Source organism: Micromys minutus, assembly GCF_963924665.1.
Source record: "Micromys minutus genome assembly, chromosome: 1".
In the NCBI taxonomy this organism is placed as follows: Eukaryota; Metazoa; Chordata; class Mammalia; order Rodentia; family Muridae; genus Micromys; species Micromys minutus.
In genome coordinates, this window is record NC_137969.1 from 158,447,295 (window position 1) to 158,735,652 (window position 288,358).

At 42.1% G+C, this 288,358-nt stretch overlaps 11 protein-coding genes and 1 pseudogene across 25 annotated transcripts in view; 6 read left to right on the forward strand and 6 right to left on the reverse strand.

The window, feature by feature from the left end:
• Window positions 1-1,645: 1,645 nt before the first annotated feature.
• ITSN2 (intersectin 2) lies at window positions 1,646-117,108 on the forward strand. 7 transcript variants are annotated; one of them, XM_080920296.1, is made up of 41 exons: window positions 1,646-3,299; window positions 24,076-24,143; window positions 26,727-26,789; window positions 32,762-32,854; window positions 34,367-34,430; window positions 35,616-35,779; window positions 37,288-37,494; window positions 37,609-37,705; window positions 38,337-38,476; window positions 39,692-39,755; window positions 40,246-40,383; window positions 43,529-43,614; window positions 44,601-44,863; window positions 45,582-45,731; window positions 46,514-46,654; window positions 47,824-47,911; window positions 50,510-50,649; window positions 51,817-51,897; window positions 60,351-60,487; window positions 63,260-63,396; window positions 64,287-64,384; window positions 67,507-67,682; window positions 67,951-68,095; window positions 70,058-70,263; window positions 71,565-71,629; window positions 73,114-73,280; window positions 75,529-75,574; window positions 75,661-75,782; window positions 80,907-81,003; window positions 81,383-81,574; window positions 104,076-104,197; window positions 105,562-105,668; window positions 106,438-106,621; window positions 109,674-109,772; window positions 110,413-110,580; window positions 110,947-111,162; window positions 111,639-111,760; window positions 112,247-112,329; window positions 115,076-115,159; window positions 115,610-115,783; window positions 116,184-117,108. In XM_080920296.1, the coding sequence occupies exons 3-41, from the start codon at window positions 26,759-26,761 to the stop codon at window positions 116,339-116,341; spliced, it is 5,052 nt and encodes a 1,683-aa protein (XP_080776422.1). In that variant the 5' UTR covers window positions 1,646-3,299; window positions 24,076-24,143; window positions 26,727-26,758; the 3' UTR covers window positions 116,342-117,108. The 7 variants fall into 7 exon arrangements, 6 of the variants coding, with proteins under 6 accessions (XP_080776422.1, XP_080776421.1, XP_080776423.1 ...); XR_013975111.1 differs by lacking the exons at window positions 24,076-24,143; window positions 116,184-117,108 and adding an exon at window positions 113,462-113,492 and having other exon boundaries at window positions 1,646-3,600; window positions 115,610-115,629; XM_080920295.1 differs by lacking the exon at window positions 24,076-24,143 and having other exon boundaries at window positions 1,646-3,600.
• On the forward strand, window positions 14,653-15,747 carry LOC308422882 (pleckstrin homology domain-containing family A member 1-like; annotated as a pseudogene). The gene has a single exon. The product of its transcript is annotated as a pleckstrin homology domain-containing family A member 1-like (transcript).
• Window positions 117,109-118,569: 1,461 nt separating the features above from the next.
• On the reverse strand, window positions 118,570-129,408 carry FAM228A (family with sequence similarity 228 member A; the record flags this gene model as incomplete). Its single annotated transcript, XM_080911629.1, has 7 exons — window positions 118,570-118,725; window positions 119,755-119,896; window positions 123,274-123,448; window positions 123,569-123,656; window positions 124,865-125,053; window positions 126,499-126,567; window positions 129,316-129,408. The coding sequence occupies 7 exons, from the start codon at window positions 129,406-129,408 to the stop codon at window positions 118,570-118,572; spliced, it is 912 nt and encodes a 303-aa protein (XP_080767755.1).
• A 1,803-nt stretch (window positions 129,409-131,211) lies between these two features.
• FAM228B (family with sequence similarity 228 member B) lies at window positions 131,212-156,978 on the reverse strand. Of its 7 annotated transcripts, none has more exons than XM_080933450.1 (11): window positions 156,907-156,978; window positions 156,145-156,268; window positions 154,311-154,437; window positions 151,766-151,834; window positions 150,828-151,019; window positions 150,095-150,175; window positions 143,097-143,184; window positions 142,854-143,010; window positions 140,371-140,481; window positions 137,180-137,265; window positions 131,212-131,384 (listed from the first exon to the last, which is right to left on the reverse strand). In XM_080933450.1, exons 2-11 carry the CDS (start codon window positions 156,222-156,224, stop codon window positions 131,374-131,376), a joined length of 1,002 nt encoding a protein of 333 aa, XP_080789576.1. In that variant the 5' UTR covers window positions 156,225-156,268; window positions 156,907-156,978; the 3' UTR covers window positions 131,212-131,373. The 7 variants fall into 7 exon arrangements, with proteins under 7 accessions (XP_080789576.1, XP_080789578.1, XP_080789582.1 ...); XM_080933452.1 differs by lacking the exon at window positions 156,907-156,978 and adding an exon at window positions 156,651-156,773; XM_080933456.1 differs by lacking the exon at window positions 150,828-151,019.
• Window positions 156,979-157,854: 876 nt separating this feature from the next.
• PFN4 (profilin family member 4) lies at window positions 157,855-167,430 on the forward strand (the record flags this gene model as incomplete). The annotated part of the gene is made up of 4 exons (XM_080925611.1): window positions 157,855-157,971; window positions 164,034-164,171; window positions 165,022-165,127; window positions 167,402-167,430. 4 exons carry the CDS (start codon window positions 157,855-157,857, stop codon window positions 167,428-167,430), a joined length of 390 nt encoding a protein of 129 aa, XP_080781737.1.
• An 8,392-nt stretch (window positions 167,431-175,822) lies between these two features.
• Window positions 175,823-177,611, reverse strand: LOC308423763 (mRNA-capping enzyme-like; the record flags this gene model as incomplete). Its single annotated transcript, XM_080920527.1, is given in 4 exon segments — window positions 175,823-176,135; window positions 176,137-176,201; window positions 176,205-176,435; window positions 176,439-177,611. Coding segments are annotated over 4 exon segments (1,782 nt in total).
• A 5,218-nt stretch (window positions 177,612-182,829) lies between these two features.
• On the forward strand, window positions 182,830-189,860 carry SF3B6 (splicing factor 3b subunit 6). Its single transcript, XM_080938341.1, has 4 exons — window positions 182,830-183,068; window positions 185,469-185,587; window positions 189,359-189,497; window positions 189,623-189,860. Exons 1-4 carry the CDS (start codon window positions 183,039-183,041, stop codon window positions 189,710-189,712), a joined length of 378 nt encoding a protein of 125 aa, XP_080794467.1. The 5' UTR covers window positions 182,830-183,038; the 3' UTR covers window positions 189,713-189,860.
• Window positions 189,861-194,620: 4,760 nt separating this feature from the next.
• FKBP1B (FKBP prolyl isomerase 1B) lies at window positions 194,621-202,750 on the reverse strand (the record flags this gene model as incomplete). Its single annotated transcript, XM_080919692.1, has 4 exons — window positions 194,621-194,749; window positions 195,717-195,829; window positions 199,141-199,188; window positions 202,714-202,750. The coding sequence occupies 4 exons, from the start codon at window positions 202,748-202,750 to the stop codon at window positions 194,621-194,623; spliced, it is 327 nt and encodes a 108-aa protein (XP_080775818.1).
• A 1,753-nt stretch (window positions 202,751-204,503) lies between these two features.
• Window positions 204,504-220,315, forward strand: WDCP (WD repeat and coiled coil containing). Its single transcript, XM_080920675.1, has 4 exons — window positions 204,504-204,606; window positions 212,412-214,242; window positions 217,810-217,924; window positions 219,959-220,315. Exons 2-4 carry the CDS (start codon window positions 212,431-212,433, stop codon window positions 220,177-220,179), a joined length of 2,148 nt encoding a protein of 715 aa, XP_080776801.1. The 5' UTR covers window positions 204,504-204,606; window positions 212,412-212,430; the 3' UTR covers window positions 220,180-220,315.
• Window positions 220,316-227,387: 7,072 nt separating this feature from the next.
• Window positions 227,388-237,847, reverse strand: MFSD2B (MFSD2 lysolipid transporter B, sphingolipid; the record flags this gene model as incomplete). Its single annotated transcript, XM_080911639.1, has 13 exons — window positions 227,388-227,613; window positions 227,919-228,062; window positions 228,328-228,437; window positions 228,624-228,704; window positions 228,966-229,049; window positions 229,989-230,110; window positions 230,217-230,307; window positions 232,187-232,317; window positions 232,403-232,481; window positions 232,814-232,937; window positions 233,664-233,788; window positions 234,706-234,831; window positions 237,782-237,847. 13 exons carry the CDS (start codon window positions 237,845-237,847, stop codon window positions 227,388-227,390), a joined length of 1,509 nt encoding a protein of 502 aa, XP_080767765.1.
• A 1,796-nt stretch (window positions 237,848-239,643) lies between these two features.
• Window positions 239,644-262,928, reverse strand: UBXN2A (UBX domain protein 2A). 2 transcript variants are annotated; one of them, XM_080934066.1, is made up of 7 exons: window positions 262,759-262,928; window positions 258,151-258,204; window positions 252,069-252,210; window positions 249,243-249,349; window positions 247,501-247,638; window positions 245,715-245,873; window positions 239,644-243,227 (listed from the first exon to the last, which is right to left on the reverse strand). In XM_080934066.1, exons 2-7 carry the CDS (start codon window positions 258,189-258,191, stop codon window positions 243,038-243,040), a joined length of 777 nt encoding a protein of 258 aa, XP_080790192.1. In that variant the 5' UTR covers window positions 258,192-258,204; window positions 262,759-262,928; the 3' UTR covers window positions 239,644-243,037. The 2 variants fall into 2 exon arrangements, with proteins under 2 accessions (XP_080790192.1, XP_080790191.1); XM_080934065.1 differs by having other exon boundaries at window positions 258,151-258,201; window positions 262,759-262,871.
• Window positions 262,929-275,772: 12,844 nt separating this feature from the next.
• Window positions 275,773-288,358, forward strand: part of ATAD2B (ATPase family AAA domain containing 2B) — a 115,859-nt gene continuing 103,273 nt past the window's right edge. Inside the window, exon 1 of the mRNA XM_080927180.1 lies at window positions 275,773-276,243. Within this exon, the coding sequence (XP_080783306.1) occupies window positions 276,037-276,243 (207 nt within the window). The 5' untranslated portion in view covers window positions 275,773-276,036. The remainder of the gene's footprint in view (window positions 276,244-288,358) is intronic.

A 288,358-nucleotide genomic window follows, 5' to 3' on the forward strand; every position in this document is an offset into this window, starting at 1 on the left:
CATGGTGCATGTTAGAGGTGGAAATCACAGGACAACTTGTGGGTTTTGATTTTCTCCTTCCATCCTTGGGACACAGAGAACAAACCCAAGTAATTCAGTGTGGTAGCAGGTGCTTTTATCCAGAGCTGCCGTAATTGTTTTAACTCAGTATTTTATGTCCACAGATTACATAGTTAAAAACAAACATGAAAGCAAATAACATCTAAATTTTCATATGAAATGTAAAATTCTGTGCCAAATAGACTTGCACTATAGCTTTAAACCCAAATAAAGTTATTTAAAGGGAATTATAAATGGAAACTCTAGTCCTTAGGAAAGAATGACATATACCAGAAGTAACAAGTATCTGGGTAAATCAGTATGGTTTCTCTTGGTCATAGCCTCTTCCTTTCCTTATAAATTATTCATTTAAAACTAAGGTTATACTTGCTCTTGCCTTCTTGCTCCCGCTTTGTCCTCTTGTCCCTTCCCCTACCCTCTCTCCACGTGCTCATTGGCCAGCCTCTACTTCTCTACTCCTCTGCTCTCTCTCTCCCCCTTTCTCTGTCTCTACTACCCTCTCAACTCCCCTCCCCATGCCCTAAATAAAATTCTATTCTATAAAACAAAACAAAAAGCTAAGGTTATATATAGCACTTCCATAGGCAGTCTATTAATGGTAAAGGCCTTATATAAAAGACAAGCTCCAGGTTCACACAAGCTTCCTACATGATATTTATCTCATGGTATGGCTGAAATCTGGACATTTTCATTCTCTCTATTCTAGCATGTTCTTACGATGATAATCTTTTGAAGATAGGCTGGGTATGTTTTTGGATGAAGAATGGGATCTTTGGAGACTACAAAAGGGGAAATTGAGAGAAAACAGGATCTATGGCTGGGGAGAGCATGAAAAAAAAGGCTTATGATTGGGTTCCTCGTGGTAAAACCTTTTTTCTAGCAATAGCCTAAGAACCTATTCTAGATTTGTCAGAAGGAGAGAAATGTGATGTGTATAATCTACTTCCCGGCTTCCTAAGCTTTCACTCTACACCAATTACTAATCTTTTAGGGAATCGACAAGAACGTCTCCGATTTAGGTAGGGCTTGTTGTTTCATCTCCAGTACACACTAGAGATGGACAGATGACAGTCAGATTTGGGAAATTCTGAGGGAATTCACAGAGTTTTAAGACCAGCCCATGAGTGGAGGAATGAACTGAGAGGGCAGATGCATCACCTACCTGAATCATAAATTCCTGAAGACTGAGGATGATGAGAGTTCTGGGTGGAGAGGACTGAGTGACTGACTATTTCAGGTGCTGAAGTTCTTGGTAGTGCCCTGAGTTTGGCTAAAGAAGACACAAGGAGAGAAGAAGGACATTGAAAAAAAAAGACTTTTTAAATTTTCTTTTCTTTTTTTTTTTTTTTTTTGCATATGAGTGAAACTATCTAAAGGAACAAGAACATTTCTTGGGTTGCTTATGTGTTTGCCTGCCTCCCGGATTCCATTCTTTAGCTTGTTGACCAGAAAGAACTGCTGTTAGCCAGGCCTGCCCAGGAGTCTGAGAACCCTTCATCTCCTTTCTTCTCTCATCACTTACCCAGTAAATACTAAAAGTCTAGATCTCACTGTCTCGCTGTCCCTACCCCACCCCAAAAAAGAAAAAAAACAAACAAAACAAAAAAAAAAAAACAAGAGTTGTTGATTTAGTGTTTGGGATTCTGCAGGCAAACACTCAGAACTCCAATTTCTGATAGCATTGTAGTTTCTTCAAGGGTGGCCTTTCAATGTACCCTCCACTCCCAGTCTTCTCCTCCCAAGGATCTAGCAACTTCTTCAACAGAAAGAAGAGGTGAATGTTAACAGGTCCAGAACATCAAAATGCAAGCAGCACTTCTCAGTGACAGGAGGGAAGTGGAGATTAACAATCTGCCTGTGAGGAATAAAACTCAGTTTGCTCGATAGACCCTGTAGGACTGTGAGAGAGGGAGTCTTGTGTTCAGATCCTTGGATACACGCATGGGAAGGGACCATTGGGATGAAATTGGTGCTCAAGAGTTGCTTTCTTAATCAGAGTGCCTTGTTTGTAGGCAGAGATTACTATTAACTGGTCTCCAGGAAGTAAGGGACCTCCTAGACTGATACCAAGGAGCCAGGTGTCTCTGTGTCACCAAAGCCCAGGACCTGTCTATCAGGTCTTGGTCAAGTCCTAGTCGAAGAGTTAAGAAAACACTGTGAGAGCAAGAAAAGCCTGTTGGTCACCATCAATGTTTGCTAAATTCTTCCTAAGACTTGGTTGTCCAGTTCAGTTGGGCCTGGGCATTTCACCCATCTCTTCCACGTCAGACTTGCTATCTTCATCTACCCCAACAGGTACGAAATGAAGCCTGGGGTCATTTGATCTGCATAGATCTCTTACATTTCAACAGAAATCATAGGGATACTGATGTTTGGAAAACACCTACTTATTTATGGGATTTTGGACACAATTTATATAACCTAGATTGACCTCAAATTCATAACCTTTCTCATCAGTCAGACAGATGTGACTTTTTCTCTTGAGTGTAGGGATTACAGACATGCACCAGTTTAGCTTATGCAGCTCAGTACAGCCCCTTCCATGGAAATCTTGAATCTCAGACTCCTATTCTGCTCATTAGGAATTATCATTTCCTCACCCAAATCTAAAGAAAGCCTTTTTGTCGACTGGGTGCTTTTGCCTCTAGCCTTAGATAAAGAATGGTGATTTGAGTGAGGAGACCACAAAACGGAAGTTCTGAGTATGAGTTTCTTCTATTAGATGAATAAGAATGTTTAGCTTCTGCAAGTGGAAAAGACTCAGGCAGTCTTCCTGTGATGAGCTTGCTCTTCTGTGTGATGGTGAATGGATGGCTGACTCTTGGGTGTGGTAAAATCCTTTAAGGAGATTCCTTGAGAAGTGTCTGCAGCAAAGGTGGAGGCAACTCCTTTGCACCTCTAACGTCCCCATTCCTTCTCAGGAAATGCTTGCTTACACGTTAACGAAGAGACCTTCAGTGAATAAGAAGGTTCCAGAGTGGTGGGGGGGTGTAGTCCAACAGGGATGTCCTGGACGTCTCTTGGCCCTTTCCAAAACCTTAGGGTCCAGTGGCAGGAAATGTCCCACCCAGTCTCCGCAAGTCACCGCGAAGAGGAGGAGCCAGGTGGGTCTTGGCAACTCCTGGAAGGGCTGTCAGCGGCGGAGCTTCGGGACCTCACGGGAGGAGAAGCAGTCCGGCCCACGCCTTCCACGGCTCCCGGGGTGAGGAGGAGCGCCACGCAGGGTCACGCTCCCCACGGTGAGGAGTCGGGCCCCGCAGCTAGGCGGGAGGGCCGTCACTGCCCGCCCGTCGCTCGCCTCCCCGCCCCCCGGCTTCCTGCGGAGGCCGCGGCCGCCATGTTGTTGTGGGGCTGAGGCGGCGCCGGCAGAGAGCCCAGCGGCCGTGACAGGCTGCGCAACAGGTTCGCGGCGGCCGGCCTGACGACTGACCCGGCGGAGGCGGCCGCGGCACAGCAGGGTCTTCCCGGAGCCTGGCCGCACCCGCGCGCCGGGGCCGAGGAGCGCGCGGGGTCAGCGCCGTGACGTGCGCGAGGCGCCAGGTGGGTGAAGCCGCCCGTCTGCGCGGGGCAGGTGCGGCCGCCGCCGCCCCCGGGGTTCCACGGGCCGGGCCGAGGGGGCCGCGCGCCGCACTCCGCTGGGTACGGCCCTCGGGAGCGCGTGCGGCCCCCGCTCTGGGCTCCGGCCGAGGACGGCCGCGCCGGGCGGAAACCTGCGGCCCCGGGTTCCTGCGTCCGCCGTGGGGCCGGCGGGCCGCTCCTCTCAGAGGCCGGGAAGCCGGGGTCCCTCGCCGCGGCCTCGTTTGGCAGGTGACGGCCTCCGCCTATCGCTGGTGGCGACCCGGTCACCGGCTTTCCTTAGGGGCTTCTGGGCTGGGTGCGCGTTGCCTTGGGGACCCATTTTATTTTGGCTTAGTTGATTTTTCTCCCCCCCCCACCTTCTGGTCGGGGTTGCTGCAGAGTGTCAGGTGAGCCGCATCCCGGTGCGTCAAAATAGTGTCACGAGAGGACAGTGGGCGGATGCTTGGCGTCCACTGCTCACGTTATAACAGCTGAAGTTGAGAAATGTTAAACGCTGACTTCTGCATTATACACTTCCAGGGTATATAGGAAGCACGGCGAGAAGGAATCTCTGTAGCCAGAGTAAAGTTCATTGCTTTTTTTTTTTTTTAAGGGAGAAGAGGCACCTACGAGTGCATAGTGAATGGGTAAACTGAGGCTGCAAGTTTCATTCTGCGGAAAGACACTGTTTGCATGTATTGATCATGTGTTATTCAGTGATTGCCCATGGCAAATACGTTCATTTGAAACTTGGATTCATAATGAAACAGGAACGTTTTGGATAGAGCCAGTTACTTTATGATAGGAATTCAAGTTAACGCAGAAATTACTGCTTTACTACATGCTTTTTGTCTGTTTCAGGGTGTTTATTGCTTACTCAGGGGAGGCAAGGTGTCACTTGGAATTTTGTGTTGTTAGCTTAATTTAGGTAGTACAGACGAGGCCAAGCTAGCTGCTTAAGCCTCTGAGAAATTGCTAACTTCCCTTCAAGGTTTGCTATGTTGTTTGCTAAAACCTAAAAGCAATCTAGAAACATCATTTTACACAAATAGAGCCTCTTACACACACATCCTTCGCCCAAACGTAAAGAAGTTTTCAAGATTTTCTTTATCTTGGTCATTTTATCCTATAGTTATTGTATCTCTTACTACAAAGTGGACATTTTCTTATATAATCTTAGAATTTTTAGAGGTGTGTGTGTGTGTGTGTGTGTGTGTGTGTGTGTGTGTGTGTGTGAAGGAGTAAACCAATCATTTTATATATTCTCAGCATGCTGTCTGCCACCAGGGGCATGCAGTCTCAAGATACATAGTTTTGATTCACCCTTAATATGGGGTTTCACAGAGTCCCAACCTTCTGATTAGAATGATAGATAGATAGATAGATAGATAGATAGATAGATAGATAGATAGATAGTGCATCATCCACTAAACTTCCTTTAATATTACAGCATATCCCATGGTGGTCATTTAATTATATTAGAGTCTATTCTCAGTGTTTTATATACTTCTTTAAAGCACATGAAGGCCTTGTAAGTAATGTCCTCCCGTCAGATAGATAAATAAAATGTTAGTGTTTAACTGACTGGATGTTGTTTCAGTTTAGAATCCTTTTAACTACAGCGCCTAAGGTTTTTCTGCAGTTTCATAGACCTAAAGCTGAGCATGCATCTAAAATGTATTTATACTTGGCTCTTTTTTTGTTAAGTTTGTACCATCTTACAGTGGTTGCACAGGGGCAAACCCTCTGGGTAAAGTGTGCATGTAGGTGTTCTTGAGAAAGAGGAACTGAATGGCGCTTAAAGGATATGAGGTATGAGGCACAGAGGAAATGGGGGAGGAAGGGAGGAAACGGCAGAAATAGGACAGTGAATAGACCGAGAAATAATGTATTTTCATAACTCTAAGAGTATAACATATTTCATTTGCAGTGTTTCATTTGAGTGTTTCATTTCAGTTAAAGGGCAATTTCACAACCATATCAAGACACTGAATAACTTTGTTATTTACTGTGCAGCTCTGTAACCGTGATTATGGCAGACAGTCAGGGGTCTACCACCAGATGGGAGACATTTAATTTGTTGTATTTAACCACCTCTTTATGTTTTATGGATTCTTTTCATTGTCAACGTATATTCATTTGAGGAAAGGTCTGGTTTAATAAAAATTGCATAAATATTTCCAGCTTTGTTGGATAAAAGTATAGTCTCCCTAGTTAGACCTCCCACCTTAACTCCAAATAGTTGTATTAAGAAAATTTCTTTAATTCTCTAATTTCTGCTTCTTCTTCCTCTGTAAAAGGGGGATAGTAATAGTACCCATTTCATATGTTGTATATCATATAAAGTGCTTAGTGACTGCGCTTAGCATCAGTGCCCCGTAAATGTTACCTGTTGTCATTCCAGCCAGCTTGCTTTCATGAGAAGCTAATTAGTCTGTCCTTCCCTCTGAGTCTCTCTCTCTCCCTCTCTCTATTTCTGGTTTGTAATTTATTCTAATGACTATAGAAAATAGCCTTTTCTTTTGGCACTCAGTTTTTAATCAGCATCAAAATGAGCCACATGAGAAGGCTAAAAAATTGCAAGGTCTGACCTTCAGTTCAAACTGAGAGTCTTCCTTTAGTTCTCTTCATTTCTGGTACTTTGGATCATCAGTTCAGGGCCTTTGGGTTCAGATGGTTAAATTCTTTGCAGTGTGAAGTAGACTTAACTTGGAAGAGGCTGGCGTTGAGAGAGAACAGAGACAAGTGAGAGATCCAAATAGACAAGGCTTTGTACTGGTCATCAGGGCAGGAGCAGGCATGGGTTACTTTGCCATTTTCTTCCCGCTGTTCTCTGTCCTCCTTTCTCTCCATCTAATATGTTTGTGCATTTGTCAAATGACTGCTTTAATATAAGAAATTAATATTAATGAATCTCATAATTTATGTAGCATTTGGTGGCATTGCTTTTTAGTATTCATGAAGTAATCCTTAGGGATTATAAGTGATTACTTCAAAGATTAGTGACAATTTTCCATTATTTACTTTTCTTGTTGCTGACAAAATATTTGATGAGAAGCGTCTTGAGGAAGGTTGTGGCACATGGTTTGAGGGTATAGTCCATCACTGCAGGAGAGTGAGACGGGTGGTCAGTCACGGTGCATCTGTAGTCAGGAGGCAGATGGATGCCGTGCTCTCCTGGCTGTTTGCACTGCGTGCAGTCCATGGACTAGCAGTCCACACTAAGGGTGGATCTTCCCACTAAGGGTAACCTAATCTAGATAACCCTGCATAGCTGTGTCCACAGACTTACCTCCTAGGCTGTTAGAGATTTTGTCAACTTAACCTTCAGTATTAACACTGTATTTGCCAAGAATGGTCTGAGTCACTTAGGAATACAAAGTAGTATTACTTGAGCGGGGAGGTGGGAGGAAGTGGGGGGGGGGACCATCGTCATAGAAGCAGGGGAAGGGGGAATGAGAGTAGGAGAGGGAGGAACCAGGAAAGAGGATAGCATTTGAAATGTAAATACATAAATGTCAAAATTTTAAAAATAAAAAAAAGAGCACATTCACCGTCACAAAAAGATCTGAAAACCCAAGTGATAGAGAAAAATTTTCACATTTTAGGTTTTCCATTGCTAGTTTTTTAGTAAAATGCCTATACATAGTTTTTGTCTTACTGTGGAGACAACCTGCCTGTACTGGAGTTTTCCTTGCCCTCCTCTCTTCATCCCAGTGATTCTGACTTACAGGGTTGCACAGGTTCAGAGAACGGCGTAGTGTGGATGATTGAGGTGTAAGAACATCTGGAGTAGATTTGGGTAACCTGAAGTTTCTGATAGCTCCCAGACCTGGGCTTTCTGGTTTGTGTGGCATGTGAGGGAGGACCTGATCTGCAGCACTCTCAGCTCCTCACTGCTGAAACTCCTCTTCATCTGTCTCCTTATTCCATAGCCCATTCCTTTCTTTGTTCCCAGCCTCTGGTTTCTGTCTTTGAAAGTTGAGGACAGAAGTTACTCATAATTCATAGGATAGAGTTCATTCTTTCATTTCATAAATATTGCATGATTTCTGCAAGAAATGTCTAATATATTACTTACATAACCAGTGAATAAAATATACAACCCTGCCTTGCCATAGTGGCTCTTAAATTCAGGGAAAGAGAATAAAGACAATAAATATCTTGAATTTAGAAATTGTCAAGTACTATGGAAAAACTAAGACAGAAAATGTGTGTCTGAGGTGTATGTATGTGTGTGGAGAAATCAGAAGAAGTAACATTGCTATCTTCAAAATTATCAAGAAACTCCAGACCCCCTCAAATCCATAGTGTACATTTACAAGTAAATTCATAATAGCCTTAGTGTAAGTAAGTTATTCATATTTTAGGATACCATGTTTAAGGTGGTTTTATGATTGTTGTTATTGTTATTATTGTTGTTGTCTATTTGGTTTGTAACTAGCAGACTCTTTATTTCTTATTACGGAAATGAGTAAAAACCTTCCCTGACATAGTGTATGCTTAAAGCAGAGATTTTCCAAATTGTTTAGAATGGGTACTTAATTTGATTTTTCCTGAAAGTACTGTTTCCTAAAAGTATTGTTTGGTTTAAAATTTTATTGACTTTTTATATGTACTATTTTTATTATGATGAATAATAAATGTTCTGTGAAGAAAATTGGGACACTCTAGGGAAATACAAAGACCATGGGACTTTCTTGATGTAGCCTTTGCTCATGTTTTGGTAGCTCTCCTAGACTTTTGTCTTTACAGATAATGCACCTGTTATATTGTTATAATTTAATGCTTTCTTTTTCTGCTATGCTACACCGAGCATGTTAGGCAAGTGCTTTTCCATTGAACTACATGGTCAGTTCCTGTTCCGTAATTTTTCTTCTTAGCTTACTGATATTTATCAAAACATGACTCTATTTTTACTATGTGGTTATTCACAGTACACTATCGGTAAATAGTGTGTCCCGACTACTGAATATTAGTAATATTGAACATTTGTAGAGCAGTAGTTGTGTCTTAGTTATTTTGAGGACACTTTACATAAATTTATTTAGTCGTTAGCATCTCTATCAGAACTTCATAGTTGAGGAATTTGAGCAAGTATAATAATTTCCTCAGAGTCATACAACCAGTGAGAGACCTAGGGTGTGAGTTTGACGTTGATCTTCAGCTTATAATCAGCATCTTATATCGCTTCTGTAGATTAAGGTAGTGTATAGTCTTTCTTTATGTGATGCTGTAGCTTGCATCGCTGTAGCTGTGTTTGTGTTCATGATGATGAGCATTTCCCCAAGATAAATTCCAAGTAGTAGACATTGGATCAAAAGGTATGGAAACTCTTTTTTTTAAAGATTATATTAAAGGCAGGTTTATTGGGAAGCTTCTCTCTGGTGGGCAAGTTCACTGGCCCCAAGGACCAAGGCCAGGGAAGTTGCCTGGGGAAGGGGGGGGGGAGAAAGAGAGAAAGGGGTTTGCACACAGAGGGGAGGAGAAGAGCATATGGGCACTTCTTTTTTTTTTTTTTAGTATAGAATAGAGCTTATTCAGGGCATGAGGAGGGGAGTTAAGAAGGTCTTGGGGCAGAGACAGAGAAGAGAGGAGAGAGGATTAGAGAAGTAGAGGCTGGACATGAGCATGTGGAGAGAGAGGGAGGAAGGGAATGGGGAGAGGAGGGACAAGTGGGGGGGACAAGGGCGAGAGACCAGTGGGCACTTCTTAATGCCCATGTAAACATATCAGATTACCTTACAGGGAAATTCATTGGTATCAATGTCTGAATGAAATGTCTTATTTCCTGACATGCTTGAAAGCACTGCCTTTTAAACATATGCTAACTTACTAAAACTACTTTTTCTATCTCTGAGTGTTATTATCAGATTATTCTTTTTCTGTTTTTCTTGAAAGATGCTCACTTGTTTCTTTCCTATTTCATTAGCATGCGCACTTTGTTTTGCTTTGTTGTTGTTTTCTTTTTGTTGTTGTTCTTTTGTTCCTTCCTTTCCCTTCTGCTCTTTTTCCCCCTAATGTCTTTTAAGAGTCTTATATATGACAGACTAGCCTTAAATGTACTATGTATATGTTGCCTAGGATAACAGAGGTGATGAGACTTCTGACCCACCTGCCTCCACCTCCTGAGCACCAGGATTACAGACGAATGCACTGCCACTGCTTCATGGGGTGTTAGGGCACAAGCCTGATGCTCTGTGTACATTAGCAGCCCTCTCGGTTCATAAGAACTCTTTGTATGTTAAGAATAGTATATCTTCCACGTAGTTATATATTTTTCTACGTTTGCTTTTTAGCTTTGTTTATGGATTTAAGAAAAATTATAATGATGATAAATAGTATTTCTTTAGCACTTCTCAAGTACATGTTTGTTGTATATGCTAAATGTTGTCCATTCAGTAACATTTAATTTTATTTAATTTATTTAATTTTACATCCTTCCCTAGAAGGTAGTGCTGTTATTAGCTCCTTAAACTTTTTTTTTTTTTTTTTTTTTTGAGGCAGATTCTCATGCGTAGCTCTGCTGGCCTGAAACCTGCCTACCAAGTGCTAGGTTTAGAGGCGTGTACCTTGACATCATCTTTTAAAGTCTAGATTTTTCCTCTGTGCCTTTGCTAATTTCTGCTCTCAGTCCTAAAATTTACCCTGTACCTAGTAACCTGCTCTCTGAAACCTATTGTTTAGTACTGGTTACTCAATTTAGAAGTCATTTCCCCTGGGATTGCTCATCTAATAGCGTTCTAGTTTCTCACTCAAAGCGAGGTATTCATCTGCTTTTCATTCCCACAGCACTTATATGGGATTCTAAGTTTTGGTGCATTTTTCTGTTTCATTCCCTTTTCTTATACACTTAATGACTGGGCAAAAACACTAACTTGAATTAAAGGTGCTGATGGTGACTGATGGTGTCAAGAAGTGAAAGACACACACTTACATGCTTCCTCTCCCTTCCAGTCAAAGGCAGGTGGATCTCTGAAATTTCAAGGTCAGCAGGGCTACACAGCGCTACCCCCCCTATAAGGCAATGTCAAAGGGGTTAATAACAGTACTACCTTCTCGGGATGCTGTAAAAAAAAAAAAAAAAAACCCTCCAAGTATAGGAAGTAGGAACCTGAAATTTGTCTGAAAGCTAGTGGGGAAAACAGCAGAAGTCCAGTGACTAAACCAAAGGGAAAACACAGTGCTGGTTGCCCATTATGTGTGCCATGAGCTGCTGAGAATGGTTTTGAGTATTGTGAACCTTGTTTCTGGGAGGGAGAGCTTAATGAGTATGGACCTGTTTGCTCCAGTAGTATTTGTGGGTAAGGTTTTTTTAGTTTTGTGGGGATTTTTGTTGCTTGTTTTTATTTTGTTCTGTTTGTTTTAGAAAGGGTCTTATTGTGTTGCTCAGGTTTTCAAACTCCTGGCTACAAGTGAGTCCCCCAGCCCCACCTCTTCTGGCACCTTCGTAGTAGGAGTGATCATGGGCACACACTGCTCCAGCCAACTGACCCAGCATACTTTTTTATATTGAGTCTTATAGAACAGGCGTTGATTTGTCTTCTGACTTGGACCTTTACTAACAGTGAAGAACTTGGAGAGTCCTGACATCACCTTTCTAAGACTCTGAAGGGAGTCTGGAGAACTCACAGCCTTTGTCAGAAGTCCCAGAGAAACCCCAGTGCTCTTGCCTCTGTAGCCTCCCTCCAGTCTGTTTTCAGTAGTGCTTTCGCATAGACCTCAGCTCTTTCTCACCAGCCCTGATGATGCTTCTGATTTATGCTTTGCTATCTGGGCTGAAAGACATTCTACTCTTAACTTACTAGCTTAGTTTTGAGATATACCAATGGCTGGCCTTGAACGAGGGTAAGAACTGTTATCTATGGTAACAGTATAGCTTATATCATTTGCTAGAAATACTTTTCCAAGTTTTTAAACTAATTAAATTTAACTTTACTTCTCAGTAGGTAGCTTAATTTTTTTTTGTTTGGTTTTCATTTTTGTACTTTTGAGAAAGGCCAAGAAAGAACTTGCCGTATAGATCAGGCTAACTTTGAATTTTCCAGAATCCTCCTTCCCCTGTCTCTCAAATACTTGGATTGCAGGCCTACACCACATCACCTGGCCGATATTTTTTATCTTTATGAAAGTAGTACATGCCAATTGCTGAAATCTAGTAAGTTAAAAATATATTTCAAGTCCATCTCCCAGCTATACTCGTTTTTAGAGTTAGTTCCATGAGCGTGTGTGCATGCCTGTATGTGTGCCCAGCAGCTGAAATTGAGAACACAGATTTTGTTGTTTAGGATTTAGGCTGTTAGCTTTGTAAGTGTAACCGTGTCATTAAGCCCTCATTTTCTTTTCTTTAATTCCAGCACCCGGGAAGCAGAGGCCGGCAGATCTTTATAGGTTCAAAGCCAGCCTGGTCTACACAGCAAGTTCTAGGACAGACAGTCAAAGCTAAGTAGGAAAACTTGTATCACCTCTCCACCCCAAGACAGGGTTTCTCTGTGTATAACCTTGGTTATCCTGGAACTCTGTAGACCAGGCTGTTCTTGAACTCACAGAGATCTATCTGCTTCTGCCTCTGCCTCTGCCTCCCTAGTGCTGGGATTAAAAGTGTTTACCACCATCACCTGGCTAAAAGATATTTTATATAGTATTTTATGCTTAGGGCTATATAGATGATGAGGTAATATGTAGTTAATATCACAGTTCGTGTCAGTCTTATCTTTGGATAAGTTTATTGAGGATCTGCTGCTCTGAATGAGAGAGCAGACTGGAGCAATTGCATATTCTCTTTTACGAAATAATTATAATTTAATTAAAATTTTTGTTTTGAGTATTTACAAGTGGCTTATGAAACTGTTTAGAGAATTCTCCTTTAAAATGTCATTACACGAGTCAAAACAAGCCTTAAAAGTTGATTTATCTTGGGTTAGCCTCAAGGTTGGTGAATATATGTGAGCCTGAAACTCCTAGTATGTTGAAATGATGGCATCAGTGATAATAAGGTAACCATGGTAACATGTTAAAACATGTAGTATAGGGTTTGGCATCTTCATCATATTTCTTTTATTTATTTATTTATTTATTTTTTATTTTTTTAGTCAGTACTTGATTTTTTTCAAGGGCTTGACAGTATGCATTGAAAACCTAATAGTTACAATAAGCGTAGAGTACATGCAAAACAAAACGCAACATGGAAATAGTCAAAGTCTTCTTGTTTTGTAAATATATGTATATTTTTTTGTTTTCTTTATTTTTTGGACTTCATACAGTCTGTGAGTTGTTTCTGGGGGAGTGCAAGCCTCTGGGGTTAGCATCCCACTATCAGTGACTGCATATTATGTCTGTTCTTTTGTGACTGGGTTATCTCACTCAGGATGATATTCTCTAGATGCAGCCATTTTCTTAAGAATTTGGTTAAGTCATTGTTTCTGGTGGCTGAGTAGTATTCCATTGTGTATATGTACCACAATTTTTGTATCCATTCATCTTCTGAAGGACATCTGGGTTCCTTCCAGCTTCTGGCTATTATAAATAGAGCCGCTATGAACATTGTGGTGCATATATCTTTGTTGTGTATTAAAGTGTCTCTGGGGTCATCATATTTCTAAAATTAATTTTTAGTTGAAATACAAAGTAATGAGTTTCATCATACGATCTTCATGCATGTCATTATATAGTTTGTCTTTGTTTCGGCCCACTGTCCTGTCCTGTGCCCCTCCCTCTAGCTGATTCCCTTTCTTCCTCAGGTTGGTTCCCTCTGCTCCTCTATTGCCCATGTTCCTTCACCTGCTTCCAGAAGTGAGTTTTTGCCCAATGTTAAGGTACCACATGTAGTAGTAAATTATTTAAAATCCTGGCCCCAGGTTTCTACCCCACCTTTCGTTATTGAGTTCCTGGATAAAAGATACACACAGCCTTTATATTTTCAGTAAGTCTTAATCAGCAAGATAATCCTCCACAGACATGCTCAGAGGCTGATGTCTCAGATGATTCTAGACTGTGTCAAGCTACCACTTATCTAACTTGCTGGGGAAGAAAGAAGGAAAAGGATCTCATTTTGTTCCTTTTAATGTCCAAATAGTCTTTTTTATATGTGTAGACTACATTTGCTTATCCTTTTTTGATCAACATTTGGGTTATTTGTACCTTCTTAGCTACTGTGACTAGAGGTACTATAAGAAGTTATGTACAGGTTTTTGTGTGGACATGTTTGTTTCGTTTCTTTTAAGCTCATCCTTAGAGTTGAATTGCTGATCTGTATGACAACCTTTTAAGGAGCTTCCATATTGTTTTCTCCCCTCCCCTCATCTTTTATTTTCTGAGCTGAGGACTGAACCCAGGGCCTTGCGTTTACTAGGCAAGCAAGCGCTCTACCACTGAGCTAAATCCCCAGCCCCTCCACATAGTTTTCTAAAGCAGTGAAAATGTATTCCCACAAGCAGCATATGAAGGTTCTACTTTAGCAGAGTATATTTTGTACTACTGGTGAGGCACTACGCAGAATCATAATGAAAATAATTACTGAAAATTATTGGGTTATATATTGGTCTCCATTATGGTCCAAGATACCAAGTCATGAGCCTTTTCCTGATGGATATTCAACTAAATATGCAATTCATCTTGATAGTTCTCAGGGCTACTGTTCTTCCACCTCCTCCCAAATATCTTTGGTATTTGTGCATTACTATTTATTAAGAATTTAACTTACCAAGGATTATTGAAACTTAGAGTTTATAAACTAAAATTATTTAGGTCTTACTGAAGACTAGTTTCTTAAAAGAATATCATCTGTACAATGTTTGCCAGCATTGAAAACTTTGTATTACATATGCCCACATGTGGATAGACACTGCATCATTGGCATTGTCTTGAGTTGGTTGTTTTCCCACTACCCTTAGACTAATATAATTATAAAATAATATGAGTGTGCGGGCGTGTCGTCATGGGCACCACTCCCGGCAGCTGGGTGCCTGAAGGAGCCCGGACCACAGTGGTGTGGATGCTCTGGGCAGAGGCCAAGTATAATGTTCAAGCCCAGAAATGCCTTATGTGGATTGACAATCACATCTGTGGTTTTCTAGACATTGAAGAAAATGAGAACAGTGGGAAATTTCTTTGACAGTATTTCATCCTGGATACCAGAGAAGTCAGCTTTGTATGATACGTGGATAATCCACAGAACCTGCCTTCTGGATCATCATGAGTTGGAGCCATTAAACGTAAAGTTAACTACATTTCAAAGATCAGCGAAGCAGTTAAGTTAAGGCCAAAGGTAGAGTTCTGTTTTGTTATGAATGCCGGAATGAGAAAATACTTTCTACAAGCTAATGACCAACGGGACTTAGTGGAGTGGGTAAATGTCTTGAACAAAGCTGTAAAAATTACAGTACCAAAGCAGTCAGACTCACAACCAGCCTCTGAGAACCTGAGTTGACTGTGGCAAGAAGCAAGTGTCTTACAGAACTGATTGTTGGTGGTACCCATCATCACTCCAACGCAGAAAGAAGTAAATGAATGTGGTGAGAGTGTTTACAGGAACTATTTGAAATGGTCACAAAGCCATCTTCCTTCTTTTGCTCCTAAGCCACCTCTAGACAGTGCAGTTATCAAAAGTATTGTGTGAAACTAGGAGCAGTGATGAAAAACTGGAAGAGAAAGATATTTTCAATTGGATGAAAACACAATAGGCTACTTCAAATCTGAATTGGAAAAGGAGCCTCTGCGGGTAATACCACTTAAAGAAGTTCATAAAGTCCAGGAGGCAAGCAAAGTGACATAATGATGAAGGACAGCCTGCTTGAATTATAATGATGTCTCAGACTCTTTATGTGCACGCTGATATTCCTGAAGAGTTGCACAGTTGGATTAAAGCAGTCTCTGGCACTATCGTAGCACAGCGGGGAGTGGGCAGATTATCATCTTCTGAGCATGCCAGCTGTCCTTCAGAATCCAAATACACTGTCTATCCTGCCAGGGCAGCAGCAGCCACCTCACATTCCACAGCCTCTCTCAGCCACTCTCTGGTCCCAAGCTAAACCATGGAGAAGTGAGGATTTTATGAATCTCTTGCCAAGGTCAAGTCAGGGAACTTCAAGGTCCAGACTGTCTCTCCAAGAGAACCAGCTTCCAAAGTGACTGAACATGCTCTGCTCAGACCTCAGAGTAAAAACGGCCCTCAGGGAGAAGATGGTGAGCCAGTGGACTTAGATGACGCCAGCCTGCCCGTCGCGATGTGTGAGCATGCAGGCTGCCTGCACCACTCGCCCTCAGTGTCCTTCCATGAGGCTTCTCTCCAAAGATGATAGAGGGTGAATGTTTTCAGTGCATATGCTATACTGCCTCGAGGGTGGTCTGAAAGCTGCCAAACCTAGAATCTAGGGAGTGACCAAGTCATCCTAAGTTCTTTCTTTAAGAAAGGAAGAAAAAAAGCTGTGTCCATATTGACTTTCTGAAGTTTTACATGTTTGGGTTATAAAAACGCGTGTGTGATTTTCTTTCTCTTAGTGACATTGAAATGTTAAATAACAATTTAAAACATTAAAATTTCTTATTATTTTGACCATTTAAACATGCTAATATGACTCCCTATGAAATATTCAATGTTTACACATTCTTATCAGCTAACATTATCAAGTGGGACATTCCCAGACAAATCCTAAATTCACGATGTCTGTGGTGTTGCAGAATTTATACCACAATGTGGACTATTTAGAAATTCTAACCATTAATGATATTCTGGCTGTCCAGGTGAGTGGAAAATTTTGCATAGAAGATTTTACTATTGGTGCAGGTGGGAGTTGAGCAGGGCCAGCAGAAGGGAGAGTTTGGAGGTTAGCTATAGCTAAGATTTTTTTTTTCTTTTCTGGGGAGGGTACTTTTTAAATTTTTATTTTGGTGACTGGATTTCACTGTGTTGCCATGGCTGTCATGGAACAAACTTTGTAGACCAGGCTGCACTTGTGTCAATCCTTCTGCTTCTGTTGCCTCCCAAATTATAGGGCTGTGTCACCAATTTACAGCTTGAAACACTTGTTTTTCAAAAGTCAGTATTTTATTTCAGTAAAAATTATTTGGTTATAAATTTTGGGAAGATCTGATTTTTTTTATCAAAGTTTTGTAAATAGATCTTATTTCTGAATTTGGATCAGCACAGACCTGAGTTCATGCTATGTCAAACGGTCCTTAGTCATGAACTTATTGTGGCCTCTACGTTGTCATCATTACTAACCTATCAAGTGCCTGTGTCTCCTCATCTCACTTAGGATTGTACCCCAGAGTTCTACATGATTGGCTTTAAATGCCCGAATAAATTAATTTTAGTAGCGTAGTTTGATATGCTAAATAGGATAGCATTTTATAACAGATGCCAGAATGTTGGTGTTCAACAGCCTGTATAATATTTATATCTTGAAAATGAGTTTTGAGTATGCATTGAACTGTGGGGATATCATTACTAGAAGCTCCTCTCCGAAGAACCCAGTCTCTGGTGTTGAGTGATAGACTGGTTTGAGTAAGTACTGTTTTATGGCAGCATCTTAAGTGTTTGCTTTCCCCAGGCTGCTGCTCTGTGGTATTTCCAGTCTTGGACTTGTGTTTTAGAATCCTGGGTATTAGTGTTTTGCCTTTTTTTGTTTTAAGACTACTTGCTGGAGGATGAAAGATTTGCTACAGTGGTGTAGGTTAAGATGTTCTACTTAGTTGCCCAGCACAAGAAAGTACAGCTCACCTTTTCTATTCATAGTCTAATATGTTAGAGTTCTGTGTAGTTTTCTCTTGTGCTCTTGCATTAGAAAGCCATAGAATAACAAAGTCACTATATAGTTACTGCCTTCTGCTGCCATATTCATTATCCAGTCTCTCAGAAGTTCCTTTCTCATGGACATACCTAGGGACCCTTGTACAGACTCTTGGCAGGATTGATAAGTCTGGCACTGTTTTCTCTGGCACTGCCTCCACAATGCACATTCATTTTATCATATTTTGGCATTGGTAGTTAGGTAATATTTCATGGTGGTAAATATTAGCTCTATTTTTGGACTTTTTATATAGAGTTACACTTATTTAAAAACATAGGAATATGTTCTAGTGATTATCAGGATCTCCTAATATTTATCTCAATTCTTTTGTAAGCTTATGGAAATTATTTAATTATTTTAAAGGATATTTTTTGAAAATATATCATAGCTGATGTGTCAACAGTTACTTTAAATACTATATTATTTGCTACATTAAAAAAGAAAAAATTAATATGTACTGGAATATGAAAAGGTCTTATACACTTTATACTGATTATATACTGAAGTTAGTGTCTAGATGAGTTAAAATATTAACACCAACTTTGATATATCTTTTAAGAAAAGAATAGTAAAAGGAAAAGACGTTTAAATTTTTCTCATAGACTGACACAGATGGATATATGAATGATACACAGTTATAGCATGGTGGAACAGGCCTATAATCTCAGCTCTCAGGGGAAGATCATGAACCAAAATAACCCCTTTCTTAAGTTGCCCTTGTTGGGGTATTTTAGCACCACCACAGTAAAATAAACTGTGACAAAGGTCTTCAGGTTATCGCATTGTCTGCTTAATAATGTTTCATGTTTTAGATTAGGTGCACCTTATGTTTTGCACATAATAGTACCTTCCTCTGTGTCTACCTTAGTTTTTGAGACAGGGTCTCCCATTGAACCTGAAGAATGTCATTTCAGAGACCCGAGATGCATTCCTTCTCTCCAACCCTGCCCCAGCAGTGGGTTACAGGCTACGTGTGTGGATGCTGGGTGTCGAACTTCATGTTATGCTTGTGCAGCAAGCACTTCACCACTGATTTTTCTCCTCAGCCCAGTGCAGCACGCTCTTGTCATACATTTGTTAGGTGAGAAAGTTTAGTTAAGAGACAAGAGTTTAGAGATTCTAAATATCTATTAAAATTACAATGTTCATACACTCTAAATCACTTCCCATGTGTACTCTTTATCTTTGGAAAAGTCATATGTGTACACATTTATATTTAGTGCACACATTTAGAATGTTTATTGTTGGGCTGGAGAGCTGACTCAGCAGTTAAGAGTGCATCCTGCTCTTCCAGAGGTCCTTGTTTTATTTTCTAGCACCCATGTCAGGCAGCTTACAATCACTGTAATTCCAGCTTTACAGGGATCTGATGCCTCTGACCTCTAAGGGTATCTACATCACGTGCACATACCCACATACGGGCACAGACACATACAGGTAATTAAAAATAAAACTTTAAAAAAAGCATTTTAGAAATGTCTGTTATAGTGTTGTGATGATAAAAAGTTGGTAGCATGAAAAAATAGGTTGCAAAGCAATGAAGTATGAAAGTATGATCCTTTAAGCACCCCTCCCCTCTGCCCCCTTTTTAAGGGCTTGAGATATAGTCAAGTCAAATTATACAAGCTAGTCTTGAACTCACTTTGTGTTCCAGACTATCTTTGAATTCTTACACTCCTGCTTCATCTTCCACAGTAGCTAGGATTATAGTTGTGGGCCACTAGGCCTAACTTGCTTGCTTGCTTGCTTACTTGCTTTTTAATTTTTATTTTAAAACTATTTGAAATTAAAAAAATATTTTTTGGTAAAACTAGTTTCCTAGTATATACACAAGAAAATATATAGAAAAATATAGTCAAACCTATTAGTGGTTTTATCTTGATAATAAACTTTCATTTTTAAATCTCTGTGTGAGATATGTGGTTTTTAAACTTCTTTAAAAATAGTGTTTGTTTACATTTGTATCGCTAGGTCTTTGCGTTCCTCATGTTACTATCAAGTGTGAATCATTTATTTCCCCAGACTATAGGAATCATCAGTATTGCTTTTCTTTCTTTATATTATCTTCCCCATGTTCATTTATTTAACAAATGTCTGACAGTGTAGGTCCAAGGTTGATGTGAATGTATACATGTTTGCCTGATTCTTGTAACTTATTTGTGTGGGACCTTCCCTTTTTCTATCTCAGAGAAGACGTTTGCACTTCGACCCTAGAGAGGCCAAGTAATTAGTCTTCAGCTCTCCCCTTTGAAGAGAGGGACAGAATAAAAGAGTGGCAGAGTCTGTTTTTTCTCTGATCCCATTTTCCTGCCTGTGAATTTCCAGTCTTGTGAATATCTGTATTTATCCTGTTGCCATATCTGAACTTTGTTCCCAGAGCCAGAAACGTCTGTCCCCTGGTGTAACTTTATGCCCAGGAGCTAATTTCATTCTCACAGATAATGTTTCTTTCCAATCCCTTTGAAGGTTTTTTTTTTCTAGAAAAATTGTTTTATTTCCCTGTCTAGAAAAATACAGTAATCTTCTTTCCCTTTCTTAAAGACTCATACCTCTCCTCCCACCAGTCCATCTTCCTTTAGCAACCTAGTTCTTTTGATTGATGTTTTGTTTTTTTAGCTAGGATCTCTTTTGTCCTCAAACCCACAGAGGTGCTCCTGCCTCTGCCTCCTGAATGGTGGGATTAAAAGACATGCACCACTATGTCCAGCAAGTGTGTATTTCTCGGGTTACAGACATTACTTCCCCTTACTGCATAATCCATATCACTTTGATTTTTGAGCTGTGCTTGCATTGCAGCTGAACTTGACAGGTTGCTAAGATTAATAGATTAGCCTTTATTTGTGTATCATTTGACAATAGTAACTCCTCCTTGGTACTTTTTTCTCTTTGCTTTTGAAACTCACTATGAGACTCACTATGTAGACCTGGCTGGCCCTGAAACTACTGTGTAGGCCAGGCTGGTTCCTAATTCACAGTGATCCATCTCTGCCTTCTGAATGCTGGAATTAAAGGCATTTGTCAGCATGCCTGTATTCTTTTGTTTCTGATACATTATTTTCATGACAGGATTGCAACTATACCTAGTCTCCAACAGAGTCCCAGAGCTCCTTCTATTTCTTGGTTACTCTAACCAATATGTCTTTTAAAGATGTCAAATTAGCTATGTTCACAATTGAAGTTTGTTGTTTTGTCTCCCAGCTTCACATCTCGATTTTCCTAGAGCTTCTATCCTGGCTAAAATTGCTGCTCCAGGTGGTATCTTACACACTTAAACACACTTAGAGGCTAAATATAAAGCAGTGGTTCTCAGCTGCTGGGCTGCAACCCCTTTGGCAAACCTTTGTCTCCAAAAATATATTATGATTCATAACAGCAGCAAAATTACAGTTGTGAAGTATGGGGTCACCACAACATGAGCTGCATTGAAGGGTTGTAGCATTAGGAAGGCTGAGACCCATGCTCTAAAGGGTTATGAGTTCCAGTTCAACCAGAGTTACATATCAAAACATTGTCTCTAAAACCAAAACCACCTGGGCAGGCAAGTTGGCTTAGTAGATGAAGGAACCTATCTTTCAATTCTGACAGCCTGAGTTTGTTCCCCTGGACCCACATCGTGGAAGAAAGCATTGATTCCACTTGTCTGCATTGTGTATGCACCCGTGTCAGCACACAAACACTTGTGCACAAGCTAAATGACAATGTAATAGCAAATTTAAAATATGCCTCCAGGAACTGGACTATCATACTTTTTAATGCCAGGCCTTTAGTCAAATTTATTTAAACTAGTTAACTATTATGATCCAAAGTAAAGCTGAAAAATCTAACCTTTCTTCTGTACTCAAAATCTAGTAAGAAATAAACTTTTATCTCCAAAAGTATACTTAAAAGGGAAAAAAATCTCCAATAAGTTATAGCAGGCCCATGTTGCAGGAAATGATATGGTTGATATCCATATTTCTAAAGCCTGAAAAATTTCAAGGAGCCTGCTCTCCTTTCCTAATGGATCTCTTCTATATATTAAATCTTTAAAAATTCTATTTTATTATCACTGTGCATACATATGATGTTTGCATGTGTATGGGTGTGTATGCATGTGTGCCAGATGACAGAGTTTGAAAGTTGATTCTCTCTCATGATGCATTCTGAGGATTCTACATGGCAGCTTACATGGCAAATGCTTTCACATGCTAAGCCCCTTCTCCAGTCTATCAAGGTGACATTGCCTCCTCTGCTTCCCTTCGCTTCTTTGAGTTGTTGTTACTGTTCCTGTGTTTCTATGTAAGCCATTGTATTTATTTATCAAATTAACTTGTTCAGCAGATATTTAAAAGTATTTTCTATGAGACATTTGGTTTAAGAACTAGGAATACCTAACTAAGTAAAAATGAACTGTACCCAGATCAAACAAGGGTAATGTGAAATTGAAGTGCAGTATGAGAAAGATTATTGTGGTTGAGCAGTATTATAGACATACGTAAGAGATCATATCTAATGCCGGGGAGGATGGGGTTCTTTTAAAGAAGAGATACCATTTGAATTGGGAATTCAAGGATGAGAAACCTCATGGTGACTGTGACAGACAACACTTCTTTGTGAAAACAGGCAGAGAAAAAAGTGTCCCAGTAGAAAGGTTTCTGTACACCATCAAGGAGAAGTGCTAAGTAAAGTAGGCTGGAGTGGATTTCTGAAAGTGCATCTCATCTAAGAGCTTCAGACTGACTGTAAGTACTTGGGGAGTTTAAGCAGGAGTGGCACACTAGTGAGGTTAAAGGGAGGAAATGAAATCTGTGTGAAAACATTTTAGGGGAGGAAAACTATTCTAGAAGGTTTTGCTAATGTACATGATGACTTGCTACCGACACAGTCTCAAGTGATGATCCTGGATATCTGTTGAATTGTTAAAGTTGCCAGTGATGTGAAATAGAACTGTGCATAGAGGTGTGTGGTTTCTAGATTCATTCTTGCTTATGAGCTTGTGGGCTTATACAACTTTTTAAAATTTACCTATCTTGAAAAGTTTACCTTTGGACTAAATTGCTATAATTTTTCTATAATTGTGTGCTTCTCAACAAACAAAATCCTCAGTCTTTACTGCACTACTTTTAATTTTAAATGCCTATAATTTTTTTCTGGGTCTTAAAGGCCCATTTATAGAAGAGTCTCTGACTATAGGTCTGGCAGTTCTTTTTTCTCTCTTTGGGATCATATACTCCCATCCCAAATTCATATTTGGGGATGTCTCCAGATTACATTTAGAATAAATTCAACCAAGTGAGTCTTTGCCTTTTACCTGTTATCTACCAAGTAGGGTTTTTTTCAAAGGTAGTTTGCCAGTTCTCCACGGGAATAATTAATAGTTCATATCATGACTGCAAACTGCCTGTCCTTGCACATTATCCTCTTCACACATAGAACATGGTGTTTGTAGGACACCCACAAACCCTGTGACAGAGGAGGTGCTGGTTAGTTACCCTTCTCTTAAGAGTTTTATGTCAGGAGGCCATAAACAGCCAGTACCCCTAACTTATTTGATGCAGCCTTGGGTGTTGTGCAGCTGGGTAGACTTTTATTCTTCACTAAAATGTATGAACATTAAGTTTGCCCACTGCTAGTATGAACATATGACCTTTTCATCATTGTTATATTCACTTAGGAGAAGAAAAGGTCCATAAAGGCAAAGAGAGAAAGAAGTTCACAGGCTTTAGAATGAGAGAGGTTTGGAATCTCCTCATTGTTCCATGACACCAATTTTGGGCAATTTAAGCTCTTCTTCATTGTGAGGCCAGATGAGTGTGATATCTGCCTCGTCAGGGTTTTGCTGGAGTATATTGCAGGGTAGCTAGATGTCTATGTGCAGAACTGACATATTGGATTCTTAATATTGATTGAGTGTGAGACACGGTAGGTGACTAATAGAAGTGTATCGAATTAATACAAAACATTAAGCAAATGTTAGCAATTATTTAAAAATGTAAAACAGACTTGTGTGATCTGTTAAATTTTTCAAAATTTCAATTTTAATTATTTCTTATGCAACACTGGGAATTGAGCCAAGGCTTGGTGCATTCTCAGCAAGCACTTCATCTCTGAGCTCCATCTCCAGCCCCAATTATTAGTATTTCTCTCTAAGTCTGCTAGTAAACTAGGAAAATATAAGCATGGTGCTATTAATGATTTTTAAGTGGGACAGAAAGGTACTGTAACTAAAACAGATGTAGTGGAAAGCTTTACAAGCCTATTCATTCTAACAAATTATGTTACATAACCAGATGCCACCAGAATTAACCAGATGCTATTTATATGTATCAATACTGCAATATGGTGCTTGCATGCATGAATAGGTAAATTCTATGTAGAAGGTGGAAAAGATTCTGTATACTGGTACTTTCAGCTTACCCCAGGAGGCTTGCCCTCTGTACTGGCTGGTTTTGTGTCAACTTGACACAAGCTGGAGTTATCACAGAGAAAGGAACCTCCTTTGAGGAAAGGCCTCCCTGAGATCCAGCTGTAAGGCATTTTCTCAACTAGTGATCAAGGGGGGAGGGCCCAGCCCTTTGTGGGTGGAGCCATCCATGGGCTGGTAGACCTGGGTTCTATAAGAAAGCAAGATGAGCAAGCCAGGGGAAGCACGCCACTAAGTGACATTCCTCCATGGCCTCTACATTAGCTCCTGTTTCCTGACCTGCTTGAGTTCCAGTCCTGACTTCCTTTGGTGATGAACAGCAGTGTGGAAGTGTAAGCTGAATAAACCCTTTCCTCTTCAACTTGTTTCTTGGTCATGATGATTTGTGCAGGAATAGAAGCCCTGACTAAGAAAGACACCCTCCCTGTTCATTGTATTATTTGGTTATTTTCTAATAGTTTATAACTGTGATAATTGAGTATCTACCACATGGCATTTTGTTAACTTTAGAATATATGATACCCAGTCAAAAGTTGTAGACAGATGGTTTGTAAGTTAGACCTTAACTGATTAAAGGCTTTCTGTCTATGGAATTCTGTTCTCCATTGCCCTTTCTGTTATCTCAGTCATCCCTGACACTGTGTTTATTGCTTTAGAGGTTACATAGTATGCTATATATATAATGATTTAGGTGTGTGTGTGTGTGTGTGTGTGTGTGTGTGTGTGTGTGTGTGTGTGTGTGTGCGCGTGCGCACTACTTTGGATAAGCTTTCTCCCGTGTTTAAAAAGTGTCCATTCTAGGTAACTAGGTATGTAGGTAAGTAGATAGGCTACTTCCAGGCATATGTTTTATTTTTCTTTTATATTGCTATGATCATTTACATGGAGGAAGTAAAATGTGTTTGTAGAGCTGTTCCGTGTCTAAGGAAATGATTGTTGTAAGTAGTTGTGTTAACTTTTTTATCTGGTTCTACTACCATTTTTCCACCTAACACTTACAATTCTGGGAGCCGTTTTTTATTTTCTTTTATTGCATAGTCACTCATTCCAAGAGAATCAGTGAGTTCTGCTTCTTTTGAACCCTTTGCTCTTTCTCTAGGTCAGCTCATCTCTTCCAAATGCCTCTATTCTAGAGCTGGGGCCAGGTTTTGTTTGCAGTTTGCCCTGCTTTGTCTCGTTGCTTTTGTCTTTTCTTCATAATTGGCTATCTAAAATGAAAAGTATGTTCCTCTCTCTAAAACTTTAAGACACCTGTTTGCTGCAGTTAAATTCAAGATTTTTAGACTTATAAATAATTCTTACTCATCTTGTAAGGCTCAACACCATACCTTCTATAGGAGCTCCAGTCATCCTACCAGAGTCTGGGCATTAATTTCTTGTCACCTCCAGTTTATCTTTTAAAGAAAGGAATGAAGAACACCAGCATGTTGATAGTAAACTTTTCCCTTCCCAGAAAGAACAAAAGCACCAGAGGTATCAGGTTTATAGCCTGCTAAGCTTATTATCAGCTAAGAAAGAGCATGCATTTTGACAGAGGGTAGTATTATAGAGTTACATTACCACTGCACCGTAAGCCTTTGTGGAGGTTCACCCATTCTACTGGCTATCTTGCCTTTTCTTTTTTTGTAGACGGATGCTTTTTGCTATTAACCAGTGGTCCATTTGCTTATTACAAGATTTGGCTAACATGTAATAGATGAATTAATTAGCTCAGTAGGAAAAAAGCACCTCTCATTCTCCTGTAAATAAATTACTTAGATTTATGTACCATTTTTTGTTACTGAAAATCACTAAATAAATATGAAATGTAAATATTTATCTAAATTGTTAGAGGACTGGATCCTTGGTACCATAGGATGCTAGCATGCTGAATTCATGATGGTACCTTGTAAGAATACTTTTTGTTTTTTTTCTGGTGCTAGCTCAGGAGAACCTTTCCTGACTGCTTTGTTTAAAACCACCCATCCAAATATTTTTCTGAGACTCCTAAAACTATTAATAATTAAATGATAGAGTAGGTACTGAGTGGTCTTTTTAACTTCCTGACTAATCCTATCTTTAAGACTCTTGGAGCAGATTTTGAATTTTGCATTTATATACAGTTAAATAATGCATGGGGGTTCAAAATGAACTTCACTTTCTCTGGATGTTTACAAAAAAGCACTCATTTACTGAATACAGGCTATATTTCAGTGTATTATGTTTCATAATACTTAAAAAATGATTGGAAGTATTGTAGACAAGGAATCTAAGACATGAAAAAAGTGAAATAATTTTCTGTAGTCACAGTTAGGAATAGAGCCAGGCATATTTGCTATCTACAAAGACCCTTCTCTTACTAGTGCACTTACTTAAATAAGCATGCATTTTAATAATTATACTGTTTTTGATAACTGCTTTTAAACTCTGTGTGTCTATGTGCTTTGCTATATACTCCGATCTTTTAAGACTATTTTTTAAACCTATTGAGCTTAATTAAAAGATGGTATTTCATTTGTTTTGGATATATTTCTTGCTGGGGATTAAAAATGGTATGGATTTTCATATTTTTATATACTTGCTTTATGCAGCCGATTTCTTTAAATCAATTCTTGCTTAGTCATAACAGCTTTCTCTCTTCTGAATTTATTTCTACAGAAATGTTGGTTAATGCCAAGGGTTTCTTCATTCTGCATTTGCTATTACATATACTGTTTCTCTTAAATAGCCTTGTACTAAAGGCAGCACTGTGTCCAACAGAATCCCCTCCTCAGCCCCAACTACGAAGTCTGCTTGCTCAGCAGCAACAGGAGCTCTGTGCTGTTTTTCTTTGTTGCATGCGTATGCTGAAGGGTATACAAGTCCTACAGCTTAGTGCATGTACTATACCTGATCTGCCTGTGCTGTGTTCATGGTACCATGTTATCATGTTGCAGATGGCTGAGAGCTGCATGAAGAATTCAGGACCATGATGGCTCAGTTTCCCACAGCTATGAATGGTAAGTAACTTTGTGCATGGTAGGATGGGCTTTTGCTGTGGTGGTAAACCCATTATTGCTTGAAATATTTGTGTAAATAAATTTGACGTTTTAAATGTAAAACTTCGAAGAATTCTGATGGAAAACACAGCATCTTCAAGTATTACATGACTCATCTTACTAATACTATGTAGTGAATTCCATATTTTTGTTGAAGTATTTTTGGTAGTGTCTGGCAGATGTGCTTCCCACTAAACAGGTGAGAATAACTTAAGTATATTCTGCTCGACGCCTGAAACTGAAGGAGAAACAGTTGAGTGAATAAGGGTGGTTTTAGTTGCACAGATGATTTCAAGGTGAGGCCAACAAGATTCTTTTAGTAATATAAATGTAGGATGAAATTTCTCTTTATGAATATTTATATTATTTAATGTTTATAATGTCTAATTACTTAACCTGGGTTTGATCTCAGGGAACCATATGGTAGAAGGAGAGAACTTGTGACTCCTACAAGTTGTCTTCTGGCTTGTGCTCCTCCTAGTAAATAAATAAATGTAATTTAAGACTTTGTAAGATTAAAATGAATATTGTTTTCATTATGGAAATTGTGTATAATTATAGAGATTTATGCTACAGACCCTTAAATTAAATATTATTTTCCCTTAATAAATGATATACAAGTTTAATATAAGACAGCAATGCTCTATCCAGATTTGAGGATTCCTGTGCCTCATGAAAAGGTTTTCATTAAACTCAAGTTCCTTACAAACTTTAACAAGCATATTAATGAGGTTTACAAATCAAAAAAACAAACAAGTAGTATGATCTCATTCTTTCATTCCATAAATGCTTATGTCTATTATGTATTATTTATTAAAAATGATTTGAAACAGACAAATGTTTAGTGACAAATATGCTTATGTGAATGAGGAACAAATTATTAATTAGAAAGTGGTTTGTAGGCATGAAGATAGCCTATTAAAATAGTTAAGTAACTCGTATGTATTGAATTTATGTCCAATCCAGCATTTAAAATGTTATTGAAAGTCACATCCATGTATAATATAAAACTTCAAAAGCAGTTTCTGCACCTCTAGTAAATCATTTGCCACAGTTGATGCTTGAGACTTACCTGTAGCACACCTGGACACAGTAGTTTTTGTTAATGCCCTGACCTTTCATCTGATTTTGCCATGTAGATTTCATCATTCTGAGGCCAACTACAGACTTTGTAGGTTACTTTGGTTTTCAGTGTGATAGCTGTCTAACATAGCCAGATCTCTTTCAGTTTTAACTTAAACTAATAAAAATTATGTAAATCATACTGAATTACAAATTTCATGTGCTTAAAACCACATGTAGCTGAGGCTGCCTTATTGGACAGTGCAGATAAAGAACTATTATATCTTGTCATACGGTTCTAGTAAACAAGATTTTTTTACTTGTCTTTGGTGCTTCACTTCCTTTTCTTGTTCCCTTCCTTCCTTCCTTCCTCCCTCCCTCCCTCCCTCCCTCCCTCCCTCCCTCCCTCAAGACTAGAATGGTTGTCAGTGCCTCATGTTTTTTGCAACTATAGCTCTGCTCCCAATCTTCTGGACTACAGAACTATCCTTCCCAAAGCCTTCTTAATCGCACTGCTTCGCATATTCTGCTTTTCAGAAACTGAATACATTTGCAAAGTGAGAGAACATGACAGGCCTTCAAGTGCTAGGCAAGGTGTTATTTCAGATACATGTTGCTACTGGTTGATATTGCAGTGTGATATACCTTGTTTCCGCCTCAGAATTATGGAGTGCTGAAGACTGAGGAAGAGTTCTGGAACTCACCATAGTGTCTTAATCTGTAATCTGTAAAGAGAGGGAGTGATACAGAATTAAAAGAAAAACCAAACCAAACAAACAAAAACCGGTGGCTTTAAGAATAACACCTCACTCCCATTTTCTTTTCTTTTCTTTTCTTTTCTTTTCTTTTCTTTTCTTTCTTTCTTTCTTTTTTCTTTTTTTATATTTTTAGAGCTTTAGGGCTCAACAATATTTCAACCATATGGTTAAGAAACTGCTGGGCTAGATGTTGGGTGTGTACTGTCAGATACAGCATTGCACTGTACTTGAAAAACCCAGGTTTTTATAAGTGAACTTCCCACAACTTAGGCTACAGGTCTGTTTAGAACAGTATAACTATTATATTTTAGAGATTTAAATTAGTGCTAGATCAGTACACATTATTCATCTTAAATGTTATTTGTTTAAATCTGTTTTAAATATTTTAAATTGGAGACAAATATCAATATAGACTTTCCAATATTTTATTTTATTTTATATAAATATAGCATGTTTGGATTATTTACATTTAGAATTATGATATTGATGTGATATCTGTGTTCTTTATGTATATTTATATATTTATAGATATGTATGTATAGCTACACATGTGAAAACAAGGGTGATAGATATTTCTTACTAGTTGATTCTCTGTAACTGAGAATTTTCCTTATTCACTGGTTCTGTGAATGTGCTTAACAGAGCCAGTAGCAAGAAGAGAATGAGGAACAGTGGTTCTTTTGAAAATCCATCCTCACTTTAGTGATGAGTTAGGGGGAAATGTGTAGTGAGAAATTTGGTTTCTTTAAAAATCACAGAAACAGGAATGTACATTAACTTTAATCTCAGGAGTGGGGACCCAGGTCTGCTTTGGATTGTCCGAAGCAGCCGACTATGATTTGCCTTGTGCTCTAATAGGATTGTGAATTTTGCCAGGTGCAGATAGTTTCTGCGATTGTGTGATGTTTGGAATTCTTAGAGAGTATATAAATGCTAGGGCCCTAGAGGACTGTTAGAGTGTTGGTTGGTTGTTGTTGTTTGTTAAGTAGTCATGTGCAAGGAAGAAATTAGATATTCTCACAGCAAAGATCAAACTTGCCACAGGAACTGATGTCCCTAATAACAAGAAGCAGTCTAACAATGTTACCCCCTTTCCTACTCTTGACTTTATTCAAGGATCTCTTTCCTCTCTATCTTCCTTCTTTCCTACCTAGTTTTAGGAGGTTGAAAGGGTAGAAGAAAAGTGGTGAAAGAAAGAAGAGGTAGGAAAAGACAGTTCCAGAATCGGGTAGAATTTGATTATCAGACAATGAAGAGGTCATTATATTTTCATGGAAATACTGGACACCAACTCCCCATAAAGCTTATAAAACCAGACTAAGATAGGCAGGTTTTCTCCCATTCAGGTGCAGAATACGAAACTGCTCTTTTGAAAACTTCTTTTAGTGCTACATTGTAAGTAAGAAAGCTAGATTTGTATCAACTATTTAAAAATTGGCTTTGACTCATATATTTCTGAATTTTTTTATTTTGAAGTTATCTCATTTTCAGAAAATTCTTGGTACATTTATTAAATTTTAAAGTGGTCCTTTGTTTTGAAAGTTATTTGACCATATTTAAGTTATTTTGTGTCCCAACTAACTTAATTAGCATTTCTATTTACACATAATGTTAATGATAATGAGGGTCTGTTTGCGATTTTCTAGGTGGTGCAGTCTTCAATGATGAGACTGTGAATGCCTTTCAAGGGCTCATGGATTCATTTCTGTTTCCCTTGCTTGCTTCTTGAATGAGTGAATATGCAGGGGTCATGATCACATGGAGAATCAAATATTAACAGGCTGGGCAAGTTTGCTACACCGAAGACAAGTATCCAGGAAGAGTTTGGACAGATAGCTATGTATAAAAGAACACATAGCCAGGCATGATGCGCACCCCTTTAATCTCAGCAGAGACGTGCAAATCTCTACTGAGTTTGACACTGTGTGGTTTATATAGGGAGTTCCAGGTCAACCAGGGTTACACAGTGAGACCATGTTTTGTCCATTTTAATTTTTAATTATGTTCTTAGGTTAGCATATAAAAGTGAGTTTTAAATGGAATTTTCACGCATGTGTGCCATTATTGTTTGTTTTGTCATTCTCAAGCCATCATTTTAGTGTGGGCATACTGTTTATTCCCTATGGTCTCCGAGGAACCCTTTGAGTTAGGTGCATTCCTAGGCTACAGAGTTGGCATCTACAGTGAAGAGAGCTTGAACATCTTGTCCAAATATGCTGGAGACGATATAGTTCAGGGAGTTCAGGCTACCCCAGTTCTAACCTCAGTTCCCATGTGGTCAAAGTTTGTTTTGTTTTTTCTCATTCCAAGGACCAAACCCATGGCTTTGTGCTTGCTAAGCCACACACTACCGCTGAGCTAATCCTCAACTGCCCAAATTCTAATCTCAGCTCTGCTACTTACTGTATTATCTTAAGCCAGTTGCTTTTCCACCATTGCTTTTAGTTTCCTTCTCCATGGTAGTCCCCTAATTTATCATGTGGCCCTGGGGTTAATGATTCTGTACATACATACCTGACATCATTGGGCTCACAGCTGTTTTCATCCCTGTTGTCATTTTTCATCTTTTCATCAACATTTCCCCTAAGTCACAGATCTTTAATGGAATTTTCAAATGAGTATATTATTATATTTTGTTTTTAGTCATTCCTCTCCACACACTGGTCTCCACTGTGGTTTATTTCTCTAATTTAATAGGTGAAAGGTGATGCTAGTATTGTTTTATTGCAGGTATACTTGCATGGAAAATCTGCTCAGTCTCTCTGATAATAAGCTGATAAGACAAGGAAAGTTCTACTGCACACGTGTTTATATCAGAAGTATATCGTTTAGCTATTTTAGAGCCTTAGTTCTTAGGCATATTTGTTTCTGTATTTCTAACTCTTAACACTTTTTATAGGTTTTTTTAAAAAATCAGTCACTTGAAATAAGGAAAGTGTGTTATCAAATCAGCTTTAACATCTAAAATTAGAGTAGTCCTTTTCTTTTCAGTGGTAAATGTTTCTGGAAATTTGATTTTATAATGTGATTTTTTTACTCAATGTGGACAGCAGATTTAATAAGTTTATGTGTCTAAATATATATGGTTTCGTGTTGAGAGATGCTGAGTAAACCATAGGAAGAGTAGCCAGAGTGAGGTACAGGTGATGATTTCCCAGAGTGATTTATAAAGTGATTTTAACATCTACTCATCTGTTGAACCATTTTTAAATGTTTGTTCTTTCCTGGATACTCAACTGGCTCCTGGAATAGAAAGGGCCTTATTAATCCCCAGTGATGAAGGAAAAAGAAAAATGACTCTTTACAGCAAATTCAGACTAGTTATTCCCTGCTACTTTTTGTATTCACATGGTACCTTAGCTGGCAGTAGCCTCTTTAGTTCTCTTAGAGCATCTTGCATATCTTTTTTGTGTGCGAGAAGTACTCTTTTTTTTTTTTTTTTTTTTTTTTTTTAAGATTTATTTATTTTATGCCTGTGAGTGCATTGTAGCTGTTTTCAGACACACCAGAAGAGGGCATCAGATCCCATTACAGATGGTTATGAGCTACCACGTGGTTGCTGGGATTTGAACTTAGGACCTCTGGAAGAGCAGTCAGTGCTCTTAACCGCTGAGCCATCTCTCCAGCCCAGAGAAGTGCTCTTATACCACCTTGGCACATGGCAAGATGCTGAAGCTTCCAGCCTCTGCTTAGGTCTTAATCTTTCCTAATATCTCAGTTGTGATGTTTCAGACTTAGATTTTGACAACTTTTGCCATACTTCTGCTGAGGGTTCTTCACAGTTAACACAGTAAATGATGGTACTTTCTAGGTATTTCTTTGAGAATAATACGCTAACATTTTTTTATTGCCAGTATTTACCTCATCCTTGTGAATGATACAAAGTTATTATTAATAGATGTTAACTGCGTGGGTGACTGAAAAGCTTTAGGTTTCTGTATATAGTTGATAAAATTCTACTTTTTATGGCATTCAGACATTAAATAGTCTCATCAAATGAATGCTTAAGATTCATGTTTGCATGTTAAATTTTTGTGTTCTTGTGGATGACACACTGTTTTGAGCAGGCTCATGTACATCCTATAATATCTTGGCCTTTCACATGTGTTTTAGGAGGGCCAAATATGTGGGCTATTACATCTGAGGAACGTACTAAGCATGATAAACAGTTTGATAACCTCAAGCCTTCAGGAGGTTACATAACAGGTTTGTATTTAATCTTTATTCTATTATTTATTGTAAATTATGTTCTCGTTTATATATTTTATAGTTAATTTTAATAGCTGCTGTCAAAATTGTATTAAGTGATAAAATTTATATCTATCAAAACTCTAGAATTTAAAAATACTTAATCGTCTTAGTTTGTTGATTCATTTTGGCATATGTGGCATGTGGGGTTTTTTTTTCTTGAATTCTAAATGGTGGTCAGGAATCTGTTTTATTACATATTAATACTATTTCAGGTTTTTAAATTTCTTATCCCAGATATTTTCTCAGAGATTCTTCCCCCCAAAGAAACTTTAAAATATTTTATTATTTAGGATTTGTTCATTGTTTTGAGAGAGGGTCTTGATGTTTAACTCAGACTGGCCTTTAACTTGTTACATCCCCCTGCCTCAGCTTCTTCTGAGTGCTTAGATTACAGGCATGTGGCATATTAAAGTCTGTTTCTATAATGACATGTATCCTTTGAGCCCGTGTTATTTATTATTAATATTGGTGCTAAATATTGGTGTTAACAATTTGCTTTGTAGAAAGACTATGAGAACAAAAAAAGTGATTGGTTTGGGTGTATCTTTCCTTTCTTTTTCAAGAAATGAAACTTTCCATTTTTGTGCCTCTGCATCTTAATACTTTTATGTATAATAGTTGTCACAGAAATGACACCTATACTATTTGTCAGCTTTGTAGTGTGTATGACTGTGTTTCACCTTCACAGCACCTCTGTGAGGCAGACATGCTCATCTGTATTCACACAGGGTATAGCCTAGACTGAGATTTGATGTGGGATTTGCCTACGGCTATCATGATAACTACTGATACCTTTCAGGCTGACTTCAGAATCCTTGGCATGCCTACTGTACCATACCTGCTGTCAGAGCTTGACTACTCTCCCGACGAGCTAATAATAGTTATCATCCATGGCTACTAGAAGATCTGAGGTTCTGAATCAGGGCTTTACCACTAGTAGCACATCTGGTGGTGTGGGCATGGCCATGTTTCTGTTGGTTTCCCTTGTTCCCGGAGTCTGAGCAGGATGGCAACAGTGTCAGAGAGATACTGGGAGTGCTGCAGGAGAACACTGGGCTTGGAAAAGCCATCATTCTGTAACCAGTGGGAGACTTCAGTCTTCAGGATTTCCCATTTACAAACCCCATTCTGAAAACCCCAGCAGAGAAGAATTGGGTTTTGTGTTCTTGTTCAGCAAGCATACATACAAGTATGAGGAAACCCATGCAGACGTTTCTTTGGCCCTTGGTAGTTATAGAACTTGCTTAGGGTGAAGAATCAAGGATGAATAACACACTTCACTGATTTATAGGATGTTAGTGGTGACATATTTCTCTAGATAAATAACTTCATATGTACATTGATAACTTTACTGATTAGAGTTAAGTCAGCATCATGTGTCAACTGTTTCTATTTGTAAGTATTGGAATAATTTTTTTTTCTAATTTTACTAATGTACCATTTGGCTTTTGTGTTTATTACTTTCAGGTGATCAAGCCCGTACTTTTTTCTTACAGTCAGGTCTGCCAGCCCCAGTTTTAGCTGAAATATGGTAAAACTCTTTTATAAATGCACTTAAATTTCTGATGGTTTGTTGTTGTTTTTTAAATTGTATGGTGCTAAAAGCAAATTATTTTCATTTGTACTCTGCTGTTAAATAAAAAAAAAATTAGCTTTTTGAGAAATAAATTATACTTAATAAATAGTTGAAAATAATTCAAAGTGTTCTATAGGAAAAAGTTCTAATTTAATTAGAATTCAAGACAGAATGTAAGAGTTAACATTGAAAACTATTTCTGTATAACTTGACAAAAATCTCAAATTCCTTTCTGACATTTTGTTGTAGTTTTATTGATTTTCATTATCTGTAAACCCCAAAGTGCCATCTCTTTCCTTCCTCTTACTTAAGAAGTATTTTAGAGGGGTAGCAGAGATACTCAGTGGCTAAACACAGGTCTTGCAGAGGACCTGGGTTCAGTTCCCAGCACCCACATGGCAGCTTATAACCATCTATAATATAATTCTAGTTCCAGCGTATCTGGCACCATCTTCTGACCTCCGTGGGTATCAAGCACACATGTGCATATAATACATGTAGAAACTCATAAAGAAGTGATAAACCTCTTTAAGTGTTCTAGAGCATTTGGGGTTGTGTTTTTAAAATGTATTTGCAATGTATAAGAACTTCTATCCCTTTCTTTTTCCTATAGAACATTTGTGTGCTTGGCAGAATGCTAGTAGCAAACATATTTTCAATTATTTGAACAAGTGAATCAAGTAAATTTATAAATTATGTACCTATATAAAATATACATACTACATACCCTTAGATGTTCTAAAACTCATTCTGTAGGTCAGGCTGGCCTTAAATTTGGAACATTCCTTTTCTCTCTGCCTCCATAATGTCTGGGATTTTTAGAGGTTTGCTATCGTCCCTGACTAATGATTACAGTGTTCTTGAAAGATCAGTTTTTATCTTCATTGTTGGAAATCCTCTCAGAACTATCTAGATTCTGTATAGTCTAAGAACGTTCTGTTAGATATTCTCTCTGGCTAGTGTTTTCCACTGTGCAAGTTTTCTGTTACACACACACATACACACACACACACATACACACACACACACATCCACATGTGCATGCTTTGTCATTGTTTTCTTTTTCTCAACCTCAGCAGTAGTTTATATTTCTTCATTACCACCCCACATACCGATCTACTCACCTCATTCTCCTTTTAGGGCCTTATCAGATCTGAACAAGGATGGGAAGATGGACCAGCAAGAGTTCTCTATAGCTATGAAACTAATCAAATTAAAGCTGCAGGGTCAACAGCTGCCTGTAGTTCTCCCTCCTATCATGAAACAACCCCCCATGTTCTCTCCACTAATCTCTGCTCGTTTTGGTATGTATTTATTAATTTAGCAGCCCTAGGTTAAGAGGATGGATTTTTTGGGGATCAGGAAAGGATTTATTAGCACAAAATGACAATCTCTAGACTTCCAGGTTAAGTCTCATGCCTTTAAGAGAAGAGATCTAAAATGTACTATTATAGCTAAGTGTCTGGTCGTGCCTGAATCACAGCCCTAGTCGTGAAATGAATTATCTGCCTCTTGAGGTACAACTGACTCTAAACAGGGTTCCTTATCAGTCTCTTCTATCTCTCATGGATGGAGCAAACAGGATGCTAATTACTAGAAGATACAGAAGGGAGGTGCCGTGGGTGGGGGTCAAGGACAAATTGTCAGTTGTTACAAAATTACGGTTAGGAGAAATTAATTCAGGTTCTGTTGTATGGTAGGGTGACTGTGGTTAACAATTTTTTCATTGTATATTCCAAAGCAACTAGGAGAGAATATTTTAAATGTTTTTAGCATAGAGAAATGGATAAATACTTGAGATAACAGATGTGTTAAATATCCTTGTTTAGTTATCATACATGTATACATGTATCAGAACACTATACTGTAACTCTTAAAGAGGTGAGTGTTAATATTAAATACATAAGACAAGGGTATTTACTAAATAAATTTAAACACACCTAAAGGGATTTAATCTGCATGGTAATTTAAAATCATAGATGAGTAAGAATTTCTTTAATTTGAAGGTTAATTAGCCTGCTAAATTGAGGCCTAAAAATTTTACACATTGTCCTAACTAATTTACATACTCAGCAGAGATTACCAGTTACTATGTTTTTCATATAATTTTGATTAGCCAGTTTCTTATTAATTATATGTGAAAAGCAGTAGTTTTGAATGGAACACTCCGTAAGATGTCTGTGTGTTGAGAAATGCAATTGTTTAGACCAGATGTTAGGTTTTAAAACACCTTATCCTTCCGCTGTTGTACTCGGCTGTAGAGATGAACACCAAATCACCTGGTGGCCATAGTCTTATGTTGTAATTAGTGTTCTGCAGCTAAGAATATAAAAGTTATCACTAATTTTAAAGAGTTTTGAATTTGTAGATGTATAACTTGGAAAGAAAGTGAAATAAGTGGTGTATTTGCCAATAACACATCTACATACGCAAGTCCACCACAATGTCTACTAGTTAGAGTGTTTGTTTGATGTCCAGTGACATAGCAGCTCTGGATCTGTTTTCCTTACTCAGAAAGCCATATGGCCAGCTAAGACATTTTATCTTTGAGATATTGTGTGTAGTTGGCAAAGATTGCTTAGTGTTAGTGGGCATAAAAGAAGGAAGGGTCTGTTTATAGTTCATACATGACAGACAATATTCTAGCATTTATGTTATCTTCAGATTCAGAGCTGCTTTATGGAATATTTTAAGGGTAATTTACCATGGTAATTCTGCAAAACAAGGGTGCTTTTTGTGCTGTAACTTATTTTTTGGGATATATTTTATAGTTGAAAATGCCATTGGAAGATGTGTTCTCTTTTATCTTTAGGGATGGGAAGCATGCCCAATCTGTCCATTCATCAGCCATTGCCTCCAGTTGCACCTATAACAACACCCTTGTCTTCTGCTACTTCAGGGACCAGTATTCCTCCCCTAATGATGCCTGCTCCCCTAGTGCCTTCTGTTAGTACATCTTCATTACCAAATGGAACTGCCAGTCTCATTCAGCCTTTATCCATTCCTTATTCTTCTTCAAGTAAGTGTCTAATAAGTCAGAGATGTGAAGAAGAAACTGTTAGGTTGGTTATTCAGAGATTCCCTTCTTTGTGGAATCGCCTAGTACAGCTCTTTTCCCTTTTATCTTTCCCAGCATTGCCTCATGCATCATCTTACAGTCTGATGATGGGAGGATTTGGTGGTGCTAGTATCCAGAAGGCCCAGTCTCTGATTGATTTAGGATCTAGTAGGTATGAATACTTAACACACAGCTTTGTCTGTTTTCAGTGTGGATTTTTTTGTTAATAAGCCCTGGGATTATCTAGGTTGTTCTTTGTAATGGACAAGTATAAATATTTAACACAAGCATTCTTTGTTGTTGTTGTTGTTGGAAGAGTTTCTTTGTATAGCCCTGGCTGTCCTAGAACTTGCTCTGTAGACTAGGCTGGCTTTGCCTCTGCCTCCCCAAATGCTGGGATTATAGGTATGCACCACCACATCTTGATAAAGTGGTATTTTTAAATTTTACAGAACACAGAAGTACCATTTATTACCTACCATAGAAATTATCATGGTTTAAAAGAGTTAACTTTCCCTTAGAAAAATATTGTATTGTAGCTTAAATAACCATTGATTTTTGTGACTCTTAACATCACTGAACCGAAGTTTGACAGAATAAAAAATGTAGACAATGTTTGGAAGATATGAAATGCCATTTATAAATGCCCTAGCCAGCAGAATGCCTGAAATTGTAGGGTCTTAATAGATAGAATTGTAGGTGTCTGTTGCCATTGTATTGTATATTGATTTTTAATGTCTTTGTCTTATAAAATTTCATTGTATTTTATTTAGTAACAACATTTTAAATACATTTCATTATAGCTCAACTTCCTCAACTGCTTCCCTCTCAGGGAACTCGCCTAAGACTGGGACCTCAGAGTGGGCAGTTCCTCAGCCTTCAAGATTAAAGTATCGGCAAAAGTTTAATAGTCTAGACAAAAGCATGAGTGGATACCTCTCAGGTAACTGGCATGCAGTGATTATGAGAGACCACTAGTCCTTTATGTAAACGTCTTTTGAAAAACTGTTACATGAATTTGTACTTTGTGTCTTAGCTAAAGTTCTAACATTGAAGGCATTACACACATAAGAATATTGTAAGTATATAATTATTGAAAGATAGATTCGACTTGATTGCTTTCTTCAAATTCTTATGCCAAGTTAAGTGCAAGGGGAATTCACCCCACTTTTCAGAAAAGCATCTCTCAAAAAGATTAGACTTCATCTTGTAAGCTTTGAAGCAAATGAAATCCCAAACCACAGGTGTGATAGTGGTAGGTAGCAATTAGCCTTGGCTCTCTGAGAGAAAACACTTTTTCTCTCCTTGCCTTTTTCATGGCTTATTCTTTATATTTTAACTTGCATGTTTGTAGAACATTTCAGCTCAGTTTAGAATATGATATAAACTTACAGAGGATGATAAACTGTTATACGGCTATATACAAGATAGATACTTGTAATAGGCAAGTATGTTCCACCTCCTAACTTTCACATTCCCACAGCAAATAATCCTCACATAGGGCAAAGTGATGATGGATAAAAGAAAAGGGGTCAGTAAAGACTTGGTGATTTCTGTCTGGAGTCATGCTACGGACAGTGATGCAAGCGACAGAGAAAAAAGAGCAATTTGGAGTGAAAATTGGAGAGGAGGACATGGTAGAGACAGGATTTTTATATAAAACATATATATATATATATATAACATATATGTAGGTGTTTGGTTGGATATGGGTTTGGGCTGCAGATATAGGGCATCAGGCTTTAGATGCTTGTTATAAACAGAGAGAGGAGTGTGCTCAGGAGTCCTGGGAGGAACGGCAGCCTCTGTAGATCGTGTAGGAACAAAGACGTGAGGACAAAGGAACAATTGAAGAACTTGAGGGAAAGGGGAGCGTAGGAGGTCACTGCGGAGAGCCTTTCCTCTCCACACTTGGCCTGAGGCTTGCCCTTGCTCTCAGGGCTGTGGTGCTTTCCTGCTGGAAGAATATTCAGGAACACCCCCTTCTCAGTAGCTCTAGGCGCTGTACTCTGGAACAGAACTGTGCTTGATTACTGTGGAATGCCCGCTACTTGGCCCCAGTACAAACATTTTGATGGTAAATATGCCGAGGAAGCAGCAGCAGCATCTGCATGACTTAACAGACTAAAGTCATTTCTTTGTATGCTCTCTCAATCAGGTTTTCAAGCTAGAAATGCCCTTCTTCAATCAAATCTTTCTCAAACTCAGCTAGCCACTATTTGGTGAGTGTGCCCATCAGTGATTTCAAATTATGCATACTCTATTATAAGAAACCTTTCTGGAAGATTGTTTCTGAAAGAACAGACATAAGATCATTGTTTCTGTAAAAGTTTGTTACTCGGGAATGTTCTGTAAAAGTAGGCGTTTGGAAGTTACATTCACTAGGGAAGTGTATATTCTTGAGACCTTAACCTTGATTTTTCTAAGCAACAGTGTTGCTTTCTTTCCTTTATTGACTATGTTGCAATCCAGAGGTTATCTCATTTTAATATAGTGAATTGAACATGAAATGTGATAAACAACATTCCCAGAATGGGCATTTGCTATGATGACTCACTGTCTTTCTTTGGGGCTATGAAAATTAAGGGTAAAAATTGACTTTTTTTGGTATATCTTTACTCTAGAATTTATCCTGTCATGACTCATGAAAATAAAAGTCAGTAAAAGCTCTGAGTGGACTTTGTAACTTGTGAATGTTCACACTGCCTGTAGGACTCTGGCTGACATTGATGGTGATGGACAGTTGAAAGCTGAAGAGTTTATTCTGGCGATGCACCTCACAGACATGGCCAAAGCTGGACAGCCACTGCCACTGACATTGCCTCCTGAGCTGGTCCCTCCGTCTTTCAGGTGGGTGTCTGCAGAGCCAGGTTTGCATCATTAGGTGTCATTTTTACCTCTTTGGAGCCTGTGCTTCAGTTTAGAGAGTTACAAATTTGCTATGTCCTGTGTCTTCGTGCTTAATGAGTCATTCTGTAGATAACAGAAGGGGTGTTTTCAACATGCTATAAAAGAGAGAAAAGTTTAACTGAAAAGATTAGGAAAACTTGCTCATAAACAGCAGTTAGCTGAATCTGGATCTCTCTGATTAACATTCAAGTACTTGTCACAAACACTATAAAATACCTTGGGGTGACCCTAATCAAGCAAGTGAAGGATGTGTATGACAAGAACTTCAAGACTCTGAAGAAGGAAATTGAAGAAGACCTCAGAAGATGGAAAGATCTCCCATGCTCATGGATTGGAAGGATCAACATTGTAAAAATGGCCATCTTGCCAAAAGCAATATAAAGATTCAATGCAATCCCCATCAAAATTCCAACTCAATTCTTCATAGAGTTAAAAAGAGCAATTTGCAAATTCATTGGGAATAACAAAAAACCCAGAATAGCAAAAACCATTCTCAACAATAAAAAAACTTCTGGGGGAATCATCATCCCTGACCTCAAGCTATATTACAGATCAATTGTGATAAAAACTGCCTGGTATTGGTACAGAGATAGGCAGGTAGATCAATGGAACAGAATTGAAGACCCAGAAATGAATCCACACATCTATGGTCACTTGATCTTTGACAAAGGAGCTAAAAACATTCAATAAAAAAAGGACGGCCTCTTCAGCAAATGGTGTTGGTTCAACTGGCACTCAGCATGCAGAAGAATGCAAATCGATTCTTTCTTATCTCCTTGTACAAAGCTCAAGTGCAAGTGAATCAAAGACCTCCACATAAAATCAGGTACACTGAAACTATTAGAAGAAAAAGTGGGGAAGAGCTTAGAACACATAGGACCAGGGGAAATTTTCCTGAACAGAATACCAATGGCTTATGCTCTAAGAGCAAGAATCAACAAATGGGACCTCATGAAATTGCAAAGCTTCTGTAAGGCTAAGGAGACTGTCAAGAAGACAAAATAGCAGCCAACAAATTGGGAAAGGATCTTTACCAATCCTACATCTGATAGAGGGCTAATATCCAATATAATACAAAGAACTTAAGAAGCCTGATTCTAGAGAATCAAATAATCCTATTAAAAAATGGGGTACAGAGGTAAACAAAGAATTCTCAACAGAGGAATATCGAATGGCTGAGAAGCACCTAAAGAAATGCTCAACATCCCTGGTCATCAGGGAAATGCAAATCAAAACAACCCTGAGATTTCACCTCACACCCGTCGTAATGGCTAAGATCAAAAGCTCAGGTGACAGCAGATGCTGGTGAGGATGTGGAAAAAGAGGAATACTCCTCTACTTTTGGTGGGGTTGTAAGCTTGTACAACCACTCTGGAAATCAGTCTGATGGTTCCTCAGAAAATTGGGCATAGTACTACCTGAAAACCCAGCTATTCCACTCCTGGGCATATACCCAAAAGTTGATTCAACATATAACAAAGACACATGCTCCTCCATGTTTATAGCATCCTTATTTATAATAGCCAGAAGCTGGGAAGAACCCAAATGTCCTTCAGCAGAGGAATGGATACAGAAAGTGTGGTACATTTATACAATGGAGTACTACTCAGCTATTAGAAATGATGACTTCATGAAATTCATAGGCAAATGGATGGAACTAGAGACTATCGTCCTTAGTGAGGTAACCCAGTCACAAACAAACACACATGGTATGCACTCACCAATAAGTACATACTAGCCCCAGAAAGCTCTGAATACCCAAGAAACAATTCACAGACATTATGAAGTTCGAAAAAAAGGAGGCCAAAATGGGGATGCCTTAGTCCGTCTTAGAAGGGAGAACAAAACACTCACAGGAGGAAATGCAAGGTCAAATAGAGGAACAGGGATTGAAGAAAATTCATTCAGAAGTCGCCTCACCTGGGAATCTATCGTATATGCAGCCACCAAATCCAAGCACTATAGCTAATGCCGAGAAGTACTTACTGACAGGAACATATGCCTCCTCAGGGACTATGTTAGAGTCATACAGATACGGCTGAGCATGCTTGCAGCTAAGTATCAGACTTAACTCGGGGACCCCAATGAGGTTGTTAAAGAAAGGACTGAAGGAGCTGAAAGGGTTGCAACCTCATGGGAAGAACAACATTACCAACCAACCACACCCTTCACAACTCTCATGGACTAAAACACCAACCTTTGTGCACACATTGAGATACCTATTGATCCAGTTGCATGTGTATCTGAAGCTCTCAGTGTCTGGCATCAATGTGAGAAGAAGCTTTTGGTCCAGGGAGGGAACATTTTCCCAATGTAGGGGAATGTCAAAGCAATGGGGTGGAGAGGGTGATTAGGAGGGAGTACACCTTTGTGAAGGAAAACAGAGGGGGAGGGGGGATGGGAATGGGATGGGGGAAAGGGATAACATCTCAAATGTAAATACAGAGTATCTAGTTAAAAAAATGAAAAAAATGTAAAAAAAAACATTTTAGTATACTAGATATTATCTGATATGACACACTAATAATATGACATATTATTATAAATAAAAATGATTCGTGGCTGGGATGCTGCTCAGTGGAAAAGGTTACACATGAAGTGCATGTTTGCATTCTAGGTTTGTTTTCCAGTACCATGAGTGAATGAGTAAATGATTTTTAAAAATAAATTATTTACTTATACATGTATTGATTGTGCATGTGTGTATGTGCGGGCACCTGTGTCCTCATAGTCACAGGTACACCAGTGGAGGTCAAAGGCTGAGTCTCAGGAGGCAGTATTCTCTTGTGGGATCTGGAGTTGAACTCAGGTTGTCAGCTCTGCATATGAGTATCTACCATCTCATTAGACCTTAATAGTAAATATTATTTGTGTAAATATATTTAGGATATTATCTGAATACACATTCATATGTTTAAAAAAAATCCAAGTACTTTGTACATTGTGACTAAAGGTCATGCTGTGGTGTAAATACCCTTAATACTATATTTTAAATATGAACTTACTTTAATTGTTGGTAATCTGTACTTTTTAGTCTGAAAATTCTTAGACTTTGTGATGGCTCTTTATTTTTTGTTCTTCTTAGAGGGGGAAAGCAAATTGATTCCATTAATGGAACTCTGCCTTCATATCAGAAAACACAAGAAGAGGAACCTCAGAAGAAATTGCCAGGTGTTAATTTTACACTTTTAATTAATTTATTTTAAAATCAAAATCATAATTATTTTAAATTCTCCTCCTCCGTCAATCCTGCCTCCTGCCTCCTCTTCTGCTCCTCCAGCCTCTTTCCCCGCCTATCTCTTCACTGTCCAATCATGTGTCACGTAATATAAACCTACATTGAAGTACAAATATTTAGAGTATTTATAGACTTAAAAATGATAAGCTACCAGAATATACTGAATGGGTGAGATTTGTGTTCGTCTCCAAGTGTGTATACGTGTGTGTGCATGTGTGTGTGTGTGTGTGTGTGTGTGTGTGTGTGTGTGTGTGTGTTACTGGGGATAGAACCAATGGACTTAGGTAACATCACCAGCTCATTGGGATGTTTTAAATTACTTATATATTTTAATGAAGAATAAGACTGAAAAAGATAAAGAGGGAAGCATGTGTATATTTGAAAAATTAGTATTTCGTCCACTTAAGGGAGATTCAGATCAAGCTTTGTAATGAAATCTTTAGCTTTGAAAAGAGTTTTAAATGTTCATTGAAAGAATGAAGACATGATTATTTTAAATTATTTAGAAGTTAGTGAAAAGACGGGGGTTATGGTTCAATAGTAGAATGTTTAGCCAGTACTGATTTTGATCTCCAGCACTGTAAACCAAGCCAAACAACCACCTTCTTCAAAAAGTTAGTGACATATGGTAGAAGAAACACAAGCTTGGGTATTTGAAGCAAGCACTGAGAAAAAGTAAACAAGCATTTTTATTGGCTTGCATAGCCAGTGTTTGAATAGAATCAGTGTAGAAAATTGTGGGTTTTTTAAATGACATTTTTTACAGGAAAGTGAATACTTTTTTTACATTTGAGTTAGAAGTATCCATAGAGAGCAAGAACAGCAGACCTCTTAAGTGACTTCTAAGCAGAGTATATTGAACTAGATGAGAGGCACTGGAGGCTTCAGATAAAGCATAGTCTCTCTCTCTCCTTTTTAGTTACTTTTGAGGACAAACGGAAAGCCAACTATGAGCGAGGAAACATGGAGCTGGAGAAGCGACGCCAAGTGTTGATGGAGCAGCAGCAGAGGGAGGCTGAGCGCAAAGCGCAGAAAGAAAAGGAGGAGTGGGAGCGGAAACAGAGAGAACTCCAAGAGCAAGAATGGAAGAAGCAGCTGGAGTTGGAGAAACGCTTAGAGAAACAGAGAGAACTGGAGCGCCAGCGGGAGGAAGAGAGGAGGAAAGAGATAGAAAGACGAGAGGTAAGTTTCTCAGTGAGCGTGTTGCCGTGCTTTTCCATCTGAACCATGTCACTATTCCTTTCCTGAACCGAGCTGCCTCTCTTTCCCTGGATGAAGAGGATCTCTGTGTGTAAGAGCAGTAGGGGCTTCGTGGCAGAGTTGTGGAAACCTAGAGCATGTGCAAGTGCGGCCCAGTCAGAGGAGGCCTGATCACGCAGCTGAGCCGAGCTGCATTTACTTGGACATGAGGCTGACAAGGTCACTGGGTGAAGGCAAGCTTAGAATTCAGAACCAAAGTGTGAAGAATTGAAGGGCCAGAATCACGGTGAATCAAGAAGTCAGCCTAGTATTATACAGGGTCCAAAACCACTGTCTTTAAGGGCTAGGAATGAAATTCAGTAAATTACAGTGTTCTGAAAAATTGTAAATGAAATTGTTTCTCCTCTGATACCAAAATAATGGTATAATTATTCTTTCTGATTTTTTATACTTATGAAGCCTTCCTTTGACTTTTTAAAAGAAAATAAAAGAAGAATGACTGTAACAAAGATATGGTTCTTTGAAGTAATTGCAAACTGATGAATAAAAGCTACCTCGTGCTGTCCTAGGGTTCATTGGGAAACTACGTTGTCTACCTGCTCTTGGGCACTGTGGCCACTTACTCATAAATGCTGTCATCCCACGAGGTTTTGAATAATGCAGAATTTTATAAATTGAAACATTAATTTGTTATCTTTAGGCAGCAAAACAGGAACTTGAAAGACAACGGCGTTTAGAGTGGGAAAGAATCCGTCGACAGGAGCTTCTCAATCAGAAGAATAGAGAACAAGAGGAGATTGCCAGGCTGAAGTCTAAAAAGAAAAGTCTCCACCTTGAACTGGAGGCAGTGGTATGGAGAGTTGTGAACCTGATCTGAATGGGGCTGGCGCTTCCTGTCCAGGGTGTGCTTCAATCAAAAGGGTTTGAATAAACAGGAAACACACAACCAAGCCGCTTACCCAGATGTTTTCAGTTTGAAACATTAATTTTAAACTAATATAGTCACTCTATTTAACTGATTCTTACACATCACACGTTAGAGGGTCAAGTTCTTTGAACTGCAAAATGAGAAGATAAACAGTCTAGACCCTCTTAAGCCTCACCTTGCTAGAATGGCCGAATTCTGCATGGTGGGTGCTTGCCTATGTACTAGAACCAAATGTAGATTTTGTGCAGTGGAAGCCTAATTTTTTTTGATTGTCTTGAATTGCATTGAAATTATATTTAAAAATAAAGCATCATAATAACTTTAGTCAGAAAGATGCTGTTTCTAGGCTTTAAATAAATTATTAATCATGTTACAGTGCTACAATAGGTCTAAAACCTTTAGCTTCTGTGCGTTAAAAGGGTGTCTCAGAACCATCATTTTGATAGTATATTTTTTTCTTAAAAATGGGAGAAGGTGGACTGAACAGGTGAATGCCACACCTGGAAAGCTGAGGTCAGTCTTGAGGACTCATAGTGCAAGGAGAAGACTGACTCCCACAGGTTTTTCTTTGACCTTCTCAGTGACTTTGAATTATAAATGTAAAATGAAACTTAACTAAATAAAAATACTTTTCTCCTGACGGGGACCTGTCCTATAAGTGTTAGTACCCCTTTACTGTATATATGTATATGATCTTCCTTTAGAATGGAAAACATCAGCAGATCTCAGGCAGACTACAAGATGTCCGAATCAGAAAGCAAACACAAAAGACTGAGCTAGAAGTTTTGGATAAACAGTGTGACTTGGAAATTATGGAAATCAAACAACTTCAACAAGAACTTCAGGTGGGTCTTTTGCTGCTGAATGGCATCAGCAGTTCTTCTGAAAGATGCTGTGGTTATGGAATCACGATCCCCTGAGTTTCTGGAAGATCTATGATAGGAAAGATTAGAAAGTCCATAGGCCTCTAAAACCTGGGCTAGGTGGGAACTTGGTTCTGCATGCACCTGCACCACTTTGAACTTAATGAAAATGACTTTACTTACTGTTTTGGTCCATTGCAGATGAAGGCACTAATACTGTCTGATAGGTTTACTCCACCACAGAAAGTGTCTCTTCTATATGTTCTCACATACCAAGTGAGCAAGACAGGAACTAATCTGTATAGTGAGGGAAAGTTCTCACGGCGTAATCACGGCATCGGGAGTCATGTATCAGTGCTGGAAGTGTGGCAGGACACACAGATTCTTGCCGTATCTTATATTGCAGTAATGAGTTTGCTGTGGTGAGAGAACATGCATGTTTCTCTCAGAGACCTGGTACTTATTTACTGTAAAGTCTGGGTCAGGTATTGCTCTTCCAAATGAAGGACATTAGGAGTATTGTCCACCTGGAGAGTTGTCTCACATCACTCCTTTTACTACAAAGATGGACATCAGTTTTCCTCTTAACACAGCAAAGCCATTTTTATATGGTTTGAAATGCTTCCCTATTCTCCTGAGAGTTCTGTCCTTCTTTGATGTGCACACATTTGTGATGGAGTGCTGTGGCTTGTTTACACATGCTTTCTACTACAGAGATGCCCTTCTCCTTCTCTGCCAGCTGTCACCAGTACAGTATAGAAAGTTTAGGTCTTTAGACACTCATTACAAAGGCATTCTTGATTATCTTTAAATTTCATTTACTTATTTATTATATTCAGACACACCAGAAGAGGGCATCGGATCTCATTACAGATGGTTGTGTGGTTGCTGGAATTTGAACTCAGGACCTCTGGAAAAGCAGTCAGTGCTCTTAACCACTGAGCAGTCTCTTCAGCCCTATCTTTACATTTTAGCCAGTCACTCTTCAGTATTTGATTATACATTTTCTTTTTGTATCCTATATAATTCTATACTACAACCATGTAGTGTTTCTATTCTGTGTAAAAGAGATTAAATCATGTTTTAACGTTTTCAAAAAAATTCTTGGAAATTACATTGGTTTTAATCAGAGTCTAACTTTCTTTTTAAAGGAATATCAAAATAAGCTTATTTGTCTGGTACCTGAGAAGCAACTATTAAATGAAAGAATTAAAAACATGCAGCTCAGTAACACACCTGGTAAGACTCTGTGTTTTTTTTTTTTTTTTTATTTCTTTCCTAAATCATTTTAAATATATTATTGTTTTATAAAATGGCATTATTCTATTAAAACAGTATTTTCCCATACTTGCAATTTTTTAAATGATGTGAAAAATATTATAAATTATACTAGTTGTGTATCTCATAGCTGTGACCAGATAGATACCTGACAAGAAGTAATTTTAAAAAGGGCAGATTTATTATTAATTCACAGTCTAGACGGAGATACTAATCAGTGGGAAGCATGACCTCATGTATTAAGAGTGTGGGAAAAGAGGGACAACCACATGCAGAAGAGTGAAGTTGATCCCTGTCTTATCCCCAACCTGAAAGCTAGCTGAAATGAATTCAAGACGGAAGCTTGGGCATAGTAATGCTTGTCATAGCTCTTGGTAGACTGAGACAAGAGGATTGTTAGGAATTTGAGGTCAGTCTGTTTAGCAAATTCTGTGTCAGCCTAGGCTAAAGAATAACAAACACCCTTTCTCAAAATCAACAACAACAAAGATTAAAACCTAAAAGTAAGGTATAAGTTTTCAAACTCTCCCAAAAGAGAACAGACAAAAGTACCATGGCATCTTTTGCAAGCATTTAAATAAAATATTCATTTTAATAAAATGAATTCCTTGAGAATTTTATACAATGTATTTGGCTCATATTTTTCCCATCTCACCTCCAACTCATGTCCTCTTGCTTGTTTTAGCAGGCTTTTTAAAGTTGTATGTTTGGGTGTTCTATCTGATTATATGTCTGGGCACTACATGTGTGCAATGCCTGAGGTGGTCAGAAGAGGGTGTTGGATATGCTACAATTGGGGTTTACAATACATACAACTGTGAGCCACCATGGGGGTGCTAGGAATTAAACCCCAGATGTCTGGAAGAGCAGCCAGAACTCTTAACCACTGAGCCATCTCTTCAGCCCCACTAACAGTTTTTTAAAACTCAGAAAATATATAGAAATAGAAATAGTAAATTGTCATAGAAGTAAGACAAAAAACAAATCATTTTATATCAAACTAAAAGGTTTCTGCACAACTAAGATGAAATGTGATCCACAGACTGAGAGAAAAACTCTGTGAACCATATAGCTGTTAGGGGTTTAATATCCAAAATATATAGGGAATATACCTCTCCCTCCACAAATCTCCAAAACAAACAGGAAAACCCCACATAGTCCAATTTAAAAATGAGCAGAAGACTTAAATTGACATTTCCCCCTATAGGGATAGAATCACTAGTGTTTGAAAGGTGATCACTATTGCTAATCACTGAATTAGCCCTCATACCAGTTAGGATAGGTTATCAGAAAGGTAAAGTACATGTTTGAGAGTAAAGGAAAATCTGGCACACCGTTGGTGGGAGAGTACATCAGGATAGATATTATAGAAAATAGTAAGGCATATCCTTACATAATGAAAAATTGCGCTATCATACAACCCACATCTGAGTGTGGATCTGAAAGAAATAAACCACTGTTTCAAAGGCAGGGGCACTTCCATGTCTATTGTAACATCGGCACAATAGGGTGGAGACAGGTGTGCATAGGAAAGCAGGTAGAGAAAATGAAAGTGTGAGCAGCAAGCTGAGCTCCAGGAAACAGAGTAGGATGCTGCTTACCATAGAAAGGGTTGGTTACTTTTAAATGGAGCAGGCATAGTGTAGTTTACTATGGAAATGGAACTAGATTTGCATGTCCTAATTGATAAAATAGAATATTAAATTTTAAAATAGCTTAAGACTGGGTTTGTGGCTCTGTGCTCACCTTGAATGTTGGTGTGAAGCCCTGTTTCGATCTATATCACCAAAATTTAAATAATAAATATATGAATGTTACATAATGCTGTAGATACTATGAGTCTATTAAGTAAAAATTGAATAAACATATACATATCTTAAGTGTGTATTTATTAATTCATTCATTAATTTATTATAGATACTTAAAACGGGAAGTTGGGGTTTCAGATCCAGAAGGACTTAGCTTTTTACACCATATGATTAATTTTACTCAAATTCTCCACTTGATTTCTATAGCCTAAAAATACAAAATTTTAGGTTATGAATTTAGGTAGAAATTTTACTATTTCATTTTAATAGAAAACACTTTTTATACCTAGTTTCTCTATCCTCTATCCTTGTATAATTTTTTTAAAAAAATCATGTATAGTGAAACTATGTCTTTTTACCTCTTAAAATGTGTTATTAAATAATCTTGTTATTAATGCTTGCTGTTGAGTAGTTCTCTGTTCTTGAGGTCATCATAAGTAAGTATGAAGGTACTTTAAGAGCACGTCCTGCTCACTGAGCACTTGCTGTGAGTCACACTTAATGAGGTAGATGGTAGCATGCTCCTTGTGTTTGGTCAAACACCTTTTCTGATGTGGAGTTTTTCAAGTCCTGATCTTTCAGTACAGAACCAATATTTATATCCATTTCCTTTGAGGACCTTTATAAGGTATTATTTGGGAATAAAAATTGTCTCCGTATTGTATACTATTTGTATCTCTTTAGTTACATCATTTTGACCAGACAGGAAATGACATGAAATGTGAACTGACTTGCTATTTTTATACTTCAGATTCAGGGATCAGTTTGCTTCATAAAAAGTCATTAGAAAAGGAAGAATTATGCCAAAGACTTAAAGAACAATTAGATGCTCTTGAAAAAGAAACTGCATCTAAGCTCTCAGAAATGGATTCATTTAACAATCAACTGAAGGTATTTATCTCCTATTATCTCCATGCTTTGTGGCTGCGTCTTGCTAAAAGAACCGCTGTTGACACAGGTGTTGCACTTTATAATTGCTTATTCCAATTACTAGAGTCATAGTATTGTTTTTGATGTCCTCTGAAGTTTAGTGAACATTGTGTCATGAGATGAAATGGTTTCCCCAGAGTCTCCAGGGTCTGATGACTATATGCTCTCTTTATTGGCATCTGTGCATCTCCAAAGCAGCCATCATTGCCAGCACTTGAGAAGTAATGTTACACCACTCTAAAGTAGAGAACAGACTGGCCATGGTGGTGCACACCTGCAGATCCCAGAAGCTGGGAGGCTGGCACAAAAGGATCAGAACTCAAGGCCATTACTCAGCAACCTAGAGAGTTTAAGACCAGCCTGGGCCACTTGAGAGCCTATCTCAAAATGGGGAGGAGGGGGAAAGATGGAAATTTCCAAATTGCTCTGATGGTAGGTCTTCTAACACACTAAATTCTTTTTTGTTTATTTGTTTGTCTCTTTGCTCTAATATAAATAACTTTTAAGAAGTAATACAGTGTTTAGTAAGATCTGAAGTGAATCTAAGACCATAAATTTCATCTGAAAAGTACAGTTCATGATTCATTGATTTACTGTTTGCCACCGCGGCAGAGCAGATGCCTTAGCGTACTGCATGTTTTCTTACGGGACAATGGTAATTGGATACTGAAGCCATATGAATGGAGATAATAAAATGTTAGCTGGATATTGAAGCTATGAATGGAGGTAATAAAAGATAAAACTAGACTAATGGAACTTTATTCACATTGGGAGTAGTCTCAGTTCATTCTTTGCTAACTACTCATAAAGTTATCAGAGCATACAGTTTTCTATAGTAATTCTTTAAAAAGCTAATTTTTTCATGTTTTTTTTATCTTGCTGATTTACTAGAGTAACATTAGCAACAACAATGGAATAAACAGTATGATAAAAAAACATCATGGTGGCTTTAGTTAAAAACAGAAAATTGAGGTGACTAATGCTGATAATGTACTTTACACAAAGATATATTCTTTAGAAAAATCAAAAAGTGATCATTTGTCAAACAAGCCCGTCCAGTTATCTTCCTTAGATTCTTTTTAAATCTGTACATAGTTTAATTGGCCTTTTGTCTGCCTTATCTTACAGTGTGGGAATATGGATGACTCTGTTCTTCAGTGCCTTTTGTCTCTGCTAAGCTGTCTCAACAACCTCTTCCTCTTACTTAAGGTTATTTTCTAATATCTAGCTTCCTTTTTTTTTAAAGTTACTTTACTGTTTTGTTTTTTTAAACTGGACTATTCTTTGCCTTTATCTGATTATCTTTGTTTGGAATAACGTATACAATAAAACCTCTTTTTCCTTCTGTTTGCTCTAATATGCTTCTGCTGTCTAAATGCCTGTTTGAGTCTAATGCCAGAAATTAGGAAGACTGTCCACAGGTCCTCATTCATGAGGAACCCAGCTGCTTCCCTCACATTAACCCTGTGGACTGGGTTACCTATGGGGTGATTTGGTAGATCACCATATCCCTTAAGTTTCTACTTCCTTCAGTCTAGGGTAGGGTCATGTCTTGTGTGCACCAGGCTGTGTCCTAATGCAAATGTAAGGGAAAAAATGTAAAGAATCAGTAGTAGTATAATATCATTGCCTGCCAAATCTTGTATTCTGACATAATTACACTTGAGATAAAAATTAATACATGTAATCATATGTTTTGCAAAACACAGACTATTCAAAATAGTCAATGAAGTCCTCCTTTAGTGTAGTTTAAAGACAGGTGATTTATATGAAATACTTGCCTACCCAACTACTCATTGATAAAATGAATGCAATAGGCAGTTCCTTATATATCCCACAGTAACTACAGACCCACTTTTTTGAAAGGTAAGTCAGACTGCAAAAGGAAATAGCAGCAGGGTCCCAAATATTAGAACATGACTGACAAGGTTATCTGGTCTTAGACGTTTGCTACAGATCATATGGAGACTAAAGTGTGAGTTCTTCATTATAAATGTGTCCAGTGTGGATCTGTGGACTGTACTCATCCTACAATATTCTGATTCTTCCCGTTAGCATTGATTCTCTACAGGCCAGCAGAAGACTCTGTCCTGCTTTACTTTCTTCCTTCTGCTTCCTGCCTTCTAGTTTTTCACTGCTTATTGATACTTTGACCAGAGGCAATGTAGGACACTAACGGGTGTGAAATCTGTTAGTCAGTGGCTAGGAAACTTGACTGTGCTTACAGAAAGCAGGAAAAGAAGCCTTTTAGTCATTGCTGTAAGGTGATACAGAGGGATCACTTAGCACAATGGTGAAAACTTCCATTGACTCCTGCAGCAGGGTCCTCTGAGGACCACTGTCTCAGTTGCAGTGGGTCAGCAGTGGGTGGGAATGAAGACAGTTACTGCTTCTTAGGCACCCTGACAAGAATAGAAGGCAGGAGGCTGAGAGATGTTAAATGAAGGGACAAAGAACACCAAAGGATGTGAAAGGAAGGATGGGGGCTGATTATACTAGGTATGAGACTTATAGATCACAGCCCTTGCTTACATGTTCACCATGCAAAGGGCCTATGTAAAAAAGCCAGATGTGGCACACACACCTGTAATCCCTAGGCTAGGGGCACTAGAAGGTAAGGGACCTTATCTCAAATAAAGTGGATACTATGTCAACCATGTGCCAGGGTACAGGAGAGCCCCATGCCTAGGAGTAGTCAGCCAACATAGGCTGGACTCCATAGGGTTGTTTGTTTTCTTTCTTTTTAAAAGAGAAAGAGGATATGAACTTGGGTGGGTAGAGAGTTAGGGGATGAGTTGGGGGAGGAGGATGAATATGATCACAATACATTGTATGAAATTTTCAAAGAATAAATTAAAAACATTATTGAAAATAAGGTGGAGGACATCTGAGAACTCTGGTCTACACATACAAACACATGTGAACACACACACAAAAGAAGAAAAATTAAGTGAATGAAAAAAAGAAAAGAAAAGAAAGAAATCTGGAGCATAGATAAAAGAATTCCTTTAAAAAGAATTTTCCACAGGTTGGAGGATAGGTCAGTGGGAGGGCTAATCCTAGTTGGGGTGTTTAGGAAAAAGAATGTGTGGGGGAATTAGGAAATTGAGAGGGGGGCCTAAAGTAGGTGGATAATACAAGCATGAGAGAAGAAAGCAATGTGTTGAGCAGTGTTAAATGTCTATTTTATTCCAGGTCATGAGTTTAAATTGAAGACTACATGCCTAATTCTATGATTTTCCTTTACTAATTTACAGCTGCTTAGATACAAGCACAGACATGGCAAGTGAGATTGGTTCAGCTTCATAGAGGTTTAGAATTTGAGCAGACATTGGCTAAGATGGAAGGGAAGGGGGTTACAGATTGTAACATGAGAATTATGACAAAGATAAACTCTGAAATAGTAACTGAGTATAAAAGGATCCTAGAGAAAGTGGTGCTGACTAAGAAAGGGAATGCTAAAGCCAACGGAGTGGGGGGTCTCAGTGAAGCTGAGAAACCCTTGAAATGGCAAAAGCTCAGAAGCCAAGAACTTAGTATGAAGAAAAGGGTATTTGCCTAGTGGTTGTTCTGTTTTTTATGTTAATAGAACTCAAAGCATATTAATAAGAATGTCCCATTAAGAAGCACTTAAAAATTCTGACCTCAGAATTAGGTTTTGATTGGATCATCAACATAGAGGTTAAAGACAGTAAATGAAACTCAGTGTCTGGTGATGAGTAAGTAGGTGATGATGAAATAGCAGGCACACAGGCACAGGCAGGTGCAAAGTTTTCTCAGCCCATGTGCTATACAAATACCTTTGCTGTTCTTATCAAAGTGTTGCACAAAATCCTTAAAATATCTAGTGTGATTTAAGAAAAAAAAAAAAAAAAAAAAAAAAAAAACAAAAAACCAACAACAACCTAACCTACCACTATTGACTCTGAGTAGTAACCAAGGAAGTGCTTTTCTACAGAAGGAAAACTGAATCTGCCAACACCAGAATTGTTAGTGGTACCCTCCTGCTGGGTAGGGGTAATATGTGTGTCAGGTATACATCTTCTCTCCAAGATGAGGTACAGTAGCAGGAAATGTGTACTTGAAGAACTGCTTTGAGGCATGGTTTAGTAACTTTGGTTTCTGAAGCAAAGCATCTTACCCATGTTTATGCTGTGGACTTCTGTCTAGACCTCATCTCACATCTTAAATGAGGGACTAGCAGTGTAACCCAGTGTTAAGGCACTTGCCTAGCATGCACTTAGCCCTAGGTCCAATCCCTAGCACTACCATATATATTAAAATATAGAAGTTTAAGTATATGTGATTCTATAATTATGAATTAAATAAGATCTAATGACAGATATACTGTTTTTAAGTTAAGGTACCAAGTAATCTGTAACTACAAGAAGATCTTCGGTTTCTATTTTTGAAAATGTCATAAATATGAGTAATATGATGATTTATTGCTTACATTTGAAATTAATGAAAATGCTGGATTTCAGATAGAAGTTAGTGAAAATAAAAATTAATCTTGGTCCTAGTCCATTCATGACTTCTGAATTCTCCTAAAAAGAATTTTAAAACCTTAGAAGCACATTGGCCCTTGGATTAAAAGCTGTTGCGCTATAGTGAAGGCTTTGGTGTGCTCATTTTCTTGTCTGCTTTTTTCTGTCAGTTACAGAGATTGAGATGAGGATTCCCCACTTTGCTTATGCATTTGTCTCTTAATTTTGCTTTCTTACAGATTTTGAGGCTATGCTGCTAGTGTGAGTAGATTGTAAATTGTCGTTTACTGGTGGATAGGCTCATCTGTCACAATAGCTCCTCTAGAGATGCTTCTTGCCTTAAGGACTAGTTTTTCTGCCTATAGTACCACTATAATCCCAGCATTGGGAGACTAAGGCAGGAAGTCTGCACGTTCTAGGCCACCTTGAGCTACAAGTGACTCAAGGTGAGTCCAATTTGGGCTACATAGTAAGAACCTGTACAATAAAACCCAAAAACAATCAAACAAAACAAACAAAAAAGTGGAATAGGAGACCTGGGAGATAACTCGCTTGGCAAAGTGCTGGATGTATGGGTATTTAACTATGAAAACCTGAGTTTAATCCCAATTTATCAATGGGAAAGTCTTCACATGGTGGTATGCTTATAAGCCCAGTGTAGGAAGTAATAGATACCACATAGAAGGGGAGGCAGAGACAGTGTTATCCCCAGGGCTTTCTGGCTAGCCAGCCTATCCTAATTGAGCCCAATGTCCTAGTGAGAGGTCCCGTCTCAAAAACAAGATAGAGAGCCCCGAGGAAAGCCACTCAAGGTTGACTTCTGGCCTACAAGCATGTGTTAATATAGATGCACAGAAGCATGCACACCACACCCCCACCCCACCCACCCCACACACAATTCTTTCAAAGATAATGTTTCCTGATAAGTTTCCTGCCTTTCTTTTGCCTTTTTGGCATGGAATACCCTTTTCTACCTTATTTATACACTGTTATATATTTCATTTATATTCTATCTTTTATGTAACATAGCTATAGTTTATCATTTCAGTTTTATATTTAATTGGAGTAGTCTGTTTAATAAAGTTACTGACAAATTTGGACTATAAAATATTTTTTCTGTTATTTTGACTCATCTATTTTATATTTTTCTTACCTTGCTCTTTTTAGTACATTATTTGTTTACAGTTTCCTGCACATATATAATATGTTTTGAGCATATTCCCTATGCCTATCTGCCTATCTGTTTACAGTTTCATGAACATATATGATATACTTTGAGCATAGGCCACCACCATTGTCCCTCTTGTACTTCCTAAAAAGTCTCCTTGCATTTTTAAAAAGCCTACTTCATTTAATTAGGATTCTTCCCGAGCATGGGTGGGGAGTTATTTATTTAAACTATGGCAGTTTAACAACGGTTACACCCATCTCTTCCTTAGCAACTGTCTGTAGTTTCCTCTGGGAGGGAGAGGAACTGAGAAGTTTTTGTGTTAACTCTACCTCTTTCTTCTCCGCGACCTAGTTTTACCTTCCTTTATTTTTCTAGTAGTGAATATCCTGGAGACTACAGTCTGCACCCCTGATTTATTTAGGATCAATATTAATCTGCTGGCTTGTATGTGCGTGTACCATGTGCATGCCCAGTGCCTACAAATACCAGAAGAGAATACCAGATTCTCTGAAAGTGGAGTTGTAGGTGGTTGTGAGCTGCTGAGTGGGGGTGCTGGGAATCCAATTCAAAGCTTCTGAAACAGCAGCCTTAAGTTCTGAGCCATCTCTAGCCTGTTTTCTTAGTTTATTGACTTCTAATATACATATTTTTTTGTTAAATATCAGCCAAGCTTTTTATATAAAAAAATTGACAGAAATAACTTGGATATTCATTTATGATTTGAGATACAAGGTCACCTTCTTTCCATAAGTGATTTCCTTTTGCTTTTGGCAAACAGAGTGGAACAAATCATCTTAATTCAATTACTGACTGAGCTGATTGAAAGCAGGACTGATATACTTCTGTGGTGGTTTGAATGAGAATGCCCTCGTAGGTTTATATGTTTAAATGTTTGGACATTGGTTGGTAGAACTGCCTTGATCAGGAGGTGTGGCTGTGCTGGAGGAGGTCTGTCTCTAGGAGTGGATGTTGAGATTTCAGAAGCCTAGACCAGTAGCTAGCTCATTCTTCCCACCACCCCTCACTCACCTGTGCTCTTGCCTCTCCCTCTCCTCCTTTTCTCCCTTGCTCTCTCACTCCCTCCCTACCTCTTTCTTTGCCTTCACACTTGTAGATCAGATAGATGTATATTCTCAGCTACTGCTCCAGAATATGTCTGCTTGCCTAATCCATGTTCCATACCATGATGGGAACAGAATGTAGCTCTCTGGAACCCAGAGCCCCATACTTACTCCCAAATCCTGAGAGGTCCATGATAGACAATCAAAATATGCAACTCTAGCATGAGGTTTTTTTTGGCTGCACCACTTTGAGCTCCCAACGAATCCCAGGTTTGTACACCCGCCAGAAAGTATCTTGGATCCAAAAATGGAAAACACACGTGCCAATTAGTCTTAAAATGTCTTAGCTAATTCAATGACTGGGCGTTCCTAAACCTTCCCTTGCTACCCCAGGCCCGAAAACTGCCATTACTGTGTGGCCTTCCTCTTCTTCTAGAGTCCTTTTGATTCTCCCTGTGTTCTACCTGGGAAACTCTCAGTGTCTCACCCTGTGCTCACTCATTGACCACTGGCATCTTTATTGATAGATCAAAAACCAATTAGGAACAGGACCCTCAACCTCTGGACATGCAGATTCAAAGCATTCGGACTAATGGACCTTACAGAATTCCGGCTTGTTTACCCCAGCCCTTCCCAGAGGTGGATGCCCTGCTCAGCTACTTAGACACTGCTTTCTGTCAGCTTCTCAGATGGGTGGAACGAGGAAGCACTGGGTGTTGAGTACCTGTCACCTTTCTCTGATTTACTCTTTCCAGAATCTTACCATCTCTGGTGCCTTGACAGTGTCCCAGTACCTGTAAATGAGTTTCTTTTATATCTTATTCAACTTCCTAGTTCTTGACAAAACTTGAAACTATAAGAATTACTCACCCTGTGCTGGGAGAGGTTCCAGTTATTAGACTTTTTGTCCTAAGTTAGCCATTGGAAGAAGGCCCATTTCAAGGACTCAAGGCTTAAAACCTTGGAAAGTTATTGTAGCTCAATCTTAAAGGATAAGTTGGAGGATAATGTTACACAGCTTAAGATCATACATTAATTTGGTTGTTATTTATATTCCCTCAAAGTGTAGAAGTCTCTTAAGTCCTGGCTTCCACCACTAATAGCTAATACTTATTGAGAATCTAAGCATGAAGCCTGCAGCACTATAAGCACTTACCTGGATTAGTTACTTTTACCTGAACAGCAGCAGCTCTGTGAGACACATTCTGATTGGGAAACTAGATCTTTGATGACATAATTCAAGTATAATTGACAGACCTGACTCAGACTTGTGTGAACTTCTCCTAGAGGCGTGCTTCTCCATGTAACTGCCACACTCTTGTTTTTCAGTAGATTTTTAGAGACAGAAATAACAAATAAAATTATGGAATCTAAGAGCTGTGTAAGACTTAACCCGATCACAGCATTTTTGTAAGTCCCAGACACTTGGACAGCTTCAGTCACCACACTACCCTTAGGCCAGGTACACAGCACAGTTGCTTTACCTCTGGCTTAATTTGGTTCTGGAAATATACAGGTTTTCCTGGTTTTGGTTTAGAGTTTTGTCACTAGGAGGATGAGGGGATACCATACATTAAAAAAAAATTAAAATTAACTAAAATATATTCAGATATTGTCTACCTCTCTCATTTACCATTAAATTTCTCTTGATTATTTTAGAGTGTTCCCTCCATTCTTTTCTCCCCCCCCCCCAGTTTTGGTTTGTTGATTGATTATTGTTTTCTCTTTCCTTCAGCCTCTTTCTTTCTTTCTTTCTTTCTTTTTCTTTTCTTTCCTTCTTTCCTTCCTTCCTCCCTCCCTCCCTCCCTCCCTCTCTCCCTCTCTCCCTCCTTCTCTCTCTCTCCTTCCTTCCTTCCTTCCTTCCATCTTTCTTTCTTTCTTTCTTTCTTTCTTTCTTTCTTTCTTTCTTTCTTTCTTTCTTTCTTCTTTCTTTCTTTCAAGTATTCTGTAGATTCAAAATAGTTGCTATTGAAAGATAGCCAAGATGTGTGAGTGGGAGGCTAGCTTCTGGGAAAGGCTGTTCCTACCACACTGAGCAATGGAATTGGAGACCAGGTTCCTGGGTCCTCAGCTCTACCTCACTGTCTAGTCTTTACCTCTGTGTTTTATGTTGACCTCATTTCTGTCAGTCCTGTCCTTTCTGGGTAGTAAGGGAGTCAGATTTAGTTTATCTCAGTTTAATGAGCCAGAAAGTTCTCTTTATAATAACTAATCAAGGAGTCTGTATCCCAGAAAAAAATTCTGACCCAACTTGGATCATATTCATGTCCTTTTGAGCAGTCATTCTGAGCAGGGAAATGAGTGCTGTGGTCTTTTAGACCAAGTGTAGTGGCTGCTTCTGAATGGAAATACAAGAAACACTAAGACTTGCCAAAACCACATGTCAAAAAGTCATTGTGTAGACTTGTGATCCTAGCACTGAGAAGGTAGAGACAGACTTAGCCAACCAGCCCAAAGTACTAGGCAAGTTTCAGGCCAATGGGAGGTTCTGTCTCAAAAAACAAGGAGTTTGGTGCCTGAGAAATGACACCCAAGTTTGACCTTGACTTCTGGCCTACACCATACACACACACATGCACACACACTTCACACACCTACACATATACACTTAACAAAATTTTTCTTTAAATGTTATTACAAACAAATATTTTATATTTTAATGAATTGTATCTTCTATCAAAAGTAATACTTCAAACAATTGGTTTATTAAATATTTTATGATCTTTATATATGAACTGATGCAGAAATAGATATTTGTCTTAGTAGATGCATGAAGTACTTACTGTATTTAAAACTTTGATAGCATGTGAAGAGGTTTTTTAAACTTCTAAATCTATTAAATTTAATTATACTTGTCTTAGTAATTTGTTTTTAATGCAAATGCTATATTATTAAATATGACTAAAATATGTAGGTATTGACTTATTTGTATTTTATCCTTAGGAACTCAGAGAAAGCTATAATACACAGCAATTAGCCCTTGAACAACTTCATAAAATCAAACGTGACAAATTGAAGGAAATCGAAAGAAAAAGATTAGAGCAAATTCAAAAAAAGAAACTAGAAGATGAGGCTGCAAGGTAATTAATATCACCCTGTATTGTAGTATACTACTATTAGATGGATGTGTCATGAGTGTATTGTATATTACTATTAAAGCTCTGCTGAGCAGTGGTGATGTGCACCTTTAATCCCAGCACTCAGGGGCAGAAATAGGCAGATTACTGTGAGTTCCAGCACAGCCTGGTCTACTGAATGAGTTCCAGGACAGCCAAGGCTACACAGAGAAACCCTGTCTCAAACAAAACAAAATAAAATTTTAGCTTTTGTTGCACATTGCTTTTGTTTATGAAAATTTAAATGGAATAAAGTATTTTTAAATACTACTCAGATTCCAATTTTATAAATTCAATTATCCTTTTAGACATTAAGTTGCATTAACCAATTATATGGTCTACTAATGAAAGATAAGGACGTGGGAGTCAGTCCTGGATTACGATTCTTAGTCTTCCCTTTACTATTTGAGGGACCCTAGCAGACAGATCATTTATCTTTCTAAAGCCCAGTTTCTCTATTTGAAAATCAGAGAGAATACTGTTTACCTCATAGATAATTGTAGGCTTTAAATAAATAATGTAGCTAGAATCACATACATCTTGCACACTGCACATAATGAGCCCTCATTAGTTCTCTGTCTCTCCAGTAAATCTGTCTGTTCCCTGGAAGAGCATTAAAAAAAAAAAAAAGCCATGAACTAATATCTTGGTGCTGCTAACATAATCAGTCATCTCTACTTAGAGCAGAGGGGTGGGTGGGGACATCTGAAGCACAGCCCTTTCCTTTAGCAGCTGTGAGGAGCTTTTGTCTTTTGTCTGTAGAATCCTTTGTTTCTCCAGGGCCAGAGATTAGTGTGATTGGTAAACAAATATTAGTGAGCCAGTAGTTCTCTTCCTTGGTAAGAAGCAGAATAGTAATATCTGTGGAAGATGTAACAGACACCAGGGAGCCTCTGTTCTTTAGTGGCCTAAAATGACCAGTGGCAACACATGTGGAGTGACAGCTTTTACGTGATGTGGATCTACTCTGGATTCTTCCTCATGGGTCCTCATTTATGTAGTCATGGCCAGTTACAGAGCATTCCTGTCATTCCAGGTACACTCTATCCATGGCCTCCTAGCCAGAGATATTAGAATATACTGAAGGCAGGGGCTCCGTCAGTAAAGGCTTGCATTGCAAGTATGATGACCTAAGTTTGAGCCCCATAATCCAGGTAAAAATGTGCTGGCACATAGTTCCAAATCACTGGCCAGCCAGTCTAGCATAATTGGTGAATTCCAAGCCAATGAAAGACGCTTGCCTAAAGAAGGTGGACAGGGTTTTTAAGGATGACACCTAAAGTAGTGTTCTGGCTCCTACCTGCACACATACAGGCATGAGCACACACACGCCTGCATGAGCACCTGTATACATAAATACAATGCACATGTATGGCCATGAGAGCACACATACACACAGAGAAGCATGAACACACATATATATCATTTTTAAAAGAATAATGTAGAAACAAAGAGTGAAATTCTTCACTTGACACTTCCCTTGTGCCATTTTCCATTGCACAAAGAATCAATGCAGTGGTCGTGCAGTCATGATAAGGACTTTCTGTGGATACAAATAATATAGACCTTATCAGTCCAGAGCTTCATGTTCTGTAGCTTGACTTCTTGGCCATTTGCCCAGGTGTGTTCCTTTTCTTCTTCTAAGCTATTGGTAAGTTCGGTCTTAATATTTTAGATGAGGCATCGCCTGCTTTTGGACTAGTTTTTACTCACTAGCTTGCCTAAGATTACTCAAGAATCTAATTAATTTCTTGAGTTTATGATACTATAATAATCAAGTCAAGGCCACCAGCTCATCCCTTGCTTTGTATTCACACTATCCTATCTAATCCCCCTCTAGGGCATTAACTCACAGCTGTGGATAGGAGAACAGGCTTCTAGAAAGATAGCCTACTTTTTATATTATCACCTCAAAAAAGTGTTTACATCCACTTAGCCAACAGCACTCTTCCTCCTCCTCTAGGCAGGTTTCTATAACATGACAGCTGAGCAGTAGAATTAATGTGTATTACAGTTCTCACGCACATTCATATGACCTCATTAAGAGAAAGTTGCCACTTCTACATTTAGTGCTTCCCTTAAGCCTACACTCTAGCAGAGTAGCAGAGACTGCTGGGTACATTCCTGGGATTGCACAGCACTTAAACCCCATCACAATGAGAGCCTTGGTTTATTTTTGAGGTCTCTAGTCCTTAATTGCTGAAGAAATTTAGAAATTCTGGGTAATTAAAAAAGTGGAAGCCTCCTAATTGCTTTAAACTTTGTAGTTCTGGTTTGTTATTCTGATATGTAGATTTCACTCAGAGTTGTGCAGAGCTTCTTGAGGAAGTATGCTTTGGTAGGATAGAGGCTGAAAGATGAGTCCCCGGATCCATCTGGCCATAGTCTCTGCTACTCTGATGAAACTGAGGCTTAGGGAATCAAAGCCAGAGGCAGGGCTTGTGAGGAGTCCAGATAGGAAGAAGCCTCACACTTGCTCTGTGCATCCCTTCCTGCTTTATCTTGGGCTCAGAGGGAACCTGAAGTCGACAGTGTTCCCATTTGTACACTCCAGCACACCTCAGTCTGAGTCTCTCTTTGGCTAACTGGTTTCCCCTTCCCCAGCCCTCAAGCATTTCCTTGATGGTTCTCCAGCCAGTGGGGACCAGATCTTCCAGTATACCTGTCAGTTGTTTTGGTTTTGGTGTCCCACATATTAGGATATTATGTAAACTCTTCATTTCTCTCATTTAAAAGGAAAGCAAAGCAAGGAAAAGAAAACTTGTGGAGAGAAAGTATTAGAAAAGAAGAAGAGGAAAAACAAAAGCGACTCCAGGAAGAAAAATCACAGGACAAAACCCAAGAAGAGGAACGAAAAGCCGAGGCAAAGCAAAGTAAGGATGAAGGTAGACCTGCTAAGAGCAAACAAAACAAAAACAATGAATTGAAAGATGCTCACCTTTAAGTTAGTAAAACCTTTTACATTGAATGTGTGAAAAGTGTATACACATGTGGGAACTGAGGGTAGGAACTGCAACACAACACAGCAGACAGGGTGCCTTTGTTGACTCAAATAAAAGACAGCCTACAGTTTTCAGAATAAATGCAATCTTAAATATTTACTTTGCTTACCAGTGTAGCTGAGCTACTTATTTGACTGAAACAGTAATAGAATTTTAAGTCTTTTTTTCACATGAACTTTTCTTAGAAAGTATAATTCCTCATACAGTCTTGAGTCCATTCTAACAAACTTCATCAGTACATCTGCTTTTAGTAAGTAAACCCTTTGGATAGTGATGCAGTTTGCTCATGTTTTTTAACAAGATAGTTTTAAATGTATCAAGTCCGGTATGTTTGTGAGTCTACAGATGTTCTTCGCCCAGTCCTGTTACTCTCTAGTCTCTTGTGACTTCCCTTGTGACATTCTTTGTCATAGTCTCACCTCCACGGATGTGACCACGTCTTTCCCCTGCTTAGATGCCTTGCACTGTACACAGCTTGGCCTGCTGACTTTCACCCTCCCTTGGATCCATGCACACGCCTCAGTCTGTGAGCCCTCACTTGTCAGCTGCCTCCCATGTCACTGCCGAAGAACATTCGTCTTTGCTTTATATTAACTCTAAGTAGTCATGCTACCTGGATGCTTACCAGTCTAACTCAAGCAGAACTGTGCTATCCTGTTTGATGCCCACTTCTGTTTTCTATTTTAATAGCTCTTTATTGAGTCATAATAAAAATGTATATAATCTAAAATAACAAATTATGGGAATTATCTTTTCTTCAGGTGAGACAGCTGTCACTTTGGTAAATTATAGAGCATTGTACCCCTTTGAAGCAAGAAACCACGATGAGATGAGTTTTAATTCTGGGGATATAATTCAGGTAAGAAATGAAAGCCTTTCTGCTCATGAAAAAGCTAATCACAAAACATTGTGTTAATGTTTTCTATATTGTTAACTTTGATTTTTATATATTTCTAAACACATTTTTAAACATTATCTCACTTAGCCCTTGCAGCATCTCTCAGAGATATGGAGATGTACAGGGCAGTAATTACTGCATAATATTACCAAAAAGAAAACTTGGACTCAGTCAGTTTCTAACTGTCAGCATTGCGGTGACAGTGCAGTGAAGTGTGTCTTTTCTTCTGCGTCTACTGTTCTTCCCACCCTGCACAGCAGCTCTCCATATCAGAAAACATGCACTGCCTGTGATGTTTAATAAAGGAACCGTAGAATTCTGAAGAGCTATTATTTCCTAGCAGCTATTAAAAATGTTCTGTAATCTTGACTGAATTTAGGCCATTTCTTCTTGGAACAAACAGTCTGTGCTGTATTCTTATAACCTATGTGAGACTAATGAAAAAGGAAATATATAGAGAATCAATTACACAATTTTATGATATAAAATGCAAACTAATTTATAGTAACATAAAAGACCAGTGTTTCCCAGAAGGTATGGTGAGGGGCAAGAAAGAGAACTTAGAATGAAGCAGGAGGAGACTGTGGGTCGTGGGTGCCTTATTAGCCTATCAAAGGCATATAAATACAACAGAACATTATATTATCACTATGAAGTATTTGTTAATTACATCTCAAAAAGCAGTTTTTAAGAACTGGAGGAAAGGAATCAGTAGAGTTGGGCAGAGTGCAGAGTGTAAAGGATGGGAATGAATTAAAATCCAGTGAACGATACATGTGCGTGACAATGCAGTGACAAAACCCACTGCTTTGTATGTGAACTTCAAAGATGAATTTGAAAATTCTAATGGTGATGCAGGAGTTGGGGGAGAGTGCCATCTTAAAAGCAGGGGAGGAGGAAATGGGATAGAGGACTCGCAGAGGGGAAACCGGGAAGGGGGGATAACATTTAAAATGTAAATAAATAAAAAATAAAATATCCAATTTAAAAAAGAAAATGGAGATGAAATACAGTTGGCAAGTTTATTTATTCATTGAAATAAGCAGATGTGTGATGTACAAGACAGAGTAAATAAAAACTTAGGGACAACTAAAGAGATACATGTGATACAGAAATGCTGATCATGCCAGTATCAGAAGGAGTGCATAGACATAAACAATACAGCACGATCGTGTTGGTTACAACAGTTTCTCTTTATGGGAGATCAGTGCTTGGGTTGGAGCAGCTTGACCAAATCTGAGTGTGAGTAAAGATTGTAACAATATATGTTATACAGAGAAAGGTGCTATTACTTACTGAAGATGGAATTTTTAAAAAGAACTGTTTTTAGGGTGAAGTCACCAATTTCACCATAGATATAAATTAGAGATAAGAACAGATTTTTCTTTATAAGAGCTTCAGTTTTTGATGGTAAGAATAATAGCAATCAAAGAAGGAAGCTCCTGACCCTCCAAGCCCAAGCCAAAGTGAACACCTTGAAAACCAAGAAGACTGTGCCAAAAGGAGTCCACAGCTACAAGCAGAAGATGCTCACATCACCCATCTTCTAGTGCCCCAAGATGCTGTGGCTCTGGAGGCAACCCAAATACCTTCAAAAGAGTATACACAGGAGAAACAAGCTTGACCACTATGCAGTCATCAAATCCCCCAACAACCAGTCAGCCATGAAGAAGACAGAAGACAATAGCACACTTGTGTCTATTTATGTCAGGGTCAGCAAGCACCTGATTAAGCAAGCTGTAAAGAAACTCCATGGCATTGATGTGACCAAAGCCAATACCCCGATAAGGCCTGACTGAGTGCAGGAGGCACATTTTCAGCTGGTACCTGATTATGGTGCTGTGGATAACAAAATTGGAATCATCTAACCTGAGTTTAACTGGCTAATTCTAAATATACACTTTTCCCCACCATTACAAAAGAAGAAATGAATAGCAATCTGAGCGCTTAGGCCTAGGACCAGGGAGATGGGCTCAATCTTAGACTCGAGATGGGTGTTCCCAGATGATGTCTAGGTGAAGATATTGTGCAAGGAGTTGGAAGTTTAAGATTGTCTCTTTGAGAAAGTAGTTCATCCTGAGATTAGAGCTTCAGGATTCAGTATCCTGTAAGAGCACTGACCACATTCTAGGAGCAGGTGGGCCTGTTCAAAAGTGTATAGTACAAGGCAAGGTAACCAACCATGAACTTTGAGGTGCCGTCACTGCTGAAGGCAGAAACCAGGAAGGGCCGTAAACAAGGTGAAGTTGGAGGCTATTATACTATAGGAAAAAGAAAAGTATTTAAGGGGAAAAAAAGAAATTGTTTTTTTACCACTTAGAAAATAGTACCCAGAGGTTTTCCAGTTCAGCTAAGCACCACAAAAGTGACTAATGGTAGGATATTAAAAGTTTACAAGAAAGAAAATATAATCTCAAAATACTGTATAAGTAAGATATGAGGGGTTTATAAAGCTGTAACATTGATGTTAATTATACTTGAATAAAAATTATATAACAATATGGATAGAGTAAGAAAGTATGATGAAAGAGAGGTGAATCTTTATTTTTTGTAATCAAAAGCTAATAAACATTTTTTAAGGACTGAAATAAATCCAAGAAGTAAAAGTATAAATAATATTTGAATCTAGGCATAGTGGCTCAGAACTATAATTGTCATAAGCAGATTGTCACAATACACACACATATACATACACACACACACACACACACACACACACACACACACACTCACACACACATATATGGAGTAAGGAACTAATTTTTTGGTTGTAAACTGTATATAATGCTACTTTCCCCCTCCTTGGTTGTAAACTGTATATAATGCCTCTCTGCCCCTCTGTTCCTCTGCCTCCTGAGTGTTGAGATTAAAGGCACACACCACCATGCCTGGCCACATGTATTACCTTTAATAAAATTTTTAAAGATAATCTGTTCCTAATGAGAAATAGAAACCCAATAATTTGTAAGAAATGCCTTTTTATTTCAAATGGAACTAATTCTGAATCTGAGAATGCTGTGCAATAATCTACCCTTTTGTAGATGTATGAATTCTAAGCCCTGAACTCTTTGTCTTCTTCTTAGGTTGACGAGAAGACTGCAGGAGAGCCTGGCTGGCTTTATGGTGGTTTTCAGGGAAAGTTTGGCTGGTTCCCGTGCAACTATGTAGAAAAGCTGATGTCCAGTGAAAAAGCTCCGTCTCCTAAGAAGGCCTTACTTCCTCCTTCAGTGTCTCTTTCTGCTACCTCAACTTCTTCCCAGTGAGTTGGGAGCTGGCAGTGGGTGAATGTAGCTTGTGTGTAAATGTGAACCTGTAACTGGGTCATCCTGATTCTTGATCATAGTTTTATCTGGGCTGGCACTTTCAACATTTCAGTACTAGAACTGAGTGAATGAACGTATACTGCACAAGTGTCTCATCTACAAATCCTATTTAAACAGCATATAATAGACATGTGGGTAAGCTGGTAGTACTTTATTAGTTTCTGGATAACTAAGTATACTTACGTTAAAGTTTTACACCTGTAGGCAACTTTGTTCAAATCAACCAGCACCAGTGACTGATTATCAAAATGTATCCTTCTCAAACCTTACCGTTAACACCACGTGGCAGCAGAAGTCAGCTTTTACCCGCACTGTGTCCCCTGGATCTGTGTCCCCTATTCATGGACAGGTAAGTTGTCTGTACTTTCGTGTGCTCTATTGTTTGCTTTGCTCTAGATTCCGTACGGAGGCATCCATCTTTCCCCTGCTGTGCAGAGCATGGAGCTGGTCCACAAAATACACAGCATAGCAACAAAAGCAAGAGAGACCTTGTGCCAAACAAGATGGAAAGGCAAGGAGGCAAGGACTGACTACCAGAGTTGTCTTCTGAGAGCTCCACACTCATGCTGTGGCATGTAATCACACACACACACACACACACACACACACACACACACACACACACGCTGACTCTAGCTAGGAATGGTGGTGCACACCTTTCATCCCAGCACTCAGGAGGCAGAGGAAGGTGGATCTCTGAGTTTGAGGCCAGCCTGGTCTACAGAGTAAGATACAGGACAGCCAGGGCTACACAGAGAACCCCTGTTTCAAAAAGTAAACTAACCAAGGAACCAACAAACAAGCAAAAGACGAGCAAAGCAAACTCTAGCAGTAATGTGAAGGGAGAATGGCAGAAAACAGACCGGGCAGGGATAGTACTGTTGTAGCCAAGTAACAAGTGGTACTGGTGAGCCAGCCAGAGGAATGAAAATATATGGGAAGGAAACTGGATTTAGAAAAATATTAAGAATTGGCATAAAATAATCTGTTGAATGTGGATAGTAAAAGGGAAATTGAAGTTACAGTAGTTCTTTAGGAACCGATGGCTCAACAGTTTGGAGCAGTGTGCAGTCCTGACAACTGGGAATCAGATGAAGCACTCGTAGGACAAGCTGAGTTTCCTACAAACGCCTGGAACTCCAGGCCCCTGGGCTTGGCACACCGTCCAGCCTTTGCCTGTTCATAGGCACATAGACAAAAGACAGACTCTTTTCAAAGTAGTTTTTCAGAGACCAGAGAGATGGGTCAGCAACTAAGAGCATGGATTGCTGCTTCCAGAGGAACTGCATTCTGTTCCTAGCACCCATGTCTGGTGGCTCACAACTACACACAAACACACACACACACACACACACACACACACACAAGTATGTTAAAATATTTTTAAAACAATAACTTACGTTATTAGCATGAACAACTGAAAGAACAGTAATATAACTCATTCCCAGGTAGATAGCACAGGAAGAAGGTTTAGGGTTTTAGAAATTATTACATTCAGGGACACTAAGACAACCCAATGGGAACAACATATTGATGTTCACATCTTGAATGCAGAAGATAAAGTTACCCTGAAATTATAGATTTTAAAACCCACAGGCATAAATTAGATTATTCAGGAAAGTTATACTAGAAACATGAAGAAATAGGCTTGACAGAAGGTGAGCTCAACTTAGAGCTTCAGAAACTAAAGGACTTTACTTATGTTTCCACTGGTCAGTGAAGGAGTAATATGGTTGTGAGGTTCTTTGGCTTGATATTATTGTCAATAACCTCATCTGGAAGATGTTCCTTAGAATGACAGGACAGCACCTAAGTCACAGGTTAAGGGGTGACATCAGAAAGCAAGTTGATGGCTCTCTGGGATGTAGAAGAAAGTGGCGAAGGATAAGTGTGGGGAGACATGCTGGGGAAGAGCAGGGCTGGGCCACCGCTGGAGGGAGTGAGATCAGTGCAGTGTGAGTCCACAGTGGACCTGTGAAGGGATGAGAGTCGTGGTTGGTGTTAAGAGGAAACAGCAAGGGAGATACTGAGTGTGATCATCCTCCTGGGGTAACCCACAATGGGTGGAAGTCATTGGGGTGGAGGAGAGGAAATAATCGCAGTGACAATCCATCTCATTTGATGGGTTCATGAACACTTCCCTGAGCATGCCTAACCAGTGTGGGTGATGAAGTGGCCTGGAACTCATGTGGCTGTGTGTCATTTTAAGTTCACAGATTGGCCATGTTGATGTTCTCTCTGCTATATACTAGAAATTAGAAATCATGATCTCCGTGATCTGTTTTTAAGTTTTAGTGGCTTTGTATCCTAGGGGCAGGCTGTAGAAAACCTGAAAGCTCAGGCCCTTTGTTCCTGGACGGCAAAGAAAGAGAACCACCTGAACTTCTCAAAGCATGATGTCATTACTGTCCTGGAGCAGCAGGAAAACTGGTGGTTTGGGGAGGTGCACGGAGGAAGAGGATGGTTCCCTAAGTCTTACGTCAAGATCCTTCCTGGGAGTGAAGCGAAGCGAGGAGAGTAAGCACAGCTATGTACTTATGGGAGTTGGATGTTGGTATCCTCATCACCTATGCCAGAGGGTGATTCCTGTTGTGAAAAAATTGCTTCATGTTTGTATCTGTTTTAGATCTTTCATTCTGCATCATTTGTGATCTTTTCAAAATACTCAGTTCTTAGATCTTTGTTTTCTTTTTACCACAAGACCAGTGAGAGTCCTTACATACTCCAAGCATGTCTCCATTGTTCTCTGAACCCTTTCTATATGTGATAGGTTTTTCACTGAGGTCTTGCCCTTTCAGATTGGAGTGAGTATTCCCATGCCTGGGCCTCTGGGGCTCTTTAAATATAACTTCCCTATTGTTCATAGCACTTCTTTATAGTTAACTGACTTTTTTGACCATATTCCCTATTAAGTCATAAGCCCCATGAAACTATACTCTGTCTTCTTCAATCCATTTTTCCATGGTAACTGCTGTCATCTTAAGGAAGCATGAATGAACAGGTGAATGAAATGTAAATACACAAAGTCAAAAATCTAGTAAGACCAAAATCTTAAGCCAGCAAGAGTGCCAGGTTGCCAGCTGGCTGTACCACAGGAAGTCCATCCCACTGCCGGCTGTGGGTGATCGCGCCCACTGTTTACATGGAGGGGCCTGAAACAGCGCAGTCCAATATGAGGACCCCAGTCTTGGAAATCAAGAAACTCACGTTCTAGTCCCACTGTCCTCACCAGCATATTTCATATTCAGATTTCTCATTAAATGAAAAATTAAGCTAAACTATATGACCCTTTAGTGCTGCATGGCCACTTACTAGTATTTAGTTCAGATGCAGAAGTTAACTTCTCAGATTGACCTGGAATTTGGCAAGATGAAGTAGTAAAAGTCACAATACATACTTGGCATTTTCACACTACAACATTTATAGCAATTATTTTATTATTCAGATAGCATATTACAAAGAAAGATTAAGCAAACTATTTGCCTATTAGGAGGTTTTTAGGAAAAGGATTATTTTTATATTTTAAGATGTAGTTAAACTAATCAAATAACATTCATATACATACATATATATATATAGTTGTACGTGTGTATAACCTATAAGCCAAGCCAGTTTCCATATGTGCTTTGAAATGTGGTATTTATAATTAGACAGTTCTTAATCTCGGAAAATTTTGTATCTAAGTTTATATCTAGTGTGTGCATAGAAACAGAGTACTTGATGCTGGTAACCTCCTGTAGTCCTCAGCTCACCTTCATGGAGCTTTTGTTCTTATGCGTATGTATGTATGTGTCTTATTTCTCTGTTTGATTTGCTAGGCCAGAAGCTTTGTATGCAGCTGTAAATAAGAAACCTACCTCTATAGCCTATCCAGTTGGAGAAGGTAAGTTTCTGGCAGTTTGCTTTAAAATAGGAGTTTATTTGAACATTTGATGTTCTAATTTTTTTATGTTTTTTGAGATTATGAAAAAAAGCCTGCCCCTCTTTACTTCAGAGAATACATGACTGAAAACCCTCGGCATATTTAGAGTGGTACTACAGAAATAAAGCACGGGCTGGGATGATGGCTCAGTGGTTAAGAGCACTTACTGATCTTGCAGAAGACCAGAGTTCCATTCCCAGCACTCATTAGACTACGCATATCTGCCTGTACCTACAGTTCTGGTGCCTTTTCTGGCCTATTCAAACACCCCACACAATTTGCATACACATTTCGATTCCTTACACACACACACACACACACATACACACACACACACACACACACAAATAATAAAAGTAATCAGGTGTGATGGTGCATGCCTTTAATCCCAGCACTGACAAAATATGAGGAAGGGCTTCTCACAGAAAAGATAATGTGCCAAGACCTGAGAGGAAATGAGGTCACAGAGAGGCTAGTGCCATGTCTGCACTGTTCGCCAAGTGTGAGGAGAAGAGTAGGAAGGCAGGAAGGAGAGCTTGGAGAGGCTTTATTCACTGGTATTTACTTAGACCCGTAATTATGTTAAGTCAGCTGGGCACAGGGACTCCAGGAATGGGAATCACTGGGTTTCAGAGTATGTTCTGCTCTCTCTACTTACTATAAAATATCAAATTCTGTGTTGACAAATATTTATAAAAATAGAACAAAAACAAAATAAAAAGACTTCAAAAAAATCAGTTGCTCTTTCTTCAAAGTAGTAGTAACCACAGGAATAAGAATCAAAGAGAATCTAAAACTGGAAAACTGTCACATGAGGTCCTTCAGTAACAAAGACTCATTTAGCATCTGCTTGGAGCCAAGCACTATGCTAGGAACCAGGGCCTTTTGCCAAAACATGATGTTTCTGTAACTGTACAAAACAAAGAACAAAGAATTAAGCACACTGGGGTGTCTTACATCAAAGGTTTAAAAGATTGTTTTGACTCCATTTTAAGTGTCATTCCATTATTTTTAGAGATTCTTTATGTCTGTAGTTTAGGATAATTATTTTGTTACCAAAAAAAAAAATGGTTGATAAAGCAAGCACACATTTAATCTCAGCACTGGGGAAGCAGAGAGTTCTAGGCCAGCCAAAGCTAGCTGCATAGTGAAACTTTTATCTCAAGCAAAAGTAAAAGATTGGCTATTGCTACTCTGGTTGCCACTGAGTCCTCTGTCCCTGCAGCCTAAGCAATAATCTTTCCTTTCTTTCACAAAATAACAGCAGTTGAAAAAAAATGTGAAGCCCTTGGTAAACGTTGTTAGCTTTCACCTAGACAGTTGTTAACTAATGACTTCTATTACATTTTCTACCTGGAGACCATGTTTAAAGTTCTGTAAGTGACAAGGTCTTTTACATCTGTGGTCTTACAGTCTGAACCATTTGCTTTCCTTGTTGCCTGCAGAGTACATTGCACTTTATTCATACTCAAGTGTAGAGCCTGGAGATCTGACTTTCACTGAAGGTGAAGAAATACTGGTGACCCAGAAAGATGGAGAGTGGTGGACAGGAAGTATTGGAGAGAGAACTGGCATCTTCCCATCCAACTATGTCAAACCAAAAGATCAAGAGGTAATGGGTTTTGCATTAAAGCAAAAGCATTGTTATTACCAATAAAGATACATGGTAATACAGAAATCTATGTTTTTAAAGGAAACAGTCCCAGTTAGAAGACAAGGGGCACAGGATTCCATAGACTGGTAAATCCTGTCAGCTGTTTTCCTTGAAGTGACAAGCATGCTTAGTTCATTTTCGAGAAAATGTTTACTAAACCCAAGTCTAAATATTTGTCTGTCAGTTCTTTAAAGTAAAAATGTCCTATAAAGGCATTTAATCATGGAAATTCTTTTCCTTAGGCAACTGTCTATGGTATATAATAGAAATGTTACAAGTACATTGCTGTTTCATCAGATGGATTAAAGAGAAAAGTACGTTCAGTTGAATGTAGTGGTACAGGCCTATAATCCTAGCACTTAGGAAACAAGAGGCAGAAAGATCAAGGTCTTCCTTGGCTACAGTAAGTTCAGGCTAGCCTGGGCTTCGTGAGACCCCGTCTCAACTGAAAAACAGATGTATAATCAAAGTTAAGAGTTGGGGTTAGAAAGATGGTTCAGTGGTTAAGAGCACTTGCTACTTTTAACAGAGGACCCAGGTTCAGTTCTCAGCACCCATATGGTAATTTACAATCACCTCTAACTGCAGTTCCAGGGGATCTGACAGCCTCTTTTGACCTCTGTTGGCACCATGCACTTGATGGCACATACATGCAGGCAAAACCCTCATCCACATAAAGTAAAACTATAAAATGTTAAGAGTTTCTGTCCAAGGACATTCTCAAGTGGAGCTAGCTTTGTTTACAGTGAGTGCCAAATTATAATGTGCTTTGATGCTGCTAAGTCATTGGCACTTTCCCCACCATTGTGACTGTCCACACAGTGAAAAGACAATGTTTTTATTCCACAGACTCCTGAGTTCTCCGAGGCCTGAGGGACCTGTGAACCTATGGTGTGGTAGAACCAGGCAGTTGGGCTTAAACCTTCCTCTGCCACTTAGAGGCTAGATGACCTTGAACAGTTGTTTTGCTTGTTAGGGCCTCAGATTCATTCTCTGTAAAATAGTGACAGCCGTGATTATGTAGCAAGGTTATTTTAAAACCAAATAGCTGAGTGTCTATAACCATGTATAACAAACCTGTTCCATATACTCACAAATGTTAGTTTTGACTTCAGACCATCACTGTAGCTGTATTTACTAATACAAAAGAAAACCCTCTTAATTCCTCCCTTTATTTTTATTCAAACTCCTAAAAATAATAAATATAGCCAGTTCAATTTATTTTTTGTTATTCTACAGTACTGGGGATTGAACCCAGGGCCTCACAGATAGCAGGCTCTCAATCATTGAGTTACGTTCTGTCTATAGTCTATCCTTTAAAGTCAAACAGAGTCATAGTTGTTACCCATGATATGAATTTCTTCTTAAATCAAAATCAGTCTTTTTATGGAACAAATTATAATTATAAATAGATAAACATTGTCTCCTATTCAGCAACGTGTACAGATGAAACAAGTTCTCTTTAGAAAACAAGAACAAAATTTATATATGCCTTCATATATCCTCAACATACATGTTTTTCTATACTTGGCATTAATGCTAACCCCATTCATAAATTGAGTAGCCTGTAAGCTAGCAAGTTAGTCATCAGAGAGGAGGGAACCTCAACTGAGAACATGCCCCAGTCAGATCAGCCTGTGGCAAGTTGGCCATTTCTTGATTAATGATTATTGGGAGGGCAGCCCATTGTGGGAGGTGTCATGCCTGAGCCAGGTAGCTCTGGTGTAGGAAAGCAGGTTGAGAAACAAGCCAGTAAGCAGCACCCTCATGGCCTCTGCACGTGCCTCCCATGCTTGAATTTCTGCCCTGACTCCCCTAAGTGATGGACTCTTATCTAGAAGTGCAAGAAGAAGCAAACCCTTTCCTCCCCAAGTTGCTTTTGATCACAGTGTTGTATCATAGCACAGCAACCAAACTAAGATACTCCCAACGGCCATGTTTAACATCAGGAAAGTCAAAGCAAAGTGTGAGCACAAGCCAACTTCAGCTATTTGCATATAAAATACTGTATTAGCAGACCAAATTTCTTTGCCACCTCTGGATTCTTCAGTTATTTGATTAATACCAAATTCATTGACATTCTGGTCTTCATTTAAAGAAACAAGAAATCCGAGCATTAGAAATCATTAATTCCTGATAAACCTGAACTATCATTTCTGGTCTGCCTAAAATGACTTAAAAAACAACCTATTTTTTTTCCTTGTAGAATTTTGGGAATGCTAGCAAATCTGGAGCATCAAATAAAAAACCAGGTAAGTATAACAGCACCCTTGAAATCTGATGAGCATTTGCTCTGTTGTAATCTTGGATTTACAGTTTTCTATTTTCTTCTTTTCAGAGATTGCTCAAGTCACTTCAGCATATGCTGCTTCAGGGACCGAGCAGCTCAGTCTTGCACCAGGACAGTTAATATTGATCTTAAAGAAAAACACAAGTGGGTGGTGGCAAGGAGAGCTACAGGTACTGTTTTTTTGTCGTCTCCCCCCCAACTACATAAAATTTCAGGCTTGTAAAAAAGGTAAAGAGTCAGAAGAAAAGAAAAAAAACACCCCAGTTGTGATCATATTTGGAGGTGATCGGTCAACACTTAAATATTTTGTATTTCCTTCAATCTTCTGATGCTTTTAACATAGTTTTATTGACCTATAAACATTTATAAGTTTATCACTTACTAGGCCACAGGTAATTTTCTTTTTTTTTCTTTTTTTTTCAATTTTATTGGATATTCTCTGTATTTACATTTCAAATGTTATACCCTTCCTTCCCCTTCCCTTCCTTCCTCCCCCTCAACTTGCTTCCATGAAGGTGCTCTCTCTCCCAATCACTCTCTCCACCTCAGTGCCTTGGCTGGTTGGTTATGTTGTTCTTCTCATGAGGGTGCAAACCCTTCAGCTCTTTCAGTCCTTCTCTAGCTCTTTCATTGGGGTTCCTGTGTTCAGTCTAATATTTAGCTGCAAGCATCCTCATCTGTATCTATATGACTCTGGGAGAGCCTCTGAGGAGACAACCATGTCTGGTTCCTGCCAGTAAACACTTTTTGGCTTTAGCAATAGTGCGTGGGATTAGAGGCTGCATATGGGGTGGTTCACCAGGTGAGGCAGCCTCTGTAGGTCTTTCCTTCCATCCCTGCTCCTCTATTTGACCATGCATTTCCTGCCCTGTTATGTTCTCCCTTCTAAGAAGGACTGAGGCATCCACATTCTGGTCTTCCTTCTTTTTGAGCTTCATAAGTTCTGTGGATTTCTTGGGTATTCTGGGCTTTTATTTTTGGGGGGAGGGGAGGGTTGTATCCACTTATAAGTGAGTACATACTATAAGTATTCTATTGTGATTGGGTTACCTCACTTAGGATGATAGCTTCAAGTTCCAACCATTTGCCTAGGAATTTTATGAACTCATTTTTAATAGCTGAGTAGTAAGTACTTCATTGTGTATATACACCACAATTTCTGTATCCATTCCTCTGTTGAGAGACATCTGGGTTCTTCTCTGCTTCTAGCTATTATAAATAAGGCTGCTATGAGCATTGTTGAGGATGTGTCCTTGTTGAAGCTACTTTTGGGTATATGCCCAGGAGTGGTATAGCTGGGTCCTTGGGTAGCACTATGTTCAATTTTCTAAGGAACCTCCAGACTAATTTCCAGAGTGGTTGTACCAGTTTACAATCCCACCAACAGTGGAGGAGTGTTCCTCTTTCTTCACATCCTTGCCAGCATCTGCTGTCACTTGAGTTTTTGATCTTAGCCATTCTGACTGGTATGAGGTAGAATCTTAGGGTGGTTTTGATTTGCATTTCTCTGATAACTAGGGATGTTGAACATTTCTTTAGGTGCTTCTCAGCCTTTTGATATTCCACCATTGAGAAGTCTCTGTGTAGCTCTGTACCCCATTTTTTAATAGGATTATTTGATTCTCTAGAGTCTAACTTCTTGAGTTCTTTGTATATATTGGATACTAGCCCTCTATCAGATGTACGATTGGTAAAGATTTTTTTCCCAATTTGTTGGTTGCCATTTTGTCCTTGGCCTTTGCCAAGCTTTGCAATTTCATGAGGTCCCATTTGTCAATTCTTGATCTTAGAGCATAAGCCATTGGTGTTCTGTTCAGGATTTCCCTCTGTGCCTATGTGTTTTAAGGTCTTCCCCACTTTCTGTTCTGTTAGTTTCAATGTACGTGGTTTTATGTGGAGGTCTTTGATCTACTTGGACTTGAGCTTTGTACAAGGAGATAAGAAGGGATCAATTTGCATTCTTCTGCATGCTGACTGCCAGTTGAACCAACACCATTTGTTGAAGAGGCTGTTCTTTTTCCATTGAATGGTTTTAGCTCCTTTGTCAAAGATCAAGTGACCATGGGTGTGTGGGTTCATTTCTGGGTCTTTGATTCTATTCCATTGGTCTACCTTCCTATCTCTGTACCAATACCAGGCAGTTTTTATCACAATTGATCTATAATACAGCTTGAGGTCAAGATGGTGATTCCCCCAGAAGTGTTTTTATTGTTGAGAATGGTTTTTGCTATTCTGGGTTTTTAATTATTCCACATGAATTTGCAAATTGCTCTTTCTAATTCTATGAAGAATTGAGTTGAAATTTTGATGGGGATTGCATTGATCTGTAGATTGCTTTTGGCAAGATGGCCATTTTTATAATGTTTATCCTTTCAGTCCACGAGCTTGGGAGATCTTTCCATCTTTTGAGGTCTTCTTCAATTTCCTTCTTCAGAGACCTGAAGTTTTTGTCATACAGATCCTTCACTTGCTTGGTTAGGGTCACCAAAAGTCATCAAAAAGACAAGGAAGGACACTTTTTACTCATCAAAGGAAAAATCAAGATGAACTCTCAATCCTGAACACCTATGCTCCAAATACAAGAGTACCCACATTCATAAAAGAAACTCTACTAAAGCTCAGAGCGTATATTACACCACATACAATAATAGTGGGAGACTTCAACACCCCACTCTCATCAATAGACAGATCATGGATGCAGAAACTGAACAGAGTCACAGTGAAACTAACAGAAGTTATGAACCAAATAGATTTAACAGACATCTATAGAATATTTCATCCTAAAACAAAAGAACAGACCTTCTTCTCAACACTTCATGGCACTTTCTCCAAAATTGACCATATAGTCGGCCAAAGGACAGGCCTCAACAGATACAAGAAGATCAAAATAGTCCCATGCATTCTGTCAGATCACCATGGACTAAGACTGGTTTTCAGTAATAACAACAACAAAAGCTCACATACACATGGAAGCTAAACAGTGCTCTACTTAGTAATAGCTTGGTCAAGGAAGAAATAAAGAAAGAAATAGAAGACTTTTTAGAATTTAACAAAAATGAAGGCACAACATACCCAAAGTTATGGGATACAATGAAAGCAATGCTAAGGGGAAAACTCATAGCGCTGAGCACCTCCAAAAAGAAACTGGAGGGAGCATGCACTAATAACTTGACAGCACAACTGAAAGCTCTAGAACCAAAAAAGAAGCAGATACACCCAACAGGAGTAGATGGAAGGAAATACTCAAACTCAGAGCTGAAATCAACCAAATAGAGACAAAAAGAACTATACAAAGAATCAACAAAACCAGGAGCTGGTTCTTTGAGAAAATCAACAAGATTGATAAACCCTTAGCCAGACTAACAACCAGAGGGCACAGAGTGAGTATCCAAATTGACAAAATCAGAAATGAAAGGGGAGACATAACAACAGAAACTGAGAAAATTCAAGAAATCATCAGATCCTACTACAAAAGCCTATACTCAACAAAACTAGAAAATCTACAGGAAATGGACAATTTTATAGACAGATACCAGATACCAAAGTTAAATCAGGATCAGATAAACCATCTAAACAGCCCCATAACACCTAAAGAAATAGAAGCAGTCATCAAAACCTCCCAACCAAAAAAAGCTCAGGACCTGATGGGTTTAATGCAGAATTCTATCAGACCTTCATAGAAGACCTAATACCAATACTTTTCAAACTATTCCACAAAATAGAAACAGAGGGAGTATTACCCAACTCATTCTTTGAAGCCACAGTTACGCTCATACATAAACCACACAACGCCCCTACAAAGAAAGAGATCTTTAGACCAATTTCCCTCATGAACATTGATGAAAAAATACTCAATAAAATTCTTGCAAACCAAATTCAAGACCACAACAAAGTAGGCTTCATCCCAGGGATGCAAGGATGGTTCGATATATGTAAGTCCATCAATATCATCCACTATATAAACAAACTCAAAGAAAAAAAATCACATGATTATCTTTCTAGATGCTAAGAAAGCATTTGACAAAATTCAACACCCCTCATGTTAAAAGTCTTGGAAAGAGCAAGTATTCAAGGCACATACTCAAACATAGTAAAAGCAATATACAGCAAACCGGTAGCCAACATCAAACTAAATGGTGAGAAACTTGAAGCAATCCCACTAAAATCAGGGACTAGACAAGGCTGTCCACTCTCTCCCTACCTATTCAATATAGAACTTGAAGTACTAGACAGAGCAATAAGACAACAAAAAGAGGTCAAAGGGATAGAAATTGGAAAGGAAGAAGTCAAAATATCACTATTTGCAGATGATATGATAGTATACTTAAGTGACCCCAAAAAGTTCACCAGGGAACTTTCACAGGTCATTTTCTTAAAGGAAAAAGAATAATGTCATCTCTGCCTGGGATACTCAGCTTGCCATAGCCCGCCCCACCCCCAAGGTCTCAGGCTTTGGAAACAGCGTCTTAAAGGAAACAGTAGACTTAAATCTTTTTCTTGAAGGTGTACCAGATAGTTGCCATGTGTATGTGAGAGAAGAAAGAAAAAGCTTTCTTCTCTCATATAGAATATGTCTTTCGTCATTTAAATGTATGTTAGGGTTGAAAGATGATGACAGAAATAATAGCTGTATTTTTATATGTTTGCATGTGGTGGAAATGCATTTAGTTCTGGTATTATCATCTTAGAAATCCTAAAGAACAGGTGTACAGATTGGATCTGCTCAGTTTCCACCTTCCGGTTTACTTTCAACTAATGGCATGGGAACATGGTCTTCCTGAAATGCTCTTATGACCTCCTGATGACTGGCCAGGCTCCAGGGTGAAGTCTGGTTGAGCCTTACTCTTAAGAGGACTTGAGCTTGCGAGGAGCACCCGAAATGGAACTCTTGGTTCCTTCCCCAGCAGCATTACTTCTTCCTAGCAAGAATTTATGACAACACAGTTACTGCCACCTGGAGGAGCTGTGGGAGCCCTGATGTCTGGAGTTGTTAATGGGGGCTTTTTTTCACGTAGATATGGTTAATTGTTCATATGGTGAAGCCACTCCAGCCCTGTCACCAGAGTGAGCTGATATGGCGTGACATAGCACCAACAATAAGTCACATTGTTGGGTCTGGCAAGGTCTCAACCTTGCAGGTGTACTAAGACTCTTGCCAGTAATGCTGTACCAAGGATTTAGATTTTATCTAAGGAGCCAAGGGCAAAGCCAAGTATATGCTGTCATTGGAAAACCTAGGTGTTTAAGTTGTAATTTATGGTTATATTTAATTGTTTCTTTTGCTAATTTTATAGGCCAGAGGGAAGAAACGACAGAAGGGATGGTTTCCTGCCAGCCATGTAAAGCTGCTGGGTCCAAGTAGTGAGAGAACCACGCCTGCTTTTCACGCTGGTATGAAAGTGGCTTACCTTGTGTTTTGTCTTAGTAAACTGTGTTAAAGCACAGAATGTCTTAGATTAGCTGGCCCTTTGGAAGGCCTTGGAAAAGTTGCCTTTCCTTCCCTCCGCTTCAGAGTGGTGTACTACTGGAAATGTCTTCCTGCAGAGTTCTGTTATCCCTTGAAATATTAAAGTGAAGTGCTTCACTTGGGTTTTTATCCAGAATTGCTTAGGTTGGGGGGCGTGTTTTGTTTTGTGGAAGAAGATTGGAGGAGAGAGAATGTAAAGAAAACATTTAGCCTACTTTTAGAATTTAATAATAATTTAAGTTTCATGCCAGGGTTGATCCTTGTAGGAATACTTAATTTATTACTTTGCTGTTCTTTTGCTAGTTTGTCAAGTGATCGCTATGTATGACTATATAGCGAATAACGAAGATGAGCTCAATTTCTCCAAAGGACAGTTTATTAATGTCATGAACAAGGATGATCCCGACTGGTGGCAAGGAGAGATCAATGGGGTGACGGGGCTCTTTCCTTCAAACTATGTTAAGATGACAACAGACTCAGACCCAAGTCAACAGTGTGAGTAACATCCAATCACTTACCTCTCATCTGAACTGAAACCTTTAATACTCTCTATTACTTGCATTTCTATTCTGGGTCAGATCTTAAACTCGTCATTCACAGTAAATGCAAGAAATATTTTAAATAAGAAAAATCAAAAGATAAGAGTTTACAAGCTCAAAAGTTGTACTGCTTTATCATGAATGTTTTCTGCTAGATTTAGACGTTAGTGTTAGTTTTTATCTTTATGAAAACGTGATTCTTGTGTGGGTTCTTCGGTGTGATGGCTTCTGAACTGCAGCTTCCCTTCATCCCCAGCACTGCCTTACACTAGTCAGCATTCTCTATCAGCTAATGAGAAGTAGCTGACACTGTAAGTTCCCTGTACTGCAGGGTCTCCTTTTAGCATATGCAGGCCACTAGCTGTGGAGTCTCATTGGTTTGCTCTGTGTTTACATATCATCCAGTTTGGTAAAATTAAATAACCCATTCTAAATGTGTCTAAAACTCCTACTAGGTGATTACTTAGAGACTATCTCATGCTGAAAACATTTGTGAATCAAGATCACTTTCACAGTTGTACCTGATAAATACGAGAGGGAGGGAGGGAGGTGGGAGGGAGGGAGGGAGGAAAAGGGAAAGAATCTACTCATGTATAAAAGGCTCCTAGAAAAGTAACACAACTGGAGGAACAGCTTTTTAAAAAGATGCGTTGGTCTTACGTAGCTCAGGGTGGCCTTACATAGCCCAGGGTGGCCTTACACTGGTTGTAGGCCTAAGAATGACCTTGAATTCCTGATCCTCCTGGTTCCAGTTTTTTATTCTGAATACCAAGATTATAGGCCTGCACTACCATGCTCAAGTAAATTCTCTATGTCTCTCTGTCTCCTTCCTCTTCCTCCCCCTTCTCTTCTTCTTCCTCATCTTCATCTTTGTCCTCTTCTCCTCTTCCCTTCAGGTAGTAGAGGGGGATTGAAACTAGGGTCTCATGCATTGTATGCAGTACTCTACAACTGAGCCATGCTCCCAATATTTTGTCCTTAAGAAAAGCAGAATTTGAAGGTTTTTTTTTTTTTTTTTTTTTTTTTTTTTTTTTTTTTTTTTTTTTTTTTTGGTACACAAATTATACAGAAAGCATGAGTTAATTAGCCAAAGACACACAGCAAATTAACTTTTGGCAGGCCAGGCATGGTGCACCCCTAGATTCCTAGCATTCAGGGGGATCATAAGCTGGAGCCTAGTTTAATCTAAAACTAGCCATTGTAGTTAGTGGCCGCTGTGTTAGTACAGCTGTATGGTTTCACACCCTCACGGAGATAAGATGAGGAAATTACAGTGTTTGTACAAACAAGAGGAGGGAAATCTTTCATTTATTGTCCTATACAATTTTAAAGAAATGAAGTTCTCATTTGCTTCAGTGAAGACATTTATTTATTTCATAAATATTCTGTAAGTATCTACCACATACTTACAGGCATTAGAATCTAAATATTATGAGGCATACCCTATTCTAAAGTAGCTTTGGACTTCAATTGGAAATAGTAAATACTTATACAAATGGAACAATCCCTAAACCTATGTGGGAAAGAAGTTATGGTTTTGCAGAAGCCTTCTCAGAGTGCATTTCACTGAGACCAAGAGGAGGAGTTACAGTGTGCTAGAAAGGTAAAAGGGGATGAAGGAGGTCTTAGTTATTTTCTTGATCCTTCTGCCTAGTTAGAGATGAGGAAATAGAACAGTCAAGGGGCTGGGTCTGGTTCCAGTGGTCTCAGGTGCTCTTGGTGAGACAATTATTCTCTATAGCTCATGCCTCGGTTGGGGCTAAGGAAGACTGGGTTTAATGGTCTGAGTATATCTAGAAATGATAGTACTTTCCTAAATGAATGAGAAAGGTTCAACCTGGAATAAAAGAGTTCTTGGACAGTTTCCAAAGAGATCCTCTGAAAAGTTTGTCTCTCACAAAACAACTGTTTAAATCCCATAGGAGACAGCAGAGTCCTGCTTACTCAAAACAGCTATTTTCAGCAACTGGAGAGCCATAATTGCTTTTCAGCAATGACCAGAGTTCATTGTATCAGTAGCTGTGAAGTGCACTAAACTTAAGTTTACAGAAGCCTACGTCTTCCTAGGGTATGCTCTAGAAAATGTTGTATGCTGATAGTCAGGAATTCATTTGAGAACATATTTAGCTACTCAGATATTTAGAAGTGAATCATTTATTAATAATAGTCTGTGTTTGAAGCATTGGTGCTAGTTAAATTATAGATTACCATTTGTGTTTCTCCAGCCCTTATAAACACTATTTTCATTTTAATATATAATTGGGACTTTTAAGGTTGAGAATTTTAGTGGTTCAATGTATTTGGTTGAAGTTGCATGTGACTATTAGTCACATTTTTTTCTCACCCACCTAATTTATGTTCATTTTATTCCTCATTTTTCTTTTTTTAGGACCCAATGTTGTCTTCCAGTTGTGAAAGCACCCCAGAGACCCACTATCCAAGTTTGACTCTAGCGTGGAGGCAGGGCAGGCAGCCCTGATCAAATATCTCCTACACAATTCACTTACTTCGTTTGAATGTTAGAGCCACTTGTGATCATTTCTATGTGTTTCTAATTTACAGTTAAAATTTATTTGTAACAATTTCAAGGATAGTGGGTCTTTGTGTGGCTTTCCCTGCTGTTCTCTCTGGCATCCTCTAGCAGTTTTCTTCTTTTTTTTAATTTGGCACTTGTAGGTCATTAGCATGCATATTCAGTTTGCCCTGACATAGTGGGAGTACAAACACACAAAGACCCACTATTTGCACAAACTGTTCTCTCTGGTTTGGAATGGTCTGCCATGCTTTTCCAATGCTCTTGCAAATTGTATATTCATTGCAGAATTCAGATGATGTTTGCTTATGTTCTGCTATTATATTTGATCTAATCCTAATCACGAGGATCCTTAATTGGCTCCGTCTGTGATTTACCCTTAAATAAGCACTGTCTGTTACTTTCTAAAATGCCGCTATGAGTACCAGTAGTTAGGTTTGTTTGAAGGCCAAGAACTGGAAATAGGCTTTTCTATATTTTCTCTGTAATCCACCGAGCAGGAGCAATAATGTTGGGGACCTTGCCTTGTCTCACAGAAAAGGAAAGCGGTATGCTCTGACCAGCGAATGCCGAGTAAATGTTTAGTCTGTCTCAGCTGCCCAAGAATGAGCACAGGCCTAGGGCAGTTTTTGATTGGTCTTAGGTACTCTAGGCTACAGATTTTGTAAGCTGCTCTAGGCTCTGGTGCACAGTGCTTTACTGATGACATAAGCATGCACTGTTTTCAAGAGTGGATAGTGTCCATCACTGACTGTGAGGTGAGAAACCGTCCCTATCTTGGAGCACTTATATCAACAATATATTCTAAAGTAGAATTTATGTTATCTCTGTAGTCAGGTGACTACTTACCCTAGTATACAAAGTAACATTTGTTGGCATTCATAATGCATTAGTAAAATCCATAAGGAAACCTTAAAGAGTTTGTAGCAAACCTGAAGCAGATATGTAGGCTTTAGCCAAGGACCCACAGTACAAGAAGAGCACATGAGAACTGGCATTGCTCTGTGCCCAGGAGGCTTCTTTGAGATTAGAATATTGATGTTTCTATCTACACTTTCCTGAGTATTCGCCTCCCACATTGGCTACTTTGGCATAGAATTTTACTTCTTCCTTTGAGTGGAAAGCACCCTAAACGTAATAGACATTATTATAAATTAATATGCATGATAGCACTTAGCTGATACGAGTTTTAATACAGTATTAAACCATATTTGAAAATCAATGAGCAGTTTATGCAATTTAAAATGTTTACAAATTGCCGTGCAATCTACTGTTTGTGAAATGTCAGATAAGTGTGTGTACAATCAGAGTTTTATTCCTCACAGAGTCCTTTGAGAAAGCAAAACATGCTTTTATACCTCTCATTTTAATTTAAAGGCATATTTTGTGCAATATTTATTTTAATGTGCCTATATATAATGAATGAATTACTATAATCATACATTGCCTAAATTGTGACTTGAGGAAAAAAACCAACAGTTTAGTTACAATTTTATAAAACCTAAGTATCTGTACTGGAAATGTTCACATTGTTGAGGTATTAGGAGATGTGTGTGTGCTCCTGGCCTGGGGATTTCTGTTAAGAGTTCTTAGACCACCTTCATTTTAGCATTTGCCATCATGACGGTATTTTATATAACATTCATAGGAAAGCAATAATTTCAATTTACAGAAGGATAAGAGAATTGCCTGCAGTCCCTAAGAGACAGTGCAGAGATTGATTCCAAACTGACTTCCACAGTGTATAGATTACCTGATCTTTTTTTGTTTTTTGTCTCGTCGACATTCTGCCTTTACATCCTTAAAGTCCATGTGTGGACAGTTGCTTTATATGCTGAGGTCAGAAACCCAGCACCATTAAATAATTATATTGTTTCCTAAAGCACATTTTTCTTTATAATTTTTACTTGGGGCATCTCTATTATACTCATAAGTTATTCCAAAAGACAAATCACTTTACTTCTTCATCATAAAAAGTAGATTACTAGCCAAATGTGATGGTGCACACCTTTAATCCCAGCACTCAGGAGGCAGAGGCAGGCAGATCTCTATGAGTTCCAGGCCAGCCTGGTCTACAATGTGAGTCCAGGTAGCCAGGGCTCTGTTACACAGAGAAAACCTGTCTCAACACAACAACAACAAAAGTAGATTATTGGAACTGGCATTCAGGTTGAGCTCAACATGTACAATCAATCTGAAAATATGCCCAACAGGTACCTGTGGAGTTAGTCACACACTAGCCCAACAATCAAAGAAAAGGTCACTATAGCAAGTAAACTCAGTGTGTTAACTGAATGCTATTTGTGTAGGTGTCCATCATATATCTCATAGAAAGCTGTAAGAAAGGAAATTGACTGACATGTAATCATGTTGATTGTTCTAATGAGTACATTGCAGTCTGTTGAAATACTTCATGTATCTGCCAGCCATGCATTTGCTCTCTTTCTGATTTAAAAGAAGGCAGCTTTCTGCTGCTTACAAGTTTATTGGAGACATAACTTAAAAATTAGAGCACAGTGGATCTACTTGAACTTGTAGGAAACCCAGTTTAAGAGCACACTGTGCGGCACGTAAAGTGTGTGCTTGAACTTGATGGCTGTTCCAGCAGGGAAGAAATGGCTACAACCACAGCTGGCATTTTAGAAATTTAGAAACTAAAAATTAACCTTATTGATTATATGGTTTCTCTGATTCTTTGGATTATTTTGAAATAATGCAATACTTAAAACAGTAACTGTTTTAAAATACAATATGATACTAGAGTTCAAAGAAAGAGATTAGGGCGGGGAGGAAAGGTAGAGAAAGAAATGCCAAGTCCAGTCCAAAGCTTTATTTGCCAAGTTTTCTTAGAATGAAATTACCAAATTATGAGTTGTTGTAAATAAGTAGCAGGATACTGAGACCCGTGCCGACGGCATTGTTAGATGCTGCTGTGATGCTGCTGTGATGTAATAAACTATCAATTGTTGCAAAGTGATGTATTTGCCTTAAAGTTTTATTTTGTGTGTCTTGAAAACTATAGTATTAAAGGTATTGAGATTGTGCAAATGCTGGGCACGCTTGGCATGAAATAGTGTTTTTATTTTTACACAATTGTAATATAACTATGCAAGTGTGTTTATTAAAAGAACACAAACTCCATTACTTGTATTGTGTATTTCTTTTGAAGCATCCTTTTAAAACTTACTTTATTTAGATAATAAGTGTGATTAAATGTCTTTCGGACTTTGCTTTTTCTCTTAATGTAATCCCAGGGTACAGACCAGTAGTCAAGATTTATATTATTTGAGATAATTATATATATCTCAAAAACAAAAAAGATTTTTATTTTGCTATTGCTATGCTATTGCATAGAGAAGATTACTATAATCAAAGATAATAGGATTGTTTTATTTGCAGTTTTTTCCACAATTGTTTTTAAATATTGAAAGAAACTTAGAAGACATTTCAGTACAAAATAAGAGACTAATAGAAGAACCTGCAGCAGTCCTTCATATATGGGACTATAGGTTGATGTCAAGGCGACACATGATTGGACAGTAGAGAGTGGAGCAGGGACAACGTTTTTGTAAGGCAGGAAAGAGGTGGAAGAGAGGAGATTCAAGATGGAAGACGAAGATGAAGCATCTCTGTCCGCGCAGCTCTGTGTAGCCTCAGGTAGATAAGATTATTTCTAAGGGTTTCTGTGGGTCAGTTTGTTTTATCTAGGTAGGTGGTTTACATCTTTGTCAAATGGCTGTAAGCTTATTATGTGGATGAATTGTGGATTGAGACTTTAACATATAAATCTGATTGATAAATCATTGATTATTGAGTCATGATTTTACCGGGGTGTGGGGAGTGTGAGCTCAGTTTTCGACTAGCAGAGAAGCAGCCAGGGCGAAACGTTCCAGCGCAGTGGCCTGCGGCTCTACATGGGAACCAGTAGCCAAAGTTCCAGACTAAAAGAGAGACAGCTGGGAGAGGGTGGTAGGGGGACCACATACATGGTAGAGGAAGAGCCCGGGCTCCCTGCTAGAGCAGCTCCCTAGTGGGCCAGACCGGTAGCCGGAGATCCTATTTTATTTTTACCACAACATGGGACCTTGGAGTTGAGCCTTTACAATCAAGTAAGTGGTTTTATAAATTAGCAAAAATAAAAATACAATCCAAATGTAACCTAGCATAAACACCATCTTTCCCACATTCTTTCTCTGCAAAGTAATCCAGCTAATATGTGGTGAGGATTTGTTTGCATGAGGACAAGCAGAATACTATCTGCAGTAATATTTAGATACCTCAGTGAGAGTGAGGATACCCAAGCAAGGCATTGCCATGAAATGGGCGCAGAGCACATAATATAAGTCCAAGAACTGTGGCAGATTTGTTTTCCTGCTCATCAGGGAGAGCAAAGGAGGACCCTAGTTGCACCCTAGATTGGTGAGGCAGAGAAGACTTGCTGGATGTGAGGAGTAGCTGACAGGCCATGAGATAAGTAGGAGTCATCCTGACTCAGTGCAGACTGAATATTCTACACACACCAGAGTGCGGGGGCATGGGGGGCAGGAGGCGGGATAAGTGTTCAGTATTGTGAGGGAGGGACTGGAGCCGCAGGGAAGTGTGGGCAAGGTTCTCTAGCTTGGCTCTGCTGGATGACCTGGAAGCTCTAAATTACTACTGAATCCTACCAGCACGTTCGGAAGGTTAGCCCGAGCCTGAGGATGTTTTCCACGTTTCCCATGTGATTCTGGCCTGGTGTGCATCAGAGGTGAAGAGAGTGAGTCAAAGATCTGAGGGAAATTAGCATACATTAGGCACTGATGAAATGCCCAGGGAAAGTAGCAGGGTCAGATTTCCAAATTTTATCTTGAATGGCAGGGTGGGATATTAGCGTACCTGTGCCATGTACGGAGCCAGAGGTGGGGGAAGAAGGTGAGTTTGTTTTTGTTTGTTTGTTTGATACCCACCAGCTGGAAATGGGCACCACTGCTCTTGGGTAGTTGAGGCTCCTTGGGGAAAGGATCAGACCTCTGAGACCCTCAGCTAGGGTTAAGAAATAGGAGGACTGGGATAACAGGCAGCAGGATTTGTTAGAGTAGAGAGTACTGTGGAGGAACCATTTAGAAAACAAGAAGATCCTGCCTGTTAGAAATAGGACCCCTTGGATCCATGAACAAAATAACCCATGTCATTTTTACAGATGGGAACATTAAAAAGGTCTAACGTCCCAATAGGGGACAAGTTTGCTTAGTGAGCTGGCTTCTGGGTTTATGCTATGAGCCTCATATGGTTCTGTGCTAATGCTACTGCCGTCTTTATAATCATGAGGTCTGGCAGTGCACATTACTCATACCAGTGAGAAGAAACACAGAGAAGAGGCTAGGGTGAAATAGAACAGCAAGAGCCTGTAGTGGTCGCATTCAGAAGGAGAAAGCTGCCCATAATCACTCTCACCGAGTAACAGTGATTCAGCCCCTTAACATACATCTCAGTGGGTTTGTATCTACGGTTATGTGGCCATTGCTATAATCAATTATAAGATCTTTTTATTGCCTGAAAAGAACTTTATCACTCTCTTATCTCCTTGTAACCACATCCACACACAGAACATACTAACCCACTTTATGTCTTTATGTTTGTCTGTTCTGGACATTCCTCTAAGATGTGTGGGAGTTTGAGATTTGCTAATTTCTCATAACATATATGTTGTAGGATATATCGATGCATTATTCCATTTTATAGGTAGGTTAAAATTTTATTGTTTGACGATGCCATGTTTTAAGCTCCTTTGGAAAACACCAAAACACGTGGTTTCCAGATCTCACAGTACGTTCTTTTGTAACAGCCACACTGTTCCACACTGCATTGATCCCACTAGCAGTGAAGGAGTCCCTGTTGCTTCGGTCTATTCAGCATTTGCTGTTGTGTTGTGGTCTCTGGCCAAGCTAATGTGTGGGCTGGTATTTTGTTTTAATATCCATTTCCCTGAAGATAGGTTGTATACAGAATCCTTGCTGAGTAGCCCTGGCTGGCCTTAAATTCAGAGATTCACTTGCCTCTGCTTCCTGAGTGCCCGGATGAAGGGTGAGCATCACCCAGTGATTTTTGTGCGTTCACTTGCTACCTGCACATCTTCTTTGGTGAGGTGTTGGGGTCTATGACCTGTTCTTAAATCAGATATTATTTATTTATTGTTGGGTAACAATCCCATGTCAGATGTATGGCTTGTAACTATTTTTTCACAGTCTGTGACTTGTCTCTTTTTTCTCTTGACCCTGCCTTTCATAAGACAAAATTGTTAATTTTAGTGAAGTCCAGCTTGTAAATGTGGATTATGCCTTTGTGTCATAAGTTATTACTTGGCCTAAAGCCACATAGATTTTTTTTCTCATATCTTCTGTGAGTTCTACATGTTGTGGCTCACATTTGGGACTTGAGTATGGTGCATTTTCAGTTAATTTTAATGAGGTCTAGCTAGAGCAGCAGTTCTCAACCTGTGGGCCTCCATCCCTTTGTAGGCTGAATGAGCTTTCCACAGGGATGTCTGTCAGATGTCCTGCATATCAGACATTTACATGAAGACTCATAACAGTAGCAAAGTTAAAGTTATGAAGTAGCAACAAAAATAACTGTACGGTTGGGTGTCGGCACAGCATGAGGAATTGTATTGGAGGGGGCATCATTAGGACCATTGGCCTAGAGCCCTACATGTGTAGCATTCACACATCCCAGAGCCGTCTACTGAGATTCTCTCTCTTATTGCCTGTGCTCCTATATCAAAGATCAGTTGGATGTTGTCTGAGTCCATTTCTGTGTTGCCTTGGGTCTCATGGCCAGCCCATCTGTGTATCTCTTGCTCAGACCGCACTGTCTTGGTTCCTGCAGTCCAGTACTGGGTCTTTTTTCTTTTTTCATATTGTGGTAGCCATTTTGGGTCTTTTGCCTCTCCATATAAACTTCAGAATTAATTCTGAATTTTTTTTCTTTGTCTTGAACAAGAACAAGAAATTATGACATGTTCTTATGAGAGACTTCAATTCACACTGTTGTCAGAAGCAACAGTCAGTCATTCAGTGTCTCAGAGCAAGTAAAGAAGCAGAACGTCCCTGGGAGGCCACACCTTGCCTGTCACTGAGGATGAAAGCCATGTCACACATTTGGCATCAGGAAGCACTAGCTCATTGCACAACACATAGTAAGTTCTAGAGATAATAGCCAACATGTGAACATTTTCTGTGCAGCACACAGTGAGCCAGACATTTGGGGCTGACACATTGGAGCCACAGTCCATCCTGACTCTGAAGTTCACGTTCCTAGCCACCTGCTTTTCCTGCAAACCAGAAAAGTAGAATCAGCAGCAGTGAGGTGAGGTGATGGACGTCAGCTTCGGGCAAATCCAGGTTAGCCCTGGAAGAGCCCTGGAAGAGCCTGCTGCTGCATCTGATTGCTGCCTTCCGTCATCACTGCGGAACCAGAGTCAGGAGGTGGTAGATCATAGCTGGGTCCTGAACTCACAGTGTAGGGTGCTCTCCAGTTATGAAGTCACTGGAAATGTGAACTGTATGAATATCCCATGGGGGTGCTGAGAGGCAGGTAGGCTATTTAGTGACGCCAAGGAGGAAGAGATTTATGAAGTCCTTCTGCCCCCTGACAGCACTGTTTGATTGAGTCCTGATGCTATGTGCTGCAGCGAGTATCTGTAAGGTTCGAATTGTGTGATGGGTAGAGGGTATAAAGGAACAGGTATCTCAGTAAGACACAAGAAGTTAAAGGAAGGAGAAGGTCATGTCAGTTTTGTTTGCAGTACCTGGGGATGGTTGACATTCTGGATATTATTCTAATTCATTCTTCATCCAAAAATCAGCTCAGGGTCAACCAAATCAGGTGTGTAGTCTACACCCGGCATCCAGTGAGTGTGGCGTGGGCCCCAATGCATGCTGTCCTTCCTTCCAATGTAAGGAGCCTGGTCGCTCTGAAGCTCGGCCACAGGAACAGATCCATCTGCCCAGGAGGCTTCAGAGAATGCCATAGTGTCAGCAAGGAAGGAATGCCCCCCTTGATTCATCCCTTGCATGCAGTCCAAATTCTGAAGAGCAAGTCAGCTAAGTCTGGATGAAGCAGGCGGGGTAGGAAGCACAGGGATCCTAGCCTGAAGTAACTGCCAAGGAGTGTGCATGGCAGTCGGTGCCCTGAAACTTATGGGGGTGCACACGTGTGAGGACCCAGTTCAGATCCCCTAGCCCCACAAAAGCCCTGGAATCCAGGTACTCCGGAGGCAGACACACAGACTCCCCCAGAGCCATCTGGCTAACTAGACTAAAGTCTGCAGGCCCCAGGTTCAGCAAAGACCCCCACCCACCTCAGTAAATCGAGTGAAGAGTAATCAAAGATCACATCAGTCTCTGGTCTCCACATATGCATACAAAGAAGAGTTCTCGGTTGATCTTTATGATCTATGCACACAAAGAACTCTTGTGATCTTCCATAGCAGATTAGGAAGTAAAAATAAATCCTGTAAAAGTATCCACAGGGTTGCTTTGGGGACATTCTAGAATACTACTATTATGTGGTAGCTTTCTAATGTTCTAAAATATTTCAGTACAGTTGCATCTAAATAAGCAATCTAAGGCTTGATGTACAGTTTGGTAGACATCAAAAAGATACCGGGGCCCAAGTGGATGGAGCACAGGGCATATGAATGTAACCCCAGTGCTTGAGAGGGATGCTCAGAGTTGAAGGTCAGTCTGAACATCACAACAAACCTATGTCTAAAAAAAGAACTGTTAAATATGTTTTGAAAGATTTGGGGTATATAGCTCAGCAGCAGAGCAGTTGCCCAGCATACGTGAAGGTGCAGGTTTGATCCCCAGTAACACCAGCAAATAAAAGTTCGTTAAAGAATTATTCAAATTTTAGACATATATTTCCCCATCACTTTATGATTAAAAATACTACTTGATACATTGTTTGTCCTTAATAAAATATTTACCAAGAAATTAAAAATATTTTGTTTTATAAAATAGCAGGTTTCTGGAGCCCTTATAAGACTTGGTTATGTATTAAGACAGCCTGCAGAGAGTTGCCCAGTTTAGTCTTCTGGATTTATTGTTGGATGCTATCTCGTCACAGAGCTTTCACACAGTGCAGCCAACAGCCAGTATGTAATACTCAGGGTGTCTATGAGGGCAAAGCACAGAGAACCGCATTGTTCTGTGACCTTGCTCTCCTTAGAATGGGCCAGGCCTTTCTGGTACTTATGACCTAATCTGAGCAAACAGCCAGCACAGTACCCTTTGTCCTTCAGCTTTTGGGATCTTCCCAGAGCTTTCTCTCTCCTGAGCATCTCTCTTTTGATTCTTGTTTGCTCAGGGATTTATAACAGTGGCTCATGTCCATCAAAGTGGGACAGTTTTCATTAACTATGACTCATAATGTGTTTCCACGGCGAGGGGCTTGTAGTTCCACTCACTCCAACTGTCTGTCCAGGAACTTTGATCTGACATTTCCCCTCTGTCCATTCTTCTTGCCCATTGGTACCTGCAAGGAGTTTTTCGTTGCTCTTTTGTGATCAGTGTTGTACGTCAGGGTCCATCTGATCATATTTTATCAGTCCTTGAAGAAAACCTACTAGGGTATCAGGCACTGTAAATACAGCAGATTATAAAACATACAATAATATAGCCTTCTGCCAGCAGAGGGTGGAAACTGAACAAATGACATTAAGCAAGAGTGCTGCATCTCAGGATGCTCCAAAATGTCTCCAGGTTGGTCATGTGGGGAGCAAAGACTTGAAGGGCGTGGAGGATATCTGGAGAAAGGACCATTCTAGGAGGAAGAGGCAGCATACCCTTGGACCTACCATAGGAGTGTGTGTGTGATGCTCAGAGAACAGGGTGGTGGCCAGTGTCCTGGAACAAAGGGAACAAGGGAGGGGGACAAGAATGGGTCAAGGAGATGGAGCAGTAGCTGAGATTCTTTGGGGCTGTTTTATAATAACTCTGGCTTTTGTATGCAGCAAGAGAACTCCTTTAAACGGTTTTAAGGAGAGATGGTATAATGTGTTTTAACAGGGCTGCTCTGCTCAGTTAAAGTGAGGAAGGGAACCAGAAAGAAGCAAGAGGGTCCACTAGGAACCTGCTCAGAGATCCAAGTAGAGGACAGATGGTAGAGGCTTGGATCCCGATGGGAATGATGGTGTGCTGCACTAGTCAGATTATGGATGTGAGTGAATCGAATATGAAGAGTAAGATCCAAAAATCTTAGCATGAGCTGGGGAGAAATGGAACTAGCACTGAGTTAGAAGGTGAGGCCTGCGGAGCCAGTTAGGTAAAGATAGGAAGGAGGCGGCTTTCAGTGCCCCACTGATGAGGGAGATCCTGCATAGGCAAGAGACCATACTTTCACACAGAGAGCATAAATGTGGGAGTGTCCAACACATCCTTAAGTAGGTCACAGAGTCAACAGAGAAGAGACCCAAGGCCTGACACAGAGGACACTCCAAGGGAGACCTGGAAAGGCTGGGCAAGGATTTAGGACTCTTTGGGGAGAGTTGCTGGCCCAGAGGAACGAGGGGCGAGGGCATGGCTTGGAGTAGGCGTCTTGCCTGGGTGGATCCCCAGGTGGATCTCCAGAAAGGGAATGATCACAGGAGTCAGTGATGGGTCAGGTAAAATGAGTGTCTGCTACTAAGGGAATGACCCACGGAACAGCAGGAAGCTACCTTTCTCTGTTCTCCATTTTAACATTGTTTATTCACTTTACATCTTGATTCTGTTCTCCTCCCCTTCTCTGAAAGAGAGGAGGATCCCCTGTTCCCTGAATGTCCCCCCACCCTGGCACATCAAGTCTTTGCAGATCTAGATGCTTCTTTTCCCACTGAGGCCTGACTGAGTTAGGAAAACAAATTCCACAAACAGGCAACAGCTTTTGGGATAGCCCCTGCTCTAGGTGTTCAGGACCCACATGAAGACCAAGATGAGCATCTTCTACGTATGTGTTAGAAGACCTAGATCCAGCCTATTTATGCTCTTTGGTTGGTGGTTCAGTCGCTGAGAGCTCCCAAAGTTTCAGGTTAGTTGACTCTGTTGGTCTTCTTGTGGAGTTCCTATCTCTTGGGGCCCAACATTCTTCCCCCAGCTCTTCCTTAAAAGTCCACAAGCTCCATCCACTGTTTGGCTATGAGCATCTCTATCAGTCTGAGTCAGCTGCTGGGTGGAGCCTCTCAGAGGACAGCCGAGCTAGACTCCTGTCTGCAAGCATGACAGTGTCATTAGTAGTGTCAGGGGATTGCTTGCCATTCCTTCAGTCTCTGCTCCACCCTCCCATCCCTTCATTTCTTGTACGAAGGATACATTTTGGGTCAAAAGTTTTATGGGTAGATTAGTGTCCCTATAGCTCCACTGGGGTTCTTGCGTGGCCTCTTCTCCACTGCTGAGTAGTGTCTCTGTGTCTCTCTGTCTGTCTGTCTCTGTCTTTCTGTCTGTCTGTCTGTCTCTCATTTATTTATTTATTTACTATGTATACAGTGTTCTGTCTGCATGTAGGCCTGCACAGCAGAAAAGGCACCAGATCCTATAATACATGGTTGTGAGCCACCATGCGCTTGCTGGGATTTGAACTCAGGAAGAGCAGCCAGTGCTCTTCACCTCTGAGCCATCATCTCTCTAGTCCAGGAAGCTGTCTTTAAGCAAGAAACATTTGGGGCCAGTAAGGTAGCTCTGCCAGTAAAGGTACAGCATAATCCTGACATGAATCCAAAGTAAAGAGAAAAGCCAAATCTACAAAGTTGTCTTCTATCCTGCACACATGCACCACGGCACATATGTCCACACACAAACATCATGCATATACATAACACAATTACAGTAAAAACATTTGAAGGGCTGGTGTGGTGGTTTGTGTTTGGCCCAGGGAGTGGCACTCTTAGAAGGTGTGGCCCTGTTGGAAGTTGTCACTATAGGCCTGGGCTTTAAGACCCTCATCCTAGCTACCTGAAAGTCAGTCTTCTCCCAGCAGCCTTCAGATTGAGATGTAGAACTCTCAGCTCCTCCTGCACCATGCCTGCTTGGATGCTGCCTGTTCCCACCTTGATGATAATGGACTGAAACTCTGAATTTATAAGCCAGCCCAAATTAAATGTTGTCCTTATAATAGTCGCCTTGGTCAAGGTGTCTGCTCACAGCAGTAAAACCCTGACTAAGACAGCTGGTGAGATGCCTCAGTGACAAAGCACTTGCCACACAAGCTTAACAAGCTGAATTTCATCCCTGGAGCCTACATAAAGGTAGAAGGAGAGAACAGCCTCTCCAGAGTTGTCCTCTGCCCACAGACATGCCGTGGTGCACACGCCCTACACAGAATGATAAATCAAAGGTTTGCACTTATTGTGTAGCTGTGGAGGAATGTGTGCATGTGGATGTAGATACCTGTGGACACCAGAGGAGAGTATTAGGTCCCCTGAGGTTACAGGCAGCTGAGAGCAGCTTGAAGTGGGTACTGGGAACCCAGCTCAGGTCCTTTGCAAGTGCCCGTGGTCCCTGAGCCATCTCCACCCTCTTAACTAATTTTTTTTAAAAAACAGCTGAAAGTAGTGCTAAATTTATACATTTCCTGATATGTTTGGTAAACATTTTCCCATAGTGATATTTGTTGAAATGTGTATTTTCTTATATATGTTCATATGTCAAGCTTATTAACTGCTCATTTGATAATTTTCATTGGAAAGTATCAGGTTCACTACTGATTATAGTTGTCTGTTTCTTTTTTTCTTTTTTTCTCAAAGAGGCATATTTATTTTCAGAAACATAACAGCTCTTTATACTATACTTCGAAGCTTTTCTGTTGCTTTCAATAAGCTCAGTACTGTCTCTTCCCAGTGACTGCTGCAACATCTCATGCACATCCTTTGGCATTTGCTTTATTTTATTCTATTTTATTGATTTATTTGATTGATTCTAGTTTTTCAGTTTTCAGGATATAGTTTTCCATTTTCACACTAGACTCAAATTCACTATGTATCCCAGGCTGGCCTCCAGTTCAGCTCAGTGTCCCTGCCCTAGTCTTTTGAATGCGGGTTACAGTCACGAGCTGCCACACCCAGCTTGGTGGTGATGACTCTTTAGACGTCTGTGATGTGGTCCATAAGAGATAACTTGCTGTCTCAATTCTATCTGCCGATCCTTCCACTTTCCCTGCCTCAACCCGTGCAGTGTGTGCTGATCGTGTCTCTCTGTGCCCCGTGCAGTGTGTGCTGATCGTGTCTGTCTGTCTGTCTGTGCCCCGTGCAGTGTGTGCTGATCGTGTCTGTCTGTCTGTCTGTGCCCCGTGCAGTGTGTGCTGATCGTGTCTGTCTGTGCCCCATGCAGTGTGTGCTGATTGTGTCTGTCTGTGCCCCGTGCAGTGTGTGCTGGTTTTGACATAAGTTTATGTTTTCTGTTTTTCTTTCTGAGCTACTTTCTAAACACTTTCTTTACATCTCACATGGAATAATTCTTAGATGTGTTTAATTTAATATTTTGTCCATTAATGTGATTTCCATGACAACATCTACTATTGCCTTTACTTTCTTTTTAAATGTATGTGTTTTTGTGTTGTGTGTGTGTTAATGTGTGCATACATGTGGGTATACATGTACCTCAGTGTGGAGCCAGAGTTCAGAGGTCTTCTAGTGCTCTCTACCTTGTTTCATTGTGTGTGGTGTCTGTGTGCTGGTGTGAACTAGCTCCTCTTCAGTGGAACTTGGCTTCCTAGTGATGACATTGATCCTCCTACCAGGTTATACACTTTCTTTGGCTGAGCACCCTCCCCCCAAGTTATCACCAGACAGGGGCCAATTTTTGTGTTAAATCCTCAGTTTCATAATTCTTAAAAATCCAAATTTTGATAATGCTTAATCCCAATGTTCCCATTCTTTCCCCAGCAGGGACAAAGAGGTTTCTTAGCCCCTCTTCTGGCAGAAAAAAATGATACCCTGTCACCTGCAGTCCCCTGCCAGACCCAGGCAGAAGCCAGCTACAGGGGGAGCATAGAAAAAGCAGCCTACAGGTTCTGCCTCTGAACAACCCAGATCAAAGCCAGGGGTGTCTCTGTAAGACTCTTCGGTAAAGTTGCCCCCCCACATTGCTCTCTTAAACAGCTTCCCCCTCTCTCCTCGAGCGTTGGTGTGCACGTCTCTCTGACTCACCACTCTGTCACACAATTGGATGTCACTTTCCCACATGGTGCTTCCTTCTACAAACTAACTTTACCTTCATTGTTTGTGATTAAAGGTGTGTGCTAAGGGTGTGTCCATATTCCAGCCAGATGATTAACAGTGTGTTCTAAGGCTGAGCCACGGCACAACTAGAAACAGCTATTTTTCAGCAAATAACACAATCTCAGGGCTCACGGTGTGATCGAATATGCTGTAACAAGGGCTAGTTTATGTGACATATTAAAATCCAGACTCGGGGACCAACAGTGTAGCTTCACGGCAGAACACACGCTATTACCACCCACAGCCACCACAGTAACAAAGAGCCACAGAAAAGCAAGTCTGGTGTCGGGGACCAAGGATGGGAAAGGTTTGTTTTCCCCACTGTTGTACCTCAAGCATCACCACAAAGGATTCTCTACGTGGGAACCAGTCTGTGAAGGAGGAAGGGAGGGCAGCAGTCAGCAGAGCTGTGGGAAGAGTGTGTACTGTGTTGAAGAACTGAGCCTAGTGCCGGGGGTTGGGGTATGGGTTGGGGAGATGGGCAAAGCAGTCAGTGCAGAGTGGGAAGCAGGCTGAAGCTGCACCGTGGAAACCCTGGAGACCTTCATTCTGAAATCAGTGGAAGCCATTTAACATTGTTTGAGAAAACGAACATAAATAATACAGGGCTGGCTAAAACTGTTGAACAGAAATGGGTAGTTAGAGAAGTTCCATGTGAAATTTTTAAATGCTAGGTGTCACATTTTTAAATAAAAGAATACATCCAGTATATCCAAAATATCATTCCAGTATACAATAAGTTTGGTTGGTCAGTTGGCTGGATGTTTGGCTAGGTTATTTTTAAAAGTCTTAACTGTGTAGCCCAGGCTGTCCTCTAACTCCAGATCCTCCTGCCTCAGTCTTCCGAATGTTGGAATCACAGTTTAAATTCTACCAGCATCTGGCCAATATTGATAGAATAATTTACACTTCATATTTAAATATGTCTCCAGCCCAGTGTGTGGTTTACAACTGCAGCAAGTCTTTATTGGCCAGGTTACACTGGAAGGGCCAGTCACATGCCTCTTCGATGAGAGCAGGGACTCAGCTGTGGAGGATGAGGAAGTGTGTATGTCACTGCACGAAAACCCAGTCCTCAGTCCACCCAAAGACCTGTCTTCTTTCCCTCTCCCATCCTTTATAGAAGGCAGGGCAGGGCTTCTCAGAGTCAGACAGGCTGATGCGCACTGAGCCGTGAAGAGCGAGAATAAAGCTACCCCGCAGTGGCCGGATTCCTGTGACCTTACAGGACAGGAATGCCGTATCCTATTTTGGCATTTGCTGGTTTGGGAGAAACAGAGCTTGGCAGCAGGCAGAGGGAGACACTCAGAAGGAGGCACCAGGAGGAGGAACAGGAACATCGCAAAGGCTGAGAAGGGACACGTCAGGACACTGAAGGGGCGACACTTCCAAGGTATCAGTGCAGGGGCAAGTAGAGGAAGCTCTGAGCCCAGCAACACTGGGGTCCCCCTCACCCTCCTGAGAGTGGTGTCAGCAGAGTGCTGTGGAGTCACAAGTGTAGGCCTTCTTGACACAAAAGAGAGATGGGGGTGGGAACGGGGCTGGAGGATTCAAGCTGCTGTGCTTGTCTTGACTAATAAATAGGAAGGACATCTATCTCTGCTTATGGACTAAAAATGACGCCGTGAAACTGAATACAGGGAAGAGAAGACCAGTTAAGGGTGCTGGCTGTGGAAAGAAACAAGAGTCTAAGGTCCTGACCAGGAAGGAAATGAGGGGTGAAGGGCAGGAGGTCAAAGGGCACTGCCTTATTTCCCTCTGACCTCGTAGGTAAGAACACCTGAAGTGAAGGCTTGAAACCTGAACTAAGTTTAGAAACGGAAGAGCCAATGGAATGAAATGCAGAGAGTCAGTGTGACACAGTGACAGGTTGACCCCACACTCATCCTGATGAAGCAGGTGTCACGTACATCTCAGCTGTACACGTGACTACTTGAGGCTCTAAGCTGTCCTTCCCTTTAGGCCGGTGGAGCATCGCATGGGAGTTCATTGAGAATGTAATGTGAGCACAGTGGTGTAGTAGTGAGTGAGTTACTCCACTCTGGCTCTCAGAGGGTCCCACATGCACTGCACCCACCCGAGAGCTCTCTGGATTGTCTAATGAAAGACACACAGATGCAAACACACACACACACACACACCAGCTAATTTTTATATGCCTAGACTAGCTCAGTGGCTGAGCACTTCTAAACCTCCCTGAGCTAATATACACTCCCCTCTGGTATTCTTGAATTAATATTTGCTAAATCCATATTTCATCTCTACTACCCCTGACCCATTTGGGGAAATGGCCCTTGGGGCCACTTCCCTGGAACCTTATGTGGTCTCAGACCTTTAAGTCTGTTCTCCTTTCTCTCCTGTCATGGGTTCCTTCCTCTTCCTCTTCTTTCCCCAATCCCTTGCCGCCATCTCCCTGCCTAGCCATTGGCTATACAGCAATTCTTTACTACCAGTCAAAGTGAGCTGGGGGCAGGGACCCTCAGGACTGGAAGCGCAGCTTTTGGGAGCTGAAATGAGACAAAGCCTTAGAACCAATTCCGAACACAGTCGTGTGCAACCCTGCACTTTACCAAACGTGTCCAGGTTCGGGATGTGGCTCGGTGGAACCACTTTTCTAGTGGGTACATTCTGCATCTGAGACCTAGCACCACAAACTCATACAGACTCATTTTAATAACTCTATATTCACTTAATGACATTAAAACAACCATGAGTACATTTCATGGTAAACATGAATAAATATAAAGAAAACTATTGGTGAGGTGGCTCAGCTGGTCAAGATGCCTACCACCAAACCAAGCCTGAACTCAGTCCCCACCACCCCATGGCAGAAAGAAGAACCAACTTCTGAAAGCTGTCCTCTGACCTCCCTCCATGTTCTTGCCACGGCACATGCACACACACAATAAAGAAGTGTACAATGTGATTAAAATTGCTTAAGGCTGGAGGTGGCAGTACCTGCCTTCAATCCGAGCATGCTAGAGGCAGAGGCAGAAGGATCTCTGTGGGTTCAAGGTGAGCATGATTCAGAGCAAACAGGACAACCAGAGGAACTATACACAGAGAAACCCTGTGTCAGAAATAAAACAAGGAAAGAAAGAAAGATTTTAAAGAAAAGTACTAAGCAGTAATAGAGATGGTTGGCAGACATTTCAAAAATCCCAAACAAGGGACATGAACGACCGAGGTTATAAAACCCTGGGCGAGGAGCCGGAGGCTTGTTAAGAACACTGGCTCTTCCAGAACACTCACAGCCAGCCGTAACCCAGCTCTAGGGGATCCGATGCCCTCTTCTGGTTTTGTGAGTTCCAGGCACTTACCTGGTGCACAGGCACATGCAGGCAAATGTGTGTTTACCTGTACACATAAAATGAGATTCCCTTTTTAAAGAGGTGCTGTCGCCTCAGCAAAGGTTCGGATTCCTTCCGGCAGTCACGTGGCCGTGGCTCTCTCGATGCTGTGCACTCGATGTCTGCCCCGGGTCTGCTGAGTAGTGCTGTGAGCTCTGGCGGCTAGCGCCCATGTCACCTGCTAAATTCAGAATTTTTTAATAGACCTCATCCATGCTTGCAGAAGTAGAAAAACTCTCCTCACTAAACTGCATGTTAGCCCAAATTTGTACAAAACACACACACACACACACACACGGAGTTGTTTTTATTAAGACAGTGACTGTGTAGCTATTGCTATTCTGAAACTCACTATGACGATCAGGCTGACCTCAAACTCAGAGATCTGGCTGCCTTTGCCTCCTAAACACTGGGGTTAAAAGCATGTGCCACTATACCCAGCCTGCAAATACCTGTGCTTTGTTTTGTTTTGTTTTGTTTTGTTAATTCATAAGAGGGTAAGAACATGGCTCAGCGGTAGAATGCTAGCCGAAAATACACAGGGTCTTGAGTATTGCATCTGGTCCTGTTGTGTTTGCCTCTTGCACACTTGGGCAGTCCTGTGAGGAGCTCTGCATCCTCCCTACTGTCTTCCTGAGACCTGTGTTAGGGACAGCTCCCTGCTACCTCAGGTGTAGTGACCATCCACGATTCATCGTCTTCTTCTAGCTTAGCTTTAAAAAAAAAAAAAAGCAAACAAACAAAAAATGTATTTGTGTGTGTGTGTGTGTGTGTGTGTGTGTGTGTGTGTGTGTGTGTGTGTAGGTCAGAAGACAACTTGTGGGAGTCAGTTTTCTCCTCTGCATCCAAGAGATCAAACTCTGGGGAACTGAGCTCGTCAGCCAGCTCCTTTACCTGCTGAGTTATCTCACTGGCCCCAGCTTTTTTTTTTCTTCCCCTATAATTTTTTATAATTTTACTTGTGTTATTAGTTTACAAATTATTTTTTGTTATGGCTGGAAATAATCTGCCTGCGGCCTCATGAGGTAGCTTCCTTGATACCATCTAGTGGGAAGTTTTTTAGACCAGTTCAGCTTAGTAGCATTTATTTGAGCAAAGAAGCACAAACTAAAAGTAATTTCTGACTAGTATTAACAGAACAACTGAGAATGTAGCCTCGATGTTATCCAAACCCAGAATGATGGCTACAGAAAACAGCTTCAGCTGTCACTGGGCACAGAGTGGTGATCAGGCTGGACAGATGGCTCAGTGGTTAAGACTGTGTATTCGTACACCAGACCTGAGTTTGAATCCCGGCATTCATAGCTAACTGTGACTCAAATTCCAGGGCCCTAATAATACCTTATAATACCTCACTGGGTACGTACACATAAATCATTAAAACGTTAAAATAAAACATTAAAATCGTAAGTTAATTGACCACAGGGCCTCCTGAAAACAGCCGGAACGCAGTTAGTGTGATTGAGTTCTACACGGGTTTGAACTGTTAACTGCCCCATCCAATCACACAGCCTCCTGCAAATCTGGGTTGGCAGTACCTGCTTGCTTCTGCTTTTGCATGAGGAGGGGCTTCCCAGGGTAGCTCCCAGGATGGCATTCCCAGGCAAACCTTCGGCTGTGATATCAGGCTGATGGGCCTGTAATCGGATACACAGAAGACGGCAACTTCCATCCTGCTGGGAGCTGCCTGTGCCTCCTCTGGCCGTGTCCGGGTCCTGTGGTGTGTCCGGCCCCACAGGCCTTCCTTCAGTGGGCTTGTTGGCAATTGCTGGGTCCTGGTAACTTTAGATTTTCTATCCTCAGAACTTTCCTTGAAAACTTGGAGACATGTTCTCAGATCTTTTTATTATTGTCGTCTTCTTGGTCCTTTATATCATAACTAAATAGATATAAAGCTAAAGCCTTTCACAGTACTTAGCAGCCCTGTGTGTACAGTAGACCGTATTTCTTGTGTAAATGTCAGGCCTAAATTGATAATGACCCAGCTCATGATCTGTAGTTTAAAAAATATTAGTCTCAAATACTGATTTAATCAATCATTTCAGTAATTTTCAAAAGCTGTGAGATGCTGAAACTCTGGTCTCTGTGAGGCTGTTTCTAGAATCTTTAATTCTTTCCTGTTGCTCAGAAAACAGGGGCCTGCTGTACCCTCGGAGATGTGCTGGATTCACCTCTAGGAGCACCGAGCACAGAGCTCCTGACAGCCCAAGTGTCCCAACAGCTCCACACTCTTGGAAATGTCTTTTCAGAGCAGCATTTGTCAAGCCCGCATACCCACTGAGAAATGTCCACTTGCTCTGAGGTGACTAAAGTTTTAAGATCTGCGACTGTCTTTCTGCAGGGTGTGCCGACCTCCAAGCCCTGGACACAATGCAGCCCATGGAGAGAAAGCGGCAGGGCTACATTCACGAGCTGATTCAGACCGAGGAGCGGTACATGGATGATCTGCAGCTGGTCACTGAGGTGAGCGCTGTTGCTGACTGTCTCCTAGAGGAAGTGGAGGACAGCCATCTCTGCCCCTCCCACTTGGAAGCAGTGTGAGCCATCTTGTTTTGTTTTGCAATGCTGGGTATGAAACCCAGGGCTCTCACAAGCCACACACTTGTTTTACCATTGATCTGTATGTCTGGGCACTACTTCCATGTGACTCATGGACACTTTTGTAACCTAAAAGCTGCCTCTGGTAAGGCAGAAAACTAAAGATTCCTGGTGAAGGCATGGGCTCTTCCCCAGCTGAGCCCAGTCAGTGTAGGGAGGGAAAGAGGACCTGGGAATGTCCACCTCAAGGTTTGACAAGGGCATAGGGAGGGTGTGAAAGCCTCTAAATGGGCTTGATTCCAGTTCTTCCTAACTCTATTTACTGCCATTTGGAAACCTGGCGCTTCCATTGGCTTTGATACCTCTAGCTAATGTTAATGTCAACTTAGGAAACCAAACAAGAGAAAATTGTAAAAGTTTCCCAAATTGTGTGTTTACTGTCTGTACCTGTCCATGTGGCCAGTGGCATCTCAGCTAATTCCTCAGGAGGAACACTTTACAGTGGCTTGTGTCTGAAGGCACAACGACTCTGTGGGTCTACACTCCTGTTCCTGTGACCTTGGTAGCAGATGGAGCAGGGGCTGCATCTGTCTGCATCTGGCCTGCGAGGCCTGCCCACATCCACTTCCTCACTCCTCTGCTGGGAGTGCCCATCCTCACACCCGTGTGCTCCTATATACTCTGCCGGTTGGTTTGGTTTTGTAACTAAAGATGGCCTTGAACAGCTGATCGCCCTGTTTCTGTCTCCAAGCACTGGGTTTACAGGTATGTGCCATCATACCTAGTTGGTGTGGTGCTAGAGACTAACTGCAGACTTCATGTCTGCAAGGTGGGCATGCTACCAACTGAGTTAAATCCCTCACCCTGTCTCTCTGTTCATCTTCATCCCCAAACCTAGCCTGGCCCTGGTCAGCCTTTGAATGAGCATTGAATGGATCAGATGCATTTATCTGACCCTCCTGTACGGGACAGATGACCTAGAAGAAAAGCCATAATCCCACAACCGCCTAGGAATGTCAGCGCCGCTGCCAGTCAGCTCAAGGGAGCTGTGAAAGCCGTGGAGTCTCAGGCACTCACCAGAGTATGAGCAGAAGTGGGGTGCTTGCCTACTCCAGCTAGGCACCTCAGGAATGAAGCCCGTTCTGTCCCCCTCACCCATAGTGTAAGGGGCAAAGATCTGTCAGGAGCTCGGGTGAAAGCACTAAAGACTCGACCAACTTTTCTCTCTGCTTCCCTCACTGGGCCTGTGTACCCACACTTGTTAAGTTAGATCTATGTTTTGAACTTAGGTTTTCCAGAAACGAATGGCTGAGTCGGGCTTCCTCACTGAAGCAGAAATGGCCTTGATCTTTGTGAACTGGAAGGAGCTCATCATGTCCAACACAAAGCTGTTGAAGTGAGTTGTGGGCATCACTTGACATGGACACATGAGCACGTGACTGTCCCTTCAGGGCTGCTCGGCAAGAGAACTTTCAACTTCCTTCTGCTTCCTTAGGCTTTGATTTCCAGTAGCATTTGGTGAAATTCCCTGTGTACAGACTATCTAGGAAAGAAAGAAATATAATGCAGAACTACCTTGATTCATCCAGAAAAGCTGTGTATGATCTCCAGGCAGGGAGAGCAGGCTGCTCAGCAGGAGGGGTGACAGCGGGGAAGGGCTGCAGCCACAGCCAGATGACCGCACAGAGCTCATTTGCAGTTCCTGTCCTAGAAGCTTTCTGTCCTTACAGGAACAGACCGGCTGGCCACATCCCTGTCCTGCCATGAAAGCCTCAGTCCTCCAGTCCACCCCTGGTCACTAGGGCTCCCAGCCCTCTTTGAAATTTCTTTCTCTGATTCAAACGAGGAAAAATAAATTGAATCTTTCAAAAAGAGCTTTGTCAAGAAACTGAGGTGAATCAAATACTCTCGTAAAGGCCTAGAAGGCACCCAAATACGTAGACTTTATTCCCTTTTTTTTCTTTGCTAGTGTTTCCCCCAGATTGGCTCAGCCAGTAGAGCTTTTGGCCATGCCTCTGCCCGCTCCAACCAGCCATTCATCCCCAGTGCCCAAGCTTCCTGGGTCACGCACTGGATGCCGTTGCTAGTGCTCTCTGTAGCTTTCACCCTGTAATTGCCAAGGACAGGCATTTGTGGAGAACTGAGTGACCGTCAGTTACTTGCAGGGCCTTGCGGGTTCGGAAGAAGACAGGAGGTGAAAAGATGCCAGTTCAGATGATCGGGGACATCCTAGCAGCAGAGCTGTCCCACATGCAGGCCTACATCCGGTTCTGCAGCTGTCAGCTGAATGGAGCAGCCCTGCTGCAGCAGAAGACAGACGAGGACACCGACTTCAAGGAGTCTTTAAAGGTAAGCAGAGCCTCTGACGTTTGGGTGTGGTTTGGATGTCTGTGCTGCGGACGGAACTCAGTGCTGACAGGTACAGCTGAGTTTCCTTTTGTCTTCCCAAAGGAACGTCTCTAAGGCCACTTCTCTTTTTAAAATTATTTATGTGTATGTGTGTTTGCCTGTGCCTGCATGTATGTCCGTGAGCCACATGAGTGCTGGGAACCAAATGCAGGTCCTCTGCGAGAGCGCCCAGTGCTCCTCCCATAACCATCTAGCCCTTTCCAGCTGCACTGTAATGCCACTTCTTAAGTTTGCAAATTATATTTATTTAATGATCTCCATTACTCCAGAAAGAAAACAAAAAGAGCTTAGTTAAATGCATTCAATACAGCAGAGTAAAACTTTGTGATTGAAGGAAATGAAAATTCGGGGGAAAAGATAACTGGGTGTTCTTTGGTTACACCACATCAGTGCACCATGAGAGCGGGGAGAAAAAACACCAGCGGGCTCAAGAACAGCAAAATCTTATTATTCCCACCACATAAGCATAGTCACTGATCCATCAGGGCCACTAGACAGACTCGAGAGCCTTGTTTCTTCCTGCCTCCCTGAGCAGGGGCTGAAGCAGGGTTTAAAGTATAAAACCGGCCAGCAGCTGGGCCGGGCTCCAGTTCCAGTTTTTACCATTCCAGACTCTGGGATCCGGGCTCTTCCCAGTGTGCTGTCATTGTCAGCTGGCATGGAAAACCAATCAAATTTGTTTGGTTTTTTTTTTCTTTTCTTTTCTTTTTTTTTTTTTTTTTTAATTAAACAACTTTATTTTAAAAAACAAAGTTAAATGTACAGATTTTAAAAGCATTTTTGCATAAAACTATATGAATGTTTTTGTCGGTATTTGATTTTTTAAAGGTTCCACAGTGTGCATTGAAATCTTACTCATTAAATAAGCATAAAGCACGTGTAAAACAAAACATAACATGGAAATAGTCAAAGTTTTCTTGGTGTGTAAAGATTGAACATAATGATTTTTAAATACCAAGAATTGCCACAAGGTGATCGTCTTAGCTCTTCAATTATTAATGATTTAAGGTCTAGGTGTACCCCACTCTGAAAGGGTGCTATACACTTAATTTTTTTTCTAAGAAGGACTGAGGCTTCCATATTTTGGCCTTTCTTTTTTTGAGCTTCATATGGTCTGAGAGTTGTTTCTTGGGTATTCAGAGTTTTCTAGGGCTTAGTATCCAATTATCAGTGACTGCATACTATGTCTGTTCTTTTGTGACTGGGTTACCTCACTCAGGATGATATTCTCTAGATCCATCATCCATTTTCTTAGGAATTTCGTAAAGTCATTGTTTCTAATAGCTGAGTAGTACTCCATTGTGTAAATGTACCACACTTTCTGTATCCATTCCTCTGCTGAAGGACATTTGGGTTCTTTCCAGCTTCTGGCTATTATAAATAAGGCTGCTATGAACATTGTGGAGCATGTGTCCTTGTTATATGTTGGAGCATCTTTGGGGTATATGCCCAGAAGTGGAATAACTAGGTCTTCAGGTAGGAATATGTCCAGTTATCTGAGGAACCACCAGACTGATTTCCAGAGTGGTTGTACCAGCTTACAGCCCCACCAACAGTGGAGGAGTGTTCCTCTTTCTCTGCATCCTCGCCAGCATCTGCTGTCATCAGAGTTTTTGATCTTAGCCATTCTGACTGGTATGAGGTGGAATCTCAGGGTTGTTTTGATTAGCATTTCCCCGATGACTAGGGATGTTGAGCATTTCCTTAGGTTCTTCTCAGCCATTCGATATTCCTCAGTTGAATTCTTTGTTTAGCTCTATACCTCATTTTTAATAGGATTGTTTAATTCTCTGGAGTCTAACTTCTTGAGTTCTTTGTATACCTTGGATATTAGGCCTCTATCAGATGTAGGGTTGGTAAAGATCTTTTCCCAATCTGTTGGCTGCCATTTTGTTTTCTTGACAGTGTCCTTAGCCTTACAGAAACTTTGCAATTTCATTAAGTCCCATTTATCGATTCTTGATCTTAGAGCATAAGCCACTGGTGTTCTGTTCAGGATTTTTCCCTGTGCCTTTGTGTTCTAAGCTCTTGGCACTTTCTCTTCTAATAGTTTCAGTGTACCTGGTTTTATGTGGAGATCTTTGATCCACTTTCACTTGAGCTTTGTACAAGGAGAAAAGAAAGGGTCTATTTTCATTCTTCAGCATGCTGAGTGCCAGTTGAACCAACACCATTTGTTGAAGAGGCTGTCCTTTTTCCATTGAATGTTTTCTGCTCCTTTGTCAAAGATCAAGTGATCATATGTGTGAGAGTTCATTTCTGGTTCTTCAATTCTGTTCCATTGATCTACCTGCCTATATCTGTATCAATACCATGTGTCATTTTTTTTTTCTGTTCTTAGGAACAGACATGTTTTGGGGAATGATTGTTCCTTAGAGAGGGGGTTGACAACAGATATGCTTTGGAGAACTAGAAAGGGTCAGTTTAGGTAAAATGGAGTCTGAAGTCAAAATGACATTTTCTCCCATCTGCTTCCCAACAACTTACAGAGGACGTAAGTGCAGTTCCCAGTGCCTATGTAGCAGTTCACACTTAACTATGGTCCTGCGCATATCCTACATCAACAGTGTGCACAGATGTCAGTGAAGCTTCTAGAAGCCAATGAGAAGAGGAGCAAAGGATTGGTTCCATGCTGTAGTTATAAAGCAAACATGAAAAGAAATGCTACAGATGTGATCATTATAACTCTGATGTAATAAGTTTTCAGGTTCCTTGCAGCCATATAATATCTAAGATGGAGGTGAGGGTGTGATGAAGACCAAAGCCAGTGGGCTGGGAGGGGAGGAGGCGGCCAGGGGGGAGCAGTTCCAGAAGCAAAGGAAGAACGAAGTACGCAGCCCGTGAGAAAGCTAAGCAGAGTGGGCTGGCCTTATGAGCTGAGAAAGTCCTGTTGCTAACCTGACGTGTCATTTCAGAACCTGCCATTCGAAGTTTAGGAGGGTGTTTTGGCCAGGGTTTCCGCTGTTTCCTCACAGGCCTCTCTGTTTTGCAGAAGTTGGCATCAGACCCGCGATGCAAAGGAATGCCCCTGTCCAGCTTCCTGCTGAAGCCCATGCAGAGGATCACGCGCTACCCTTTGCTCATCAGAAGTGTGAGTCCTTGGGTGGTCAGACTCAGCAGGGGCACAGCTGGCTGCTCAGAGCCACACACCAGGGAGCAGTGGATCCCTCTGCCCCTGCCCCAGGCTCCAGAGTATAGTTTAAGGCAGATAAAAGCGGATCGAATGCCACCCCCTTCCTCAGGAACTGTCCCAGCACCCCATAGTCACTGTTTGCTTATGATGGGGGAGGGTTAAGGCCCTCTTCAAGCCCCGAAGTCATCAACCCAGAGACATGGAGTCACCATTAGCAGAACCATGGGCTCCAGCCTTTCTTCTTGAGGCAAAATGCTTCCTAAGGAGATTAGGGGTTATAAAGCAATATAGTGGATTTCCTACCTGCTTGTACTTCAGAGACTCTGGATCAGAAAGTCAAAACCACGTGACTTAAGTTATTGGAGAGAGCTGAGAAGGCACCTCTTAGCCTATGGCCTATTACCAAGACTCAGTCAGATCCAGTATTCCTGTCACCCCCAGTCTTAGTTACCACTCCCTGGTCCCACAAGGACTGTGGGACTCTGCTGCCCAGGGCAGACTCAGTTAAGCAGCAGGACATGGTGGACAGGAGTCAATAGACTGCTGGGCAGGCCAAGGACACGGTGTGACCTACGTGACACTGCCCAATGTCTTCCAGATCCTGGAGAACACTCCACAGAGTCATGTGGACCACTCCTCCCTGAAGCTGGCCCTTGAACGAGCCGAGGAGCTGTGCTCTCAGGTGAATGAGGGAGTCCGGGAGAAGGAGAATTCAGACCGGCTGGAGTGGATCCAGGCACACGTGCAGTGTGAAGGCTTGGCAGAGGTGAGGCTGTGAGCCGAGCTCGGTGCCCCAGGCAGGCTCACCATCTGGCCCTCCGAGACACCCCTTGGGTTGCCTTCCTGCCTTGGGAAGAGGCAAATTGGGATGTTTGTAGTGATTCTTTGAACTTTACTGGTAGAAATCAGTAGAATCAACTGTTGATTTTTTTCACAGGGTCAGTAGGAATTCTAAACAGTAATAAATGGGAAGGTTTTTGTTTATGTTTGTTCTGGAAAGGTGGATAATTCTAACTGTATTACTACCTAGAAAATTTCACCACAGCGACCTCAGGTTCAGGGCATTGGCCTTTCACACACAGTAGGGTTATTTGTACTCAGACTTACAAAGAGCCATTTTCTTCTCTTTAAGCAACTTATTTTCAACTCCCTCACCAACTGCCTGGGTCCCCGGAAGCTTCTGCACAGCGGGAAGTTATATAAGACCAAGAGCAATAAGGAGCTGCATGGCTTCCTCTTCAACGACTTCCTGCTGCTCACCTACCTGGTCAGGCAGTTTGCCGCTTCCTCCGGCTCCGAGAAGCTCTTCAGCTCCAAGTCCAGTGCTCAGTTCAAAATGTATAAAACGGTGAGTGCCAGCCACCGCAGATGGGACCTAACAAGGCTCTGTCTTGACATGAGTACCTTCTCCCACCTGCTTCTGCTCCACCTCCAGGCCGCCTCCCCTGCCTCAGGTCCTTTGCCAGTTCTCAAGGGAAGGAGCCCTGTGTGGCAGACCCTGGCTGTCTGCTGCTATGACAGCACGAGCCGGCTTCAGAGTTCGGCTTCCTCCTGGCAAACACAACATTGAGCCACAGCCAGCATGGATCTCTATAACGAGTCATCAAGCCAGGCACCAGTGAGCCGAGAGCTGGTCACATCAGCAGCACAGGCACTCCCAAGCTCAGTGACACTAACTTGGTCCTGGGTATTTACTTTGCCATCCAGACTAGCTTTTCTTCTTGGGCACAGACCTTGGGCACCAGGCTCCTCCCACTTCTCGAACTCTCTGGTGGAATGTTGTGACCTATCTCACAGCCTGTATTTTGGCCCTAATTCTTTCAGCCCATTTTCCTGAATGAAGTGTTGGTGAAACTTCCCACAGACCCTTCCAGCGATGAGCCCGTCTTCCACATTTCCCACATTGATCGTGTGTACACCCTCCGAACAGACAACATCAACGAGAGGTCAGTCCTCATTATGTGACCTGTCTTGAACTCTAGGAGGCAGCACAGGATGTCCCAGTACCATAAGTCCAGCTCCACTTGTGATCAGTCCTATTAACTCTAACCCAGCCTCCCCGGCCCACGGTAGGCCCCAGCTTACATACACACTAGTCACACAGCTGCCTACTAACAGTAACTTGCCTTCTGTCTCCTCATAAACTCCCCAAATGGCAAATCCATGCCTGATCCCCACTAAAATCTCCTTGTGGGCTACCTGAACCCCTCAGATGTGCACCCCACAGACTTGACTTGGCCTCGTGTGGTTGAAAGTCTCAGCTCCACTTTAGTCAGCAGTTCAGCCTGTCACTTAGATTAGGTGTATGACGGGAACCTGTTAAATGAGCTTAACCCTGAGGTCAGCAAGAGAGGGGAGGTGTGGGACTGGGACTGTGCTTGAACCAGGAGCCCCTGGCAGTCCTCATGATCACCATTCTGCTTCTCCGCCAGGACGGCCTGGGTCCAGAAGATCAAGGCCGCCTCAGAGCAGTACATCGACACCGAGAAGAAGAAACGGGAAAAGGCCTATCAAGGTACCTGCTACTGCCCCGTGGGTGGGAGCCAGCTGCCAAGTGATACAGACAAACTGGAGTCTGATCCTAGCGGCCCCGGCTGCTGCCCCAGCAGGAAGGCCTGGGAGGTGGATTCAGATCACACAGAAGAGCCTGGGTGCCCCCTCCCACAGCAGCTGTTCCAAGCTACCCTGAGCTCTCACACTATGGGACCAGATGCAGATCCTGCCTTCTCTCTGCAGCCAGAGGTTCCTCCCCTACCAACCTCACCCTGCTGGGCATGTCTTGTCCTGCCTGAGTCCACTTCCAGGTCTGGCACTCCGCCTGGTCACTCAGCCTGTGCCTCCCTGTGCTCGTACCCTAGGCCCAGTGCCTTCAGCACCTCAGCCCACTACTCTGTGGCACACTAGGTTCACCCACTGCTGTGTAGATGGCACTTTCAAAGACACTCATAACCCATCCATTCCTCCCTCCAGCCTCCTCTGCTTGTACACAGACACCCTCTCCCCATCCCCACCCAGACCTCCTCAGGTCCTGAGGTTCCTCCACAGAGCTTCATTTGACTCTCCTCTGAGCATCGTGTCTATCAGACAGCCCTCCCGTGGGGCATACCAGCTCAGTGGTGGGTGATGGCCACCCTCTGCAATCCCAGCATTCCAGACGAGTCCTCTCAGGCAGCTCCGCTACTTCCCAAAGCCTAGGTCCTTTGCCATGCCAACTCTATGTGCCTGAGAATCTTCCTTTAGCCTCTCAAATTAATGAGTTTTTTACCCCAAACTTGGGCTCCTCCCCACATTGCCTTCACCTCGCCCCATTCCCCACTGTGTCTCCCACTGCTGTCATGGGCAGCATTGTTCTTTGCTGCCAGGCCTTTCCCTGAGGACTCCTCCCATTCTTCAAGGTCTGAGTGGAGCTGTGTTAGGGCTGCACTTACCCCAGGCGATCTGTATGTGTCACACTGTGTGCTCTGTTCATAGGACAGGTCATCCACCAGCCCAGAGCCCTAAAGGATCCTTGGTGGCATCCTTGGCCCCCATGGCAATGCCAAGCCCCGCCTTCCCAGTGCAGCCACCCCAGCCTCCTCCCTTTCAGTGCTCCCTCCCACTTAGGCTCCCACTGCTGAAGCCGAAGCTCTTTGTGTGTTTTTATTCAGGTTCCCCTTATTTTGTTCTGTGCTCCTGAAGGTATGTGAAAATTGCCTTTCCTAATTGAATACTATTTTAAAAGCTTGCTGTTGAAAAAAAATCAATGATTGAATCATTTCATAAAACATACAATCATCTCCTAATTTGTCAAAAGTACAAATCAAGGTTTTCCTGAGTTTCTCACTATGTGTTCTGCATCCTCCATGGGTACAATCCTTCAGACAGTCGCGTGCTGTGTGCCAGGCTGTGTGATGTGCATAATGAGGCCTACAGAGATAGTAAGGCAGGCCCTGCCTTCAGGAGACAGGGTGCTCCATGGTAGAGATATGGGGACACTGGGGAGCAGGCCACTGCTTGTAGACCAGGCTACACACCACTGAAGCTGAAGCAAGAGGCCCTCAAGGTTGAAGCCAGCCAGCCTGAGGTACCTAATAATACCCTGTCTCAAAAATTAAAAATCCTTGAAAGAAAAAGAGTAAGATAGCAGGCATCCCTTCTGCTTTCAGAACTGTTGTCTGCTTGTCTGAGCCTCATGTTTGCCTGCAGTGTGAGCACAGGCCTCACTCTGTCTCATTAAAATCTCTTAAGAGCCTTTCTAAATAGAGTAAACATGAAATAAAAATGCTCATCAAGACAAAATGCTTACATATAATTAAAATGTTGATGAGTGGTTCACACTTTGTTATCTGATGTTTATATTTTAACCTTGCTGTTTAAAAACTCTGGCCTGGTGTGATGGCACACACCTTTAGTCCCACCATACGGGAGGCAGAGGCCTCCTCTAAGTCCAAAGCTAACCTGGTCTATACAGCAAGATACAAGCCAGTCAGGGTACTCAGTCTCTGTCTCAAAACAAAAAACAGAAAGGGTCCCTGAGACAGGAGGATTTCAAGTTTAAGGTCAGCAGCTTGGGCTAGGATAAGACCCTGGCTTTAAAATTCCTGTGAGCGGAGCACATGGTTCTTCCTAAGACCCAGTTTTCCTCTTCTGCACAGTGGGAACTACCTTGTAAGGCAATTAAGGAATTAAATCTGTATAAAGATCTAGCACATGCCTAACACAAAGTAACCAGCAAATGTTATTTGCAAGAAGTACTGACAAACTGCATGCATTGTAAATTAATACAAGCATCCATGGGATTTTGCAGGATTACTACACCCAGATAAAGCAGTCCATGAGACACCGTGGCTGAAAGGCAGACAGGGTGCAGAATGCTGGGCCTAACAGGTTATGGAGGGTTTCTCAGTTGAGGCTAGTGGTACTCAGAGGGAAGGAGGCTGAGATGATCCCAGACTAGCCTGGATCTTGAAGAGTGATGGTTGCTGGTGGGCAAAGGATGGGCATCCCTAGCAGGCAGCACACCCTGGGGGAGGAACCAAATGCTAGCTCTAATGCTAGAGCAATGGCTGGAGATAGTAGTTAGTCCAGGGCTAAAGCTGTAGTTGATTAGAGTGACACACAGCGGGAGCTGGAAGCATAGCCAATGGCAGAGCGTGGTTAAGGGGCAAGGGGGTCAGTCTCCAGCATCAGAGAGAGTGTGAGAATAGACAGAGGCCCTACAGCATTGCTTCTTCACTGTGGCTACATTCTCAGAGGAAAAGTTAACACTTCCTCTTTTGTAGCCCGTTCTCAAAAGACTTCAGGTATTGGGCGTCTGATGGTTCATGTCATTGAAGCTACAGAATTAAAAGCCTGCAAACCAAATGGTAAGTGCTGCTTTTATTCAACAGATGCGGTAGCTCTCTGTTCCCCATCTCTTTAGAACACGGAATAGTGGTAGATTTTAAAAGACAGTGTTTCTGGTGTTGCTAGAGCCCTGATCAGCTGTCTATTGGGCCAATACCATTCACTGTTTCCCAATAAGAGCCAGCACCCACCATTTTGATGGCTACTGCATGAAAATACACAAAGCATGCCACACGGGGTCCTGGCCAGGATTGTGGGGAGCAGTCCTGCTGTGAGGACATACACTTGTTCCCCAAGGTTGGGATATCAGTGAGAACATGGGGCCATACGGCTGCTAGACTCTAAGGCAAATGTTCCACCAGGCAGTGGTGCGTCCTGCCGCAGTCTCTGGTGAAGCAGCCTACAGACGCTGCCATGGCCGCCTCATTCACTTAGCACACTGCATGTGTTCTTGGGTTGTTTCTGTGCAGGGAAAAGTAATCCGTACTGTGAAATCAGCATGGGCTCCCAAAGCTATACCACCAGGACCCTCCAAGACACACTAAATCCCAAGTGGAACTTCAACTGCCAGTTCTTCATCAAGGACCTCTACCAGGATGTTCTGTGTCTCACTATGTTTGACAGAGACCAGTTTTCTCCAGATGGTAAGTATAACTGAGCATGGAATCCTTAAGGTATTCCCAGTTTTCTAGGGTCTGGAGCCTGCACCAGGGTACTAAACTGTGCTTACACCCCGTGACACCACAGGAAATGACATGGGCCCATGTCCGCAGAAGGTGGGTGTCTGGGGGAGAGCATGCCTCTGAATACAGGCACTACGTGCACAGAAGGTGACCATGGCGAGTCCTGAATGGGTAGAGCATTCCAAATAGGCAGCTGACACCATATTGCTGTCCCCTGTCAGTGTCACAGGCCCGTGAGCAAGGGAGCTATCCATTCAGAGTCTGAGAGCTTTCTAACTGCTCTCAGACTCTCCTACTTGGGAGTTCTCAAGTCTTAGTAGGAACAAAGGTATCTGATCCTCACGTAATATTTATTCCCCAGACTTCTTGGGTCGTACTGAAGTTCCAGTGGCAAAAATCCGAACGGAACAGGAAAGCAAAGGCCCCACCACCCGCCGACTACTGCTGCATGAAGTCCCCACTGGAGAAGTCTGGGTCCGCTTTGACCTGCAGCTTTTTGATCAAAAGACTCTCCTTTAAGGGCTGGAGAGGCCAGCACCAGGAGAGCTGCCCACGAGGCTGGGTCTGAAGAGAGATTTTGCTCTCTGGGGACAGAGGAGCATCACATGGCTTCATCCATCAAAAAGCCACACTCACTGGGCCTACATTTTATTGCACACTAAATTGCTAGCAATCTATGCAAACATGATCTTTGAACAAACGCCACAGCACAGTGCCTTGTACTAGGGTTAACATGTTCAGCTGTGTTAGATGCCAGGGTTTCCATTTTCAGGGCTATAAAAGTATTATGTGGAAATGAGGCATCAGACCACCGGACATTACCACTTGGCGTATGTGTCCACTGTGGATGGAGTTGGTGGTGTTGGAACCATTCCACACTCTGTGACCTCTGCTGGGTCACAGCACTCAGGAGGTAAAGGGCTGAGATGAAATGCTGCAGCCTTGGGGCTTGTGCAGCCTGATACTGAAATGCTTATGCACTGAATAAACAGAAACTTGATCGTTTTATTCTGATTAGATTTTATCATTCTCTGCTAAGACAATATAGTTTGAAATATAAGGAGGAAGGCTTGATGTACTTTAAATATACTGTGAACTCTAATAATGTGGGAATATTTTTCAACTTTAATTTTCTGAAGTATAAATTATTTATGTAAATTTCTTGTTTTGCATATTTCGTAGAACATGCATCTTTAAGCTTTATCATTGCCAACATTGTACAGAAAGAGAATAAAAGTATACGTTTATGAATGTAACTCCTTTCAAAGCTTGACTCTATGTGAAAGGCCAAGAGATCTGCCGGACCCTCCTACTAGCTTGCCCAGGGCTTTGTGGGCATTTCTGTCAGGTTTCTGGGCCCTGGTTTCACTGGTGGCTTTTGTGGGTGGGTGAAGTACATAGGAGCTAAGCTTGGCCCATCTGAACCAAAGGGAGGGTGGAGGGCAAAGGTCAGGACTATCTCCACATCTGCTGCTCTGCAGCTCCAGTATCCCTGTCTCGGCCTGTCTCCTGTCCTGTCTGAGCCATAGCTTCATGGCTGGTTTGGCTTTATAATACTGAAAGATGATTTTTTAAAAATATTTAATTTGTGAACACAAAATCCTCACCCTTTGAAAGGATCACTTGAACTGCTGAGGCAACAGATCTTTTCCAAGCAGCTCAGAGAGCAAGCAGCTCAGGGCTCTTGCATTATCTTCATTTTTATGTAATATAATCATTGGCTGAATCACCAGAGAGTACAAGTCAGTGTACTGAGATTGATTTTAAAGACTCATCCCTTACTGACCCAGATACCGCCCCCAGCAGCACTGGTTAAAACAGAAAAGAGCCTTCACCTGGTACCTAAAACAGACAACCAGCGTCCTGCTTATCTAGAGGGAGCTTTGAAGAACCAGGCACAGCTTGTTGAGCAAGCCAACTCTGGCTTTCCTGGGATTGGGGAACATGTTCTGTCGGTGCTAACGCAAGATACAGCTGAATTCAGGAGAGTTGCTGCAGACAGCCCTGTGTGGAGTATGGCAATCCAGCAAGGTAAAAGCTCTGAGGTCACTCACAACTATAGCTACACATCAATCCTACACTTCCCACGACTGCGGGGACTTTATCCTCACTGGGTAAGCGTGGCTAGTACTGAGTCCCTATCACTCAACAATCAAGATACCTTGGCCACAGTTAGGACACAGGAGCCCTCAGAATATGAGTCATATGACTTTGATGACTAGAGAGGGCACAGCCAGCAACTTTCGTTGTCTTCCCCAGTGACCCAGATCTGCCTCTGAGGATCCCAACTTTCTAGAGGCTGTGAGGAGACTCCTCCTGTCACCAGGAAACAAATAGCCCTCACACAACTAGAAGTCTCCCATTGGTGAGGTGTTCCTGTCACACCCCTTCAGTGCCCACAGAGGCAACCTGCAGGTTTGACTCTCACTGCCATGCCAGACTATCTGTGCAGACCGTGCGCCCTGGAGCAGGAGCAGAACTGAACCTGAACAAAGCCAGGGCATTTGAGCTGGGGACTGCCCCAAACCAGCACAGAGCCCCTTTGAGCACCAAACACTGGGAGATGATAAAGCTGTCTCGCTGTTAAATGTTTCAATGAAACAAAAACACCACACAGACTACCTAGATCACAGCCAGACTGAAAACTCTAGCTGCTATTATTGGACATTTCTTACTATAGCGTCTTCCTGCCTAGAGAAAAGCTGCACCGCGGTATTTTCAGTCGCAGTAAGAGGTGGAGGGTGAGTCTATGACCACTGGAGGCCTGACCTGGCCGCCTGCTGCAGGGAGGCCAAGTGCTTCCCCAGGATCTCGGCTGTCATCACTCTTCTGCCCACGGACGGCCCCTGCCGACTATCTGCTGCTGCCCAGGAGCTGGGTCTCTGTGGTCGGGTCCCTAAAACCTGTTCACAGAAGAAAGGGACTGCGTGTTGATCAAGCCCGGGGTGGGGAGGACCCCGCAGACCTTTCCTCTCCCCTTTCAGACAGGTTCCTAGCCAGTCCGCTTGCCTCACCTCTGTCTGCTGCAGTTCACAGATGGGCCTTCCCTTTCCTCATCTCCACCTACCTTTATGGTACAGCAGAGGTGACTAGCTGTCCCCAGACAGTCCCCTCACTGTGTCCACACCCTTAGGGGCTGCCTTCGTCAGCATCTTTGCACCCTATAGTTAGAGATAGCCATGGGACTGGGTCCTAAGAGGAAAGAACATACTGACTTCCGTCCTGTCCCACATAAACATTAGCAGGGATGAGTCCTCAGAAGACAGGTACTGAAGATGACAAAGAACCCACGGTCCTAAAGTCTGCTGACCTGCAAATCTACTCACTACTGGTATTTGGACAGAAAATAGACTTGCATTTAAAACACTCTCTCGGGCTGGAGAGATGGCTCAGCAGTCAAGAGCAATGACTGCTCTTCCAGAGGTCCTGAGTTCAAATCCCAGCAACAACACGGTGGCTCACAACCATCTGTAATGAGATCTGACGCCCTCTTCTGGCACATAGGTGAATATGCATATAGAGTACTCTTACATAAGATAAACAAATCTTTAAAAACGTATTTAGAAAAAGAAAACACTCTAGTTTTTTTTTTGTTTTTTTTTTTTTTTTTTTCTCTTACAGTGACAGCACGGAGTAGCAGGCGCTAGCATGGCCTGGTGCCTGACACCAACTTATTTCACAATATTTACTACAACAGTGTTTCTTGCTGATTATGTAAGGGGGCTTTCTAGGCAGAGGAACTGAGCTCTAGGCTTCCACCATCTCACAGCAGGAAGTGAGCGCTCCCTGCTGCCTCTGCCTTTTCACACCACACTGGCTACTGTCTCCTCTGGGGGAGGGTTTAGCCAGGCTCCACTCTGACCCTGGTGCTCCTGAGAAAGTGGGGATTGCGAACCTTGCCCACCCAGCCCCACTCCCAGACCTCAGCTCACCTGACCCATCTTTTCAGCCTCTTTGTTCTCCTGGCTGAGCTTTGATGCACGAAACTGCCTCTCAAAAACAAGCTGGCTTTGATTGGCAGTCCTCTCTTCCTTAGGCAGCTGGGACTTTAATGTCCAGTCAAGCTTTTCAGAACTGAGAAGAGGAAAAAAACTCAGCTCAGCACAAACAATTCTACCATTCAAACGTTACTGAATGAATATGGTATTCATTTTGTGAGAAGACATCCCTGGTGCCTGTCCATCTGCTCTGCTGGGGGATAATGTTCCCTAATGGTTTATATGGGGATGCTGTGGGCCCTTAAAGGATGTGGTTAGAGTAGGAAGTGCTGAAGTCTCGAGGTGAAGGGGACTGTGGAGCCCTGGTCTCTCCCTTTCTCTTTCTCCTGCTTCCTGAGCAGTCTAATCCTACAGTGCTACCCTACCAGAGGCCCAAGGCAATGTGGCTACTGGATCGCAAACTTTATCCTTCCAAACTATAAGCTAAATAAACTTTGGCCAGCCAGGTGCCACAGGTGAAGAGGGTTAACACAACCATCAGCTGAGTCACTGGACCTTTCTGCAGCTGCAGCTGAGGCAGCGAGTCAATCCTGAGACCAGGGTTGCAGAGGAGCCCTCAGGCAGCCTGTGGTGCTCAGACAAGGAAGCCAGGGAGAGCAGCACCATGTCCTTGGCAGCACATGCACAAAGCAGAGGAAAGAGATGCAGCAGCTTGTCAAGGAGAAGTGGTGAGCACAGGCTCAAGGAGAGGACGGGTGGTGGTCCTCAAGCAGCCTGGCTCTTGCTGATTACGTAAGGGGGCTTTCTGATGTATCTAGCCTTCTCCACTTTTTGACTTAAGATTCTGCTTTTTGCAATCAACTGCCCCTGGTTAGTCTAGTGTATCACTCTTAAGTTCTTTCCTTGATTAAACGAGGCACCCTCAGGACATGTCCTCTCAGAGTTTGCCTATCCTTACTTCTCTTCCCTCATCCCTTATTCTGCTTCCTCGAAAGGGGTTGTCCCTGATGAGACGGAGGCAGAGATCACAGCGATCATATACTCAGGTGATCTCACTGAACCTTCTCGTTCTGACTGGTCAAATAAAGGCCAGAGTCAATGATTGGGTAATGGAAGGGAAAGATGGGACAGGAGGTCTCGGAGAACAGAGGAAGAAGAGGGGAAGGAAGATGGAACAGAACCACCACAATGCCTGGAGAAACCACAAGTAATGAGGGGGTCTCATATCTGGGGAATAGATCAATATAGTGATTGATCTGCCCAATCTAGACATATAGCTTACAAACACAATAACTAGATTATATGTTCTTTATATAGGCTTATTGGGGTAAGAAATTACCACAACATCCAGCACCTAATGTCTGTTTGTTGAGGGGCATTACATTGTCTGTGTTAACATTGCAGACAAGGAAGGAACAAAACACAAAACAGCCTGGCAGATCAGAGAACTATAAACAGTTGACTTAACCAGAGATTTTTGTGACTAGTATGTATTTCTTTAAAGAAAAGGGATTTTTCTAGCCCTTCTAGCCAGAATAGTAGCAGAGGTCACACGGTGTCTCTCAGGCTGTAAGGACCAAACTCCAATCTGAGGGTTATAGGAAGCCACTGAAGTTTTCTTCTGGGAAGTGACCCTTCAACCTTTTATATGGAAAAGGCCAGAACAAAGGAAGGTCAGAAGAGTGTGATCTCAGGGACACAAAACCTCACGGAGGAATTCTGTAATTGTGAGTGTTTAAAGAAAAAATGGTCTTGACGGTGAAGCAAACAGAGTAGCATACAGCGCACAGTGCTGAGATTCCATGAGGCAGCGCTGGTCCTTACAGGAGCGCAGGATGGAGAGGTGAACAAGGATCACCTGCAACCCAGCACCCGAGAGGCAGAGCTGGGGTGGAGAGTTTGAGGCCAGGCTACACGGTCATGCAAAACTGCCTCAAAAGGAGGAGAGGGAGACTGTGCTTCTGTGCAAAAGGGTACGATCTGCAGACTGTGTCTAGTGCAACAACCAGAAAGAACCAGACATCTGTCAGGAACACTCATGGCTCTGAAGCACTGGACAGCTACCGAGCAGCACCAGAGAGGGCCAAACTGTTAGGAGGGAGTGCTTTTTTTACTGATTTTTGAGATTCACTCATTTCTATGTTTTTCTATGTATATCTATTTACCACATGTATGCAGTCCCCATGGGGGTCAGAAAAGAGCCCCTTCGAATGGTAGTTACAGACCATGTGAAGTTCCATATGGGTGCTGGGATTTGAACTTGGGTTCTTTCCATGCAGCCTTACTTCCTTAACAATGAGAATTGTCTCCAAATGCTACTCTGTGGACAAAATCAGTCCTAACTAACTTCCTCAACACAAAGCATAGTGTAACATAGGTACCATGTGTGCATGAGAAGTCATGTGTGTGGTGCTGTGGATGTCAGAGGTTTCTTATTTTGTTACTATTACACATGCTTTAATTTTCTGACTAGATATAGAGAAATAAAAATGATTTGTAAGTTGACTTTATACTTGATAATCTTTTCTAACTGTTATTACTTTTAATATTTTACTTAACTGAGAGTCTCATACTTGTATCTATCAATGCACTTTGATCACATCACTCCTCCCTTAGCTCCTCCCAGATTCATTCCCCATCTCTCAGCCCTCACCTGCTTCCAACTTCATGTCCTTTTTTTTATTATTATTTTAAAGAACCCACCAAGTCCAATTTGTGCTGCCCATATCCTTTTGGGGTTAGGGGGACAATCCCCTGGAGTATGGTCAACCTACCAAGGGCCACGCCCTCAAGAAAAACTTATTCCCCTTTCCTAAAAGTCATCAACCATCAATGGCCCCTCAGCTAGGGGCTCCTGTACCCCTCCCTGCTATTCTTTTACTTTTAACATTTTATTTACATTTCAGAAGAGCCAGGGTTGCACAGAGAAAACCTATCTCATAAAACAATTATTTATGGCCTTCTGAGTTTTTCTATATAGAGCATCATATTATCTGCAAAATATGAAGGGTTTACTGTTTTCCATTTCTTTTACCATTGATCTCCTTCCCTTGTCTTATTTCATTAAGATCTCTGGCACAAAGTCGAAGGGGCAAGAGTGAGATTCCTTGGTTCATAAACTCAAAGGGAAAACTTCTATCTTTCACTGTGACCTCTACAATTTATACAACTCTGTTGCAAGTTAAGTAGGTTCATTTCTATCAACCTAAACTGTGTTAATTTGGAGGGTTGTGACTAGATTTTTTTAAATCATATTAATTTTCTACACTTAGTGAAACCATTATGACTCTATCCCTATAGTTAATGTGAAAAATCACAGTGGTTTTCAAAAACTACTTTGCTATAAACACTTAAAGATACATTGAATCTATCACTGGGGTTTCATGGCCACCAGCAATTTACTACAGCCCTCCCCTCCTCTTGGTTTTCTTTTTATTTCTTTCTGGATCCTTCCTAGAGCTCCCTCTCCACCCACCCCAATGCTCACCCCACCCTCCCTGCTAGCTGGCTTCCCTGGCTCCACTGTACCTGTTTCTGCCACCCAGCTTACTCTTCATGAACCAGGCAGAGGCTTTCTGCCTCTCTCTGGGAACAGTGCAATGGGACCTGAGCGGGAACAGGGGTGACCTGGTGAAGAGGAGACCCTTCTCAGTCTCTTTGGCTTCTTTTTGTGTGCCGTGCATTTTTCCTATAGGAAGACACAAGAGCAAAATCAAACTCTTTAAAAACAAGTGTGGTGCTCTTGAAGTGGGGACTATTTGACTCTTAGCTGTGTCTCCAGTGTAGCCTCTGGTTGGTCGCTAAGCACCTGTGCCTTGATGGTAACTGGGTCCTTTTGCTTCCTCCAGCTCTTGCTGTCTTCGAAACAGACATTGGCACAATGAAGACATTTTAGTCTACGGGGGAAAAAAGAGAAACTCTTTGAGGTCCCCACTACAGTTTACAGTGAGCAGTTTAAATCTGGACCTAAGTACAGGAGTGTGACCTCACTCCACCAAAGCCGCTGAAGACAAGACTTAGGAATGATGTCAGCCCACAGCACCATGGGTGAGCCTGCCTCCGGTGGGTATGTTTCACTGAGTGTAAATGCTGACAGAGAAAGGAGGCAGGCCTACCCACATGGAAGAGGGCTTCTCTCTGCAGTTTTACTAAGTCACATCAGTCAGTGTTTGCTCAGCCACTGCATGCTACACCAAGGCCAAGCTCTGCCCTCATGGGTTTCTCAGTGCAGAACAGACAAGTCCCACCATTAGCAGCTTGGTTCAGAGAGGCTCCTCTCTTCCCTTTAGGAGCACAGTGTTCCTAACCAATCCTGGGAGAAGTCCTCCTTGGACCACCACCTGCTCTTAAAATTTCAGGAAGAGCAGGGCTAAGGAGTATAAGACTGTCGGGGTGTGGGAGGCACAGAGGCCATTAAGAAGGAATGTCCTCTCCTAAGATAAGCCTTAGGAAGAGGGCTTCATTTGCTGTTCTCCACTCCTGAAAGATCACACGCTTCCATTTCAAGACACTTAAATCATATCTGGAGTTCCAGCTCTTAAGACATTCAGGAACTACTATCCAATGCACATTTTTTAAAGTTTTTTTTATAAATATACTCTGTGATTCTCAATGTCTGTAACACTGTACCAACACTCTTCCGTATTTCTTGTAAATAACAAGGAGCAAAGGTTCTACGGGACACTCTTAGAGCAGAGGAGGACATAAATTTCTGACCTCAAAGTGGAAGACAACTTTAAAATCAGACACCGGAATGCTGTAATTCTGTAAAGCCACAACAAAGAGAAGAACTTGTCTGTCCCTAAGCTTAGTGGCCACCGAGCTGCATGGCCCACTCACTGCCCCAGAGACCGGAGAGGCACGTGCTCTCCTGGCCCTGCTCAGAACCCAGCCCAGGCAGTGCTGGAGACTTGGTGCTTCCTGAGCAAAGAAGCGGGAAACAGAGTCCCGGGCACCACCTGGTCCCTCTTCTACCTCCAGGGCAGACTAGTGTCCAGAGCTGTGAGCAGCATCAGGCACACATCAGGACAGCAGAAAAAACAACAGGAGAGAAAGAAAAACAAGATTATCATGGTTAAGTGAAGACAGTAACAAAGCCCAGTACCGGTTTATCTGTGTGCTTTAAGCAGTATTCACATTTCAGTTGATTTCTTCCAGGTCTTCTATATGCAATTACTTTTTCTATAATTCTCTGCTGAAGAGGCTGTGCCACATTTTCAACCCATTGCTTATGTAACATCTCTTTTCTTCTTTCCTTAAAAACTGCCAGATGCTGTAAATATGTATCCAATCTCTAACAAAGTAATATAAAGAGACAAATTACAAACATTTTCATTTATCATTTTATTAGCGAGGGAGGAAATACTGGTTCCTAACTCTGCAATCCACGCTGCCTGCTCCTTCCAGCAAATAACTGGAGTGCAGAATAAACTTCAGGAAGACAACACGGGACAGGAAGAAAATATGGAACATTCTAAATCCCTCTGCACCTTCAGATTAAACTGTTATCCAACTCATAAACCAAATTTAGCTTTTCCCAACTCGTCAAATTCTTATTTTGTTCTACAATTTTCAAAATGTTACCCAGTCATACATTCCATATCTTGGATTCACTGCCACGTGGTCTGGGCCTGAACCAGAAAAGCAATTCCAAGTCAGCAATCTAGCAAGTCGCTTGCCTTCCTACCACTCTCCGCCCTCGCTGCTTTTGATACTCAAATGAGAATTTATGGGAAAGTGACTAGCTACTGCCTAGCCACGTCTCTCTTCAGTGTAATCAATAAACTATAGAGAGAGAGAGAGAGAGAGGGGGGGGGGGAGGGAGGGAGGGAAGGAGGGAGGAAGAGGGAGGGAGGGAGGGGGAGCGAATTATGAATCACAATAAAAATGCCAAGGAATTGTTGTAATACTAAATTCCAGTCTTTCAGGTGAAAATTAACTCCTTTAAAGCTTGTTAGTCCCATAGATATTATCAGTCACTTAACTGCTCATTACCCATCAATACTAATTAATTGCTGGTGGTTTTATATAGCTCAATACAACAAAATGGGAAAGGAAAAGAGGCAAGCTTTGGTAGAAAGATGCTCTGTTTAGTACAAGACAAAGATGGGGAACAGTTAGAACAGTCACTCAGCCTCCTCAAGGGCAAACAGGTCCAGACAAGATGTGGGACATTTCAGTGATCTCGCGAGGAGGTAATAGATTCTCAATGCTCCACAGCTTATAGGTGTGAACCAGAGGCACCTCATTCTACCTACAGGTGAGTCTCTGGCAGAATATTACCACCTAAATGTTAAATGTCCCCCCAAAACTGAGTGCTGGTTTGTTTCCAGCTGGTGGGGCTACTGAGGTGGGGTGGAAACTTTGGGAGGAAGGGCTGCAGACAGAAGTCAGATTGTGGAGAATGAGAGCATGCCTTTGAAGAACACACTGAGACTCTGGCCCCTTCGTTCCTTTCATTTTGCTTCCTGGACGCCCAGAAGTGGGCACCTCCGACCACTGCCTGCCTTTATGCTCTGCTAGATCTACCACAGCCTCTCAGTGATGGGTGGAGCCTCTCAGTGATGGGTGGAGCCTCTCAGTGATGGGTGCTGTGGTTGTGAGAGAGCCCCGGGAGTCTCTGCGTCAAACACATCTTCACTCTTCCCAGCAGAGCGTAGTAGCAGCTGTGGGTCATACTTCTCAGCATCACACCTGCTCCTCGGGACATACTCAACACAGTGCGAAGCCAGAGCTTACCTTCACAACATAGTTTTCTCTAAATAATATTGCATGCACAGCTTCATCGATGTCTTCTCTAGCTAATACCTAAAAAAAAATTGAATGGTGGGTCAAAAATTCTGAAGGAACAATCGGGATGACAAATCCCAGGGCACTATTCCAATATTGCTAGTACAAATCTAATGCCTGTATCTCGAAACATAGTTTTAACCTGTGGTGTAGAAAGGTTTAAGTTCTGTTTTCCATGAACCCACAACCTAGTTTTAATAAGCTGCAACTCGATCTCACTTTGTATAAACCCCTACTCATTTTACTGTCATCCACCCAGACTAACTTGAAACACACCTTGACATTATATCATTACATTGTATTTTGTTAATTTTCCAAGAAGTTGGGGCTGCAGAGACGGCTCAGCAGTTGTGAGCTCACACCGCTCATGCAGAGGACCAGGGCTAAATCCCCTACACCTGTGTCCAGCAGCTCAGTTCACAGCTGCCTGTAACGTTAGCCCCACGGAACCCAACAGCTCTGGCCTCTGTAGGCACCTGCACTACAGTGGACACTCCCACAGAGAGCACATAATTCAAAATAAAATAATGAGGTCCCAAGAAGCTTACTAATCATTTTTCAATAAAATGAGCTCTCTTTTTCAGACATAAGTATATCCTAGGAGCCCCTCAAAGATTTGCCTTCTGCTCTTCATACATCAGAACCTCAAGGGTTGGGGTGTGGTTCAGTTGGTGGAATGTTTGCCTGGCAGACATGAAACCTTATAGGCTACCAGTCCAAGCCCTAAAATGGCACAAAATAGGTGTGGTGGTGTTAAGGCCAACCTGGGTTACATGAGGCCCTGTCTCAGAAAACTCAGTTTAGTGCTGGATTCAAAAGCAGAAAACTCAACTCAGTGGAACTGGCCCAGAGCCTCAGAGCTGTGCAGAAGCTCCATGTTCTCATTGTGAGTTTGAGGACATCGGTGGACACGGAACGGCAATGACAATCCAGAGTCTAGAAGACAGACACTGTTCCCTAAGATAACAGCCCCCGTGAAAACTGTCAGAATTTGTTATTCAACTGTGGCTCCTCCCGCAGGTCTACCATGCTGAACGCATTAAGACCAACTAAATCCTAACCTCAGGCACCGCCTCTGTAAATAAGGGACGTCTCAAGGGAGAGCTGCATTTTTCCACCCATATGTATGTTCACATAAAATCCAAAGTGCTGTGTGATGAACTCGTTGGGCTTCCCCAGTGGATGTTCTAGAATATACACAACTGTACTTTAAAGCCAGGTCAGAATTATCTTAAGATGGCAATGAAAAGAGAGAATGTAAAACGAAATGTTCTCAATACTATACTGTGAACATAGAATAATCACTATTTAGAGAAGTAGAAACATGTGTTGATAAGTATCATTGGTATACTTATCACATGGTTTAACCTTCTTAATAAGATTATAAGCAAATGAACAAATATAATATACACCCTTAGTCAGCAACTCTTTTTATGGAAAAAAGAAAAGTTAGCTATATAGGATGGCACATACCTTTACTCCTGCCATAAAGGTTTCAGGCTAGCCTAGTCTACATAGCAAATTCCAGACCAGCCAGGTCTGCTATAAAATAATAACAGTGATGATGATGATGATGGTGGTGGTGGTGGTGGTGGTGGTGATGGTGGGGGTGGTGATGGTGGTGGTGGTAGTGATGGTGGTGGTAGTGGTGGTGGCAGTGGTGGTAATGGTGGTGATGGTGGTGGTGATGGTGGTGGTGGTGGTAATGGTGGTGATGGTGGCGGTGATGGTGATGGTGGCGGTGGTGGTAATGGTGGTGATGGTGGTGGCGATGGTGATGGTGATGGTGATGGTGGTGGTGGTGATGGTGGTGATGGTGGTGGTGATGGTGGTGATGATGATCGGTTTTCATGGGTAGCCAGTAAAGGTGCTTGCCACCATGCCTGACCACCTGGGTTCAATTCCTGGGACACATGTAGTTGGAGAGAACCCACTTCTGAAAACTTTCCTCTGACCTCCTGTCCCTGTGTGTTTGCCTTTTGCACACACACACACACACACACACTGAGGTAAATATAATTGAACTAGATAGTCTGTCACTGATTAGTCATTCTTTGAACTTTTTTTCAGAAAATATAGACATGTTCACGGTTCATAGCCGCTTCAATGAGATCCACTGTTCACAAATGCAAAAATGTTTATCTCAGATTTCACAGTTCTTATTGTCACCATGCCAAGGGGACAAGGAAATTCTCAAGAGCCTTCTTTACAATGAGGCAAACCACAGACTCCTATAAAACTAAAGCTTTGTGAACACATCACTATCAGACGTGAAAGGGCAAGTCTGGCTGTCACATTTACCTACCTTGGTCACCTACCTGGCAGCCATCCTGTCCTTCAGGGTGGCTTTTCATCAATCCAGGCATTTCTACTCACCGGATCCTTCTACATACCTAATCAGAGCCATGAAATACTGAAAATATACACCAAGTGTATTGAGTGATTGAGGCCAAATTGGTCCTAAATTCAAGGAATTTTGTGTCCCATTGAAAGATGCCTCAAAAAGAAAATCAAGAGGTTTGAAGTTCTTACACTCAAATGACCCCCACGTCAGTCTTGACAGTGAATCCGCTATAGGAACTATCACTTGGCTCCAAATAAAATTAGCTTCTTATGAAAAGGAAGGAAGGGATGAAGGAAGAGAGGAAGGAAGGAAGGAAGGAAGGAAGGAAGGAAGGAAGGAAAGAAGGAAGGAAGAAAGGAAGGAAGGAACAGACCAAAAAACAAAACAAAACAAAAACAAGGCTGTACTATGTACTATGTTACCTCCATTAAAGAAACAGACTCTGGCTCTGGCCATTCCTTTAGTTTCTTCACACTGAAATGTTCATCACAGTTCGAAGATTTTGTGTCAGCCATAAAGAGTAGAATCCCTGAGCAAGAAAAACTGAGTTGACTTAGTATGTCAGTGTGGCCAAAGCAGGCAGTAGGGACTTGGAACCAGGTTTGACGCCCCCCCCCCTTTCCCGTGTCCTAGAGACCCCGCCGTCGGTGGGAGGGGAGCAGGTACCAGTACTGGTTGCATAGCACAAGGCTGAGGGTGATGGCTCTCAGCGGGGAAAGGAGGCTGCCTCGGGCTGCAGGCCTCCCCTCCAAGGGTTGTTTCTGGGCTGGTGAGTGGGTAAGAGTCTACCTTAGGCCTCAGATAGACGCTTCTGCGCTGGTGGCTCCACTTTAGGTCCCACAGGCCTCCCCTCAGATGACTGGTTACTTCAGGCCCGCAGGCCTCCTCAGATGGATGTTCCCGCGCTGTTCCGCTGGTCACGGCAGGACACAGGCCTCCCCTCCCAACAGATAAACGCTCCTGTGCGGGTCACTGGTCACCTAAGGCCCACCGGCCTCCCAGGCTGCCTCAGGGCCGGGCTACTCTCCGCTGGTTGCTATCCTGCGCACTGTGCGCACTGCCTCAGCCAGTTCTGGTGGGTGGCGTCTCAGCGGTCGGTGAGTGAGTGACGCAAGGCCACGCGGTCTAGCTGGCCTGCGACACCAACGTCCCTGGAAAGGAGAAAGAATAGCGAATCCTAAGAAAACGAGAACACTCTCTTCAGACTTAGCCTCCCTGCTTGCCTTTCGGAGGTGTTTCCCCTCGGCTTGTAGGTATGTGGGATGTCAGAGTCCCTGGTTGAAGTTTATCAGTGATTGATATTAAAAAATAATTTTTAAATTGTAAGTACAAATGTAGTATTTAATGTGAGTCGTGATAGCAAATCCTAACACCTGACAAATATTAAATATGATAAAGTATACAAGGTAACAGAATCATATCTGTGTGGTAGTTATCCACAACCTTTCATATTTTATCTTAAGCCTATGTAACCAGAGGCTGGCCTGGAACTTGGAATTCTCCTGCATCAGCCTCCAGGGGGTGGGGGAATTACAGTCATGGTACAACCAGGAAGAGACTCTTTCAAAGGAAATATTTGTGAAGTGTTTGGAATTGCTATTCCCATCCAACAGGGAAAGAAAATGGAGTGTACGCTCCACCATCCGGGAAGACCATCTTTGGAAACATATCTAAGAACTGGTTCTACATTCTTCTGTGGTTGATAACTACATAGCAACAGGTAAAGCAAGACAGACCGTGTTTTCATTATTGAAACTGGATGAGGGTTTCTTCTTTCTTTAGGATATATTTAATTAACATGAGTACACTGTAGCTGTCTTCAGACACAGCAGAGGAGGGTATCAGATCTTGTTGCAGATGGTTGTGAGCCACCATGTGGGTACTGGGACTTGAACTCAGGACCTCTGAAAAAGCAGTCAGTGCTCTTAACTGCTGAGCAGTCTCTCCAGCCCCAGAATGAGGGTTTCTTATACAATTATCTCTATCTGTATACACTTATCTGAAATTTCTCACAATATTTTAAATTTTTTATTGAGTCTTCACCTGGAACCATGTGTAGATTGAAGGAAAGATTTTAAGAGACTAGATAACTATTCTGGGGAATAAGGCAGAAAATGAATATGGAATGAGACAGTACAACCACTATCTTCAGGCTCAGTTTCAGTAGTGCCTGGGCAGAATAATTTAGTCTCGAACCAAATGAATTGAGACAGACATCCACTAAAATCACCATTTTTATTGGATTCTCCAATGATACTTTTTAACTTTAGAGGAAAATATACTTCTGGGGAAAGGTACTGTCGTTTCTTTGTCACAGACAATGAAGTAAAAATTGAGAGTTTATTGCAGATAAGAACAGAGTGGTTCTTAAGTGTCTTCCTTGGTCTGTCTCAGAAGGAATCCTGCCACCCGGAAACTTCCTCTAAAGCAGCCGTCTTCAGTGGGCCCTTGCACGGATCAAGAATCAGGATATGTGGCTGTCATACATAACCTTTGGAAAGTAACAAAAGAAAGGAGTTGAGTGTGCCGTGGGGACAGACTATTCCACCTGCACTCTTCATTGCTCCTCTGGGACATTAAGTTAAAAGTTAAATGTTAGGCTGGTACACCTTGACCTTAAATCATTAATAATTCAAGAGCTAAGACGATAAGCCTTGTGGCAATCTTTGGTATTTAAAAATCATTATGTTTAATCTATACACACCAAGAAAACTCTGACTGTTTCCATGTTATGTTCTGTTCTACATATACTTTATGCTTATGGTAACTAGTAAGATTTCAATGAGTACTATCAAACCTCTAAAAGAATCAAATACTGACAAAAATATATTCAAAGTTTTATGCCAAAATGCTTTTTAAAATCTGTACATGTATCTCCCTTTTTAAAATAAAGTTTTAAGAAAAAAAAGGTATTGTGGAACAGGCCCATGGAACTTTAAAACAATTTCTTCATAAAATAAAAGAGAGGGACTTATATCCCCATACATCATAAATCTATTAAATCATGCTTTTATGTTAAATTTTAAAAATTTGGATGCCAAGGACTCTCTGCTGAGCGTCTATGGCACCTACAACTATGCACACTTATGTCTAGGTGAAATGGAGGGATCCACTTACTGGCATATGGCATGATCCTGATCAGGCATTTAATATAGGTAAGAGGCCATGTTTGTTTTTTTCTGCAGGGTGCTGAAGGACCATGCTAGCTGCCAGAGTGACTGGTAAGGCATGCTGGGACAAAGAATGACACTGACTGTGAGTTTGCTGAGTACCTTGACAATAGTGACAGGGAATCTGTATTGGACATAATATGTCCCTGATCCACTTTTGCTTGCCTATATCCTAGATTGGACAAGCAGCTTTGCCTCAAGCTTTTAGGCCTTGTGAGACAGAAAACATGGAGACTGTGGAAACTGCCTTTGGAAAATTAATCAAATAGAGAAATTATAATGACCCATCTCTTTCCTTTAATGTGACCAAATATCACAATAATCAGTCATGGACTGGTCTAGAAATCAATCTAATATTGGAAAAAAGGAAATGACAGTCTTCATTTGGAAGGCTGGTTCTGGACATTTTCAGAGATATATTTGAAAATTGACAACTGCTTTATATAAAGTTACATTTGCAGTGGATATAATTGAGACAGGATCTGAATTCCAAACGAGGTTAGTGCATGTATTAAAGTTCCTAATCTTTTATTAATTGGTCACCCTAAATTTACTTTTGTTTCTTCTACAGTATTTAATGTAAGTTGCATTCATTGTGCACTTTCTAATTGTGTTAGTGCATTGAAACCTGGTGTGTCAGTTATGGTGGTCTATCAACCAGCTTTTGTTTTATTGCCTATGAGAATTACAGGACCTTGGCATTCTGAAAAAGGGCTTGCAAATACTTGAAGAAGCAAGTCAGGCTTTAAACAGAAGCAATAGGGTAGTGGGCTTGATTATTGCTGGTATAGCCACTTTAATTACATTAATAGCTAGTGCCACTGCTTCTGCAATTGCTTTGACCCAAGAAGTTAAGACAGCTACTTTTGTTAATCATTTAGCAAAATCTGTTACTAATGTTCTGATTATTCAAGAGGATTTAAATGGGTGTTTGGAGCAATGGACTGATGCTGTTTACAATATTATTTAAATTATTGGAAACAAGGTTCAGAGTTTAAGAGTAAGAAGCCATCTCAAGTGTCATGTTAAATAGCAATGGATTTGTGTTACTTCTAAAATTTACAATGACAGTCACTAAAATTGAGAAAAAGTTCAAAGACTCTTGCAGGGTTAGCATAATTCTAATACCTCTCTGTGCGTTTTAACTTTGCATACCGAGATTATGGTTAAGCTTTAAAAATGGCATATATTACTTGATCATGCTAGCCCTTCTTGTCCTGGGAATACTTTAATTCCTGCTCATTGTGATAAAACTTGCCTTTAACAAGATCAACATGTTGGAAGCCAAAATACATGGGTTGAAACTAAAAATGGACCACCAGCCAGTTATTAAATTAGCAGGCTGGTAGTCCGAGATGGGTAAGTTTCTGCACAGAGCCTTACCAACCTAAGACAGAAGTGCACTGCTTTTGATAATGCATATTCCAAGATGGGTAAGGAAAACATTTTTTGTCAGAAAAACCTAAGACAAACACAGTTTATGAATAAAAAAGCGGGGGATGTGTAGAGCTTTTGGGGCCACTTCTGGAAACGTGGTAGGAATTTGATATTTGGCCCAGAAAATGAAGTAGCTTTCAGGCAGGAATTTGAAATTGGGCCCAGAAAAAGGAAGTAGGTTTCAGGCAGGAATTTAAAATTGGGCTAGGACACAGAAGTAAGCTCAGGCAGGAATCTAATTTTGGACTAGAACAAAGAAGTAGGCTTCAGGCAAGGATTTGACTCTGGACTAGGACAGGAAAGTAGGCTCAGATATCTTGGTCATCCTGATAATTCCCTAGAAACAGTGATCATGGGACTGACTTTGTTTATTACCTTGTTTGTCCCTTAACCTAGAACTGACCTTATTACTTGCATTTAATTAAAATTGTATAAAGGCATACTGGGAAAAAATAACCTGCCTCAGCCTGAGAACTGGCTGGGGTCGTGCTACAGTATTGTCTAATTGTCTTTTTTTTTTTTTTTTTTTAAATCCTCATTTCCTCCCTGGAGAACACATTGACTAACTGAGTTGGCTTGGTTAACAGTCAATGTGTAGAAAAAATAAATAAATAAAAATTAAAAATTAAATTTAAAATACCTGTCTCAAAAACCAAATAAACAATTATTTTAAAAGTAAGAACATCCATATTGGTATTTAAAAAGTAAGAAGCTTAATGAGAGAAAGGGATTTCTTTTTCTCAAATAATGTTGGTGTTTTCTGGGTCCCTTCCCTCAGTCACCAGAGCTCCTTCCTCAGGCCTGAAGTCACTGAACAGGGCGACGCTCATGTACAGAGACCAGCTCTTAGCATCATACCTGAGGAAAGCTGTTGAGCTAGGAATGTAGTTCACTTAGCCTGAACAAAGCCCTAAGTCTGATCCCCATCACTGCATAAAGTGAGCATGTAGCAAGAACGCAGGACGTGGGAACAAAAGATCTGAAATTCAAGTTCATCTTTGGCTAAATAGTGAGTTTGATACCACCCAAAGTTACATGAGACCTTGCCCTGTCTCAAAAACAGAAACAAAACAAAACCAAGCAATAGACAGAGAGAGAAAGAGAGAGAGAGAGAGAGAGAGAGAGAGAGAGAGAGAGACCAGATGATTAGAAATTGAATCCAAGTTGTGTTTCTGGAGAAGCATGGTCCCCAGATGAAAGCTTGAGAGTTTCAGTAGACATTTAGGGCCAGAAACAACACTAAGAAACTAGCTGGAAGTAAGTCACGGGGAGATCTCCCAGCTCTAAGAAGTCTCTCTTAATATTGATGAAAGGGGAAAAAGAGCCCACTTTTAAGATGTACCAAACTTCCTGCCCCCACTATACAGCTTTCCTTCCTCCTACCAAGACTCTAAAAAGATGAAGAATCAAAGTTAAGACCCTGAGATAAGGGGCTGGAAAGATGACTCCACGATTAAGAGCACTGACTGCTCTTCTAGAAGTCCAGAGTTCAATTCCAAGCAACCACATGGTGGCTCACTACCATCTGTAATGAGATCTGATGCCCTCTTCTGGTGTGTCTGAGACCAGCCAGAGTATACTTACATATAAAATAAATAAAACTTTTTAAAAATAAAACAGACACTGATAAAAAAATGAATTAAGAAAAGGAGAACCATCTCCTTATTCTGATTTTTTGTATGCTGGTAATGGCAGCAGCCAGCAGCCCAGTGACACTAGCATGTCCATCATTATTCCACCACGGCATGTAACTACTGAACTGAGACCCTTTGTCATCAGAAGCACTTACCATTTGAGAATATGGAGGGTAGGAAAACTGCCTTCCACAGAGCATGCTTATTGCTTACTTGTTCATCAGTTTCTTTTCTGAGATGCAGGAGACTGAACTTTGTGCATGCCAGGTAAGTGCTCACACTGGGCTACATCCCTAGTCCCAGAACATGTTTAAATGAACAGCTAGAGAAAAACTAAATTGCTTAGTGATCGTACTCAATAAACATATACTATAGTGGTAAAAAGTATCTTTAATTTAGCCCCAGAAAGCATCATCTTTATTTTTGTACTTCTTCCTTAAGCTTACCCTGAGTTCTACTCAAACTTCTGAGTCAGGAATATGGCCATCATCCATCCAGCCGCCTCAGGACACAATTCTCAAGAACACAGTTGTCTTTGGTTTCTTGTTTTCATTCATTCAAGCACTAATATCCCGTTTGCTTGCTCACTCTGCAGGTCCCCAAGACCACACAGCTCCTGACCCAGTACCCTGGTCTGCCAACTAGATTCCCAGCTTCTGTTCTGGCTTGTGTATAATTAGGTACAATTTTGTCACGTTTAGTGGTGCATACCTGTAATCCTAGCACTTGGAAGGTGAAGGCAGAAAGATTAAGAATTTCTTCCTTGGCTACATAGAGTTTAAGAACAGCCATGAAGCCATGATACCCTGTCTCTAAGAAACTAGTCAACCATCAACTAGGGAAAAAAATGTAAAACAAAATAAAAACTACCCCAAAAGGTATTTTGATATGTCTCCTCCATGAAGCTTTAGGGTGGCTTCTGCATGAGTGGGCATCTGCCTCCTCTCCAGTCCCCTCTTGTCAACATCACTCCACTCAATGTGCTTTCTACACCAGCCTCTCTTCCTGAAGACTCTTCCCCTAAAACTCTTCATGGCCCACCCTCAGTATCAATATCACCTCCTACAAGAAGCCTTTCCTGATTTCTCCATTTAAAACAGCGCCTCATCCATCCCCTTTTTTGCCTCCCCTTATCTATTTTCTTCTCCTCATTTTATTAACTCATCTGTTATACATTTATTTTGGTTGTTTTCCATCTTTGCCACAAGAGCAGAGGTTTGCCTGTTTTGTTCACCACTTTGGCTCCAGCCCCTTACATACAGCCTGACTCAGAGCAGCTATTTGTTAAAATGTAGGGGAACAAAGTAAGCAAGCACATGGAAAAATACTAAAGCATGTCAGGAAAATAAGGAAAAACACAGTGATAACAGTTTTAACATGCTTTCATGAGTGCATGAAAAAATCCTCTCAGGGTCACGTAACTCCTGAAAGTGACTGACTCCATGCACACAGCAGGGGAAGGAGACTAAGTGGAAGTATACCCTCTCTATACCTGTGGTGTCAGACTGGGTGGCAGACTAGGTCTGTCAAGTGACCCCACAATACTGCAGTTACCTTGGGATATCTCTCTAGATACTTTACATTTGGGAGCTATTACTTTAGTTATTAATGTTACTACTTTTAGTATTGGTCTTTTTTCAAAACTATTTATTGATTAAAAGAAACAATTCTAGAGGCCTAGATTGACTATAGGGAAATGGAAGAGAGAAGATAGAGGTAAGATAAAGATTGGGTATGAACTCAGGAGCCAAGAAAATTCAAGGAGCCTTGTACCTCTACCTCTAGGCATGTCCAATATGGCTCTAGCAAGCTGCCTCTGAATAAGGACACCTGTCTCAGTCTCTTCTACTCTATCACCCACTGGAAGGGTGCTCCATTGCCTCCTCTCTTCTACAAAGCCTGCTGTATCAAGAAGCTTAGACATAGATGTCAGCCAGTGCCGCAAGTGTGTATCACAAAATAGGACCGACTGTCCCAGCTCTCGCCACATCCTGGTTATCTCTCATCCCTTTCTACCTCCTGGTATAGGTTTACAGAATGGTGACCTTCAGAGTTGATCCCTTTGGAACTTGGGTTCTTTCTCTCCTGGAGACTCTGAACTTCATTGTCTAGAGAGGAGAGTCCATTGTTTCTGCAGGGAAGGACCAAGAGAAATTCTTTTAATATTTAACTCAGTAGAAGATCTCAATATTTTTATTTAAATAACAAAGTTTATGTGGTCCGTTTAATCTACATTTTGATGAAAATAAAACCAAAGAAGAGCCTGCCTCAGCATTATTTTGTCTAAAGCCTCTGTGTTATGTAATAAAATAGCTGGGGGTCGGTCCTTTGTCCTGAACGACCCCTCAGAGTTGTGCACTTGCTGTTCCTGGGAACCTGATGTGGTAAGACTGATCCTCTAAATCATGGTTGGAGTGACTGTCTTGCAGCAAGCTGCTATTTAGCTGTTTTTTGTGGCAGACTGCAGCTAAACAAGCCATGCTTCCTTATCTTCTCAGTGTTTGCAGATACCAGCAAAGTCCCTAATAAGAACAGGGGTGGAGCACACATAAATGCATCTTTCCCAGGATCTTTTTCTATGCCTCATACCATCCAAGCCTGTTCTCTATGCTGCTTAACACTAGGTTGCACTCTAAACCCAGGTTTATAGGAGTTCAGTGTAATACTTAAAGAACACGGCTGGTAAAGGGATTCAGTTGCTGATTGGGAAGAGAAAGGACAGAATGGATCTGTCCATACTCACGGCTCCATAAGTAACTGCTAATAAATTCATTTTACTCATTAAGATGAACTTGAACACCAGTCCAGTTTGGGGCAGATGCCAATTTTTTATGTCCCCCAAATTACACAATGCCTGCCTTCTCCATAACTGTTGCCATCATCGGGCCACTTCTCGCATACACAGAAGCTAGTCTGACTCCTTTTCTAGGGAACTGGCAACTTAAGCCAAGTCTAAAATAAAAGTTCCCAGGTACTCAAAAATGCAATATTCTGGGGGCTGGAGACAAGCCTCAGAAATTAAGAACTCTGACTGCTCTTCTAGAGGTTCTGAGTTCAATTCTCAGCAACCACATATTGGCTAGCAACCATCTATAAGGAAGTCTGGCACCCTCATCTGGCCTGCAGGCATATATACAAACAGAACACCATGCACATAATAAATAAATATTTTTTTCAAAATGCAATATTCTTATCTGGAGCATACTCTTAGAAGTTTATGAAAACAACCCCCTTTTTGTACAATTGATAGAAATTACAGTGAAGATGTTCATTTTTGGGTAAACAAGACGGCTCAACAAGTAAGAACACTTGCTGCCAAGTCTGATGACTTGAGTTTGATCTACAGGACACACATGGTGAAAAAGAGAACTAACTTAGGCAAGTTGTCCTTTGAGCTCTACCCATGTATTGTAGTAAACACCCACACACTCACTATCCCTGCTTTCCCTCCCTCCCTCCCTCTCCTCCTCTCTCTCAATAAATAAATATATGAATAAATATAACTTAAATGGACTATTATTTTTGTTTGTTTGTTTGTTGAGACAGGATTTCTCTAGGTAGCTCTGGCTGTCCTGGAACTTGTTCTGTAGACCAGGCTGGCCTTGACCTCAAAATTCAGAGATCCTCCCATTCCGTCTCCCAGATGTTGGCATTATAGGCATGCACCACCGTTGACTGGCTTGGAATATTATTTTTAAGATGGTAGTTCTCTAAAATCTCAAACACACTCTCTTGGAAAGAATGGCACTTAGAGATTGTGAAGGAATTGGCTCCTTTAGACCCTAAATATACAAATAAACAAGGCCCAGTGACAACACTGTTTCCAAAGACTCTGCACTATCTTACAGTCTCTGTGGCAGTGATGAGGGATCATATTTATAATCGGATTATAAAAAGTTATCTTTCTATTCCCACACAATTTTCTCACACAGGATCTTGTTACGTAGCCCAGGCTATACCCCAGATCTTTCCTGCTTGAAAGTTCAATTTTTTCAAATCCTATTTGTAATGATGGTTCTTAAATTCTTTACCCTCCCTTTTAGCACATCACCCACCAGAGGTAGTGGAAAATAAAGGATGCAGGGAAAGTAGACCTGTTTGGAAAGGTTCTTTGGAGAAACTCCCATCTGTGTTGTCTGGAAACCGGCAGTTCAGTCCACAGGTCAGCAGCAGCAGCTCGATCCACTCACAAACACTTTGGAGATGCATCAGCAGTTTGGTACACAAATCAGCAGTGGTGACACTACCTAGCAGAGACAGCCAGGCCTCAGCCTTGGCATGAGTCAGCAGGAGGGACCAGGAAGAAGGCCAGAAGTTCTTGGCTGTGTATCTCTCAGGGAAGCGAAGATCAACGAAGAGACCCAGCGTTGCAGAGCAAGCTCTGTAAGCAAGCTCTGTAAGCAAGCCTAGCTCAGCACCATCACTGTCCGTCGAGCCCCATTTATACCCTCCAAGCATCCATGGGTCGTGCCTCTGTCTCAGCTGACATCACTGCCAATAAGCCTGAGTCCATGGAAGCTGCAAGAAACTGCAGCACACCACCAGAAGTTTTTTGGTATGTTTCTCTCTATGGAGTCCCAACAAATGCAGCTCAACTACGCAATGTAAGGTGGACCAATACATGTGTGTTGTTAGCAAAGAATCCTTTATCACATGTCCTTTCACATGCTTGCTTTAGCAGAACATCCTTTCTCCTGTGTCTGCTTCAGTGAAACGTTCCTTCACGAATCTGCCTTAGTCTTTCACCTGTGTCCACTTCAGGAAAACACTTCTTCATGTGTTTGCCCCAGAAAAATACCATCCAACACAACTGACTTTCCAGCGAACCCTTAAGTTTCCGCTTCACGGGTGTCCACTACCGCACACAGTTTTTTGTATGTGTGAACTGTCTGATTTTAAGTCAGTACCTAGTTAATAGATCTCCCATGGTCATAGTTCTGTGAGCCACTTCCCTACTTCACCTTCCACTCTCCTCACTGCCTCCAAGAACTAGTCTCAAACTAAACCTCTCACTATTTTAATACAAGCTGTCAACCATTTCCCAGCCCCATTTCTATACTTTCTGCTTCTGTGCTTTTTATTCCTTTACCCATAAAAACCAAAGAAAAGTTACCTTACCCTGAACTGTGTTGAGGCCATGGCCTTAACGTAAGTGATCTGGAAGGGTTGTAGAAAAGGCAACACGGCCAAATATCTTAAATGAAAGGACAGCAAGTTTATAAAATGACAAGCTTACTTGCAAATGATCATCATCATTTCTTCCTCCTGGTATTCCAGAAAATTAGGCACCCTTTTCAATGGATTCAAATCAAAACTACTAGCATTAAAATTCATCTTCACTTTTAACCTTTAACAAGAGAATGTGTGTCAGGATGTTGCAAAACAATGCTTGTTTACATTTAATCATTAATTATTGTTAGAACTGACTGCCATAAGTATGGCTCCAAATACCATTACTTGGCACTGCTGTGCCTGCTCAACGACACTGGTTGTTTAAGAGTTTTTGAAACCATAATGGAGACTGATGTGCTGTTTGTTCTCTGAGAACCAAGATAAGGCAGGCAGAGTTGAAATCTTCCCTCTATCCTCTGAGAGCTTATACTCTAACATAAAAAGAAGTCATAAAGGTAGGTGTGGTAGAGCAAGCCTGTATCCCCAGCCCTTAGAAGGCCGAGGCAGGAGACTACCACAAGTACAGCCGCCATAGGTGATAAACATGTGGTAGTGTCTCTTACAACACTGGGCTGGAAACCAGGTTCAATGTTAGTGCCGAGTGTGCATGATTTCTCCATTTGGTATACATGCTCTAACTTCCAATTTTCTGACTTTCTTTTTGGCCCTCCAAGTACTGAAGCTTTTACCACATCATCCTTTTTATTTTACTCTACCACCATTATCCCGAGGTCCTGACATGCTATCCCTACTAAAAAACAAACAAACAAAACCAAAATCTTGGTGCTGGAGAAATAGCTAGATTGCTCAATCTTTTCAAGAGGGTTTGCATCTGACTCCCAGCAGCCTCTCTGACAGCTCACTATTACCTTGTAACGCCTGTACCAGGGTGGCACCTGCACCAGGGTGGCCAGTACTCTCTTGTAGACTCTGCAGGAATCTGCACTCATGTCACATGCCCATGTGTAGGCTCACACATATACACATAAATTAAAAATAAGAACATCTTTCTTTAAAAAACCTGTTCAGGGGGCTGGAGAGATGGATCAGCTATAAAGAAGCTGCGTCCAGAGGACCAGGTTCAGTTCCCAGCACCCACATGGCAGTTCACCACTGCCTGAAACTTCCGCTTCAGGGGATCTGACACCCTCTTCTGGCTTCTGCGAGCGGCACACACATTGCATACTCTCATATACATACATAAAATAAATCTGTTTTTTAATGTCTATGGTGTACTAAAGACAACTGTAAGAATAGCCAAACATTAGACCAACTTCTGACCAATAAGCCAAGTCTCCCAATCCTACCATGTGACAGAGGAGGCGGGTCAGTTTCTAAAGAAAAATACTGAGTATGTACTATTTTCCACCCTAAATGTCTAATATTCAACTTTTAAAATCTAAAATTAAGGTCAAATGTGTTGGTGCATGCCTTTAAACTCAGCACTTAGGAAACAGAGGCAGAAAGATCTCTAGAGGTAAGTTTGAGGCTTATCTGATGTACATAGGGAGTTCCAGGATAGCCCAGGGAATAGTGGGAATCTGTTTCAAAAAACAAACAAAACAAAACATAGGATAGAGAGATGGCTCAGAAGTTAAGCACAGTGTCTATTCTTTCAGAGGACCTGGGTTTAATGCCCATCACCCACACAGTGCCTCACATTTAACTCCAGTCTCAGAGCATCCAATACACTCTTCTGACTAAGTGTACGGCACCAGGAATACACCTGATATATAAACAGATATGAAAGCAAAACATCCATATACATAAAAATTTAAATTATAAAATCATAAGACATGCAAAATAAGTAAAATAAAATGCCTAGTGAAGATATAAAGCAGTCAACAGAACTAGACTGAAGCAAATTCAGAAATGATCCTAATGTTGATCTATCAGATTAAAATTTTAAAGTGACTATGACTAGTGTGGCTTTTGAAAAAAAAAATCTGGTTGAAAAAGTGGACAGTGTGCACCAATGGTTAGGAATTTCAGAAAAGGTGAAAACTATGAATAATCTAATGGAAATGCCACATATTGTGATGTCACAGATGGTGCATTTGATGGTTCATCAGTAGACAGCACACAAGTACACTCTGGACTTGCAGACAACTCGGTAGAGATCATCTAACCAAAACACGGAAAGAAAAAGTAAAGTTAACCAGTATCAAAAGACTGACAGGACTGAGGACGTTATTCACGGCCACACAGACTTGTGAGAATCAAAAGCAGACAGAATGGTACCTAAGAAATATTTGAAGTGACAGTGGTTTAAGTCCCCAAAATTAATGAGCGACATATAATGATGAAAACAAACTGCGAGAGGACTCTAAGAGGAAAAAGGAAATAAGCTTAGGTGCCTCAGCGTCTGTCCGATAAAGACCAGAGCTCCAGACTCCTCAGAGTACCCAAGAAAAATATCACGTACAGAGGAACAATGAACCACAATAGATTTTATTTTTAAAAAACTGTTACTGAAATATAGCACTATCTCAAGAAAGACTGTTCAGTGTCTGAGAAGATCACACCTTCTGTTAGGTCTATTATTACCTGTTCCTTTTACAAAATTCACTTTCTATATAACTCATGGGCACTTTAAGCCATTCACGTGGAGTCATACTTTGCCTTGAATTAGAAATACTCGGGAATCTGGAATGCAACTGGGCCTTCTCGATCTCTTTAAATTCTTTCATTGTATAGATTTTACCTGCAAGAAAATTAGTGACCTAAGTCAGTGTGCTTACGAGCAACTTGCACTGCCTGTGGGCAAGGAACCAGGTAAGAATTAAGTACCAGTCTCACACTGCAGAAGAGTTCGCTGTTCATCATCCTTGTCATATTGGGCTTTTTTCAAAGGGTCACGAAATGGTGGCATGATAACCTACAAAAGAAGGATTTTTTGAGGATGGGGCTGCAGTCTGAGAACTAACATCTGATCCAACCTAAGCACCCATGTGTGTTCTTATGCTAGAAGTTATGGGTGTGAGACCTATAAACTACACACCCTTTATATGTATTTAACACGTTAAAAAGGGATGAGAGTACTCTGACACTTCTCCAGTGAGGTCACACAGCCAAAGAGGAAGGTTAGCTGTCTGTGTGGGTCCAGGAGTGGGGGAGTACTATACATGTGTTCATGTTAATGTGGGTGTATGTATGTATGTGTGCAGATACACATGCATACGTGTGTATGATTCTGTGCAGTCCAGAGGTTGACGGCAGGGCTTCTCACTGAACCTGAAGATCAGTGTTGGACTGGCTGGCCAGTGAGCTCCAGGATCCACATGGCTGTTTTACCAGCACCGGGCTACAGGTTTATGCTATAGTGTTGGTCTTTCTCCGGGTGTTAGGGAACCAAACTTCACTCCGGTGCTTGTGTAAGTAGGCACTTTACTAACTAAACTATCTACCCAGCCCAAGGCAAGGTTAACTTTACTTCAAAGTTTGGGTTTAGTCTTCAAACACTCTGCTGTCGTTATCATATATCCTTAAATGTAAATATCCACTTTCCTTTAATACATGGAAACACACACACACACACACACACACATGTTCATCTACATCCTAATACACAACCAGCAACATAATAATTATACAAAACTTAATGTGATATTCAAAATGCAGATTATCTGTAAAGCATTATAGGACTAAATGTCTTTTGCTGACCAACATGACAAAAATAAAAATTCAACAGGAGACAAGAGCATTCAGGACCTGTCACAGTCACGGACTAGCCTGCTCCTGTGAAAGAACCAATGTGCCTTCCAGTAATGGTTAGACTTGTTTTCTTGGGTAACTGCAACTCAGAACGTGACTGCTCAGACTTAACTCCGACTTAACGATGAGTCCACTGCCCTCCCCAGTTTGCTTTACTGTTGTGGAGTGCAGAACAGGACATGCAAACGTTAACTTACTGTTTGGGACAAACACAGTGCTCCACTACTTGTATGTGACTTTTGATGAATAAAGACACAAATTATTAAGCTTTAAAGAAAGTAGCCAACAACCATAAGCTGAACCAACAACTATGTCACATGTCCCTATTTCTACTGAAGTTTTACATTTTGGGATAATAATGACTAAGTTTTTAACTTGAGGACCACAGAACCCAGTTAAAAATACTGCAACCTAGTTATTCTTGAACAGTTTTTAAGACCTATCATGTTCACTTTATCAGAACACATATCACTACTGGAGGAACAATACAAAAAATCTTAGCATGGCCCCTGTTTGGGGCCATAAATCATGTAGGGCACACAAATCATGTAGCATTTCACTTGTCTGTCTGGTCTTAGTTGAAACAGGGACTCACACAGCCCAGGTTGGCCTGGAACTCAAGTATGTGTGCCACCATGACAAACCTCTGGATTCCATGTCTTTTCCATATGTAAGGAACAAACATAAAAAGTTGTTGATAGCTCCAAAGAAATTGTATCTGTATCATTTAGACATGTTGATGTTGGAAATACATACACACATATAACATATATGTGCATATATATCTGAAATTAAGACTAAGAAATCTTTAATTAAAAATAATTCTATCATATTTTAAATATCTTTTATTTAAAATTTTATTTTTCAAAACAAAAACTTAAATAGTACTGCTTTATATTTTTGTAACTTTCTTTAATGTCTTGCTTAAAATAAAGTTAGTTTTTTAGCCCTTTTCTGCATATAATCTGCTTTGATTTGTTGTAGTTGAAGGTGAAAAATGCACACAGCATATGTATTAGGAAATTTAACAGCCTCACACATCACTGTGTTTGTATTTTGTGAGCACAGGCACACATATGGAGTCCAGAAGTCATCTTTCAGGAATGGTTATGTTCCACTGTGACGTACAGAGACGGAAGTGGGGTTGCCAGGCTGTGTGGTAAGCAGTTTATCTGCAGAGCAGCCTCATGGGGCCCAGTGTGAATACTTTTATTTGACACATTATTCAAAGTTAACAAATGATTGTTTCCTTTTTGCTTGTTTTTATTTTTATTCTATTTTATGTGTATGGCTGTTCTGCCTGCATATATGTCAACATGTGCTTACCTGGAACTACAGAGGCTGGAAGAGAGCATCAGATCACCTGGAGCTGGAATTACAACGGTGAGCTGCCAAGTGTAGGCTGAGAAGAGGACTCTGAGAATCCTTGCAGCCAGTGCTCTTAACCCCTGAGCCCTCTCTCCATCCCCAAGTTTCCTATATGTTCGTCATGATATGGAATCTAAAGCCACACCAGATTTAGAATGAATCTGCATGACTTTAAAGCAGAATGAACTGGTTATCTGGGAGGAATACAGTCTGAGGCATATAAGGTCTTCCAAGAGCTTACAGATCTCATTATATAATCCAAGGTCATTTTCACTAACAGCACTGCCTGACTAACCAGCACAGTCTGGGTTAACTTCACTTTGTTCATTTTCCAGAATGTTTGCCAACCAGATGAAATGTAATAACCATGGCTTGTAAACCATTCTTTCAGGTAAAAATGTCTCAAAGGAGCAGAGCTAGCCTGTCCTGCTCTCAACTTAGCAGCCATACTGCATTTCACCACAAAGCAGAAGTCTCTTCTGTGTGCTTTCGTTTGTCAAATATTACAATGGATCTTTATGCTAAAGGAACATGATTTACTAAAATATTTTCCTATGACTTATTTTTCTTTATGCATATGTGTCTGTGTGCATACACAGGCAGTTATAAGCCATCTGGTGTGGGAGTCAAACCTGGGTCCTCTGAATGTGCAGCAAGTGCTCTTAAATACACCGGCATCCCTCCAGCCCCATTGTGTTCTTTTGTTTTGTTTTGGTTTTTGAGATGTAGCCCAGGGTGGTTTTAAACTTGAATTCATCGTCCTACCTCAGGTTTCTGACTGCTGGGATTACAGCAATGTGCCTATATGCCCATCCCTAAATTGAACAATTCTTTTTCTTCTGACCCCGCCCTGAACAATTCTTGAGTACAGCTACATATATTAGATATACAAAAGGCTGTAGACTGATATGAAAGGAGTCAATCCTCTGTATTCCTAAAAGTCAGGTCCTCCCCATAGCAGGAAAGAAGACAGGTTCATTTTTATTGGCGTAGGCTCACTCCGAGCCATCCACAACCCTACTACTAGGAGTAAGATGAGCCATTTTCTGTACTGGAGGGTCAAGGTGGGAAAGGTGGGTAGCAGTGGATAGTTCTACTTAACAACCAGAATTGAGAATAAGAACATTTATGTTCTTAAGTACTGCAGCAATTCAAGTGCAAGGCCTTGAAGGAGATATCACATGCATAAAGAGCACAGGGTAAGACAGCAGAAACCCAGTCTCGGGAGTTTTTCCTGGGTTCTCTCATTGGAGGCCTTGGAAGAACCTAAGCAAGGGCCTGGACTTGAAAGCATGGGGTAACAATGCTAAGCCCACAAACATGGCCAGCATTGTGGAGTCACAGCATCATTGGGCTACAAGGATGACTAATGTGACCTTAAATCTGTCCCTACCAAGAGTTAGAAGGCTTTTGGGACCCTTCTCAGGATCTACTATAAAACACAGGTAAGAGACTTATGCATATTGGATTTCTATATATTGGGTTGAACTAATATTAGATTTCTTCCCGACTTGGACATATGGAGACTCACATTAGTTCTAATAAAATGTTTCTCAAAATGGAAAGATGGATGTCATAAAGGAAAAGGCATCTTTGAAGTGGTGGGAATCAGACACAGGGCCTCACACATGCTGAGCAAGCAAACTACAAGTCTACCACTGAACTACATCCTTTTTGTGTATGATTTCTAAAAGCTGTATGGTCGGGTGTTAAGATGCACACACATGCATGTGGAAGCCAGAGGTCAATCTTAGGTGTCATTCCTCAGGAGCCATCAGAGACCTGCTTTTGAATACCAGGTCTCTTAGGGACCTGAGGCTCACTGATTAAGCTAGACTGGCTGACCAATGAACCCCACAGATCTGTCTGTCTTGACCTCTGGGAGTGCACATCTTCATGTCCAATTTTTATATAAATGCTACAAATTGAACTTGGGTATCTAATATTTGAGCAGCACACATTTTACCAACTTGTCCTCTGAGCTCCCTACACACCGCAGCATATGCATGTACACAGCTGCCCACATACACACAATAATAATAATACACACTTCAGGAAGTGATAAGTATGTGAGCTAATGCATGTCAATGAACTCTATTTAGCCACTTCATCAAGGATTTACAAATAACACATAACAAACTATAATATCTATTTTTATCTATTTTTTAAATGCAAGAGAGTAATGGTTCAGCTGACCATATATTAAAATTGTTTCAGAATGTAAAAAAAGAGAAAGAACTGTAGTTTGTATGTATCAAAAATTTTGCTGCTCTTCCATGAATATGAAGTGAAATTACATTCATTTTATTGTATATGACAATATACGTCTTACTATAAGCAGAATTTGGTAATGTGACATATTATCCTACAGTAAGAACAGTTACTTCCATGACTTTTGATGCCATGAGTACAAATTAATCACAACAGGAAAGGCAAATACTTAGCAATATTAAGGAAACAACTGACCCTGTGTCCACAGAGCTCAATCTAAGAATAGCTGCTAAAACCCCAAGGATTCAGATTACTTTAAAAAGGAAATATGGAATTCAGCTTAAACTACAGTGTCAATGTCTGTGCACCCCCCCCATTTATATGTTGATAACTAACCACCAATGCAGCATCATAAAGAGGAGGACTCTTAGGACATGATAAGGTGAAATGGGTGGAATTCTCCTGAAAGAGGCTTCATTTGTTCTTATACCATATGAAGACATACAGAAATTGCCATCCTTTAAGACCAGTACCTACTAGACACAGAGTGTGTTGACATCCTCATCTTATACTTCTTTGCTTTCTTGGTTACTTTTCTACTGATATGATAAAACCTGTGACCAAGACAATTTATAAAAGAAAGAGTTTAACTGAGCTTACAGTTCCAGAGGGTTAAGAATTTATGATGGCAGATTAAAGGCACAGACGTACGTGGCTAGAGCGGCTGCTGAGAGCTCACATCTTAATCCACAGCCACAAAGCAGAAAACACACTGAGAGCAGCACTGAATTTTTTGAAACTTCAAGCCCACCCAGTGACACAACTCCTCCAACAAGGCCATACCTCCTAATCCTTCCCAAACAGTTCCACCAACTGAGAACCAAGTATTCAAATATATGTCTATGGAGTCCATTTTTTGTCTAAGCTGTCCCACTCGCCTTTGGAATCATGGGAAATAACCTTTTTTGTTTAAAACTTGCCTAGTCCAAAGTATTTTGTTATAGCAGCAGAAATGGACTAATAGAGTATCAACAACTCCAGTTTCAAATCACAGTTCCACCTCTATGTTAGTTACTACTGGGTATGTTTAAGACTCTAAACACTAATTTTCACCTATGTAAACAGGGTCTACAGCACAAACACACACACACACACACACACACACACACACACACACACAAATTCTGAGGAAAATGGGGGCAACATTATAAAAATACAAGCAGATTAAAAGTGTCTTATGTTCCAAGATAGTTTCATTGGGAAGTTTCATTGTTTTATAATATCCACTATTAGTAAAATATAAAAAATGGTCAATAGTTTCAGTATATACACCCTATTGTGCAGGCAGTTTGGGAATATGAACTTATCAATTCTACTTCAAGTAACTTGCACTAAGAAAAAATAAAGCCTAGCTACAGAGGTATCATAAAGTCATTTGTAAAAGCAATACTTACATTATAAGAGTATAGCAAGGTGTAGTAAATGACTAGAGACTCATGTAAGCTCTGCTATATACAGATGATGATTTCATAAAGACCTATCTGTGCTGTACTGCCTCCTCTTGAATTACCTTACACAGCAGCAGTAGAGATGAATTTAAGAAACCGTAGGGCTAGGGTTATAGCTCAGTGGTACAACATATGCTTAATATATAGAAAGAAAAGCAAACATTTGGTTAACACCAAATAAATAAATAAATAAATCCATAGAGGTATATAAGAATACAATGAATTAGTTTTGGGTGATAAATATTTTAGTATTTTTTTAAATCAGTTTTCTCATTTGCTATAAGAATGTAGTAATGCATGATTTACAAACACATCCAAACACAAGGGAAGCAGAGGCAGGTGGACATCTATAAAGCCAGCCTAGTCTACATAATGAGTTCCAGGACAGCCAGTGCTACATAGAGTGATCCTCTCTCAAAACACAAACAAACTAAAGAAGCATTACTGTTGTAACAAGTTTAAAAGTTTTTGAAAATGTTTAAACATTTCCTATTATTTTTTATACAAAATTTTCATGTTTTCTGGAGATTAACTCATCTTTGGCCTTTGGGTCATTTATTCCTTTGTAGTATATGAAGATAGGAAGGCACTCTCACAATGCTACTAAACTTTCATAAGTCACTACAAGGCAATGCATATGTTAAGGCTGCTCAGAGCAACCAGACACATACTACCACAATTAAGAAACCTGCCTACCTTGCCTGACAACAACAGGAGGAGAGGCTGTTGGTCAGGGAGGCCTGATGCCCAACATAGTGGATGCTGGAGGGGTGGGAGGGAGAGTATGGTGGATGGAGGAGTACTCTCATACAAGCAAAGGGGAGGAAGAAGGGCACATGCGGAATCGGGGGCTGGTGAGAGGTAACTGGGATATCATGGGATGAGGGTTGGAGGAGGGGTTGGCTTGGAAGTAGGATATCATATGAGATGTAAATAAATGAAATGATTAATAAAAAATAAAAATAAAAAATAAAGAAACCTGCTTACCTTCAGAAAATTGGGGTCCTCTTTGCTCATATAAAAAGGGTCATATTCTTTTGGATCATAGTGCTCTATAAATGCATTTCCCTACAAAAAGGAAATAAAGCCACACATAAGAAAGAGGTACACAGGGCTGGAGAGATGGCTCAGTGGTTAAGAGCACTGACTGCTCTTCCAAAGGTCCTGAGTTCAAATCCCAGCAACCACATGGTGGCTCACAACCACCTGTAATGAGATCTGATGCCTTCTTCTGGTCTGTCTGAAAATAGCTACAGTGTACTCACATAAAATAAACAAATTAATTTTTAAAACCGCTGTCCCTCAGTTATAAGGAACAAAACTGAGGCATTGAGCCGCAGTCCCTGTCCCACACAGTTCCAGTCCTGTGCTTCAAAACAGCATTAATTCCATCCCTTCATGCAGATAGCTCAGTGAGAAAGACCCTTTACCACCATACTGAAGAGCTCAGCTCAATCCCAGAACACAATTGAAAGAGAGCTCTTACTTCCCTGCAAGCTCATGATCATAAACACACACATACACATGCACGTGCACACACACAAAGGTACATGAAAAAATAAATACAATTTATTTTTAAAAGAATTTACTATCTATATCAGAGAATAGATTGCATATATAGAAGAGAATGAGGCAGACTATTTGGCAACTAAAGAGGAAGTGAACAAAGATAGCCTTGATTTTAAACCAGTATAAAAAGTATAAAATCATCTCTTTGTACCTTCTTATTTGAATGTTTCAAAAAATTGTCTAATTCTTGATGTCTCCTCTTTTTAATGTTCTTATGAGAATAAACTTTTTCTATAATTTTCTTCTGGAGAGGATCTGCCACATGTTCAACCCATTTTTTATACAACATCTCTTTTCTTCTTGTGTTTAAGAAGTCCTGATGAAGCAAATACTTATCTAGTTCCTAGTAAATGGTGACAAAGACAAACATATCTTCCTGAAGTTTGTAATATCCTAAAATTGTATAAGATTCAAATTCATAAGCCTAAATTATTCCTAAGAATAACCTGTTTACTCAAGCCTTTAACTTTCACCATTTGGCACACACTAAAACTGCTAGCTAATACATGAACAGTGGAGGTAACATGCCCACCCTTCCTGATAATCATACCATACAGATATACACGTCTATAATAACAAAAAATTAAAGTTTTATTTAAATAAGAAATTAAAATATGCCATACATTGGGAGGAAAGAAAATGTAAGTAATACAGTATACATTGTGAGTGAAGTCATCCTAGAAAAAGTATTTTATGGGGGTTGGAGATTTAGCTCGGTGGTAGAGCACTTGCCACCAAGGCCCTAGGTTTGGTCCTCAGCTCTGAAAATAAATAAGTATTTTATGTCTGTGTATGTGTGATGTGCATGTATGTATGTGTGTGTATGTATGTGTGTATGTGTGTGTATATGTATGTGTGTGTACAGTTGTACCTGCCCATGAAGTGTTGAAGAAAGTCCTCCAAAGTTCAGGAGACTGGCGATCACTAGCATGCCGAGAGATGTCCTCCACTTAATCCCAACTGCTAATAAGTGCTTTTAGTTCTATTTTCTTTATTACCTAAAACTTTGAACTTTACTCAAAATTCTTTAATAAATAGTACATTGAAAATGAAAAAATATTTAAGACACACTTTGTAGCCAATTCTTACCTTCATTATATAATTTTCTCTATATAAAATTGATTGAACAGCTGCATCAGTATCTTCTTTAGCTAAAGCCTTCAAGAAAAGAATCATTCCAAAAGTCAAATCTTAAAAGATCATTAGCATTATCTGTGCATATCATATTTTCACATGACAGGCACATCAATGAAGCGGTCTCTGTAAATTTAGTTTTCTCTATCACTAAGCACTTTTTCAAATACCATTTTGATCTTTCCCCCTCTTGATTACAGCTCATTTCAAGGTAAGAAATAATTCATCCCACAGATATTTTCAGTCCAAAGACAGTGAAATGACTTTCTCAGAGCCAGGTCATAGTTAGAACCACCTTACCCCATACCTGATAAAACATTTTCACCTTCCTGGGCAGACAGATATATATGCACAGCCTCTGTTTGAGGCATCTTAGCCACAGAAGACTAGCCTCGCTGCACATTTACTATAAGGCCATGCCAGCTTAGTGCCACCTTAGGCAATGCTGTACCTAGAAAGAGCTCCGAGACAGAACAGCACAAGGCCTAAGAGGGCGGGTGCACTCCACTTCATGCTCCCCTTCTTACTTTTGGATGATAAATGGTTTAGTTTTGAAATTGCTTTTAAAGAACAAAAATGTAAAGATTATGGATAAAATGAATCATGGATTAATTTTTATCTAAAATATTACATGAAATGTAAAAGTATTATAAAAAATATGGCTGGATCTTTAGAAAATTTAAGAACAGTGTATTGAAATACAAAGACATTTGTCCTTAAAGACTTCTTACACTGTTTTAAGACATGCTCTTATAATGTAGCCCAGGCTGACCTCAAACTATCAGTCTCCCACATGCAGGGAGTACAGCCCTGTGCCACCAACCCAGCCCATCCTATGTTCCTGTAACTAATTTTCCATAACAATTGACTAGTTACTTAGTAGACTGAAACATTTTCTTCTCAAAGAAGTAGGGACATAAACATAAATGATACACACACATTTATCATTTATGAAGACCTTTTAATTACCTATTAAATTTATGTATTTTTGTGTGAATTTAATGGAGTTTTCTTGTTTGATTTTGAGACAGGGTCTCAATATATATCCCTGCCTGTCCTGGAACTGTGTCCTCAAATTCACAGAAATACGCCTGCCTCTGCCTCCTGATTACTGGGATTAAAGAAGTGCACACCCACACCCACTGGACCACAATTCAAACTCAAATGTGTGTTTAATATTTTTAAGAACAAGATCTGGCTATGCTCAGATTCTAAAACTTGCTCAGGAGTCTCAGACTTGTGATCCGCCTACTGCAACCTCCTAAGTGCAAGGATTACAAGTGTGAACCAATGTCCTTGACTTCACAATTTTTCTTTCCTCCTTTTGTACAGAGAGTTGCTGATTCTGACAAGACTTCTATCTTCAAGTAAGATTGGTACTGGATTAACATTCTACCTCCAGACCAAAATAATAATAACAATAACAACAACAACAACATGTATGTATATATATATATATATGTATATGTATATGTATATGTGTGTACACACACACACACACACAGCAATCTGAAAATCTGAAGACACTGGCTTCATCCCCTTTTGCCAGACTAGTTTCAGAGCTACAGAGGCAGCTTAAACTCACACACAAGTGATCTCAGTGACTGAGGAATTAGAAAGCAAAGTTCATGGCAATTGTGGAAGACTTTTTTTCCCTAAGAGTGGTGATGATTACGCCTTATTTATGCTAAGCAAATGCTCTGCCACTAAAGCACTTGAACTGTCTGTGGACAGGGCTTTATGCCGCCCAACCAAAGCTTAAGGAAAGTAAAGTGGTTTCACCTGCTGCTAACTGACAAAGTTTAGAGCCTGAACTCGGCAAAGTCAACTACTTGGTAAATTCAATATTTTTTATGACATAAAAGAAGCCAGTTCCTCTATAATACATCATTCACAATGTCTAAAATAGTATCCAACATTACTAGACACAAAGGAAAAGGAAAATGCAATCCATACTTGAGGGGAAAAAATCAGCAGATCTGGGATGATCCACAGGTTGTAACTGAAAGATAACGACATTGGGAGTACAACTCCTTATACAGCCCTAATTCCACTTCTTCCAGGCAAGCGGAAGGCTGCTACAGGAAGACAAGAACTGAAGACCAGGCTATGCAATACAGTGAGGTCCTAGCCAAAGGAAAAAGGGGGAGGGATATTTCCAAAATTATTCCTAAGAATAACCCACTCATTCAATCCTTTAATTTTCACCATTTGGCACACACTAAAACTGCTAATACATGGACAATGGAGGCAACATGCCCACCCTTCCTGATAATTGAATACGATGGGCCAGTGAGATGATTCAGCAGGTAAAGACATAAAAATATGCTAACAATGAATGGACAGATTTAGCAAATGTACAGAAGCAAGAAAAGACCAGTGGGAAAATCCAGTTCTTAAGTTTTAAAAAGAAACAAATTTCAGTGAGTTTATCAGGAGATTGGAGATGACATAAACAAGAATCAGTAAATGTGGAAGTAAAACATCAGGAGTAACTCACTTCAGACCCAGGCTTAGCAACGTGTGCTGAGGCAGGAGGACTAGAATTTGAGGACAGCAGAGACAACACAGAGACCTTGTCAGAGACACAGAAGTGACGGTGCCAAGGGGAGGGAAGGAAATAATACCTGGAAGAGGAAAAGCATGTTGGAAACTGTAAGCCAACAGATAGAAAAAAAACCAATAAAATCCAAGTAGTGGAGAAATTAGAACCATCATACATTGTTGGGTGGAATGAAATAGTGCAGTTGCTGTGGGGAATCTCTGCTGGTTTCCCAAAATGTTATTTATTTGATCCAGCAAGTCCAAGCCTATGTTACAAGAGAACAAAAAATATGTTCAAACCAAAAGTTGATGTTCCTGAGATCAATGTTCATAACAAAACACTAGAAAAATAATTCAAATGTTAAGCCGCTGATGAAAAAGAATGTGGTATCCAGGCACTGTAACAGGGACTTCATCATAAACAGGAGGAAGTAGGCAGCTCAGGAGTTAAGAGAGCTAGCAAGCTCTTCCAGGAGGGAGTTCAGTTCCCAGCACACACCTCAGGTAGCTTAAAGCCATTCCATCACCAGGGCACCCAACACCTCCCTCTGACCTGCATAAACACCTGTACGCATATAATGCATATCTCAAAGACCATGAAGTAATACATGGTACAACATGGATGAACCTTGAGAGCAGCATTCCATGTGAAAGAAGCCAGTCACGAAGGGTCACATGTCACATGTGATCCATGTGAAAGAAGCCAGTCACGAAGGGTCACATGTCACATGTGATCCATGTGAAAGAAGCCAGTCACAAAGGGTCACATGTCACATGTGATCCATGTGAAAGAAGCCAGTCACAAAGGGTCACATGTCACATGTGATCCATGTGAAAGAAGCCAGTCACAAAGAGTCACATGTCACATGTGATCCATGTGAAAGAAGCCAGTCACAAAGGGTCACATGTCACTCACTTGTATAAACATCTATAATATGCAAATCTACAGAGTTAGAAAGTAGATTACTGTCCATCACTGCAATGGGCAAATTGGGATTCAGGACACATCCACTGAGTAGAATAGCACTTGCTTAAAAAAACAAAACAAAACACTGGAATATAGTGATATTCCATGATTCATTCAACATCATGAATGAACTTCAAAAATAATTTTAAGTGAAAGAAGCCAAATTAAAAAAGAATACACTGGAGCCATGCATGGTGGCACAGGACAGAAGTCCCAGCACTGTGGAGGCAGTGGCAGGCAGATCTCTGATTTACAGAGTAAGTTCCAGGACAACCAGGATTACTCAGGAAAACTCTGTCTCAAACAACCAACCAAAAAACAAAACAAAACAGAAAAGAATACATAAGTTTTCATTGCATATAAGTAAGAAAACCCTGACGACAGAATGGTTAGAGGAAATAAGGGATTGTGAGGGGTACTCCAAAAGAATTTGATGAGAAAACTAGAAATATTTAACGTATTTGTTATCTTGATGTATAAAAATGGCTTCAGGAGCATATACATGTTAAAACTTATCAAATTATGCATTTCCAAGTGTATATTTATTTCATACTAATTATACCTTAATAAAACTCTTTAGAAAAAAATACAATAAATCGAAGTTTAAGTAGGTTTTTAACAACTTTGTTACATTGTTAAAATTCATAATCAATGGTTTATGATTCTACTTTAAGCTCTTAAATAAAGAGTAAAGTTGTTAGGTAACAAAGCTAGTAGAACAAAGGAAAAGGCTCTATACAATAGAGTAAAAGAGAAAAAAATTTTAAAAACCTCTGTACAAGGACCTCTCTATGGAAGGACCTCAACAACCATCCAACTATACCTCCATAAAAGAAAGCGACTGCGGTTCCAACCACTCTTTGGAGCTCTTGAGCTTGGGAAGTGTGCCAGTTCCCATATCATCTTGATTCCTATTTTTCATTGTGCTCATCAAGTCCCTAGAAAAGCTAAAATAGCATTTATTTTGTAATGAAAATTCACAATAATGTTCTTCTGTTTAATAGTCAACACTCATGACCTTGGGCACATATGGAAGGAGTCTGGCCATCCATGTTTTCCTTCCAGCTTGCAACAGAGCTCTCTTTAAACCCTCCTGACTAGGAATCTAGTTCCCAGCAGTTTTGTAGGTTTGAGATGACTCGGATGTTGACACTTTCAAGCCACGGACAAATGAACTCTTGTGAGAAGGAAGGGAATCTGGGTTAAAATTCAGGCCTTCAAACTCCGAGAGATCCAAAGCCCTCCTCCCCAGGCCCTGCACGTGAGAGAGAAGGGGACTTCTGGGTCTGCACCCACGACTGATCTGCGTGGGGTACCAGGCCCGCTCACCAGAGTACCAGGTTCGCGACTCGCAGGCCTCTTACAGACCGCGCGCACGAGCCGCCCAGCCTTGCAGGCTTCCACAGGCCCTTGAGCCCCCTCTAGCGGCGGGCAGACCCTTCGGCTCTCCGCATCACAATGAGCCCGCGGCCTCAGCCCGAGACCGTGGTTTCAGAACACGCGGACGTTCGGCCCTCCGTCTCCTGGACGCTGCCCCCCGCGCTCCCCTCGGCCACGGCGGGGGAAGACGAGAACGTGCGCGCACCTCGTTGAACAGCATGGAGGAGTGCGGTCCTCCGCTCCCGGCAGGCCGCGGCTCGCGATAGAGGCCGTGTACCGACCTCGCGCTAACAGGCAGCTGTGACAGCCAATCAGCTTTCCAGATCGGCGCCACGCCCGCCCCTGGCGGAGCCTCGCCTCCTTGTAGCCCGGATACCGGGTGCTAAAAGGCTACCAGCTTCCATCAGCCATTTCTCTGGAGGGAGCGGCTGGAGAGAGCCGTTCGCCTCCCTAGGTAGCAGCGGTGGGCGAGTGTTTGTGGCGGTTTACCCTCTGAGGGCCGTCCACGATGGTAGCGCGTGAACAGGAAATCTCTCTCTAAAGAGCTGCCAAGGTGGTTTGGAGCTCAGATTTGTTGACTTCGTGTCTTGTCTACAGCATGGATGCTGGCCAAGGAGGAGGAATGAAAAGATTGTTTTTAACTCAGTGGTGCACCTTGAGTGGTTTTGAGATTTTGTGGATAGCTGGTTGCTTTTTTTTGTTCATACTTTATTTTACTTTTATTTATTTGTTTGTTCATTTTTGCGGGGCTGAGAATTGAATGGAGGACTTGACGTATCCAGCTCTACCGCCAAAAATTATTCTATTTTTTTTTAAGACAGGCTCTCTCTGGCCTTGAACTTGTGACATTCCTGTCCTTAGAGTACCCGAAGTAATAGGCATGGACTTTTGTTTTTACATCTCAGGTAAATCATTAAATAGCTAAATATTGAAGCTCTGATTTTTTTTTTTCAAACTCAACTTCATAAGCCACTCTGTGAATTCTGATTTTTCTATAATAGATTTTTCTTTCCCTCTGAGTATTGGTGAACAGTGGATGATGGACCGCCATTTTCACTCATCCAACGTTTTAAAGGACACACACTAATAATAAAACTAAAGCGTCAGAAGCACCCATGTTCTCACTCGTGGACTCTTCAACTGCTGCGGAAGCATGAGTCACTTGCAAAACTTACTGTTAGATACCCTGCTGGGGACGAAGCACGTGGACAGTGCAGCCCTCATCAAACTCCAGGAAAAGACCCTGTGTGTGACATCACCAGGATTTAGTGTAAGAGCGGGAAACCTGTTTAAAAAATACTTTTTAGGTTAGCATACAAAGTGTTGGCTTTCACATGTCATCTTCATGTATGTGTTGTAAGTGAACTACGTAAAACTCTGAACGTGTTCCAACACTGCCAGACTTTATTGAGTAACGATAAACTCACAAGGTGCAATGGTTTCATACATATGCCTGCTTTCCTTGGTGACCTAACTGGGGTAAACACAGACTCTTTTATTCCTCTATCTTAATTACTAGTGTCAACTCTTGGATCACAGGCACACATACACAAACACAGTTACAGAATGGTAACAGTGTTGTGAGGCCACAGCAGAGGTCAAGAGTTTTCAGGGGTCCTGAAAAGCAGGGCAGTTGGTAGAAAGATCAGTCGATACTTGATAATTAACAGAACCAGAACTTCAGGTAAGAATCTGGACAAGCTGCGGTGGTGACTTAGGCTCCTTCAGATCACAAGTTTGAGAAGCTGCAGAGTTGAAACCAAATCCAGGAATAAAGGGGCCAATATAGATCCAGACAGATGGGGCAGGTCTGGGTCAGTAGGAATCAGTATCATCTCTGTGCCAGCTGTTTGTTCTTTACAGAGTCGGGTAAGGGAGACACACCCATTCTCTGCCCTGTTGGGCAGGGCTTTTCTGATATGATTTTAGTATGTCCATATGCCTCTACTATTTCAGCATTCTCTCTACTCCCAGAAATAAATCATTTCTCAGTCCATATTGAATGGGTGGTTCTGGATGCTGTTCCTGTGTCCATCCAGGTGTGATCTCCATCTTCAAAATGGACTCTCTTGGGGCAAGATGCACTGAAAAGCCACCGTTTTACAAAATATAGAGTAACTTTGGACACAGCACAGCCTGATCCCATATACCATTATACCTTGTATAATTCATTCCCATCTCCAAGGCCCTTCTATACACCCGCACCTGCTTCAGCTGGTTCTCTTCCTCTCTTAATTCTTTTGTTTTCTTAACATTCGGATTCCAATCCCATATTCCTTAAGAGATCTTCCTCCCCTCTTATGATAGTTTGTCATAAGTAAATATATACATACACGTAACTGATTTGTTTGGTGTATATGGGTATTTTGTCTCCCTGTATGTACATGTACCATGTGCATGCAGTGCCCACAGAGGACAAAAGAGGGCTTCAGAGCTTTAGAACTAGACAGTTGGTACCCACACTGTGAGTGGGCAGTAGGAACTGGACCTGGTTCCTCTGCAAGAGCAACAAGTGAATTTACATACTGAATCATCTCTCCAGCCTCCTCCACATAATTTTAAGTTTAGATTTCATATACAAAAGAAAATGTAATTGTCTTTCTGAGTCTGGTTTATTAAGTCTTAACACAATGATTTTTTTTTCTACAAATGTCATGATTTACCTTTTCTTTCCCTCCCCCCACCCAGAAGGGTCTCATTATGCTGGTCAGGCTGGCCTCAAACTCACTTCCCAAGTGCTAGTATTAAATGCATATTCCACAATTTCCAGCCATTTCAGTTTCTTTATGGCTATATAAAATTGCATTGTGTATGTGTACTAACTTTATCCATTGATCTAGTGACAGGCATCTAGGGAGCTTCCATTTTCTGGTATTGTGAACAATATTATTCAATTTTATAATTCAATGTGATTATAAAATTACAACAATAAACACCTCTATGTGCTGTCTCTGATGCCGGGTTCATTTTGTTGGTTCAAATCCCTCAGTTATATGCACCCACGAGCGATATAGCTAGGTCACATGGTTCTAGGTGTAGCTTTGGGATCGTTCAGGCTGATTTCCATAGTGGCTGCACAAGCTTGCATCCACAGCAGCGGTGAACTGAGTTCCTCCTCTCTCCTCATTATTTCCTCCCAAGTGCTAGGGCTGTATTCATGGAGCAGCATACCTGGTTTATGCAGTGCTAAGGACTAAGCCCAGAACTTCAGCATGCTAAAGAAATACTCTACCTAATAGCTACACCCTTGTGCGCATTTGTTTTTGTTTTCTTGATACATATTCTGACTGGTATATAATAGATTCTCAAAGCAGATTTTTTTTGTAATTTTTATTTTGTGTATGAATGTTTAACTGTATTTATGTATGTGTGCCACATGCATGCCTGGTGCCTTCAAAATTCAGAAGACTTGTATCCCCTAGAACTGTAAGCCACCATAGAGGTGCTGGGAACTGAATCTAGATCCTCCCAATGACCAACAAGTATTCTTAACCACTGAGCCATCTCTCCAGAACTATGATTTTCATTTATGTATATGGGTGTATATATGTATGTGTGTGTGTGTGTGTGTGTGTGTACATATGTACATGAGCACATGAGTACAGTGCTCTCGGAGGCTAGAAAAGGGCTTCAAATCCTCTGCATTTGACATTGTAGGCAGTTATGAACCACCTGACATGGACACTGGGAACTGAGTCTTTGTCCTTTGGAAGAGCACAAGTGCTCTTAGTACTGAGCCATCTTTCTAGCCCCTCAGAGCAGTTCTCATTTTGGATTTGTTTTGGGGGAGATGGAGGTTGGGAGAAGTGGTATTGAGATGTTTTCTCTGTGTCTTCCTAGCTGTCCTAGAACTCAGTTTATAGACCAGTCTGGCCTGGAACTTATAAAAATCCACCTGCCTCTCCCTCCTAAATGCTGAAATTAAAGACATGAGGCACCACTGTCGGGCTCAAAGCAGTTTTTAATTTGCATTTCTCTGATAGTTAAATTCTATTTTTTAAATTATTTGGTCCTTTTGTATCTCTTTCCAGAAGCACTTATTCAGTTGGTTGGTTGGTTAATTGATTGGGTGATTTGGGAATTTCAGCATTCTGAGTTTTGAAGTTCTTTATGTACCTTTGGAATGTATGTCGTTGGTGGTTATTTTATGTTTCATATTCCATCACTTTTCTCAGTGATTGTTTCCTCTGTTGGACATAACTTTCCAGTTTCACGTGATGTGATGGTTTGTATATGCTTGTATAAGAAAGCAGTTGGTACCAGGAGTGGGGTATTGCTGTGATAGGCCTGACCATACTTTTGTTTGGAAGAATGTGGATTTTGGAACTTTGGATTTGGAAAGCTGTGGAAGGCTTTAAATGGGGCTTAATGAGCTATCCTAGTAAGAATATTGTTACTGAGTAAGACTTTGTTACTGAGAGTGATTTGAAATGTGCTGACTTGGATCAATTGGTTTCGGTGGAGAATTTCAGTATGTGGCCAAGAGACTGTTTTTGTAGTATTTTGGTGAAGAACATGGCTGCTTTTTGCTTTTGTCCAAGGAGTCTGCCTGAGTTTAAGATGAAGAGATTTAGATTAATTGCTTTGAAAAAGGAAGTCTCAAAACAGCCTGGTGTAAATTCTGTTGTGTGGTTGGTAAAACTCACCCTTATGAAGAGCATTTTAATAAAAAAGAGCAAGTTGAGGAAGGAAAGATACAAAACATATGGTTCCAGTATTAAAGGGACACCAGGAAGTGAAATGAAGCTAAATTCTGTGTTCAGGGATTTTAAATTGAATTAAGGAAGTAAGGACCTTGGAGCAAGAACCCACCCAGCTAAATTAACTTCAGACAACTTAGTACAAATCTTTAATCCCAGGAGTGAAAGACAAGCAGATCTCTAAATTCAAAGCCAGCCTAGGACAGAGCAAATTCTGGGTGAAAAAAAGCTTAAATCCAGGTGTGGTGGTCCACACCTTTAATCCCAGGAGACTGGCATACAGATCTCTAAATTCAAGGTCAATCTACAGAGAAAGATCCAGGACAGCCAAGCTTAGGTAGTAACGGAGTTAGAAAAGAGGAATCTAATGGTAATGTAAGAGAACGGGGGAGGGGGGTCCAGATCCTTGGCAGCTTCAGCCATGTGGCTCTGGCCTTATATTTAGGAGAAGAGGAGACACTGGAACAATTGATGCTGGTCAACTGGAGCTATGAAGTTAGTGGTGATTAGGAAGAGACCAACATCACTGAGGTGAAATTGTCTGAGAAGTGTTTTTTGAGAGAATAAAAAACTGTGTTCCAGAGATAGCCAAGGTTGTACCAGATGCTGCAGCTATACTTGGTAATGTGTAAGAATCACCTAAGTGGTACTGATTTTGAAGGCATGAAGGCGTCATGAAGAACAGCTGAGGCTTTGGACTGTGAGAGGCCATGGAAGGCCATTGATGAAAGTGCAGCCTCAGTTGTAGTTGACAATCCAAGATTGAAGGGGTCATGGAAAGGATTTGAGGCTTGGCACCAGGAAGGGAGCCTATGACAGACTATTGGTGAAGCTTAGTTGCAACAGAAGACCCCAGTATATTAGAGATGCCCAGTACCATGGGATGATCACCAAGAACAACAGCAAAGGTGCTGAGCTTGAAGTGCTACAGAGGGCAGCACTGGAGAAGTGAAGCCAGTCCTTGGATGAGCCCAGAAGATCATGTGTGGATCCCAGACATTGAAACGAGAAGCTGTAACATTGAAGCTGCCTTGGAGACCCAAAGATGTTAAAGATGGCAGAGCTGTGGGATACCTACCAAGGAAAGCTGCTAACAGGGAGTGGAACCAGCCCAGGAGAAAGAAGTTTGTTGCCATCAACAAAGATGAAAAAGGAGTTGAAAACCTGAAGACTGGTTTGACATCAGGCATGGAGATGGCAGAATTTGGAGTTTGCCCAGATGGTTGCCGGACTTAATTCAAGGATTACAGTTAAGTGATTAGATGGATCTCAGAAGAGACTTTGAACTTTGGACTTTTAACATTGTTGATACCACTACAGACTATGGGGACTTTGGGAGTTGGACTAAATGTACTTTTTAGTTATGCTATGTTTAGGTATGGCCCCCATAGACTCATGTTTGAATAAGCCTATGGGGACCAGGGAGTGGAATGTGATGGTTTGCCTATGCTTGGCCCAGGGAGTGGCACTATTAGAAGGTGTGGCCTTGTTGGAGGAAGTGTGTCACTCTTCCTCCTAGCTGCCTGAGGATGCTCAGTCTGTTCCTGGGTTCCGTTGGATGAAGATGTAGAACTCTCAGCTCTTCCTGCACCATGCCTGCCTGGATGCTACCATGCTCTTGTCTTGATGATAATGGACTGTACCTCTGAACCTGTAAGCCAGCCTCAATTAAATGTTATTTATAAAGCTTGCCTTGGTCATGGTGTCTGTTCACAGCAATAAAACCCTAAGACACGTGACCCCCACTGTTCTGAGGTTTGTTTCCTGTGCTCCTGGAGTCCTTTTCTAAAAGTTTCTTCTTGAAGATGTGACTTTTAAGTGAAAAGAAGTGTTCTGATAAAAGTCATTGGCAGTGTCTTAGGATTCTGGACCACACAGCCATAACCATCAATAATTCTGTAGTTGTCATGGAAGAGCATCCGTAGAGAATGCATGAAAGAATAGGTGCGGCTAATTGCTGACACAATCTTATGCAAGTTCATGTCATGGTGGCATGTCACAAAGTGCAAACCAAGCTGGGTAGTGGTGACAAAAACCTTTAATACAAGCACTTAGGAAGTAGAGGTAGGTGGATCTCCTGTGAGTTCGAGGCCAACCTAAGTAAAAGTTACTTATTCTCCTATTGTAATTGTCATCTTGGAGGTTTACTGCCTCCCTTGGCTAACCTAGGCCTAGTCCTAGAAGTTTCTAGCTTCCTCACAATCTAATCTAAGCCTGAAATGTTCTCAGCCTCAGACTTCCTGCTGAATAAGTCCCTTTTGTTCTTTTTTAGCTCTGACTGGCTGGTTCAACTCAGCTGTTCTGGCTCAAACTCCTCTCTAAACTGACTAATTCAATCTGGCCTTTCTCTCAGTCTCTGAATTACTCTGCTAGCCAGATGAATTAAAGCCCTGTGCTAAAGGCTGAGCCACACCACAACTAGAAACAGGTTCAAATATCCTGTGTCAAGCCTGGTGTACAGAGTGAGTTTCAGGACAATCAGGGCTTCACAGAGAAACCCGGCTGAAAAACAGAACAACAAAGCAAAAAACACCAAATCAAAAACAAAAAAGTAAAAACCATTCCCATCCAGCCCTTGGGGGCAATGTCCAGTTTCCTGCTCGTCTGACTTGCTCTATTTTAACCTCTGCAGATAATGCCAAGTGACGTTCGAACACTTTTGAATGGATTTGCCAAAAACCCACTATTAACCCGAAGGGAAGGGTTGTATTTCAAGGAAAAGGATTACAAATGTGTCCGGGCAGATGACTGTTCTCTCTATGCTAAGAATGTAAGTATCCAAGGTTTGAACACAGAGGGGTAGAAAATTTAATTATTTTACTTCAATATTCTTTACAAACTCCTGATGCACTCTGCAAAACAGAATAAAGTCCTGTCTGCCTTGAGTCATTCACATAGCAACCTATTGCCAGGAAGGCATATGTGAAAATACTCACAAAAGGGCTGGGTATGGACCTCGGGTGGAGAACTTACTTGGTATATGCAAAGCTCTGTGTCTTACATCCTTCTCTGAAACTAAGAAAGAAATAGAAAGCATCCTCAGTCAGATATTTGAGCATCTGTCAACTGAGCTATCTCTTCTGATCCTGCATGGTCCACAACCTGTTTATCTTGGGTCCTGAAACCCTGCCTAGGGGAATGAGGGAAGAAGAAAGACTGACAGAGGTACATACCGTAAAGCTGAAGTCATGTAGGAGTGTTTAAACACACTGCAAAAGTTTGTGCCCTCTTAGGCACAAGAATCTTATGTCAGACAAGGGTTGGGCGATGGTTGCTAGGGGGCTAAGTCAGCCCAGACTACATAGTTATTGGGCTCTGGACCTGCAACACTCCAACCTCCGCAGGACTGTGGAGTTCTAATCTGTCAGTGTTTGGTACAGTTTCTTTTCAGAAACTTTTCTTCACAATATGCATTATATTAGTACAAAAAACTGAAACCTTTTCAGAAAATAATACTAAATTTCTAAAAAAGGAATGGGACAGTAAAACAAAAATACATGAATATGAAAAAGTCAGAAAGTAGGAGTTTGGGGGGTGTTTTGTTTTGTTTAAGTGTCTGGGAGTAACTGCTGGTCCTGTGGTTAGGACCACAGGCAGAGTGTTCTGTTTTCTTTATCTAGGGGAACACTGGTTTGGTGGTGGTGAAGACCAACATGTATCTTGTGGTGGCAACCTACACCGCAGGCATGTATCCTAGCATCTGTGTGGAAGCCACAGAGAAGCTGGGTAAGTTTGCCTCCCATTAAGGTTTGTGACCCTATTCAAACTAGCCTGAGGAGAAAGGAAAATTTTTCTAGGGAATCCAGAAGTCGCATACATAACCACAGAAAGTATCGATCACTGGGGAGCCATGGGAAATACAGATGCCACCGGAGGGAACACTGCTGGGATTCTGTCTTTTCTCCGCTTCCAAGTGAGCCAACTTTGACCTATCCCTTTGCCATACAGCTGCTTCCTTCCCTGGTGTGGTATCATGATACCATCTCCTTTATTTTCTCTGAGGACCCTGATTTGTGTCATCTAGTTTACCCCTACTGCTACCCCCACATCAATAAGCTATGCAAGATAGATGGGCAGGGAAGCAGGCTAAAAAGCAAATAAGTAAATGTTAGGGACCCACTCTGTAGGAAGATGCTGCCAGTAGAGAAGTAGCCATCTTGTTGGTGTCTCCTTCCCTGGTTTAAATTTGTGAAAATTAAATGGTAAACCGTTTTGCTTTCACATTGATTTTGAGTTTTTAAGGACCTTAGAATTGCTTAAAACAGTCATTTGAAATAGGTGGGGGAAAAATAGGTGGGGTTTTAGCAAGAAAAGTAGCCATTCATTCATTCATTCATTCATCATTCATTCTTGTAGCAAATAACTATGGTGTCCAATCATGTACCCTGCACCATCTCAGACCAAAGTTCTGCCTCTGCGTCTGTAGATGTCACCTTACCTGCCAGATGCGCATTCCTGTTCTGTCCGTGCTCCTCACGTCTGGTTAGCACATCATGGGAAGTCAAGTCAGACCTGGATTTCTACTGTGCTGTGATTTTATCCACACTGCCATTGCTGTTCCTGTTAGAGCTCTTTGTTAATCTGGCTTATGAACCCAGAAAGCAACTTGCCTTCTTAACCATCCTCCCATCTGATACTCGGCACCTGATTCTGAGTAGGAAATTAGTACATGTTTGATACTAACATACAGTTTTACTCCCAAGCACTCAGGAAGAGAGGTGGGCAAATCTCAGTGAGTTCAAGGCCAGACTGATCCACATAGCTAGTGTCCAGCCAGCCAGAGTTACACGGTGGGAGCCTGTCTGAAAACTGATTTTATTATAGAAGATTCTAGTAGCATGACGTAAGGGCAGCTTTAAGAGGTGAACAGGCAAATGACGCTACACTACTTCACCCAAATCAGCTGGGCTTATGTTATAAACAGAAACTTAGGAGCCAATGCATTGGTAAAATGGTATCTGCTAATTGTAGGACCTCAGGTTTTAAAAATTAGGATGAAATTATTAAAGCACTATAATTTTTTAACTTCCTATGACTCAATTCCTAGACAACTAAAAGTCCTAGTTCCTTGGTGGGAAAGTTGCCATGATGTTCACTGAATCCACGTGTGAAAGATCAGGCTGTGCTTTGACATGTACGTGGAAAGAAGCAGATGCATCTGTCATGGGTTTGGTATTTTATTTATTTTCATAAGAATGTCATCTAAGACCTTACTGCCAGGTTTATAACATAGATGAGTAGAAATATATAATTCATTTTGCTGAATTTGCCTGGCAATAATTCTTAGAGTAAGTTAAGTGTGTAAAGGTCTTTTTTATTTGTTTTTGTTTTTTGAGGTCTTGCTGTGTAGCCCTGACTGGCCAAGAACACTTTGCAGATTAGACAGGCCTTGAACTTGATGTGATATCTCTGCTTCTAACTCCCAAGTCCTGGGACGAGGGAGTGGAACACCATACCTAACTAAAAGACTTCTGACCCTCACCTGCTCTCCTCTGCCTGCATCTGCCTTGGCTGCAGCACAGGAGGCCAGTGAAGTAATATCTAACAGTTGGCTTAAGAAAACAAGTAGAATTTTTGTTGAATGAAACACAGCTTTCAAATTTTTCTTAACATATTTTTAATGAAGTGCCATTGAGCAGTTTTAAATGTAGGCCTAACCCAGTCCTAAGGACTAGTCAGCAGGTTCTACTGTTCCTTCAGCCCTCTCCAGTTTCCCAACATAGTTATGGACACCTTCATTCTCAGCATGGAGAACCAATCATTCTAGAGCTGATAAAATATCCGGATAACTATGAAGTAGAACTGAGAAGTGCTTACCTCTGTCTCTCCTGGTAGACACAGGCCTGGGTTTTAATTCTCCCGTTATCCCTGTAACTCCACTACACAGCATGGTGCCAGCACATCACAGTCACCTAACACAGTTCACTGGAAAACAAATGAACGGTATTGCAAAGGTAGTTCACGACTCACCAATTATTAACATGCTGTGTTTTCTTTCAGGAGACTATCTAAGAAAAAAAGGAAACTAAGACATCAGATAATTAGTGAAGACAACTTTGTTGTTTTAGAAGAAAAGTATAAATCCTTAAGAAAATATTTTGTGGTTGAAAACACTGCGTGGAAGATTAAAACAAAGACTGAGTTAAGGGAACACCTTTTCTAATTTCAGGAGATCATCCTCTCTGACTGGAAGGACTTGGCCAGCTTGTTCCTTTCCTTTAAGCATTGGTCATGGACATGAAGCCTAAGTGCACTGATGGTTTTTCACAGGGCAAGTCCACTGGGAGTCTTACCTCTGAGTCCCCATACATCTTACCAGAGAAGCCAAGAATATAGGCTCTAGCCACAAAGTCAGAGGGCAGCCATGGGAGTTACTTCTCTTCTGGGTGATGGGAGTGGAGTGCAGGTCATAAGGCTAGGTGCAAGTAAACCCACTGAGCCATTTCAGTAGTTCCCACTCTGTACCCAGGCCATGTCAGTCTCCTGCCCCCTTAAAAGTGTAAAGCAATGCTTGTAGAAAAAACTTGCTTAGTGCGTTCTGTCAAAGAAGTATAGTTCCTGATTCAGTGCCCTTTATTAAAATATAGACCGCATTGCATGTGTGACAGCCTCCTGTTGTCAGCAGACATGTGGGACCTGGGGGAAGCAAGGCAATGTAAAGATCACCCAATAATGCGCCACTAATCAGTATGAGGTGGGCACTCTCTGTCTTCTCTTCAGATGTCTGATATTGTTCATCATTAGAAAGACCTTCCCTAAAATCTGGAGACTTCTGACTTCACCTCCCTCACTACTTCTGAGTCTATGTCTTAGTAAGGAAGAATGGCTACTGAAGAACCTTTCTGAGAAAGAGGGTTCTGTTGACCACCTGCTACATGATGATCAGGAAAATAAGAGAGAGATCCTGTCTTCATAATTTAGGGTTCTGCTGTAGACACTGAAAAGAAAGCATTTCTCTTTCCCTGATATCAGCCCTGGGCACGCTGGTCAGAGCACACTTCCTCAGTGACCCTTCCTCAGCGCACTCTTCCTCAGAGCACCCTTCAGAGCACCCTTTAAAGCACCTTTAGGCACTGCTTCTAGGGAAGCAATGGTCTGGTTCTTAGGCCAAGAGAGGGCCTAGGAAACACAAATTTAACCCTGCTTTGGCCAGATTGAAATGCCATGATCCTTAAGGATAATGACCATTTAAATGACTACATTGTTCTCCAGGTCCCTATACAGTATACTTTAAATGGACCAAAAGGGGCTTATAATGGGTCTCTAAATATGTAAGAATCTCTGACCCCACATATGACTCCTGTAAACAGAATGTGTAGGTGCACACAGACTAGTTGGGACTGGGTTTGAGGTGAATCATTAGGACAGATATTCCAGCTACACAGTGAGTATACACAGAAGCTCTGGCACCCAGGGAGGTAACCCGAGACTTCAAGGACTGGGGAAGTGGTGGAGATTTTTAAATTATTTTGTCTCCTAGATCCAGTGCCACAATCTTTCAAGATAATTGCTTGGTCTAACTTTGTAGCTTTGATAGAGTAAAATCAAACCTTAACCCCTTTGCAGTTTTAACAAAGTCAGGCAAAAAGTTATATTCAGTGTTATGAATCCCAAATATATACTATTCTGAGAAAAATCATTTGATGTTTACAAAATTCACTTTCAAGTTTATTTTTCATAATATTTTTATCATTATTATTATTGGGAGTGCCGGTGATACTATCCGGTAAGGAGCCAGGAGCCCCCTTAGAGTTCCCATATAATTCTTAGATTAAGAGGGATGTGAGGGCAGCAAGCAGAGCAAGGCTCCATAGCAGTATGATACCCTCAGGACACGTAGTCTCCTCGGGGGTCATGGCTGTCAATAAAATAATAAAGCTATGTGTCATTCCTCCTGCAAGGGCACCGACCACGGACATTTGCCTGGGCTTCTTGTTAACTCAGACCATGAGCATCAACACAGCTTTGGCTGCTGTAGGACCTCACCTCAGGCTTCAATATGATCGGGGCAGAAAACCACAGGGGCAGCATGGACCATAGAGGTCTTTTGAGGAGGTCCAATCCAGAAAACTGGACCATTCTTCCACTTGACCCTGTTGTTGCTCAGAGCCTGGGTAATCTTGCTGCTGCACAGTGAGCTCGAGTCTATACAAGCTCCAGGTTGCTTTTTAGGCCCTACTCCTCATCTATCACAACCTTCTCTCATACATGTCACCACCCTGTCACCACCCTGTCCCATCTTTAGATCCACCCCTCTCTACTGTGCACTCACTGCTTGGTTCCTCTGACTCTTCCACCTCTCTCCATTGCTTATTCATTCATCACTGTAGGGGGTGGTTCTGATGCTAAGGTCCTGCTCCTCAATTGGTTCTTGATCCATCAATAATGATGCCAGCAGCCAATAAGCTGGGTGGAATGTAACACAGCCCATTCCCAGAGTTTAAGGCAGAATAGCAAAACCTACATGCTACACATCACAGCCACATTGGAAATTGCAGCGTGTCACATAACACACACAAAATTATTTATTCATTTATTTATTATTTATATCCCAAATAGCTTTACGTGTAAATATTCGCTGCAATGAATCTTTAGCCTGGCTCAAGGTTTCTGAAGCATCATAAATACTGAACCACCATCAAGACACTTTTCAGATGTCCTGTTACCCAGAATCAGGGTGATTCTGCTGCTAGGCAGGGTGTTCTGGCTGCCGCCCATCAACCTGCCAGATGTTGTGTTTGTAGGCAAGGACAGCACTCCTGGGCCAGCATGGTCTCCGTCTCCCGTAGGGCAAGCACTGCAAGATACATACCAGTGGCTCCATACTGTGGATCAGCGGGCTACAGGCTGGCTTTATTTAGTAATCACAGGCATCTCCCTGTCCTCTGTGTTGGCAGTCCATGGCTTATTGGGTGCAACCTTTGTGATTGCCAGCCTGCTGGCTGAGATGCGACAGTAAAGAGTATAGATTCATCATTTTCTTCTGTGTTCATGACTTCACATTTTTAAAAGCATCTTCCCATAAGACTTGCCTCTTTTTTTCTCCTTAGTTGTTCTGGAGCTGTAGTGTACTCTGAAGACTCCATTTCTGCTGCCATGTAACCCTTCAGACCCTCTGTGGATCTTGTTGAGGTCCAGGAGTCACCTCATAAACCACAGAACACAGATCTCAGCCAGACAGCGATAGTTTATTGAGCATTCACCCTAGGACTGATCCATCAGGACCACGGAGCAGACTGGGGAGCCGAACTGTGACCTTGAGTCAAGATCCTAGAAGGCTTTTTAAAGTCTGAAATCTATGAACACCTGTGCCAGTTAGTCTACCAATCATGATTTAGGGACAGAGGATTTCCCTAGGAACATGCCTTTGTTGTGCACTCATCCATTGGTTGGTTTATTCAACTGTGGCAGAGACTCGCCTTGCCTAACATTCATGTCTTAACTGGCCAACCAGGATATCAGTCACCCATGTACATGTCTGTCTCTGCCAAGTAGGATGTCAGTTCCCAGAGAGGTCTTGTCAACTTAAACTTTATTCAACTCCTACTCAAAATGAAAGTCTTATTCTAAATAGGTGCAGGTGTCTCTCTTATGTTGGGGCAACCCAAGGGCAGCTTATGAAAGCAAACACCATAAAAGCTCATTCATAGGTGCAGGAAGTGCTGCTAGGTGGTTGGTTCAGGTCCAAGCTTATTATGCCTAATTATACAACACAGTTCTGATTTCTACTGTTGCTGGTTTCTAAGAGCACAAAACATAACAGCAAATGTAATCAACTTGAGTGTGAGAAAGTTTCCTAGGAACAGCAAAAACAGCATATGAGACAGTTTCTTTATATTAGTAACAGCACAAAATGGAAGGTTAGAACAGTAACAGTTACCTAGATTTAACATTGTACCTAGGCCTCAACAGGTCTCTCAGACTGTTTTGTTTTTTCAAGATGGGGTGTAAATCTATGTAGCCCTGGCTGTCCTGGAACTCACTCTGTAAACTAGGTTGGTCTGGAACTCAAGAGATCCACCTTCCCCTGCCTCTCCAGTGCTGGGATTAAAGATGTGCATCACCACTCGAAGCTCATTTTCAAATTTTATCTCACAACATTCCTTAGAGCTTTTCAATTTCAGTCATTTTCTGAGTGTGGGTACTAAGATGTATGTTAGAGATTTGTTCTAATGCTTTGATTCAATCAGAAATCTATGTGTCCAAATGATAAAGATCCTTGTCCCCAAATGGTTTTTGAATGATCAGTAAGATGTCAGTGGCCAATGGCTGGGCAAAAGGAGACAGGACAGGACACTTAGAGTTGCACAGGCCAGGACGCAAAGAGGAAAGAGAGAGGGTCGCCATGACTCAGGGAAGAATGGAATGCAGGGGCAGCAGGAGATAAAGCCAACCAGCCATGTGAGACTTCGGGTTAAGTGGCAATTGGCCACTTCCCCGATTGGGCCTGGGCTGGCAGGGGAAGGTTTAGGAGTGCCCGGCCTTTGAGGTAGCCAAGGCATTTTAAAAATAAGCTAATGTGTGTGTATGTTTCACTGCAGATCCAAATATAGCTCCTGGGTGGGTGTGTGCACACAATCCACTGAGATCACACAAGCAGTGCAGCAAAAACTCACTGCTACAAGTGTAGGCTTTGATTTTCCTCTAAACCTTCTTTATTTAGGGTTCTTACATGTTCCAACCTCCCTTCTGGCCCAGTGACCAAAGGAAGGAGAGAAAGATGGTTAATAAGACAAGGTTGACTTCATTAGAAGTAATTCTTTGGGGCGATTCCAATCTTCATTGTTCAGGATACCAGCAGTCCAGTCAAATAGCAACCACCAAACATGAATTAGTAGCAAGCTGTACAATCCCGCAGAAACTGCAAGGCTCTGCTGAATCAGGACCAGTCAGTGGAAGCAGCCAGAATCAGCTAGAATACCTCGAGAAGTTCTTTGGTACATTTCTCTCTACCAAGTGAAAACCAGTGAAGACCAGCGAAATGCTGCAAGTTACATCCTTTCACTGTCTGTGGGGTTTTACTTATACTCTTCCCACATGTTCTCAAGCATCTATTGCTTCAGCAGAACATTCTCCCACAGCTTCCAGAAAAGCATCATGTGACACAACTGAGTTTCCAAAGAATCCAGAAATGTCCACTTCACTCAAGGTCACAGATTTGTTCTTGACAGTCAGCTTTCCAACCGAAGCCATTTATCTATTCAATTGTTTGTGTTTTGGAAGAGATAAGTTTAAAGTTTGTTTCTGAATAGTTTACCAAATTCTAAGAAGCAGGGAACCAAAAGAAAATAAACACCTCATCCCCTCCACCACTGAGAGGTTCATAACTCAGGGTAGGCTATTTCATATTGTCGCTGTAACAGGCCTGACAGTCACTAACACAGAAAAATAACTTGACTCAGAGCAAGGTTATGCTGACCTCATCCCCTGTTATGTTCTGTATGAGGTTTATTAATCTTGAGAAATTCCACAAAGCTTTACATAGGACCCATCAAGTGAACGGTCCTGAACTGTTATGTCTAAAGCATCTTGGGTCAGAGCCGCCCACTGAGAAACACTTCCTGCACTTGAGTTTCTATGGAGTTTGTTCCTTTATAAGCCTGCCCTGAGAAAAGTTTATTGTCATAGCTCAGAGAATTGTGAGCTAAGTCCCTGACCTTATCAGTATTAGGGTGTGCATTCAATAAACCATCCCAGTCTGATATCAGTGCTGTTCATGTGGAGCAAGTCCTAGACCACAGCACAGTCTAGTTCTAAATCTGAGACTCTGAATGGCAATTCTGGGAACAGATCCTTTATTGAATGGGCAGTCTCCACATCTTTGCCAAATCAACAAATGCTGGCTTAATTTTCAGCAATAGATCATTAAAGACCATATTCAATGACAGCTCTGTGAGTTTCAAATCATGCACCCTGTCTTAGAGTTTCTATTCCTGCACAAAACATCATGATCAAGAAGCAAGTTGGGGAGGAAGAGGTTTATTCAGCTTACACTTCCACATCACTGTTCATCACCAGAGGAAGTGAGGACTGGAACTCAAGCAGGTCAGGAAGCAGGAGCTGATACAGAGGCCATGGAGGGATGTCACTTACTGGCTTGCTTCCCCTGGCTTGCTCAGCCTGCTTTCTTTCTTTTCTTTTCTTTTCTTTTTTTTTTTTTTTATTTTACACCAGTAGTTTTATTACAATACACATTGACACAGTTAGAGAAGGAATGTTCTGGCATCTGAGCATTTCATGGAAAGCAAAGTAACCATCTAGGCAGGAGTCATCCATATCCCCAAACAAAAGCAAGCCTTTACATGCGACAACTCAGGGAGACAGTTTTCTTATTCTTGTCTAGAAAATACCAGCTACAGAAAACAGCAATTGTAACATGAGCTGAGAAGGGAAGTTTTCCTACAAGACGCCCAAATTCTACCTTTCATTCAACAGCCTCAGTGACGGCTAGGATACTTCAGGGGGTGGTATGTTTGGGGACTACACGGATCTGCTTTTAAGGCCAATGATTACGTTACCACAATTACAAGGAAAGAGTAAGCCGGAGAAGAACGTCTTATACAATGCTCTTTTCACAAAACTCATTTGAAAGGTTAAAGTTATCATAAACGTTTTAATTCTATCAAAGATCATTGGCAAAAGCAAGTTAGTGTATCTTCAAAGGGGCTCTGCTCTTGCACCAGCTTGGGAGCAGACCATCTACGGTGAAAAGATTCAGTGACCCTGGGGAGCAGGCACTAGATTGTCTGGAGTCCACTGGTGGCTTTGGATCCACCATCTAAAAGACAGAAGGAGCCTTGACATTTTCCCCTCAACAATCCTGTAGCAGTCAGGTGTTTAAATCCCTCCAATGCCCAAATGTACAAAAGCAATCTAGGAAAAAAATTAATACAGCATTTTGAGTAAATTTGCTAATACATTACGTAACTTGAGAACAATAGACCTAAGCCCAAGCACATTCCCAGTATTCTATACAGAAAAGCACGGCAGAAGTTTGTTTAAAAACATTAAAACTCAGGTTCATATAAATACAGTTTTGGTAAATCTGTGCTATGCCAAATAAAAATTCCATCAGATCCTCAGACTGCTAGGTAACAAATTCAGGTTTTCATTTCTGGCTGTATCAGTACAAGAAAATACACTGTTGCATATACTTTCAGATATGCTTATACATATATAAAATACAGATCATGAACATTAGTTTTAAATATGTATACTTAAAACCTGTGTTTCTAAAAATAAATAACATTAAGTAAGCTGCTTGCTAGTAGCTAATTCTGAATTCCTTCGCAGGCCAATCAGAACAATTTTTACAAAGGCAGGGAGGGACCTTTTAAGCCTACTGTCTATCATAAACACTGAAGTGCAGCCTCAGGAGGGAAATACACTTCCAAGCACAGGTGCAGTTGTAGCAATGGGAGCGGCATTCTCCCGTCCTCCACGGTCAGTCTCTGCAGTGCCTCTGTTTCTGTCCAGTAGGAGGCCAGCATTTCCTAGAGACAATACTTTGTTCAATTGACATTACCTTCTAGGCAGAGCTGCCACTGTTTCTGATGCTTGAGGGCAGTAACACAGCAGTTGTGTCTGATGCTGCTCAGAGATCACAGTGAGTAGGTGAAGCAGAAGGAGCCCTGCTATCTGAACGAAGCAGACACAGCTCTCCCAGAACAGCAGCACACCAGGGACCCGGGACTCTAAGAGTAAGTGCCACAAAGAAACTCCAACCCATTGCCAGGATGGGAACACCAGACATCTGACACTGTGGTTCAAACAAGAGAAATTGTAAAATGCTCAAAATAGTTCCTAAAGAAAGGATAAACTCCCAAGAAAACGGAGCTACTTTACTGTTTTACACCCCACCCTCACAGATAACAAAAACAAAAAACTTCTTAAGATGGTATTGTCAGACAAAACTGTTTAATGTACATAATACTTGACCTTGTTGTTGCTCACAATATAAAAAATTCAGAAATATAAGAAATCCATGATAAGTTAGTGAGAATTTCTAATGCCTCTGCCCACATTTAAAGAGGAAAACTTAAAATCCAACTTTTAAAAAATTCAGTATGCTTACAACTTCAGATTGCTAGTTATGAATCAAATGTAAAAGTGTCTATTCACATACAAACAAGGCCTCTATTTCATTAGCTTCAATCTGATTTAAACCTTTGGATATTTCAATCTGTAGACTCCACAGGATAAGGCTGAATTTATCAGGTATAAATAAAATATTTAGGTCCATGATGTACTGTAGTTCCGAGAAAACCAATGTACCAAATATATACAGGCTGACTACGTGTCTTCCCTTAAAACACACGTACCAGTACCAAGCCACACTGTGTCTTTAACTTGTCTGGTTGAGAAAGTGAGACAGCATTATTTCCCTTCCTCTAGCCTGGAGCAGGAGGTCAGAGGCAGGGACTAGGTTGGCCGGTGCAGTCTCTTGGGCAGTGGGGGTGGCATGAGCTCTGTGTCAGGGTCCATGGGACACTTTCTCTTCTGTCCCTGAGCAGCTGCTACACATCTGTCAATGAACTCAAACAACATCTCCTTGGTGACAGGGTTCGAGATGCTATTGCACACAGCCATGGCTGTGTTGTAGGCATTTGGGAAGCTCTTGTCTATCCTCTGTCGCATGAAGACCCAGCTGTTGCTCTCAAATTTGCATTCTATGATTTTGTTGTCGTACTGTTTCAGTTCTTTTGTCACCTTGATTTGTGCAAATGGTCTTTCATCCAACATAGAGTAGGCCAACATTCTGTGGAAGTAACCCTTCTCCTCCCATTCTTGTTATCTTAAGTCAAAAATCCACAGAGTTTAAACTGGGAGGTTTCCATTTCAAAATGTCATCACATCGACCAGATTTGTATTTTCCAATAGGCTGAAAAATAAGTCCATCCATTTCATGGCTGACTTCTTTGGCAAAACTTCCTTCCAGAAGCTTTCTTGAAATATTGATGTCAAAAAATTGTTTAGGCCTGACACTAAATGGTTCCTGTGTTTTGTCAATGAGCCCAGTCTTCATTTTTTCATGTCATGGACTTATAATTTCACGTTCAATACACTCTAGGCGAATATTAAAATCACAGTCTCCAACTGGTTGTGCATTGAACTTAATTATGTCATATATCAAATATCTTGGAACAGCCTGTCCATTTACTTTGTCAATGATCATTTCCCCATCCAAGAGAGTATTTGATAAATGCATGCGGAGATCTTTACGAAATGGAAATTCCAGGTTTGAAACATGAAAAACGGAATTATCTCTGTCAATCATAAAAACTTCATTTGTGCCATCAATCAACATCATGTAACGAGTACCATCTGCTTTCCAGCTTACTTTATATGGCTTCTGCTCTAAAAGTCTAATATTTTGCTTGTCCATGGAGACAGGCTGTGCTTCAGGGAACCCAGACCCTTCCCAGCCACAGAACTGATGACATTTCTGCTGCACCTCTCCTAACTTTGGTTGAGTTGTTACTTGAGTTACACCTTTAACAGTTATGCCTTCCAAGAAAATAGCTCCCAGCTTTAACTGTTCTTTTCTCCTTTTACCAAAGGATGCACTCGACCCTGGCTCTGAGTCCTTCTTTCCATCTTCATCCTCATCTTCTTCATCATCATCTTCAAAACACCAATCTGGCAATACAGGTGGTGGTGGTGCTTCTTCTATATCTCCATAGCGATGAAAAAGTTCCTTCAAATAATCACCCTTATAGATTCCTGGTGGTTTGGCTTGGGCAAACGTAGCAACTGCTGCTTCGATGCTCCAATCCATTTTCTCCACCAAGAAAGCACATATAAGGAAACCAGTACGGTTGAAGCCATGGGTGCAGTGCACACCTATAAGTTCAGGTGGGCTTCTTTCATTAAGCCTCTCACACAGGCGAATGAATGTCTCAGTATTCTTTGTCATAGGGCATTCCCCATGTCCTTTACACTGAAGTTTGATATACTTGATTCCTTCTTTCTCTATGTCATTTCTGTCATAGAACCTTGAAGTATTTGTCAGATCCACCAACAAGCTCATTTTAACCTTCAAACTCTTTAGATAATTTGAGAGCATACTGGGATGGAACCGGTTTTCTTCAGCCACTTGACTATCATATCTTGGCCCCAGCATCGTCTTCAGAGGTAAGAATCTTCCTGCCACTGGCTGGCCGCGCCGCGGACAGTTCAGCCACCGCGGCGGGATCTTGTTGTAAGCCATGTCTACGCCGCCTCGCCGACAGCTTCCTAGCAAGCCAGCCGGGACCCCAACGGCAGCAGCTCCACCCGGGTCCTCAACGGCATGCCACTTTCATTCAGGTTCCTCAGCCTGCTTTCTTATAGAACCCTGGTCTACCAGCCCAGGGATGCCACCACCCACAATGGGCTGTACCCTTCCCCTTGATCACTAAATGAGAAAAATGCCTTACAGCTGGATCCTCATGGAGGCATTTCCTCTACTGAGGCTCCTTTCTCTGTAATAACTCCAGCTTGTGTCAAGTTGACACAAAACCAGCCAGTACATACCCCAACCCCTCATCTCCCCATCTCCTCATATCTGCTCTCTGCTCTGCCCTTGTAACCTCCCCACCAAAAGAAAATAAAACAAATAAACAACAACAAAAAAAAAAGCATAGGAAACATCTCATCATGGAAGCTGTTTTTATGTCCCTGTGTGTTCCACAGTGTGTACACATCTCCATTTGAGAATGTTCATTGCAATGGGTCATTGGTCTTGTTGCAGGCCTCCAGTTTCTGTCACAACATCAATATTGGATTCACACCGAGACTCCTCCTGGTTATCCTGTCGCTCCGTGTCATGGAGATCCTGCAGCTTTGTATCAGCAGGACCAGACCTTTCACATGCCCCAACAGTTCACAGATGATATAGAATTTTGTGTTCGACCGACTTAAAGCCTAGGATCTGGGTCAGCTTTCCAGCTCTCATATCCTCAGAGCCTGGCTCATCTGCACCCACACTTCATAGCCAGCTCCTCTGTCGAGGTGCAGGGCCTGTGCTACAACCAGTGAAGAGCAGGGAAAGTTCTCCCACCCTCATGACCTTGGTGCCACTGCAGGTGGTAAGGAGGGGAGAGCATCACCTCCCCACCTGCACCTTCATAGCAGAGGAGTAGCAAGGTCAGCTCTCCCATACTCAAACCCTAGGGCAGACTCTGTCTAGCAAGGTGCAGGGCTCTCCCAAGTGTAGCTTTCAGAAGCAACAAAGCCAGTGAGGGATAGGAACAGTTCTGCACAGTTTTTGGACATCTATGTGGTCCCAAGCTGCTGCCAGGACAAATATATCCCCACAATCTCTTATTGTAATATAAGCCGTGCAATCCTCCTGCCTCATGCTTTACTGTGCTGGGATCGTTCATTCTTAAACTTGTAGGCTGCCTCGGTGGTGCATGTTCATAATGTCTATAATGTCTGGAGACTGGGTCAGGATGGTCTCGGGTTTCAGACTGTCCTGGGCTACATACTTTGTCTTAAAATTAAAGCAATAAATGAATAAAAGTTGTCTGTTAGCATTCCATCTTATGGCTGGAATCTAACTTTTTCCAGAGCCAGTGAGTTTATTTGGTTTACCTACAGGAGTATGGGTAAGAGGTTTTTTAACATTATAACTTATTAATCAGTCCACGTTGGTGCACACAGTTGGCTTCCTTGGCTGTTCCTATGCTACCTGGAAGCCAGACTATTTTCAAGAGTCTGTTAAAAGAGGTCATAGACTAACTAGACTTTGGATGGGTAGAAATAAAGGCTGGTTAAGAGAAAATCCTAAGCAGAGTTTAATTAACAAGCACTTTATTCCAGTTTGGAATAGGTACAGCAGTTCTGATGCGTCATTTATGAAACTGGGGGGTGGGAACCTAAAAGGACTGGGATTGACTTTGTTCTATGTCTTCCTCAGTGACTCTGTAATGTATAAATAGGATTGTCTGAGGAGTTAATTAGGGCCAGATGTAAACCTCCTACACACACACCCTTCCTGTTTCAACAAATGGTCCATCCCTACCCCTTGCCAGGATGCCAGAGGAGATGATGTGTGAACACATAGTGGATTCTGCTCTGCAGATACCCTTGGTTTTTGTTGTTTTGTTGTGAGGGATTACCCAGGGACTGGAGCTTGCTAGATAAAGGCTCTACAAGTGAGCTACACCCTCACCACAACCCCCTCACTTTATGTAAACAAAGTGGCTACTTGTCTTTGGGTCTCGGAATACGGAGCATATCAATATCTTTTCTGCGTCTGCTCAGCCCACTGAAAGCAAAGATTGATCCCTGAAGTTCTGTTCTGAATTGACCATTGGAATCTCTGGGTACTGGAGCATGTTGGCCCTGTTTAGGGCACTGGCTGTCACCTTTAAGAGGACTTCACCATCTCCTGGGCTTAGTTTGGCCACACCTTTCAGGTAGAAAGAGGTTTTCTGGTTCACCTGACTGGTCAAAGTGCATTGCCAGCCTGCTGTCTGAGGATACAGGGTGGCAGACAGAAACCCTAGGCTCTGAGAAGAGGGGCGAACACCCTTGTTCAGTACCCACTGCAAGTGGATGCTGGCTAAGATCCTCAACCCTGTCTCACAGGACCTTGCAATCTCTAGACTGGTCCTGGAAGACACAGTTTCTATGGCTATCCAGGGATGGAAGCTCATTACCTTGTTTCTGGGTTGGAATCCCTAGTCCTGCTGACAGGCCCCTTCAGACCCTGGGAATGACTTAACCAAGCTGGTTCATCAGATAATGCCTAACTTGGCTCCTTTAGGGGCTGTGGCTGCATCCCAGGGTCACGGGCATGCCCTCAGCTGCCACTGCCTCAGCCTGAACTCTGGAAAAATCAGTGATGGTTTTCTGCCTGTAGTAAAGAGGACTATACTTATCTCTCTGTGTATGATGACAAATATTTAGAATGTAGTTAGGGAATGGATATAGGTTTTCCTCTAAGATTCATGACTGTATTAGCCCTTAGCAGTTGGCTGATAAACCTCCTGTTGAGTGGGACTTAATCCTATTAGAGAAGTGCTTATTGTCACCACTACTTGTACTGTGGCTGCACCCATGGAGGTATCATGTCACATTGCTCATTGTGGTTCATAGGTGTCATAACTAGATAGGACTGTTGATGGCTTCCATCCCGCTAGTCCTGAGGATGGAGCCATTCAGGTGAGTTCCAGCTCAGGGACCTCTGGGTCCCAGTGTCTGATATATTCAGCAATAGGGATTTCTTTACCTTCCACCTCTGGGAGGTAACAAAGCCAACAGCCTTTAATATTGTAAAAGTCCCTTGGGTAACCCTGACTCAAAAGGGGCATTCCCATGTCTACATTAGGATTTCTTGACCTTGGTTTCTCATCCCTCCATTAGGGTTTCTTGACACAAGTGACATTTAGAAATAGGTAATTCTTGCTGTGAGAGGTTGTCCTCTGCATTATATGAAGGTTAGCATCCCACTGTACTCAATGGTGACTATAACAACTGTCTTTAGACATTGTCAGATGTCCCCTGAGAGGTCCTATTGGGGCACCACCTGATTAGGATAAACAGAAGCCACTTGCCTATAATTTCAGTTACTCTAGAGGATAAGACAGGAGTATCATCAGCTCAAAGCCAAGCTGGGCAGTGACTCGAGGACTTACCATTATTTTTATTATTTTTAACCCAATATATCTATTTATTAAAGAATTTCAACTTGCTGTTGTGAGTGACCATCACGCAACATCTTGAGGAGCTTACCAGCACCTCCTTGCAGAAGGATTCCTTCTGGGTGTGTTGACTGTTTATACATAAAGGTGTAAGGAGAGTGACATTTCCTTCATTAGAATGAACATGACCTTGGGAGGGACTAGACTATACAGGCTGGAGAGGAATAGGGCTGAGGAACTCCATCTATTACTCGATCATCCCTTCTTGATAAGGGCTTAATGGATGTGGTGTGCTGTGGGGGAGGAACATTCATACCCTTGTAAGGAACCCCTCATCTATGCTCTAAAGAAGCACAATAGACTCCCTAGAGTGAACTCCAGTTGGCTCCCTGGAGTGAACTTCAGCAGGATCATTCCTATGTTTGTTGTTGGAAACTTTGGAGAAGGCCTAGTGTCTTAGTTAGGGCTTTACAGCTGTGAGCACACACCATGACCAAGACAACTCTTATAAGGACATTTAATTGGGGCTGGTTCAGAGGTTCAGTCCATTATCATCAAGGCAGGAGCATGGCAGCATCCAGGCAGACATGGTGCAAGTGGAGCTGAGAGTTCTACATCTCCATCTAAAGGCTGCCAGTGGAAGACTCACTTCCACGCTGATAGAATGAGGGTCTTAAAGCCCACACCCACAGTGACACACCTACTCCAACAAGGCTACACCACCTGAGTGTCACAACAAGTGCCACTCCCTGAGCCAAGCATATACAAACCATCACAAAAACCTAGGCTTCGTGTGTGGTAGGCAGACACTACCAACCGAGCTACATCTTAGCTTAAACTTGTCTCCTTTTTTCCCATCCATCTTTTTCCATTTTCCTTGTGAGTAGAAAAAGAGAACAAAACTAGCAAGCTATGACCCTGACACCCCCGCAGACCTGTAGTGGCATTTCCTACTTCATGGGTTCTCCTTTTTCCTTTGCATCTAATGGGGGAAGATAAGGCTTCAGCATTCCCTTTGTATTAAGCTATGTGAGCTGGTCAGTTAAACCAGTACTTTACTGCAGCCTTCAAATCTTACCTGGTACAGAATTAGGCTGCACATTTGAAAGCACGCTCTTTCATGATGGTAAGTGAAAGGGTGTGCTGTTCCAGATACTCAGAGAACATTAAGGCTAGGCAGGATGGGGACTAGCAGAGGAAGGCCTTTCTTCAAGGTGATTTTCTTTCCCTTAGTACAAACAAACACAGGTGAAAATTTTCATGGAGCAGATTCTGACCTTCTCTATGGACAGCCTCCAACGTCTGCTGCCATTCTGGACAGAATCCATCCGGAAACTGATATTCATGTGGCTAATGTGTGGAGGCTAACAGGAACGTGGGTAAAATCGTCTTGGAGCTGCTACAGTGAAGGAGGACCTCAGAACCAACGTGGGAGTGGGCTCTCTTCCCAAGTCTGCTCCTGTAAAGCTGGTCTAAGGAAATAAAATGGTGTATGTGAAGGGAGGGGCGGCGGGAACGGGGTGAGGGAGTTCGACCGTCAGGTGAAGCGCAACCCAAGGCCCAGGCCCCGGGATAGGCCTTCAGAGAAAAAATGGCACTGGCCAGCCACGAACGCCTCCGCAATGTCAGCGCTAAATCTCAGCCCCTGGGTCCGTCAACTCGTGGACCCCGCCCCTTGATCCCTAAGCCACACCCCTTCAAGCGAAACACCTCTCTTCCTGTAGCACTCGTCCCGCCTCTTCCGGTCCGGTATCCGGAAGTGTCTTGGAGCTCGCTTTTTCGTCTTCCGGCCTGAGAACTCGCTTTCCGTAGTTTGACTTAGAGCATCTTTTCTAGGAAGTAAACAGGTCCTAGTTTGAGACGCGGACTTTCCGGCAGTGCTGTAACAGCTTCCGGCCTTACCTGGGTGTAAATACCCTGTATGTGACGCCGTGTCGCCCACGAAGGCGACCGAGTTTTAGAAATATCCAGAAGGATCTTACGGTAACCTACATCAGCCCGCCAAGATGGCGATGCAAGCGGCTAAGAGGGCGAATGTGAGTACCCTGTTTTCTACGTGGTAGGGAAGCGATGTCGTTGCTAGAGTGTCGCAGCGTGTGTGGGGAGCGTTTTTTGTCCCTCCGCCCACAGGTGGGGAAAGCTGGTTATCTGTTCAGTCAAAGGAGATTCTGTCCTGCTTCATCCTCAGAGGTGTGTTCCTTGAGCGACTTTTCGCCCCACCTCTATTGAGAGCCCCCTGGTATCAGTGACCGTGTCAGGTCTACAGTCACTGCTGCTTGGCCTACACCAAGGACCAAGCGTTAGGATCCTCTTGAGTCCAAATAACACAGTGGTACTGGGTAACTATTTGGTTCATTGACAGCTAGAGCCTTGGATCTTTCTCGAATGTAGAACTCTGGGACTCCTCTGTTAATATATGTAAGCACCTGCTGTGTCTCTGGTCTTACATACGGGAAACATTTAATCAGTTGTATTTATTCAACACCTACTATGCGCCACACGCCGGTGTTAGGTGTTGGGACTCAGCAGTGAATTAAACGAAAAGTCGAGCTTATATATTACTGTTGTGAGCGGAGTGTTATCAAAATCTTTAAGAAAAAAATTATTTCAGTAAAGCAGGAAATGGTTAAAACTTAGAATCACACCAAAACAAAGACACACAATTGGCAATTGGATATTCTGATGGAGATTTTGGGCAACCGTGATTACGCAAATAATTTCAATGAATGAAAACTTGGTTCCTGTAGAATGAAAAGATGGTGGGAATTAAAACAAAACTGTGGAGTTGGTCCTATGATTTTTCTTAGTAATAGAGAAATTGAACTGTTCTAAAAATACCTAAAGTGCTTTTTTATACCAATGAGAGTAAGCCAATAGAATGGGAGAGACCAGATAAAAGAACAATATGCTAAATCCCGGAGTGATGCTGGAATGTGGTCCAGTGGTAGAGAGCTTGCACCTCAGACCATGACAAGAATAATTAAATAAGGGGGTAGTTAGTGTACCAATAGTATAAAAATGGATAGATATCGGTGTATAAAGTTTAGCAATAGGAATATATAGTTACTATTTGGTCATATCTGTTTTCTTCAATTAGTGTGGAGCCAGGGTCATACCCTGTGCTGCTGGGAAGAGCCCTTCACATTCACAGGGAATGATGGTGGTGAAGTTTTAGTAGAGAAGAGAGAGGCTTACACAGTGTTTTGCACAGTGAGAAAGTGGATTTACTGGAGAAATACATTTGGGCGGCAGTTGTTGATTATAAAACTTGACTTAGAAATCTTAAACTTTTATAGTTTGTTTAATAATTCTCACCACCAAATAATACTCATTTGAAGGTAGGGAATAAGCTTTTTTTTTTATTTATTAGTGAATGTGAATGTGCTACAAAGCATACGTAGAGGTTAGAGAACAATTTTTAGAAGTCAGTTCTCTACCATGTGGATTCAGGGGATTAACAGGTCATCAGGCTTGCTGGCAAGTGCCTTTCACATGCTGAACCAGCTCACCAGTAAATAGTTTATTCTTTCATTCATATAATACTTAGCTTCATACCAAAAGTCGTTATTAATTTTTTTGGTCTGGTATATCATTGACAGTAGTAGGAAAGAGTGAGCTGTGTGTGAGTCAGCAGTGTAGAGTAAGAAGAGTCTAGGAGTGAGGGATATACAACAGGTCAAGACAAACAACAAACTGGGACAATACTATTATCAAAGACAGGAGGAAACACAACTGTGAGGTGGAAACGGGGTGTGGAGGAAGACCAACAGCCAGGCGCCCTAGAAGGCAGAGAAGGAACACTGGAATGAAAGGATATTAGTAAAGGCACTTTCAGCTCAGGGCTGGGTGTCCTTTAAAGAACATGAGTCACTGAGTACAGACTTTCCTTTTCAACTTGCATGACTGAAAACAGAAGCAAGATAAATAAGTAGAGAGAGTTAGACAGTGCAGGGAAAGTAGACACCTTGCCTTTCCTTCAAGGCATCTCTTAATCCCTGGACTGCTGTGTACACTTAAAAGGCACTTAGTAACTGTTTGATGAGTGAGTGAGGAGGACTCTGGTATTTTGTTTTCTGTGCACTGGGAGGACCAGGTCAGCTGCTCAGCTGAGGACTAGAAGCTGGTGGGAAGGGAAAGCCTGTAAGAACAAGAGAAGTCACTGACACAGGTTCTTAAGACATAAGACCTATGAGTGGGATTTTACTGTCTTTTTCTTTCCTAGGAGACATTAAGGATCTGTAAGTGAGGTGGGATACTGGTTAAATTAGAGTGACCAAAAGCCAGGGTTTGAGTTCCTCCTGAAAGTCTTCCCGCTGCTGTTTTTCTGAGGAGCATCCAGTGGTAGTTCTTACTCTTGGCTTCTTTGGCATCACTGGGGTCTTTATTATGGCCACTCTGCTGTCTTTCAGTATAATGATACTTATTTCTCATTTTAGATCCGCCTCCCACCTGAAGTAAATCGGATTTTGTATATAAGGAATTTGCCATACAAAATCACAGCAGAAGAAATGTATGATATATTTGGGAAATATGGACCTATTCGTCAAATCAGAGTGTAAGTCTTTCTGAGACTTAAAATGTCACTAAAGGATATGGTTGCCTAGTCTATGATCTCAGAATTGTAGCTGGCAGCAGGAATGCACCATGTGGTATGTAGTGAAGTGAGTGATGTGTCTGTTTTGCAGTGAGATGACAAGACCCTTGAGTAAAAGTTCCTTTTTAGTGTCATGTAATGTTTAGTGAGAAAATCTAATTCTGAATGGAATCATTAAACTATACAGCACTGAACTTGTGCCATTTAAGGATCATTCTGGAAGGATTTCGAAAGCTTTTATTTCTAGTCACAGTGTTTCTCTTTAGGAAGGCACCTTTGGGAAGGTCTTGTTGGTTTGAACCCAGGGCCCAGCACATGCGAGGCAGGCACTGACCTCTGAGCTACAACCCCAACCCCACTATATTTTTATATGTTTTCTGAAGTAAATGTAGTGGGAGATGCCTGCAATCAGTTTGTGCGGTGGAGGCAAGAATTGAAGGTGATTCTCATCTACAGAGTGATTTTTGAGGTGAGCCTGGATTTCTTAAGACCACATCTCAAATCAAGCCAAAGATTTTCTTTTTATACCCTCAGAGCCCCTTCCTGGCTTCTAGGACTATAGGGACCTAAGGCCTTTGCTTTCAAATGATCACCATCTCTCCTGGGAGTAAACTACTCCCTGGGAATATATCATCATTTGTGATATATTGTCATTAGTAGCCAAATGAGGATGTAACAAAAGTACCATAGAACAGGTGCTCTCCTTAGAAGGTCTCAGTCTTCTGGACAACTGCTAAGTGCTTTGTATTCACTACTTAATACATTTTGTCCATATTTTGAGGGATGCAAGAACTCCAAATCCTTCAGCGAACAAAAAATAATATGTAGATAGTCTCTGAGTTGAGAGCCAGAGAATAAGGGTGTGCCATTAATGCCTGTAACTAGCCATGTGACTAGCAGTCAGACTTGTTAGGTTTTTCTTTCTTCTGTAAGATAATTTGGATGGTGGCCCTTTGGTTCTCAATGTGGAGGCAGTGTGATAACTGGATTGGTTGTTAGACCTGAGTTCAGATACTAATGGAGTCTTTGGAGTTAGATGAAACTGGGCAGACTGTTTCATCTCTTTGGGCTTCAGTTCTCTATGAGACACATAGCTTGTTGCCACTCTTCATAAATCTACTGAACCTTCTCTGTCAATCCCAATTTCTCAGGCTTAGTAGGGCTTTTTTTTTTAAGTGTTTATTTATTTATTATGAATACAGTGTTCTCCCTGCAAGTATGCCTGCAGGCCAGAAGAGAGCACCAGATCTCATTATGGACGGTTGTGAGCCACTATGTGGTAGGTGGGAATTGAACTCAGGTCCTCTGGAAGAGCAGTCAGTGCTCTTAACCTCTGAGCCATCTAGTTAATACATGGTCATGCTAGTGCCCGTGAACTTACCTGTCTTGTCTTGGCAGAGGTGACTGCCTCCAGTCTTTATGTTGATAGCATTGAATGATTCTTAGTAACTACCCATATATATAAGCAAATGAATAGGGCTGGAGGTATAGCTTATTATTTGAGAGTGCAAGGCCTTGATTTCAGTGCTCAATACTGTAAAAAGAAAATAGTGAATAAGATAGTAGCATGACTGTGATTAATCTATGAAGGCATTATAAAGCTTACTTACAGCACTCACTTGAGAGATGTTAAGATGAAGTTAGAGAATGATACCGAAACTACAACTTAAGAACCAGTTATATAGAACACACCTGTAATCAAAGCCACATTGGAGACTGAGGGAAAAGACTGCAAATTTGAGACCAGTCTGGGCAGTAGAGTGTGCTAATTAGACACAGCAGGGGTTAGAGCTTGGTAGTAGAATGCAGTCAAAGCATGAGCAAAGCCACAGTAGATACGAGCCTCAGCTTCCTAGCTCCTCTCAGCTGTTCAGCACAGCCACTCTGACCTGGCTCCTTCTCTGCCTGTTCTCAGCTTTGGGGAGGACTTTTCAGATGTTTTCCCTGAGCCCCAGTTAAAGTAGCTGTCTTCATTAATCGCTGTCACAGCTATTCTTTCCTCTTGTGGCTCCATATGATCTTTTTATGTAATGTCTTTCTCTTGCTTGAAGGAAGGAGGGGTGATGCCTGCCTTTCACTGTTAGTTCCACTGCCCGTCCTAGGAGAATGCAATGTGGAGATCTTGTGTGGAAGAAAAGAAAAAACCTTACCTTTGCCCTTAAGGAATGCAAACTTCCCCTCCTCCCCTCTTTGAAAAGTTCTCAACTTGCATACCTAATATAATCCTGAAAATGATTAAGTTGTTAATAATTATTAATACTATACCAAGAGAATAAAACATAAAAGTCCCTCCTTGAATAGGACATGGTGAGACTGAGGCAGGAAGATTCCAGGTTCAAGGCAAGGGCAGCATAGAGCACATAGAGAGTGCTTGTCTGAAACAGCATCTCCTGTCAGATCCTGGCAACTTAGTGAAGTGAGTTCACTGGCACTGGACTTCCTAGCCACACCCACTACCTCTATCTTTCTCTACCTCTGAGCAGGTAGATTAGAGAGTAGGGATAGGAGCTACAATTTTTTTTCGTTTTGAGACAGGGTCTCACTGTGTTTCCACAGCAAATGATGCTGACTCTAAAAGGAACAGGGTCTCTGTATAGCTCACTATGTAGATTAGACTGGCTTTGAACTCACAGAAACCCACCTGCCTCTGTCTCCCAAGTGTTGGGATTAAAGGTGTCTGCTACCATGCCCAGAGATTCGATAGTTAATTTTTCCAGACAGGGTTTCTTTGTATAATAGTCCTGGAACTCAATCTGTAGACCAGGCTAGCTTTGAACTCATAGCGATCCCTTTGCCTCTGTTTCCCTAGTGTCAGGCTTAAAGGTGTATGCCACTACCTCCCAGCTCCAAAGGTACAATTTTGAAGTTAGACTTTTACATGTTTTTGTTTGTCCTTCTGAGCCTATAGTGCTTTGCTATAGGAAAGTCTGGCAGATGCTTATGTGAAGTCTCTGCCTGTGCAGGGACTTCTGCAGGTGAATAGTCAGCCCACAGTCCCAAACCTCATCCCATGGCTGCACAAATGGTCTATTTTATATGCCAGACCATTGCAGAGTGGGCTGACAGCTATACACATTCACCTTGGTCACCTGCTGCCTGCAGGTCAGGGCTCCTGTAGCTTCTCTCACTTCCCCAGCTCTCCAAGGAAAGGTGAGGCGAGGAGTAGTGATCCTAGGAGGAGCCCACAACTGGGTAAAGCCTCCCGCTCCTGCCAGCATTTTGCCTGGCTCATAGATAACTGCCGCTGGTGTACCTTTGCCCTTTCAGCAGAAGCTGTTTCCCCAACCAAGGGCTACACAGAGAGTACAGCAGAACCTTGGCTAGCCATTGGTGACTAGCAGGCCATCAGTCCTAAGTACTGTGTCCACGTCAAGCCTGAAGAGTTACTGTGAGCACGAGAAACAGGGAGCACTAGAAATATGAGCAGTGTGTGCTGGCTTCACAGCTTCTATTGTGCTCATGGGTATGCAGCTTTGCTTAGTCTTGAGATATTTCACTTCAGAACACACTAACTTAAAGAATTGCACGCTCTAAACTTGTTTCTGCTTATTGTCTCCAAACAACTCTTACAGGGCTGGGAGTAGAGTGCAGCAGTAGAGCACTTGAGTGGAGGGCTTGGATATGTAGTTGGTGTTTTAAAAATTCAGTGTCAAAATAAACAAGACCCAGTCACAGGTTAAAAAAGACTGGAAGTGGTTGATGCTTGGTAACTGTCTTCTAACTGTTGTGCAGAGGAAATACACCTGAAACCAGAGGAACAGCCTATGTGGTCTATGAAGACATCTTTGATGCTAAGAATGCCTGCGATCACCTATCAGGATTCAACGTTTGTAACCGATACCTTGTGGTTTTGTATTACAATGCTAACCGGGTGAGTGTGGTCCACTCGAAGGAGAGGCTGGTGCTGGGTGTGTGGGTTTCCTCTAGGCTAGTGCTGCTGGTGAACTGTGTAGCTCAGTCAGTCCCCATTAACTGTGGTGCTTGTCACACTTGTAGGCATTCCAGAAGATGGACACTAAGAAGAAGGAGGAGCAGCTGAAGCTTCTCAAGGAAAAGTATGGCATCAATACAGATCCCCCCAAATGAGTAACAGCCATGCCTGGTCTTGGTTATCCTTTATCTTTTTAATTAATACTGAATATTGTGATTTCTCATTTGAGACTTAGAATGACTTGTTTGAAAGTTTTCTAGCATTAGAAGATATAATGTTAATAAACTTGTAGCTTTTGTAAAATGTATCAGTGTTTTCTGTTAAACTTCTCACATCTGTTTAATACCAGTAAAAAAACAAATCAGAAGAACCATATGCGGGGTTATAAGATGAGCCTAGGGACTGAGGTCCTTATAATGGTTTGTATATGCTTGGCCCAGGGAGTAGCACTATTAGAAGGTATAGCCTTGGGCTGGAGAGATGGCTTAGTGGTTAAGAGCACTGACTGCTCTTCCAGTGGTCCTGAGTTCAATTCCCAGTAACCACATAGTGGCTCACAACCATCTATAATGAAATCCGATGACTTCTTCTGGTGTGTCTGAAGACAGTGACAGTGTGCTCATATACATAAAATAAATAAATAAATCTAAAAAAAAAAAAAAGTGTAGCCTTGTTGGAGTAGGTGTGTCACTGTGGGCATGGGCCTAAGACACTCTCCCTAGCTGCCTAGAAGTGAGTTTTCCACTAGCAACCTTCATATGACGATGTAGAACTCTCAGCTCCTCCTGCACCATTCCTGCCTGGATGCTGCCGTGCGTGAACCTCTGAACCTGTGAGCTTTCCTCAGTTAAATGTCCTTTGAGACTTGCCTTGCTCATGGTGTCTGCTCACAACAGTAAAACCCTGACTCAATCCTTGAGAACATTGACTTCTCTTTTTTCTTTTAATACTTGTTTATTTATTGTGTACATATGTGTGTGGATGCGTGCATGTGTCAAAATCAGAATGACTTGTAGGAATTGATTTTCTTCTTCCACCAGGTAGGTCTTGGGGATTGAACTCAGGTTGTCAGGCTTGATAGCAAATGCCTTTACCAAACTCTGAGCCAGAGGAACCTGTAGACTTGATTTTGTTTTGTTTTTTGAGACAGGGTCTCCATGTAGACTAGGCTGTCCTCCTACTCACAGATCTCTTCCTGCTGTACCTACAAATGCTAGGATTAAAGCTATGTGCCACCATATCCTGCCTAAGCTTGTTATTTTTAAGTAATAACAACCCAATAAGTAGGTCACATATGAGGACACCAAAATTCATCCTGTTGGTTGAATAAAATGCTTTCATAAAAAACTAGTATAGAACACAGCTGTAATCCCAGCACTTGGGAAAGCTGAGGCAGGAGGATCACTATGATGAGCTTACTAGGTGATGTTGTAAACTCTGGGCCAGTCTCAGCCTGGATTACAGAGTAAGACTGTGTCTCCAAAAGCAAAGACGTGAAAGGATTGGTATGAGAGCTACAAAGAACCAGACACCTAAGAGCAAGGGGCTGGAGAGATGGCTCAGAGGTTAGAGCACTGACTGCTCTTCAGAGGTCCTGAGTTCAAATCCCAGCAACCATGTGGTGGCTCACAGCCATCTGTAATGGGATCTGGTGCCCTCTTCTGGCCTGCATGCACACATTCCACGTGCAAGTAGGACGCTATATATACAATAAATAAATCTTTAAAAAGGTTAAAATTAAAAAAAGATCTGAGAGCAAGCTGTTTAGTGTGGTGCTATTACTTGGTCAAAGTTGTAGTTATGTAGACTTTCCTTTTCATTGTTAACTATGTGTTTTGGACTTTAGCTCACAGTATGTCTTTACCATAAATAAAATAAAATGTTTAGTTGTAGGCGTTTCCATGGCATGGTAAGACTGTAATGATTGTCATTCAATGTAGTTTGACAGCTTTGGAGAAAGCAGCTATACATTTTATAGTTCGGGCACGGGCCAAATGGAGATGTGTGGACTAACTGTTTGTATACCCAGAACCTAGAGTCACTTTGAAAGCTACATAGACTGACTAGCGTCAGTGGCTACTTTTAAATGCATGTAAAGTTTGTTATTACTGTTAAGGAATAGGCCACTTTCTAGGTTTTGTACCGTCTTTTCAAAGCTCACTCAAAAATGAAGAAATCATTATATCTGACTAGTTTTTTGACAGCACAGTTAACCCCGTCCCCAATCCCTTTTAAGACAGGGTTTTCTTGGCTGTCCTGGAACTCACTCTGTAGGCTGTGCTGGCTTCAAACTCAGAAATATACTGGCCTCAGCCCCCGAGTGCTGGGATTAAAGGCATGAACCACCACGGCACCACAGGGACCAAAAGCCGTTTCTAAGAAGGGTGGGCAGATAGGCCACAGCTGTAACTCTCTTGTGAGTGCCTTTGTGATTTCCTTACTAATTCTGTACTGCACACTATGGCTTAGGTGTTTGCAGATGTAGTGTTCTAAAGGAACTCTTTGTGCAGACAAATGAAATTAGACTGCCATGAGAGTGAGGTCTCCAAGTGGGAGCCAGCTCACTGCTAATGGTGTCAATTAGCAGTTAGGAGCAGTCTGTCATTTGGATTATGTGTCTATTAGCTGAATTTCATGACCCGAAGTTTAGTTTTAAAACTAGGGCTAAGGATACAGCTCAACAGAGGAGGACTTTCAGAGCCAGGTACTGTGTTTGGCACCAGCTCTACAGAAAACAAATTCACTTTTGCTTGTTTGGAATTGTGATTTAGTTGAACTTAGACTCGGGGCCAGACACTGAGCCTGTCTGCAGAAGGTGTGTGCTAAATCTCAGGTTCTAGATGATGATTGTCTTATGCACCAGCCACCTAAAGTTCAGCTTTTTAAACCCAGCTAAAAGTGGAAGGGAGCAGAGCTGAACATGGTGGCACACACCTATATCCAAACACCAAGAGACAGAGACAGGAGAGTCATGCATTTGAGGCCAGCCTAGACTACACTGAACTCCTTTTTCAAAGGACAGAAAGTGCAAGGAGCAGACTGTCCCTGTGTTCATCTGTGCAGGTATGTCCAAATTGCTTTACTTTCAGTGAGTTGAGTCAAGTTTCTATCAGTTCATGAGACTGAGGGAGGGGCAGTTTGAAAACAACCGATGGGACATGGATCTCAATACTGGTCTATTGTTTACCAACCTTTAATGGCTTTAATGGCCCTCTCAATACACCATCCTAACTCCTCGGCGCGTGTCAGGATTTCCTACATCACCTTCCAAAGACTTGAGGAAGCAATCATTTCTCAGCTTACCTATAAAGTCCCCCGTATCCTTCAGGTACTAGCTAGTAAGTTTGCATTTTAGGGTTTTTTAGGTGTCATAGCTCTGGTCACCCAGGCTATGCTACCATATGCAGTGGGCCCATGAAATAGTCTTTGATGTCATTTTTGTTCATCCTGTTGCTGTCATAGCAGAAAGCATGTGTGTCTTCTATACAGATTGAGTTCTGAGGAAGTGCAGGCATTTGAGTTATCAAAAAGTAAGGAAGCAGGACATTCCAGAGAAGTTACCCCTAAAAGGAATGGGTACAGCATCCTTTGGCCATGGATGAGTAAAAGCAAGGTAATGTCTTTCCATTCACGATTTCATCCAAAGCACTACCTTTTCGAGAACCCCCTCAGCCTCAGCAGAAGGTTCCGTGCATGACTTCCTGGGAATGAGCTGTAGATAAAATAGCCCCAATTGTGGCCTATGTCCTTCATGGAATGTTACATGGTGTAAACCGGTGCATCTCTTAATTCAAACACTTGGGAGACAGAGGCAGATTGATCTCTCTGTTTGAGATCAAGGCCAGCCTGGGCTACACAGTGAGATCCTGTCTCAAATAAGTAAACAAGATTGATGGCTCCAGAGAATTAACATTCTAGGTTGTCCTCTGGCCTCCATCCACACCTACATGTGCATGCAGGGACATGCACACACATTCTACATTATTATCAGAAGTAATTCTTCAAGGTAAGCTAGAGCAAATCTAGATGTAACTAAGTGTTGCCTATGAAAATAAACTCAGAACCACACTTTTTTTTCAAAAGTAACTTCCCAGAGTGAGTGAATCCAAGGTTTCACGCCTTTAACATATTCATGTGCTCGATGCACACATCTCCTGTCTATCAGGGAAGCCCGTCCCTCAATCTCTTCAAACAGATGAAGTTGCAAGACTGCCCTGGGAGATCAAGTCCCACCTGGGATTGCTAGGATGCTGAGTTAGTTATGCAGAGGACTCCAAGCTGGTGAGTTTAGTAGGGTAGAGGCTAATTTCCAGTGTTGCTTAGAGGATTTGTATCCATCTATTTAAAAAGTAAAACTGGACCTGGTAGTACATATGTACCTATAAGGCCAGCAGTCAGGAGGCTGAAGGAGTTGTAGATCAGCCTGGGCTCGGACCCCTGTCTACAAGGTCCAGCATGAAGAGTTTGCACATGCAGCTGTTAGATACACTCTTAGCTCCTTGGAAGTAACCTTTCACTCTTCTTCACCAAGGGCAGTTGGCTTGTGTGTCATTAAAGAACCTCCCACAACATGATGGACAGGAAGATGCCAAGCACAGAGCCTTTATTTTACATAGTATTTCCAAAGAGGGCAGTGCTTAAAGTGAGCAGCCAACAGAAGAAAGTGACAGCAAAGGTAACTGGCTCAAGTCCCTCCATGTGACCATGTACAGCGCATGTCTGAGCACCTTGTATATCTGGCTTAAGTGCAGGTAAGGCAATATAGATTGTGCAAATGGGATCTGTGTCCTATGGTAAGGAATGGCTACTACATGCATCACACAAAATGCAGTCCAAAATGTTTGGATCTGTAACTAAAGTTTTCTCAAGCAAAGATGTATGGGGACAGTTAAATGGCCAACACACGAGAAAGTTGGGCAGAAAGAACAGATAATGTTGAGGGGTGGTGGGGTCAGCACACTGATCAAGAGCCCTACATAGAAGGAGCCGTCCCAGTGGCAGAAAGAGCAGGCTAGGACAGGGAGCAGGAGCCTTCTCCAGCCACCTCGAGTTCCTTCCTGCCTTCACTCTAAGTTGAGCAGCTCCACGTCAAAGATGAGGGTAGCATTGGGAGGGATGACACCGGGGTGGCCAGTAGCTCCATATGCCACATCCGGGGTGCAGGTCAGCTTCGCCCTCTGCCCCAAGCTCATCTAGCAGGGATGGGGGCAGATGGGGAGAGGAAAAGAGGACCCAGCTTGATTTAAAAGAAAAAAGGAAGATAACTATGACATTTCCCCCAAACCATCTTTAGGGTAATTCCAATGATCTGAGATTAATTTTATTGGTGGCACACTAAAGTTAAGCCAAGAGCTTAAACATGCAGATTGTGCCCCCAAATAGACTTGACTATGGGGTAGTTAACAGCCACAAAGTAGCCTCAGATTCATTCAAGCAACAAATATTACTGATTATTCAGCAATGACGTGGCCCAAACACTTGTGTTCTTGGTCCTCTTCAGAGGTAGCCCTTGAGGAATGTGTAATAGCACTGAATATGCTTGTGACAGGAACAGTTAAGATTTGGCGACTAAAGGCCACAGTACAGGAATGGAACATCTTATGACTTCCCAGACAAACAGAGGGAGAGGTGGAACCAAAGCCCACCAGCAGTCTCAATCCCTGGACATTTATTAGTAAGAGAGCCATGAGGTTTGAATTTCAAAGAATACCAAAAATTCAAGTCGACTGGCTAATGCTGTATTGATGTTCATGTTCTACTTGAATTACTGTAGTCTGGCTATATATGTTAACATTTGAGGAAGCTGGGTGAGAATTATATAGGAGCTCCACTATTTCTGTAATATTTTTATGTCTGGAATAGCTTCAAAAGTGTTAAAAAGCAAAACCCAAAGTACTTCTTGGCTTATCCGTCTTTAGCTGTTCTTAGCTCAGACAGCTTTTGGCCTTTTCAGCATGCTCAAGCATTCCTAGGAGGAATGCCTAGGGTGAGACAGATGTGTCAGCCACAGAAGAGGGGAAGGACAAAGCCAGGAGTGGGCACTAGGTGGCATTGCTGCAACCTGGGAGTGGTGTTAAGGCAATGTGAGGTCTGTTTAAGGGCCCCCTAAAACCCATTTAGTTTATCCTCAGCAACCTTTAGTATGCATCCTCAGCCTACCTGGGCAGCGCCTTCTTCAAAGCCTTTGATGACTTCCTGTTTGCCAATTCTGAACTTGAAAGGTTTGTTTCTGTCTCTGGATGAATCAAATTTCTTGCCATTCTGGAGCATTCCTATCAAAGTAAGAAGAGGGCAGAAAAGAGCTGTGGTTGTGCGTGAACTAGCAGTTAGACTCAGCAAGTCTAAATACAACTCCTCTTCTGCATAAACCTGCTCCTCTTCTATCCTCCCCATCAGCCCTCCTGACAAGCAGGAATCGTGGACCCATCTCTCTGCCTCACCACAGCCTGAGGATGCAGCCTATCACCAGATCCTATATCTCTTTGGAATCCAACTTCAGTGTCTGCTGCTGCCACCTGTGGCCTCATGGAGTCACCACCACGGCTCACCTGTGGACTGGAACAGCCTCCAAACTGGCGCATCTACTCCTCACCAATCTTCCAGATTGTCTTTTTCCCACATTCTGATCATATTTACATTCCTGCTTAGAATACTTGAGTAGCTCCCAGAGCAGAATCCAAAAGCCTAAGGCTAATTAATGATGCCTGCCTTCAAGTTCTCTCTCTCCCCTCCATCCCTGTCTCCCTACCTATTCAAAGCACACTATTCTTAAGTTCCTCCATACCTCCTAAGCCTTTCACACTACTTCCAGGCTATAGCCCAGGCTGGTCTGGAGTTCAGTACGCAGCCTGTCTGGCCTCAAACTTGCAGGAGATTCCAGGTGCCAAATCTCAGGTGTAAGTCACCGCACCCAGTTAGACCGGGTTTTGACTTCAGCTTGGCAGTAACTCACTGTCTGATGTTGGAGAAATAGGCCTCTTATTTTCCATATTTAATGTAGCAAGCTTTGCCAACTTACAAGTATCTGAGCATCTATTATTTTCCTTCTGAATTTCTACAGCTTGAATGTGTACTAGAGAGTCTTATTTACCTACCTTCTGGATAGAATAGATTGGGCTCCTGCCCTGAGTTCTAAATGTGGCAAAGGAGAAACCCTTCTGGCTACCCAGAGATACACACAGATGGATGCTACAGAGATTAAACATAAACTCATGTATATACACAGTTGCTAAGATAGTCACATTCACAGAAATATTTATGCATGCTCACATGCACTTACACACAGGCACTCAGGAGAGAAGCCCTGATGGTCAAACAGATGCTAAGAAAATATTTAGATCGACAGACCTACATATATTCATACAGATAGGCCCTTGGACAAATGCATGCTTGAATATGTGCACATGTACAATCCATTTATAGACTGTCTTCCCCATTCCCCAATGCCTTCAGCTTTCATAAAGATGAATCTACTGGAAACCATGTAACAGCTATCTGTGGTTTAAATTCAGTCAAAGACACATAATCCAGAAACAGGCCCACATAAATATGTTGATTTCTTTTACAAAGATGTTTCTATAATACAACAAATAAAGGATGACTTTTTGGATTAACACTGCTGAATCAAATCTATATCCATATGGGGGGGGATTGAACTTAAGCACCTACCACCTTTACACATAAGAATCAATTTCAGATGAAGCATGGACCTAAACATGAATAATAAAATAAAAAATAATAAAGTAGTAGTAGACATACTACCATTCAAAATTTCTACAAAGTATCTGGGCATGATGGTACATACTGTAATCCCAACATTCAGCTGGAGGCAGGAGAACAGAAATTCAAGGCCAGCTTTGACTATAGAACAAATTCAAGGCCAACCTTAAGTCACATGGGACACTGTCTTAAATGACAAAAACAATAAGGAGAGAGGAGAAAAACAAACACCTCCAACAACTTTTATACTAGGTGATAAATAAGCGGGAAAAGTGGGTATCTTCACAACTGAAGCGAACACAGAAAAATATGTATGCATGAAGAAGAGTGATAAATATGACACTAAAATGAAGGACTTCTGCTCAAAAGACACTATTAAAACACTAATGTCAAGACCGGAAGGATGGCTCAGTGTTTAAGCAGAGGACCTGGGTTCAATTCCTGCCACCCATACAGCAACTCTCGACTGTAATTTCAGTTTCAGAGGATCCAATGTCCTCTTCTAGTCTGTGCAGGCACTAGGCACATAAACTCGATATGTAGCCAAGGTTGGCCTTGAACTTTTGACCCTCCTGTTCCCGCTCCCAAGTGCTGGTGTTACAGGTGTGGACCATCAGGTCCAGCTTATACTTAATTCTTTACAAGTTTACCAGAAGTTTCTTACATACTCTCCTGCTGTATTTGATAAGACAGGTTCTCCCAAAGCAGAACCACTGACGCTTTAATGGACCCTGCCTCCTCAGTGTATACACTGTCGGGAAACTGCAAAAGGATGTTTGGTTTCACTGACTTGATAAACAATGGTCTGTCCATAACATGTAGAGCAGATAAATCAATTACCCTGGTCAGAGGCTCCAGAGGCCCAGGGTAATTAGGCCATAGCACCAGGAGATAAAACAGCCCTCCAGTGCTGACATCAGCGGCTGGAGATACAACTGTTAAAAAAACAGCCACGTCATCTGCTAGAACCAATCTGGTGCTTCACACTGGCCTAGAGAACTGCTAAAAATGGCCCCATCTGAATATGTCCCAGGAATTAAGCTGGCCTTGCTGTATGCTAAATGGCTGTCACCCATAGAGTTTGCCACATTAGGAAGCGAGTCACAAGGCACAGTCCTAACACCTCTTAGAGCAAACACCTGCCAGTAATCTTCCTGCCAGCAGTCCTAAAGAACTCATCTAGAATGTTCCTGGGGAGGAGGGAGATGGCTCAGTAGTTAAGAGCACTTGTTGAACTTTCCAAAGCATCCCACCTCAGTTCCCAGCACCCACATGGTAGATCATAAACATCCATAACTCTAGTTATGATGTCTAGTACCAGGGACCTGACACCTCTTACCTCCACCAGGCAAGAATGTGGACACATACATACATACATACATACATACATACATACATGCAGCCAATACATCCATACATATAATATAAAATATAGAATATCCCTTGGGTCTTCAAACACACACATCATTCAAGAAGAAACAGTGGACTTGGCAACCTCCTCTGGATTCTCTCAGCACATGGAGACAGTGTAGCCACTGACCACATCCCTCTTACTGCAGTGGAGTTGTCAGGGCACAGAAAAATATGGTAAAGAAAGATTTTTGAGGATGCTCAGACCTTCCAGAATAAGTCTGAAACATCAGACAGGAGCAGGAAGGTCAGGGTACCAGGTTGTAAAACTGGAGGTTTGATTTTACCAGTCCGGCACCATAGATAAGGAAAAAAATGAAACTGGTCACCCGCAACCTGTCTGCCTTGGGCTTTGAGGATAATCCATGGATATGACCCTCTCAAGAGAAGCTTATTAAACACTCCTGCCTTGGAAGGGACAGGCCTGAGCCAGTGCCAGGAGAATGAAACCTACCTGTGTAGTGCACCACGCATATCTGACCCTTCTTAGGGAATGTCCTTCCTGTCAAGAGAGATTAAGGAAGATGCAAAATTTAGGGTATTAGAAAAACTCACCAAGATGGGAGGTGGTGGTGCTCCTTTAATCCCAGCACTGGGGAAGAAGAGGCAGGTGGATCTCTGTGTATTTGGGGCAGCCTGGTCTACAGAGTAGGTTCCATGACAACAAGGGTTATAGAGAGAGACCCTGTCTCAAAAAAAAAAAAAAAAAAAAAAAAACCAAAAAAACAAACAAAAAAAAAAAAAACAATAAAACAAAACAAAAAAAACCAAAAAAAGGAGAGAAAGATCTCTGTCTCCTTTCTGGTTTGTATTTGAACTTAATGTTACTAGTCTCAATTCCCTAGTCTAAAACAAAAACAGCCCCACTGCTTTATTTTATTTTATTTATTTATTTATTTTCTCCTTTTACTTTCATCTATTTTACAAGTATTCAGGAATAGCCTACTATGTGCTAGACCAGAATCATGAATAGCTTACTGTGTCAGATAATCCGAAGTAGATTCCAGAGAGTAATATATGAACCCATGAAGAAGAGAGGCAGGAGGCAGGAACCTAAATCTCAGATTGCTATAATCATGACTGCATCAAAGATGAGTAAATGTGATCATTCACAAGGCATAAATAATGACCATGCCTGTGTCCTCATGTCAGAGATACAACAGAGAACAATAAAGACAGGACCTATTTTTCTGGGGTCTATGTTCTTTCTTTTGTGTATGTGGGATGGTCATGTGGTGTGTGTGTGGTGCACACCCGTGAGCTTACATGCAGAGGCCTGAGAAGGAAGCGTTTCTCCCTCTATCCTCCCCCAATGTAGTTCCCTGAGATAGTCACTGATGCAGAAGCTATGCTATAGAGCTCTTAGGATCTGCCCATCTCTGCTCCCCAATGCTGGAGTTACAGACACTAGCCGTCACACCTAGCTTTTCTGGACCAGTGAAGGAGATTCAAGCTCAAGTCTTCAGGTTTGCACAGTTAGAGCTCAAAGCCACTGAGGCAACTCCCCAGGTTATAGTCTAATGGAAAGAGACAATGCTCATTTAAATATGATAATTACAGATGCTGATAAGTCCTCTAAAGAAAAATTAATACTGATGAATTTCAGAGAGGCACAGTGAGCCCACAATTTCAGAAAAGGTATGCCAGGAAGGCATGGTGGACAAGATGAGGTCTGAGCTGGTGCTTTAAGAAAGAACCAACTCAAAGACCAAAGAGCAGGAAAAGATTGGGGTGCTTTCAAAATAGAAAGGAAGAGGGTGAGATAGAAGAAAGGAACGTGAAAGAGATGCACCATGTAGCTTACAGAGATGGGTTTAATACTAAATGCAATAGGAAACCACTGATGGGTTTAAAAGCATGGAAATGACCTAATCTGAATTAAGATTTTATAAGATTGCTCTGGCTCCCGAGTGTGGGATGGATGGTTAGACATCTTTTGCGATTATCTAGACAAGAAATCAATGGTTGCATGAATTAAGGTAGTGGCAGCAGAGGAAAGGGTGAAATAGATTGGAGATACATTTTGGAAGCAGGGCTGACAAGGGCGTGCAAGTGGATGAGGGGAAGGAGCCTGCTGCCCGTCTCACCGCTGGATGACAGAAAAGGAGAAAACGATGCTTGAATTTTGGGTTTGGGCAACTGGAAGGTGGTAGATCTGTTCTGAGAGATGAGAAAACTGGAAAGGAACAGATTTGTGAGGGTGGCAATCTTGAGCTGCCTATTAGACATGCAAGTTTTCACTGCACAGAGGCAGATGCAGAGCTGGCCCTGAATAAACAAACTGGGTGGGACGGCAAGCTACGAAGCTGGATTATGAACCTTGGGAACATTAACTACACAGTCGACGTTTAGTGGACTATAGGAGCCTACCAAAGGGAGTCAGAGAAAGCCTCGAAGAAAACAGTTAAATTGGCTGTTAAAAGATGCGTGGGAGTCTGTCTGGGGAAGTAAAGGGATCTGGGAAATAGAATTAGTTATAAGACATGTTCGAAAACCTGGAATCCAGCATTACATCGGAATGTAACTCAATGCACAGCAGGTGTCTAGCATGCACAAGGCCCTGGGTTCCACCAGGACGCACACAAAGCCTTCGGGTCCTAGAGTCCAGTCACGGTGAGAGCCCAATGGTTCCATCCTGTAACTCTAGGGTCCAGCACACGGTGCACGTTCCATAAATATTTGCTCTATGAGTGGTTTGTTTAACAACTAGAAAGTGCCTTGGTGGGTGAAGTTGGTTGTGGATGCGTGGATAGTAAGTAGTGAAAGTCCCTCCCACCCTAGCTATCTCCAAGGGAGCAAATGCTTGCAAAAAAAGGTGTGGGGGGTGGATTCTTAATGATTTTCTGCCTGAGGGAGAGGCCCTAAAGCTCTGCATTTTAGGAGAGCAGAAAGAAAAATGAGAGTGAGGGGCAGAAGTCAAACAGAAGGCAGGGAGAATGAAGAGGGGGAGATGGCTCAGAGGATGTGTGGGTGCCGACAAGACCTGGGAAAGGGTTCCTCGACCCCAGCACCAAGATTCTTTGTATGGACAGAGAAACCTACACCTGCAAGGAGTGATCTGGGTAGTAGCTGGTATTTCCAGGAACCCCTCATTTTTTAACCAAGAAGCCCCTTTAATTTCCTGGGGACGAGAATGCCAATAATATCTAACAGCAAGTTTGCTTGCTAAGCACTATAGACCTTGGGGGTGGCTTTGGGTCTGGATTAAATTTTGCTTAAGAAATAGCTACTCCTTGAATATGTTGAATACACCCCGTTTTCCAAGTAGTTGAAGAAACTTGGTGCTGGTTCTCTTGAGAGAGACTGGGAACCCAGAGATAGACTGGGAGTAGGGGTAGGGTGGAGGCAGATAAAATTAGGAGACATGAGTTCTGCTTTGGCCTGGCTGACTAAGGCACCATGGACCCTCCAGGAGAGTCAAGCAGCAAGTCAGAAGGCTGGGTTTTGACTGGGGAAGGGCATGGTAGAGGGCAGATGACTAGGAAAGCTGAGTGGGACCCGGAGGGAGAAATAAGAAGCAAAAGCAGCCAAAGGAGTGTCAGGCTCCCAAATTGGCTCTCTCCACAACTAACCACTGCCTAGCCCTGGGGGCTGCCAGACAAGAGGGCCTGAGAGGTGGAGCGCGTTAGGAGGGGTTTCCCTGTAGAGCAAGAACCCCTAAAGCGAGACCATCCCTGGTGCCGAACAGAGAAAACTGAACAGAAATTCAAACCTGGACAGTCAGTAGCAGCGGTTAATCGAGAGGTTGCAGCTTGGGCAGCAACAGCCGCAGCCTAGGACAGTGGCCGGCTTAGACCCCTTACCCCCCAAGGTTGCCGCCTTCACTCCCCAAGGTGAGCGGGCGCAGAAGGGGATGGTGAGTTGTTCTCTAAAAACCCCAAAGAATCGGGGTCGGGGGTCTCCTCCTGCCACGCGCATCTTTGCCCCTCTCCCCGCTTCAGGTCCCTGGAGCCACCTCGGAATCAGATCCCAGCCCACGGACTCCGCCCCGGGACCCCTCCTCCTCCCGGGCCCCGCTGCCCGGTACCGTCTCCTGGGGAGATGGTCTCGATCTCCACGCCCATCGCGGTCCCACAGGCCCCGCCTCCACGGGGGTCCTCGCGGCTGCCCCGACCCCGGCTTCTCTCAGGCCGGACCCCGCAGGCGCTCCGGCTCTCCTTCTTGCCGCCACTGCAGAGCCGGAGGAGGTGCGGCTGGAGTCAGGACCTGCGCGGGGAGGGGCCGCCGGGAAGGGGGCGGCGGGGTGGAGCTGTGCTACAAGGTGGGGTCGGCCGGGGCGGGGCCCGAGGGAAGCGACCCTGACGTGGCTGCTCCGGATCCTGGCCAGACTAACCACCATTAACCCACTGGCTGAGGCGGGAGGTTGGGTGAGCGAGGCGTGCCGGCACTAGCACATCCACACATCTATCCATCTATCGGTTCAGTGTGTATTTATTTAGCACCCACACGGTGCAAAGCTCCAGGGAGTCCACTCAATCCTACAGACTAGGAGAAGAAAGTCGGTAATTAAACTAACACTTTAAATCCATGTGCTCAGTGCCGTGGGGTTCTGAGCACAACGGGAAAACCCGTAGACTAGGCTTCCCGAGTCCACAGGAGCAGAACCGGGGGCGGGGGAAGGAAGAAACTAATTATTGATGAATTTTCCCCAACCATCTTAAAGCCCATATTCACGATCCCTCAAAGTTTTACAGCAGGTATTTGTATTGGGGAGGGGGTGGTGGGAGGATCACTTTTCTAGGTAAAGCACTGCTCCCTGGGGATTCCAATTGAATTAAAGCAGGGTCGCTGTGCGCCAAGGACACAGCTAGAGCTCGAAGTAGTGAATGCTATAGAAGGGATGAATGAATTCTTTTACCTCTACCCAAACCAAACCGGAATCTAGAACGATACTTTTATCCCTCCGGAATCCTCCACTTCCCTGGTCCTGGGAATTGAACCCAGGGAAACCAGGGCCTGTTCACACACCTAAGCTAACTGAGGGTACATCCATGGCCCCTAGGAAGATACAATAGGAGGAGGTAGCATTTGCTTGAGGACTGAAGGAGACTTTAAGAAATGCCCTCCCAACCCCCCACCTCCTTCCAAAATCGACATGAGTGTGTTTCCTACAAGAGACGATGGGAGGTGTGTATGGGAGAAAGACCTACTCATAGGCCCAGAACTGGAATTTGAGGCGTTTTTCCTCGGCTTCTCCATCTCCATTCTTACAAGTGGCTAGTTTGCATATGAGGTTGTCAGTATCCAAGTACAAGGACTGAAGCTGGCATTCAGAAAAGATGGTTTATAGTATTGTGAAGGTCAGGATCAGAAAAGCCCGCGGGTGTGGCCTACAGTCTTCAGGGTTTAAAATGCAAACGTTAAAACACCCTACTCACCCACCCGCCAACCCTACTAGCTATTGGGCAGGTACTTTGAGATTAAGAGTAGAACAGATCTGATACTTAGGCAGGCCTATGAGGCTGGCTTCAGGTAATATGATGCTATTTATATTTTGAGAGTGATATTTTACGGGTTTTTAAGTGAGGAGTCCCTGACTCCCTTCTAAACTAAACTAAAAACTATTGACACATGTTGACCGTAGAGTTCGGATTCCTTATTACCAACCTCTTTTAAGAGAACGGATGAGACGTGCGTGGGAGAAGAGGTTGACGTACTTGAGATGGATTGTGAAGATTTACGGGCGGTGGTTTCACAGGAACTACAACTCCCAGAAATGCCCGCGGCAAACCCCGAGTTTATTGGCCAGTGGAAGGACCCGCCGCCTACGTAACGTACCCAATAGCCAATAGTCTAGAGGCTTCTCAGAGGTCCAAAGGCCGAGGCTTCCGTTAGTTGTCATGGACTTCTGATCGGCTGTCTAGTGACGTGAGCGGCCCCCGGGATTTTATGTGTGGGGCGGGGAGGCAGAGAGCCCAAGGTACTTCATGGTTTTTTGTGGTCAGGCCTGGCGGGTGGAAGGGAGGCCCGGGCTGGGAAGGAAGGGAGGTGGGTGGCACTTAAAGCCCAGGGACGTAGGCATGGGGAAGAAGTTGAGAACGTGGTGGGTAGTGTGTGAGGGAGAGTTGGAAAAGGACAAGATTGCAGGGAGAAGCAAGCTGGTGTGGATTTAACAAGTGCCCATGGGATGCACGAGCGATACTTGGTAATAGAGCTTAAGGAATATAACCTTACTTGTAGTAAGGTTAAATCGCCTACGAACTTTGAGGTGTTTTAACAAACCGAACTAAGAACTTGTTTTAAATCACAACCTTAATAGCTGAGCTTTTAGTTAATTGCAGGAGGCTCTAACGGGTAACCAGTTAAGCTGTAGCCAGTATCTCTGTCTCAGGTCAGATCTTTTTGTTTGGTTTGGTTGTTGTTTTGTTTTGTTTTGTTTTTTAATGTGGTTTGGTCTTTTTGAGACTGGGTGTCATTTTGCAGTCTGTGCTAGCCTGAAACTCACTGTGTGGTCTTACTGACCTCGGACTCGCGGCAGTACTTGCCTTCGCCTCAGCGTTTGCGCAAGCACATACACTTGCTTTGGTTCATAGTTGGAAGTCATAAGACAACTTTTGTGAATTGGTTCTCTCCTACCGCTTTGTAGGATCCAGGAGTTGGACTCAGGTGTCAGGCTTGTGCACAAGCTCCTGATAACTCCTGGGCTATCTTTGGTTAGCTTTCAGGTTTGGGTTTGTTTTTTGTTTTGTTTGTAATGATGAGATCCTTAATTGCTTTGGCTTTACCCTAGGCCAGTGACTCCCAGATCCCTCCCCGTGACTGCCTAAGGTACATCCATTGCTGCCATATAGCCATCTTACACGTAACACGTTTAATACCGAATTTTGTCACAACTGGCAGTATCTCAGTTGTCGAGTGTTTGCCTAGCATACACAAGGTTCTGGGTTCCATCCTCAGCACCACCACAGAACCCAGGCCAGTATTATTCTCATTACTCAGGAAGAGCAGGCAGGAGGACAAGAAGCTCCAGGCCTGTTTGAGCTCCATGAGGGTCTGTATCAAAAATAAGTACATTACATACTACGCACCTTTCTCATCTTCAAAGCTTGCCTGCCTTCTGCATCTCTGGCTAATGGCCCAACTCTCCCATGCTGTCCCTCAAGTATTTTTCAGTACTCACATCGTGTCTGGTAGCACAGTGCATCTCTATACCCAGCCCTCTTTCTCTGTGGAAGCATCTGCAACTTCGTTTCCACTCTTTCATTTTATCCTACATTTTAATTTTTTTTTCTATTTGGTTTTGAGCTTTTGTTTGTTTGTCTGTCCTCCCACACACAGGGTTTCTCTATGTAATCTTGGCTGCCCTGGAACTCTCTGTAGATCAGGTTGGCTTCGAACTCAGAGATCGGTCTGCTGCTCTGCCTCTGCCCCTGGGTTGCTGGGATTAAATGCATGCACCACCACAACCACAGCCTGGCTTTTATTTTAATCCATTGTTAAGTTTTTTTTTTTTTTCCCTAGGGGAGGGCACACATGTTATGGCAGATGTGTGAAAGTCACAGGACAACTTTTGTGAGTTTGTTCTTTCCTTTGAATTTTGTGGGATTCGGGGGTTGAACTAGGGTTTTCTGGCAAACACTTGTCTGCTGAGTCAACCTGCTCTTTGTTCACATCATTACTGTGGTGTTCAGACTCATGCTCCCCCCTCCCCCATGTGACATTGGCTGGCCTATGTTGCCCTCTCTTTCTGTCTCTCCCTCGGTCTATGTGTATATATATGTACACATATATATATATATATATATATATATGCATGCTCTATATAAATCAGGCTGGCCTTACTCTTGGAGATCCTGCTACTTCTGCCTCCTTTAGGACCAAAACAGATCAAGTTAGAAAGGTATATCTGTAGCAAATAATACAAGCCTTTAATGTCTTAATGCTTTTTTTGAAAGAACTGTTATTACTTTTAAGTTGGGGAGGGGTGCTAACCCAGGATTTTGAGCATTTGAGGCTGAAATTCTACCACTGACCCACATCGTCAGATCCTGAAGGACATTTTTATATGTTGAAGGGTGTATATCCAGTAGTTGAGTTTGGGAACAGAAGAGAAAAATGATTTAAAAAAAAAAAAAAGCAAAATTAGCTGGGTGGTGGGGAGCACACCTTCAATTCCAGCGCTCTGGAGGAGTCAAGTCTCTGTGATTTTGAGGCCAGTTTGGTCTACAGAGTTGAGTTCCAAGACAGCCAAAGAAACCCTGTCTCACCCCACTCCCAAACTACAACAATAAAATAAAGAAAAAGCCAAAATGAGGGTCAGCAAGGTGGCCCAGCAGGTAAGGATGATTGTTGCCAAGACTAACAACTTGAGTTTATATTCAGGACCCATATGGTGGAAGGAGAGAACCAACCCCTAAAAGTTGTTTTCTGACCTCCACATGTGTGTCAGGCATGTACACACACACACACACACACACACACACACACACAAACTAATCCTGTGCTTAAGAAAAAAATTTGCCTAGCACATAATGCTCAAATTCATTTGGAAAGAGAAGACTAGAATGAAGGTGAAGTTGTCTATTTGACCTGATAAAAGGAAGAAGATCCTGTGTTAGTTCAGGAGAAGGGAATACAGTAGGTTCTTGTAATTGTTAGCGTTTGAGGAATTCTGTCCACTTTCTTCTAAAAGACCCACCATGACCAGGCCTATGTTTCCCTGATCTCACAAGCCCCTTTCTTATATCACTGTGTCTACACACACTGCCAGTGACATTAGACTGAAGCTTAAAATATGTCATCTAAATTGGTTTTTTTTATCTAGTTGGTCCATTAGGAAATTTTCTGCCCAGGAAAATGTATCGTGCATTATTTATCAATAAAGCTCTTTTAAAAGGGCCCAAGTAGGTGCCAGAGAAGAACCACATGTTGTAGACCATTAGTAACAAGGGATGCATCCCATTTAGCAAGTCACTCTAGAGCTGCCTCAGAACTGGTGAGAAGAGTAAGTTTACAGACAGGTCACACGCCAACTGCCAGGTCGGTTCAGAGAGCATTTGTCTGTTCAGGTAGAGCCTGAAGACAACCTCCAAAGTTCCTCCTTTGTCACTCTACCAGCCAGTAAGACAGGTTGAACCATGTCTGTTAGGGTTGGGGACAGAAATGGTGAGAACCTCCCGCAGAAGAGACTGCGGGAGCTCAGCCAGAGTGGGTGGAGTGAGCAATACAGAACTAGTGTGTGCAAACTGAGTAGCCCTTGGAGAACCGACGGGATGAAGCATTTCTGCATAGTGTTCATTGGTAGTGTTCACTAAGAGCCCAGGGCTACCAGCAGAAAGCTTCACCTCTGAACTACAACCCCAGCTGCCAAGGTCCAGCCTCTGCCTGGAGAGGGGTTGTAAGAGAAGGGGTATCTGAAAAGGACTCAAAGACTTGTGTTCTGCTTGATGCGGCTTTTCCAGTCTGCTTCTAAGTTTTGCTTTTTCTCTGCACATCTTTGCCTGTGCTCTGCTTGCTTGTGGCACTTCTCTCTCTCTAAATTTATTTATTTTATGAGTACACTGTCACTGTCTTTCGACATACCAGAAGAGGGCATCAGATCCCATTACAGATGTTGTGACCCACCATGTGGTTGCTGGGATCTGAACTCAGGACCTCTGGAAGAGCAGTCAGTGCTCTTAACCACTGAGCCATCTCTCTGGCCCCCACAGTTCTCTTTTGATCCTACAAAATTCTCTGCACAGCTCATCTGCAGAACACAGGTCCAGTCTTTTATTTTACTTCTCAATCCAGTCTTTTACTCCACGTTCCCTCTTGATTTCTTATGAGTCAGTGTCCCATGACCTGGCCCTTCAACTCTTAAGAAACAGCAAGCATATATTTTTTTTCTTAATATTGCAAAAGAATCCAGAGATCTGTTTGCCTTTGTAAAGCACAGATACTTGGGTGGGACCCTTCCCTGAAATTAATGCTTTTACCATACCTGAGCCTAACCTTGCTCTGTCCTAGGCTGATCCTGAACTCTGGAATCTATGCCTTTGTAAGCATAAACAAAGACCATTCCCTAAATCTCCTTATTTCTGTCTTTAGTAATTTTCTAACATGTTGGCTCACAGCACAGCTGCTTTTGTTCCTTTAGATTTATGAAGATCCTCATATAATCCATATTGCATCTTTATTTTTTGCCTAGTTGAAAAATAATACATTTTTGAACTCAAGTATTTAAAGCTCTTTCAGACAGCCTTAAGGGCTGTCCTGAAAGTCCCAGTGTTCACCATTTTGCTGAGACATAGACACACCCCGTCTCCTGGTGATTCTAATGATCATGGAGTCATTAACATTAACTGGACGACATTCCTCAGAAGCAGTGTTTGCTGTGCGTCCAGAAAATCTGCACATCATTGCACAAACATGCCTTGTGCCCACAGCAGCCATCTTGATTCCTGGAGGCTCACGATGGGGCCCTGTCCTAAGGGTAGGAACCTTGTCACTCTGTCCCCACCAGGGCTACTCCGGGCTTGGCACCCAGACTTTACACATGCTCACTGATCTTTGCTGGGGAAGTTGGTGCTGATAGGCATGGAGTCTAGTTCACAGGTAGAGCAGCTGCCTCGAATGTCCAGGTCCTGGGTTCAACCTTCAGTGGGGGAACAAAAATTAATATTCTTTAATTGTTTAAAAGCTAAGTTTTTGGGGGCTGGAGAGATGGCTCAGCGGTTAAGAACACTGATTGCTCTTCCAGAGGTCCTGAGTTCAATTCCCAGCAACTACATGGTGGCTCACAACCATCTGTAATAGGATCTGATGCCTTCTTCTGGTGTGTCTGAGGACTGCTACAGTGTACTCACATACATAAAATAAATAAACCTTTAAAAAACTAAAATAAAAGCTAAGATTTTTAAAGTCTTAAAACTATGAGGTGAGTATATTTTATATACTAATATTTTACTATAAGAAAATAATTTGAATATATGATTATTAAAAAGAATTCCTTCCAAATACAGAAGTTGAAAAGTCCACTTTGTTTCTTCTTTGAGATTTCTCACTTACAGATGGTCCTTTTTCTCTTTTTATGAGATCTTACCCAGGCTGCTCTCAGATGTATAGCCTTAGCTGCCTCAGCTTCTTGAGTATATGGGCCTGTGGATGGGCACTACCCCTGTCTCCAATTGGCTAATGCTGAGACCTCCTAAAATAGTTCCTCATGTTGTGGTGACTCCCAATCATAAAATCATTTTTGTTGCTACTTCATAACTAATTTTGCTACTGTTATAAGCCAAAATGGCCTCTGTATTTTCTGATGGTTTTAGGTGACACCCTACCCTGTAAAAGGGTTGGTTGTTCAACTCCACAAAAAGGTTGGGACCCATGACCTACAGGAATCATTGGTCTGATTTCTTCTGCATTGACACACTTTTTTTTTTTTTTTTTTTTTTTTTTTTTTTGATATCACACATGCTACACTATCCTTCTATCACGGAGCATTGCTTCAAGCTCTGACCTACCTGTTCTATTTTCTTGGTTGAGACAGGGTCTCATGCAGCCCAGACTGGCCTCAAAATTGCTGTAGAGCTAAGGATGGTCTTGAACTCCTAACCCTCCTGCCTTCCACTCCAAGGTACTGAGAATATGGACCTGAACCTTGATATTTGTTTGCTATATGAGTGGTTGACTAGCACTGGAACATCCCTGCGAGTGCTCCACCACTGGGTTATTGCTTGGACTAGTTTTCTTCCCTTGCAAAGATCGCTGCTATGAACATTTATATAGGTGGTTCCCTTGCAAACGTTGCTGCTATGAACATTATGTAGGTGGTTGGCTTACTGTAGTATGGTAAAATAGTCTTATCTTTTGCAGATTTGCTTCTTGATTATTTTATTCATTTAGGTCTTTAACCATCTGGAGTTTATTTTGTTGTAAAATTTTTTAAAACATTTTGGACCTTTCAGTTTTATTGTCTAAAGTAAAAGTTATTCTCTCAGGCTGGAAAGATGGCTCAGTGGTTAAGAACACTGACTGCTCTTCCAAAGATCTTGAGTTCAATTCCCAGCAACCACATGGTGGCACACAACCATCTGTAATGAAATCCAATGACTTCTTCTGGTGTGTCTGAAGACAGCTGCAGTGTACTCACATACATTAAATAAATAAATAAATCTTTTTTTAAAAAGTTGTTCTCTTACCCAGCATAGTGGTGCGTGCCTTTAATCCCAACAGTCAGAAGACAGGGACAGAAGCAAGAAGATCTCTGTGAGTTCAAGGCCAGCTTGGTCTACAAAGCAGGTTCCAGAACATTCAGAGCTATATAATAGAAAGAAATTGTCTAAAACAAAACAAAAAACCAAAACAAAAGCAACCCTGTATGGCTCAGGTTAGCCTTGGACTCAAGATCACTATGTCTACCTGCCTACTTTCCTTTATTTTACAGCTCAGAAAGACTACTCACAACATTTTAGTATCAAAATGAAGTTAATAAAGTTCTAATGTAAAATAGCAGCAGGGCTCAGGTAGTTAAGCACTTGTCTAGGATACACAAGGACCAGAGTTTGATGCCAGCACCACACAAAAAGATGAAACTAAAATACTTGTATTGGTGACCAATAGGAATTTCAGGATTATGTTTGCTTTCTGTTCATTCTAACATAAAGATTAGATGTGAATTCAAAAGCCTTACGCAAGATTGCCTGTGGAGATCAAAGCCGAAATCTTAACATCTGGGAAGCTGATGAAAGATAATTTCAGAGTTCAGAGCCAGCCTGGACAATTAGTGAGATTCAGACTAGCTAGGGTGACACAGTAGCAAGCTGTGGTGACGGCTTTCCCTGAGTTCAATCCCCAGGACACACATAGACACACACAGGCTGGGGCAGGTGGTGACGGCTTTCCCCTACCTGGTCTCATTTGCTTTCTGGTTATTTCTTTTCAGAGCCTGATTCTTTTTTCCCAGTATCTATTTTTGTTGGAGGGAGGGAGGGAGGGAGAGAGAGAGAGAGAGAAATTGTGTATATGTGTGTTCACAATTGTCTAAAAGCTCCAGGTCCAAGTGATCTGACACCATTTTTGATTCAGGCACCAGACACACATGGTGCATCTTGCATACATACAGGCAAATACTCGTACATGTAAAATAAATAAATCTTAAAAATTAAAATAGAGGAAAAGAAAAAGAACTATAAATACTAGGATAAACTCAATCTAAATTCAATAATTGTTCATATATGTGTGTTGTGTTGTGTTGTGTTTTAAGACAGAGTCTCACTATGTTACAGGCTGAACTGTTAGCTCACCATGTAGACCTGAAATTAAAGGTGTGCACCACCATACTGGATGATTTTGCTGATTTTTAGCAATTTTATGTTTTAGTTTTTTTGTGCTGTGTCAGGGTTCTGCCGTTGAGCTGCCTCCCAAGTTCAGTATCTCCGAATACCCGCTCCATATTCAACCATTCCAGCTCTAAGAGAGTCCTTAAGAAAGTTCCATTTCCTAGCATAGCTTATGTTTACAGTGCATAATAATCTCTTCATTTTCACATCGCTTTCCTGTGTCCACAGCATTAACCTGTGACGGTCTGGGTCTTTTGTAAAGATATAACTTCTGCATGTATTTGATTATAACTTTTCTTCCCCCTCTCCTCTCTTTTGAGGTAGGGTCCCACTCTACAGAACTAACTGGCCTAGAACTCACTCTGAAGACCAGGTTGGTCTCCAACTCACTGCCTCCCGAGTGCTGGCATTAAAGGTATGCACCACCACGCTCCTTTGTGACTTTCCTCCTGATTCATTCCAGATAACCTTTATCTGAAAGGATGGAGCTGGGAAACGGGAAGCTGCCTAGGACTGGACTGAACTCACTGAATCAAGCAGTACATGCAACCCAGGGCCTGGCCTGGACCGATGGCAATCAGGTAGTCCTGACTGATGTACAGCTCGGAAGTGGAGAGGCCAAGTTTGGGGACTCCCGAGTCATTGGCAGTTTTGAGTCTGTCTGTGGGGTTTCCTGGGCCCCAGTCAGCACAGTGCACCTGCCCCCTCTGCTTGCCATCCAGCACAAGAAGCTTGTCTCTGTGTGGCAGCTATGTCCCAGCACTGCGGGATCAAGCAAATGGCAGATGTCTCAGACCTCGGAAATCAGAGAGTCACTCCCTATCCTTCCTCAGGGCTGCATGTGGCACCCAACAGAAGCTGTCCTGACTGTGTTGACTGCGCGGGATGTTTCCATTTTTCCTGACGTCCACCAAGATGGTTCCAGGGTAAAAGTGGACATCAACACCAAGGGCCGAGTTTACTGTGCTTGTTGGACTCTGGATGGCCAGAGGCTGGTGGTGGCAATAGACAGCAGCCTTCATTCTTATATTTGGGACAGTTCTCAGAAGTCTCTTCAGAGCTGCTCCTTCTGCCCAGTGTTTCCTGTGCACTGTTCCATCCGCTCCATCACGGCCACCGTGGACTCACAGGTTGCTATAGCCACTGAACTCCCACTCCATAAGCTCTGCAGCCTAAATGCATCCGAAGCCTTTGATCCTCCTAATGGTGAAGATGGTGCTGTACAGACTCCTGTGGGTGTGATGCCTCCTGTGGATGAGCAGGTAGCTGCTACGGAAATGAATTCTGGAGTGACAGTTTCTCCTTTGTCAGTTCCTCTAGATCTGACTCACATACATTTCAACCAATCACAAGCTGAGCAGAGTTCTTTTATTTATTTAAGGAAAAAGGACAACTTGACTGGAACTGGCCAGGATTCTTCACATTTGATCCTGGTAACCTTTAAAAAAGCAATTACCATGACAAAAAAGGTCGCTATTCCCGGCATTCTGGTTCCAGACATAATAGCGTTTAGCCTGACAACACAGCTAGTGGCCGTGGCTTCCAATACGTGTAACATAATTTTGATCTATTCCGTTGCTCCATCTTCTATGCCAAACATCCAGCAAATTCAGTTAGAGAGTAACGAAAGACCAAAAGGCATATGTTTCTTGACAGACAGAATATTACTAATTGCTGTAGGGAAACAAAAGCCCACTGAAACAGCCTTTCTTCCTTCTTCAGAATCTGGTCAGTATACCATTCGTCTGATGGTTAGAGAAATAACACTGGAAGGAGAATCTTCTGGAACATCTGCTGAAAGTCAGGGTGCTTATTCTGACTTCAATGCTCTATCAAATAAAGCAGATAGAGGGGAAAAGTTCATTGAGAGCTGTTCCCTCGGTTTGAGTCCCCTGAGCCAAGGGCTCTTGCTAACAGCTAACTCCAGTACACAGAATGGGAGATCTGGAAGAGCTCTTATTCAGGAAATTAGAAGTCCTTTGTCCCCTCTGTCCAATGAGTCCATTATCCGTGAAACCCTTCACAGGCCCTCCTGGCTCTGCAAAGCATTACCTGTACCCAGCAGGACCCCAGATCACACCAGCACCCCAGAACTGAATTTACCTCAAAGAGAGAACTTACAAAATGAAAAGGAAAGTTGCCCAATTTCCAGAGATCTAGAAATTTTATCCAGGCGCCTGGTTGGAGTGCAACAGCATATTTTTGAACTCAGGGATTTTCTACACAAGAAGAAGCCAGTCTCTCCCTCATACCCACCCTCTCAGGACCCTCCCTACGTTCACCTCATTTACCAGGTAACATCCCTCTGAGGAACTTCCACTATGCAGGAAGCTCTTGCATTCAGTCTGTCCTGCCAGAAACAGTGCGGGGAGGGTGGGGAGGGCTTTGAGTGAAGCTCAGTGACCTGTTACAGCCGATTGGCATTCCTTTACAGTTAGATGGCTGTTAGCCTACCAAAAGTGCTCACACCAGGGTTTAGCATGATTTTATCATATCCTTGGTGTGGAAATTAATGACTATGCCCCACTGACTTATATTTAGGGGAATAAAATAGGGTTAGTTGTGTTTGTACATTGTGAAAACCTTTTCAGTATGTGTGTGTGTGTGAGAGAGAGAGAGAGAGAGACAGACAGACAGACACACACACACACACACACAGAGAGAGAGAGAGAGAGAGAGAGAGAGAGAGAGAGAGAGAGAGAGAGAGAGAGAGAGAGAGAGAGATCACTTAAAATGTTTTGAGGCAGGAGAGATGGCTCAGTGATTAAGAGGACTGACTGTTCTTTTCAAGTACCAGGGTTCAACTCCCAGCATCCACATGGCAGCTCACAACTGTCCATATTTTCAAGATCTGACATTCTCACTCAGACATTCATGGTGAAGGCAAAACACCAATGCACATAAAATGAAAAATAAAATGTTTTGGATGCATTCTTATGCATAAAAATACGTCACACATTTTTCTGTCATGGACACTTCTTTTCATATTGAATCTGACTCTGTTCTATCATGTTCACTTTTCAACCAGCAGCCACGAGGCTCCTCCCACATTTGCCTCCACACATATAACAGGTTTTTGTTTAAAGATTTACTTATTTATTGTATATATGTATACTGTAGCTGTCTTCAGACACCAGAAGAGGGCATCTGATCCCATTACAGATGGTTGTGAGCCACCATGTGGTTGCTGGGACTTGAACTCAGGACCTCTGGAAGAGCAGTCAATGCTCTAACCACTGAGCCATCTCTCCAGCCCCATAACACAGATCCTTGTGTGATCTAGATAGTGTGTGTGGAGTGTGCTGTCACTGGCAACAGTTGAGGCATGGGGTCCACTGTACCTCACGCCGAGTGTATATCTTTACCTAGCTTCGTTTTCAGGCACCTCAAACGATCCTAAGATAGTACATTATTCACTTGGTTTAGCACCTTTATTTATTTTTGTTGGATTGGTCCCAAGAAGTGAAGTGCAAATTTGAAGAGTGTACTTGTACAGTTTGTTTTGTTTTTGAGATCGGACCCACGTAGCTCAGGCTAGCCTCTCAAGGATGCTATTGAACTTCTCGTGGGTAGTGTATGTGCATGTTCACATTGTGTCTGGAGAGAAGGCTTTCCAGTTGACCAGGTTTCTCACTGAACCTGGATCTCACTGATTGGGCCAGTGAGTTCAAGGTCACCTGTCTCTACCCCAGCCTGCACCTACCCTGCTTTTTTCCCCCCTCCATTTAACTCTGGCTCTAGTGCTTTTGTGGCAGGTACTTTCCTGCCTAAACTGTCTCCGACAGACTAAGACCCCGAGCTTCTCATCCTTCTGCCTTTACCTCTGAAGTGCTGGGGTTATGGGCGTGCACCCCAACACCTGGGTTTTCGCCATGCTGGGGACCAACTCAGAGCCTTGTGTGTGCTAAACCAACAGTCTACCATGTTAGGAGAACTGCCCACTTAATACCATTTCCTACTTGTATTTAGAGAGTTATTAGAAGCTGGAAAGGTCGTGGTTGAGGACACGAACCAGGCTGATCATAGTGGCAGATGAGGCAAGAGGATCTCTGTGGTTTAGAGGCTAGCCTGATCTACAGTGAGTTCTAGGCCAGCCAGTTCTACATAGTGAGATCAAAATTAAAAAAAAGAAAGAAAGAAAGAAAGAAAGAAAGAAAGAAAGAAAGAAAGAAAGAAAGAAAAAAGAAAAAAAATCTCTTGAGAGGGAGAGAGAGAAAAAAAGAGGAAGGAAGAACGGACATGCACTGCTTTCCTAGAGTACCGAGCAGAGTTTGGTTCCTAGCTCCTGGAACTCCAGTTCCAGGGCATGCCAGCCCTCTTTTGACCTCTTCTGGCCTAGTACATATGTGGTATACAGACACATGTACAGCAAAACATACACAAATAATGAATTTGACTCATTTCACTGAACCAGATCTCTAGTTCCATTGTAACACTCCCTAAATACTTAATGAAGATAACATTTAAATAATAATTAAAAGTAATATATAGTGTAAAAGTAACTTTTATTTATCATTGTGTGTGTTTATATATAGTACGTGTCTTAGTTAGGGTTTTACTGCTGTGAACAGACACCATGATCAAGGCAACTCCTATAAAGGACAACATTTAATTGGGGCTGGCTTACAGGTTCAGAGGTTCAGTCTGTTATCACGACAGGAACATGGCAGCATCCAGACAGGCATGGTGCAGGAGGAGCTGAGAGTTCTACATCTTCATCCGAAGACTACTAGGAGAACACTGGCTTCCAGGCAGCTAGGGTGAGGGTCTTAAGCCCACATCCAGAGTGACACACCCACTCCAACAATGTCATACCTTGATAGTGCTACTTCCTGGACCGAGCACATACAAATCATCACAATATGTATGTGTGAGGTGGGTATGCATGTTCCATGGCCATGCATGTAGAGGCTAGAGGACAACTTTCAACAATCAGAAGCCTGGTGTAGTGGCACACACCTTTGGCGCTAGTGCTGAAAAGGCATAGGCTGGTGAAGGCCAGCCTTGGTTACGGCACCAATTGCGGACCAGCCAGGACTATATAATGAGACTCTGTCTTAAAACAAACAAACAACAACAACAAAAAAAAAGTCAGTTTTCTCCTTCCAACTTGATTCTAGGAATTGAACTTAAGTTATCATAACCTACGTGACAAGTGCTTTTTCTCACTGGCCTGGTATCTAAGTAATGAAACCTTTGCTGTGATGAACACCATGACCAAAAGCAACCTGCGGAGAAAAGGGTTTATTTTACCCATAGTTCATATCACAGCTCATCATCATGCAGGGCAGGAACCTGGAGGCGGGAGCTGACCCAGAGGCCATAGAGGGATGCTGCTTACTGGCTTGCTCCCCATGACTTGCTCATCCTGCTTTCTTATAGACCCAGGAGCACCAGTACAGGGATGGCCCCACCCACCACTAGGCCCTCCCCCATCAGCCACTAATTAAGAAAATTCCAGACTGTCTTGCATACAGCCCACTCTTAAGCCAGCATTTTCTCAGTTGAGGACTTCCTCTCGAATGACTATACCTTGTGCCACGTTGTCATAATTGACAGGAAACTAGCCAATTTATTCTATGTTCACAATTATGCTTTTAGGTTCATAATGAGTCTTAAGTTAGAACTGTAGGTATATTTTATATCACTTCTAAGATGACATCACTCTTTCATGACAAACAAATGTTTGAGACAGGGTCTCACTGTGTAAGCCTGGGCTGGCCTCAACTTGCCTTGTAGACCAGGCTAGCCTTAAACTCACAGAGCTCTGCCTGCCTCTGCTCCCCATCCCTCTATATTGTTCTCAGAAAAGTGTTTCATTGCTTTCACAGTTGGTTGACCATTTTTACTTTTATTTGAAGAACCCTTGTTCTGTAGGTCCTGCTGACAAAAGGGCTGTGCTGCTCTGTGACGGCAAACTGAGGCTCAGTACCATTCAACAGATGTTTGGCCTCCGCCTTGTTGAAATGCTGCACGGTAGGTAAAAGCCAGCACACCCTCTCCTCTCCCTTCTGTCCTGAAGCTTCAGGGATGGAAATGGTACCATCCAGCCATTCAAGGGATTCACTAAATAGTAAATAAATATGGTTAATTGCCCACTATACACCCAGATATTACAGCCCTTTCCTGAGGAACTCATATCCAGCTTGGAAAATGCACACATTTTAAAAAAGAGAACTGAACTGCAAGATAAAACGTAGCAGCTGCAGTGTGCCTGTTGCAGTCCAACAGACACAGAGGCACTGCAGTATGGAGTTGACATTCTCAGGAGGAGATGGGGGTGTGAACGGCAGGACTACACGCAGGGCCTACCTGATGTCCTACTCAGCACACACAGAACGTGGTTGCTCCCTTTTTTCATTCGCTCATTTGTTTTGTTTTGTTTTTTAGTAGCCTCGGCTATCCTGGAACTCACTGTGTAGACCAGGCTAGCTACAACGTAGAGAATTTCCAAGTGCTGGCACTAAAGCTGTGCTTCACCACTGATCAGCTCACTTTTTAACAACAGCCACCACACTGGAAACAAGACATCTTATCTTTCTCTTTAGCATTGTGACATTTTTCTGTCTGACAGATACATTTATAATATGGCTTTAGAGTTGTCATTTCTGACAGACAGGTTAGTATTATTTCTTAGGCACACCATTTTTATTTTCTCATTCTCTTGTTCATTTTTTCTTTTTAAACATTTATTATTATCATTTTTTATTTTATGTGTTTCTTCAGGCATGTATATGCATGCAGTACCCATGGAGGTCAGAAGAGAGCATTAAATTCTCTGTGACTAGTGTTACAGATATATGTTTGCCATCATGCACTTGCTGGGAATTGAACCCTGGTCCTCTGGAAGAGCATCCAGTGCTCTTACCTGCTGAGCCATCTCTCCAGCTCTATTTTTATTTTACATGTATGAGTGTTTTACCTGTACACCTTGGGCACACTGGCCTAGGAGATGAGGGTGTTGGATCCAGCCTTCTGTCCTTGGAAGGCTCAGAATGCTCGCCATGCACACACGCACACGCATAAACACACAACATGCAGGTCACTCATACTTATAAAATAAAAAAATACAGATTTAAGTCACTTTCTTTTTATAAAAATGATTTATTCATTTATTATGTATACAATGTTTTGCCTGCATATATGCCTGTGCACCAGAAAAGGGCACCAGGTCTTATAGACAGTTATGGGCCACCATGTGGATACTAGGAATTGAACTCAGGACCTCTGGAAGAGCAGTCAGTGCTTTTAACCACTGAGCCATCTCTCCAGCCCCAGTTATTTTCCGTTTTAACCATTATAAGTAACACTAAGAAAAACCTTCCTACATATTTGTTTTTTACTTTTTGGAGTGTGTGTGTTTTTAGCAGTAAAGCACAGGGTCTCCGAGACTTGAAAGCAGAGATGGTCCAAGTACTTGTCACCCTTGTGTCCCAGAGCAAGCCGTGATTTCCTAGGGCACTATCCTTGGATAGCTACAGTTGGTCTTAATGTGCAGAATAAAAAGTTCCTCTGTAGGGCAGGTCCTCCTCAGGAAGTTTCTAAAGAAACTACTTTACATCCTAATGTGTACAAACGAACACATGCATGTTGTTAAACAGACAACCCCATATGATAAATGTCAGTCCCGAGGAAAACTATGTTCTTAGCTTTGAGTGACCCACTTAAGGTGATTGTCTTTGACACCCATTTTCTGCACTGCTCTGTGTGCTCTGAGCCTAATACAACTCCGTCTTTTCATTTCATTTCCACGTTTTCTGAAGTGTTAGATGATGAAGTTTATAAGGTTTCATACTAACTACTGAGTCTTTCTCTTTACATGTTAGCCCCATGTAGTGTGTGCCTGTGACCCAGCACTCGAGGCTGTCATGATTGCCAGTTTCAGCCAGCCTTGGGCTACAGCAGCTCCAGAGTGAGACCTAACAGTAGTAAAGACGTCTTGCAGCCATCGGTTTGTCCTTATAGAATCGTACGGTGACCTAAAGTACTGTGCCCTTACTTACTTTGTAGATTGCCACTGGATCCTCCTCTGTGCTGACAGCCAAGACTTCATCCCATTAACCTTCACAGCTGCCCAGACGGTCGTGGTGAGAGACGGCAGCCTGTCCAAGCCAGAGGAAGCTAGGGGCTCTCTTTCTCACAGTCAGGACCCTGATCCTCCACCTGAAGTCTTGGGAGACCTCGCTACCCAGAATGTAGACACGGCTGGCTGTTTCAACAGCATGACCTGACAGCTGTTTTGCAGAGCACATGTGCTACCAGATTCCCCTCAGGCTGTGTGCTGCTGGGCACAGGGCAAGTGGCTGCCTATGTATTCTGACTGTGCCACAGAACGGAGCAAGCATACCACATGGGCATATGGATTGTACTTTATGATTTCTCCAAGGCCTTGCTTCCCCCACCTGAGGCTGGGTTAGCGCTGCCTATGAGTGTTCATAGGATGCAATGGACTAGCGGTCTTCTTGCTCTAAAGATGCAGGTGTGAAAAGCTGCGGGGAGCCTGTGCTTCCGCCTTTTTTTTAAAAAAGGATTTATTTATTTATTTTATGTATGTGAGTACACTGTAGCTGTCTTCAGACACACCAGAAGAGGGCATCAGATCCCACTACAAATAGTCGTGAACCACCATGAGGGTTGCTGGGATTTGAACTCAGGACCCCTGGAAGAGCAGTTGGTGCTCTTAAACAATGAGCCATCTCTTCAGTCCCAGAGAAGCCTTTTAATCCAACTCCTGGGGCAGTGGGGATCCAGAGCCAAGGAAGTCAGAGGTCCCACTTCTGCTCTGGAGGGAGTTCTAAGGCTGGCTTGCCCTCTCCAGATCTAAAAACAACTATCTTGCTCCCATACACATTCTGTCTGACAGAGGTGCAGATACCGATAAAATGTGCTACAATTTTAAATAAACATCCAAGATTTGACCCCCCCTCAGACTGCCTGAGTGTTTGGGGCCACCTACCTGGGGACACTACACCTTGTGTTCACAGAGCTCTCCTTGAGATATGTTTTTTTATTTTCCAGTATGAGGGTAACAGAAAGTTCCCATCTTTCCCTCCCAAGAATGAGCCTTCTTAGTTAACTTTTTATTTGTTTTTTTGTTTGTTTATGAAGTAGGGGCTCAGGACAATCTTGAACGTGTCAGACTAGTGCTCTGGCTTCCACTGAGCCTGTGCCCTCAGCCCAACTTGTCATTTTAACTTTGGTATTTTTTCTTAACTCTTCAAACCTGAGAGGCCAGGGTAGGATTAGAAAGTATTTTAAAAAGTTAAAGTTTCACAAAAATCAACCATGTTCTAGAAAGCCTCAGTTGGTGTATACTTGGTAAGGCGCTGGCCTGGTACAGTGGGAAGGACCCTGATCCCTCGCACTAAGCAGGCTGTGGGAGGGCAGCACTTCTGCGGATGCCTCGCTTCAGCCATGGGGCCCCATTAACTCCCCCTTCTTTTTCCTTTAAAAGTGCCTAGAGAGGAAATGTCTTGTGCCTGGGGGGACTCCCGTCTGTCTGTTGCAGTTTATGAAGATGGAGCTGGGCTCGGAAAGATGCAGAGGCCGACGCTGCGGTCCAGATGCATTAGACAAGTGCTGGGATAATGGACGGGAAGCCACATGTCTGTCATCAGTGGCCTAGAGTGGCTGAGGCCTGGCTCCATCTGCAGAGTGTCTGGGGTGTGATGAAACCAACTGCTATTATGAATGCAAAGATAGGGACCAAGGGACCCTGAGGAAGATCAATGTGACTGCCTCAGGATGTACTTTATAATCTCAGGGCAGAAGAAACGAGTCTTCAGTACAATCTCAAAAAGCCGCTGTGGCTGTTTGGATTGCTGATGATAAGGCCCTTATGACTACCTGGATTTGTACACACATAATTGCCACTTTTGTATTTCCTCTGGTAGACACAGTGTAGAATGTTGATTATTTCTTTATAATAAATCTGATTCCAACTGATGGCAACTCTTATACAGATGTTTCTTTGGCCTCTGCTGTTAATTGGGAAAATAGAAGCCAGTTCTGGTATTTGCTGGGTTTAGAAAGAAGCACTAAGTCCTTTAGTGTGTCTAATGTCACATTAAAAAGATTTTGTAGGGGCTGGGCAGTGCTGGCGCACACCCTTAATCCCAGCACTCAGGAGGTAGAGACAGGTGGATCTCTGTGAGTTAGAATCAGCCTGGTCTACACAGTGAATTCCAGCCTGAAATGAAGATGTCTTTTTGAAGAGCTGAAATATTACCAGAACCCTTTCAAGCTTCCTATGTGTCTCTTCCTGTCCTGTCTCCACAGTGCCGGTTGACGGGCAGACATCCTGACGGTAGTAATTATGGCCTCCTCATTCCTCCCCTTTATGAAGGGAGGGGCACCACCTTGTGTGCACTTTGGCCTGGACACAATGCTTATCCTTGGTTTTGAGCTTTAAACCCTGTCTTCTCTTCTGTAGTCTTTGTGTGCATGAATGTGTGTGTGTGTGCATATTTATGTAGATCCCTCTGGTATTGTTCCTCATGTCCCATCCACACTGTAGCTGTCTTCAGACACACCAGAAGAGGGCATCTGATCCCATTACGGATGGTTGTGAGCCACCATGTGGTTGCTGGAATTGAACTCGGGACCTTTGGAAGAGCAGTCAGTGCTCTAACCATTGAGCCACCTCTCCAGCCCCCACCCTTTTTTTTGAAATAGCATTTCCCACTACCAAGTAGGCTTAGGCTAGCTGGCCAGTCAGCCCCAGGATCTCTCTGGTTTCCCCTCCCCACAATGCTTTGATTAGAATCTTAAGCCACCAGGTGTGACGTTTTTGTTGATTATTGATGTGAGTTCTGGGAATCATACTTGGATCCTTAGGTGCTCTTCTGACTGAGCTACTTCCCTCCCCAGCCCTTGTTATCCCGCCCGTCTGCCTGCCATCCTTTCTTGTGTGTTTGGTGGGTGAATATGTACATGTGCAGGTGTCCTTGCCCATGTGTCTGTGTGTAGAAGCCAGAGATCAGCACCGGGAATTTTCCTCAATCACTCTCCATCCTATTTATATGTGAGCATGTTTTACCTTCGTGTCTCAGGATTGAAGATTCCCTAAAACTGGGCTTCCAGACGATAGCCAGCTACCATGTGGGTGCTGGGAACCTAACCCAGGTCCTCAGGGAAAGCAGCCAGTGCTCCTGACCACTGAGCCATCTTTCCAACTCGTCCACCTCATTTTTTTGAGACAGTGTCTCTCACTGAAACTGGAGTGAGTCTCCATTTTGGCTAGATTGACCTGTGATTGAGCCCCTAGGATCTGCCTGTCTCCCCATCCCCAACCCCACCCAAACACTGGGGTGAGGTGAGCGCTGTCATGGTGTCCCAAGTCTTTACTTAGTCTTCACACATCCCTCATTAAGCCACCTCACCACCCCCACTCAGGACCATCTCTAAGGCGAATTCTCTTTTATATGTGTGCTATTTTTACTGTTGTAAGTTGGCACAGTTTATAACACTACTGGCATGGACATTTGGTGTTTCCTGGCTTTATTTTTGAAATTAGGAAGCATATTGCTTTGGATACTTTTGTAAACATCTCCATATGCAGATATTTGAGACGTCCCTCTGTGGTCCTACCTCGACAGGACTACACTGTTGTGCGGTGTGCTTACTACATATTGCTTTTTAATGTATTTTCAGGCCAGGCACCACCACGCTCTCTTCTGCCTTTGCTCAAGTACTAGCGCTTTTGGGCTTCCGTGTGACTATAAGGACTGCTTTATTTTTCTGTTCCTGTGAAGAATGTTGGGCTAGGGATATAGCTCATAGCTTATCTATGTCCCCTCTGCCCAAAAAATCCTGCCAAGCAGGGCACATACCTGTGATCCCAGTATCTGACAGGCTAAGCCAACATTGGCTAATTTGAAACCACCTTAGATTATACAGTAAAGTCCTGTCTCACACACAGAAAAAATTCTACTTGCTGTAGGATTTTGGCAGATATTTCTTTCAGGAAGAAGCCTTTCATGTCATTTAGTGTTTGTCAAACATTTCTTCTGTGAGGGAAGGTGAGGGGTCCTGTGTTGAGACTGTCTGAGGACCACCTGGGCACCGAGGCTCAGCAGAGAGCTCTGGGTTAAAGTGGAGTCCGCAGCAGTAAGGCGGTGTGGTGATATGCGAGTGAAAGCACACTGCTTTGGGAAGGCACAGAAGATTGAGGGGCACCAAAGAAGCAGAAGCAAATGGGGGGGAAGGGGGTCACAGATGGTAGCGAGCCAGCCAAGGGAGGTGGAGTTTTGAAGTGCAGTGCTCAGCATTAGGTAAGTAGCATCTAGGGTTTCCTCAGTGAACTGGCTACTTGTCCTGTTGTTTGAAGTACCCTAATAGAAGTCAGGAAAGGAAGGAAGGGTTTGTTCTAGCTCAGAGATCCAGGGTTTGGAAAACATGGTGACAGGAGCTCCAAACAGCCAGTCACAGTGCATCTGCAGTCAGGAAGCAGAGGGGAATGGATGCTTATACCCTGCTTGCTCGCTCCATTCTCCTCAGCCCCAAACCCCAGCCTGTGTAGTGGTGTCACCTACAGGGGTCAGGTCTTCCCTCCTCAGTTAGCCCGGGCAATTCCGAACCCTCCGAGTTGGCAGTCAGTATCAACCACTATAGGCTGGTGTCTTGTCAGGCGTGATTAGTGACACTGACACATTCATCCTGAGGTGTACACAAGGAATTTGTTAAATCAAGAAACAACCATATATTCAATCAGCCGAGAGAGAAGGTTTGCTTGAGCCCAGGTGTTGAGCCAGCTTAGGCAACATACCTTTTATCCAAACAACTAAACTTAGATTTTTTTTTTTTAAAGCAAGTTCAACAGATGTAATCCTGGCATCTGAGTACTGAAGGATCAGTTCAAGAACAGCCTCAGCCACATAGTGAGTTTAAGGCCAACCTGGGCTAACTGAGACCTGGTCTCAAACAATAACAAAATAACAAAGAAGGCACCTCTCAGAGGGCCAGGGTTTGGTTCCCAGCACACCAGACATCCTAAAACCACCTATAACTATAGCTCTGGGTGCTCTGATGCCCTCTGCTGGTCTCTGCGGGCATCTACATGCATGTACACATAGGCACAAACACATACACATAAAGGAAGGAAATCTTTAGAAACAACAAGTAAGGGCTGGAGAGATAGCTCAGTGGTTAAGAGCACTGACTGCTCTTCCAGAGGTCCTGAGTTCAATTCCCAGCAACCACACGGTGGCTCACACCCATCTGTCATGGGATCTGATGCCCTCTTCTGGTGTGTCTGAAGACAGCTACAGTATACATATATATAATAAATAAGTAAATCTTAAAAAAAAAAAAAATAAAGAAACAACAAGTAAATCAAGCAGTTACTTGTGCCAAAAGTGGGAACTGTACAAACTTCCTTCTCTCTTCTGTGTGCTGGAGTTTGTCCTGGCAAGCTGCACAGTCTTTATTATGGAAGCTGAAACCAAGTTTAATGGGTTCCGGGGTGGCAGGCGAAAGGAATGGCAAGAGAAGTAAGTGGTTTGATTTTGGACTGGGGGCGGCCCTGATGTTTACTCATTCACCCAGCAACATGGTGCTGGATCTATGGAACAGTGGCTGAGGCAAGAGCTATGCTTAATGGCTTCTCATCAGGGGGCTCCAGCACAGGATGGTAGGCCACCCACAGTCACCCACGTGGTAGGAAATAAACTCTTTGGTTTTTGTTTGCTTATAAGACAGGGTCTCGGGTTATTCAGACTGGCCTCAAACTTGATGTGTAGCTGAGGCTGACCTTAAACTCTTGATTCTCTTGCTTCTGCCTTCCCAGTGCTGGGGTTGCATGTGTGTATCACCATATCCAGCTAAATTTGTTTTTGAAAAAGATATATAAACCCCAGTGAATCTTCCCCCAAAGACAGAAACCCTAGAAAACGAATTCCTATTATATGGTTTTATATATATCATAGAATTCCAGAATGTTTCACAATTTGTAAAAGTGGCTGGCCACTGATGGTTCCATGGCATCCACTGTCAACTGATAGAAGTGACATCAACTTGTGTGAACAGAGCAAAATGCTGGATAAATACCTGCTAAGGTTCCAACATGGTCTGTTTCCTCAGCCTGCCCATGCAGACTGTGTCCGGGTGTCCAATGGAGTCTCAGTGCAAACCAAGCCTGCATCTGCATTCCTGTGTTGGCACTCTGCCATTTAGCAAAGGGAATAAACAGGCCAGGGTAGGCAGGGGCTTCTGGGTGTCAGGAATCTTTGAGGAGGATGCTTTCAGAATCAGGTTTCTTGAAGGTGGAACAGTCTGGGGTATAAGCCTGAAAGGGTCCAGGTTCAACAGGCAAGGAGCTGTTGGGTAGGGTTCCTGGAGCCTGGCCCATCCCCTTTGGGAGATGTCACTAAAGTCTCCACACAGGGAAAACACCCTGAGCTGAGCTGCTAGGATATGCTTGGGCTGAACAAAGAGGGTTCCAGAAAACGCAGGTTTCTCCTTTCCAGCTCACAGAGGTCCCCTTAACGTTCAGGCAAGGCTGTAGCTAGTTCTCCTGAGAGAAGAGAAGAAGCCAAGGAGGAAGAGAGAGGACAGGTGAGTCTTCGCCCTGTCATAGAGTGCCAGGGAAGTTTCAGTGGCTGTTCCATGTCTTGCCAACAACTCTTCACTAATTCCTGCTACAACCCCCGCCCAGTCCGGACAAGTCCCATCAGGCATTGCTAGAGTGAAAGCCTGACCTCTGGGCGCTTTTGGTGGAGAATGTTATCAGCCGTGAGAGGTGAGGAGCTGCTGATAAAACTTCCCTGTGTGTCTGTGCAGACATGGACACCCACGTGTGTATTTATAAGTAGGAACATCTCTGGGCCAGATGTGAGTTGATGTAGCAGTGTAACTTCCCTAAGTATACATATTTAGCCTCGAGTTCTGCTGAGCTCCTGGGATACTGGGATTCGTGTAACAGATGCAAGATTCCTGCACCCTCCTGGGGAAGGCCACAAGCATACTTTCTCCATGTATCGGGGATGTGTGGTAGAGGAAGGACAGGCACAGACAGCCACTCAGCAGTCACGGGGAGAAGAGAAGGAACTTCCCAGGCTTTGGCTCTGAGATGGAGACCAGAAAGCAAAGTGTAGCAGAGAGTATGAGCTGAGGTTAAGGCTTCCTGTGCCTAGCTCCTGTGCCAGTGGGCCAGCGAGTTCAGCCGTGCAAACACTGATGTCCCGGGACATAGAACCTGACACAAGCGCAGGGTAGAGGGTGACAACACACCAGGTGTGAGGTGGTCTGGGTTTCATAAGTAGATGGGGTACAAGGGAGGCCTAGGGGTCCCTCATCCCCAATCCGTGAGGTAGCCCAAGGGAGACTAAGGATGAAGACTAGAGATAAGTGGAAATCTAGGAGTAGAGCGTCATTGGAGCTAAGGTAAGTGGCCTGAAATCGTGTGTGTGTGTGTGTGTGTGTGTGTGTGTGTGTGTGTCCCTTAGGCTGGTAAACCTGCCCATGTGTAACCATGTGCAAACACGACCCACCTCCGAAGGCTTAGCTGGGAGGAAGTGCCCTGGCTTGGCATCTTGGGAGTGGGGCCAACCAGGAGGATGCATAGGCCAATAAGGATCATGCAGGTGGGCACAGCACTGATGAGAACCTTGAGGGTGACCACCACTTCTTCTGCTTGCTGGCAGGCTCCTGCCTCATACCCTGCAAACCTGGAGAAACACCACCAGCAGCTCTCTTATTTTGTCAGCTCTGCTGAGCATTACCCTTTGGGTGCAGAAGCCACAGACTTGTCACCCCACCCTCTCCTGAAAACTGACTTCCAGCCCAATTAGCCTATTATTCAGGACGTATGAAAGGCCAGAGAGGAGTTGGGACCCCTTTAGTCCTGATGATGAAGTCCCTTATACTCCAGGTAATGGAGCATGCTCACGGGAGCTCTAGGGCGGAGGCTCAGACCGCCTCCCACCCTCCTGGTCTTTTGTGCTTTTGCTATACCCCCCACCCTAGGACTGACTCCAAACTGAGGGTGGAGATGCCTAAGGCTCCCGCGGCTGACAGCTTGGTGAAGAAGACGTAAGATGAGTAGAAGATGGACTCCACGCCCGGGCCGTGGCGGTGCTGCAGCTGGAAGTCATCGACCACATCTGGCAGCATGGACCTAGGGGAAGGTGCATGGGGTCAGCCTCTTCCCTTTGAAAAGCAGCAGCCAGCCTGTGAGTCCTCAGGACGGCAGCGATTGAGTTGGAGTCCTCTCTGCCCACAACCATCCAGCAGTATGTCTGTGTTCCTTTCTGTTCTGTCGTTGGCTCCTTCAAAGGAAGCAACTGGTGGCCACACACAGGGAACAGGCCAGCAGGAGGAAGAAAGACTCCCTTATGGAAGGATATGAGGATCCCAATCCCCCTTCCCATCACCAGGCCTACCAAGGTAGCAGCAGGGACACAGCAATGCTCACGCCAGAGACAAAGGCCACAACGTAGGCCACAGGTGCTGAGGGCACAGCAGCCAACAAGATAGAAAAGGGCACCATCACCTGGGGAGATACACCTGTGAGCCAACCCCCTCATTGCTACCTGGCTTCTCATTAACAAGCTCAGCCTTTGCCATTCATGGTAAGCCCTGCATCTGGTCCTGTGCTAGGCTCAGCAGACGCAAGGGAACACGGATCTAACCCTGTTAGGCTCAGCCACCCTCAGGCCTTAGTTCTTGCTTCACTCACAAAGATCCCAAATGCGGACGTCCTCTTCCCAAATCGCTGGAGAGCCCTTTCCCACAGTGGTGTGCTCAGCACAGCTGAGACCTGTGGAGCAGACAGCATCATCACACCAGGGTCCTGAAGTCTATACCTTCTCCCAGATTTCACAGCCCTTGCTTTTAGGAAAAACACCTAACCTCAAACTATCTGGTTTGAACCAGTAGTTAATAACTCTGAGCCTGGCCCCCAACTCCTCCCTCTGCTGGAATGAGACTAAAACAAAATGTGACCATTAGAACTCCAGCCATAGAGGTTCCCAGCCCAGGCCCCCAAGGGCTCTACCCTCTACCTCCTCGGTCCCCTTACCAGGATGGTTAGCACCAATTTCTGGACATGGTCTTGTAGCTTAGAGGCATGTCTACAGAACAGGACTAGGTAACTTTGTTCCACCTGAGGAGATGCACAGGAAATGCAGTAAATGGCAGGGATTCAGAAGTCATGTGTAAGAGACAACCTCCAGTAGGGCCTCTCCTTTGAGTCCTTGAACTCAAACGATCCCCCCCAAAATAAATATGAGCCATTTCTAGTTCACTGTCTTCTTTCACATAGCTAAGATCAAACAGACTTTACTCAACTTCAGGAAATAAGAGGATACTATCCCAGACACACCATCTTTCCAGAAGCCACCGGCACGTTGAAAGGAAAAGTCATGGGGCACCAATGTTGTTAGGAGATGATGTCCCAGGTTTCAGCACCAATGTTAGGAAAAGGAGGAAGAGAGTGGGGGGCATATGGCCCATGGAGGTGTGGCGAGGCCTGGGGGCAAGGAAGATGCCTCTGGGGGGCCCATGTTGAGAATCCCTTCCCCCTGAGGGACCAGCCACACAACAGTATAGTACAGAATAGTTTATTCAGGTCATGGGAGAGTTAAGAGGGTGGTAGAGGAAGAGAGAGAGAGAGGAGTAGAGGCCGGCCATGAGCATGTGGAGGGAGAGGGGAGAAGGGAATGGGAAGAGGAGGGGTAGGGGTGGGAGAGCAAGAGATCAAGAACAAGAGGAGGTGTCAAGCAGCCCCTTTTATAGTGTCAGGTCACTGGGGTGGAGCATACCTGGCTACTGCCAGGTAATTGAGGGGTGGGGTATACCTGGCTGTTGCTAGGTAACTGAGGGGTGGGGTTTACAGAATCACAATACACATGAGTCACACCCAGGTTTTCTCAGCATTAGCCTTTCTCAGCCTACAAAAGTAGGCACCCCACCACTTGCATTGAGGCAGGAGAATCAGGAGCTGCTGAGTAGAATCAGCTACATAACAAGTTCAAGGCCAGCCTTGTGCCTGTTCACAATAAGCACAGACAGTGCAAACCGAAGGTCACATGGGCAGCAGTACCTGGACAGCAGCTGAGATGAACAAGAAGGAGACCACCAGGTTCAGATAGGGTGGGTGCCGGGAAGTGATGGCCAGGCCTGTGAAGAAGCTCAGGCCTTGGCCCGAGGCTGGAACAGAAGTGTCTACAAGACAGGAGAGTGGTACCTGGATTGGCAGAGTCCAAAATGCACCCCTAGGAGGAGTCCTGCTCCTGATTCTTCCTCTCACGCCCTCACTGCATCCCCATACCTGGCTGCTCCTTCACTCCTAGGCTCAGCAAACTGCCACACACAGGGTACATCAACGCAACCACGGCAGCTGCAATACAATAGAGGCGAGCCTGCAGGACAGGATGGAACTGCACTGGGGGGATGCTTCCAGCCCAGGGAGGCTACAGTCTAGTACCAGCAGAAAGATTGTTCCAAAAGCTGAACAATGCCAGTTTCTTCTCCTTTGGTTTTACTCTGTTAGGTCTAAGGGCTCACTCAGGACAGACTTGCTTTTCTGCTGACTCTTTGCTCCCGCAGAGAAGGAAACAGTCATGCAACCAGAGGTCAGCGTGCTTACTGCCCCATCTTAGTCAGCAAATAGGCATAGCTGCTAACTTCTGTGTCCTAGACCCTGAGGTTACAATGAAGAGTAAGTTGCCCCTCATCCACAATAAGGGCTGGGCAGTGGGGAGGGGTGGGCAGTGGGGAGGGGTGGTCAGTGGGGAGGGCTGGGCAGTGGGGAAGGGTGGGCAGTGGGGAGGGCTGGTCAGTGGGGAGGGCTGGTCAGTGGGGAGGGGTGGGCAGTGGGGAGGGGTGGTCAGTGGGGAGGGGTGGTCAGTGGGGAGGGGTGGGCAGTGGGGAGGGCTGGGCAGTGGGGAGGGGTGGTCAGTGGGGAGGGGTGGGCAGTGGGGAAGGGTGGGCAGTGGGGAGGGCTGGGCAGTGGGGAGGGGTGGTCAATGGGGAGGGGTGGTCAGTGGGGAGGGCTGGGCAGTGGGGAGGGGTGGTCAGTGGGGAGGGGTGGTCAGTGGGGAAGGGTGGGCAGTGGGGAGGGGTGGTCAGTGGGGAGGGGTGGGCAGTGGGGAGGGGTGGTCATTGGGGAGGGGTGGTCAGTGGGGAGGGGTGGTCAGTGGGGAGGGGTGGTCAGTGGGGAAGGGTGGGCAGTGGGGAGGGCTGGGCAGTGGGGAGGGCTGGGCAGTGGGGAGGGGTGGTCAGTGGGGAGGGGTGGGCAGTGGGGAGGGCTGGGCAGTGGGGAGGGGTGGTCAGTGGGGAGGGGTGGTCAGTGGGGAGGGGTGGTCAGTGGGGAGGGGTGGTCAGTGGGGAGGGGTGGTCAGTGGGGAAGGGTGGGCAGTGGGGAGGGCTGGGCAGTGGGGAGGGCTGGGCAGTGGGGAGGGGTGGTCAGTGGGGAGGGGTGGGCAGTGGGGAGGGCTGGGCAGTGGGGAGGGGTGGTCAGTGGGGAGGGGTGGTCAGTGGGGAAGGGTGGGCAGTGGGGAGGGGTGGTCAGTGGGGAGGGGTGGGCAGTGGGGAGGGGTGATCAGTGGGGAGGGGTGGGCAGTGGGGAGGGGTGGGCAGTTCCATGGACGATTAATGATAGTGTGATGTTGCCCATGCTAGTCTATAACTATGTAGCTAAGGATGACCTAGGACTTGGGATCTTCCTTGCCTCCACCTTATGGGTGCTGGGCTTACAGTTTTGAGCCACCACACCCGGCTTATGAGGCACCGAAAGGCTCCCTTTGTACCTGCTGTTTTCTTGTCCATTGGTCGTCTTTTGTCTTTCACAAAATCACACACTAAATGTATCAGATTTTTTGAGACAGGGTTTACTTGGCTCAGGCTGGCCTTGAACTACCTAACTGACCAGACATATCCTTGAACTCCAGCTCCTTCTGTCTCAGTCTCCCAGGTGCCAGAGTCATGGGTGTGTACCATCCTGCCTGGCTGTGGTTTTGCTGTTGTTATTTGGTTGGGTTTGGCCATGCCTGGTCATTGAATCTATTTAGTACCCCATGCATGCTGGCCAAGTGCTCCACCGAGGAGCCTGCAGTGGTTCTCACCTTCCTCCCCCTCTCTCTCCTCCCTCCCTCCTCCCCTCCCTCCCTTCTTCCCTTAGTGGAGAGCCTGCTGGATCTCAGGGCTTGTGAGTTCAGCTAGAGAAGCAGAGGGAAGTGCAGTCAGCTTCAGAAGAGCATCCCTGTAGGGAGCAGTTGATCTCAGACCTCAGACACTTACTACTTCTGGGGAGACAGCAGTACTTCTGGGGTGCACGGTATCCTCACACCTCTGGGACCCATGGGCACTGAACACAATGAGCCCATGGACAGTGGCTCCCATCAGTGTCCCTGCCATCTCCATGGTCATTCCTGGGGACAGAGTGTGTACAGGTGATATAGCAGGTGGCAGCATCTGAACTGGCAGCCCCCACCCTGAACACAGAACCCTACTCACGGTATGCCGTGGCAGAGTCTCGCTCCCTGGGGTTAGGGGTGATGATCATTGTGAGCGCGGTGTAGGGCACCTGGAAGAACTGGAATGCACCCCCCCCCCAGTGGTTATAACGACACCTCCCACTTATACTGTCACTCAAGGACTGTTCCCCTCCCCTGCCGCTTAGCTATGCAAACACCAGCAGCCACCCTGTCCTATCCAGATTCCTAAAAGACCAGATCATCTGATCCTTAGAGCTAAGGGCTCAGAAGCAAGGGCCCTGAGCAGGGCCAGCAGAGGCAATGACAGATTTCCGAGCACTGGTAGGTCAGAGCAGAGACCAGACCCACAACACCCTTACTCCGAATGGTAATCAAAGCTGGCAGTGAGGCTCACCAGAGCCAGGGCTAGGAGGAGAGGTCACACACTTACCGTAGCCAGGGCCTGGAACAGGCAGTAGAAGCTGGTATACCAGAGCCCACGCAGGCTGGTGAATGGGGGCAGGAACCACAGGAAGAAGTAGGCCAGTGCAATGAAAGGCATGCAGCCCAGCGCCCTGTAGAAGCACAGCTGAAGTACTGTGCCTACAGCAGGGGGACCAAGGGCCCAGGAGGGACAACCGCACCCTGTCTTGGCCCCTGGAGAGGCCATGGTGCTGAAGCTTTTAGGGAGCCATGGAGATGGGGAAGGACCTTCATTGTTGAGACTCTGGCCAGGGCCCTTGGTGGAGAACTGGGAGGATTACTCAGTGGCAGAGCATTTGGATAGCATCTGTCAGGGCCTGAGTTTGACTTCCTGGAGCACAAGCAGGTTGTTCTTCCTCTAGGACAGTGGTTCTCACCTTGTGGATCATAACCCCTTCCGGGGTCAAATATCAGATATCCTGCCTAGGATATTTACATTGACTCATGACAGAACGAAATTATAATTATGAAGTAAACAAAATGATTTTATGTTTGGGGGTCATCACAGCACGAACTGTATTAAAGGGTCAAAGTATTAGGAAGGTTGAGACCCACTGCTCTGGGGCCTGCCAGCCCAGTCTCACCATTCTGAGCCACAGACAGACTAGGGAGCCCTGTGCCAACTGCTGAGGAACAGACAAACTCTAAATTTGTCTCTGAGCTACAGAATGAGTTATGGTCTGACCTAGCTGATCCACACTGCACAGGCTTGCCTTCTAACCATCCACAGGTATCAACTAAGAAACCTAAGGTGGTGACAGTGACATGGGATGGGGGTGGGGGGATGAGAGGAGTCTCAGCACCAAGGGACAGCTCACCAAGGCATTAGCCGTCCAGACCCTGTTCTTCTGCTCTTGTTGATGAAGAAGCCAGCCACAGGGTCTGCAACTGCCCCAGACACCTTCCCTCCAAACAGGGCAAGTGATACCTGGGCAGCGGGGATCTGAAACCATCAAGAGGATGGATACAACTAAGGGTCCCCAGAGTTCCACAATACAGTCACTCCTGTTTGCCTGCCAGTATAAAGGTCTGGGAACTCATGTGGGGACAGAGCCATGGCAGAAAGGGCTCCAGGACATGACTCCAGAATGCTCTGAGGAACATCAGAGCCACTGAGGAGAGGGGTAGCCACTGAGGAATGTGCACAGGCATTCTGACACTATTTGTTGGTTTGCGTTTTGGTTTTGAGATAGGAGAGTGTTTCCCAACTTGTGGGTCATGACCCCCACATATCCTGCAAATCAGAATATATTACAATTCACAATAATAGCAAAATTGTAGTTAAGAAGTAGCGATGACATTTTATGGTTTGGGGCCACCACAGCATGAGGAACTGAGCGAAAGGGTCTCAGTATTATGAAGGTTGAGATAGCATCATGTCTCAAGCTCAGGATGTAGATAAGGATGGCTTTGAACTTCCAGCCCCGTCTCTTCTATTTGGATTATAGGCTTGTGCCACTGTGCCCATTTCATGCACACTAGGCAAACACTCTGCCTGTTGAACTACATTCCCATCCACACCTTGGTCTGAGACCAGATCTTAAGTAGGTAGATAAGGTTGGCCTCAAACTAGCTATGTAGCTGAGGTTAGGTTTGAACTCCTGATCCTCCTGCCTCTCTCCCTTTCTACAGGAATGCTAGGATTACAAGTGTATGTCACTATACCTGACTGCTTTCTCAGTCTCCTAGTACAGGCAGGATGTAATGAGTATCTCTGAAGAGACTGCCCTACAAGGCATTTTATGTTGTTATCAAACTTGAGTCAAAGGGCTGTCTACCAAAATGGAAGTGGTAGCTTGGGGACAAACTGGATGGAGAGGAGGTAGGAAGTCAGGGGCCATGGGCTACTGCCACACTCACCTGGGCCACATCAAGTAGGAAGAGGTGCAGGTAGAAGGCCGAGGCGCTGGAGGCCACCTGGTTAGGGACCCCACCAATGCCATAGCACAGCTTCGTACAGACTGAGAGGCGACCATCTCTCTTGTCCTGGGGAGACACAGGAACTAACTCCTATCCGTACAAGCACAGGATAGCTCCCCACAACCCCATGACTTCCGTAGAAACCCTTATTCCCCGATGGCCTGAGGACTGAGCAATCTCAGTCTCATTTTGCCCCCAAGTAATCCAATGGGGAAGTGAGAATTAGAAAACAGAATTCTAAACCCTGTCCTCGAAGTCATTCCAGGGGGAAGTTCTTCCTTGTGTCCTGCCCCCATGCTTCCTGCCATAGACACTCTGTACTGAGGCAGTGATCAGAGTGAGCCGTGGGTCCCAGTGTGATCTTGAATAAACCCATGACAGTTTTCGGATTTGATTTCCTCTTCTGTCACGTGCAGTCATCCTGCCAGCTTCACGGGGAATGGCAGTGGCTCTGCGAATCCGTCATTCGATGCTCGGGCTTTTATTACACTTACTTTGTGCATTGATTTTGTGTGGGGGGAGATGTGTGTGCACCACAGCACACATGTGGAGGTCACAGTGCATTCTCTCCTTCCACCGTGGGGACCCTAAGTATCAAACTCAGGTCATCAGGCATGGTGGCAGGTGCCTTGACTCACTCAGCTGTCCAGTGTTTGTGACATTTGCAAACTACCTGATGATCCCCTGGCCTCAGCCATGATGGGGGTGTGTATGCTGCAGACGCCAGCAAACTTTACAAATGAGAGCTCTCCCCCTTTCTTCTGGAAAGTCTGTTTGTCAGTACAGCAGTATTACAAACTAGTGTGAGAGCCAGGAACACAGAATATCACAGTCCCTCAGCCATCAGGTGGAGTCTTTAACATCTGATTGCCAACAGCCCCGTGTGATCTGAACACCTCGTACTACTGTCCCAGCATGAAAACCAACTCTGAACTCCATTTGCCACATTACATTAACTGACTGCTCAGTGGCTCAGTCCACAAACCTTGATCATCCTTGGTTTCTCTTTTGCAATTCTCCTGCCTCAGCTATCAGGTGAATCTCCAAGTGGCTTCTCTGCAGCTATTCTACTCTATAAGCCCAACTATGTGTGCTCTCTGCTTAAAACCCACAACTTGCCTTTATTCTCCTCACGATGGCCTTCAGGAGCCCACTCTGTGCCCACTCCCTCTCTCCCTTTAAATAGCTTTCTTGGTGAGAGTTTCTTACTATTCAAACCCCTTTCAACCATTGCTTCTCTAGGGTCTTTGTATTTCTCTCTCTTTTTTTCTGGAAGGCATGTCTGTGTCTTTCAAGAGCTTACTGCTCACCATTTGAGTATGACTTTAAAGAGGCATTCCCTGACAAGCCAGGCTGTCTGGTATACCCTCCTTTACTTCCCACCTCTCCCACCATGACGTAAGCTGAGACCAGAGGCCTTCTCACTCACTCACTGTGGGGCCTCTAGTGCTCAGGCAAACGCTAGGTATTCAATATGTTTTTAAAGCAATAAATGTCTATGAGGATGTTGTAAAGTATTCTATTTTCAAATAATGCCAGGAATCATTTGTTTTCATCCTTTGCCTGGGGACAGAGTTGGGTGGGCAGGAACTAGAACTTTGTCCATTTCAGTATCTTGTAGACACCACCACAGGCAGGCTGTGTGGAAGGGAAGGTCTCCCTAGATAAGACGTATCGCAAATGTCATACATGCTTCCTACCCTAGGAGAAAAACCACACTCAAGGCTGGGTGTATTCTTCTGACATGTGTGTGAACATTGCTGCAACTTCCAGAAGAACTTAAGAGAATCACTTGGCAGGATCCAGTGTGAGCGATTCCTGCTCTTTAAAGAGTCTCTTCTTTTACCCTAAATGGGCCTGTGGAGGTTTAAGATAATACAAAGGCCACCACAACAAATTCCAGCTGAAACTGACGTGACAGACTCTGAATAATGCTTGGCCTCCTTACCTCCTCAGCCCTGTGGAGTTCACAGAATCTACACTGTACAAACTGGCTGTGAGACCTGCTGAGCTTCAGTTTCTTAACAAGCAAAACGCTGACATATGCTCCGCACTGCATTATTAGGGTAATCAAACGCTGCTGTTTCATGGCAGCCTTAGGCGTCTTTTCTTTTTTCCATTAAAATCACATATCACCTCAGTTCTCTAAATCCTGGAAATGTGAGGTCCCAGAGGACCCTCTACACCACCCCACACCCAGCACAGGCGTTTCACCATCTGAGACCCTCTGCCACTGGGCTGCATCTTTTACTCATCCACCTTTCCTAATTGTTAAGGTGATGGTTCTTATTATATTTCTTAGAACATCAAGGAATCTTCCTGTCTCAGCCTCCCCAGTCAGGTACTGGGACTAAGGTACACCTAGGCACTGGGGTCTCCCAATTGAGGGCAAGTTTGTTTTTTTTTTTTTTTTTTTTTTTTTTTTTGTTTTGTGTTTTAATCTGAGATTCCTGGAAGTAAACAGCGAGTCAAGACAGGGGATGGAGGTGTAATCCACTGAAGCTGCAGAAATAGCTTGCCTGTGGAACTGATATAGGTTCTGAATTTAGCACGACACAGCTCAGTGGCTCTTAACTTCTCTGGCATTAGCGCCAGCCTCAACATCAGCCCCAGCCCCATCCACAAGGAGAACACAGAAGATCTAAAAGTACCTTGGGTTCCCATCTGCCCTCTACCCGCACCTCTCAAGCCGCCTGCCTCTAAGTAGAACTTGCTCCCTGGGCAGCCCCAGGATTTCAGAGGGAGTCTAAGTCCACAGGAGCAGCCTTGAGTTTGGAGAAAGGAGGCTAAGAGGCTTCCAGGAGGACCTGCAGTGAAGACACTAGCGATTTGATCCTTCCTCCCTGCCTACTTGAATGAAACTGTTACTTCACACCAGGACTCGGGATGCCTTTCTACTTTTGCTGGTGTGTCCCAGGGATACCAAATTGCACACTATCCAACAACTGGACGAAGTGCAGCGGCAGGTGCCTTTCTTCCCTGCTCTTGGCCTCCCTCTTCCCACCCTGGCGCTCACCGAGCCTGACTCCTGGGCGTGAGGCTCTGCGACAGGAGCTGGGGTAGGTCCGTGGTGCACCGACATCCTGTGGCTGCTCAGCTCTGACTGCCTTTGCACGGGCACTACCCCGAGGGTAGATCTGGCCAAGTGGGCGTGGTCCCGGTGTTCCGGCAGCCCGCCCTTCAGGAGCCCTAGTAGCCGCGTGCCACCTGAGAGGGCAGTGTGGGGATACCCAGGACCTCGAAATTTCCTGTTCTCCTCCTCTCCAATCGCCATACACCTGGGAAAAAGCTGCCAAGTCTTCAGGGACAATTTTGTTTCTTGGCAGACGTGTTGTACACAGAAACCCTTGGGTGAAAGCCAGCAAACAAGCCTATTCTTTAAACGAAGCAATACACTTCACTTGTTCAGATTAAAATTAGCCCGAACATTTCCCAGGCTTTCCTATAGGTAACTTGCACCTACAGCTGTGCGACTAAGTCCTGGCCAGCGCACGAAGTGTGGTGGGTGCCATATCCCAGGAAATACTTTGAAAAGGCAAGGGACCACACTATAAAAATCTAACAAGAAAACGGTGACTATTCTTCCTTGTATTATCAGACTACTAAAACAATGGGCCCCAGAAATTAGTCAACCCTTCCCCTGGGGTGGGGGGACCAAAAAATTCCTCCTGGGGGAAAAGGCTCTAGGCAGCCAAATTCTTACAGAAACATTTCCAATGTGTCAGCTTTGCTGGACTGCTGAGTTACACACTCTTGGACTTGGGAGGCACTGGGTCTCTAGATCTCTCTCCTCAGTGTGCTGGTTATAGTCTGCTCACCCCCCCCCCCGCCCCCAGAATAGCTTTAGCCATTTTGTTCCATGCCTGCCAGTCACTGACACAGAGAAGTGACTTGACTCAAGGACATGCTGACCACATACCCCATTTTGTTCTAGATAAGGTTTGCTAATCTTAAGAAATTCCACAAAGCTTTTCATAGCCATCAAATTAAAGTTCAATATGAATTGTTATGTCAATATGAACTGTTATGTCTAGAACATCCTGAGTCAGAGCTGACCACTGGGCAGCCCTTCCTGTACCTATGTATGAGCTCTTAATACATATGTGGTTTTTGTGGCTAACACTGAAGAATGCTATTAAGCCAAAAAGTTATTATAATACTCACGCTGTTATCTCAATGTTCTTAAGTTCTCCTGGTCACCCCATCCCCTCTTACCGGACTCAGGACCAATCAGCCTAAAGGTTAGCTGATAATACTCTGCCTAGTAAGTCAACTGCTCCCTTCTTTGCCTTAAACTTTAGAGCCTGTTTTTCCTATAAAAAGTCTACTCTGAGAGCAGACTGTACTGCAGTTAGGCTCCCAGTCTTTTCTGAGGTCCTGGATGTCCAGTATCAAGGTCTGTGTTCAATCAACTATTCTTGCTTAGCTGAGATGGTGTATGTGTGGTTTGACGAGTTCCTGAACCCCAACAGTGCTCAAACTGAATACATCTCCTTGTTCACCGTTCACTATTCATTTGACTCTGGACTGGGGCATGGGGGTGGGTGACTCAACCTGGTTTGTTGGGGGCACAGGCTGTGACTGTAAGTCTGGCAACAAGAGGTTACTGTACAATTATATTAGACAAGTGCTCCTTAGGATGCAAGCACAAGGTGCACTACAGCAAAATGAGAAACTTTGTGCTGCAAATAATCACAACATGTGACAAGGTAAACATGTTCTCTCAAGTGTGGAGAGCAAATTATAAAGCACTTGTATTGGGATATGTAAGTAACAATAACAGAAAAAAATCTCACTTTAAAGTGAGACTCCCTAAAGATATACAGATGAACATAATAAGAACATGCTCATACTGGGTGTGGCAGTGCCCGCCTTTCTTAGAGACAGGGTTTCCCAGTGTAGCCCTGGCTATCCTGGAACTTGATCTGTAGACCAGGCTAACCTTTAATACAGAGAACTATTGTCTCCAAGCTCTGGGATTAAAGGCATATATACCACTGCCCAGATGGAATTCCTTTTCAAGGACATGCAAATTTCCAAAACTCTATTGTGGTTGAATAATAAATATAGTCAAGTACATTAGATATCAAGTCAATTCATACTGAGATTATCTTCAGAATATCTGTATTACATAATTTTCTATAATGAGTATGAATTGTCTGCGCCAAAACAATTTAAAACAAACAGCAAAGAGCTAAATATAAATGTAATAAGTAAGCCACTTCTGACTGAGGATCCAGTGTACTGAGTATCTTTTTACTGAAGTGGTTTGTTCTGAGCAGAGAAGTACACGGGAGTAAACACTATACATAAGCCTCCATGCTAGGTCATAAGAATAAATAACAAACATTAGACAGCTACTAAAGCATCACCTTTCCACATTTCTGAGTATGAAATGAAGACAACATTGGCTAAGAAAAAGGCATCTAATAATCATTAGATCAAATAATCATTGATTCTCAAACTGTAGGACTTGGCCAAATAAAAAGACGACAAAAGCATTCACATGTCACTGCTGTATAACAAGTGTAAATTACTTAACAGATCCTTTCAGTGAGCAGCATTTTAAGAGACAGTTCAGTTTACCATTAGGAACATACATCAAAAATATATTAAGGCACTAAAATAAATACATAGTACTACTTGTCAATGAATGGAAACATCATGAGGTGTGCTGAATGAGTCATAATAAAGTAAGATTATTCTAGCTTTGATAGTGCATAGTAATCTAACTAGCCATTATCATGTGTACAGTCAGACATGCATTTCAATGTGTATCTCACCTGCACAGTAAGACAGCTGACACTGACAATTCTGGAGCCATGACTTGGGTCAAACTATTCTCCTGAGATGTTCACTTTACGTTTTGCTTCCCTTGGCAATTTATTCTTTCAAAATAAATAGTCTATATATTAGCAACTCTACAACTTTAGAATTTTCAAGTAAAAAGGCTTATCAGATGATTATCTTTAAGGAAATCTCTGAGAATATTATTTACACTAACATTTTCACAGTTTAAAAAATGCAAGTTATTGCTGATGACTGTTCTTTCTACTGGGACATCTCCCTGGCATGTATTCTACATGGACACACAAGAAACCCCCACTGTACCTTCTGGTTAATTAGAGACTGGAGGCTTTATTTGTAGATGCACAAGAGCACGCTTGTGAGAAGCTCCTCATAAAAATACAGAGAACCATTTATCAATTATAATTATATAAATAGAAAGGTTTCAGGATAGGCCTATATGAAACATTTCCTAAGAGATTCCTGAACATATTAACAATCAAAAGTTTTTGCCTATATCTTAAAAATAAAACTATTGATTTTACTATCCCCCTTTTTTCTTAATTATTTATATTGCTAAAAAGGGCTCTGATAGTGTTGTGTAAACGTTATCGACAAATATTTAATTTTCTATTATATACCTGTTAATTTCCTAGGTAAAGATGTTCTCCTCCATTCTCTATTCCACACTGCCCACCCAACACACACAAGTCTGGCGTCTGGAAGTCTGGGGGCTGAAAGAAAGGACATCTAGTATGCACACAGGCTCCCGGCTCCCTCATTATTCCTGAGTCTCACTTAAAACCTCATTCACACTTTTGAGCCCTGCCTCACCTGTGGATGGGAGGCAAGGTGCAGGTTATGCCAGTAGTTTAGCTTAAAAAGGGACAGCCTGAGTAAGCTTGGGAAGAGGATAAAGCTGACTACCTCGGTGGAGCCATCCACTGTCCATGGTGAAGCACACAGGTGAACTCGGGCCTAGTAGAGAATTTCTGCATTTACACTAAACACCTATGAGCTATTCAAGATTCCAAGTGCCGTTGTCACCCATCTCAGTCAGTGAAGCACAATGCTTGGGACAGGGGCAGGAATAGACTTTGTTGATTTAACAGACTCATTCTGTAGCTCAAGCTGGCCTTGACCTTAAGGTAACCCTCCTGCCTCAGCCTTTCAAGTGCTTATGACCAATGTGAATTCCCATTTTTGGCCAGGTACTGGCCCTTTGGGAATGACTCTAATTATATAGTTACATGTTTCCTTTTCATTCCCACAAATAAAAAGTGTTGTCTTCTAGAGACTATAAGCTATGTGATGCTGTAACACAGTGAATGGAGAGACAGGTGAGAATCCTCGTCTTCATGAAGTCAGACATGACACCTTTGGAGAAAAGGAAATACAACGCTACCTTTCTAGATAAATCTTTCCACTCATTTTAAAAAATTTAATAAGCATAATGTTTTGTCTGCATGTATGTCTATGTATAACTTGAGGGCAGTGCCCACAGAGGTCAGACGAGGGAGTTGACTATCTTGGAGCAGAAGTTTCAGATGGTTGTGCAACGCCGTGTGTGCTGGAAATTGACTGCTGAGCCATCTCTTGGGGTGTGAAAGTTGTTACTATCAAGACACAGGGTTTTGCAATGTTGCTCAGGCTGACAAGCCCCTGGGCTCAAGTCATCCTCCCTCTCCAAGTGGTGGGAGCTGGAGCTATAGGGCACACACCGCTGCGGGCAGTTTCAAAGTTACTTTTAAATAAGTAAATATTTGAAAACTTTGAGGGTTTTTTTAAAGACAGTTTCTCTGTATAACCCTGGAAGTTAGCTCTATAGGACAGGCTGTGCTTGAACTCAGAGAGCCTCCTGCCTCTGCTTCCAAAGTGCTGAGATTAAAGGTTTGTTCTGCCACCACCACCTGGCTTTGAAGAATTTTTTGTGTGTGCTTTTACATTACAAATTTAAGGAGTATACATCTTAGATACTGTTGCCAAATGAATATTTGAGTATCTCTTGCTATCAGAGTAAAAACTGAAAAGCTCTGAGGAGGAAGCACAGGCAATATAATAATTACATTGATGCTTTTGATATGTCATGTATAATATTTTAATGTATTGCTATTTAAAAACTGAGTTAGCTAACATTTATATAAATATCTGTTGTTTCAAAAAAATATTTGAATGCTGATGCTGATTTAGCTAATTGAATATTCTGCTAATTAGGACTACATTAAGATTAATGATACAGCTATTTTATATATCACATTGGTTAACTAGTATTGAAAATAGGTATTTTTCTCTGAATAGCCTGTTGAGAAAAGTGCAGACTCTGATTGACAGTCACATCACTCTCCTAGCTTGTGATGACTGAACTCCCTCAGAAGGGATTAGGAAGCCCCCAAACCACAAGTTTAGTCACACTGACTTCTGCCTCCCACTTCAGCATGTCTCCTTGCAACCATCATTTCTCTCAGTCTCTCAAAAATAGAAACTGTCAGAGTTTTCTAAAAGGCTCAGCAGTTTTTTGGAGTCTCTGAATGATTACAGCATTCTGCAGATCGGCTTCTTCCAATGTGAGCGTCTCATCCAGAAATCTGAGGAAAGGAAGAGCTGTTGCCAGGGCAAAGGGAGGGCTTCTCTGAGATCCTTGGTATTTTTCAATGAAGTCTTTGATGTGGCTCACCCTGCAAAGCAGCACAAACCATAAATTTGTGAAAATCCCAAACTAAACTTGAATAACTATTTCAATTTGTTAAAGTAAAGACTAGAAAAAGTTTTATATGATACAACTAGTTATTTGTTGTTGCTTTAAAAGGAGTGTTGGGATTACAGGCTGGTGCTGAGTTTACAGGATGTGACACCATACCCAGTTTATGTGGTGCTGGGGATCAAACCCAGGGCTTCACTCATCCTAGGCAGGTACTTTACCATCTGAGCTACACAGCTACATGCCAAGCCCCCTATCCTTTGTGAATGAGCCCAGAGGCTCATATATGCTAGCCAAGAATTCCTATCACTCAGAGTACAAGTTGTGGGTTCTAAACATCTGATGCGCATGTGTCTGTGTGCACTCTACCAACTGAGCTATATCCTCAGCCCATAATCACTGCAGTCATGAATGTCAGTTTGAATGTTTAAAGTTATGTTCAACTCTGTGTGCTTAGGGAGACTGCACATACCGCTGATCAAAACTAAGACGCCATTTTATAGTCTTCTTGGTAACTAATAAGTAAATGTGCTAGGAATGTGTCATGAATAAAGCCCTGGATTTGATCCCTAATGTTGGGTGTTGGGTGTTAGGGAACAACAAGGAGCTGGCAGAAAGGAAAATGGACCCATGAATTCAGAACAGAGTCCAGAACAGATATAGGATCTGATTTATAAAGCACGGGAAGGGAGAGACAGACTTCTGTACAAACAGACACAACACTGCCAGCTGTCATGCTCTGGCCAATGTAGTGTAACAGTGAGTAACACAAGTGAATTCTTGCTCCTTGGCTATGAGGACAGAGCCAGCTCCTTCTTTTGTTCTAACAAAGAGGGAGACAGAAGGTACAGGTCTAGAGTTGGTGACCTGCAGAGTGCCTTCAGATGACCTGCCAAGGAGCCCAGCTGAGTTCCACAGGCCATACCAGGAAACACAGAAAAAAAAAAAACCTTAAAACAAGTTCTTTCTTTCTTCTAACAGTATAAATACAATTATAGTGAACTTTAATTTTTTTTTCTTTATTGAGACAGGGTCTCAGCTGTTCAGCCTTGGCTGGCTTAGATCTCAGTATGTTGACCAAACTGGCCTAATTCATGGAGAGCCATTGTCTCTGCCTCCCAAGCCATGGCATTGAAGGCCTGCACCACCACAACCCACCCTATTCTATAACTTTTCAAAACTCAGTATCATGATTTTTTGGGAGTTTTGTGACTATACTGTGCAGCAACAGGAAGACTAACACATCTGCATAAAAACTTAAACTTAGGGGGGCTGGAGAGATAGCTCAGCAGTTAAGAGCACTGGCTGCTCTTCCAGAGGTCCTGAGTTCAGATCCCAGCAACCACATGGTGGCTCACAACATCTGTAATGAGATCTGATGCCCTCTTCTGGTGTGTCTGAAGATAGCAACAGTGTACTTATAATAAATAAATAAATCTTAAAAAATAAAAAAACCTTAACACTTGGACTATTGCTAATAAAAATACAATAGATAAACAATTATTTATATATGGTAGACTACCGTAGACAAAAAGAACTAGGCTGGAGCTGTAGATCACTGGTACGGTGCTGTCCTCTGCAAGACCAGGAGTTCTGTGGACCTTTGGTATGGCTGAAAACTGCCAAAGTATTACAGTTCTCAGAAGGGAAGGCTACACAGGGCAGGTAGCTGGGGTCCCAGGTCTCCGCTGCTACTGTGGCATCGCCAATGCCAGCCAGTGGCAGGGCTGGGCAGCTGCAACAGGCAGCAGGTGGGTAGTGGCAGTGAGAGCAGCAGGGATGGAAGGGGTGTGAGCCCAGCCTGCCAGGCAGGTCTCGGGATGAATGGTTTGGGAGAGAACTTTCCCAAAGTGTTACAGCTCAGTAAAATAGCCACTCTTAGACGATTCTCAGTGAAATGATTTGTGCATGCCATTCCATGTGGATAAGGACTTTAAATGATGAGGAGTAGGAGGTGGTTTGTGATGCTCTATTTGCAAGGGGAAGGACTTCAGGTGTTTTCCTACTTGACTGATTGTTATGGCCCTCTCAGTGGGGGTGCCACGTTTTCCACATTCCTCAGCAGGTTTTGGCAGGGAGCTTGCCCCAAGCCTACTCACTCAATTCTGAGTTCCATGGGTTTGGGATCACTCAACCTTACCAGTTATGTTTGGTAGCAAGATACACTTGCCCCACATGAGGGCTATAGGCCCAATGCACGTGAGGTATCCAGCAATAAAGAGTCAGAAGAAATAGCTACAAAACAGAAACTACAATATAGAATCAACATCTAAAACATGATACCAAAGAAAAACTAAAAATAATGGAGTCTAAGAATCTTATGTTGCATTGACACACTACATTTAGAGAGTTATTTATTAAAAGCTTTACTTGGTTCTCAAAAGTCAGCTTTGTCTAACTAAAAAAAAAAATGAAATTTAAAATTGGAAAACAAATTAAACAAGTACAGAAACAAAGAACTGACCTATGAGAAATGTTGAATCTTTGGATAGTCCTTTCCCCATTGGCTAGCCAGATCTGGATCCTGGTAATGGGCTCCAAGTTGTTCAGTGAAATAGCAGACGAAGTGCTTTTATCGTCAACTTCAATACTCTTTGCTTTGGAAACGATTCTTGGTGTAGCACTAAGAAGATACAAACAACAAAGTCAGACACCTATTTTCTCATTATTATAAAAACTATACATCATGCTCAATTTAGGAATAGTTTTTATAAGTCACATTTATACTCCCTCAGTAATAAATGTTAGTTGTGATCACAAGCTATAATGCTTTATTAATAAAAGGAAACAATGCACATGTAATCCATCTGTAAGCTTATAGAATGACATGTAAACTATCATTAGCTGGGGCACAGGATCTCTAAAAGAAATTAGAAGTACTCTGTAGAGGTTAGCCTGAGTTGTCAAAGAAAAGAGAGCAAAGTATTTTGAAAGGTACACCTAGAACTTTCTATATGTAAAGCTAAAACTGCACATACATTCCCATAAAACGCAAAGTGGCCTCATATCTAATCACTGTATGTTCTGTCTTGGGCTTATCTTTGACAGTAATACTTTACCAGGTGTATTCATATGTTTATTATTTTAAAATTCAAACAGCGACTATAGAACAAAGTATTTGGGCACTGGAAACTATAATAAGTCTTTTGCCAGAGGAAAAAGCAGAACTTTACTACTAGAAAGTTAGCAGAGGAGCTCTAGTGGTATGAACTAGAGAGAGAAAAATTATTTAATTGTTGTCCTCAGTAGGAACTTTTGATCTGATGCCAAGGATTAGTTCTGTCTTATATTAGTGTTCACTAAGGAAAACAGGCCTCAGGAATCCTTATAAAAATTAATAAAGGGACTCAGTTGACAAATCTTTGTTTCAACCTATAATACCCCATAACACTGATTATGTGTCAGACATCATAGGAGGCAAAGGCATGAGGATCAGAAGTTCAAAGCCATACATAAAGACCCTGCCTAAAACAAACAAAGCCAACTAAAAACCAAAATTAACCTTTAAAAAAAGGGCTGCAGAGATGGCTCAGTGGATAAGAGCACTGACTGCTCCTCCAGAGGTCCTGAATTCAATTCCCAGCAACCACATGGTGGCTCACAACCATCTGTAATGGGATCCGATGCCCTCTTCTGGTGTGTTTGAAGAGTATACTCACATAAAATAAATAAATCTTTAAAAAAAAAAAAAAACCTTAAAAAAAATAACAATCTCACTTGGGAATTGGTATAGAAAGAGTATCTTGTGTATGTACAGATGTGGTACCTGTCAATAATAAATCTGTTGGCCTACAGTTTAGGAAATAGGAGGTGGAACATTTAGGAGGCAGAAAAGATTCTGGGATAGTGCCAGATGGGAGAGTCACCCAAGGAGATGTGACAAGACAGATGCATGGTACCTGAGCACAGGTTATCAGCCCCATGGCAGAATTTAGAGCAGAATAAATGGGTTATCTTACGTTATAAGCTAGTCAGAGAAGAGCCTAGCTTTATGGCCAAGGTATCTGTAACTATATTTGAGTTTGAGTATTATTTCTGGGAGCATGGGGCTGGGAGAAAAAGCCAGACATAACTTCTACAAACTGAAGATGTATTTCAGTAGTAAGTTCTTTACTTCACATGCATGTGGGCCCTAGGTTTGACCCCCAGCACCAGAAAAAAGATCCATTCTAGAAGGAGAAATATCAAGCTCTGTATGGTCAGAATAATGAGAGTGTTTGTCATGGAAAGGACAGACTAGCCAGGCTTACCTTCCTAGTCTGTGGCCCTGTCCTGAGAAGGGCTGGAACACAGGCTTTGTAGACATACATACTTCATTTTTTTTATCTTCAACTTTAACATCCACCTCATCTTTATCATAAACTCCCCGCAATTCTGAGGGTAATTCTCTGTGAAAGAAAATGAAACAATAAAGTTCTTGTTTTCCCTTTCTATGAAATACATCTACATGTCAAAATAACTACATGATTTATAGAAGTATAATATAGGAACTGAGGAGGTAGCTTGGCTGGAGCACTTGCTTAGTATGTGCAGGTCTTGAGTTTAATCTCTAGCACCACATACAAGAGGCATGATGGTGCACGCTAGAACCTAGGCACTTAGGACACAGAAGCAGGAGGATCAGAAGTTCAAGATTATCTTTAATTATGGCAAGATGGAGGTCAGCTTGGACTACAAGAGACCCTTGTAAAAATAAATAGGGTTGGTAAAGGTACTTGCTACTAGGCCTGATCACCTGAGTTTCATCTCTGGAACACATGAAACAAGAAATATAGATGAGATATACAATACCTCTACAATGAAATAATTGAATTTATAATGAAGTGAAATGAATACCTCTACAAATGAATAATTGCATGAAAGCCAGAGGAGGACATTAGGTGTTTTATTACTTTGTCTTATTCGTTTGAGGCAGGGTCTCTCCATGAACCTAGGGTTACAGGTGCATGAGACAATGTTCATTAGGCCCTCATGGTACAGAGCAAGTGCTCTGAACAGCTGAGTCATCTCCACCCCAGTTAAGAAACTTATTATAGTAATAGTTAAGTAGCCTCAATTGCCAAGAAAAATTGTGTGTGTGTGTGTGAAGTTATCATTGTGGAATTGTATAGATATATTCAAAAGAGCTCAGGATGGAAAAGTAAAAACTGGTTTATTAAAAAAAAAAATCACATTATAAGTCAATGCACCGGCTGGAGAAGTGGTTCAGAGGTTAAGAGCACTAATTGAACCTGTGTTCAATTCCCAGCACCTACATGGTGACTCACAACCATCTGAAGCTCCAGAGGATCAGATATCCTCTTCTGGCTTCCAAAGGCACTAAGCATGCACATGGTGCATAGAAATACATGCAGGCAAATATCCATACATACAAAATGAAAAAAATTTCACTTCACAGGAGTGAAAATTCAACAAAGATGTTAATGGCAGCTATTCCTGAGAATTACAATTATTTGTAACTTTCGAGTTTTTCTTAATGCTTTAAAATACTTTGAATCAAGGCCAGCATGAAGAGAGAAAGAAAGAGAAGGTAGGAGGAAGGGCTGAGGGAAAGAGGGAGAGAAAGGAAGAAGAAGAAGGATCAATTTAAGCCAAATGTGGTAGTTTATAACTTGGATTTCAAGGCTAGTTGGGATTACATGAAACTGTGGTTGAAAGATTTTGCATTGTTTATGTCTGTGTGTAGGTATATGCATGTGAGAACAGACGCCCTTAGGAGGCTGGAAGAGGACATAGGACACCCACCCCCACCCCAGCTCTCAAAGAGAGCAGCAAATACCCTTAACCTCTGAGCCACCTCTCCAGCTCCAGCTGTTGTTTAAACAACACAAACAAACATACCCAACTCTCCTGCTACCCTCCCTCAGAAAAGGGAGGAGATAACTTACAGAGAAACAGTATGTCTGTGATGTGTAAAGGGGCACAGTCATTATTATAAATTTATTTTCATTGGAAACATATTTAAAATACCCTTCTACTTTAACCTGCTTACCCCTTTTTGATGGAATTCAGAAACTGCTGACTTGCACCATCAGAGTAACTTCTAAAATCATCATTGACAGTGAATCCATTTTTCCACAATTTTATATTTACATCTACCTACAAGGCAGTACAGAAAGGAATGCATTAAGTAAAGGTGATAGCAATAAGTCTTCTGAACTTTTCCCTACACTGTTGTTTTCCAGATTGTTATATATATAATCATTTTGCCTGCATAGATGTCTGTGTACCATTTGAGTGCAGTGCCAGAAGAGGGTATCAGATCCTCAGGAACTGGAGTCACAAAAGGTTGTGAGCCACCACAGGTGTGCTGGGAATTGAACCCACACCCTCTGAAGAGCAGCCAGTGCTCTTAACCACTGAGACACCTCTCCAGCCTGCTACTTGCTACTTATATTCTTATGCTTGCTATAGCTATTGCAGACCATTCTCCTGACCATAGAGAATAATCAAACATATGAGTCCCTGAAATTAAACTCATGTCATAAGGGTTGGCAGCAAATAAAGAAGTCAGAGTACAATTTGTGGGAGTCAATCCATTCCTAGCATATGGGGGGTCTGAACTCAAGATAATCTGGTTTGGCTTCAAGCATCCCAACCCTCTAAGCTATCTTGCCAGTCCCTTACTTTTACTTTGATAAAACTTAGTTTTAAAAAGGCCTGGAAATGCAGCACAGTCTGTAGTGTGATTGCCTAGGTGTGGTTCCCAGCTCTGCATAAATCCAAACATACTGGCATATACTTGTAATCCCTGTGCACAGGAGGTAGATACAAGGAGGATCAGAATAGCTTCAAAGCTAGCTTTGGCTAGACACTTCCCGTTTAAAAAAAAAAAAATTAGGACTGGAGAGATGGCTCAGTGGTTAAGAGCACTGGCTGCTCTTCCAGAGGTCCTGAGTTCAATTCCCAGCAACCACATGGTGGCTCACAACCATCTGTAATGGGATCTAATGCCCTCTTCTGGTGTGTCTGAAGACAGCGACAGTGTACTCACATACATTAAATAAATAAATAAATAAATAAATAAATAAATAAATAATAAACAATCTTTTAAAAAAAGAGGCCAATCCTCTTTAAAAAAATGTAGAAGGAGTTTTTTCACATACTCTTTCAATGTCAGTCTTTAAAAAGCCAGTTGGATTCTTATAATTGGTACTATTATAATTGAAAAAGATTAAAAAAAAAATCAAACCTTATATAGGTATGCAGTTACAAAGTTATTTTTAAAATGTTTCCTAGATATAGACAGTTCATCAAGGTTTAATAAGTGGTAATATCTCAAAGTTAGTTGAGAATCTAAATGTGAAATCTGAAACTCACTCTTCATCTTTGTGGTATGTATGTTAGAATTTTTACTCATATATGTTTTTTCCCCTTGACACAAGTAGCCTAGGCTGACCTTAAGCTCACTAGATAGCTTAAATTGGCCTTGAACTCTAAGATACTCTTGAACTCTACCTTAGGCCAAGCTCTGTGTTGCCACCACACCGAGCTCATGTATGACTTTATAATAACATATAAATCAGTTATTTGGAGAATAGTGGTTCCCTAAGCCATGTGAATCTAAACACTAATAGATGTCCATATATAATACATATTATACTTATTAAAATAACACTAACCTCATGGGGAAATACTATAAGTTTGAAAAGCTGTCAAGTGCATGAGAGCAATTTCCTTAAGTTCTTGTTTTAATTAAAAGTTGATTAAGTAAAATATTTGCATTTGTAACAAGTACCATAAGTTATTTTCCTACTTAATTAGTCTTTGAAAACACCTGCCAAGTCTAATGAGAACATATACATGTGTGCATGTGGAGGCCAGAAGTTGAAGTCAGTGACTTCTTCAACTGCTATCTTTTTAACATTAAAAAAAAAAAAATCAGGCTTAGCAGTTAGGAGCACTTGTTGATTTTGGGAGCAGACCTGGTTTGGTTCCTGGTACCTGCACATCCATAACTTTAGTCCCTAGATAACTGATACTCTCTGTGAGCAGTAGACACGCATGTGCACATTCATAGGAAACACCCAAACCTGTAAAATAAATCTAAAACAAAACATTTAGAATATGTGTGTGTGTGTGTGTGTGTTTCAGGTTGTTGGGCTGGTGGCAGGTGTCCTTACTCAGTGAGCCATCTCTCACCACTCCTCACTCTATTTTGTGAGACAGGTTCTCTTACTGAACCTGGAGTTCACTAATTCAGCTAGATGACTGGCCACCAAGACAAAAGGAACCCCTGTGTCTCTGCCTTTCCAGGCCCGAACATGAGTCCTGTGGCTTTTATGTAGCCACTGGAAGTCCAAATCCAGGTCCCTGTGCTTGGGTCTGCATGGCAATCACTACCAGTCATCTCCCTAGCTACCTTCCATCCTGAGTATTCTAGCCTTGAACTTATTACATAGCTGAGGACAACTTGTTACTTGCAGTTCTCCTGACTCTCCGTTTCCCGAGTGTGGGAATCACAGATGCAGATTACCTTATAACGGCTATGCTGTGCTGGCACTGACTGAAGTCAAAGCTTTGTGTTCATCATGTAAGCATTTTACCAGCTGAGCTACATCCTTAACTCATCACAGATATTCTTAACTCAAAGTAACATTTACTTGGTTTGTAAATTCAAGCAAGTAATACAATAATTGTAAGTCAGTTTGTTGACTGCTTTGATTCCTGCTCAGGTGCCAACAACTTTACCTACCATTGCAGTTCTGGCACCTGTGAGAATTTAACATAATGAAAATGGTAAAACAGAGCTTTCCTATTACAAAAGCAGTTTGACATTAGGGATCCTCCTAGAGGCTAATAAGTAACAGATGTTTACCTGTTTCTTCTGTTCAGTGGGGGACAAGCATTTGGCACCAGCCTTCTCTGCTTCCTCAAAAAGGCTGTCAACAAAATATTCACAGTCCTTTTGTTGATTATCATTGAGGGGTTGATTGTCAGGAGATCCTGTTTCACAAACCCTTAAAAAAAAAGTGTTGTTACCTCTAAGTTAATAAATCTTTGGGGAAGGCTTTTTGCTGTGTACAGTATCTTTTGTATTTTAGGATATCTAGCAGACCATGCACAAATGATAACAAAGTAGAGTTATACACACACACACACACACACACACACACACACACACACACACACACACACACACACACACACGAAAATGCCATCATAAACCCATTACTTAGTAACTTAAAAATTAATTTAAAAGCCCCCCCAACTAGATGTTCATCATTACATCATTTATGTGCATGAGTGTGTGTATATGGGTTCAAGTGAAGCACTTGTGGAAGTTGGAGAACAACTAGTGACCATTATGGGAATTGGTTGACTCTTTCTACCACCTGTAACCAGGATCAAAGTCAGGCTGTCATTCTTGGCAACAAACAAGGGAGCTATCACATTTACCTCAGAATCTAAAAAAGAATGTTTCTTAGAGAGGTCAATAGGAGGTTAGAAAGATGGCTCCAAGGTTAAGAGTATATACTGCTTTTATAAAGAAGCAGGCTTGGTTCCCAGCACCTACATGTGGCAGCTCACAACTATTATAAAGCTTCAGCAGATGCCATGTTCCATTCTGTCCCCTGAAGGCACCACTTGCAATATTCCTACAGATACATAATTAAATCTTTGAAAAACACATTTTAAAAAAAGATCTCAGTAGAAAGTAACATTTGTTAACAAATCTCCACTTAAAAGTGCCAAAATAACCAACAATATCTTTATAAACAGGGTCTTATACATCCTAGACTGGCCTCAAACTCTCTATGTAGCCAAGGATAACCTTGAAGTACTATTACCACCATCTACCAATGCTGGGCTTATATGGTACTGGGCACTGAATGCAGAGCCTAATGAATACCAAGCAAGAACCCTAACAATTAATACATATGCCCAGTCAAAAGTATGTTATTTCTGAAGGGTTCAAAATAGCTTTTTTTAAAAAAATCAACCCTCAAGTCCCCAGTTTGTCTGTCTCTCTTTCATTATTAATGAAGGACCCTAGGGGCTTTTGCCAGCCCTCCACCCAGCGCCTCAGGTCAAGGCTAGTCCAAGTTCCATTCTCCACCCACAGTTCTTGGGAGGAGCAGGAACACTCCAGTAAAACTGCAGAATGTACTGACTGATAGTCACCTGACCCTCTGGTCCCAAGGCCTGTCACATGCTTGCTAGTCAATGGATTTAAAGGCCAATATGCTTAGCCAATGAATCTAAATTATAACCTTGCTGAAGTAACCTGTACCCCTAAAAAATATAAAAACTGCTTGTAACACCCTTTTGGGGGTCGCCTCTCCTCTGGATGTAGGCCACCCCAGTGCACTGGACTAATAAACCTCTTGCTTTTGCATCAATCCCTGATCTCTCATCTCATTCATGGGAGCTTCAAATAGATAAGACTCAATTTGGGTCTTACATTTTGCCACAGTTGGTCTCAAACTCCTGAGCTCAAGCAGTCTTCATTCACTTTCCCAAGATCCTGGAACTACCTACAGACTTGTGGCACTGTGCTCAGTTTCTAATGACTTTAAACAGTTACTATGTACTTTTTGATGCTGAAACTAGCAAATATTCTTTATTGCCAAGGACTAGCTTCAGCATGGAAAGGGGTTCTGAGAGAAGGGGTGTCTGTCTGGGAGTAGGGAAAAAAAAAAGGGGAGTTTTTTCTTGCTATTCTAAAAAAAAATCTCTAATCTCATTGAGACAGCTCTCTGTCACTCTCTGTTAGTAAAAATTGCTGTAAAAAACTATCTGGATAGCTTATGGTTTTCTAACCAAAGTCAGAAAAGCTGCAATAAAAATTTCTTAGATTTTCTGACCAAGTCAGAAATCCTATTAGAAAAAATTACTGAAGAGCTGCTTTTGCTCTCCAGACATTTCCAGATAGCTCAGCTCTCCCTAAAGAAAAATTCTAAAATCTGTAATTGTTTTCTGCTATCTTATCTCCTGCTCGCCAAAAGCCCAGTTTTTAATTTGCATATCAATTCAGTTATTTATTCCAGGTTCCCTTCTGATCCTCTTAAGAATCAGCATCCACTGACCCTAATTCTTTGATTCTTAGGACATAGTAACCATGTTTTTCTTTTCTTTTTTTTAACCTTGCTTTTTCTTAACCTTGCAAGAGAATTCAGAGAGCTGCCTGCCTCAGTTAAGCAGAGGTTGAAATAGCAGGGTCGGACCCTGCCCTGAAATTACCATTTTTTACCACACCTGGGCCTGGTCCTAGCGTCCCAGGCTGATCTTGAATTTAGGAACTTGCCTGCATTTGTCTCTGCCTGTCTTTGTATCTTTCCGACAAGCTGACTCATAGTGTAGTTACTTGTTTCTTTAGATTTGTGATGTTCTTCATAATCCATATTGCATCCTTATATTTTTGAATAGCTAAGAAATTAAAGATTTTCAAACTTGTTCCCTCCCCCCCACAGCCTTAACAGATGTCCTGAAGGTCCCAGCATTTACTATTTTGCTAAAACATTAGCCACACCTTTGACTTCAGGACTCTTGCTGTTTCTGATTATCATGGAGTCAGCAGCGTTAACAGAGTGGAAGTTCCTCAGAGAAATGTGAAATACATCATTATATAAACAAGCCTTATACCCAAAGTAGTCATCGACACTCATGGAGGCTCACACCTGGGCCCTGTCCCAGGGACATGACACTCTGTCCCCACCAAGACCACTTCAGGCAAGGCACTTTATCTTTACACGCTCATAAGGATATAGTCTCCACTAATGATCACTTCAATAGCCCACTTTCTTTTCTATTTGTCTTTTCAAACTGACTTCATGTAGCCTAGGCTAGACTCAAACTCTGTATAACAATGCCTGCCTTGAATTTACTCTCCTGTCTGAATACTGGAATTATAAACATGGCCATTCTACTTGGCTTTTTGTTGGTATTTATTTTGAATTTGTAGTTCATCTTATAAAATATATTGTCTAGGATTTTACTTGTAAGAAATGAATCCTGAGGGCTGGAGAGATGCTCAGCGGTTAAGAGCATTGACTGCTCTTCCAGAGGTCCTGAGTTCAAGTCCCAGCAACCACATGGTGGCTCACAACCATTTCTAATGGAATCTGATGTCCTCTTCTGGTGTATCTGAAGATACTACAGTGCACTCATATAGATTAAATAAATAGATAAATTTTAAAACATTGTGCAAATTAAAAAACAAGAAATGGATTCTGAGCTTTTGGAAGTTAGGCACAGTATTTGTAAGAAGTGATAAAATATCAACATGTTGTACCTCTCACTGATAGGAACTGTAATAGATATACTTACTCATCCAGCTGCTAATCTACCTCTCATTGTGTTTCTAACTATGATACTCAATAAACATCTATTCTAAGTGATTTACATGTGATAACTCATTCAAAGCATCACAATGACTCTAGAAAGTATTATTTCAATCTTAATAAATGAAGAAAAAGCTAAGTAATTTGCTTATGCAAGGCTTTTGCTCTTATCACTATGTCAGACAGTCTCTTAAACAGTCATCAATCTTGTATTAAGATGTTGGTACTCAGGGTTGGGGATATAGCTAAGTTGGATATGGCTCACTCACAAGGACCTGAGTTTGATCCCCATTACCCAGGCATGCAGGGAAGTGATAGTGAATCCCGGCACTCAACTCAAAGACAAGCAGGTTTCTGTGAGTTCCAGGTCAGCCTGGTCTACAAAGGAGTTCCAGGCTAACCAGGGATATAGTTGAGACCCTAGCTCAACAAATTAACAAGTGGTAGATGTTCTAGCTGATGAGATGGTTCATACCCACAGTAATGCTTTAAGTTAAATTCTTTTTACTTTATTGTACCTCCCCAAAATATTGACATGAGATACTTCTCACATAGAAATAGTTACACTGTAAAATATTATACAATACTAATGATTGTTTTTCTTTAATCAATACAATATAATCAGTATATCATATTGTCGAAAAGTCTAGGCTTTGTGGTTCATGTTTAGATACCTTTATTTAGTTACAATAAGAAAAACTAACTCTCACTATGAAACTTAAATTCATATGATTTGGTTTTCTTATCTCTAAGATGCAGATACTAAGTTGGGATGTAGCTTAGTTGGTAGAGTATTTGCCTAGCATTCACAAAGCCCTGGGTTCACTCTTCAGTACTACACAAAGCTGTCATGGTGGTACATGACTATAATCCCAGTACTTTGGATAGTAAAGACAGGAAGATCAGAATTTCAGGGTGATCCTTGGGAACATAATATGTTCAAGGATAGCCAGGATATTGTGAGACTGTCTTACAAAAAGAAGCAAAGATGTAAATGCCACCACAAATGGTTATGAAAATTAAATGAAAAAGACAATAAAGCTGGAAATGATGGCGTACACTGTTAATCCCAGAGTATTTCTATGAGTTTCAGGCCAGTCTGAACTTCGGAACAAGTTCCAGGGCAAGAGAGCTCCTGTCTTGAAAACCAACCTATAGGCACAATATTTTTGTGCACTGTGTAAAGGTTATCTTTGTGTTATTCAAATGCTTCTCTGTCCTCATATCTGTTTTCAATTTGGACAAGCCTTTGTTAAATTTATTCTTAGAATATCAAATCTCAAGTTTGTAATCACCCAATGGCTGGGTAGAAGAGAGACTATCTACTGGAGAGGAGAGGAGAAAGATTGGCCATGGGGAGGAAGAAAGAGTTAAGAGTTCAGCTGGACAAGGGAAGCCCTAATTGCAACTATTACTTGGGAGCATGGCTGGGAAGTAATCAGATTAGCTAAAATTTTACTGTCCAGGTGTTAAGGTGACTAAAATAAATCTTGGTATCTCTGTGTAGCTATTTGGGACTAGTAAAGGTAAAGAACTACAGCAGCTGGACTAATTCACTTTTTATGTTTATATTAAAATTCATTCTACACCAACCAAAACTTTAATAAGTCAAATAAAAAACTCAATGAACGGGGCTCTGGAGAGATGGCTCAGTGGTTAAGAGCACTGACTGCTTTTCCAGAGGTCCTGAGTTCAAATCCCAGCAACCACATGGTGGCTCACAACCATCTGTAATCAGATCTGACGCCCTTTTCTGGTGTATCTGAGAGACAGTAACAGTGTACACAGTGTGCTTGTATAAATAAAATAAATAAACCTTAAAAAAAAAAAAGCTCAATGAAAAGCACTGTAAATAGGTAAGATGAGGCCAAAGAAAAAATACCAGGGACTGAAGACCAGGCTAAATGATTATAGTTGGGGTTCAGTGAGTTGGCTAAGCCAGTAAAAATATTTACTGAGTAAGTCTCAGTTCAGTCCCCAGAACACATACATACAATCATGGAAGGAAGGAACTGACTCCATGAAGTTGTCCTCTGACCGCCACTATATACGAACACATGTATGTATACACACATGCTAATGATGATGATACTATTTATTACTAATAGCAGTAGTAATAATGACAAATTTTATTCAGTAGCAGTTTTTAAAAATACAATCATAGCCTAGCACTGTATCCCCAGCTGCTAAGAAGGCTGGGAAAGATTTGCAAATTCAACGAATGTGTGAGCTACAGAGTAGTGTAAGGCCAACAGGAACAATTCAGTGATGCCCTGCCTCAAAAAAAAAAAAGCAAATAAACAAAAAGATCTGGGAATGTAGCTCAGTGGCAGGGTGCCTGCTTCGTATATGTGAGGTCCTGGGTTCAATCCCTTCAAATGAAAGGAAATTATGCCTCTAGAAGGAAGACCTCTAGGTAGAGTTAAAGGAACAAACACTACAACTATTCAAAGCAGCTATGATAAAAACAAACCACCCTTAGAAAGTATAACTATCACCAATTCAAGGACGTGGCCAAGCAAGTTAACAGCTGCTTTACTATCTCTGCCATAGATGTGTAAAACCAGGAAAGAAAATAACAAAGGCATTAACAAAGTCATGCCTTAGTTAACTTACCATTCTTCTTTTATACTGTCAAGATTATCTACTTCTTTCATTCTCTTTCTGCTACTGCAAAAGTTGAAAGAGACAAAGTTAAAGTTTTCAATAGTATCAAAAAAAAAAAAAAAAAAAAAAAAAAAAAAAAAAAAAAAAAAACCTTGAACTGACCAAATTCAACATGATAATTTCATCTAAAATAAAACAAAACAGAACAGAAGAAAAGGCCCAACAGGGTGTGGTGGTACTTGCCAGCAATCCCAGCACCAGGTAATCAGAAAGGTTGATCTGTGTTCAAGGTCACTTCCAGCTAGATAGCTAAAAACAAATATGGGCCTTGAGAAAGACCTATTTCAAAGATAAAAGAAAGTAAGCCTTTTACCTCACCCTCTGGGGAAGCAGGGGCAGGCCAATCTCTGTGAGTTCTAGGCCAACTGGGACCACACAGTGAGACCCTGTCACAAAACAAAAGGAAATAAAAGGACAGGCTAGAGGGCTGCTCAGTGGTGAAGAGAACTTGTTTTTGCAGAGGATTGGGATTAGTTTCTGAACACCCACTTGGCAGCTCACAGCCGTCCATGTCCATAACACTAGTTCAGAGTTATACTTTAATTTCTGGTGCACACCTGGTGTATAGACAGGTATAATTGTGAACAAAGCACTCATTCATTTAAAAATAATCCCACAAAGATACCAATAATAATAATAATGTCTTTTTAAGGATTTACTTATTATATAAGTACACTGTAGCTGTCTTCAGACACACAAGAGGACATGTGGTTGCTGGGAACTGAACTCAGGACCTCTGGAAGATCAGTTAGTGCTCTTAACCACTGAGTCATCTCTCCAGCCCAATAACATCTTAAAAAGGGGATTTTTTTTTTTTTTTTTTTTTGGCTTCCAGGGGTTCTTTTTCTGTCTGCTATGTTTCCTTATACCTGCCCCCCACTTCTAAAAAAACTTTTAAGGGTGTTTTGTGTGTGTGTGTACTATGTACACACATGAAGGCAGACATGTGGTGGCCAGAGACCAAGGTCAGGTCTCTTCCTAGCTCTTTTCCCACTGTGATTATGTGCATATATGCAGGTATGTACTCATGCATGTGGAGGTCAGAGGGCATTTTCAGGTGTTTCCTCCTCAGACACCATCCTCCCTATTTTTTAGGTAGTCTCCCTGGAACCTGGGGCTCACTGATTCAGCTAGACTGGCAGAGCAGTCAACTCCAGAGATCTACTTGTCTCAATCCCCTCAGTGTAGAGATTATAGCTGTCCACCAGCACCACAGCTTTTATGTGGATGCTGGTGGTTCAAATTCAGGTCCTAATGCTTGCCCGAGGAATGCACTTTATTGATAAGCCTCTGCAGCTTCCAAACTTTTTCATCAATTTGTTTCTTTTCTTGAGACCAGGTCCCTCTATACAGCCCATGATGGTCTGGAATGACAATTCCAAAGACCTGCATCCCCACTCCTATCCTCATCCAAACCAGTAAACAATGCTGTCAGAGTACCTTTCTGAAATATACATCTGATTTTTGGACTTCCCTACTGAAAATCCCTCTGATTCCCAAAAACTGCTGTTAGAATAAGATCCAAATCCTTTGGGCAATATTACAGGGGAACTAATATAATTCTTTACATTTTCCATAGCTGCAATTAGTAGGTTATAATAAAAGTATGTTTCCTTAATTGCTACCCTATTGGCCTTCATTGTTACGATCATTATGACTACTGCTGAAATAGTCATATAATTATTATTTCAGCTACTTCATTTATCATTATACAGCTATTGCATGTATCTATTTCATGCAATAAAAACAAAAATAATAGATATCATGTCCAACAGGTATTTCATTTGCACCCACAAAAAGACAGGCCCACTGACTGAATCCAAAGTTGAGTCTAGGCCCAGCTCAACCAGGGCTATAGGGGAATTTCTGAGAGTTAGCTAAAAGCCAGCATTTATCAGGAACTTGGGAAACTAGTTCCCATAGGCCAAAAGGAATCATTTTCCTGACCTCGGACAGAAGGGACATATGACTCCATTGACATGTCCTGTGGCTGCATATACGGCCCATGAAGACCTCCAGGATCCCTCAGTCTCCCCCACCTTGCTCTCTAGCTATGTGCTACTATATTTTTCCATCTACTGTACATAGCCCTGGCCATGTCTGTTTCTCTTTCTCGGCTCTGGATTCTTTGACATACCTCTAGATACTTTCTAGATATGGTCCCCTTAAGCATGCCATGGAGTAGTGATTTCAGTGGTTTTTTTTTACTGTGCTTCCTTGGATACAATAACAGGCACTAGCAAAGAGACTTTCAACCCTTGAGGTAACATTTTTTTTCTCTATAATAGTTCTGAGGAAGGAAAAGACTGTTCCTAAATTCAGAACATTACGTAAAAAGGTGACATGTTTGTCTGGTCCTCTTCTGTTCTCCATACTCAGATGCTGTGAGCTTTATATTCTTGAAAGCCATCCTCTTAGCCTCTGTGACATCTATTTCCTTTGCATGAACCTTTCCCTCTTTTAGAAGTCAACCTTCACCTAATTCCTATTTACCAGTAAACTCTCAACTTTCCTACAGTAACTGGGGAATAAATCCACTATTTCTTCAGCTGGGGATAAATCCACTATTAACTCTCACAAATACCTTATATATTTTTCTTCTTGGCTTTTATCTTGACTTGCCAGCACTTACTTCTGTGTTTAATAACTTTTTACCTAATTATACTCTATAACCTAAGTGTAGAATCAATAATTGCCATCATTTCTTAGTACTCAGTCTATTTATTTATTTGAGATAGTCTTATATAGATTGGGCTGGCCTGGAAAGAAATCTGCCTGCCTCTGCCTTCTGAGTGCTGGGATTTAAGATGTGACTCACACAGCCCAGTTACACACACTCTTTAAAACTGAGTAGCATTAACTAAGGCATTAGCTGACTTTCCCAGGAATTACTGTGGAATGCGGTACTACAAGCATAACAGCCATTACCACTTTCATCAGAGCAACTATGACTTGCAAAAGAACTTCAAGATCAAGCCTGTTGACATTTCTTCATAGAACAAGAGGGTGGGAAGGGACATCAGGCCCTCCCCTGAAACCACCAGCCTTCCCTCCTTCACTTCCTAGCCAGCTGAATATAATGCTGACAAGCTATGCTTGGTGGGCTTCTGAGTACTAGGATTTATGGAGTGTGGAAGGTTAAGTGAAGAAAGGTAGTGGGGAAACTCCATCTCTGAGCGGTGAGGAAGTCATTCTCCATGTTAGGGTAAGACTTCAGCAATGAAGCTGCTTTGGGGTAAGCCATGGTCCGTAAGTAAGCCCAATAGATTCGAGTAAAGCTGGACTCCAGTGGAGTCCACACTTCAATGGTGCTCCGTCTAGGGTGAGTGGGCATTTGTGTGGTCCTCCACAATAAGAGCTCACCTAACTTAAAGTATTCATATAGGACTAGGGTGTAACTCAGTGGTAGAGGATGCATTAAAGCTTATGAAAAAGCATGGGCTTGCGCTCCATAAGGTGCACAAGGTTGGGGAGGGAATTAAAAACTCAAAGAACTGGAGATATAGCTCACTGGTTGAGAGCAACGGTTGTTCGGCCAGAGAACCTGGGTTCAATTAAGGTGGCTCATAATCATTACTAACTGTAGTTTTAAGAGGAGATGATGCCATCTTCTGGCTTCCACAGGAATCAGGCACAAAAATGGTGCACAGATACCCACATAGACAAAAAGTTGGTCACATAGAGTAAATAACGCTTCTTAACAGTAAGTGCTCAACTAACTGCTACCTACAGTCTTCTTCCCAGTACTCCGTACTCAAGTGCTCTTTCCAACCTGAGCACATTTTGATTTTTGTATTTCACCAGCACTTAGCACTAGGTCAATGTTATCTCACCAGTATTCCCTCCATTAACATCAAGACAACTCAGGAGATGAATCACGCCTGTTATACCAGCGGACTTGGGAGTGTGAGAGTCCCAAGTTCAAGTCCAGCCTGGGTCTTGATAACGACAATAACAACAACAAAACAAACCCAAAAAACCGAGTCAACAGACCCCTATTTTTCATCTCAAATTACATACGAACAAACATTGGAGGCCACTCTAACGTTCATTTTTTTTTGCTGATTAGCAATAAACTTTTATTACCACGAGTTTAGAAAAAAAAGAAGATACTAGAAGGGGGAAAAAAAAGTCAATTAGGAAAACAGTGAACATCATCTTTCCAAAATATCAGTTAAGGGCAGTTAAGGCTGGTGGAGTCAATTACGAAACGTTCGGCGAACTAGTCATTGCGTATTTCTGGAGTGCGTTCGCCTTTGGAAATAGAGATGTCTGGACAGCTCCTAACTCGAAGTTTCTGGGCGCCTCCGTACCGAGTTCCGGGCACCGCGGCCAGGGAGCTGCAGGTCCGCGCTCACCCGGGCCGGGCTGGGCCGGGTGGAGGCCTCGGTCCGCCAGCGCCCTTCCCCGGCCGCAGTCGTGCGGGCCAGAAGCCCCTGGTGCCGACTCACTGCGGCCCAGACGCGTCGCGGTCGCAGGCGACAGCCAGAGCGCCTCCCGGGAAACGCCCGGCCGACCCCCCACCGGCCCACCGCGCTGCGGAGCCGGAAAACTCACCTTAGGGCGCGGCCCCGCGGCCTAGTCCTCGGTGCCCCGGGGCCGACAAGCGCCGCCGCCGCCCGGCTGAAGCCCCTCAGCCCTGGAGGGCCGGGAAACCCTCTGGGGACCAGCGGGCGCAGACCCGACCCGCCTCCCTCAGGCGGCTCGGCGCACGCCGGGGACGGGTCCGCGCGGCCCCGAGGAGCGCGCCCGGCCGATGGGAGCGCGCATAGCTGAAACTGGAGCGCGCCGGGGGCGGGGCTTCTTGCGGCGGGTTTTCTCAGGCACTAATGGCGGAGGCCTTTTTGCTGTCCCTGGCGCTGCTGCTTGTTGCTTCTTTAGGTGACGCGGAAAATGCCAGGAGCTAGGTGGGCGTTCACCTGACGGTCCAGCGTCTACCTATTTCTTTCTATGCCTCCTGTGCTCTTTCTTGGAGAGATCTTCCTGCATCCTGCTAGTGAACTTGGGTCCTATCATCTGAAGAGTGACTGTTAAACTCCCCGGCCCTTTGCGTTCTTAAAAATGATCTCTACAAAGACCACTTTCTTCTATAGGGTTATTTATTTGCTTGTGTATATATTTGGGGGGGGGGTTGAGACAGGGTTTCTGGCTGTTCTGAAACTCATGCTGTAGACCAGGCAGGCCTGGAACTCAGAGATCCTCCTGCCTCTGCCTTCCTATAGGATTTAGATTTTACTTCAGGATATCCTGTATTCTATTCAAAGCAAGGTCAGGCGAATCCTCTCTAAATACCCGGTCTTTGTCCTATAAATGATTTGCAGAACTGCTTGTAATCACTATGTGGTCAAAATACCTGCCGCACCGACATTCCATTTTTAGCGGAAGCACATCTTCTCCAGGTTCCCGCACTTTCACACCCTCATCCTGAGTCAGGAAGCATCCCCTCCCCCCTTTGCCACTCCAGCAAGTACATTGTCTTTGGAATAAACAAAATGTCTATGATGTCCCATGTGGTCCACTGTCTCCTCTATTGTTGGTTGGTCCCATTTTCCTACACACAGATCTTTCTAGCCTTATTTATTCTTCCCTGTACAGGAAACACACACACACACACACACACACACACACACACACTCATGAGAGAGAGAGGGGGGGGGGAGAAGGAGGGGGAGGAGGAGGAAGGGAGAGAAGGAGAATAAGACTTTGTGTAGCTAGTCTAGGAAACTGTTGCGGATCTCATGGATTTTCCTCTATACAATGGTTTTCCTTGTTTTTTGTTATGTTTTGTTTTGTTTTTGAGGCAGTGTCTGTGTAGCTCTGACTGTCCTGGAACTCATCCACCTGCCTCAGCCTCCTTGGTGCTAGGATTAAAGGTGTAAGCCACTTTGCCCTGGTACAATTGTTTTTTCAATTTAATCTAGAGTTGTTTTTCAAAAAACCATAGTTTTTTGCCTGCCAGACAAGGTCTTGCTAAGCCACGCTCTTGCCTATCTAGTTTGTCTTTCTCACATTTTTACATTTGGCCTATGGCAATGGATCCTCACAATGGGCCATCCCTTCCCACACATTTCAATAATCTTTCTACTTGGAATCTAGATTTACCTAGGGTGTGGTGGCAGACATTTTAATCCCAGCACTCTGGAAGCAGAGGAAGGCAGATCTGAGTTTGAGGCCAGCCTGGTTTACATAGTGAGTTCCGGGGCAGCCAAGACCACACAGAGAAACCCTGTCTCAAAAAAACAAAACAAAGCATAGAATCTAGATTTCCCTAAACTGGGTTTTGGTTGTTATCTGACAGTTGTTAGTGCCTGGAGTCAGTTTGAGATTGGGCCTCACCTACCAACTATTCGTACCTAGGTAAAAGCAATCTAGGATTCTTTTGAGGACCTACTGAGCGGCTCTGGAATCCAGTGGTGAGTTTAGCCCTCAAAACAGGGCTCCTGATCTTCTGTCTGTTAAATTACTTTCTTTACCAGAAGTTAAAGGTGCATACCCACATAATCATGTGGATTATATATATATATATATATATATATATATATATATATATAATTATTTTACATATGTTACATATTGTAATTGTTATGTGTATAGTGATTGTTAGTCTGGGGCATTCTCTACAGGAAATGTTTAGATTCAGACAGTATGTATGTATGTATATATATATACTTTTTTGAGGTTTTTAAAATTTTATTTTATGTTTCTATGGATGTTTTGCTTGCTTAAGTGCCTGTATACTACCATCTCAAGATCCTCCTGTGTCCATCTGTCAAATATTAGTGTTATTGGCATATACCTCTCTGTCCAGACATTTCTTTGATCCTTCTATGAGTTTCTAATATTTTGTTCTTTTGTCCTTAGTCCTATTACAGGGTTTGTTCTAATAGCAATAGAAAAGAGTCTTTCCCATGTCCAAAGTCAATTTGCCAGCCAGGTGTGGTGGCACATGCTTGTAACCCTAGCATTGGGCAGGTGCAGAAGAATGTAAGTTTAAAAATCAGCCTGGTCTCTTTGGTGAGACCCTGTCTTAACCAACAAAAACCAACGGACCACAGCTCTATAGGTTTATTGCTGTACCTTTTTTCTTCCTGTTTTAGACAGGGCTTCATGTAGCAAAAGCTAGCCTTGATGTTTACTTGGTCTTGATGTTTACTCCAGGTGCTGAGTGTTGGAGTTATAGGCACTTCCACACCAGGGTTGTGGAGCTGCCTTCAAACCTAGGCTTTCCTGCACACCAGGCAAGCGCTCCCCCCAGCACTCAGGTTCATCTCAGAACACTGGTGTATGCTTCTTTTAGTTGATCTTTGAAACAGGTCAGGCTTGCCTCAGAATTCCTTAGTCTTACCACTTTGATGCTCCAAGATTGTGGCCTTACAGGCATGTGCCACTGTATGTGGCTTGGAGGTCGAGTCCAGGAAGTGTGAATCCTTCAGCTTTCGTGTTCTGTGAGGGCTGTTTTGGCTATTCAGGGTCCTCTGCGAATCCATACAATTTTAAGGCCAGTTTTTCTGTTTCTGTTTAAAATTTGGTTTTGTGTCCACTGAGTTGTTGTTCTGCCCAGTGTACAATTTTTGCCAGTACCATTTACTTCAGAAAATGTATTTCCTTGCTGGCTAGGATTAGGGCAACTCAGTTTGTCATTGTGTATAATCTGTTCTGTTAAACTTCTGGGTTTGGTTTGTTGGTGTTTTATTTTGTTTAAGAATTTTTGCTTTGGTTGTTTGGTGGCACAGACCTTTAATCCCAACACATGGGAGAAAGAGGCAGACGGATCTCTGAGTTTTCAAGACCAGTATGGTCTACAGAGCAAGTTCAAGGACAGCTAGGTCTACAGAGAGAAACCCCATCTCCCAAAACAAACAAACAAACATAAAACAAAACAAGTAAAAAAGAAGTTTGTCTTATTTTCTTACAAGGGATGTTCTGTAGTTCTTGTAAACTTTATACTGGCTATGTGGTTAAAACAATGTTGTTCCCATAGGACAGGTTAGAGCATACTTCTTTCTTAGTTTTAAAAGTCATGTGCACATGCATGTCTGCATGTGAGTGCAGGGGTCAGTGGGACCCAGATGACAGCATCATATCCCCGGCACTCAGTCCAGTTTTTTTTTTTAACCATTTGGTTTGGGTGCTAGAAACTGAACTCATATCCTCTGCAATGCTGTGTGTCATTTTTCGCCTCCTAGCCTCCTTCAGCTTTCTCTTCTGTGACAGGGTCTTATGTAGTTTCGGCTGGCCTCAAATGAGAGATCCTCCTGTTTGGTTACGGAGTCACGTCTACATAGACTAGGCCCTGTAGTTTAGTCTAATGATGCAGTGATAACACACTGAGCAAAGACAACTTGAGGCTCTATTTGCTTTCTACTCCTTGGCCATGTCAAGTTAGGGTAAGAACTCAAGCAGGAACCTGGATGGATCTGCTTGCTAGCCTTCTATCTGCAGTCCAGGTTACCTGAATAGTCCTACCCATAATGGGCTGAGTCAAGACTGTTCCTCAAGAATATGGCTGCAGGCCAATCTGCCTAAGGCAGTTCTTCATATTTTGTCTTTCAGCTCCGCCAACTCAAGGTTATGTGTTGTTGACTACAAAAACTAATGAGGTCTATTTACATTTTAAATTTCCCATCCTCTACTCTACAAACTGAGCTATATAGAAGGCTCCACTAGATTTTTAATTTTCTTGTGAATCAGCTTTGGTGGTTTGTGTATTTTAATAGTTTATCTGTTAATATTTTTTGTACACAGTTTTTCACAGCATTGCCTTTTGGTAGGGGCGGGGAGAGGAGAGACAGGATCTCATGTATCTCCTGGCATCCCAAACTTGAACCTGCTATGTAACCAAGGGTGACTATGAGTATCTGACCCTCCCAAGTCCACCTCCTAGGTTGTAAGACTGCTACAGGTAGGCATTCTCTCCCCCAGTTTATGTGGTGTTAGAGAAGGAACCTGGGAGTTTTTGTGTGCTAAGCAAACATTCTACCGAGTTGTATTCCAGACCCTTAGCGTATTTTAAGAGACAGGGTTTTTGGTGTCGCTCAGGCAGGCTCTTGGGAATCTAAGGCATGAAAATTAGGGGTTTGAGGACAGTGTGGGCTACACAGTGAGACCCTGTCTCAAACACATTAGCTATTATTTCTTTCTTCTTTTCCTTCCTTCCTTTCAAGACAGGGTCATACTATGTAGCTCAGGCTGTCACAAGGAGGCTCTCTTTTGCCCAGGCTGGTCTCTAACTCAAAATCCTCTTAACTCAATCTTGAAAAATGCTGGGTTAGAGGTACCATCACGCACAAAACAGCCATTTCCTGTTTTTTTTTTTTTATTCTTGATTTTTTTTTCCATTTGTGCCTTGCAGTTTTCCTTTATTTAAGGACTTATTTTCTTATTATGTATGTGTATGTGTGTGTCTTCACACATATTTGAGGGAATCTGAGGAAGCAAAACTTGGCCAGAATAGGGTGACTGATCCCTGGAACTGGATATCAGGTTATGAGCCACTAGGATGTGGGTGCTGGGAACCAAACTTGGGTTCTGTGCAAGCACTCATAACAGCTGGGCCATCTCTCCAGCCTGAAAAGAAGCATTTAAGAAAAACTCTCAGCAATTAAGAGTACTTAACTGTTTTTGAAGAGGACCTAACCCTAACCCTAACTAGGCTTGGTTCCTAGTACCAACATGATACTTCACGACTGCCTGTTACTTAGTTTTCATGGTATCTGGTACTCTCTTCTGACCTTGGCTGGCACTGTGTGTATGTGTTGCATGTGCACACACCTACATGTAAAATAAAATGAATATTGAAAAGAAATCTTTAGGGTTGGGGACGTCTCTAAGTGGTGAAGCATTTGCCTACTATCCCACCTCCAAACAGATTTTCACTACGTAGTTCTGGCTGGCCTGAAACTTGCTATGTAGACTAGACTGGATGAAAATTATAGATCCATTTGTCTATAATTTTCATCCTGGGCAATGCCTAGAATCTTTAAAATCTTGGGGAAGGGGAGAGGGGGAAAGACCCTGGGGGAATCATTTTCCAGCTTAAAAAAAAAGTATCGTTTACACCTTTAATGCCAGCACTTGGGAGGCAGAAGCACACAGAAGTCCTAGGACATACAGGGAGGGCTACATAGAGAAACCCTGTTCCAACAAATCAAAAATAAAAAAAAAAGTATTTGTATTTAGATAATATCTTAGTCAGGGTTTCTATTCCTGCACAAACATGACCAAGAAGCAAGTTGGGGAGGAAAGGGTTTATTCAGCTTACACTTCCACATTGCTGTTCCTCACCAGAGGAAGTGAGGACTGGAACTCACGCAGGTCAGGAAGCAGGAGCTGATGCAGAGGCCATGGAGGGATGTTACTTACTGGCTTGCTCCTTCTGGCTTACTCAGCCTGCTTTCTTATAGAACCCAGGTCTACCAGCCCAGGGATGGCACCACCCACAGTGGGCTGGGCCCTCTTGCCTTGATCACTAGTTGAGAAAATGCCTTACAGCTGGAGCTCATGGAGGCATTTCCCCAACTGAGGCTCCTTTCTCTGTGATAACTCCAGCTTGTGTCAAGTTGACACAAACCCAGCCGGTACAGGTAATTTATCATTTTTTTTAATAGTATATTTTTTTGTGTTTTTTATAAGAAATGTCTTCTTTTTTTTCCCCCTGAGTTTTTTTACCCCATGATTATAACATTTTTGAGTTAAAAAATTAACAGCTTTATAACAGGAATAAAACACCCTAGCTAGCCTGCATAAACGACACACATTGAAGATATTTTATTTATAACCCATAAGCCTAGATTGGGCAGGCTTTGGAGCTATTCTAACTTATTTCCCAGCCACAATGTCCCTTGTTGCTTGCTGTTTTTTCCTGGCCATGTGCTCATGGTCCATCTCTTCTCCTGGCAGCTTCTTCCATTCTCTGTGCCCTTTCTTCTTTTAGTCTTTCCTGAGACCTCTCACTCGATCCTTAACCCCACCTTTCTCCCTTTACTGCCCAATCACAGGCTCTAGCCTTTTACTGACCACTTATATTGGGTAGCAAGGTTTACATAACACTAGCTGGTATACTAGAGGATCTGCTCCTCCGTGGCCTCCAGATCTTGGGAGCAAGTATTTAGCATTAGAATACAATGAATGCAGCATCAGACCAATCCACTACATTTCCTCCTTTTTGTCTAAATAAAAAGGTTCTTTTATAATAATAATAATACAGTAGTAACAATCATGAACGATTATGAAAACTATTAGATTAGAGTTACATTAAAAGAGTCCAGTCTGTTTTTATTTGGAGAAAGTATTCTATTTATCTTATCTTGATGAATTTAGAGTTCTGTATCTAAATAATTTTCTATCCTAACTTGTATTACCATCCTAAAAACATCTCCTTAGACCTAACGATATCTTCTCAAGGCCTAAACAACTTAAGCTTAATTGTAACTATCTAGTCTTCGACACCATCAGAGACATGAAAAAGAAATATTATCTTAGTATGCAGAAAGTACAGGTAAGCACTTCCAAAATAGTAAAAATGACAGACAGTTGGCTGTTTGGACAGCTATCCAATATTCTCTATAATGTTGGAACATCTATTTTCAGTCTTCTAGCCCAGAATATCTGACACACCTTTTGTGAAGCAAGAATTATGAAGGGCTTGTTTGCCCTGTCTTGGCAGAGCTTGGCAGTTAACTGCCCTGAGTCTCTTTGTCCTTTCTGGACAGCATTCTGTCTGCAGATGAAGTTAGGGCATTTTCTTTGCCTAGTGGCTAGCCTGCCCCAAATGAAACCTCCAAATGGTTTTTCTTCCAAGTAGAATGGAGTGCTGCCAGGAGCTGACATGTCTCAATGCCAGTAGCCTTAAATTAATAAAAATATCTTTTAATGCCATATTCTGTGAGTCTCTGGGGTTTTTGAAGACCATCTCTCTATTCGTAGCTTATCTGAACAAGCAAATGTTGCCAGCTACCTATTATCTGTTCAATCCAGGATGCATATTTCTGTGATGAGCTACACTAGTATTTGACATGATCATGAGTTTGACTGTCTGACTAGTAACTTGTATTTCTTAACCATCCCTACTAGTTTGCAATAGCAGCTATTAAAAAGACTGGGACTAAACCTTGTACTTTTAAATGAGTTGCATGGCATAATACATAAGAGTCAAAATATACAAGCATTAAGTTGGACCAAAATTAACCTTAAATTTTGTATCAATATACAAACACTTATAACAATGAAAACCTCAAACATTATAAATAAGCAATAATATATATCAATGTAAACAAAAATAATCTTATTTGGGAATAGCTCTAAATTGAAGAATAGATTTAATAATCTACCTCTTTATTCTATTATTTCTATGTGATAATTCTATATTCCCCCTTTTTCTTCTCAACCCCTTCCTTTTATCTAAAAGAGAAGGATAGAGAAAAGGATCTATAAAAATCTCTGAGTCTAAGCTATTTTGTTTCTTTCCTGTCCAAGACCATAACTACTTGTAACTATCCCCTCAAATGACATTATATCTATAACTTATAAAATGACCAAAACTATCCACCTCATCTTAAGGGAATAGGATGATGGTCTTTTTGTAATTATTTCCTGCTGAAATGACATGAAGAATTCCTTTTTTGGGGGGGGCTCACAGGAAATTGGGAAAATGGTTAAGCTATAAGAAAGCTATCTGGTATTTGCTGTCTAATCTCTGGGTGCTGTAAATGTTTAGGCCTAAGTGAAGTTCTGACTGGATCAGTCTGTAATGCTGGACAAATTGAGATAATCTGGGGTCAACAGCTTTCATTTTTATTATTATTTTTTTAATAAAGGTTTGTTTATTTGTTATATATAAGTACACTGTAGCTGTCTTCAGACATACCAGAAGAGGGCATCAGATCTCATTACAGATGGCTGTGAGCCACCATGTGGGTGCTGGGATTTGAACTCGGGACCTCTGGAAGAGCAGTCAGTGCTCTTAACCACTGAGCCATCTCTTCAGCCCCAGCAGCTTTCTTTGGAGCTGTTCTGGAAACAAATCTTTTGAGGAAACAACATCGAGGCAGTTTTTGATATGGTCAGGGGTCTCAGCATCACTGAGCATGGATCTTGTCAGGGCTGCTTTTTTGGTGTCTGGTTGTTCCGTTCTGTAAGATATAAACCTGTTTTGTTGATCTTGCCAATCTCTCTCTTCTTGTCTGTAGCCAAGATAATGGGGTCCTCCCTGGGGAAGTCTTATTTCTAATAATTTGAATGGAAGACAACTTTTCTTTTCCTGTTGAACAAATGTAAAATCTCCACAACACAACTTACTTCCTTTCTTCCATTCTGGAATTAGGACTTCTATAGGTTGATCTAATTCAGTAGTTGTTTTTAAAATCCATTGGTTCTTAACTGTTGTGTTACATGTCTTATTGGTTTTTAAAATATTCAAAGTCAGCAAAGCATCATTTAATCTATCCCTGGAATATGCCTTATTTCCCTTCTGTTCTATGAGCATCTCCTTTATGTTGTTTTTTAGGTTTTTCCATAATGGCTTGACCTGTAGGGCTGTAAGCTATATCCAGATTGGGCTTCAAGCCATAATGTCCAAAAAATTGTTGTATTCGATGGACCTATATGCCTGAACATCATCAGTTTTGATCATCAAAGGCATTTCCAAAACAGCCATCATCTCCAATAAATGTGCAATCTCAGAATAATCCCAAGGCAGAAGCTGATTGGAATTTCAAATATGCATCAATAGCATGATGTGTCAATATATGTATAAATCTCAATTCTGGGCTCTGGAGAGCTGGCTCAGTGGTTAAGAGTACTGACTGCTCTTCCAGAGGTCCTGAGTTCAACTCCCAGCTATAGTGTACTTATATATAATAAATAAATAAATCACAAAAAAATCTCAATTCTCCAAACTACAATATGAAACATGTATTTTATTGTATGGCATTGTTTTAAGGCAGTATTCACAAGTAAATTATGGATTCTTTATTCAATATAGTGTATCTTTACCATTCTAATTTCTCCAGTCTTAGTTGATTTTTCCTATCTGGAACTACTTTTCTGTTGTTGTTGCAGGCTCCAGATCTTTTAACCTCTGTTCTATGGCCTATAATCTGCATCTAACTTCTCAGTCTCTTTAACTTTGTCTTATTTTGATGCCTTTTTAAAAAGATATATAAAATTTTAATTATTTTTCTGATGGTAAGTATAGCAAGATTATACACAATCGAGATGTCCTGTGACATTTTTACCATTTTTTAAAAATAAAGATTTGTTTTAATGCATATGAGTACACTGTAGCTGTCCTCAGACACACCAGAAGAGGGCATCATCGATCCCATTACAGATGGTTGTGAGCCACAGTGTGGTTGCTTGGAATTGAACTCGGGAGCTCTGGAAGAGCAGTCAGTGCTCTTAACTGCTGAGCCATCTGTGCAGCCCACATTTTTCCCTTTTATTACTAACAAAGAAAATATTTTAAAATGAAATTCTCTATTTAGTGTACAAGTTTGGGACTTTTAAGTTCCTTTGTACCATTGGGAAAAGTTTTTTTTTTTTTTTTTTTTTGGCTGTAGGCTCTTTAGGCCAATCTGTGGTAGTTAACTCTGCCCCCGTAGCTGAAGCCTCAGCTTGCCCTCTGAGTTTCAAAGCTCTAGGTTTCTCACATGTGCACATGAGTTGGGCTGTGGTTTAAGACCACTGTTTGTCAGGTTTGCCCCTAAGCCTCAATAGCGTGCCCTGGGCAGGCTTGTGGGAAGATGCAGTGAAGCTTTGGAATTAGCTCTGAGCTGACAGCTGCAGCTGGATGAGAGTCCCAGAGAATTGCAGGTCCTGCTTGGTGCAGAGCGACAGGCACCAGCTGCACACCCAGGAAGTGCACTGAGAACCTGCAGTCCCAGAGAGACCTTATTGCAGCCTTAGCTTGCAACCTCCTGCCAGTTTGCTGAAAGGCCGCAGATTCTTTTAAAGGAGCATGCCTCCAACAGTTAAAAACTGTCTTTTATCCTGACTTCTGTCTAATAAATGAATATTCATTTAAAAAGTTTGCATTTTATGCCCCACATTGGGTGCCAAGAATAATAGGAATTAAATATTTTAGCTTGCCCATATAAAAGACACACCATCCAGGTATTTAATTTACAATCCATAAGCCCAGACTGGGTAGGTTCGGAGCTATTTCTCAGCCATAAAGTCTGTTACTTGCTGTTTCTACTGGCCTTGTGCTCATGGTCCATCTCCTCTCAAGTCGGCCTCTTCCACCTCCATGTCCTTTCTTCTTCCTTTGGTCTCCCCTGAGAATCCTCACTCAGTCAAGTCCCACCTTTCTCCCTTTACTGCCCAATCACAGGCTCTAGCCTTTTACTGACCAGTTAACAGGGAAGCAAGGTTTATATAACATCACCTAGTGTATATGAGGATCTCCTTGTCGGGGGCAACCAGATCTTGGGAGCAAGTATTCAGCATTAGAATACCAACCCACTCCATGCCTCTAATCAATTTAAAGTTAATCTTTATACATGAGATTTTATTCATAATCTATATCTATGTGCTAACATCATTTATTAAAATTTTTTATAGGCATCTGGGTGGTACATGTTTGTAACCCCAGTTGCCAAGGAGACCAAATTACTAAGGTTACAAGTTTGTGCAGAGCTAGCCTGAGCAATTTAGCAAGATCCTGTAGGGACAATAAAAGACAGGAGTGAAGGTCAGTGGTGCAGCACCTGCCTGGAATTCTCCTCCCTCCCTCCCATCTCTAACAGATAGGATCTTGCCATGAAGCTCAGGCTGACCTTCAACTTGCTGTATAGTCTACGCTGGCTTTAAAGTTGAAACTGCCTTGGTTCAGGGATTACAGACCTGTGCCACCTTACCCAGCTTTTATTCTTTTTTAATCTCTCAAAATAGAGACTATAGAGCTTCTGATTTTCCTGGGATTGAACAAATATGTTGAAAATAAAAGAGATCTTTAGAATCCTGCCTGAGTTCCCACTAGGACTTAGCTTTAGATTGTTCCCAGAGTTGCCAAACTTAGTGTCTTTTTAACCCTAGTAATTTTTTTTACTGCGTTAGTTTGACATGGGAAGGGTGTAGCCATGTGTTTTGCCATTACACTGTATCCCCAAGTCTTATTTGTATACAGTTTTAAATAAAGTTTTTAAAGTATTTTATTGACTTATTTTTCCGCTATTACAAACAACTGTGCCCTACATGCACCATGCTTTTCTTTCTTTCTCTTTCCTTCCTTCTTTTCTTGGTGACATCTTCCCTCTCATTTTATACTTCAAAATTCATCTGTAGAGGAGCTCTTTAAGTCCTTGTTTGAGGTAGGGGCTCTTCTTACCCTATTAGCTGTACTTTAGGGTTCCTGTCCTTTTGTTGGTGAGCTCGCTTGAGAATCAGAGGGTCTCACTATATAGCTCTGCCTGTCCTGGAACTTACTGTGTAGACCAAGTTGGCTTTGAACTCATATAGAACCCCCTGGGACTCTGCCTTCCAAATGTTTGTTTTTCTGGAATTCAAAGTACTCTGCACATAGACATTCTATATTGTGAGGACTGACGAAGCTCATTAATTTTTATGTCTGAGGACCAACATGGGTAAAATGTAACTATGAAGCTATTTGGTTTTTACTGGGATTTATTCACTCTTCAGATTTTCAGTGTAATAATCGGGAATTTCTGCCCAAATAAAGAGTAGGCGCTCTATTTTTGATAAAACTGTGATGCTTTGAAACGAACATTTATTCTTCTCTGCTGATCTTTTCATATTACGTGGACTTTATTTTATTTTTCTTTTGGAAGTGTTTTGTCTTAATTCTGTCCACGGGTGGGATGGACATAAAAGATGTTGCTGAAATCATTCCAGTAGACTTGGCTAAAACTAGGAACGGCACTGTTTTACTTTGTTTAAAGATGTAAAGTTTAGTGGTTCAAGTCTTTAACCCTGGGATTAAAGCCTAGCCTGGTCTCCATAGTGAGTTTAAAAAAGGATGTAGGGTTCCTAGGGTTGTTTTTTTTCCCTTAGTATATTTTGCGTGGGCTACCGAAGGGATTTCTTTCATTCACTGCCATTATCATTTGGACAGTCATGAGAAGTGCAGCCCAAGTTCATTAAGGCTCTTGCCTTAAGTAGCTAGGAAATTGGAACTCCCCGCACTGCACCTTCCTCTCCATTCCTTCTACCCCGCGCTCGGTCAGCCGTTCCTTGCGTTATCCCGGCCTCTGCAGTAGTCGCTGTAATCTGGGGTCCTCGGTCTTGGCAAGGCGTTGAAGGGTCCGGACTACGTTCCACGCGTTAACTAGTCCTGCTTAGTTTAGCTCTGCCCAGCCCCCAGTCTAGACAGGCTAGCAAAAGAGGGCCACTGTGCAGTTCCCAGCCCAGAGCGCCGCCCCCAGGCCTCCCGCCGAGCGCTGACGTCACGGCGAGGCGGGGCCTGCGGAGGCTGCGGAGAGGGAAGGGCTGCGCGTCCTTGCAGCGCCCCACAGCGGCCGCGTCCAGAAGCGGCCTTGTAGGCGCTGCGGCGCCAGAGCCCTGACGCACGGAGCTCGAGAGAGAAACGAGAGAGAAAGGGGTAGACATGGCGGCTCCGCTCGGCTCCCGCTGAGGACAGCTGAGCGGGCGCTGGGGCTGTGCGGCCGGCTTGCAGCCTCGCTTCCGCCTCCCGCTCCCTGCCTCCTCGCGCCGCCTCCGGCTTGTGCTCCGCTCTAGGCTGTCGGGCCTGCGTCCCGGAAAGGCAACGCGAGCCGGCCCGGCAAGGCTCCCCTGGCCCCTGCCCGCCGGCGGGCCGGCCTTCCTCGCCTCTCCCGGGAGCGGCGGGCGCGGCGTGGACCCGGTCCCCCTGGCTGGACCATGGTGAACACCCGGAAGAGCTCTCTGCGCCTTCTCGGGTCCAAGTCTCCTGGGCCCGGGCCTGGGCCTGGGGCCGGAGCGGAGCCGGGGGCGACCGGCGGCAGCAGCCATTTCATCTCCTCTCGGACCCGCTCCTCCAAGACGCGCGCGGCTAGCTGCCCCGCAGCCAAGGCCGGGGGAAGCGGCGGTGCCCTGGACGAGGCCCGGGTAAGAGCGGCGGCCCGCGGCCGAGGCTTGCGAGTGCTGGCCGGGCCGCCCGGGCTTTGTCTGGCCGGAGATCGTCAGCGGGTGCGGTGGAGGGTGGCAGCCGCCGAAGGGCCGCGACTCCAGCACCTTTGCTGTGCCGGCCCGGTTCTTTTGTGTAAAAAACAGCACTTGAGTCCACGGGAGATGGCTCTTGAGGTCCTTATCGGGGACATTAGAACAGTCTTCCATCCGTGTCCTTGCCCGGCTTCAGAGGGGAATTCTAGAGGAAGCGAGAATGTAGGGCTGCAGTCCCCGGCTTGGAAGGGGAGAAGAGAGAAGTGAAAGTTTTCTGCAGTGTCAAACCCTTCTTGAAAGTGTGTCAGCTCTTGCTGCTGTCTGAGTTTACTTAGTTTGGGGGTGGTTCAAGTTGGTGGGAAGTGAGCAGAGCTCCAGTTGGCAGGCAGGCAGGGATGTTGAAAAAAGTTTGTAGCTGCTCTGACACCAACTTTTAAAAACAAGACGAACGCTAAACTCTCTGTAGGCAAGGCAGATCAGACATGGTGCTGTAAGCTGTAGGGAGAGCGAGCCAGCTCACCAGTTCTTGTAGAGAGCAGAGAACTTTCAAGTCACAAAGGGAGTATGTAGAAAGAAACGTGTCGAGTGGGTATCGTCGTTCCAAAGTGACATGGTTTCTACATTTCTGTTAAGGAAATGATTTACAAAAGTCATACCAGCATTGTTGGGGGCCTTAAAATTGCAGAAGTGACACTTGTGTTGCGTTAGTTCTTAAAAGATGAGATCTGAGATTCTGAACCTGTACTGTAAAATGAAGCTAGCACAAATGTCACTTTTAAGGTTAGCAAGAAGTTTGTGTTGCTACGTGATTGGTTCTGAGTTCAGGAGAGGGTTAATTTTGCCTAGAAAGAGGTTAACTTTCTAAGAGTAATTTGGCTAAACAGTGCTGTTTATTTAAATTGACACCATTTTTGTTACTTAGCATATGTAAGATTTTCCAGGGATTTACAAAGTTGTGGATTGTTTACGTTTTCTCTGTGTTTTATACTGTTCTGACACTAATCAGAATGAATCTTAGTATATACAATAGAAGTACTATATATATGCTTAGTATATACAACAACCATGCTATGAAATATATTCATTGTAACTTTGGAAATCTTTTTATTTTTATTTTTGTGAGAAATTTGGAAAGCATTTTTGAGCTGTCTTAAGTTAGTAGACTTTTAGGAGTGTCTAGAGTTCTTTGGTTGAGCTTAATATCCCGGAGGTTTTTATTTATTTATTTATTTATGTATTTATTTATTTACTTTCTCTTCAGAAACCATCCTAACATACACATTTCTTAACTTACTTACTGATGCTATTACATTCTTAAATAATTTTAAGGAACAGTGTGTCCTCTACACTTAAGTGCAAATTAAACATCTAGAGTATAAGCATGTAATTGTATCTTGCCAGGAATGCCTAGTCTATCAGAGCAGTGTCAAACTCCTCTGAGGCAATTAGCTCATCTCTCACTGATCAGTTTGTGGTCCCATTTTTGAATTCAGGGATCTCATGCTGTCCTTACCCCCTGAGGAATAAGGTGAGGTAATTTGTCAGGCAGCTGTTATGGAGATGTTAAAAGGCAAAGAATCAATAGTCTAATGTAGAAATGAACACTTGGTAGCTTCCAAATGGCCACAAGAATGAAAGATACTGTTTTTCTAGAAGGATACTAATGAAACATTATCTTGAGAACTCTCTTTAAAGTGTTTTAAAAGACCATAAACAGTTGGCTCTTAAGATTTACTCTGAAATATTTGACTTTCATTCTTAAAGGGATTTATGTTATAGCTCTAGCAGATGATGAATCTAAATTGCTTTCCCTGAGAAATTTTCAAGATACTCTCATACTATGAGCTATTGGACCTGTAGAAGAGGAAAAGTTACAGGTCTGAATTTATTATGTTTATGTAGTGTTACCTATCCAAAACATGCTTATGTATTTCTTGTGTACTTCTGAAGTTAATTGATTTGAATCTGGTTAGTCCTGTAATCTACTTGCATGTTATTGGAATTTAGCTCTCCTAGTTTACCCTTTCTGGTGCTTAAACATTCCGTCTGTGTTTGTGGGGTTTTTAATGGACATTTCTTCCTGTCTGCAAAGCCTAATTAGATGGGAATTGGATTGCTACTTTGTTGCTTTAGAAGATCTCTGTTATAGAGTAGTTTAGCCTTACTCTTCTTCGTACATAGTGATTAAAGAGTTCCTTTTCCCCCTATTTATGTGCTGTTTTCTATATTTTATGTTGACTTTCCTCATGATTTTTAAATTATTTCATTTATTTTACTTGTTTTATTTTTATTTTACTTGTTTATTTTCATCAGAAAATCATAGTACCAAGAGTTATTTCTAGAGTTTTGACTTTTTCTTAAGTGGTGTTTATGTAGGGAAGAAGATAGACTAGGATGTATGCTGCGATGTCTTGAAATTATTTTTTTATTTTATTTTCTTAGGTTTTTTTGTCTGTTTGTTGTTTTAGAGGCAGGGTTTCTCTGTGTAGCCAGAAAAAACTGTCTCAGAAAACAAACAAACAGGCCTGTAAAGGGGAAGATTTGGATATAAAATAAATAAATAACCTCTTTTAAAACAAAAGGGATAAACCTGTAAAACTGTTACTACCCTGAAAACCACAGGAACAGGGATCACTTTCATATTTTTCCTGCTTTCTTTAATACTTCCATTGTTACCAATCTTACTTTTAGAAATGATACAATTGTTTTCTTTTTGCTATGATACAGTGTATTCCTTTGTGGGTATGATACAGTGTATTTCTTTTTAGGTGTGATGCAGTATTTTTAGCTGAAGTTAATATGCTGTATAGTAGCTTTCCAGAATTGTTTATCTGGCATAATTGAAACTTTGTTGGCTTTGGCCGCTGCTTCCCTGTTCTTTATCCCTTTAGCTCTTGGCAATCATCCTTGTTCATTCTGCATATCTGAGTTTGCTTGTCTTCTGTTGTACATACAAATGAGATCATACAGTATCTTGTCATTTCTGTCTTAGTTCACTCAGCATAGTGTGCTCCAAGTTTGCTATGTTGTAAATGAAAGAATTTCCTTCTGAATAATATTCCAATGTATATACTTTCTATATACATATACCATACTTTATTTATTTATCTGGTTTGTGCCATTAATATTTTTTAAGATTTATTTATTTATATGAGTATACTGTAGCTGTCTTCAGACACACCAGAAGAGGGCATCAGATCCCATTAGAGATGGTTGTGAGCCATCATGTGGTTGCTGGGAATTGAACTCAGGACCTCTACAAGATCAGCCGGTGCTCTTAACTGCTGAGCCATTTCTCCAGCCCTGGCATTAATATTTTTTATATCTTTTCTATTATGCACAATATGCTACAGTGGATATGGAAATGCAGTTACCTCTTTGAAATATATATATATTTTTCAAGACAGGATTTCTCTGAAGCCTGGCTGTCTTTGAAGCCTGCCTCAGTTTCTTGTGTGCTTGGAATTAAAGGTGTGGGCCACTAGGCAGGGCACACCTCACTAGAGTCTTGATTTCAGTTCCTTTGGGTAAATATACCAAAGTGAGATTACTGAATCATATGGTGGTTCCATTTTTATTGTTTTGAGAATCTTTCACTGTTTTTCAGGGTTGTTACACCTTTTTCCTTACCCACTGATTCGAAATAAACCATTGGTTACATCCTCACCAACACTTTATATATATAGATATCCCCCGACCCTCACAGAGTTTCTCTGTGTAGTCCTGGCTATCCTGGAACTTGCTTTGTAGACCAGGCTGGCCTCAAACTCAGAGATACTTGCCTCTGCTAGATTTAAAGGTGTACACTACCACACACTGCTACTTGATGGATATTTTAAGAATAATTTTTTTTTTAAAGCCAGGGTGTAGTAGAGAATGCCTAAAGGTTCAGGATCAGAGGCAGGCAGATATCTATGAGTTTGATGCTAGCCTGGGCTGTATGAGTTTCAGGACAGCTAGAGCTATGTAGTAAGACCTTATCTCTAACCCCATTTAGTTTTTTTTTTTAATTTATATATTTTTAATGAGAAATATTGTGCAAAATTTCAGTATATTTGTTAGTCATTTGTGTGCCTTTTTTGAGAAACATCTATTTAGGGTTTTGATTTTTTTTCAGGAATTTCTTTAATTTTTTTTTAAAGTTTAAATGGCAACACAACCATAAAAGTTGGTACATCACACAAACAAAAGTCTTTGCACGCAACACTGATTGTAAATAGTAGATAATTGTTTTTGGGTGGGGATTGAACCCAGAGTAAGCCAATATTCCATCCTATTTTTTGATAGTTTCTTAGAATCTTTACTGGATGTTCCTAATTTTTTTTTATTATAGATGAATCATGATTTCTGACAGCCAGCTGGACAGGTGGCAGGGTTACCAAGTGCTCTGAGAACTATTGGAGCCAACTGTGTTTGCTTTGGAATGGAAATTTATGCTATTTAAGGGGCTACCTCAAAGTGCTACATTATTTAGAAATGTTGGACATTTTTTTGTTTAGGAAATGAACATTTATGTGCACAGCCAATTTGAGTTTATGTCTTGATACTTGATTGGGTTTTACAATAGGAATATTTTACAATTTTGTTTTCTTTCTTGGGGAGACTTTTTCTGCAAAATGCCTTACCTGGGAGGAAAGATTTAATGATTTTTGGATAAAATGGGAGTACAAAGCTGGTGGAGAAAGTGTATGTGGTCTGTGTTAACTTGAGATGTACAGAGCTGGTGGAGAAACTGTATGTGGTCTGTGTTAACTTGAGATGTAAGCTACAACTGGCAGTGGTAGTATATGCCAGTAAATTTGGGCACTTGAGAGAGACTGAGGCAGAAGGATTGCCAGAGTCTGAGGCCAGTCAAGGGTACATAGTGAGTTTATAACTATTTGGAGCTGCTACACAGTGAAACCTGTCTTAGAAAACCAAGGTGTGTGTGTGTGTGTGTGTGTGTGTCTCAATAAATGAAACAAAATAAAACAAACAAAGCCAAGAAAAAGTATCAACTAGATTTTTTTCCCTTTGAGGTGGTGAGGATTCAGTTTAGGAGTTTGCACATGCTAAGCACATACTCTATTCCTATACACCCCACCCTCCAACCCTCCATCTAGATGCCCTTTTAAGGATCTTATATATAATGTCATGTTGTTTGTATTAGTGTTTAAATAATTTGAGTGTGTGCTGCTGTCAGATTCTAAAGTACAGTGCTTTTGAGACGAAGATGCTGGTAGTAAGTTTTTTCATATTGTTTTGTATGTATCTGGAGATAAGAGAGATTTTGCTTCAAGTCTTTGAATAACTGAACTATAGATAGTGTACCTAGTACCTTTAGACTGTGGGGTTGTAGGCATTATGAGGGCTGGCACTGTATTTTATTTTCTATTAATTCCTCTATTCAGGACCTACTCCAACATGTGACAAGATATTCAATGTTTCTGCTAATGGCTGAATAAATAGTAATTTGATGAGCTGGCCTATTTTGTGAAAATCCAATGCTTTAAGAATAGAGGACAACATCTGACACTTACACAGCAGAGGACTGCCTGGTTTGTCCTCAATGAGAGAAGACACACCTAACTCTCTAGAGACTTGAGGTCCTAGGGAGTGGGGAGGCCTGGCAGGTTGAGGTTGGGGGTGGGGACATCATCTTGGAGACAGGAGAGGAGGAATGGGATGGGGAACCTAGAACTGATGAGAGCAGACCTGGAGGTGGATAATGACTGGACTGTAAGAAAGAGATTAAAGATAATTAAAAAGCAAAACAAAACAAAATAAAAAAAGAATGGAGGACAAATGACATTTAGCCCCTACATTAAGAGCTATAAATGTATATGTGATAGGCATATGAGAAAACAGTGAATTGGTTCTGACAAACTCACTGACCTAGCTAAGTTCAATTACAGTTCTGGATTCTACCTTCTGAATGTTTTATTGAGATGTTGCTTCAAGGGAGATCCAGTCTTGTGTGTTGCTTAGGCAGTCCCTGGGTTTGTACTTTATCTCAGCTTCTCAGGGAACTGTGGTGCTAAGCACACGTCACCCTGACTGACTGTTCTGCAGGCTGAGGCCCCAGTCACAATATAGTCTGCCTGAGTTGCCGTTTCTGGAGTTGTACAGTAGCTTCTTGAATGTTATGACTTTTGAAGTCTCTTGGGATGAGGTAGGTATATCACAAAATCTACGCCTCTTAATTTTTAAAGCCTAGTGGGAGGGAGAAAAGTACATACTATAAAAATATAATTAACCCTTCTTTGAAATCTGGTGCCTCTGTTTACATTTATTTGGATAACTTAGCTTTTTTAGAGCTACCACTGTAACAGTCAGTTCCTGCATGCATTTTGGATGGAGCCAAAAGCCTCTGGAAATTATGTTTGCCTAGTCATTGTGACAGAATTTTATACTCGTTCTTGTCTCCTTTTAGGTATTTAAAGTCTTGGATACCTCATTTAGTAGCAAATTTAGACTTAAATGAGGAAACAAGAGGATATTGTTGCAGTGAATCGACAGGTTTTGGTTACCAAGCATTACTCTCACGTGTTACCCAGTTTCTTTGCATGCTGTGGTTAGTGAGCTTAGTGTAACCTGGTTTTGCCTTAGGAGTATTTGAGAGGCAGTACAGCGATCTGGTACTTTTGGACTTTGGATTTTCAAATTACTTTAAAAACCTGTCTGTCAGCTCTCAGTCTTATTTTTGTAGGAATGTAATTTAGAGAAATAGAGAATAATGAAGGTTCTTGTGTTAGTATTTTTATTTATTGCAAAGATCTTTAGTGCTAGCCAACTTTCTAAAAAAAGTCATTTTTATAAAGTTTCATTATTTAGTATAATTAGTTTATAAATATCTACCTTCATAAACGATGATAATTTCTAAGTAATTTATATGTTTTTAAAACAATTATTATTATTATTCTAGAGAGTTTATATGGCCCTGGCTGGCCTGGACTTTGCTGTGAACGAGGCTGTAGAGATGTACTTGTCTCTGGCTTCTGAGTACTGGGAGAATAGTATGCACCAACATCCCTGGCTTATAGTGTTGCTATTTTTATTTTTTAGGTAACATACAAAGTAATAGGTTTCTTTTTTTCTTTTTTAGAAATTAATTTATGTGTGTGAGTACACTGTTGCTCTCCAGACACACCAGAAGAGGGCATCAGACCCCATTACAGATGGTTGTGAGCCACCATGTGGTTGCTGCGAATTGAACTCGGGACCTCTGAAAGAGTAGTCAGTGCTCTCTCTCTCTCTCTCTCTCTCTCTCTCTCTCTCTCTCTCTCTCTCTCTCTCTTTCTCTTTCTTTTTTAAAGATTTATTTATTTATTTTAAGATATATTTAAGTACACTGTAGGTGTCTTCAGACACACCAGAAGAGGGCATTGGATCTCATTACAGATGGTGGTTGTGAGCCACCATGTGGTTGCTGGGATTTGAACTCGGGACCTCTGGAAGAGCAGTCAGTGCTCTTAACCATTGAGCCACCTCTCCAGCCCCTGTAGTGGGTTTCATGAGGGCTTTTTTATTTAGTTTTCTTTCTTTTTTTTTCTTCTTCTTTTAAATGGGACTTTATATAGCTCATACTGGTTTTAAACTTATAATATAGCTCTTCAAGTGCTGAGATTATAGTGTGTACCACATCTAATTCATATAGTGCTGAGCATCAAACCCAGTGCCTCATGCATGCTAGGCAAACACTCTACTAAATGAAATATATTACTCATTAGAATATTTTTAAAATAAAAAATTGTATTTACTTAGAAGCATTCAGAATGTCAACAAAGCAGCCGCTTTTTTTTTTTTTTTGCAATTACTGAATGGTATTCAGTTAACAGCACAACAATTATCTTTGTTTAAGCTGCATCAGAGACAACTGAAGATGAAAAAAATCAAAATAAAACCAAAAGAAAAAAAAATGGAAAAACAAAACAAAAAACCCACCCTAACTACTGTCCCCATATATAACTAATGTGTGCTGTGCACCAACAAGAACCTGCTTTAAATTTCCATGCCAATTTACAACCCCAGACTGTACCAGGCAAGGTTAGTGGCTATTGAAAATACCACCAGGACAGGGCTATCTAAAGACATATTTGGTAGTGTGTATATGTATATGTGTGTGTGTATATATATATATATATATATATATATATATATATATATATATATGTATATATATACGTGTATATATATATGTATATATGTGTATATATGACACTGTACAGTCCAAAAACAAATCTTACGTAGCCTTATATTTCAATTTTTTTCTTTAAAAGGAGTGAGTTGTGTACAGGGGGGGTTAAATGCTTTATAGACAAGAAAAAAACTGCACTAGAACCAACTTATTCATCATCATCATCATCATCATCTTTTTCCTTCTATTCCTCATATTCTTCCTCATCATCTTTCTCTTCCTTCTTTTTCTTGCTCTTTTCATCCTTGACCACTCCCTTTTCTGCTGCATCAGGTTTTCCTTTAGCTCTGTAGGCAGCAACATCCTTCTCATATTTCTCCTGCTTGGCGGCTTCTTCTCATAGGGCTGCTTGTCATCTGCGGCAGTGTTGTTCCGCATCTCCCCTAGTGTTTTTTTTTTTTTTTTTTTTTGCAACATCACCAATAGATAAGCCAGGATGCTCGCCTTTGATTTTTGGGTGGTACTCAGAATAGAACAAGAAGAAGGCTGAAAAAGGGCTTTTGGGTACATTGGGGTCCTTGAACTTTTTTTTTGGTCTCTCCTTTGGGGGTGGATGTAAGTTTTTATTTCTCTTTCATAACGAGGCTCGTCAGCCTTTGCCATATCTTCAAATTTCCCCTTTTCTTTAGCAGACATGGTCTTCCACCTCTCTGAGCACTTCTTGGAGAACTCTGAGAAGTTGACAGAAGCATCTGGGTTCTTCTTGTGCTCCTCCCGGCAGTTTTGCACAAAGAACACACATGAGGACATCTTGCCTTTCAGGTTCTTAGGATCTCCTTTGCCCATGTTTAGTTGATTTTCCTCCATGAGGCACAGAGTTGCCCAGTGCCCGTCCGTCCGGCTCTCGCTTGCCCCGGCGCTGTCTCTGTGGAGCTCAATGTACTGCAGTGACTGTGGGAGCGGGAGCCTGAATATTTTCATGCATACATTTCATCATCTTTTGTTCTCATTGCTGGGAGTTAGCACATTTTTTGTAGTTATTATTTCATTGGAGATCTGCTATAGGCATTATCACAGTTTAAAAAAAAAAAACAATGAGATATTTATTTTTTAAATAAGGCCTGGCCTTTCTAGATTGTGGAAAACAGTGCTTACTAGGTGGAGTGACCATTATTTATTTGCCTGTAGTCAGTCTGTGCTTGTGCAGAAGAAGGATCAGTGTCCTCAACTGTTGAATATGGTATGTGCATAGGTGTACATGCATAAGTTTATATAAGTAGTATTGAGTTCTAGAGCTCAGTTTAGTTTTTAGCTCTTTATTTTCAGCCTCTGAGTGGTTGTGGATACATATAGTCAATGTCTGATGCTGTCTGCTACCATCACAGAGTGTGCGCACTGCATTTAACCATGCACTTCGAAGTCATCAGAACTTCCAGTGCTTCAGTGTTGCTCAGTTAAATAAAGCCTCTGTGGATTTGGTATGGAGAGTATGAAGACAGATCACAGGACGAGTAGAGTGTGCATGGATGGGAAAGAATGGCTAATCCAGATGTTCTGTTTTTCTGTGTGTGGTAGTGTATAAATGTTCTTGCGTTTCCACATTTCTACTGACATTTAGGTATTTAACATTGTTTCCTTAATTTCTGGCTTTGAGCAACTCATACCCATACTAATTTTATTTTGATTTTGTTTTTAAGATGCCAGTTAAGGTCTTTCTCCAAAACCTTTATTTTTTTGTTGTTAAAGTCACTTTTTTCTTGTTTTCCACAGTATTCTAGACCATTGATTTTTGTTTGTGTGCACACACAAACAGGTGTTAATGCCCATAAGTACATGAGTAGGTCAGAAGAGCATATGTTTGTGAGATAGGGTCTCTCACTGAACCTGGACTTGCTGTTTTTTGGTTAGGCTGGTGGTAGTCAGACTCTGGCACTTCCACCACTGTGCAGGGATTCTGGTGCATGTGGTTATGCCTAGCTCTTTCTTTTTCACGTGAGTGCTAGGGCACTTAAATTCAGGTGGTCATGCTTTTGCAGCAAACAGTCTTATCCACTGAACTATTTGTCCAGGCCAGCTTTAAAGTTTTTACTTCATGATGGGGGGTACTATTTATTTTTGACCTTGCATACACATACAGTTTAACTTCTGTATTTCCACCACCCTTACTCCCTTTCTTTTTTCTTTCTCTGACATGGAGTCTAGCCATTTTTGTCCAGGTATTACTTGAATTCCTGGGCTCAAGTGACCTTTGTGTCTCCAAGTTCTGAAGTAGAGAATTTGCATGAATTTTGCCTGCAGCACGTGTGTGCCCTATTTGTGAGCTTGTTGCCTATGAGGGCTGAGGGCGCACAGGCATTAAATCTCTGGAACTGGAGTTACTTATTTATAGTTGTGAGCCTTTGATGTAGGTGCTGGGAAGTGATCCTGGCTTCTTTAAGAGAGCAACAACTATTGAACCATTTCTCTAACCCCCACCCTGTTTTTTTTTCCCCCCCAAAACAGGGTTTTTGTGTGTAGACCAGGCTGGCCTTGAACTCCAGAGAATTGAATAAAAATGGTGTGTCCATTTTGAGTAGAGCTGGGAATTGGTTGCAGCAGGGGCTTTGTGGCTGGGAAGAGATCAGCCATGAAGGTCAAGTCCATGTTTGGCTTGGTCTTTGTGGTGGCATGGCCCAGGGTACAAGGTAGGTTGGAAAATGTCAGCATTCAGTGGATATGTGTGTCAGGAAACAGATGACTCCATAGCCCAGTTTTGACTTAGCACAGGCTGAGATTTACCTTTTGTAGCTCCACTTGCAGCAGTTACTCAGAAGGCTGTCCCTAAGCACTGTGCAGGGGAGTGACCACTATAGAAATCCTGAGACCACTTGGCCAGGGCCAGCCAGCCATTTGCTAGAGCACACAGCTTCCTCCAGCTCACAGTGGCCAGGCTGTCTTCATTAGCTTCCACATCCAAGGTGCGCCCCACAGCTTTGTGAGCCCAGATGTCTGCTGTATCCTGCCCTTTTTTTATGAGACCGGGTCTTGTTAGGTAGCCTTGGTTGTTCTGTAATTTTGTGTAGACGAGGTTGACCTTGAACTGGAGGTGATCCTGCTGTCTTTGCATCCCTGTTGCTGGGATTAGTCTTATGTGCTACTCTGTCCTCTTTTCGGGCAAGTGAAATATCTGGGTTAGAGTTTTTATTTTAATTAAAATGTGTGTGTGTGTGTGTGTGTGTGAGAGAGAGAGAGAGAGAGAGAGAGAGAGAGAGAGAGAGAGACAGAGAGAGACAGAGAGAGACAGAGAGAGACAGAGAGACAGAGACAGAGACATGTGCCACAGTGTGCATGTCAAGGCCAAAGGACAACTTTGTAGTCCATTCTCTCCTTGGGTCTTGGGGATCAAATTCTTGTTGCCAGGCTTTTGAAGCAAGCAGCTTTTCTGCTGAGACATCTTGCTTGGTCTGTGTTTTAATTTTTACAGACTTGCCCAACAAAGAGACTAAATAAAACTATCCTTACTCTGCAGTAGTCTCAGCACTTAAGTTTTTATATATCTAGGTGTTAGGTTTTAACTTTCTTGAAAGGTAGGGACAGCTACACCCTGTGATCAGTGGAGATAAGAGCTGTCGAGTGTCTGCACTTAAGACCATATGTCCTCACGCTTTCAACCGTCTTTACAGTTTCGGATTCATAGTGGTAGCGCTCCATGTGGGGTTGTGGCCAGCTTCCAAGTCTGTGGTAGTTTCTCTACTCAGTCACAGCTCATAGTGTGGAGTATCTGTTCCCACTGCTCTACTATTTAAGATCAAGCTTAGAACCTACAAGAACTATCATCTAGAGAGTTCTGCCTGGAAGAGGTGCATCTAAGTTATTGCAGACTGCTTTTGTTTTCTGTTACTTCTGGCCACTTGTCACTTGCATGTCTTTTTTGTACTTGCACATAATTTAATAATGATTGTTTAG

Bases quoted from the DNA above. Each gene is read 5' to 3' on its own strand.
- UBXN2A (XM_080934066.1), bottom strand. From the start codon at position 258,191: ATGAAAGAAGTAGATAATCTTGACAGTATAAAAGAAGAATG. The intron at 245,874-247,500 runs GTAAGCCTGGCT...GTATCTTCTTAG, and splicing joins CAGGGCCACAGACTAGGAAG to TGCTACACCAAGAATCGTTT. The intron at 243,228-245,714 runs GTCAGTTCTTTG...GCTGCTTTGCAG, and splicing joins AGATTCAACATTTCTCATAG to GGTGAGCCACATCAAAGACT.
- FAM228B (XM_080933450.1), bottom strand. From the start codon at position 156,224: ATGATATGGGAACTGGCACACTTCCCAAGCTCAAGAGCTCCAAAGAGT. The intron at 154,438-156,144 runs GTATAGTTGGAT...TTCCTCTTCCAG, and splicing joins AGTCGCTTTCTTTTATGGAG to GTATTATTTCCTTCCCTCCC. The intron at 151,835-154,310 runs GTGAGTTACTCC...CTTTTCTTGAAG, and splicing joins TTGCTAAGCCTGGGTCTGAA to GCTTTAGCTAAAGAAGATAC.
- WDCP (XM_080920675.1), top strand. From the start codon at position 212,431: ATGGAGCTGGGAAACGGGAAGCTGCCTAGGACTGGACTGAACTCACTG. The intron at 214,243-217,809 runs GTAACATCCCTC...TTTTATTTGAAG, and splicing joins ACGTTCACCTCATTTACCAG to AACCCTTGTTCTGTAGGTCC. The intron at 217,925-219,958 runs GTAGGTAAAAGC...CTTACTTTGTAG, and splicing joins CCTTGTTGAAATGCTGCACG to ATTGCCACTGGATCCTCCTC.
- SF3B6 (XM_080938341.1), top strand. From the start codon at position 183,039: ATGGCGATGCAAGCGGCTAAGAGGGCGAAT. The intron at 185,588-189,358 runs GTAAGTCTTTCT...ACTGTTGTGCAG, and splicing joins CCTATTCGTCAAATCAGAGT to AGGAAATACACCTGAAACCA. The intron at 189,498-189,622 runs GTGAGTGTGGTC...TCACACTTGTAG, and splicing joins TGTATTACAATGCTAACCGG to GCATTCCAGAAGATGGACAC.
- ITSN2 (XM_080920295.1), top strand. From the start codon at position 26,759: ATGATGGCTCAGTTTCCCACAGCTATGAATG. The intron at 60,488-63,259 runs GTAATTAATATC...CTCATTTAAAAG, and splicing joins CTAGAAGATGAGGCTGCAAG to GAAAGCAAAGCAAGGAAAAG. The intron at 73,281-75,528 runs GTAATGGGTTTT...TTTTCCTTGTAG, and splicing joins TCAAACCAAAAGATCAAGAG to AATTTTGGGAATGCTAGCAA.